The 275,676-nt window shown below is 47.1% G+C and overlaps 1 protein-coding gene across 1 annotated transcript; it reads left to right on the top strand.

Moving 5' to 3' along the window:
• The first annotated feature begins 32,362 nt into the window (after window positions 1-32,362).
• MTMR4 (myotubularin related protein 4) lies at window positions 32,363-225,208 on the top strand. The gene is made up of 9 exons (XM_086954029.1): window positions 32,363-32,624; window positions 35,995-36,114; window positions 39,062-39,270; window positions 39,447-39,617; window positions 95,642-95,796; window positions 96,173-97,922; window positions 168,441-168,551; window positions 215,082-215,170; window positions 222,877-225,208. Exons 1-9 carry the CDS (start codon window positions 32,363-32,365, stop codon window positions 223,052-223,054), a joined length of 3,045 nt encoding a protein of 1,014 aa, XP_086810155.1. The 3' UTR covers window positions 223,055-225,208.
• Window positions 225,209-275,676: the final 50,468 nt, after the last annotated feature.

Raw genomic sequence — 275,676 nt, 5'->3', positions numbered from 1 at the left:
AATCCAGGATGACGCCTAGGTTCCGTGCGTGGTCTGTCGGGATGGGAGCTTTTCCGAGGGCTTCCGGCCACCAGGAGTCGTCCCATGCAGAGGGGGATGTACCTAAGATGAGGACTTCTGTTTTGTCTGAGTTCAGTTTCAGACGGCTTTGTTTCATCCATTCGGCAACTTCTTTCATACCTTCGTGTAGGTTAGTTTTGGCGGTGTTGGGGTCTTTGGTGAGTGATAGGATCAGTTGGGTGTCATCCGCGTAGGAGATGATGTTGAGGTTGTGTTGGCGGCCTAGGATTTAGGCCCAGGATCTGGGCCTAAATCCATCGTTTATTTGCACTCCACACCACCCTGGGTTAGACACTGGCTATATGCAAATCAGCTCTGACCCTGTGCCTCATGGGAACAGTCCAGTCCGAATTACCAAGCCATGTCTTTCCCAGACCGGAATCAAGCATCCAAGGACCGGTTTCTGGCTATCAGCCTTCATCAGCCTGGATAGCTTGACTCCAGTGGTGTGGAGAGCCTGGGACTCACGTCTGAGCATCCCCAGCACACTCAGGGTGAAAATTGCAAAAAACACAGTTGATGGACAGAATGTAGACCAATGTCATACATTCACCCCAGTACAAGGATCTGGGCCTAAATCCATCGTTTTTTTGCACTCCACACCACCCTGGGTTAGACACCGGCTATATGCAAATCAGCTCTGACCCTGTGCCTCATGGGAACAGTCCAGTCCGAACTACCAAGCCATGTCTTTCCCAGACCGGAATCAAGCATCCAGGGACAGGTTTCTGACTATCAGCCTTCATCAGCCTGGATAGCTTGACTCCAGTGGTGTGGAGAGCCTGGGACTCACGTCTGAGCATCCCCAGCACACTCAGGGTGAAAATTGCAAAAAAGACATGGCTTGGTAGTTCGGACTGGACTGTTCCCATGAGGCACAGGGTCAGAGCGGATTTGCATATAGCCAGTGTCTAACCCAGGGTGGTGTGGAGTGCAGAAAAACGATGGATTTAGGCCCAGATTCTTGTACTGGGGTGAATGTATGACATTGTTCTACATTCTGTCCATCAACTGTGTTTTTTGCAGTTGATTATGGTGTGGCGCAGGTGGAGCCAGATTGTAGCCGGGAGATCGCCTTATCCAATGTGGACGTAACAGAGGCCAAAGGTGTCAACCCAGAGAGCACCGGCCGTGCAAAATGGCACGGAGCAGCAGGTGCCGATAGCACAGTCCGCTGCTGGATGCTGCGCCCCAATGCAGGGCCAGGATACACAATGCACTGGTGCAAAAGAGGGGGGCAATATCTCAATGCTTACATGGGTTGTGAAGGCCCCAATGGCGGTGCAGAAATCTCCACAATGTACCTCAGAGCAGGGAGGCACAACACGTTCCAGGCTCCCCGCAGCAGCAGCAGCTCCAGGCCGACGTGTTGGTAAGCAGCAAGGGACCCGCACCGCTGAATAAGGGAAATAAAGCCCAGCGCGGATCTGGACCAGCCCGCTATGTAGCGTCTCCCAAACGGCTGCCCAGGCTTGTACTTTGCCGCATCAGCACGAGGTGCGCAGGCTGCTGGGAAATCAACAGGCTGTCGGGGTTGAGTGTTGGACTCAGCCAGGGGTATAGCTCTTCTCCCCTCACTCGCGCATGATGCAGGTCGCAGGCTGCAGCGGAGTCCCAGGCTCTCGATGATCCTCAACCCCGCTCATCAGAGTGAAGTCTGGGCTGAAAGCTCGCGCTGGGCCGGGATGTGTGTCTGGAGGTTCCTGTTGCCGCTGATCACGATCATGGGCACCAGGCGGAGCAGCTGACGGTTTGGCGGAGTCTATGTATCTTCCGCCACATCGCACGCCAAGAATCTGGGCTCATGGACTGCGTTTCGTGCAGGAAAGTGCTAGTGGGATGGTTAGCTCAACGGAGCTTCAGAGCCAGGCGGCCATATTCGTCGCTGGCTTGGCCACGCCCCCTCAACCAGATGGGAACCTTAGCTTCAGTTTTCAGCGATCACTCTGCTCTGATTTTCCAAATCCATTGGAAGGGATGTTTTAATAGTCTGGTTATGAAAATCCAAGCCCTAGTAATAGCAAGAAGGAATGGAATAGTGCTAAAATGGGCTAAAGTAAATAAGGGTTCGAGGCATGCGGGCTGCTGAATTCATATCTGTGCATAGATTGCCCCCTAGTGTTGGGTCCGGATGATTGCACATTGTTGTCCTGGAAGAGTCTTCGAAGTATCACGAGATAGGTGGCTCCTCCCATTGACTACAGTGCGCATGGGCATCCTCTTCATCCTCAGATTGTTTTTTTCCGCCATTGGGTTCGGATGTACTTTCCTTTACTCGAAGTTCGGAATACAAAAAACTTTTCTAAAAGGTCAAAAGGCCTTCGGACTCGTCGGTATTGTTTTCGATCGGTGCCGACAGCTTTATTTACAGTTTATTCAACTCAGGACGTCGAATCGGGACGCGGGCCTTCTCGACGCCCAAGGGACCAGTCGTCAATGGAACGAAGTCCATTCGAAAGATGCCCTCTTTGTAATTCCAAATACACACATATAGATAAACACCCTGTATGTAACAAGTGTTTATCCCCGGAACATAATGAAGCCGACTGCCTATCCTGTGCCCAATTTCGATCCAAGAAGACACTTCGGATTCGACGTGCCGCTAGGCTAATCATGCAGAAACCAGCGCAGGAGCCAGAAAATATCTTTGACGATGAAGAGGATCTCGTCGAAGCCGAAGAATCAGATCAACAGTGATCAAGATTCAGAGCATGACTCCAACTACTATGTCGACGAAGAAGAAATCGCTGAGGTAGGAGACTACGAACAAGGGAACGGAGCCGTCGAAGACGACTCCAGTGATGAAACGGGGCCAACCGTGAGTACGACGTCCCAAACGTACACTTTTATGGTTCCACAGGCTCGGGTCGAGGCATTGCCGGAAGGCCTTAGCCAAGATCTCGAAACCCATTCTATAGCCCCGCAATACAGCTCGGCTAAGAATATTAGAAAAGAGCCATCGGATCAACATAACCCAAGATTGTTGATATCGAAACAGAAAGTTATGACACCAAATCCGAAACTGATAGACTACACAGTCTTCGGACCACACTACGTCGATCCATCGGAGTCGATCCCAAAGAAGATCATAGACCATACGGTCTTCGGACCAAACTATGTCGATCCATCAGAGTCGAACACAAGGGTCGTCGAGCCGAAGGCCAGCGCACCTATATCCACTCCAAAACAAAAGGCCGTCGAACCAATAAGATCGGTGCCGACAGCCGACAACACAAAAAAGGGACTCGATCCGCAGAAGGCTGACGAACGGAAACAGAGAGTCGACAAACCAATGGCTGTGCAATCCTAGACAATCGAGCCGAAGAAAATCAACCCGACGAAGGCCATCGAGCCGAGACCGCAAGGCATCGGCCCAAAACGACAGGTTCTGAAGACGCCACAAGGTCAGAAGGGTACTATCGACCCGACAATAAACGTCGAACCGATAACATCGGCTCCAAAGAAACAGGTACAACCTAAAAAGACTGTTGTTACACAGAGGGCTCTCGGACCGATCAAATTTGGCCTACCAACTTCCTCTAAGACAAAGGCGGTCGACAGACCGGGGTCGAACCGAAACAAAACCAAAGACATTGGGAAAAAAGCCAAGGACTACTGAGCAGGAGATCTTATATCCAGACCCCTCATCAGAAGAACAGTCAAAACTTTACATTGACCCTAATTCAGGCAAAGTCACTCTCTACAAGAGGAAAATCAGACCAGAAACTGATAAAGAGACGTATATCATCCCACTCAAAAAGAAAAGGGACTGTTCTACTTCACATATTCTATTTGAGCCTATAAAACGGATTATGCCTAACACGTACACATATACACCGACACACTCAGATGAAGAGGTGGATTATGAAGATAATGAGGAATACAATTACCAAGTAGACCCTGACCAAGACAGTCAAGCTCAACCATGGGCAGACCCAGTACATCCTGGTGACTCTCAGCCCATTCCAGATACACCTGCATACCCTGCTAAGCCTTCTCCATCAGAGGATACAGCTGCTTTTAATGCACTAATAGATAGGGCCGCCCTCCATCACAATGTAGAGATGCATGCAGACCCCATTGAGGAAAAATTCCTCTTTGACACTTTTGCCACATCAGAAAGATCTGTCAAAACACTACCTATGTTAAAAGGGGTACTTAAACATGCAGGTGACATATTTAAGGAAACAACTAGGGCACGGGTCATTAACCCCAGAATAGAGAGGGACCACTGCCTTTGGATTCTTTAGTGGTATCCACTGCACATAAACGTGCAAACTCACAAACAACTGGAGAAGCTCCACCTCCTGACAAAGAATCAAAGATCTTAGAGGCCTCAGGAAAGAGGGTAGCTGCTGAAGCAGCTAATATATGGCGAATATCTAATACACAAGCCCTGTTGGCTAGGTACGACAGGGCACACTATGACACCTTAGAGACACTTCTCCAGTATTTACCTGAACCTTACAAGGAACAGGCTTAAGACCTAGTACAGGAGGGAAAGTTAATAACTAACGCATCCATTAAATGTGCCCTAGACGTGGCAGATACAGCGGCCGGATCAGTTAACATCAGTGGTATGCTCAGGAGACATGCATGGCTTCGCATTTCAGGTTTCAAAAATGAGGTCCAGTCCACTTTATTAAACCAGCCAGTAAATCCTGACTATTTATTTGGTCCAGCTGTAGATACAATCCTGGACAAGATGAAAAAAGACACTGAGACGGCTAAGTCTATGGGAGCCTTGCAGTCCCAACAACATAGAGGCTCCTTTCGTCGCTCCAATTACAGAGGAGCTGCAAGAGGTAACTTATCACAGCAGACCTCAAACTACAAAGGGAATACGCAAACCACCTACAATAAAAACAATAAAGGTGGATACTGCGGCTATAACAACAAAGGCAGAGGTTGAGGGAATAATGCCACCAGATCCTCTACCAACACAAAACAGTAACTTCTTGGCGCTACCCCCAGACCATACAACACCAGTCGGGGGACGTTTACAGCAGTTCCTACCGGTCTGGCAAAACATCACTACAGACAAGTGGGTAAGGCAAATTATCCAGGATGGCTATTGCCTAGAGCTAACCTCCACACCACCCAACATACCACCAAGACACCGTCCTATGTCTGTAGAACACCTAAACTTCTTGCAGCAAGAAGTCATCAGCATGCTGCAAAAAGGGGCCATAGAACTAGTACCATTAGAACATCAAGGTACAGGGGTATGCTCACTATACTTCCTCATCCCCAAAAAGGACGGGTCTCTCAGACCAATATTGGACCTCAGGCCCCTAAATCAATACATTTTATCAGAGCATTTTCATATGCTCACTCTACAACAAGTCTTACCACTGCTGCAACAAGGAGACTTCCTTTGAACTTTGGACCTCAGAGACGCATACTTTCATATAGCGATACATCCTGCTCACAGGAAATATCTCAGGTTCACAATACAGAATCAACATTACCAATTCAAAGTCCTTCCATTTGGTGTAACAAAAGCCCCAATGGTGTTCACAAAATGCCTAGCGACAGTAGCTGCACATTTGAGAAGACCACATATTCACGTCTATCCGTACCTGGACGACTGGCTAATACAAGCAAAGTCGGCCCAGCAATGTGCCAGCCACATGTCCCAAACTATTCACCTCCTGCACAGTCTAGGCTTCACGTTGAACTACCCAAAATCTCCTCTTCAGCCGTCCCATGTGTAGCAGTAACTGGGAGCAACGATAGATACTCTAGCAGCAAAAGCATACCCAAACACTGCAAGAATCAACAGTATGCAACTGCTGATCCAAACGTTCAAGCCCCAACACTCTCTCTCTGCCCGAGTGTTTATGCAACTCATAGGCATGATGGCTTCATGCATCTTCATACTCCCTCACGCAAGACTGCACATGCATCCACTACAAGAGTGCTTAGCACTGCAATGGAACCAGGCTCAAGGACAATTGAAAGACCTAGTGTTGGTAACCAGTCGTGCATACAACTCTCTGCATTGGTGGAATCCACAAAACCTTTGCAAGGGACGACTGTTCCAAGAGCCTGTTCCACAAATAGTGTTGACGACGGACGCATCCCTGATAGGATGGGGAGCCCATGTCCTTCAGTACACAGTGCAGGGCCTATGGATAACACAACAAAAGAAAATGCACATCAACTTGCTAAAGCTTATGGCAATTTTTCAGGCAGTAAAAGCGTTCAAAGTACATTTATGCAACAAAACTGTGTTGATCCGGACGGACAACATGACAGCAATGTACTACATACAGAAACAGGGAGGAACACACTCTCCACAGCTATCACATCTAGCCCAAAGCATGTGGAAGTGGGCCATTCAAAGAAACATTTTTCTCATGGCGGAGCACCTCCCAGGCAAGGACAACCAAATAGCGGATCTGCTCAGCAGACACAGCCAACAAATGCACGAGTGGGAGATTCATCCCACAGTGCTACAACCATACTTCCAACAGTGGGGGCAACCAGAGATAGACCTGTTCGCCACAAAGGAAAACGCAAAATGCCAGTACTTTGCCGCCAGGTTTCCACATCCGCAGTCGCAGGGCAATGCGATATGGATGAACTGGTCAGGCAAATTTGCGTACGCTTTTCCCCCAGCACCGTTAATACCACTAGTGGCATGCAAACTATGCCAGCATTCACTGATACTAATCCTGGTTGCTCCAACATGGGCGAGGTAACCATGGTACACAACTTTTCTAGAACTTTCCGTGGTGCCTCATCAAAGACTGCGCCTAACACCCACTCTTCTCACTCAGAGCTATGGAGACATACAGCACCCAGATCCGCAACAACTGAACCTTGCAATCTTGCTCCTGAAGTCTTAGAGTTTGGGTACCTAAACTTACCTCCTGACTGTATGAACATTATCAAGGAGGCAAGAAGACCTACTACCAGAGCATGTTACGCTGCAAAGTGGAAGCGTTTTGTCATTTACTGTAATAACAATGACATAAACCCACTAGATGCTTCAACGCAAAATATCATTTGCTATCTTTTGCACCTACATCGTTGCAATCTAGCTTATTCATCTATAAGAATACACTTAGATGCCATTGCAGCTTATCTTCAGAACAGGCAGCATCTTTCGCTGTTTAGAGTACCTGCAATTAAAGCATTCATGGAGGGACTCAAACGAATAATCCCCCCCAAACACCCACCTTCAGCTGTCTGGAACCTAAACATCGTTTCAACCAGACTAATGGGACCATAATTTGAACCTTTGCATTCATGTTAATTACAATTTCTAACATGGAAGGTGGCTTTTCTTGTAGCGATTACTTCACTTAGAAGAGTTGGCGAGCTGCAAGCCCTAACTATTCAAGAACCATTCATCCAAATACATGCAAATAGAGTAGTTCTTAGAACGAACCCTACATTTATGCCAACAGTGGCATCCCATTTTCATATCAATCAGACAATAGAACTGCCAGTGTTCTTTCAAAATCCACAGTCAGTACCTGAAAGGGCCCTACACACACTAGATATCAAGAGAGCTCTTCTATACTACATTGATAGAACTAAGGATTTTAGGAAGACTAAACAGTTGTTTTGTTGCCTTTTTACCACAGCACAAAGGCAACCCCATTTCTAAATCTGGGTAAGCCAGATGGATAGTTAAGGGCATTCAAATATGTTATCTAAAAGCAAAACACACTTTAATAGTTCCTCCAAGAGCGCATTCTACACGCAAACTAGGGGCATCCATGGCTTTCCTAGGAAACATTCCTCTAGAGGAAATATGTAGAGCAGCCACAAGGTCTACCATACATACTTTCACAAAACACTATTGTGTAGATGTACATTCCAAACAGCAAGCTGCTGTAGGACAGGCTGTTCTAAAAACTCTGTTTCAGACTGCTGCAGCTGGCACAGGTAGCCACCGCTAAGGGAGAGACTGCTGTACATTCTATGCACAGATATAAATTCAGCAGCCCACATGCCTCGAACGGAATATGCTACATACCAGTATGCATCTGTTCTTTTCATGTGGGGCTGCTGACATTCATTTTCATTGATAGAAGTGAAAACTGGCCTTATGCAATGCAATAGCGCTTAGGCTCCTGGTCCAGACGGGCCCCGGATTGACTCCTGTTTGACTACCCAGATCTCTGGACCCCGTTCCTGATGAATGTTTTCAACGCAAATGCTATCGTAGGCCCCCCCTCCTTCATGGAAAACAGTTATTGTGCCTCTACATATGAAAGTGGATAAAGCTTTGCCCAAAAATGATAGACCAATTTCACTTCTAGATGGAACATTTAAATTAATGGGCCATTTGTTGTTAAAAATATTTTAATTCCGGTGCAATATGGTTTCAAAAAAGGGATGCGGACACTGGATCAGTACTTAAACCTAAATCTAATTGCAACAAAGTATTCCAATATCAAAGGCGGGAGTGTTTTATGGCATTTATGGATCTCTGCCGCTTTTGATTCTGTTTCACATAAAAAATTATGGAATACTTTGAAAGACATAGGTGTGGATGAAAATATCCTCTTCATTCGCCAACTATACTCTGAGTCTTTTGCATGTGTTGGGTATGGCAGCATAGGTGAGTGTATTATATATTTTCCCATTCTCTGTGGTATCAGACTGGGATGAGTTTTAGCTCCCTTTTTGTTTTCACTCTACACCAATGGTATGGATTCAGCTGTGAGGCATGAGGTTACTGACGTACCCGTGGTAAACAAAACGCGGATCCACATCCTGTTCTATGCAGACAACGCTGTTTTGTTAGCTAGAACTGGCTTAGCTTTTCAAAAACTAATATATAATGTGTCCTGTACGGCGGCATTAGATCTTAAGGTTAACAAATCAAAAACTTACGTCCTAATAATGGGGAAGCAGCCTAAAAGACTACGGTCGTTCACTATTGATACCCGGAGAATTGAAGTAACCAAGACTTTTTTATACTTGGGCGTACTTATTAATAATTCAGGGTCCTGGACAAACATGCTGGAAAACAGATGTAATGTATTAGAGAAGAGCATCATGGCTATCTGCCCGTTAACAAAAAAGCTGGGGACAAAGCCTTTGGAAACAATTTAAACAAGCATTTGCAATACAATAGGTCTCACATTATTTAAATTTGAGCTATTGGCATTGCTAAATAATGCAACACCAATAGCTCAAACTTTAATTATGTGAGATCTATTGCATTGCTTGTTAAACAGGCAACTAGAACATATAGGTCAGAGCCTTTGCGGGACCAAACAGAGCACATTAACACTCATATATGTCTGTGTTCAAGCCCTTACTCTGTATATTGTCACACTCGTCTTGAACCAATCTCTTTTTAACACTTGGCCATTCACTAATAAAACTCCAGGTGAACAAGGTGAAGGTATGTATAAAGGCCATATTTCCAGACCTGGGACTATCTTTTACCAGTTTTTGTGTCTAGTTTTGGAGTTTTTGTGTGAATCACTGGAAAAGAACACAACACACACACTGCTGCATCATTAACTGGGCAAGTACAGCTAAATTAATTAGCAATGCAAACTTTAGAAGTTTGGAGGATTTTAGCCCAATTGTCTCTGAGCACATATAGAACAGGCATGCGCCATGTTCATCACACTGCACTTCTTGAAAAGAGAAATTCTTTTGTCCTTCTAGTCTATGAAAAGGTTGTTTTGTGGGAAATTGTTCACGCTATATAAAACAAAAGAAATTAAAAGAAATTCTTTAAACATCTCTACTTCTTGCTGAAAAGAGAACTGACCAACCAACTTCACTGTGGGAGGTTTCCTTACTAAATATGCAGGGCCTTGCGTAGAGCAAAAGGTATGCAACGCAGCCCCGGTAAATAAAATTCTGGTTCCCTATAAAAATAAGACCGAGAAGTCTGAATTGATAGCGGGTGCGCCTCAAGTGCCGTGTACAGAAGAACGATAATAGCACTTCCCTGCGCAATGGCACAGACTTAGTTTTATTTAGATGTACTCTACACATAAACAACCTAAATTTACAAGGAGCAACTGTTTAAACACAGATGGTGATGGATTCAGAAGCCTGAGGGGTGACGGTAGGACACAAAGGTATCCTCACGTTGTCCATTGTGGACCTGCACTCTCCGGTTTTCAGACTCTTGGACCAGGGCATCGTTTCCCCCTGACTCCCTAGTAATTGGGCAGACTATATCCCTAGAAAGTCACCAGGATCAATACTCCCTCCAAAGCGATCCTCAGCTTATCCGGAATGGGGTTCAAGCTTAATTATTAATTCTTTAGGCAATCATTTTTTGTCCTGAGGATGAACCAATAATATGTGTGGTTCGAAACGTTGTCGACAATAAGTACACTAAATGCAGAGTTAACATATTATTTGAACATGCATATGTGTATAATGTGGATTATCATTTTGCAATTTTAATTGTTTGATAACCTATTGTTGCCTGAATATTCCCTCCCTTCTGTTTGTTCCCCAAGTGTGTTGGTTGGACATCGGCTGGTGTCCCACTTCCATCGCACTTTGTGCTTCATTCCCTTGTTTTACATTACTTTCATCAAGAAATTAAAGTGTCCGGCTGGGCATTCTTAACAATATAGTTCTATCGAGTCTATATTTATTGTCTCAATTCCCTTCCTTTTCTAAGGACCGTTGTCTTTTGAAAATAGGTAGGACACACAGGCTCCATCCCAAGCAAGGAGAACTAGGGCAGCCCCCTCTTAGAGTCTCAATCACCGCACTTGTACAAACCTAGGGCAGACTGGGAACCGTTGGAGCAGAGCAAGCCAGGAACAGTCCACTAGGAACTGCGAGGAACCGTCCAGGAGGAGCTGCACGGACTGCAGCCTGAACTGACCAGAGCAGTCAGCAGTGACTCGTAGAGCTCTAGAAGAGCTGCAGGAGGTAGGCAGGGTCAGTATGACGCACACTTGACGAAAACAGAGGCTGGGTGGCTCAAGGATACAGATTGCGTCACTGGACCTGCGCGTCTGAGGTCGGTCAGAACTACACTTACAATGGTGACGAATCTCCTTACCTGCAGTAACCGAATTCAATTCATCCACACCACTGGTGTTTCTTTCGGATGCTCTCGGGCCTGGCCCCGGTTCACTTGGATGGACAGGCCACAGCAAATGCACCAGCCAGCATGAGTAAAGTTTAAAAAAAAAAAAGCCCACGAGTTATGCACACGCACCACTGCGAGGCATATGTTTTAAATAATCGCGCCCGTGTCTTCGCACGATAATTGAAAACATATGGGCTTTGATGCGTGTAATAGACACCAATATGCCATGGCCGGAGCAATGCACCCACCTCTGGCTTATTGCGTGCTCTGTTAAAAAAACACACTTACACAAAGCCCAATAGCGGAACCCGAAAGGAACAGCACACGCACCAGCGTGTGCGATTCCAGGGTCCGTTTTCAAACCCTGGACAAAAGGGCGCTCGCCTGTCCGTGCACTGCTACGCAGTGCAACGCAGGGTTCGAGCCCTAAAAATGTATTCAGCTAAATCTATTGCATCAGCTGTATATGGAGCAGGGATCTGGGGTATAACAAAAGCTGATTTATTACAACAGAAAGAAGGTTTTTTAAAAAAATTGTTCTCTACCCCGAAAGGTTGCTCTAATTACATCATGCACCAAGAGGTGAAGGTCCCTTATATTTCCGAAGTAATATTCATAGCCCCGGTCCTACTTTGGCATTCAATCTGGACCAGGTAAACCGTGCGACTGATTCAAAACCTCATTAGAGACTGTCTATCCCTTGAGCATGCATACCAGGTTCTTTGGCTGCGATATGTAAAAGACATCCTGTTAACATTGGGCCTAGAGCTTCTTTTTCATGACCCACTTTATTGTTTGAACACCAGAAATTAAATCTGGCTCGAAAGATTAGAGGGATAATGAAAGGCATGCATTAAATTGAAACAAAACTACAGTGGCAGTGTTTCTGGACCTTCCTCCTGCTCCAGGGGAAGTGAACTCATATTTGATCTCTGTAACAAATATTCGCCACTGATATGTCTTGCTGAGATTCAGACTAAATATTATCCCTTGCATGCTAGCTTTCCCATCAGGAATGTATTCATTCATGGAACTCCTAGTTTGCCTATGTGATGGTGTCTCGCTTCAATCAAATCTTCATTTTATATTTTTCTGTAAGTTTTATCCCTGTGCACGGAAAAAGTATATACACCCACTGTTCTTGAAATATAATTTTGCACAATGTCGTCCTGCTCTGTGCTTTCTCTTAATGCTCCCCTATCCTTATGTACATTTCTCTCTTGCATCTTATTTATGCCTGGTTTTATCAAAAAGGGGACTGATTAGCTCATGATTTGAACTTCAACTAATTGCGGCACTACTTTGCACTTTATATTATTATAGTACGATTCGCCCTTAGCTTTTCAGTGCATAGCACTGCTCGTGCAGGCGAGCCCTTTTGTCTGGGGTTCCGAAACGGACCCTGGAATTGTACACGCTTGTGCGTGTGTTTTTTGTTTTGTGTCGTGCTATTGGCTTTTGCCTGTGTGTTTGTTTTTAAGATAGCACGCATAGGCCACAGGCGAGCGCATTGCTCCGCCCATGGCCTATTAGTGTCTATTACGCGCATTGCTGACATATGGTTTCAATTATCGTGCCCAGACACGGGCGCAATAATTGAAACCATATGGCTCGCGGCACGCGCACCACTCGCAGCTTTCTTTGTTTCCAAAAGCGAATGCTTTCAGTTTCGTGATCGCTTTACTCAATGCTCTTTTTGCCTCCCTTCAAATATATGCACAGGCCTTGTTCTTTGTTATTTTGAGTGGGTCGCCTCGGCCCGCTTGTTTTAATGTGCCTTGAGTTTTTATTATTTTTAGAGGGCTTGTTCATTTTTTTTCGGAGCGCGGCGCCCGCTTCAGGGACACCGCACTCCGTTTATTTACTTATTTTGATTCGGAGAGCGGTGTCCCTGAAGCAGGCACCGCGCTCCAAATCAAAGTAAAAATAAGAAAATAAAGGGAGCGCGGCGCCCGCTTCAGGGACACTGCGCTCTTTCTTTGTAACTTTCAGATCTCTGCCTTGTTTTCATGTCCCCTGGGGGAGAGTTAGGCGCAGCTCCTCCCCCCACCCCACCTCCCGCTCCTCTGGTGTCAGGCATTCTCCCCCCTCCCCCCCCCCCCCCCCTCCATGCCCCCATCCCTATGGCGTGGTGGAGGAGGGTTGCGGGCGCCGCAAGGCTCCTTCTCCCCTGCTCTTTGCCTCTGGCATAGTGCTGTGCTCAGGATTTGCTCTCGGAGGAGACGGACTTTGCAAGCACAGGACTCTCGCTGGGGTACTCGTGTTGTGCGCCCAGGAGGGGAAGGCGGGCTGGGGCTACCTGGATGTGTTCAGGACAAGGGAATACAACCGTCGGAGGCTAAAGGATGCCGAGGGAGAGAGCTTCGTAAGAGTACCGGTTCTCGCCTCTTATGCTAAAAGGTAGGGGCTGCTCTTCACTACTGGGGTATCTTTTTCTTGGGTTTCAAAGACGACCCGTGTACTAAACTCACCAACTCTCTACAACGAGGTCTAGTCCCGCAGTGCTTTCGAGTTATGGACGTCAGAGTAAAGTTCACCTTTGAACTCTACACAAAATGTGGCTCTGATCGGGGTTTGGTAACACAATCAAAAAAAATGTAACAGTAAAAATAACCCTTGGACACCACTCACTAAATAAAACTACCTTTCCCTCTAGCGCTGCTTGCCGTATGCTCCTACACCCCTCCCTCTTTAGGCTGACATTGCTCCATGAAAAACCATGTGAGCGCTTTTTTGTCCTCGTTCACGCAGTGCCTGTGTCTTCCTGCACTCGTGTCTGTGTCTTCCTGCACTCGTGTCTGTGTCTTCCTGCACTCGTGTCTGTGTCTTCCTGCACTCGTGTCCGTGTCTTCCTGCCCTAGTGTCACTATCTCCCCGTCCCAGCGTCCATGGCTTCCAATCGCGTCATCCATGTCCTGTTTCCATGGAGTTTAATATATTTCACATCTAACAGGTATGCAAGCGCCACAACGCCTTCTGCCTCTGAGCGAAAATCTTATGTTGCAAGAAGGACCAACAGATGAAAAGGGGGGAAATTAAGAAAAAAGCATAATTATTTGCACTTTTATGAACCCCAGCATCCCTTAATATTCATTATTTAAAACAGCAGCAATTACAAGTGATGAGCGTTTTAAAGCCACCAGCCCACTTCATTGCTGCCAAATTAAGCGGGGATCATTTGCCACAGAAGAGTGCCCTCCGAACTGTGAATCAAGCGTGTGGGGACTCCGGTCCGGATTAAAGTCTAAAGTAAATCTGCATGCCCCCTCCTTCGCCGCCCCCTCCACCCACCCCACTCCTCTGGCCAATGTTTTGGCACCTTCTATGCAGGTGATTTCAGACTGATTCCATAAGGTTCCCAGGTGGGCTGGTGTTAGGAGATGTCAAGTGGGCTGGGGAACAGTTAGAAACACTTTATAAATTCTATTGTAAGTCTACTGTGCTTGTGATAAATCGGTTGTGATCAAGATGTTGGCGTTTCGCAGTTTCTTAGCTTTTCACCTCAGTATTGTCTGCGTGTTCTTTTCTGTATGTGTGTCCGTGTGTATATATATATATATATATATATATGTGTGTGTGCTTGTCTGTGAGTGCCTATGTGTGTGGTGTGCGCGCATGTAAGCCTATCACGGTACTGCCATTTCTGAGTTTCGCTATACAAATGTCTGTATGTGCATGTGTGTACTATGTTTGTTTGTCTGTGTTTTCTGTGCATATGTTTTTGTGTGTGTTTGTATGTGTGCGCGCGCGCAGGTGATTCTGTAACTGCGCTAGTCGGTTTCTGTAAGTTTCTCTATTCAAATGTCTGTGTGTGCTGTGTTACTGTGCATGTGTATTTTCTGTGCGTGTCTTTTCTTTTATTTTAGGTTTTGCTTAGCTCTGGGCAGCCGCCATCCCCTCTTTACAACCTGTTGGAAGGTCAGAAACGGCCCGCAGGATTAATGGGATAGTAGAAGTTTGTCAGGTCCCCCCTCTCATGGAATGGCTATGAGAAGGGTGGAGGTTTCCAGCTTTACTGCAGAGCCGAGGGCAGCAGCGCATGTTTTGTGCACTAAAGCTTAGAATATGCAGTTTGACAGTAGGGGGCATCTTGTTATTTCTGAGCCCTCCTCGTGTTTTTAGGGCTCATGTTGTCTCCGTTGATGTAACACACGTGTGTGTGGGTGTGTGTATGTATGTGTGTGTGTGTGTGTGTGTGCCCTCTTTTATTTTGGATCCTTCGTCGTGGGAGCAGCCCTATACTGTGCTTCCGCCGCTTGCGAGTTCGCTGGTGACATTCTCCTCCCATCGTGTAGGCAATGGGAGTTGAGGGGTGTTCTTGTAGTGGGAGCGGGCGACAGGGGTGGGCATAACACCTATGTGGGAGAGGATCAGGGGCTCAGTCTTGTCGTGACTGGTTGCTGGTGGCCTGGGTGCAGCTTGTTTATTTTGAGAGGGAGAGTACCGGCACTTCTCAAGAGAGAAGTACTACTTTTCATTAGAGAGTATCGGCACTTCTCAGAAACCAACAGGTTCTCTGCTACAGAGTACCTGCACTTCTATTTTTTCATTTCAAGCACTGCCTATATACATGCAATTTAAACGTGGCACTTTGTAGCCTCCATATAGCTCCGTAGTGACTTCGAAGCACAGCTGATATCTTATAATAACATAGTGCTTTGTGAGAAATATGCAGAAAGGCAGCACTACAAATTGTGTGGCTGTAAATGACAGTGCTTTGTCAGAACAAGCATTTGCAATGCAACAGGTCTCGCATTATAAAAGTTTGAGCTATTGGTGTTGCATTATTTAGCAATGCCAAGAGCTCAAACTTTAGTAATGCAAGACCTATTGCATTGCATAAGCTTGTTTTATCTGGTTTTATTCCTATTTAGCTGGCTCACTAGTTTGTAGATGTATTTCTTTCTGCATATATCCTCAACTTGTTTTAAAACTGTCTTGCACATTTTGCTACGTTTTGAATACATTTTTTATGTTTTAATACAGTGCTCTTTTCTTTTACCTAACGTTTTTTAATATGGTTCCGATCTGTCTTTTCTGAATCCTACTCAAATATGATGGTAATGAATTACTGTACTTTTATGATCTTTCTTTTTTAAGATTAAATACATTTGAAAGATTGATTGGGACTACGGCACCATGCGGTAGAGCGGTGGTCCAGTGAGAGAAGAGTACTATTGCTGTGTCTCCTAATGACTCCAATGTTTAAAGTTCATCTGCCCCCATCGAAGGGCTCTAGGGATCAACCTTCGGTCCATGTTAAGGAATGGCCCAAGAGCGCATTGCCTTACCAGACTAGCCACCTCGGGGGAGGGGGGGGGGGGGAGACGGGGGGGGGGGGCCTCAACAGTCTACACCAACCATTGTTGTAGTGACTGTTCCGTACTGGGAGGCACTCCCAACTCCCAACATTCTGGAAGAAAATTCTGGATGCTTCTTGAACCCATGTGAAACAGGATGCTCTCAGAGACACATCAGAGGCTCATTGTGTGTAAGACACTCTAACTTGCAGCATTGACGTGCATCTCTTATCAGTTCATCCATTCAAATAGATTCACATAGACTGTCTCACTGCACACACAGCCTTTTCCTCCTAAAAGTTATACCACTTTCTTATTAATCAATCAATCTAGAGAATCACCTTTTTTCCCTCAGCAGCGAGCGAATAAAGCAATGCACATGTTAGAAGTCTAGAAAGCCTTTATAGACTACATTGACCATAATTGTTCCATTATGATTTTTTTAAATACTTTTTCACCTTCCACAAAGTGAATGTCATCTTAGTCAGGCTTGGCAAGGCGGATAGTCCTATTTACGCAAATATGTCATGTTAAAGTAATGCATACTTTATATTTACCTGACCAACTGCACATTTTCACTTGCAAATAGGTTGCCGCTATGCATTCCTAGGCAATATTCCATTAGTTGATACTTCTAAGGCTACAGATACACTCCTGCACATATTCACTAAACACTACTGTGCATATATTCAAGCCCAACAAAGCAAAGAGTACTAAAAACATAATTTCAAAGTCTTAATACACTTGCCTGCAAGCCACTACATTTAGGAGGAAGGGCATGGTTTTAAAATCAATACATAGCATGTGATCTACAGCTGCACGTGCTAAAAACAGAAAACGTTTTCTTACCTGTAACAATTTGTTTGACATGTGTGGCTGTAGATACACATGCTCTGCATACTTCTGTCATATAGTGTTGTGTTCGGACTTGTTTTTCTTCGAAGAATTGTTTCAAGTAACAAGGTAGAGTAACTCCTCCTGTTGGTGATACTGGCATCAAGTCCATTGTTAGATTGTTTTCTCTCCCATGTGTGCCTCTCCTCCGTTTTAGACTATTGTTCAGTATGACTTTTCAGTCCTATCTTGTCTTCGACAGTATAGTTATTTAGATCACGCTTTTCTGTTTCTGTGCCACTTTAAATTCATCGGTCGATTACTCTCCGATCTCCCCTCGGGGTGCCACCCTTCCCGGATCTACTGTCCACGTGCACTGTCAGCACTATTCCTGATGGAATGGACACCTTTTTAATTTTGCCTCCAGTGTCATGCCAAGTACCTGCACATGGACCTACATCTTGTGTGCAATCTCTGCCTTTCGCTCAATCATCGTGAACCAGATTGTGACGTCTGCAAGTCTGTCCACCCAAAAGACTATCCGGGATCGGAGGGCGCCTTCGGCTGGAAATGTCTCATCACTGCGAAGAGGACACACCCAATATTTTAAGAGAAGAGCATGCCCAGGAAGAGCATGCTGCAGAGGAATAAGACAAGCTTTTGTATATCGAGGGGGCATCCGGCTCCGATATGGAGGGCAAATTGGAGTTCAACCTGCCACTCGGGCATCATGTGAGTACCATTGACCCAGTCACTTCACCTAAAAAGACTTCCAAATCTTCACCCTTTCCATTACTAGAGTTCGCCGGACCGCCACTGCCATCTCGCCATGGTCTAATCTGAAGACAGTTCGGCTGCCCCACCCTCAGGTCTGGCACCAAAACTAACTACCAAGGCTAAATACTTTGTATCAACTTCGGATCGGGCACATAGGTCGATGTCCTTCCAATCTTCGGAACCGACCTGGCCTCTGACTGCTTCTACCACAGTGCTGGCCAAAAAAACACTTTATGCTTCAAAATCTTCGGTTCCGAAACCAGGCGAACCTAAATCATCAAAGCACTCTTCTGTTCCGAAATCATCAGACTAACATTTGGGCACATTCCACAGTTTCTATGTCTCCTGTTGAACCCATCCTAGATACTATGGATATTTGACAAAGAAAAATCAAGATCCAACAAAGAACTGGAAGACTAGTGCCCTGTCCTCCACCAAAGAGTCAATTGACTTTTGATGAGGATTTAGACAATCCTGTGCCACAGAAGAAGAGGTCACTGGACACTGCTTCTAGCCCTATTAGTCATCCTCAACTTCCTCTCCCCCTCCTCCTCCACCTCCTCCTTTTCTTCCACCAGCATCTCCACCCCTTACACCATATCCAAATCATGATCCAATAGATTCTATACCTCCATGTTCACCTAGATCGCACAATGGTGTTATGGGGATCCCTGTTGGAGAACCAGACCCATGGGACACTTATGATATTGAACCTATGGTACCTGATGATGCGGATTTATATCTAGCTACGCCCTCCCCTCCTGAGGATGCGAGTGCATGTTGAGGATATTTTCAAAGAACCCATCCGTGCTAGGGTGTTTACCACACGCGTGGAAAAAGAATATAAACCAGCCCCATCAAACCCTCTATTCATAAGTGGTCAGGTTTGACCAGACTCTATAGTTGCCACCACTGCTTGTAAACGAGAGAATAGTCAAGCATCTGGAGATATTCCATCCTCCTCAATGCAGCAGGCAAACTGGTAGTGGCTAATTCAACTAACCACTGCTCTATTGCCAACTCCCATGACCTCCTAGCAAGCTATAATATGGCCCACCGGGATGAAATGGAAGAGTTGTTACAATATTTACCTGAGAAGTATCGTAACAAGCATTGGAAATGCAATAGGTCTCGCACCATTAGAGTTAGTGCTTTTAGAATTGTTTATGGGTTTTTTTTGTAAATGTTTAGCATTTTTGTTTCCTGTAGCCAATGCTAAAGAATTACAAATAAAAAAAGCCATAAACATTTCTTAAAGCTCTAACTGAAATGGTCTGAGACCTATTGCACTGTGTGAGGGTGAGGGGTTGAGGGTGAGTGAGGGTGGGTGAGGGTGAGTGAGGGTGAGGGGTTGAGGGTGAGTGAGGGTGAGTGAGGTTGAGGGTGAGTGAGAGTGAGTGAGAGTGAGGGTGAGTGAGGGTGAGGGTGAGTGAGGGTGAGGGTGAGTGAGGGTGAGGGTGAGGGTGAGTGAGGGTGAGGGTGAGTGAGGGTGAGGGGTTGAGGTTGAGGGTGAGGTGTTGAGGGGGAGGGTGTGTGAGGGTGAGGGTGTGTGAGGGTGAGGGGTGTGAGGGTGAGGGTGTGTGTGAGGGTGAGGGGCTGTGGGGGGTGAGGGTGAGGGGGTGTTGGAGGGTGTGAAGGTGAGAGGGTGTGTGAGGTTGAGAGGGTGTGTGAGGGGGTTAGGTAGGGTGAGGGGATGTGAGGGTGAGGGGGTGGGAGGGTGAGGGTGTTTCAGAACTCAAACTCATTAACTTGGAGCCAGCGACATTTTGCAACACATGTACGTGTAATACCAATTACTTCCAATGGCGTACAGGCACACACGCTAATTCGATACAAGGAGTAAGGCCAAGATGATGTGCTCTCACTTGTAGTGTATGTGATGGACAACACACTTTTAAATTAGTTATTAAATTAAACACCAAGCAAGCCTTTACTTTAAGTGTCAGCCCTGTGTTACGGAAACCGCTGGTGAATCAAGATTGGGCTGTGCAACTAATCACAGGATAGTCAGGCACTACACATTTTGCAGGAACTGTAAATATTGTTTCCAGAATTGAAACCAATTACAAGCCATAAATAAACAGATGGAACATGGGGGAGAGTGGCAAAGGAGTTTGCATATAACAAAGTGCCCTCCTGTGTCTCCCATCAAAACTTCAGATACTAACTGCTACCAACTACAGTAGAGAATGTAGCACACACCCTTCAGCAGCAAATCTGTGCAGATCGATCCAGCTTGACTGCAAAAAACAACTGTGTGAAAAGACTGTGTAGCAGACTGATCTGGACTTAACGATACAATATTGACCGAAGTTTCATAACTAACACTCTCAAGTGCAAAGCAACCCAAACATAAAAGTAATTCACATTTACCCAGAGTACAACATATGAAATATATTGCTTGCTCGGCCTGTGTGGTGTGTTCATGTGAGCCCACTGTAATCTATTGTGATGCACTGCCATGCAAAGTATGGGCAGACTCACCGGGAAGACGGAAGCTCCGGACTGCTTGCCGATGACTGGCTGTTGTGTGATTTTACAGCCCCAGCTGGTGAATTTGGTTTAATTTTTGCTTTTTTTCAGCTGCTCACAGGGTGTGTGGCTCTTCCTGTGACTGTGATCATGAAAAACAAGCCCCCTCGTTGACGGGGTAACCTAAGAGCTGGTGCCAATCCCGGAGCGGCTTGGTGGTGATGTCGATGGACTCTGGTCCCGGTGAATTCAATTTAAGTGCTCTTGCGTCTCCCGGGGCAGCGGCGGTTGTGTAATCCGCATGTAAAGTGCAAGTCAAACAGGGGCATCAAAGGAAGCAGAGGAGATGGTGGGGGTCAGCTGGGCATAGCGACGCGACCCGAGCCCTTCACGATAAAGTCTACTCCATAGAACACATGGGAGAGGGCTCGGAAAGGTGAAAAGGTACGGCTGTGAGACACGCTCTGTGTTGGGGGAGGGGGAGGAGCGTTAAAGCGCGCGCTCAAGAACAGCATTGTGAGGAATGCACGTGAATGCCTGCGAATTACTGATAATTAGGGAAATATTACCTACTTTCAATTAGACAGTTTAGCGGCAACAACAATTGTGGGTTGAAGTGCAGTATGAAACAAGGGAGAGCACAAACTAGAAGCCATGTTGACGTAAAAGTAACGCTTAGGGAAATATTACCTACTTTCAATTAGACAGTTTAGCGGCAACAACAATTGTGGGTTGAAGTGCAGTATGAAACAAGGGAGAGCACAAACTAGAAGCCATGTTGACGTAAAAGTAACGCAGCGCGGCCGAATGAAATTTCAAGTCGGGTGGGGGGCGGGAGAGAAGGGAAGTGAGCGAGTGGGAGGGAAGCGCTGGTGAAGCGTCGCCCTACAAGAGCCTGGTTGGGGCGGGAAGGGGAGGGGGCGGAGCGGGTAAACAAAGACGGACGTGCACGCGCTTTTAAGATCAATGCGCATGCGCATTGAGCTTAAAAGTCACGGGCACTGCAAGGAATCGCCACGATTCCTTGCAGTGTGGATAAAGAGTGGATAAGTCCCAATACTCTCGCCTTGCTCGATGCGCATGCGCATCGACAGGCGAGACCTAAAAAAGGGGCAGCAGATTACCTTCGATGCAGCAGACACAGCCACAAGAGGAATAAACACCGGTGTCCTCCTCGGGCGTCACTCTTGGCTCAGTTGCTCCGGCTTTAAGCTGGAAGTTCAATATGCAGTCCTTTTATTTTTTATTTTTTTTTATTTTATTGGTATTTTTACATTGTACAAAAATACACTTTGACATATAACAGGTATCAAGTTTCGCTGACATTCACAATAGGGCATGTTTTTGCTATGGCGACTTTGTTCGATTGTTCAAGTGTGCACGAGCATTTTGTTATTACCGGGCTGCGCTTGATCGCCCTATAAGCTAGCGTACATAAAACATAGAGCTTATGGGTCAAAATGCTTTTTGTCCACGTTACCCGTTGTACCATACAACTTTACACAAAACACGAAAGCGTTTGGCTGTTGTTTTTGTAATTGAGTGCCGGCCTCTTGGGGTTATTCCTGCTGGTTTCATTTTGTTAAACTGTTTAAGGGGGTTTGTGTGGGTTTAGGAATTTGTCTAAAGTTGACCACATCCCTCTGTTGGGATTTCTTCAGGGTGTATATCTTAGTGCAGTGTTGTCCGCCCCTCTGAGATCCGTCACCCAATTTAACCATTCTTTGAAAGTGGCCTTGGCGGTGTCTTTCCATTGGCTAGCGCCGATTTTGTTGCAGTCGTCAGGAGGAAGTTTAGAAGGTTTCTGTCTTGTTGTGTGGCTATGTTTGTTGTGATGTGTGCTGTGGTTATAGTGACAAGTTCCCATTTTACAGTGCAGCCTAGGGCTTTGTTAATGAAGTCAAACACCTTTCCCCAGAATTTGCTGACCTTACTGCAGTAGAAGATGTGTGCAAGGTCTCCCTTATCTGTGCCTCAATTCCAGCAGCAGTCATTATCTCGCAGGTCTATCGATGCTAGACGAGCTGGTGTCCAGAATGCTTGGTGTAACAGCCAGAACTTCGTCTGTGCTAGCACCGGTGATATCATATTTTTTGATGCGGCCGCCCACATGGTTTGTTATTCTTGTTCAGTGAGTTTGGAGCCTATCTGTGTTTCCCAGTAGCTAGTGTTCTTGGTGTTGAGTTTGGAGGAGACCGGGAGGAGGAGTTTGTACAGGTGTGAGACCTGGTGTCCTGTCTTATTTATATTTTCCATGTACTGGAAGATTGAGGGTATTTGCTTGGTTAATTTCGATTTTGTGATGGCAGTTTTGATAGCTAGGAAGTTGTATAACGCCATGTCTGGGAGATTGTGGCGATTTTTCAGGCTGTTGAAGGTGTGGGGCAATCCTCTCTCTTCCAGCTGCGCTGGGTTCGAGAATCCTAGCAGTTTCCATGATTTTATGTCGAGGGGTTTCCCCTTGTATTTGATCTTTGGGTTTGCCCAGAGTTCTTCCCACATCATGTTTTTAATGCTCACCTCGAGCTTCTGGTCTACTTTGAGTAGGGCTTGTTTGGTGAACTTGAAAATCGGGTTCCCTATTTGTGTGTGCTTGTTGACGGCGAGGAGGGCTAAGGGATCTGTGTTGTTCAGGATGGCGCTCTCCAACAATAGCCAGGTGGGTGTGTATTGCTGTTTCTGAAGTACCTAGTGCAACCCTTGCCTGGCTATAAAGGCAGTCTGGAAGGTTCTCAGGTCCGCCACGTTGAGCCCACCCAGCTTTTTTTCTAGTCTTAATTTCGTTAGGCCTCTTCGTTTTTTTGTCTTGCTAGATGAATTTGTTTAGCATTCGATCTATTTTCCTGTGGAAGTCGTCTGTGAGGGCTAGGGGTAGCGTACCTGTGAGGTAGTTTACTATGGGGGTGATAATCATCTTTACTGTGTCTATTCTATCCCACCAGGTGATGAACTTGGGCGACCAGTTTATCAGTAGCCCTTTGATCTTTTCTAGGGTAATTTTCTCATTTTGTTCTAGGGTGATTCTGAGGTTTTTTCCGAATTGGATCCCTAGATATTTGACTGGCCCTGGTTGCCATGCTAGCCCTGAATCTCCGATTTACCTCTTTGGTTGTGTATATGTTCAGTGGCATGCATTCTGATTTGTCTCTGTTGAGTTTGTATCCTGAGTGTATAGCGTACTTGTCTATTTTGCGCATGAGAGCTGGTATGGAGTTAGAGGGATCTTCCATTGGTATGAGTAAGTCGTCCACGTAGGCTGCTAGTTTGGCTGTGGTGTTAATGGTTATGCCTGCTATGCTTCTATTTGCTAGGATGTCTTTCATCAGGGGTTCAAGTGCTAATAGGAACAGCAGCGGGGATAGTGGGCAGCCTTGTCTCGTCCCTCTCTGGAGGTTAAAGGGGGCCACGGTTGTTCCGTTGATAGCGATCTGTGCTTTAGGGCATTTGTACAGTGCCATGACCATCCTCGTGAAGCTATCTCCCAGGTTCTATGCTTGCATGCATTTTTCTAGGAAATGCCAGGAAACCCTGTCCAAGGCCTTTTCTGCGTCTAGCGTAATTGTTACAGCCGAGTTGCATAATTTTGAACAGTGCTCAATGACCTGGCAGAGAAGCCTTGTGTTGTCATGTGACATGCGGGTTTTCAGATAGCCTACCTGTGTGTTTCCAATTTACTGTGGGAGAACTTTGATTAGTCTTGTGGCTAGGATTTTGGCGTATAGTTTACAGTGTAAGTTTATAAGTGAGATGGGGCGGTAGTTTTTCGCTCATTGTGGGTCCTTACCTTCTTTGGGTATGATAATTATGTTGGCCTGTGACATGTATTCTGTTACTACCCCCTCCCCACCGCAGTGGTTAAATACTCTAGTCAGGACCGGTAGTAGCTGGTCTATGAAGGACTTTTAGAATGGTGCTGTGTATCCGTCCGGACCTGGGGCTTTTGTTGTCTTTTAGGGCCTTAATGGCAGCAGTGACCTCGGGTGTTTTGATGTCTTGGCCTAGCGCTTTTGTTTCCTCTATTGTTATCTTAGGTAGGTGTAGGCTATCTAGATAGGCTGCGCAGCCTTCTTGATCCAGGTTGTCGTCTTTCTTATAGAGTTCTTTATAGAATTCCATGAAGGTATGTAGGATATCTTTGTGTCGGGTGTGCGTTTTGTTGTTTGTGCCCATGATTGTGGGGATATAGTGTTGTCTTTGTTTGTGCTTGAGGTATGATGCTGGAATTTTCCCTGCTTTATTAGCCTCAAAAAGGTTGATTTGTTTGTACTTTCGTATCCATAGCCCAGCGCGTTCGCTAAGGATCCTGTTGTATTCGTATTTTTTCCTGTTAGTTCAATCAGTGCGGCTGAGTTTGTTGTGTCCCCAATATGCCTCGTTTCTAGTTGTTTGATGTGCTTTTGCTTTCCTGTCTCTTCTGGCCTTTGATTTCTATTGGCGTACCTCTGATAGTCGCCTTAAGGGCATCCCACAGGATTTTTGGATCTACGGGCCTGGGGGTCCCCCAGCTCCATTCTCCTGTATGATTAAGTTGGTCCTGGTGAGCCTACTGACTACTACTGGACCTTTGTCTGCCTCATCCCCTGACAACTCCTGATCCTCTTCCTCCTCTTCACTGTCTGCTCCATGGAGGTTGAGGTCAGGGTCCCCAAGGGTTCCCTCTAAGGGGGGCATGCTCCCATCTGGATTAGAGGGGCCTGAGTTAGAAGCCCTTCTGTCATCATATGTCTCTAAGAGACCTATCAGAAAAGGAGTGGTAGGGTTAGAACCCTGTTTTAGTTTCCTGGAGGTACACAATTGTCTCATCTCCTGGAAGCTAAGGGCTGCATATCTGGAAGTGACCTGTGGAGGGTCAACAACCACAAGGGGGGTCTATGAAGACTCTCCATGGGTAGATATTTGGGGGTTTGCCATCTATCTGCGCGCGCAATCCTTAATATTCCCTTTGACAAGGAACATCTTTTGTTCTCAGGTGGACGCCGCCCTAGATAAAATGAAGGAAGATGCAGAGACCGCTAAAGCCAGGGGTGCCTTGCAGACTAATACATCTAGAGGCTCCTTTTGTTTCTCAGGGTATGAGGGCGTATATAAATCCTCAAAAACAGGCGCTTTCACTTCCCGACAGAAGCAGGGCTGAAACACCTTCTTCAAATGTTTTTTCAGGTGCTCCTTTAAAGGTGTTAACAATAGGAGCAGAGATGCTTCCACCCATGGAGCATCCTCCACTACCAAATAGTGACTGCCTCACCCACCACCCCACAACACTTGTCGGATGAAGATTTCAGTTTTTTATCCAGACCGGGAATCCATGGGTACAAGCCATTAGCCAACATGGTTATTGTCTAGAGCTTGTTACCACGCCACCCAACCTCACACTCTCACCCAACCACCCAACCTCACACTTGCACGTTATCACAGGATCATCTAGCACTTCTCAGTTGATGGAACCAGTCTCTATTCATGAAATGGGCACAGAAGTATACTCCCTAAATTTCCTTATCCAAGAAAAGGATCAGTAAACCCCTCAATTATTACATCCTCTCAGAACATTTTCACATTGTCACGCTGCAGGATGTCATTCCCTTTCTTAGACAGGGTGACTTTATTGCCACACTGGACCTAAAGGATGCTTTCTTTCACATACTCATACACCCCGCTCATCGCAAGTATCTCAGGATTGTTATAGCAGGAAAACATTACCAATTAAATGTTCTTCCATTTGGAGTCAATACCACTCCTTGCATCTTCACAAAGTGCTTGTCAGTTGGGGCAGCACATTTGAAATGACAAAACATGTATTCCCTACCTAGACAACTGCCTCATTAAATCCAGCAGTCATTAACAATGTCAACAGCACATTCAGTTGACAGTGGATATACTCCACAGATTAGGGTTCACCATCAGTATCCCCAAATCTCTCTTTCAACCTCTTCAGATTCAACCATTCTTTGAGGCAACACTCCACACACAGTTGGGGTTAGCGTAACCCAATCCAGGTTGGATGCAACATTTTCAAATTACTCTCTCACTTCCAGTCAAACGGATTGCACAGTGCAGTGTTGTGAATCATTTTAGGACACTATTGTAAATTTCCCGATTCATGCCCTTATATAGGTATAAATCACTATGTCCTTATATAGGCATAAGAATCATAACCATATTTAGTCATAGCTCATGCAGTCCAAATACGGCAGGGCTACTTCCACTAGTTCCGAAAATCTAGAACGATTTCCTTTAAAACTCTGCTTCAGCAGCTAGGCGTTTTCCCTTGCTCGAGAACTGACTTGTCCAAGAACTCATGGAGTTTTCAAAGAACTAAGAGTCTTTAATGACGCTATGTCCACCTTTACCTCAAACTCTGCAACTTCAAGGTATAAATATGCCTACACTTGCCTTAGCAAACACACGGCGGTTTGGAGCAGTTCAACTATCTACTTGCCCAAAGCGCCCTGCTACTGCAAGTGCCAAAGGAGGCCGACCCTCCAGCAGACACACTGAGAGCGACGCTGTCTTTTCTCCTGCCGAGAAATCCATCTCCAGTGTTTCCAAGCTACCCTTCCGGGTTGTTGAAAAATAGAGTCCTGGGCCTGGCCTTCTTCATTCCAAACTAAGGTACGGAGCTGATTAGACCCTAAGAGAAATCTTGGACAGATTCTTGGCAAAAAGAATACTACATTTTTGCTACACCTCACTTACTTCTTCCCTCATACCGAGCTTAGGTTGGGTACATCGGGGTAGGCGTATTTTAGAAGCACCAGTTGAGCATTTTTAGCCTTTGTTATTTATGTATGTATTTTTCTATGGTTTAGGCACCACACAATGCTCTTACAGTATTATTTTATTCTACTCTGTACTATATGCATTATATTTTGCAAACAGTTTTACGATTGTAGCAGTTCATTTCTTATGCTTGAGAAAGAAGACTGTTCAATAAAACCTTTTTATTGAAAACGCCTGTCTATCTATTTCTCTGCACCTCTGGTGAAACGAAGCATGCACGATTGACTGAGTGAAATATCTATCTATTGTTTGCAACGACTCTGATGATCAGTTTTATCTTGGGGAAACAAAGTTGTCATGTTTATGCAGTTGTCAGAAACTAATCCCTTCTTGTGAATTCGAGAAAGTTTCTAGTGACCTCTGAGCTAGCTGGCACTCACAATTAAGTCTAATATATTTGATAGAGACCTAATAGACCTCAGTCCTACGTCACATCTATAGGATATGTTATTCCAATGCGCAGAGCCGATTGGGAATATAGGAACTACACTACAGCAGGCTGTCATGCGTCTACTGAGAGCAATGGCATTGTGCATTGCCAAGGTTTCAAACGCAAGACTACACTTGCGCCCACTGCAACAGTGTCTCTAACGCCCATGGTCTCAAGCACAGGGTCATCTACAGAATCTATTGGTGACAGACTGCCACACTTGGCATTCTCTGAAATGTAGAATACCAACAATCTATTGAAGGGGTGTCTTTTCTTGGACCTAGTGCCTTAAATCTTTCTAACCGGAGATGCATCAGAAACAAAGCTGGGGTGCACATCTTCAACACCTAGCAATACAAGGTCGGTGGGATGCCAGACAGCAATTCCTACACGTCAACCTCTTGGAACTTCAGGCAGTACTCCTAGCACTGAAAGCTTTCCTTCCTCATCTCTCACACAAGGTTGTCCTAGTCCGCATAGACTCTGACAGCCATGTACTATCTAAAAGAACCGGGGAAACACTGTCATCTCAACTGTCATACCTCGCTCAGACCATATGAAATTGAGCTCTTCACCCTCATCTCTTGGAGGAATATCTGCCGGGAACGGAGAACATTCTTGCTCAGCAGAATCCACCAGCAAACCTAGGAATGGAAACTCCATCCACAAGTTCTCCTACCATTCTTTCAAAAGTGGAGATTTCCTCAAATAGACTTTTATGACAGAGCCGTAAATGCAAAAAAACTTCGCTTCCAGGTTCCTACACCCCCTATCCAAAGGCGCAATGCACTGTAGATGTGTTGGTCAGAGCTATTTGCCTATGCTTTTCCACCTATCATTCCATTTCTAGTACAAAAACACAGGCAAACATCATTACAAATGATCCTTGTAGCTCCCACTTGGGCATGTCCTTATTAGATCTCTCACTAGTCCCACACGAGAAGCTCCTCAACAAAACAGACCTTCTCACAGAGGACAAGAGAACATTTAGACATCCAGACACCAAGATGTTCAACCTAGAAGATCTGGCACCTGAGGTCTTAGGATTTGGTTACCTAAACTTTCCAACAGAATGTATGGACATTCTTAAACAAGCATGCAGACCCATAACTAGAGCTTGTTATGCTGCAAAATGGAAATGTTTTGTTTAATATTGTCATCTTAAACCAATACATCCTCTCATCGCCACAGTACAGGATATTATTTGTTATTTGCTTCATTTGCAAAAGTTTAATTTGGCATATTATAGGTGGGTTTCTGTTGCAGGAACCCCTCCACCCCCTCGTCCCCCCCAAACACATACTTTTTGCTTGACACTTAATGCACTTTGACTCCAAGTGCCCTTGGTCCCTGGCAATCAGGGACCCAGGGCCCGTGTTCTTTCCCAAAACTTTACCTTTGTGCCCACAATTGGCACAACTTTGGCCACATGTAAGCCCCTTGTAAAAGGTACCATGTGTACCAAGGGTATTGTGACGAGGGAAGGCCTCTAAGGTCTGCTGCGCCTGATGTGCAACCCTTATGGGCCCTACATCTTAACCCCCACACACTGTCATTGCAGGCTGCTTGCTTTGGTGCAGAGAAAAGTGAAGTCGACATGGCACACATCCCTTGCCATGGCTGCAATCCACTGCCTATGGCTGAGGTAAGTCAGCCCTTTAAGAGGGTGCACTAGATCACAGGTTAGGGTACAGTTGCATGCGCACTGTAGGTAAAGCCATAAAGAGTTTATGGTCTGTGAGTTGGTCTCTACGAACTCCACAGCTCCATAATGGCTTTACTGAAACCTAGGAAGTTTGGTAGCAAACTTCTCATGCACATTAAACCCACATTGATGCTAGTGTGGGTTTTAATGTAAAAATCACTGAGCGCCCCCTGAAAAGTGACCACCCTGGTGTGGTTCCTGAATGGGTACCCTTCCAAGTGTGAATATATCCTGCACACGTACGTGTTCTGTGTGAACAAAAATAATCTTGTATTCAACTAAACTTATCTGTTTTGTGTTACCTTGAAGCCTGACCCACTCCTGTCAGGTAAACATATCACAAAAAGAATGTGTACAGAATCTGTCACATATATCCAGGTGCACTACTCATGCCCTTATGATGCTATAATTATTTTCCAAAATTTCTATTCAGTTTTTTATACATTTGTTCTTAAACTCATTGCCAAATACATTGTGCAAAAAATCATTTTCAATGGGAATAAAAATAAAAACAGAGAAGCATTTCAAGTTCACATGTCTCGCATATCTTGTATTATGAACAATAGACGTATAACAATGTGTTTTCATTTCCACCGAAGTATACCTTTTTTATACTTAAATGGTATGGATTTAGTCGTGAGTGTGTGTCTTCAGTATTGAGTGAGCGAATACAATAAATGCTTAACACACCCTCTGGATAAGCCTAAGGGCTCACCCACACTACCACCAAGAGAGCTGTTAGTACACACCTAATTAAGCCTCTGCTATACCTCTGGGGCTCCACTCTGCTCTGTGCACACTTTACCTTACTTTGGTGTAGTATATACAGAGCCAACTTTCCACACATATACTTACATTAGATTGCATCTTGCTGCCATAACTGCCTATCTAGAAAATAGACAGCATCTATCCATGTGAGAAAGTGCCTCTTTTGCATGGTTAGCCCCCACCCTTTTGCCTGATTTTGATATTTCAAATGTAGTGCACAGGGTCCCTACTAATCAGGTCCACTGTGCCATTGCGCTTTCCCTAAACAAATACCTCATTGGCACTTCTGCCCTCTGTAAGTCCCTAGTAAATGGTACTCTGAGTACCTAGGACAGCAGATCTGCTCCTACAATATTGGGCAAAATTTCCTGATATTGTAAGGGCCAGTTAAGCCATAGAGAGTACATGGGCTGGGAACTCAACAACTCGAGTTCCACAGTATCATCATGGCTTCACAGAATACAGGAGTGTTTGGTACCAATACACCCATACTGATGCCTGTATAGGATTTATTGTACCATGTACCCAGTGGGCACCTCAGAGGTGCTCCCTGAATCCCTACCGACCCGGGTGTCGTCTCTGATCGGCTGTAGGGAGCCAGCCACCACCAGACATGTTTCTGGACCCCTAGGTAGAGAACCCCTGCACGATTGGACCAGAAACAACACATCCTGGGCTGAGGTGTCATGCCTCCTCCCCCAGGATGGGCCCGTGCTTGAAACCAGTGAGCTTCAAAGGCTTGCCGCCTTTGAAATGCGACCCCTAGCAGCAGATTGCAGCCCCTGATTTACGCCCCTACCTTGGGCAGGAAAAAAGTCGGGAAAATTAAAAAAGATAGGTGGTGTGCCCACTTCTGCCGACCCCACCCCTAAGGTGCTGGGTGGGGGGGGGGTGTGGGGGGCAGCAAGGTGAAGCACACGTTTTAGTCCCAGCCATCTTGAAGATGGGGGACCCCCTCTAATCAGGTCTTGGCCGAAGCCCCCACCCACAGGAGGGTTGCATAATAGAGGGTGTAGTCACCCCAGGAAAGGTGCCCATAGGCCCTATCTTCTACTCCTCTAAAACACCTCCTAAATTGAGTATTTAGGTGGCTCCCCCAGACCTGTCCCTCAGATCTACGATGAGCTAAGAAGAAAGGCACCATGCAGCAGAAGCCAGAAAACAACTGCCTTGGCCCTGGCCCTACAAGCCTGTCTTCTGCTTCTACCAACCTGTGACCTGTCTTGCAACAGTGACCTCCGAAACCCCTGGGAGGACTGTTGCCTTTGCCTTTTTCTGATCAGTTGGAATGTGTGGGCCTTGTTCAATTAGTAAAAGAACCGACGCATGTTGGTGATTCATTAGATGGCATTTTCACTGACCATTCCCATCTTAGTCACTTCCACTCTCCCCCTTGCCTGGTCTGATCATTATGCTGTCATGTTCATCTCCTCATGGAGACAGCAGGTTCCACTGCCTATTCCCGACCACCTAAAACGCTAGGCAGCCCCTAGCATAAAATTACTACTGAGGTGTGCAATGCGCATCTAGTTCAGTCTAAACCCGAGTTTCTTCTAGATTTGGACGAGGCCACCATACATGGATTGCCTCTAATGTTAAGACTATTAAGAATAAAAAGACTCTTCACTCTGAGCCCTGGTTTGACGACAATCTCAGGAGCCATAAACAAGCCTGTTGTAGGCTTGAAAGGAAATGGTGGACTCCCAATGATAACATTTGCTATATAAAGGCTATTCAGGCCTATAAAGTCATGGTCCCTAATTCCAAATCCTGTTAATTTGTAGCAAAGATAAAATCTTCTCTTAACGTTCCAAAAGAGCTCTTTGCAACAGTGAACAAGCTGAGCAAATTACTTGAATTCAGAAATACCCTGTTGGTCAAGAATTCTGTAATTCTTTGGCGCATTTATTTCAGAATAAAGTTAAAATTGTATATATACTTTCATCTCAATCTGTCCTGTTGTAGGAAATGTATTGGAGGAGATAACTACTCTTTTATTTGTGGGGATCACTTCCTCTGACACCGATTCGGAATCTAATGCCCACTTGGTAGATGTTAATTCTCTCTCAGAAGCTACAAATCAGACCCTTCTTTGTTAAACAAATTCACGATCTCCATTGGATCCTTGCCCCACGAAGGTCCTTTATCTAGCACCGAACAGCACTGTCAACTATTTTGGGGACATCTTTAATAGGATGTTCATCGAGGGATACTTCCCCAAGGAATGGAAGAAAGCCTCCATTCTCGCCTTGCTTAAAAAGAACTACTTGGATGCCAAGGACCTGAATAATTACAGACCAATTTCATGGCTCCTCTCCCCGCTAAAATTGTTGAGAAAGCCATTAACATTAAACAACAATCTCCTGGATGCTTCACAATACGGATTCAGAAGCCAGTGCAGTACTAAGTCAGCTCTGATAGTTTCTGAGGAAATTTGGCAAATTGTAGACCTGGGAGGTGAGGTTCCCTGATTTTACTTGACCTCTCTGTGGCACTCGATATGGTCACTCATAGACTTCTTACTGACTCTTTCTGCCCTGATTATCAGGGGCAAGGCACTTAAACTCCTCACGTCTTTTTTTTTTCTTTCAGATAGCGAACAGTTTGTGGAGCTTAACGGCTTCAGGTCTAAGCCCTTCTTTCTTCTTTGTGGGGTTCTTCAGGGATCCCCTCTGAGCCCCACTCTTTTTAACCTCTGTTACCCCCTTAGCTGACCTGATAGAGGCATTTGGCTTTACAGTGGTATCCTATGCGGACGAAACTCAAATCGCGGCATCACTTTCCAGCAATCCTGAAGACCCTGCCTCCAGATTCCATGACTTCAGGATGTGTAACAATTGTCTTAAGTTAAACTCTGGAAAGACAGAGGTCCTGCTGTTCGGAAGGGATACATCCTTTTGGTCGCCTGAGTGGTGGCCATAGGAGAGCTTCCCACCCTAGTCAAGAAAGGCAAAAAACCTAGGAGTTTATTTGGACCAGAAACTCTCCTTTTAGGGCCAAGTAAAGTCTATAACCTCTTCTTGCTTTTTTATGTTAAAGACTCTCAGAAAAGTCCTACCTTTTATCCCCCTTGATCTACGGAAAGCAGTTATTTTTGCATTAATATTGTCTATAGTCGACTGCTGCAGTGCACTGTGTTTTATTTCCCAGACCGGATTTTTTAATAAACTGCAGATTAAGCAAAACGCCACGCCCGCCTGCTGCTCGCCATACCAAAACATTAATGGGTATCTCGTCTTCTGCCAGTGCTGCATTGGCTTCCTATAAAAAGACGGATCAAATTCTAGTCCCTCTGCATTGCCTTTAAGACACTGCATGGGCTTGGTACCGAAACACACATTTCTCCGGGATGTCCCCATAAGACATCTGCATTCTTCATCAGCTTTCAATCTTGTGATTCCTAAAGTCAAAACAGCTTCCTTGGGGGAGAAGTTTTGTGGTTGGCACAGCCAGGCTATGGAACTCTCTGCCACCTGCCCTTAAGAAAAAAATCTAATCTTCTTTCATTCCGTAAGTCGTTAAAAACCTGGCGGTTCAACAAGTAAACCTTTACTTTTCCTCCGAATCACAGCTTTGCTTCTAGACACCTTTTGGTAGTAGTGCATGGTACAAATACAATTTTCATTAGAGACTCCAATCTCCTGAGTACAGCAGATCTGTACTTTGGAGTCAGAAGAAACTGACTCCAAAGACTCCGGATCCAGGCAGATCCGCACCCTCGATCCAATCAAACCCGATGCCCACGGTCCAAGTATGAGTGGTTCACTTGTGAAGTGAAGTTTCTCCGGCGATCCTGACCTCGTGTCCAGGGTTGGCTGACCTCTTCTGCCCTCCACAACAGCGTCTGCAGTGTGAGTCCGGAAGCTCCCCCCAATCGCAACCTGCTCTGGTAAGAAGATTCCAACGTTCCAAAGGAACACCTGCACCTGAAGCACCTGGGCCTTGGTGAGCTGAACCGATGGTGCCACTGCAACACCCTACATCCCAACTTACCTATATTGTCGTTGGTCTTCCTCCTACAACATATGGTGCCATGCGTACAGCCTCTTTCATTGGGCACCATCGTTGAATTTGCATCCTGCACCCAGCCAACCCTGTGCTGCTGCTGGTGTATGTTTGGTGCTGCTTTGTGGCCCCACTGTGCTTAACCTAATAGCCCCCATAGCTTGGTCCTTCCAACCGATCTACTAACGTGCAAGCAGTGTGGCTCCAGGCACCCCCTGTCTCAATTGGAAAACATTGGGCCGAAAGTCAGAATTTGATGTCTGCACCTGGTCGTCCCTGTGCCGCGGGTGGTGCAGTTTTGGTACCTGACCCCTTGTCCTTGCTGACTTTTTCCTCCGAAGACAGAATTTGTAAGTTTGATACCCACCTGTATAACCGCAATATTGTTTTCCCTATAGGATAACATTGGACAGTGTGAAAGTTTCTAAGTGTCGATGCTTGAAAGTGATCAGTATTTTTTATTAAAAACGTACTTGCCTTATTATGAAGACCTGGCTCTTAAAATAAAGCACAAAGTATAATTTTATCCAAATTGGTCTCGATCTCCTTCTCGAGTCGTGGGTCCATTATTGATCATGTCTGTGCAGTAAATGTCTTCCCCAGTATTGGATCTTTCATAGATTCACATGCTTGATTCATCCCCATCATCGGAGTGGGAGTCCCACGGTGCCATTATAAAAGTAGTAAATACTATAATCATAGGCTACAATGCAATGCACAGTACCTGTAATAGCCTATCTAAATTATTTTGTAAAAAAAAAAAAAAAAAACCAAACATAAGCAATAACCAATCAGGCGACAACACCCAGTAGAATACTTCCAAGAGAGACTCAGCTTTTCTACCGCACGTCGTGTGACAGGGAGTCTCCCTGAGCTCTGCTCAGTTTTTTCCTTCACTCTTCTGATATATATTCTCCAGTTTCCATCAAACCATATTGGATTCTTCTAAGCAGTGACTTCGGATTGTGTGGGTCTTGCGGTAAGAAGAGACTTCATGCAGAAGATCCCCATAACGACTGTATATACTGTTTGTTTCCTGAGCATGAAGTTAAGGACTGTAAAATTTGTAGAACCTTTTCAAACAAAACCCTAAAAGACAGAAAGGGTAGGTTGCTGATTTGGTTACAGAGACTGACAAATCTGACGTTGTCTGTCAGGATGAGGATAGTAATACCTCTCACTCTTCTCTAGAAAAACATAAAAGGAGAGAGTGGTCATAGGAATCTCCTGAAGGCCATGAAAAAGCTTCCAAAAAGTCTCATCATGACTCTGCAGGCTCCTTACAAAAAGGAAAGCGTTTATTTCCTACTGAAGAAAAATCCCATCCTTCAACTCCATTTGCCTCAAAACATGCACAAACATTTTCAGAACACTCTATAGTGAAGATCACTAAAAAACCTTCATCGTTGGCAGCACCGTCTTTGAGATCACGGATGCAAAAATCACCATTGGGGCGTATTTCCCCTTCATCGTGGTCAACACTCATCGTTGTCAAAAACCACCGTCGGTGAAGGTTAAAAATTCGGCGGCAGCTCCACAGACGATGCCTTTACCGTCGATGAAGGTACCTTCACAACCGACAAGCTCCTCGTGTACGATGGCCACAATGGATACGATCTCATCGTCAGTTCCCGTCATGTCATAGTAGACTGCACAATCCCCACTGTCCGCGAAACTGACGACGACACTAACTCTACCTGGCCTAAACACCGCAATTTACTCCTCTTTCCATCGTCTTCCTTCTCGTCGACAAGGGCGTTGACTAGGTTTTTTCTTCAGAATCCTTCATTGATTTACCTTTTGCCTTCTTCTACTTTCTTAGAAGAGTCAAATGACGATTGTCAGTTTGGCCCTGCACATAGTCCTACACAACTTCACGTAAAGTATCAAGAAGATGAGGAGTATGAGGACTATTATCAACAGGAGTTTAATCATCAGCATGGTTCTGCCAAAACCTTTCTGTATTTGGAACCTCCTCATCAGCCCATGGTTCACCTTCTAGTAGCATTGGTTCAAGATTAGTTCAAGATTTAGAAGCCATGTTGCAGGATTATCACACTCTTTTTCCCTTCACCTGCGGGTGCACCTTCACCTCCACCGGCATCTCCACTGCTCATGTAATGTAATGTAATGGTGTCTTGTAAAGCGCATGTATCACCCCGCCATGGGGTATCTCAGAGCTGTAGACCGCTGGGGAACCCGTCCTGGCTTTCCCTGTGAGATAGTCCCTGCTGGGTATCTCCAAGGGGAAACCAGGTATCCCCGGCGTATGTGGGGGGCCGTTGTGGAGATAAGGCAAGCTAATGCCCAGAGTTGCCGAGTGTGATCCCTGGTTAGAGTAGGCACCGAGGCGAGAATTATCGAGTCCGCTGACCCTGGTCCATGACCCTGCCGCGTCGGGAATTGAACCCTGGTCTCGGGCCGTCCTCTGCTTTCGGGTCTGCCACCTCTAACCAGTGAGCCACACCACTCCTCCCACACCTAGATTTAAGCAGAGCTGACGTTTTGCCTCCACACAGGATGTATTCTTTAATGATGACGTGGAGGAAGAAGAAATTCAGAGCACTAGACCAACTGGCAATGAGTGAGAAGAATATATAATTTCCACAACCACTTCTCCAACACCTCAGTCAGCAGACTCTCCGCCAGACGATATAGGCGCTTTGCACGCTTTAAATAAAAGGGCTGCCCTGATTCAACTGCTGATGACAGTCAGGCAGTCTGAATGCTTTCTTTATGATCTTAAAGATCAATCACGAAAGACTGTAAGTGCAACCCCTATAATTGATCATGTTTAGTTTAGAGTCCAGAGAGATCCCCAGAGATTTAGCTGAGTCAGCTAGAGTAAGCTTTTTCATGGTTATGAAATGCATTTTAGGCTCATGCCTGTTTATTGCATTTATATACAGCATATTTTCATGCTTCAGAACGTGTGTAAGGTTTGGTTTGATTAGCCTATGTATTAATGTTAGGCTGCATATTATGGTTATTATACATGTATATGTGTATAATTAATTAGTACTATGTACTTTTGGTTATATTTACACATATATATGTATATTGTTTGTGTTCCGTGTTCCCGCTCATGGGCGGAGATAATTCAGTGCTTATGACTATTAATGAGTATCCCCTGGAAGAGAACTGTATACTTTCTACCCAGTTAGGACCAAATGGCATTTCTGCTGAAGGTAATCTCACCCTTTCACATAGGGAAATCTATCACCTTGCCAATATTCTGCGCCCTACCTCCTGTCTCCAAGGACGAAGAATGGCTTCACCGTCTGAGCATAGAGTACTATGAAAATATATATATATCTAGATGGATAGATAATCTCTTATCGCAATAGATTAGTGGAAGACCACTTTTTTGTCAGTTTATCTGGAGCCAAAAAGGGCAGAGCAGTGCAGAGGAGAAACATCTTGGGGTGGAGCCGTTGCGTGCTGTTTTGGACAGTTGCCTGGCAGCTACGTGGGCGTCCCTACATATTTACACAAAGCCCTATTTTCTGGACAATGGCACTTAAGACTACTGTTCAGTTTGTAAGATTACGGTTCAGCTTGTATGTACCTGGTTGTGCTCATGTTTGACAAAATGTGAACGAATGGATAGTCATTGGCGCAGCTGAGGTGGGGGACATTCAGATGACATGATTTCACACACAGGGCACATAACTGACTGTACTTTAATCAAGACTTGCAACAACAATGCCAAGTGATATCTCTCACACCAGCAGAGGGGCCCAGGACAAGTATGATTAAGAGAAGCAAAAAAAAAACGTTTGGACACAGAGCCTCATGAGGCTGACACTTAATTACTCAAGGTGAAATGAAATGAAATGAATGAAACTTATATAGCGCACGACTTACCCTGGGGCATCTCAGCGCTTGCTTAGGGAACCCGTCCTGGTATTCCCCTGTGAGATAACCCTGGCAGGGTATCCACAAGGTGAAAGCCAGGCATCCCACCGCGAGGGGCCGTTGTGGAGATTAAGCAAGCTATTGCCCAGAGTCGCAGAGTGTGAACCCGTGAGTCGAGAAGGCACCGGAGTGAGAATTAACGAGTCCGTGGAATTTTTGAGCCCAAGACCCGCCGAGGGGGGGAATTGAACCATGGTCCCGGGCCGAACTCAAGCTCCAGGTCTGCCGCCTCTAACCCCTGAGCCAGGTGTGGTGGACAATCTTGAGCTGAAACCATTGGACTAGAGTAGAATCAGCTGAACAACCTGACACAGAAGAGACACACCACCTTGAGGCTACCAAGTCTTGATAAATACACCAAAACAGTCCAATGTCCAAGAAGTTTGGTGATAACGTACCCTACCCTCCGCCAGTCTGGAGGTTACCACATTGGAGAAGCTAAAGTACAAACTCTGCACTGCGACTACTTTAAGAATCCCCTACTCAGATCATACTTAAGGGATTTAGCACAGTTGCTCAGGTGAAGTCTGATTACCAGCATCAACAGACAGCTGACATGAGTTAAACACGTAAATGCACACTGAAGTACCTGTCGAACAATCATATGCACACTGTAGTATCTGGCAAAGACATCTTATACCCAGATCAGACAATTCTGTGTCCCATAAGCCATAATCTGACATCACTGTGAGGGAGAAGGACCACCTTTAAACCCAAACTCCAACCTAGCAAGGGTACTGACTACTCTCCCTCACATGGCCCTTTCAACACACCACCCCAAAGGAAAAACTCAATAGCTGTCGATAAGTCAAAGAATTTGCTAAGAGGCCATGTATTATAGAAAATGCTGAGCTAGATGAAACATAACTGATGGATAAGCCTCTCAAAAGTTTCTGTGTTTTCCTTTTTGTGAATGTCAAATACTATTATCGAGCCTGTTGTGTATAATTTTTAATTATGTGTTATAAAAGCTCACTTAATAATTTCTCTGCAGGGTTTTCAAGTTCTGGTAGAGACGGATTGGTTGGACTATGGGCATAAATTTGGAGACCGCTGTGGCCACCAAGACAACGTTGAGGATCATAATGAGCAATGCCCAGTCTTTCTGCAGTGGCTGGATTGTGTGCATCAACTTCTTCTGCAGTTTCCTTGCCTGTTTGAATTTAACCAGGCCTTTTTGGTAAGAGTGTAGTCTACTTCTGGCTGGTTTTGTTCTAAACGAAGACGGATCTAACTGCATAGTGTTCAGGATACTGTTGGAGCGGGGTGGCCTTTTGCAGAGTGATCTGCTAAATTTGGTACCTTTGGGGTCTTGAGTACTAAAAGTGAAACCGGTGTTTGCTTTTATGGTTTCAGGTGAAATTGGTTCAGCACACTTACTCCTGTTTATATGGGACGTTCCTCGCAAACAACTCTTATGAACGTGAAATACGTAACATCTATAAACGGACCTGCTCAGTCTGGTCTCTACTTCGAACCGGCAACAAAAAGTTTCATAACCTACTTTACCTGCCTGGAAATGAGATGGTAAGTGACTTTTATTATACACATTATATAGATGGTGAAACAAATGTAATTTCATATTAAGCAACAATACGTTCAATGCAAATAAAAAAACACACTGATTCAGTGTGCATAGACGGACATCCTCCAGCTGCTGTATAAGACCTGCTACAAAATTTAGCAAATGCCATTGCATTCATAGCCATGGATTGTGAGGACTTCATAACAAGAATTATTATAATTCAGTGTAGCATGCACCCATTCATTGCAACACTTTTTTTTCTGGATGGTTTTCTTTTTAACTGTCACTATAGCTAACAGAGGCTGACGGTCAAAACAGACTCCACGGTCTCACATGTAAAGCTTTCTTCTAATTGTGTTTTTTCCATCTGACTTGCAAGAGGCTCCTCCATTTCTTTCACGCACAATATGATTATTGGGTATGCATTTGTATCCTAATCAGTGTATTACTGTAATGCCGTCTTTCTGTAAGAGACTTCTAAACACGGATGCCTTACCTTAAAATACTCTCCAGGGATCAGACAGGATCTGGAAATTCTTGAGCAGTACCTCTACGTGCTAGGCAGTAGTGCAGACAGGTCCTCATTGACCGTCCTTGCCAGATGTGATGTGCTCTTTGCCTATATAGATGCCACCCCAATGCGTTGACATCCGTTCCTTTCTTTCCGTGCAAACAGTTGTGCATCCAGAGAGCTACCTCAGTCACTTTTTGCTCAACTTTTTGTCTAGTCATTTTCCCACAATTGTTTCCGGTTTGCTAGGGATGTTGCACTCAGAAACCTATGGGTATTAATCAATGCAGGGAATGTCATTTGCCAATTTCTGGACTGATTCTGACTTTGTTTGCTTTATGGTGCATTGGATCAGGCAACAACTCTTATGTCCGGACTGTATTTCGATGCACGTAAAGGCAATTCAGGAGAGATCTCTGAAGATCCTTGATGTGCGACAGACTAAGACCCGTACTCCCGCTCTCTGGGACAGTCTCAATCCTGCTGATGATCTGTGTGGCCCACTCCTGTAGCCATTCCCTCAACCGTTCATCACCCAGTAAGTCGAAAAAGAATTTGTTTTGTTTCTTGACTAAACCCCGTCCTTCCAAGTTTTTGGAATGAGCAGGGGACCATCCACATGCATCGAGGACCCACACACCATTCACATAGCCCGCACAACTCCATCTCAGCACCTCCAAAAGTTCGTCAGAGCAACTCCTGCCCAGCTTTAGTAACTTTATGAAGCTGTCGTTCATATCTGGGCAACTGAATCCCTCTGGAGAGCCTTCTGGCCCCAAGGATCCGAGTAGTGACTCACCTTGATTAGTGTCAGCAGACCCTCCTATGATGCAGACTGGGCTCTCTGGATCCGTCCCCAGATCTGGACAGACCCTAGTCCCAAGCCTTATTCCGGCATCACTACCTTCACCTGGTCTCAGTTGTTCAAAGCCGTTACGAACGTCTCCGATGCCTTACAATTAGGGTGAACATATTATCCTTTCCAATTCTGAGACGGCGCAGAGTAAACCTTGTCTGAGATAGAGACTGGCTCCATGTAAGCCAAGACTGCCTTCGGACTCCGAGATGGTGTCGCTGTCCTTTTGTGTATTTGTGGAGGGCGCTGTATACGGGGCCTTTGACCCCACTGACCTCCTCCAATTCTTCCCATAGGAGGACTGATATGAGGAGCTGGGTGATGCAATCATGCTTGATAACTCACCAGACTCTGGTGTAATCTCCCTAGCTAGCCAAGCCACTGTAGAAAGTGACCATGGGCAGGACAGCTAAGGTCCTTTATCTCCAGCTCTGATCAGTGTAGGTTAAGACTAAGGTCTTACCTGGGGTGCTTCAGCCATTGCACCCTAATGTGGAGCCATGCATGTTTTTAATGATGCACTCACAAGTGTCCTGCGGAAATCCTGGTCCAAGTCCTATTCTAGGATCCCAATCAACCTTCAGGTTGCACGTCATCACCATCTTGCACCAGGGGATCCTACATTCTTTATGCCGCACCCTACCCCTGAGAGTTTGGTGGTACAAGCTTCGACAGCTAGAGTCAACCCAAGCACCTTCCCTTCTACTCCTCCATATAGGTAATCCAAAAGGCTGGAGACCTTTGGGAAGACTATGTTCTACTCCACCAGCTTGTCTGCATAGTTTGTCAATGCCAATTGATTTTAGGGCAGATATCCCCACTCTCTGTGGGACTGGGTTGAACTTGTGCAGCCCATGGTCCTGGAGGAGATGCTGGGGATTCTTGCACAAGTCATGTTTGATATCCGAGCCACTGCAAAATTCACCATCAGGTGTGGATTGGACACCACTGACTCCCTTGACAGAGCGGTGGACTCCACGGTGGCCTTTAGGCTCCACGTGTGGTTGCGGTCAATAGGCTTTTTCGGGCATGTCTGCCCTTCAATGGCTCTCCTCTGTTTGGCGACAGGGCGGACGCAGCACTGTTGCGCTTTAAGGATCGCATGGTCACGGCTCACTCACTCATATTGTCTTCTGCTCCAGGTCAACATTTCTCCTGTCGCCCATTCCGTGGATACGGTAGAGGACTTCATACCTGCCAATATCACCCAAACCCATAGGGCCAATAGGCTACCCATCCTTTTTGTGGCTTTGTTCCCACAGACCTCGTCCGCAATTGAACCTTCTTATCCCAATCCCCTCACCCCAGTTTCATCCCAAACCTCTATATGCACCCTCTTCCGTTAGGAGGCATGATCCAGCGCTTCTTACTGGAGTGCCAGAAAGTCACCTCGGACAGGTAGGTGTTGCAGTTCATTCCGCATCCTACGCCCACCTATTTCTCACAACATTGTCTACCCATCCTCCCTTCGTACAACTGCTGCTGTTGAAGGACCCTCTGTTCTTGTTATGCCAGGAAGTGCAGGCTCTTTTGGGCACAGGAGCCATTGAGAAGGTGGCAACACCAGGAGTAGATCGTGGTTCCTACTGCTGCTATTTTATGGTGCCGAAAAAGGATGGAGGCCTCCGCCTTCTGCCCTATTCTCGATCTTTGACCTCTCGACGCCTGGAGATTCGATGTAGAGTTGAACATGTAAGACTCTTACATTTAGATCCCCCGTCTTGCGAGCCCATATATGTTACCTGAGGTTCACAATGAGCTCTGGGCATTTACAATTTGCTGTGCACCCCTTTGGCCTCACCAGTGCATCCCAGGTATTCATAAAAATGATGGTAAGTAGTTGCTGCCATCCTCGGAGGTCCCAGTCTTCCCCCCTAACTCAACGACTGGCTATGAAGGTGAGCTCACCCCAGTCAGACATCACCCACCTCCAACATTTGTTGGGGTTCACTATCAACATGCCAATTTTCACTTTCATCGGAGCCTTTCTGCGCGCTGTGAATTTTGCGCCTACACTCTGGCACAGAGGGTCCAGGAAATTTAGTTTATTAACCCGATGTTTTCTTCTCCGTCTTAGATCTCGGTGAGACTGACTCTGAGGCCAGGTGGCACATGCAGGCTCTGCAGTGAGATCTGAAGCCCTAGTCGTGTCTTATCTTCGGTGAAGATTACACAAAATCTGCTATGGTGGTTATGGCAATCGTGTCAGTGACAGACCACTTTCCCTTCGATTCCTGGAGCTGATAGTGGTTACTGATGCCTCACCTCGAGAATGGGCAGACCACCTGGGAGAGGTGGAGATTAGAGGACCCTGACATCCTGCGGAGAGCCGGCACACTTAAACGTTTTTTAATTGCGGGCCATCCACTTGGTGTTGAAAGCCTTCTTGCAGTCCATCAAGGAGAGGCAGGTCGAGTTGTTAAAGGATAACACCACCGCCATATGGTAATGCAACAAGCAGGGTATTGGGACATCTTCCTGGTTGTACAACGCCTTCCAGGATCTCTGCAAGTGAGGGAAGACAAACTCGGCCATCAACATTTTGTGTACGACAAATGGCGTCTCCACCCGGAGGTGGTGCAAGGTCGCTTCTGCAAACAGGAAGAACCTTTGTTCAATCTATTCGCCACTACAGAAAACGTGCATTGTCAATATTTTTATGCATTAGTGTCCAAAGCGTCTCTCGCTCGGAGAGTGTTCTCCTTGGAGTGGAATTCGCGACCCCTGTACTCTTTTCCACGGATACCTACGACAATTTCAACGACCGTAGCCCGACCCCACAGCCATCCCGACTGCCAGCAACACCAGCCAACCCACCATATCCTCCTGGACACCGATCACGGCAGAAGAAACAACCTCTACCATGAAAGGCATCCACTTGGGGGGACCCCACAGACCCCTGCCCACCACACATCTACCACAGAGCCGCCACGACCTTCGCACTCTAACTACAACACCCCCTTCTTGACCAGCACCTTCCATGATGACTGTAAACGCGCAGAAGTCTGGCCTCTGCTCATGATGTGTTTTATCTAGGACCCCGATCAATATTGTGACCTCATGCCCCTGTACGGCTATAATCAATACATATCCCTATAACGGCATAATAATCAGCCATATTTCAGTAACTAGCCTCTGCAGTCCATGACAGTCCATGACACAGCAGAAGCCACTTCCTTAGATTCCTAGATAGCACACCAAGTTCTTTCGACATACCAAACCCCCAGCAACCTGGGAAAGCCCCGCTTGCTTTGTTTTGATTAGTAATAGAACTCCTGCGCGCACTGTAAGAACGACCAGTTCTTAGTGACATCTTTATTGACGTCTTATGTCCAAAAACTTACGTCAAACTCGGCACCTTTCAGGTATAAATATACCAACGTTGCCTTAAGCAAGCACACGGTGGTGGTGAATACAGGAGCGGAACAGCTGTCCCCTTGCAGAGAGCCCAGCAGATGCGAGAAGCCCACAGACGCTGCCCCTCCTCCTTGACGCACTGAGAAAGACGCTGTCTTTTCTCCTGCCGAGAAAATCCAGCTCCGGCGTTTCCAGCCTACCCTTGCGGGTGACTGGGATATCTGGTCCTGAGAGGAGATACCAGACCTCCTACATTCTATTCCAGAGTTACGGTGCTGACTAAACCCTTAGAGAGAATTCTTGAAACAAACTCTTGGCAAAACCAACTTAACTTAAATTGCTACTTACTCCCTCCCATGTGTTAGGCTTAGGTCAGGTACACTGGGGTAGGCGTAGTTAGAAGCACCAGTTGGGGTCGTTAGCCAATGTATATATGAATGTATATATTTTATTCATTTTAACTATCTTATGGCTAAGAAACCATATCAATGCTTTTACAGTATTATTTTGTAATGCTCCTTTTACTGTACGCACTTTTCATAATAACAAGTCTTGCAATTGTGGCAATTCATTTCTCTTGCATGAGAAGGAAGACTGCTCAATAAATTATATATTTTATTGAAAAACGCCCGTCTCTCAATTCTCTGCATTCTGGTGAAAAGTAAATCTGCACAACTGACTGAGTGAAATAGCTGTCTATTGTTTCACACGACTCTAGAGATTGACTCTTATTCTGAGGAGCAAAGTTGTCATGTTTATGCGGTTGTCGGAAGCTGAATCCCTTCTTGTCTGAGCCAGGGAAGCTGATCACTTCCTATTCAGTCAAAGTTTCCAGTGACCTCTGAGCTAGCTGGCGCAAACCTAAATTAAGTCTAACATAGTCAGTAGAGACCTAGAAGACCGCAGTCCTAAGTCTACACTGCTGTTTGTTATTCCAATGCGCAGGGCCTATAGGGAAAATAGGAACTACACTACACTCAAAAAACCCTCAGCAGACCCGACGGACCTGAAAAACTACCGGCCCGTCTTGCTCCTCCCCTCTGCGGTGAAAGTCGCGGAGAAGACAGTCAATGCAGAACTAACTGGGTTCATCGAAGATGACGCCATCCTCGACCCTTGCCAGTCTGGATTCCATAGCAACTACAGCACCGAGACTGCTCTACTTGCCGCCACAGACAACATCCGCACCCTCCAGGCCACAACGCAGCCCTGATTCTACTCGATCTGTCAGCTGCATTTGACACCGTCTCCCACCGCACTCAGTCAGACTACACAACACAGGAATACAAGAAGCCGCACTCGACTGGATCAGTTTGTTCCTCACCAGCAGAAGCCAAAGAATCAGACTGCCACCCTTCCTCTCCAAATCCACTGAAATCAACTGGGGAGTCCCACAAGGATCATCCCTCAGCCCAGTCCTCTTCAATATCTACATGGCCCCACTCGCCGTCACTGTCTGTCAGCATGGCCTCAACATTGTATCCTACGCGGACGACCCCCAGCTCATACTCTCCCTCTCCAAGGACCCTGCCACCACCAGACTCCACTTCCAGGAAGGAATGCAGGACGTTGCAACCTGGATGAGTAACAGATGCCTAAAGCTCAACTCGGAGAAGACCGAAGTCCTCATCCTTGGAACCACCCCACCAGCATGGAATAACACCTGATGGCCCACCGCCCTCTGCACCTCCCCTACCCCTGCAGACCACGCTAGAAACCTCTGCATCATAATAGACCCCTCCCACTCCATGAACTGTCTGGTCAACGCTGTCGCCTCCAGCTGCTTCAGCATCCTCCGCAAGACCTTTAAGTGAATTCCCCTCGAGTTCTGAAAGGCAGTTCCCCACACACTCATCAACAGCAGGCTGGGCTACGGAAACACCCTCTACGTCAGCATAAACAAGTCTCTACTCTGCAAGCTCCAGATGATTCAAAACACCGCTGCCAGACTGGTCCTCGGTATCTATCAACACCAGCACAGCAGCCAACAACTACGAAATCTCCATTGGCTTCCCGTCGAGATACTCATCCATGCCTACAAATGCCTACACAACACCGGACCCCCATACCTCAACGACAGTCACCCTCCATGCACCCAATAGGAACCTTCGATCCACCCACCTCTTCATCGCCAAACCCCCATGCGTCCACAGAGCCACAGCAGGGGGAATATCCTTCTCCCATATCGCGGCCAAGACCTGGAACGAACTCCCAATCTACATCAGACGCTCACTGGTTTAACGGAACTGTGGAACTCCAAACGCCCCTCCCGAGCCTTGATACCCTCACAGGTGAGTAGCATGCTTAAAATTCCCAGATTGATGGATATCACTCCTACCCTGAGGTCTCAAAAAGATGAGGACCAAACGGGCTCAAGTCACCCTAGTGCCCCTGAATTGAGCACAGAGAGTATGGTACTCCAAACTCTTGGGCATGAGCATCTGTTCTACGATCAGGCTGCTTTTTTAGGTGGATCTGCTTTACTGTAGCAATGGCAGGTCTTGCATCCCAACCTGCGCACAGTCCATCTCCATGTTTGGAGATTGAGTGGCAACAGTTGAGTGTTTTTAATTTTCCTGTTCTGTTATTCTGGCAGCCAGGCATCCCTCAATAAAATCCAACCAAAGCCGTTGGGACAAGTTTTTGGCTTGGTGTACAGAACTGACCCACTTAATGCCAAAGTGTTTGAGGTGTTATTGTTTGCGTTATCATTGACCCAGAAAGGCATTGTTTTGCGCACTGTTAGGCAGTATTTGTCGGCTATATAACCGTTTATGCAGTTGCCAGTTCAGCCTTGCATGTCCGCCTATTGTGGCTCATTTCTTAAAAAGTTTCCAGCACTTTTCTTCCTTCTGCTTTCCTTCTGCTCTAATGGGATTTAAATTTGGTTTTGACCTGTCTGTGCTCTCCCTTTAAACTGATGCATAATTCTCTTCTTAGGCTTTTGAATCTTGAAATATACTTTACATCAGCCCGGAATGTGCGTGAGCTTCAGGCCCTCTCAGTTCATCTACGTATACTACCTTCTTTTCGGGACAAACTGGTTCTCTGAATGCATGCCTCCATTCTACCAAAGGTGGTGATTCCATTTCATGTCAGTCAGACAATCACCTTTCAGACGTGCATTGCTCCCCCTCACCCTTCTAAAGAGGAAGAGAGGCTCCATTGTTTAGATCCAAAGAGAGTTTTTATATCCATCTTACCAGGGAAATGGAATGGGGGACCATCTTTCGATTGGATTCACTGGAGCAAAGAGGATAAGGCTGTGCAGAAGAGGACTATCTTACAATAGATTGTACAATGAATTCTATGCATTGGTGAAGAAGCAGCCTCCAGAAATCTTGAGGACTGTATAAACCTCTACTTTCTGGACAGTCAGGTCTGTCAAGATGGAAAAGTTTCCCGCTCAGTCCTGCAGGACTTTCTGGCTTGAGTCAGTTCACAGCGCCTCCTCCTAGGACGTCTTTGCTGAGGTATCTAAGGTGTGCCTGCAGTTAGGAGTCTCTTGCAGGAGAACAAGTTCTCTTCCAGGGAATACTCCTCAATAGTCATAAGCACTGAATAATCCTCGCCGATGTGAGAGTCCCCGGAGCATATACAATAATACATATATATGTGTATGTTTAGAACCCACAAGTACATAGTACTATCCAAGCATACATATATACATGTATAAACACATAAATATGCAGCCTATTTATATATCCATAGGCTAAGAAGCCAAAATTACATGTATTTCAATTGTGTGAAAATAATATCGCATACAAATACTGCAATAGAGAACATGCGCTGCAATAGTGTTCCACAACAACCTTTTATTTTCAGAAAAGAAAACCAGTATTAGCAGGCAATTAGCCCAGAGGCTGCATAGATAAATAACATCACTGTACAGAAGAAAATTTGCACCTTGCCTTTAAGGCTTCCAAGAACCTGGACACCGTGCCTTTAAGACTTCCAGGAGCCTCCTGCTCCCATCATGCACCACAGCTTACAGTTAGGTCAGTTCTTTTTTCTGGCTCCTTCTGGGAGGATCCTGGAGCTTGAGCTCGTCAGTTTTTGGCTTTTCTAGTCAGAAATTGTTTTCTAACAACTGTATTCAACGTTTTCTGCTGCTGGGATTGTTTTCCAATATTTTTCTGTTATTTTCTGGTGAGAAATGCCAGCTTTATTCTACTAGGGTCCTTCCTGTGGTAAGATGGCTAAGTCTGACCCTCACTATGTATGAATTGTGTGCTTGCCATCCTCACACAACCCAGAAGTTTGTTATCATGGTCAACAATTTTCAAATGGAACTCTGCGAGACAGAGAGAAGATCAGACTTCTTACCTCATTGGAGAAAGGAAAACCCCATAAAAATGGCCTAGAGAGTAACCCTACCTCTAAGAAGCCCTCCTCTCAGGAAAAACAGAAGAAGTGGCGAAGATCTGCCTCTACAGCTTCCAAAAGTAAGAAGATTCTGTCGAGATCGGCGTTGGAACAGGTGAGACACTCCTCGAGGTCGAGGGATAGATTACTGTCGACACGAAGAGAACATCCATCAACGAAAAGTAAAGCGACGTCGAGGCATACTCGGGCTCGAAGTATGGCTACGACCGACCTAATTCGTCGTATAACAGTCGAGGTTTCCGCCTCCTTCCCGAAGGTCGGTGTAGAGAGGATGGACGACAAGATCACCCTCACGGACCCACAGGCGGTCGGTGTCGAGGGCTTGTTCACCACCAAAGAAGGAAACATCGAAGACGCCGCAGGTACACAGGGGGTCGAGAACACCTTCGCAGTCGATATCGAAGAGACCGACGTTGAGAGAAGAGCTTCAAAGGCGTGAATCCTTAAGTGGATCTCCGCACAGCGGTCGACGACGATGGTGGCTCATTCCGACGTAGAGGAAGAGAAATCCTGCCATCTCTGCTGGGGATGTACCATAGAAGTCTAGGTCGCCGTCTAGAGCAATTCGCTCGATGTCGAGAGGAGCATCTTCGTCACCTGGCATCACCATTATCCAGGTTACGCAGGAGGGTTCTCCGACTCCCAGAGAAAAGACTCCTTCGATTCCTTTGTCACCAAGATGGCTGGAAAGCTAAGGCACTGGAAAGTTCCTCTCAGGTCTTCTGAGGGACCTCCTCCTACAGAATCTTCGAGACGCTCTCCTCGTAGGTCTCTGAGACTATCTAGATATCCATCACAAAGGCGTTCACATTCAAGAGGGTGCTCAAGATCTCGCCATTCTCCTACGCCAAAGAGGAGACCTCATCTTCCAAGTCTTCCTTTACGGACTATTCACCAACCTTATCTTCTACACTGCCATCCAGGGTTTACCCGATAGACGATATCAGGACTTTTAATGAAGTGCTATGAAGGGTGCCAGCAAGTTGAACAATAATATGACTGCACCACTAGTTTCAACTTCTGTCATATTTGAAACCCGCATTATAGGTCTTCGACCAGACCACTTCTTCCTTTGGTCACAGATCTGCTAGAGCCAGCAATGCAGACTTTCCCGACTCCTGCCATGGTGGGTTCGGCTCCTACTCGCATCTTGAAGAAGTATAAGGCCCCAGACCAAGAACCGTTGTTTCTTCGTGCCGACTCCCCTCCAGACTCCGTCATAGTGGCGGCGGCCAGAAAGCACATTCCGCTTGTGAGAAAGTGGCTCTATATATACTGTACAATAATGAAGTACAGTGTGTGTAGAGTCCACAAACCCCAAAGGTACAACAGACGTTAAAGTCAGGACTGACCTTACTCTCAAAAGTGGTAGCTTGGTCGAGCAGTAAGGCAGTACCAGAGGGCAGTGCAAAGCATTGGTTGTACACACTCAGTCAGCAAAGGATTTCACACACTTGGACTGAACTCCAGGCCTATGGTTTTCATATACAAAGATATGGTTGTCTTATTTTTAGAACCAACAGGCATAAAAATATACTTTGCTAGATATAAGTACTCTCGTGTATTTACTTTGCAAGGAAACAATAACGTTGGTGAACACAATAGGTACAGGAGTTGCTGAAGGCAACTCCAGTTTAGACACACTTTAGCATTGAGCTCAATGGATTGTTACCTTAAAAGTACAGTTGATTACAGTATAGATTACTTTAGTAGTTCCAGGACTAGATCCTAGATTCAGTCCTGGGGTTTAAGCTGAAATCAGATTAGTAAAAACGTTTTAGTTACTGTGGTGAATTTTCATGAATATAAAGCTGTTTTAAAAGTCCACACTTTTCAATGACAATCTGGCAAGGTTATTCAATGGGAGAAAATTCAGGTTGCAGGTAAAATATGATTGCGTTACTTTTGTAATCCAGTACTGGGCTTCTAGGGCCAGCACTGGGGTCTGAACTTAAAACAGGTAGGTAATTGTGTTTCAGCGTTTCGTATGATTTTCAAAGAATATTTCAAGTTTTCAAAAGGAGACACTTAAAAGAAATTTCATAGAAAAGCAGACAATGGGTTCCTATGGAGAAAATACAGATTACTAGTAAACCCGGTAAGGATTACTTTTGCGGTTCAGTAATGGGCTGCAAGGTACAGTACTGGTTTCTCGCCTACTTGCAGGTGAGTACTTCGGAATTCGGACTTCGGCTGTTTTTATGTGAAAATTTGCAGTTTTCAAAACTTCACACATTGAAAATTTTTGAGTCAAAATGAGTCAATGTTATCCAATGGCAGGTAAGTGAGTTACCGGTTTCCAGGTGAGTACTTGGCTGGTGAGGTTAAGTTTCCGGGTATAGACTCAGGGGTCCACCAGGGGGAGATAAGTACAGTCGGTCCCGCCCCAGCAGCGCAGGGCCGGCCGAGTGCAGAGGTAGGTAGGCCCAATGATATCCAATGGGGGAAAGAGGGCCTTCGGTTGGTGGCAGCTGGCTAGCAGGCCGCGCGGCTGTGGGAGCTAGGCTCCTGGTCACTTGCTCAGGGTAAGGGGGGAAGTAGGGTAGGACTCGGCGGCTGGTTGCAGGGTGCTCTTGAGCCGTTGGGCGCCCAATGTTATCCAATGGGAAAGGTCAAAAAGGAACAAAGGCTGCAGGCTCGTGGACAGAGACTCTCCAGGGGTGACCAGCACTTCGAGAGGTAAGTTGGGATCTTGGAGCACAGGTAGGCACCCCAAAGGGAGGCACAGGGGGCTGTAGGGCGCCGGGTGCAGGGGTGTCTTTGGGTGTCGGGGTGTCTTTGGGTGTCGGAAAAGCTTACCCTCGGCTGGGCGTGGTTGGGGAGGCCCCTGTTTCTGAGTCTGCAGGCGTCGGCTGGTTCGTCGAGGAGGGTCTTTGGGCACTGGACTTCGGGTTCCAGTCGCCGGGGGGGACGTCCTCGTGGTCTTGGTTCGGTTGGGCCCGGCCCGGGCTCGGCGGGTGCAGAGTCGGCTGGTCCGGAGCTTCCTGGTTGGCACCAGGTGGGTTGTTGCAGCAGAGCCTCTGCTGATGGGAGTCCCAGTCTTAAAGAGGGTCAAGGCAGGCAGGTACTCTGGGTGTCCCAAGGTTGCTGTCCGCAGAAGTCGCCGGGATTAGGCAGGAGCAGGTTCCAGGATCGACAGGGTGGTAGGGCTGGGGCCAAGCCGGTTGTTGTCGTCCTGTTAGCAGCTGCTCGGAGGTCTTCTTCTTCGTGATCTCCTTAATTCTTTTCGTATGGGGATCTGAGGAAGGGTCAGGGAGTCACTAAATACTGAATTTAGGGACGTAACAGGTAGGGCAAGGACCGGGACCAATGGGTCCCTGTCCTGGGGTGAGTACACCCCCTGGCCTGCTCCTCTTCTGCGGGAGGGGGACAGGAGCCTAGCTGGGATTGGGCAGGGCTCCCCATCTACAAGATGGCCGGAGCCCGGGGTCGTGCTTCACCTAGTCTCCCCCACATGAGGGGTGGGGTCAGCCTAGGCTGGCAGCCCCCCACCCCTTCCTGACGTAGATTTTCCCGCCAGCGTGGGGGTTAGAACTGGTGGGGGCCAGTTGTTTGGTACAGCAAATGGTCTGGAGAAGCTCACAGAGGCATGCCTTTGAAGCTTCCCCCTGCCCATCCTGGAGGAGGAGACCTAGCACCTCGCCCAGGATGTGCATTGTTGCAAGCCCAGGAGAGCGGGGGCTCTCCCCCCAGGGGTCCAGCAACATGTCTGCTGTGTGGCAGCCTCTGCAGCCACTCAGCCCAGATGTGGATTGTAGGTAAGGTTTTCAGAGGGTATCTTTAAGATGCCCTCTGGTGCATTGTACATTAAATCCCACACTGCCATCAGTGGGGGTTTAATGTGCTGAGAAGTTTGGTACCAAACTTGTCAGTCTTCAGTGTAGCCATTATGGTGCTGGAGTTCGTAATGACAACCTCCCAGCACCATATACTCTTAATGGCATCACTGCACTTGCAGCGCCCAGGAATGGCCCTGGCACTGTAGGGGCACAGGGCTCATGCACCTGTGCCCACACCTCCGGCATAGGGCACCCAGATAGAGGGGTGACTGAAGTATGCTAGGGCAGTGGGTTCTGTGGGCATGGCACACAGGGATGTGTGCCATGTCGACTCTTGGTTTAGTTCTGTACTTAGCCACTCAGCCTGCAAAGGCAGTGTGTGGGTGCCAGTGTATAGAGGGTGGCACAATAAGTGCTGCAGCCCTCAGGGGTCTTCTCTGGTCACCATGCCCTGGGTACCCAGTGTACCATTTACTATGGGCTGACAGGTGGCCTGAGATGCCAATTGGGTTTTTAGTTTCAGCACAGTTTTAGGGAAGGAACACAGGCCCTGGGTACCTGGTTGGCAGGAGCCCAGGGCACACTCAGTCAAACCACATCAGCAGTTCAGAAAAAAGTGGGGGCATACCAAGGCAAGAAAGATCGCACTTTCTCACACCGCTGCTTCAGCCTTCTCTGTTCTTCCAGAAAAGGATAGTGAAAATATGGACTCCATGGGGAAAAGAATGTGCAATACCTCTGTCAGTCATGAAAGTGGCTAGTGCTTCCGCCCTGCTGGGTCTGTACGACAGATCACTGTGGGACTCTTTGGCAATGTTTACGGACAAGTTACCAAAAGAGGATTAATGAGATTTCCAAGAAATCCTGCAAGAGGGTGGATTGGTGGCAAATCAAGTAATCAGTGCCGCTGATGACACAGCAGATTTAGCGGCCCACGGATATTCCCATGGCATTTGCTCGAGACCTTCAGCATGGCTTTGTCCCACGGGTCTTAAGCCTGATGCACAGAGGAAGATGGTCAACCTTCCCTTCAATGGCTCTTCTCTGTTCGGGTCCCATGTGGACAACGCGATGTCCAAGATGAAAATTAAACTGGGTACTCTGAAGGCTGTTGGTTTGGAAAAGCGGAAAGAATTCTGAAAACTAAAGTCGGACGCAATCAAGGTCTCCCTATCAACAGAGGAGACCTGGAAGAGGGAGAGGAATGCAGAAACAGCTGTCCGCTGTGCCTAAACCACCAACAAAACAATGATGTGTGGCTTCCTCCAAGCCCGTTGACCACTCCGATGGGAGGGGAATTGTTTCTTTACATCTGGAGGAGTGGAAAAAGATAACAAAGGACAAGTGGGTCATCAATATTGTGCCGAATGGGTATCTGCTCAGGTTCAAATCTCCACCTCCATCACTCCCTCTGTGATAGAAATCTCTCCACGACCTCCATTTGTTACAAGCGGAGGTGAACATTCTTCTACAAAAAGGTGCTATAGAAAAAGTTCCCATTCCACAAAGGAATTTATTCTCGCTATTTCCTCGTGCAAAAAAGAGGCCCCGCCACAGAATACAGACCAATACTGGATTTGAGACTGTTGAACAAATTAATTTGCAAAGAAAAGTTTCAAATGTTGGCACTGCATCAACTCCGCCCACAACTTCATCAAGGGGACTGGATGTGCTCCATCGATTTGCTTGACGCATACTTCCACGTTCCAGTGTCCTAGAAACATCGCAAATTTCTAAGGTCTCATTCCAGCATTGTCAATTCACAGTGCTCCCGTTCGGGCTCAAATCGGCCCCTCGTATATTCTCAAAATGCATGCCTCAAAATATATTCATATATCCCTACCTGGATGATCGGTGCCTGAAGAGCTCGTCCCCTGCCCCGCTGCAGATTCATTTCTCGTACTGTCTTTAGCTACTGAACCAGATAGGCCTTCATGTCAACTTCAAGAAATCGATCTTCAATCCAACACAGAGGATCCACTACCTGGGTGCCTCCCTGGATACCGAAAAAGCGAGCGTGTGTCTTTCGGAGGGGAGGTTATCCGCAATCCACGAGAAATGTCTGAAACTCCTTCACATGCAACGTCCCACAGTCCGACCAGCGTCCTCACTGCTGGGAATGGCGTCATGCCTTTTCATCGTACCAAACGCAAGATTAAATATGCATCCTTTACAACAATCTCTGGAAGGCCAGTGGATGCAGGTATCATGTCGCTGGGAATATCATGTGATTCTCCATCAATCAGCCAGGGATTCCATCAAATGGTGGATAAAGCGATCCCACCTGATGAAGGGAGTTCCTTTTCACCTGGACCAGCCTACTCCGAAGATAGTCACGGATGCCTCACTCCAAGGATGGGGTGCTCATATGGGTCCTCTGCAAGTTCAAAGACGGTGGTCAGAAACAGAACAAGGTTACCTCATTAACCTCTTAGTGCTGAGAACAGTGCATCTAGATCTCAAATCACTAACTTTCACTCCAGTCTCGATCCATTCGGATTCAAACAGACAATACAACGATGATGTATTACTTGAACAAACCGGGTGGTACCCGATCGAGGCCTCTTTCCATAGAGTCTCAGACCATCTGGAACTGGCTTCTCACACGAGACCCATCAATTGTGGCTATTCATCTCCTGGGGACTCAACTCCCAGGCGGACGCCCTAAGCCGAGACTTCATCGAAGCTCACGACTGGATGCTCAACAACAAAGTCACTTAAACCATCTTTCAAAACTGGGGTGTGCCAGGGGACGCTAGAGGTCGCACTGCCGGATGGCTGCCTGTTAAGATAGCTCCGCCGGTCAGGAACACTAATCGGCTGAAATAGCGATCTTGCGGATGCCAAATTGACAGATATTGGCAGTAATGGACATCGGAAGAGGGGGCGATTAAACTGTGTGGAATTCCACATTGAGGCGATGCGAAGGAGGTGGTGAAATCGTCCCCGGGACCGGTTGGTCTGAAAAGCGCAGGGCTGTGTAAATGACGGAAACCCGAGCATCGATGAGCGGTTGATCACGGGGAGCAGTACTACTGCGTCAGAAATGGCAGTCTATTAACAGGGATGCTGCAGCCATCCACGGGACGCCGTACTATGACGAGCGGGACTGATATGCAGCAAGTCTGCAGTGACATTAGTAGATGTGAGCACCGAGGATGCCGCGCGGCAGGCCTCTGTAATATAGCGGCGCCCTGACCCGTGACAGCACTGGACTTAATATAATGCGGCGAGCAAGGGAGCGTGAAGTTGGAGATTGCGGAGCACATTTGGCAATGAATATAGACTGTTAAAATTAAACCCCATACTGTGAAGGTGCATGATGCGCTCGTATGTGATTTGGTTGGCAACATTGCGAGCTCTGGCGAGAGGACGTACCAGCCCAGCATAAAACGGTGGCGCCCTGCACTGGGATTCTTTTTCATAATTTGCGGAGTCACCATATATAAGGAGCGTGGGTTGAGGTGGGACTGCGCGCCTCCACTCTGACCGCAGGAAAGCGGTGGTTGCTCTGGTTGTGGAGCAGCACGCTGGTAATGTTCAGAACCACAATGCAATAGACTGTCAGGCACAAATTGGCGGCCGTCCGGAGCGCACAGTGACGGCTGTTGTCTACAACTACGATTTAAACCCTGCCAGTGCGACATTGCAATTAGCGACCATAGCACTCCCCCTGCACAGCTGTTCGACCTGCCTACCTGCTGGATAGGTGTGGGGGCCAGCCTCACATCTCGTGTGCCAACGCAGGAGCAGGTAATATAGTAGACCACGTGTCGCCTGCAGGACCCAGGGTTCGGAATTCTGCCGTGCTGGAGCCACAATGCACTGATGCTCCTGGTAATATTTGTCTCTGTGTAATCCCACTGGTGCGGATCACGAGGTGAGTGCCTAGACTTTGAGACATAAGCTGCCAGTTCCAAGGCACAGGCTGTGGGTCCTGCTGTAGTTATGCGGTGATCTGCTGTGGAGTGACGCTGGCGGGCTGACACTTAGACGCTGGGAACACCTTACGGAATACACTTATGGGCCCCCCCGGATACCATATGTCTGTGTATGTCTGAGTTGCTAACAAGCCATCAATCGAGCTGGACTGTTATAATGCCCAAAGGCGTAATAAATTAAAGCTCGAAAAAGCGCTCCTAAGAGAGGGGAAGTCAACAGATAGTGTTACTCTTGGATCGTGATGGGCTGCGGCGTCTCTTATTGCATGCTCGTAATACCAAACACCAACATCATGGGCAAACCTGATAAACAGCAACCCAAACTCTCATTTGAATCGCGGAGATACACAAAGGGGGCAACTCTGCACTCTGATACTGAACTGGAAAATGAACCCACAACTGGTAACTCAATGGAAGCTGTTCTTAAGGCGATTCAAACCAGTCTGCAAGATACCAACGGGAAACTGGACAACCTTACGCAGCAAATGGACAACATGGCGGCGAAGCTAGACAAACAAGGGGAACGCCTGGACGATGCTGAAACCCGATTTGCAGCAGTGGAGGATGAAGTGCATGCCACGACTAGTAAATGTACAGGAATGGAGAAACTGCTTGAGTTCTAAAAAATAAAGCCGAGGACTTGGAAGCAATGTCTCGCCGTAATAATATAGGAACCGCAGGTGTTCCAGAGTCCACCAATACTGGGCGGATGGAAACATATATTGAAGAGATGCTTCTTTCAGTCTTTGGTGCCGAGCATTTTTCATCAGTCCTCATAGTGGAACATGCGCATAGATCCCTAGCACCATGTCCACCAGGCGCTTCTCCGAGACCCACAATTGCCAGCATCCTTAATTACAGGGATAGGGCTAGCGTACTGAAGATGGCTTGAGAAAAACAACAGGTGATCTATCAGGGTTATAAGTTGGAATACTACCCGGACTTCACTATGGTTGTACAACTAGCTCATAAGGACTTCGCTCCGGCCAAGAAGAAATTGCGTGAGTTAAATATAGAATACGCAATGCTTTATCCAGCCCATTTGAAGGTGACGTGCGATGGTCGATCAACGATCCTCCAAACACCAAGAGCTGCTTAGGACTTTGTCAAGAAAGTAAGTATTATATGCCATTTGAACTGTTAGTCTCTGATGGATTGACCATTACACATTACGTTGTGTGACGGTAAGACATTTTATGGCTTGTAAAGCGCATGGATAGTGGATCTATCATAAAACACGTTAACATGAACTGTGCAGACACTGGGGGGGAAATGCCCAGTAATGACCTCTCATTTGGAATGTGGGATGTATGTATACTTCTACCTGACTCTTGTGACCATTGTGTTCCACCTAAAACTGCCTTGGCATACATCAAGAAAATCGGTAACTAGAGCAATCGCCATCAGGACTCTGTGTGGACTTGGATGGTGTAGTAGATACTGTATACCTTACAAACTCCTTTTTGTTTGCTACTCTTCCCGCCTTGCTGGTGCACCTCACTTGCATTTGCTTGTTTGTACCAGGCCGCATGTGACTTCCCAACATTACTGTATAGTTGAGACTGGGGAGGATGGACATAGTGATAATGTATGCTATGTCCTTAGCTCATTGGATACGGGTGGATCAAACACTATGTGCCTGGATTGTGCCAGGGCGATATTTTGGTCCTTATTTAGAGCCAGTGAAGTGGGCACACTATACACTATAGCACGTAAACCAGGGTGATGTAAACTGCCGCCTAGCTGGTCACAGAAAGCCCTTTGGAATTGTGGTTTGTACACGCACTCATAACTTGAAGTTGGGAACTCTATGGGATTGGAGATTTGCGCTACACCATTTCTACTGTGGATGGGGGCTGTTTTCTTCTTGGTTGACTACTTTGTCCTGTGTATAATAAGGTAATGATGCTTGACGAAGTACAACAGGATGTCTCACACAATGTCAGATTTGATGCCAAGAGTACTTCATTGAGATTGGTTATGGTTACTCTGCATTCATATTGTAATCCTGACCACATCCACTAAATTGGATGGAGTTGTGTGCCCTTGGTGGACCCTCACACGGGAATTCATGAAGTTTATGGTTTGGTTGTATTTTTGTTTTGGGATTTGTCTTTGGCATAATTGGGATGCTAAAGTGTGTTTTGGGTGTTGGAAACTGTTATGCAGACTATGGTACCTGAGACTCATCGCTGAGGTCCAGATTGACTGTGTGATCCATAATAATGCTCATAATTTTCCACATAAACTGTTCAACCTTGGGGTAATACAATCTATGCAACTTATAGTGAACTGGAGAATGTATTACCAAATGCGTGTTGGCCACTACTGAATTGAGGCCAACACAATTGAACTTCCTCACCTGGAACATCAGGGGACTTAAAAAGCCCAACAAAATTAGTCAAATGTTTGCATATTTTGATAGATTACATATTGGCATTGCCCTTTTACAAGAAACACATACTGCTCCACACTCAGTCAGTCACTTTGGTCGTAAATGGGCAGAAACGATCTGTAATTCTACATATTCATCGTATTCTAGAGGAGTCACCATCTTAGTAAAAAAGGGGACGCAATTCGCTGTTGAAGCTACCATAGTTGATACTCAAGGGAGGTATGTTATTGTTACAGGCACCCTTAGAAACACCCTTATAAACACATATGGCCCGAACACGGACGACCCTGACTTTTACCATGAGATCAGGCGGAAATTGCACGGCGTGGCAGGCAGGGCCTCATTGTGGGAGGGGGATTTTAATCTTGTACTAGATGAGCACCTTGACAGATCGGGCTCAACTACAGAGCCACATCGTAGGGCACTGGTTAAACTTCAAGATATTATGTCTGACATGCACCTAAATGATATCTGGAGAATTCAGAATCCGGGGCGTGTGGAGGCCACACACGCGTCAGGAGCACACAATAGCTGGTTGCGTATTTATTATTGGATAGGGTCTGATGACATAATGCTTTGGACCAAATCCATACAACACCTACCCAGGACTTTGTCTGATCATAACCAGATACTATTATCTGTTAATGTACCGGATTACACACCTCCCCGTTACAGCTGACGCTTCAGTGCCAAAGCATTGTTAGATTCTGTGTACATGGATACTATTACCACAGCCATTTCAGACTATTTTATGTTCAACAAGCCCACCACTGACAACCCTAGTTTGCTATGGGAGGCTTTTAAAGTTACATTGCGAGGAGTTTGTAGAAGTACGAATGTGGGAATTTTGAAAGATATCCGCAGACAGCTTGAGAACAAGTTGTAACTCTTAGAACGGGAATACGAACTTACACAGAGTTCTTTGGTACTGGGGGACATTAGGACTGTCATGTCGGAATAACAGTCGTTTGCGGAGGACGAACTTAAATACATAGCAAGGCGCACTAATGCAAGATACTTTGGAGAGGGGGGAAGACCCGGCAGAGTGCTAGCATCAAACCTTTGTGAGGGTCGTGCTCCGCAAACAGTCCTCCAGGTCAGAGAGGACAATGGGTGTGTGCGTACTGATGCACAGGGAATATTGCAAGAATTTGTGAAAACATATGGCGCATTGTACAAATCTCAGCCTGCTGCCTCTCCTGCAGAAGTCATGGAATACCTAGCAGACGTCGCTATAGCGTGGTTATCCGATGCACAGAGAGCATATTTGTCACAGGTAACGGAGATCGTTAAGTCGCTGCCTAATGGTAAGGCCCCGGGCCCAGATGGGTTTACGTGTGAATTTTACAAAGCCTATGTGGACCTAATAGCCCTGCACTTGGTAGCCATGTATGGAGATACATTTGATAAGATGATACTACCTCCTACATTAAGGGAAGCTGTGCTCATTGCCCTTCTTAAGACGGCTAAAAACCCTGAATGTTGCGATTCCTACCGGCCATTATCGTTACTTAACGTAGACTCAAATCTTAGCTACATTGTTAGCAGCGCGACTACAGCCCCTCATGACCAACCTGATCCTACCGGATCAGTCGGGATTCATCCCAATAAGGTCAACAGCACATAATACAAGAACACTCTGCATTATCCCATTATTTAATCCCTAGCACCAGAGCAGCGGCAGTTATGTTAGATGCTGCCAAAGCATTTGACTCTATAGAATGGCCGTATCTAATAACTGTGCTGCAGAGGATGGGGTTCCCTCCTATGTTTTTACAATGGGTGCAACTTTTATATACGAAACCAACAGCACGAGTCTAAGGCAGGTTTTAAAGTACCTGACTTCTTGCTTTATTATTTATGTGCACAGGCGCAATATGCGCACTGTTGGTACAAACCAGATCCCCTACTTAACACACGTGGTTAAAGAGGAAGGGGACGCCTTTGCCTGTCCCGCTGACGGTTGTGATTACACATCACAAACCGCTATTACATACTAAAAATATTAACACTATCGATGCATGGCGCAAGATGGGTAGCCTAGCACGTAAGTTACCATTGTATGCTCTTGCCCTTCCGCTGAAATATCATATGGAGTTATCTGTTACGCGAGAAGTGGGCATGGGACTGTTACAACAGGTGGGCATAGACACTATGGGAGACCTCTATCACAGTGGGACTTTTCAAATGCCACATGATCTTACTGATGTCAGCAATCCAGTTCACATACCATAGGCTTCAGAGGCAATTAAGAAGTTATACCCCAACTACCCAGCGGAACCCCCACAATTACAGGCGTTGCAAATAACTCCCCCCAGTAACAAACATTTGGTGTCTCGGCTATACAATACATGCAAGAGGACATTGCAGACACGACACTTAGAGCGCTTGCAAGATGGAATGAAGTGCTGGAGGATGTGCTCACAGAGGAAGAATGGTTGATAGCATGCTCCCTTACGGAAATGCTGACGCCCAATGGAAATTTGAGAACACTGCATTTTAAATACTTGCACCAAACCGAATATTCTCCAGCTAGACTCCATAGGTATGGTTTACGTCCTGATGCGAAATGTAAACGCTGTGGGACTGAACCAGCAGACTTCCTGCATCTCGCAAGGCTTTGTCCTGCAGTACGGGAATTTTGGGAAAAGGTCACGCTGTTACTGGGCCGAAATGGGGGGTATTGACATTGCCTGCTCCAGCCGTACATGTTTATTAGGAGTGCTCCGAAACATCCGGGCTGTTCCACGTATATTTTGTATGATTGCCTTACTTATTGCTAATCGTAGAATTTAATTGTGCTGGGATAGTAGAGACATCCCTAAAGTTAAACAATGGCTTCAAGACATGGGCATATTGTCAGGACACGTTGAAGACCTATGAAGAAGAATTGCCTACTTGATCAAGACCGAGGGACTATTGGAAATATTTGAGTGTATATCTATGCACAAACCAGGTTTATTAACTATATATGATAAATTGTCCTCCTTTATATTTATGTGGTAAAGTATATATGAGATGTTATTGCACGATTATTGTATCTGGGTGAAGTACAGTAGTCTGTATGTTCATGTTTGGACATGCTATGTCTTTGAAAATGTTAATAAAAAGAAATTAAAAAAAACTGGGGGTGTCAGACATTGACCTGTTTGCAGATGCAGTAAACACAAAAAGCCCCGTATTCGCATCCAGGTTTCCCCAACCATGCTCTCAAGGGAATGCCCTTTGATAGAATGGTCTCGGACATTAATGTACGCCTGTCCACCGATTCCGTAGATTCCCACAGTAATCAACAAGTTTCACAGGACCAACACCAGAATGATCCTGATAGCCCCGGAATAGCCTCGTCAGTGGTAGTATCCGGACCTTCTTCAGCTATCGGAAGTACCTCACAGGAGGTTGCAATGCCATCCGGATCTGCTATCCAAGCACGTAGGGAAGGTTTTTCACCACAATCTCTCATCCCTACGGTTGACGGCATGGCTCCTGATGTCCTACAGTATGGACACCTACAGTTGGGTTCAGAATGCATGGACATTCTCAAAGAAGCAAAGAGACCTTCCACTAGGATATCGTATGCCTTCAAGTGGAAGAGTTTTTTCTCTATGGTGTGTGAATGATGGACAGGATCCCGTCCGGGGTCAAGAACAGGTGATTTTACCATATTTGCTGCATTTGGCTAAATCTGGGCTCCAGTTCTCCTTAAAGTCCATCTTGCAGCTTATAGAAAGTCCCTACTCAGATTTCCTTTTTCAAAATTCCTGTGGTCAAAGATTTTCTTGAGGGTTTTAGAAAGGTTTACCCTCCAATCAGGGCTCCTTCTCCTCCATGGGAGGATAACATTGTTTTAAAAAAGCTGATGGGGGCTCCTTTTGAACCTATTAATAGAGCTTCTTTACAACATTTGACATGGAAAGCTGCTTTCTTAGTTGCTATTACATCTGCTCGCAGAGTGAGTGAGATCCAGGTGCTGTGTTGTAGAGAGCCCTACACTTTGTTTCATGCTAACAGAGTGGTTCTAAGACCACATCAGAGTTTTTTATTTTTTACCTAAAGTAGCCTCGGATTTCCATATTAATCAGGCAATCACACTCCCTATATTCTTACCTAATCCTTCAAATCCTCCAGAAAGTTCCCTCCATTCTCTGGACCTCAAGAGGGTTTTAAAATTTTATTTAAACAAAACAAAGGAACTAAGAAAATCGGACTGTCTGTTTATTAACTATGGTTCTATAAACACCGGCTCTGCAGCTTCCAAAAGATCTATCTGTAGGTGGATAGGGTCTTGCATTTCATTGTCATACCAACTGGCTAACAAAACCCTCCTGGGCAAACCTAAGGCCCATTCTACTAGGGAAAAAGCCTCTACCACGGCTCAACTTAGGAATGTGCCCATTGCAGAGATTTGTAAAGCTGCTACTTGGCGAGCAGTTCACACTTTTACTCGTCATTACTGTTTGTACTCTGACACACAGGCGGATGCTCAATTTGAGCAAGCCTCTCTGAGAAATATATTTGGTTAATGCCATGTAACATGTTATCTTTAACTGTACCTGCTGCTGTCTGCTCGTCCGCCCATAGCTTATGGCTATTGATGAGAATCCCCTGGAAGAGAAGGATAAGTTACTTACCTGTAATCCTAGTTGTCTTCCAGGGATATACTCATCAAAGTCATAAGCAACCCTCCCACCTCCCCGACGAGCATCAACAGTGCTATACTGAGTTGCTTGCATCAAATATGCTGGTTCCTACAGATTTATACACCGTAAAAAAGAACTGACTTAACTGTCACCCGTGGTGCATGATGGGAGTAGGGGGTTATTTATCTATGCAGCCTCTGGGCCTGCTATTACCTGTTTTTTTCTCTAAAATAAAAGGTTGTTGTGGAACACTATTGCATTGCATGTTCTCTATTGCAGTATAGAAATACATGCAATTTTGGCTTCTTAGCCTATTGGATATATAGTAGGATGCATATTTATGTGTTTATAAATGTGTAGAAATGTATGTTTGGATAGTACTATGTACTTGTGGGTTCTAAACATACATATATATATGTATTGTTGTATATGCTCCGGGGTTCCCCTACATGGGCAGGGATTATTCAGTGCTTATGACTTTGATGAGTATATCCCTGGAAGAGAACTAGGATTACAGGTAAGTAAGAAAATAGGTTACTTACCTGTAACTTTAGTTCCCCAGTATTGGTAACTTTCATAGATTCCCATGCTTTTGTATCATTCCCCGTCGTCAGAATGGGAGCCTCGGTAACAAAAATAACATAGCAGTAGGTACAAAAGAGAAAGAAACAGGCCTAGGCCTCATTCCCTTTTGTAGCATATCCGCCTCTTTTTGTAAAAGAGACCAAACTTAGGCATCAGCCAATCAAAAGAGCCTCACCCCATAGAACCCTCCTGAAGGAACCTCAGAGCCTCAGATTTTCGTAGCCGTTGTGTATCAGTCACCATATCTGCTGAAGGCTGAGCTTTTCCCGGGGAGGTGGGTGGGCGCATGGGAATCTATGAAAGTTACCAATACTGGGGAACTAAAGTTACAGGTAAGTAACCTGTTGTCTTGCCCCAGTATTGGAACTTTCATAGATTCCCATGCTTTTGTATCAGAGTAGCAAGAAGTTAGCAATAAAAAACACATTTTGTGTCATAACATACCTTGCAATAGCCAACATGACATAAAGATACAAAATGTGCAAAATAACGGAAGGTGGGATAGATAGGAAAGCTCACCAATTAGTGCAAGAGGTTCCTCAGGACTGCCTGGCCCACTGCCGTATCTTCTTGTTGTAAGGATTCCAAGCAGTAATGCTTAGTAAAGGTGTGGACGCTGCTCCAGGTAGCAGCTCTGCAAATAACAGAGCTGTTGAAGAAGCCACTGATCTTGTGGAATGTGCTTGAACCCTGCCAGTCAGTGGTTTACCTGCTGCAGTATGGCAATGTAGAATGGCACCTGTAATCCATCTTGCAATCCCTGCTTTGACATAGGGAGACCCTTGCTCGGACCACCAAAAGCAACAAACAATTGGGAGGATTTCCGAAATCCTTTGGTGCGATCCAAATAGAATTTTAAACATTGTTGTACATCCAGAGAATGTAGCGACCTCTCCGCTGGTGTAGCTGGGTGAGGAAAGAAAGCCTTAAGAATAACCGGCTCGTTCAAGTGGAAGTCCAAAGGGTACTTTGGGTATGATCTTTGGGTTAGTTCTCAAGATAACTGTGTTCCTTTTGAATTGCAGGAAAGGCTCTTGGATTGTGAGAGCCTGCAATTCCCCAATACGCCTTGCCGGTGTGAGGGCAAGAAGGAGAGCCAATTTCCATGAAAGGAACTTCATGTCTGATCGATGAATTGGTTCAAATGGGCTTTTCATGAGTTGAGTGAGGACTAGATTCAGGTGCCAAGTAGGAGGCGGAGGCCTCACTGGTGGATAGACCCGTAACCAGCCTTTAAGAAATTGCTTAACAATCCTGGAAGACCACAACGAAGGTCCAGACTCCTAACGTCTGTACCTTGAAATTGCCGCCAAATGAACTTTTGTAGATGAATGGGCCAGTCCCGACTTAGCCAAGGACAAGAGATAAGGCAGAAGCTGATGAGGTTTTGAAGAAAAGGGGTCAATCTTCTCTCTTGTGCACCAAATGCAAAATCTCTTCCATTTGAGGCGGTAAGTCTTGTTCGTGGAAGGAGCTCTCGCCTGGGAGATGACTTCTTTAATCTCGTTCGAGATGGGGAGATTCATAAATTCTCGCTGCTCAGGAGCCCTGCTGTCAGGTGTAATGACTGCGGATCTGGATGCCAAATCTGTCCTTCTGACATTGTGAGAAGGTCTGGAATAGTCCTCAAGGGGAGCGGAGGAGCCAGCGACAACAGATGGAGCTCTGTTACCAGAACTGTCTCGGCCAAGCAGGGGCTACCAAGATCATCCTGCATGGTTCCACTTTGATCTTCCTGATCAGTCTCTGGATCAGTGGGATGGGGGGAAAGGCGTAGATAAATGTCCTTGACCAGGCTATCGAAAGCCCATTCTCCAATGATCCTCGGTGGTGAAGCCTGCTTGCATAAGACAGGCATTTCTTGTTGGTCGGCGTGGCAAAGAGATCTATTGCAGGTCTGCCCCACTGGTGGAAGACCTCTCCTAGAACTCGCTGGTTTAGCTCCCACTCGTGACTGACTGAGGATAACCTGCTCAGTCTGTCGGCATTCTCGTTTAGAAGTCCTGGCAAGTGTTCTGCCTGCAACGAAATTCCGTGAAGGATCAACCATTCCCAGATCTCCTGAGCTTCCTGCGACAACTGGAGAGACCTGGTTCCTCCCTTCTTGTTCACGTAATGCATGGCCGTGGTGTTGTCCATTCTGATGAGCACTTGTGAACCTCTTCGGCGAGGGAGAAAGGCTTGTAGAGCCAGTTTTATTGCTCTTAGCTCCAAGAGATTGATGTGGAACCGACGATCGTGAGGAGACCAACGGCTGCTGACATGCAGGTCCTGAATCACCGCTCCCCAGCCATCCAACGACGTATCCGTTGTCACTACTTGAGGAGACGGATCGCTTACGAAGGATAGACCTTGGGACAGGTTTCTTTGGTCTGACCACCACAGGGCCGCTCTTTTGATTGCCGGAGTGACTGTCACCTTGTCGTTGAATGATCCGTGAATCTGTGTCCATTGGATGTCCAGTTGCTCCTGAAGAGGACACATTCGCAGCCTGCAGTGAGGAATCAGGTATGCATGACGAAATTACCCCCAGCAGAGATTTGTAGCGGCGCACTGAAAGACACCTTTTTTTTCGTAAGTCCAGAGCATTGGACTGCAGTTTTCTCTGCCTTTCTAGGGTTGGAAAAGCTTTCGAGAGTTCTGAGTTCAGGATGACTCCCAGGAAACGTGTCTCCCTGGATGGGACCAGAGATGATTTGTCTTTGTTTAAAGTGAGTCCTAGATTTTGAAACCGGTTTGTACATACCTGAACCGAGACTCGCGCAGCTCTGCTGGACGGGGACTTCAGCAACCAGTCGTCCAGGTAAGGGAAGACTTGAAAATGATTACGTCGCAGGAAAGCCGCTACTGGCGCCAGCACCTTCGTGAAGATCCTCGGCCCCGAGCGAAGACCAAAGGCTAAAACCTTGAATTGAAAATGGCTCATGTTGAGCACCCAACGCTCCGATGTCATCTTGAACCAATTCTGAAGGTATTGGGATACCCTGCCTCCAACTGATGACTTCTTGGAGGAGGGTCCAGTAGGAAGAGCTAGGAGGCCACTATTGTCGTTTGGGCGTATCACGTCCCTGGCGAGCCTGCTTCCCTCTGTTGTTAGGGCTGGAGTAATTGGAGGGTTGGCTCTGCCTTTGCTGATAAGGCTGGCGGTATTGTTGCGAACCTGAGCCGTAGGATGAGTACCTCTGTTGTTGGTAAGATCCTCTGTAGGTTGTACTTTTGCCTCTGGACCCTCTAAAAGGAGTCTTGCAGTACTGAAGCGTGCCCAAAGATCTGGCGGTCTCAGTGTTCTTTTTGATTTCTTGAAGAGTGTCGTCAATCAATTTCCTGAATAGTGCTTCTCCATCAAAAGGAAGATCCAGGACCTTATTTTGGATCTCGGGTCGAAACCAGGTCACCTTCAACCACCCCTGGCGACGAAGGACCGCAGCCCCCGCCAGAGAACGAAACGTTGTTGTGGCAATGTCCATGGCACAGTCAATGATCTCCATTGATGTAGCCTCCCCTTCCTGTAAGACCTTCTTTGCTTCTACTTTTAATTCGGGAGGAAGCTGATCCAGGAACGGTGCAACATCACAACATAGTTGGCGATCATATCTGCCCAATATCGCTAGGGAATTAGCTGCCCGCACCAGAAGACTCGCCATTGACGAGAATCTCTTCCCGGCATTGTCCAATCTCCTTCCTTCCTTGTCCGGAGGAGTTGTTAAAGGAGCAGAGGGGTTGCGGGATTTTCTCTGTGCCGCTTGAGAAATTACCGAGTCCGGTTTTGGGTGGCCCGTCAAGGCAGCTGGACCATCGTCAGGCGCTTTGTACTTTTTATCTAGACGCAGTAGTACAGGGACCACCGTCGCTGGTTTTTTCATTGCCTTAAGGCCTTCATCCCACAGATGCTGCACTATTGGTATGGACCTTGTCGACTTCCTATAAGGTTCCTTGAAATCATACAAGAAACATTCAGAGGCCACCGCAGGCATTGCCAACTTGAATCTGCCCGTTGCTCTTTCCATCAGCTGATGGAATCCTCCTATTTCTGCTGGAGGGGAATCCACCGGATCCGGACACGGAGACGGAGGGTCTGGAATGATGTACTCATCCAATTCAGAATTTTGTTCAGCTTCATCGTCCAAATTATGATCCTCATCCGAGGGATAATCATGGGTGTCTGCTGACCTGGAAGCCCCTTGTGGACTTGGTGCCTGTGGCTGAGGGGACACCTGAGCTGGTATCTCAGGAACAGCCGTTGAGGTAGGCGCCGGGACAGGAACGGATTGCGCAACTGGAGACTGAACAGGCTTTGCAGCTTTAGATTTGTAATCCTGCAGCATCCTGTGCAGGTCCTGCAGGAAAGAAGATGGGACCGAAACCATGTCTTGGCCTGAATATTGTTGTGGTTGGTCAGAATGATGATGGTGATAATCACCTTCTTGGTCATACCCTCCTTCTGAATCAGTCTCCTGGCACTTGACCAGAAGTTGAGAAGGACTGTCAGCGTAGTCATATGGGTCCTGATCCTCCTCTTCTGACTCATCCTCATCAAACAGCAGTGCTGGTGGCAAGGGGGTTACCCTCCTCGGAGATGTCCTGTCATGTGTAATTCTGGTCATGGAAATAGCGATTCTCTTCTCCGATGCCAAAATGGAACTGAAAATGCAGCCGTCGGCTTCGGCGACTGAATATGCATCGTCGACACAGAAATACTCAACGGCATGATAGGCGTCGTCGCTGCTGTCGACAACGAGACTGTCGACATCCCCGCCGTGGTCGTCAATGTTGCCGTCGTCGAGGCCCTCGTCAACGACACTGTCGTCGTCGCCACAGTCGACGAACTCTTCGCCGTCACCATCGTCGTCGACGCTGCCGTCGTCGTCGGCATCTTCGTCAACGCTGTTGTAGCTGTCGTCGACTATTACATCCTAGTCAACGATCCTGTCGTCGCCGATTGTCCGGTCGATGAGCCCTTCGACAGAACCAGTTTCAGCGTAGGCTTCTTTTGCTTAGTCGACGGAGCCTCCGTCGACGACGCCTTCATCGACGCCTTGGAACTTCTGTCAGATTTTCCAGAAGATGGGGAAGAGGATTTTTTGAAGGCTGGATCAGTCTTCAAACCCACGAAGGCGTAGATGGTCCTACCCTCTCCTTTTCACCATGGTGAGGAGATTCGCCTGGACCCTGGCTCTCAGACCCTCTGGGAGTCTTTTTTGAGGCCTTAGAAGGATGCACCACAGAAGGAGAAGGGGAACCCCTACCCCTTTTCACTGACCTTCTTGTTGAAGACGCAGATGTAGTGTCCTCACTGTCACTGGAGACAGTATCCTTCCTGGACTTCAGCCATGTCAGAAGCCTACCCTCACGGTCCCGGAGGGTCTTGGTTGAAAAGGTGCGGCAGATCTTACAGTCCGCAGCCTTGTGATCAGGATAGAGGCAATAGATGCAGTCTTTATGATTATCCTCAATGAATAGCCTTTTCTTGCCACAGGTGGAACATGGCTTGAAAAGGGCCTTCTTTTTCTCCTTGTTAGACATCCTGGAAGGTTCAGCTAACAATCTGAAGAAAACCTGAAGAAGAAACCTGAAGAAAAACTTCTGAAGAGTAGAAAGTTGAGCAGAGCTCAAAGGAGACTCCCTAGCACAACGTGCGGTAGAAAATCAGAGGCTCTGAGGTTCCTGCAGTAAGCTCTTCTGATTGGCTGATGTCTAAGTTTGGTCTCTTTTACAAAAAGAGGCAGATATGCTACAAAAGGGAATGAGGCCTAGGCCTGTTTCTTTCTCTTTTGTACCTACTGCTATGTTATTTTTGTTACCGAGACTCCTATTTCGACAACGGGGAATGATACAAAAGCATGGGAATCTATGAAAGTTCCAATACTGGGGCAACTTATCCTTATTGACCTTTTGGGTAATGCCTTTTCTGGTAAGAGACTCTATCAAACCGCAGATTCCTTACTGACTCCCTTCCTCCCCTCTCTGCAACTACACGCTTTCCTCTGAAAGACCCTCCTTGGCTTCATCAACCATTCTGGAGTGGCTCTGCGTCTGTGGGAGCAGAATGTGTCCCAAAAGAAACTGATGTCAGTATGTGCCATCTATATGGGCACTGCGCACGTCACATGGCACGGTCAACTTTGAGCTGTTGCCACTACCTACTGATGCTCGGAGGGACTACTCAATTTCTCCAATATTGGATCTTTCATAGATTTATAGATTCACATGCTTGAATCATTCCCAGTCATCAAAGTGGGAATTCCTCTGTGCCATAGTACAGCAATATGTATTGGTATCAAAGTTTATAGTGGCAATGTGAAGTTATTAAAATAGTCTATGTACTTTAATTAAAAAAAATAACTATAACCACAGGTGACGGCATCCTCTAGAATACTCCCAGCAGAAGCTGTTTCCCTCAAATTTTCTACTGCATGTCTGGGGGAGTCTCCCTGAGCTCTGCTCAGTTTTCTTCTTCTCATTTATTTGGAAAACATCAAAATATCTGATTTTTCAAAAAAAAATACTTTTGATCCTGCAGATCTTGCAGGAAGAAGAGATTACATGTGGACGACCCAAATAAAGAATGCCTCCATCCTCAACATTAAGTAAAGGATTGCAAGGTATGTCACACTTTTTATTCTAAAACACTGCAAAACATAGAGGCGAGGCTTTTATTACATCTCCAGAAAGAAAGAAATACTCTTCAGGTGAGGAGAGTGGCACTTCTGCTAAGCCTCATGAAAGAGAAAGGTGGGGGGGGGCGTGGCTTAGGAGCCGATGGGACAGGCTGCGTGAGGACGGAGCTCCGCGCCCTATCCTCTATATTCTCCTGATGTAGGAGTCTCCCGGGCCCCCAAGTAGAGCCGCTTGAGTGGGGGCGTGCCCAAGTAGCGGCGGATGTCGGAATTTGCCCAGAATCGGGCCTGGAACTACGGCTGTAGCGGGCGTTAGCTGGAGGGGCCGGCTGCCGGAAAAATCAAGATGGGGCCCAGCTCCTTTGTCTGATCCGGGAACTGGGACTAGCGCCGACTGAGGAGCGGAGGAGTGGTGGCGGCAGTGTGGGAAGCGCTCCAATCGTAGCGCGACACACCGGGACTGCTGCAGCACTGATTCTGGGCGGAGGAGAACCCTGAGCCACGGCGAGAGAGTGAGGGGAACGCTGCGGCCGGCGGAGGACCGGGATCAATAGCTCGGCCCTCAGAGTTCGTGGAGGGCCTGGAACGGAATTGGAGCTGGTGGACAGGGCGCCCGGCTTTGGGGCCGGCCCGGAGCCCTCCTGGTCTCATTGGGGGCGATTGAGAGCTGACTGCGCCCCGCTGGGAGGCCTGAACTGAGGGCCCCAGCCCTACAACACAGACCGGTGGGGGCTGGTGTTTGCTCCCCCTGGGGGGCCCTCCTCCTGGACATCGCTGGGCGCGGAGGACTGGGTGCAGGGCCGCTTTGGGTCCCTAGAGACCAGTAACGGGGCCCCTGGGGGAGACTGCGAGTGGCCCTGGAGCTGGGAGATTTGGCAGATACTGGCGGTGGGACGTTCCCCCCCCTCCCCCCGTCCCACCTCCCCACCCCTCGCAGACCCAGTGAGCGTGAGTGCGGACGGTGGCCTAACATTGTGTTGCTGGGGGCTTGATGACCTGGATTGGGGCTGAACTGCAGATGCTGTGCAGTAGCTGGCCGGATCTGGAGCTGCGGATTTAGCACGGCGGCGCGGTGCTGGGGGAGCAGTGCTGGGCTTGCCATCTGGCATGGGACTGCGAGGAGCCATTTTAGACTGGAACGCTAAGGGGGCCTTGCGGGACTGACGGCGAGCTGTGGGGCCCGGAACCTGGAGTGGAGCGGCCAGCAGACCCACGGGTAGCCCACACTGGATGCCACACTATAGCTGGGGCTTGCCCGGAGGGTTGCCGCTGCGACGCGTGATGATCCTTGAGCCCTGGTGGAAGTAAGGGTGGTATTACCCACTGGTCTAGGTCGCTAGGCCAGAAGGCCTGTAGAGGCCCTCAATGTGGGATTGTGGTGCGCTGCCGCCCGCAGCCATGAGCAAGCCCCGTGCATGGAAGGAAGACGACCCGCCGCCACCTGGAGCTGACTCTCCATCTCAGGAACATGGGGAGGAACAAGAATTGCCACGGGACCCGGGGATTCAGCTTCAGCTGGACAAGATTCTGGCAGCCATAGCGGACTCTCGAGTCGCCCTTCAACAGGACTTTGCGCAGGTGGTGACAGGGCTAGGTTTACTACGGGCGGATCACTCGAAGCTTGCTGACCGTGTGAACCAGGCTGAAACTGCGCTTCAGGAGGTGAGCCCTGCACAGACTGCGCTGTCTGCGACTATGGCGGGAGTACTGGATCGCCTAACTGTGCTGGAGCGGCGTGCCCAAGATGCGGAAGGCCGGAACAGACGCAATAACATCCGCGTGGTGGGACTACCGGAAAAAATCGAGGTGCCGGATATGGTGAGCTACCTTGAAAATTGGCTTAAAACAGTAGTGGCTCCTGAGGAGCTATCGTGCTTCTACACATTGGAGCGGGCACACCGGGTCCTGGCCAAGGCGCCGCAGCAGGGACGCCCCTCGCAGCCGGTGGTGGCGCGGCTCCTACACTTTCATGACCGTGATTTGCTCCTTCAGGGGGCCCGTAGTGATAGCCCCTTGCAAGTGAACGACAGTAAGGTTACTCTTTTCCCGGACTACTCGTTTGATACGCAACGGCGCCGCTTGTCCTTCCAGACTATCAAGAAGGAGTTGCGCGCAGAAGGGATTCAGTATTCTTTGTTCTTCCCAGCCAAGCTGCGCATAGTGCTCGACAGACAGACACACTTCCACGATACGCCGGAAGATGCATGGGAGTGGCTGGAGTCCTACAGAGCAGGAAAGGATGGCCAAGAAGTGGAAGCACGGGAACTGGCTAGAGAGTCTCTGCCTCGCAGATCACGACGGTTGCGGCACCGTGGACGGGGCCTGCAGAAACCATCGAACTCTCAGACGGCTGTGGAACGGAGGGGTGCCCTCGAAGCAGTGACGGCGGTCTCCGGAGAACTGTTAAAGACTACACCGGAGGCGTCGGACCATGGTAGTGACAAGGGACTATCTGAGGCGGATTCCTCAGCGTCTGACGATCCATGCTTGCAAACGGTCACTCCCGGAACTGCAGATGGACTGCAAGATGAGTAAATGTAACGATAGCTGAGGACTGGGAGTTTTGTCCTGGAATGCTGCATTATGATCACTGCTTTCTCGTTTGTTTGGGGCTTATAGTGATGCAATGGGTATGCGGGGGTCTAGAGAATTGTATCGGGAAGAGCTAGGGGGCGCAAGAGCTGAGGGGGGGGCTTTGAGAGGACCTGGGAGACACAGTACTCGTGGGGATTCGAGGGCGGACAATAGTTGCGTTGGTGGTTCATTGTGAATTGCTTTCTAGGCCCTATCCACCCCCCACCGGATGGTAGTAGTTTGTTTACTTTAGCTTTGCTTTGGACAAATAGTTGGGGTAGTTTGGATGGGATTCACTATGTTGGTGCCTGTTCTGGGTGGGTGAGGAAGATGTACTGGGTGGGTTGGGATTGTTTGGGGATGGACTTTGTTTGGTTAAGGGATACTGTCGGCTGCTGAATTTGATCGGGAAAATTGACCTTTCGAGTGTTGTGCATTTGGTTACTGATACAGCCTCCTTGCAATCGGAGAGTGGGGGTTGCTTTGAGTGGTTCTCGCATTGTTGGCATGGGTTCGTCACCTGATGTGAAATGTATAACCTGGAATGTTCGGGGATTGCACTCAATGCAGCGTAGATATATGGTCCACTCCTACTTGGTCCGTAGGGGTGTGCAGGTGGCTTTTTCACAAGAAACATTTAACTAGGGCTGAGGGGCTAGCTTTGCAGCGCAGGTGGCGAGGGCAGCTTTACTATCTCAGCTTTTGCTCGGGGAGTCCTAATCTGGTTAGGGCTGGGTCCCCTTTCAAGTGTTGGATCAACTGATTGACCCTGATGGCCGTTATATCGCAGTTAGCGGACGTCTGTATGGGCGTGCAGTGACCCTTTGCTCTGTTTATGCTTCCAATGTAGATCAGGCGTCCTTCCTGGAGACTTTGTCTTCTGTTCTAGCAGACTATTTCACGACACCAGTGTTGATGGGGGGAGATTTTAACTCTGTTGTGGATGTTACCTCGGATAGATCCCATCCTCCACTGCCCACGGCCCCGTTCAATAAATTAGCTAGGACTCGGACCCACTGGCAAGACAATTGGGGATTCATTGATATTTGGAGAGAGCAACACCCGACCGATAGGGATTATTCATATTATTCGGCTTTACATGATCTGCATGTTAGATTGAATGCCATTTTGTGTAGCGCTGGATTAGCGGTTAGTAGTGAGTACCTTACGCGTACCATATCGGATCATAATCCGCTGCTTGTAAACTTCTGCTGGGAGTTGGAACGCCCTAGAATCCCGATTTGGAGGTTGCGTCCAGAGATGCTGGAAGATCAGGTCTTTCGCGCTGAGTTGGGGGAAGGAGTAGAACACTACTGTGCCCAAAATACTTGATCAGCTACGACGGGGTTCCTGGAATGGGATGCTTTTAAAGTGGTGGTCCGCGGGATCTGTATTGCCAAGTGGGTGGGGGTTCGAAAGTTGCTGTTGCGGGACATTGAAGCGGGCGAGCTAGCTCTTCGCGAAGCTGAAAGGGCGCATTCGGGTGGCACGCGCGACAAGGTCTTGACTCGGAGAGAGATGGTGGCGGCGGGGGTGGAGCGCCTCAGATGCTTTGATCATAGAGCTTTCTTGGCTCGAGCGCATGCGGAGAGAGACAAGGTGGGCACATTGCTGGCCTGGTTGGCTGACCCTGTTCCTAGATGCGTACCCATTTTAGCGCTGACCTCCCCTTTAGGACGGTTTGACTATGAGCAGCATCTCATAAACAACCATTTTCGATCCTTCTATGCGACTCTCTATACCAGCCAGTTGCAGACTGGTGAGGAAGAGGCTTGGGTGTTTCGAGAGGGGTTGGAGTTACCATTACTTGAGGAGGAGGAGGCGAAGGAGCTTGGGCAGGATATTACTTTGGCTGAGATTTGCTGTGTCATTAAGCAATTGGCACACAACAAAACACCGGGCAGCGACGGTTTGCCTATTGAATTCTATGTGACATATATTGATCTCCTGGCCCCCAGATTATTGGGGATATATCAGGAAGCCAGACCGACGGGAATATTGCCGGCTTCTACTAGAGAGGCTATCATTGTCCCGCTCCTCAAGCCAGGAAAGCCGCAGACTGACCCAGCTGCGTACAGGCCTCTCTGTATGCTCAATACAGATTATAAAATATTTAGCAGGGTGCTGGCTATGATACTCCTTCCTTTTATGACTCGGTTGGTGCATTCGAAGCAGGCAGGCTTTATCCCTGCGCGTAATACCGCCGGTAGCATACGTAGGTTGATAGGAATATTAGAGGGAGGCTGTGAAATGGAGGGGCAGGCGCTTGCCCTTTCTGTTGACATAGCCAAGGCGTTCGACAGCCTGGAATGGCCCTATCTGTTTTCAGTCATGACAGCGTTTGGGCTTGGTGCCGGTTACGTTCAGTGGGAATCAATTCTGTATTCGTCGGCGACAGCTAGAGTCCGGGTGGGGAGGGTTATTACCTCTTCCTAACCAGTGGGACGGGGCACCAGACAGGGCTGCCCGCTATCCCCATTGTTGCTTGCCCTTGCAATAGAGCTGTTAGCGGCGCGAGCTAGAATGGGGAGGGAATATTGTGGGCTCCAGCTCCGAGGTCATGCACACATATATATTTCGCTATATGCGGATGACCTCCTGATGTTTTTGGGTGACGCGGGAGAGGCCCTGGAGGGGGCACGTTACCTTTTGGCCCGCTTTGGAGATATATCAGGACTACAGGTTAACTGGTCTAAGACCTGTGTTTTCCCGGTGACTACTGTATGTGACCCGCCTACACTGCCGCCCGATTTGGTGTGGGAGCCGAGGAGCCTGCCCTATTTGGGAACGCAGGTGTATCATGATCAGGGGGACCTCTTCGAAGGCAACATTGGGACAGCGATGAGGGGTCTGAGAGGTAGCATGACGTTTTGGGGGTCTTTACCATTGTCTGGGGCAGGTTGAGTGGCGCTTTTGAAGATGGTGGCGCTTACCTGCTTGTTATACTTCTTCTGGACTCTGCCGATCAAGGTGCCGATGTGCTTTCTTTTGACGGCTCCGCTCCGAGGTGGGCAGTTTCATTTGGGGTGCAGGTCGACATAGTCGCGCTGGATACTCTGGTGCGCCCGAGAGCTTAGGGAGGACTTGCTGCCCCTGATTTTGAATTCGACTATTTGGCAGCGCAGTATCAATTTCTCACTCAGGCGGTGGCGTCATTATTTCGGGGACCGGCGCCGGAGGTGCCAAGACATGTCTTATCTTTCGTGATCCTACAGCAGCGACTGAGGACTGCTGATTTATCTATGATAGAGGGCACCTTGGGGTACTGCTGGAAACGGTTTCACAATAGAATCGGGGTGCAGCGTCCTTACGCGCCTGAAATACCGCTGGGCATGTGCACGGCGTTGCCACACGGCGTTGATTGGTCTGCCTTGGCCTGGGAGCACCTAGGCTTGCAGATGGTGGGATACCTTTATGCGAATGGCAGGTTGTTGCCCTTTGGGGCGTTGCAGGAAACATTTGGTCTTCCGTGGGGTCATTATCTGATACATACGGCACTGACCGCTGCCATACTGAAGCATTGGGGTGCTGGCCTCTCTGAACCACCAACGAGCGGAGGGTGTCAGTATGTAGTGATGGCGGCGGGCACACGTAAGGCGGTTACCTGTTTATATAAACGGATGCTAAGGGAAGGGCTTAACCCGCTGCAGGAACTGCGGGAGTGCTGGGAGTCGGACCTGGATAAGGCAATCCCGGATGCAGCCTGGTTGCAGATACTCAGAAGAGCGTGGAAGTGTACTAGGAACGCTATTTCAGCTAATTCAATTCTTTGTTTTACACAGGGCGTACATCACGCAAGCTAAGATCAATCAGTATTTTCGGACTGACACTGCGAACTGTCCCCGGTGCCGCCTACAGGGTGCGGATCTGAGCCACATGCTGTGGGACTATCCTCAGTTGGGGACATATTGGGAGGAGGTGGCTGAGTTGCTCTGTAAGGTGACTGGACGGCAGGTGGTACTGGATAAAGGAGCTTGCCTGCTACACTGGTTTTCACACACTAGTAAAAATAAGTTAACTAGCAAGTTTATAGACCTGGGGCTAGTTTTAACCAAAAGAGAAATTACATCACACTGGAAGGCAGCAGTTGGCCCTAGCTTTGGTAGATGGAAAGCGGCAATGCTTTTGTGGGCGGGCAGCGAGGGGACCGTGCGACTGCAGCAAGCCCACAGATCCCATAGCGATAGGGCCCTGGAGGCGGCGCGGGCATGGGAGGCTTTAGTGCTGGAGCTCAGGTTACAGGAAGGAGACACTGGCTCGGACTCCGGCACATCGACGGAGGGGGAGCGGTCGTAGGCGGCGTCCCCGGGTCCTGGGGAGTTTGGCACGGGAGTTGATCTCCGAAATTCCGGGTGATGGCGGAGATGTTAATACCATGGAGGAGGCACTCAGCACACTCTTCACACATTAGTAATACTTGTTGAATGGGTCACAGCATTGGCAGCAGGGGGGGGGAGGGGAGGAGAGGGGTTGTTGGGTGTCGAGGATAGCCATACATAGAATATTGTATAACAATTTAGTCCTGGATGACCGGAAATTATTATGGTATTGAAGGGGATCGGAGTCGAGGTGCAAACTCAGATTTGAAATACAAAGTGCCTTGTTGAATTGTTGGATTATAGAGATGCCTTTCCGAATGTGTGAAATGGGACTATCTGTAAACGTAATGGTCCTTCCTCATGTTTTGTTTGTGTTTTGTAATAATAAGATTTTTAAAAAAGAAAATGAAAGAGAAATGTCCTACGACCAGGGGACCTCTGAGGAGAGCAGAAAAGCACAAAAAACTTCTGTCATCGATCTTTCAAAATCATTCAGCAAAAGGAGAAAACACCCAAATTCTCCTCAAAAGGTGCTTCCTCAGAGCCTACTACTCCAGCCACCAGGTCTTCCATTCGCCCACATACCTCCACACAACTGTTGGCAACGAGATGAAAGATCCAGGTCAAGTCACCGTCAATTAAATCTCCCCCATCAACAAAAGCAAGTATTATCTGTCTCGTCTGCACAGTCAACGACGCTGACAACGGCAACCCAGGCCATCAATGTGCCCATCCCGTCAACTAACACCTCGTCAACGACAATTCCTATGCTGACTTCGCCCTAGACGATCCTGCCGTTAACGCAGACACCACTGTTGACTATGTCAATGTCTACGTCACCACTGTCCACCTGACTATAGTCTTCGATTCCCTCGTCAATGGATCTGTCGACAACGATACAAGTGACACAAACTTTTTCAAAGCCTCAAGACACTTCCCCAGTAAACTTTCACCATATCCTCCTAGACAATTGCTTGAGGATTTAGATAATTCAGAAGAGGAGGGGCCATATGGAGACGTACATCTGAATTACAAGTCAAATATCCGGATAAGGATGACTAGGACCCATTTTATGGGAGTTCTTATAATCCACACGCCAAACACCAATATGCGTATTACCATGTTCATCCAGATCCTCCGAATGTTCCAAGTGGAGCGCAAGTGCCTCTCTCATTCAAGATCTGCAGGTTATGATGCATGACTACCACAAAAGGCTCCTGAACCCTGCACATGAGCCACAAACAGTTCCTTTGCCACCTGTACCATCTACACTAATGCCTATATCAGCGTCTGTAACGCAAGGATTGAAACCTGCCTCTAATATCGCTGCACCTCCGAGAGATAACACATCATCCACTTCTGACGATGACAAGGAAGATGGTGAGATTCATGACACCCATCCACCTCATGAGGAGTGAGATGACTTGTAATCTCTGCTCCGTTGCCACCAGCACCACATTCTTCAGATTCCCCACCTGAAGATATTGAGGGTTTCCACAATTTTATGGAAAGGGCTGCAGCACAGTTTAACTTGCCTATATCTGTGAAGCAATCCGATTGCTTCACGTATAACTTCAAAGAGCAAGTTTTAAGTCTGTTCGAGATATCCCAGTGATTGATCACATTTGGGTGGAGGGCATCGAACTGATGAACTCCGGCATCCGTGGCAGCTGTGGTGCCAAGTATCGATGAAAAATTCAAGGCTCCTGAGTACTCTACTGTTTGCCTCATAGAGCATCCCAAAGCGGACTCGTGGTATCGGAGGCTCGCAATATATTACAAGAGGGGCAAAGCATATCTTCCGAGATAATCTATTGTGCAGTGGATATTGCTTCCGCTGGTTTCGGACAGCTGGTGTGTGCTGCTATATTGCGGAGAAAAGGCTGGCTAAAATCCACATCATTTAGGCCAGAAATCCAATCAAAAATACTCAATATGTCATATGATGGTGACTCATTATTTGGAAAACTCATTGAGGCTTTGCTTGCCATCAAAACTGACAGGGATATGGCAACATAGGTGGGCACATTGATGTTCCATAAAGTGACCTATCGAGAAGCTCACAGCAGATGTTTTTCTTCCTACAGAGGAACTTAACCAATGTTACCACCAATATCAACCCTATTTGTCTGTTTAGACCTCCTTCTCAATAACAGTACAGCCCACCACCTATGACAGCCCAAACAAGACAAATACCAGGCCTAAGCAGCCCACCCAGTTCAGAGACCTTGCACACAAACAGTGACCTCAACCAGGTGCCAACTACCATTCCCTTCTTACCTCACCCCATTGGTGCGTACATCTCAAACCATCTTCACCAATGGAAGAAAATTACAACAGACAAGTAAGTATTAGATCTGGTGACCTATGGTCATACCCTCAAATTCATACAAGGAAAAAAAGTCTGCTTCAGTGCATCTGTACAAACCATTTCTAGGGATGATGGGACCTTTGCAAGAGGAGCTATAAATCCGATGGATACAGACAGATGGGTCTTTCGACAAGCTTATCAAAATAACTCCAGCAATGGTCCTAACTCTGACCTGGGGGACCCAGATATCACACCTTTCGAAGGGCCTCACATTTCTCCCATTAATACCAGAGTTCCTCATAACAGTGGGTGCCTCCCTGGAAGGTTGGGTCAGACATCTTCAGGATCTCCAAATCCACGGCAAATGGTCTGCCTCATAATGACCCATGCATATAAATCGCCTTGAGCTCAAGGCCATTTTCCTCACTCTCAAGCTTTCTTACCCCGCATACAGGGCTCATCAGTTCTGGTACAAACAGACAACACGAACAGCTGCACTAGTAAACAAGCAAGGAGGAACAAGGTTGCTCAGGACCTATGGCACTGGTTCACAACATCACCTCAAGGTAGAGCATGTTGCAGAAACAATACTCTAGTGGACATTCTCAGCAGATCTCTAGAAAGTTGCCACGAATGGGATTTGAACCAACATTAGTTACTTACCTGTAATCTGTGGTTCTCCAGTATTGGTGTCTTTCATAGATTCACATGCCTGAATCATTCCCAGTCGACGGAGTGGGAGTCCCACAGTACATAAAAAAGCAATAATATGCCATATTAACATAGGGAAAACCTGGTAATGACCAACCAGGAAGTAAAGTAGCCCAAGCTACAGGAGAAAAAAACTTCCACACTTGTGACTATCCTAGTCATTTTGTATAGCTCAAACTGCAGCCAATCAAGCGACAGTACCCACCAGAATGTTCTCCCCAGAGGCTCAGGCTCTCAGATTTTCTCGCACAGGAGTGATGGTAAACCAATGTAGCCTATGAGCCTCTGAGGGGAGGTGGGAGGGTTGCATGTGAATCTATGAAAGACACCAATACTGGAGAACCACAGATTACAGGTAAGTAACTATTGTATTGTTCTTCTCCAGTATTGGGGTGTCTTTCATAGATTCACATGCCTGAATCAGAGTACATAGCAGTAAATACCCATGCTATTTGTAGCATAAGTCTGTACATATGAAAAAACAAATAATCATATAATAAATGTCTAATTTCTAAAAGCATGAAATTTGCAGTTACATGAGAATGTACATAATAAGCATGAATAAACGTCCGAAAAGCAGTAAGAGCAGGAGGGAAACAGAGGCTCACCTTATCTGAAAAGATTTCGCAGAACTGCTTGACCCACTGAAGCATCAGTCTCGCTGGCTGCATCCAAACAATAGTGCTTGGTGAAAGTATGCCTGCTGGACCAGGTTGCTGCTCTGCAGATCTGTTGCAGAGGAACTCCAGCGAAAAGAGCAGTCGAGGAAGACACAGCTCTTGTAGAATGAGCCCTTGGAGTTGCCTGTAAAGGCTTTCCTGCTTGTATATGGCAAAAGTCAATAGCGCAGAGATCCATCTAGCTATTATTTGTTTAGACATTGCATGGCCTTGTCGAATCTTCCCATAAGCGACAAACGATCAGATTTGCGTATTGCAGAGGTCCTTTGCAAATAGAACTTTAAACAACCCTTGATGTCAAGTGTATGCAATGCCCTCTCCGCAGGGGATTAAGGGTTAGGAAAAAATGTTCTTAAGATGACTGGCTCGTTCAGGTGAAAGTCTGAAGGCACCTTGGGCATAAATTTTGGGTTTGTGCGGAGCACTACTGAATTAGATGTGAACTGTAAGAAAGGTGGATAGACAGTGAAAGCCTGGACATCACTGACTCTTCTAGATGAAGTCAAAGCTAACAAAAGAGACACTTTCCATGTAAGAAATGTTAAATCCACTCTGTGAATTGGTTCAAAAGGGTTACGCATGAGCTGCGCTAACACTATATTGAGATGCCATGATGGAGGTGGATGACGTACCGGAGGAAACATTCTGAAAAGTCCTTTAAAGAACTGCTGTATTATTCTTGAAGAGTAAAGCGAAGTGGACCCATCCTGACGATACCTTGAAATGGCTGCTAGGAAAACCTTTAGCGTTGCGTGAGATAAACTTGATCTTGGCAGGTGTAAGAAAAAATGCAATATCTGATCTGGCCCTTCATGCAAAGGATGAATCCCAGCCGAGTGACACCAGATACAGAATCTTTTCCATTTAAGTCTGTACGTCTTTATCGTAGCAGGTGCTCTTGCTTTGGCTAGTACCTCCTTACAATCTGCAGGGATATTCAGATGGGTGAATTCAAGGCACTCCGGCGCCAAGCCGCTAATTTCAGAGAAGCCGGGTCCGGATGGTAAATCTGACCATCCTGAATGGAGAAGAGATTCGGTATTGGTCGAAACTGAATTGGTTCACACTTCGATAGGAGAAAGAGCTCAGTGAACCAGTATTGGCGAGGCCACCTGGGGGCGATGAGAATCAGGCAACACAGTCCTTCATCTTCCGGAGAACCTTGGGAACCAACGTTAACGGAGGAAAGGCGTAAGCATATATTTGAGACCAGTTGATCGAAATCTAATTCCCCTGAGAGTCCTTGTGGGGATGCCAGCTTGCAAAGAACAGGCATTTGCTGTTCTCCTTGGTCACAAAGAGGTCTAGATCTGGATGACCCCACTGTTGAAAAATCTGATCCACCGTTGGTTGATGAAGTTCCTGCTGAGGGTGTCCACAAGAACGTTTGCAGTTCCCGGTAATTGGACTGCCAAAAGATTGATTCTGTGTCGTATTGCCCATGCACATATTTCCTGGGCTTCTTGACACAGATGAACCGACCGGGTTCCTCCCTGCTTGTTCAAATAATGCATGCTTGTTGTATTGTCTGTGCGAACCAATACCGTGGCCCCTTGAATGATTGCGCGAAATGACTTGAGGGCTAGGAAGATGGCTCTTAACTCCAACAGATTGATGTGCCAGACCTTCTGTTGAGGGCTCCATCTCCCGCTGACCGTCAGCCCTTGAAGATGTGCTCCCCAGCCCTCGAGGGATGCGTCTGTGGTGATTGTGAAGTTTGGTACGTCGTGAAGGAACGGGCAACCCTGTTGTAAATTTCTCTCCTGAATCCACCAGAGAAGAGCTCCTCGAATGCAAGAGGTGATTTGGATGAGATCTTAGAATGAACCGGAGACCTGCAGCTATTGCAGGTTGAGTTCTTCCTGAAGAGGCCTCATCCTGAGGCGGCAATTCGGTATCAAAGGAATGCAAGAAGAAATCATCCCCAGAAAAGACTTGAACTGTCAGACTGAAACTGACCTTCTTACTAGCAAAGTCCGAGCCATGTCTTGTATCCTTTCTTGTCTCTCGTCTGATACGAAAGCTCGGACCAGTTGTGTGTCCAAGGTTGCTCCTAAGAAAGCTTGTCTTTAAGACGGTTCTAGTTGTGACTTGCTGAGATTGACGGAGAGACCCAGTGACTGGATGCGAGACAGACACTGTTGGATGTGGTTGTCTGTGTTTGCGTAAGAACTCGCCTTGATAAGGCAATCGTCCAAATAGGGAAATATTTGTATACCCTCCAGCCGGAGGTGTGCCGCTACTCGAGCCAGGAGCTTCGTAAACACCCTGGGCGCTGAACGCAGCCCAAAAGGGAGGACCTTGAATTGGAAATCCCTGCCAGCCACTCTGAAACGCAGCCACTTCCTGTGACAGGGTAAAATGGGATTGTGGAAATATGCATCTTGAAGGTCCAAGGTGGCCATGTACTCTCCCGCCGAAAGAAGATGCAGTATTTCTTAGAGCGATAGCATCCGAAATGTTAGCTTTTTCAAGTACTATCTGGAATAGAATCCTGTTCCTCTCTGAAGCTGAGGGACTTTTTCGATTGCTCCTTTTTTTAACATCAGATTGATCTGGGAAAATAACTCTTTGGGATGAGCTGGAGGTGGGCCCTTTGGGGGAACATTTGGAGGGAACTTTTTGAATTCTAGGGCATGGCCCTTGGCCACAATGTACAAGACCCATCTGCAGTCGTTATTGAGGACCATTTTGAGTAGAATTTTGAGATCTTTCCTCCAATTTGTATGTGGGAATGCAGCAGTAGCGGTGGCAGGTGACAAAACTCATTGTCTTTTATTTTAATCCTTTCCGCGGTAGGCAGGATTTCTTTTATTTTGGGAATCATTTTTGTTGCACTGGCCAAAAGACTGGAAACGTTGGGATTGGTAACGTTGATTCCCTTGTCTGTAGGAAGATTGCTGTTTGTAACCTCTTGTAGTAGCGGACGATCCACGTCCTCTCACACCCTGAAAGGGCGGCCTCCAAAATTGTAAGGTGCCCAGGGACCTGGCTGTTTCTGTGTCTTTTTTGATTGTTTGCAAGGCTTCCTCTACCTGCGTGCCAAACAAAATTTTTCCATTGAAAGGCATGTCCAACACCTTAGCTTGCACCTCCTGGCGGAACAAAGTCTCTTTTAGCCAGCCCTACCTGCGCAGGACAGCAGCCCCAGCTGAATCCAGTCAAAGCCACATCCACTACAGAATCAATAATCTCAGCGGAGATTCTCTCACCCTCCTGCAGTATTTTCAGAGCTTCTGCTTTGGATGGTTCTGGAAGAATGTTGATATATGGCTAGATGTCAGACCACATTTGCCGGTCATATCTGCCCAGAATGGCCAAAGAGTTGGCAGCCCGGATTGTAGTTGCTGCCATTGTAGACACACACTTCCCAATAGCATCCAGTCGCCTGCCGTCTCTATCCGGTGGGGCTGCGATTGGGGAGTAAGGATTCCTGGATTGCTTCTGTCCAGCTTGTATGATCACCGAATCTTCAAACTTCGGGTGTCCTACAAGGCAAGCTGGGGACTTTTCGGGAGCCTTATATTTTGTATCTATTCTCGGCAGTTCTGGAGGGATAGATGCAGGAGTAGACATCACCTTAATCCCCTCTTTCCAGATGAAATCAATAATTGGTATTGGCTTAGTCTGCTTTCTTGCCTGATCCTTGAAATCATAGAGGAAGCATTCCTGTTGTGTAGTCTCCATCTGAATGTGGATACGTTGCGTAGCTCTTTCCATAAGAAGATGGAATCCTCCAACATCCACTGGTGGTGAACCTGCGGCAACCGGAGGTGAAGGAGAAGGTGTTTAAACCTGATAATCATCCCACTCCGACAACAAGGATCTGTCGTCAACTTCATCTTCCTCTCTTTCTTCTTCGTCAGAAGATTGGTGTTCTTCAGGGTGATAAGAAGCTACAGGCGGAGGAGGCCCTGGAGACCTGAAATCAGACATTGACGTTTGCACCACAGGCATAGGAGGCACAAAATCAGCGGACTCAGAAGGTGGAAAACGCCTGTAATAGTCATTCAGCATGTGCTGTAGATTCGTTAGCAATGCTACCAGCATCTGAGCTGTGGGGACACTAGTAATGGGTGATGTTACATGCTCAGGTAAGGATTGGCCATCTTGATCGCCTCCTCTTGATACTTGATGTGCAATTCCGAATGACTTGTTGCTGTTCCAAACCTCTCATCTAGGTCAGAATCGTCCTCACTACCAGAGTCCAGCAAATTGTCAGGGACTTGTAAGGGAACTGTTTGAGGTGGCCGGTGTAATGGAGATAAAGGCTCTAGTCCAGAACCGCGTCTCTGAAGCAAGGGAGGCTTCGGCGTTGATGTAAAAGCTGTAGATGGTGACCAAACCTGCATGGTGGTACATGTAGACAGCTGCAGCGTCGACGGAGGCACCATCAACGGGCTCGTCGGCGGGGGCTTGGAACCTGACGATGATAAGGTCGTCGTCGACGATAAAGTTGTCTTCTTCGACGAAGAAGGTTTCGTCGACGATGGAGCCTTCATCAACTATCGAGTTGTCGAAGGTGTATGTGTCTCGTCGACGACAATGGAACAACCGTCGACGATAGCTTCATCGTCGACGGAATCTTCTTAAGCTTGGCCGTCGACGGGGCGCTGACGATGGCAGATGAAGATTCTCTCGTCGACGAGATAGGCGTGACAGAGACATGGACCAACGTCGACGGAGAAGACGCTGTCGACATTATCATCTCTGGTTTAGGCGAAGAGAAAGTTACCGTAGACGTAGATATTGCGTTGACGGAAATCTTCGTCGAATGAGGCTTTGACTGCATCGTCGACGACAGGGTCTTCTTCGGAGGTAAAGTCTTCTCAGAAGCTGATTTTTTAGGAAAATTTTGGGTCGCTCTTCTCGGGGGTGTGGATGGCAAAGGTTTGACCTTAGCAGGTGGAGTAGCCTTAGAAGTAGAAGGCCTCTCAGACCCCTTAGAAGATTGTTGCTTCTTCACAATCTTGGCCCCAGGAGAAGATTGCACCTCTTCAGCAGCTCTCTTCCTAGAAGCTGTAGTAGACCCAGAGGCAATACTGCCTACCTCAGAACAAGGAGCATCTTGATCCTTGAGCTTTTGTAGCCACAAAAGCAAGCGGCCCTCCCTGTCCCCGAGGGTCTTCTGAGGGAAGGTCCTACAAACCTTGCAGTCCTTCACCTGATGGTCCGGGTACAGGCAGTAAATGCACTTCTTGTGCGGATCTTCCTTGACAAGCCGGAGCTTACCACAAGAGTCACAAGGCCTGAATAAACCTTTCTTAGAGGAAGACATCCTAAAATCCAGGGTTTTGAAGGAAAAAAGAGAAGTACTAAGCAGAGCTCAGGGAGACTCCCTTCACACGACGTGCGGTAAATCTGAGACCCTGATCCTCTGGGGAGAACTTTCTGGTGGGTGCTGTCACCTAATTGGCTGCAGTTTGGGCTTTACAAAATGACTAGGCTAGTCATGAGTGTGGAAGTTTTTTCTCCTGTAGCTTGGGCTACTTTACTTCCTGGTTGGTCATTACCAGGTTTTTCCAATGCTATTATGGCATGTTATTGCTTTTTTATGTAGCGTGAGACTCCCACTCCGACGACGGGGAATGATTCAGGCATGTGAATCTATGAAAGACACCCCAATACTGGAGAATTTTTTTTCTCCCTCTTCGGGGCAAACCACTGTTAGAGCTCTTCACTACGAGCAACAACTGTAGATATCGCTTTTACGCCAGTCGGCACCCACCTCAGGATCATGGGGAATGCCTTTTTGATAAGATGGTGTAGGATAAATGCATACGCATTTCCCCCATCCCCATGATCCTGAGGGTTCTCAGCCAGATGAAGGTTGAGAGATGCCACATGATCCTCATCACTTCCCGGTGGCTCTGACCGTACTGGTTAACCGAGCTCCACCTACTTTTAGAGACCAAGCAGTTTCCTGTGTGCATCAAACCAACATTACTGACTATGAACCAGGGCCAGATTCTGCACCTGGATCCATGTTTTCTCCAATTGTATGCATGGCTCCTGAATTCCATGAATTCCATAATGTGAACATTCCCCAGGTATGCAGGGCTATTCCAGCAAGGGTAGAATCAACCAGTAGATCATACAAACTGATGTGAAAAAGATTCTGCTTATGGTTTAACAGAACAATTTACATCCGCTGGAAGCACCACCGTAGCTAATATTACCTTATCTTCCCTCTTTGGCTTATTCAGGTCTAGTGCATGCATCTGTTAAAGTACATCTTGCAGCAATATCTAGATATAGGCATTCATATCAAGCTCATTTATTGCGCTCCACAAGAATAACTAAGCAATTTATGAAAGGAGTTTTTGGAGTTTTCCCTCTGGTACTACCTCCACTGGAGTGGCGTCTTAACATTGTTCTTTCCCACCTCATCAAATCACTGTTTGAACAGATTCAAAAGTCTGATCTTAAATTCCTTTCATGAAAGTTAGCCATTCTTCTTGTACTAACATCCGCAAGAAGTGTAAGTGATATTTAACAGTTCACAACTCAAGAGCTTTTTCTCCGGTACACTAATAAGACTGTTATTCTTCGGACTAAACCCAAATTTATTCCTAAAATGCCCTCACAGTTTAACCTTAATGAACAATTCATTTAACAAACCTTTTTCCCTATCTGACTACCCCAGCAGAGCAGTCTCTGCGTTCTCTGGACATAAAAAGATGTCTGAAGTTCTACATGCATCGACCCAAACAGTTGCGTAAAACTTCACAACTCAACCTTTTAATTTTGCCATTTCAAAGCGGGCAAACCACTCTCCTCCAAGATGAAGGCCCACTCTACAAGAACAGTTTACACATCAACCACCTTGTTCGCAGGCGTTTCTTTGGCGAAGATCTGCTGTGCTGCAATGTGGAAAAGTCCATACTTTTTAACTTATCACTTTAGCTTACAGGCAGTGCTTACGGCTTCTATTTCAATGAGATGAGCCTCTGTCATTTTGAATACACTACTACTTGATATATTGTCTCTATTTACACATTATGTGTCTATTTTAATGCATTATAAAATGTGTTTTTTAAGTATTATTATTATTGTTATTCGGTTTCTGCTCATAATGTTAATCCCACCATCGGCAAGAGTAATGAGCCCGCATGTCCTAAAGTTTACACACTGCACGGTATTCTGATTCAAGCATGTGAATCTATGAAAGATCCAATTCTGGAGAAGAAAATAAGTTAAGTTGGAAAGCATGTGCTTTGTAGATTAAATACTTTGCATAAGTCTGCCATCTAGTGTTGGGTCCGGATGTTTACATTTTGTTTTTCTTCGAAGAAGTATTTCTGGTCATGAGGTAAGTGACTCCTCCTTTTGGTGATAATGCGCGTGGGCATCGACTCCATTGTTAGATCTTTCCCGCCATCGGGTTCGGAGGTGAATTGCTGCGCTCTGGTTTGACACTGTTTCTCGAGTTCCCCTTTGGTGCGCAATCCACTACCCTCGGCGGTTTCTTCTCGATCACGTTCCCATTGTCCGTGTATCGTATCGGCTCAGTCTTCGATCGGAAAATTTGTGGATGGCCGATGGGCCCAACCGTATTGAGTACGCTCGCAGTAGATGGAATGGATTCCATTCATATTCTGGCCCTGGTACCACATGAAGTCTCCGCACACTGACTTGCACGAAGTTTGCAACTTGTGTTTATACCCTGAACACAACGAGCATTACTGCGACGCGTGCCGATTTTTTTAATCCAAGAAGACACTCCGTGATCATCGGGCTCAACATCACAAGATGCTCCAACAAAGCGGCTCCGCACCAGATATCTTCGGATAAGATTCTGACCATGAAGTCTTCGACGCACCAGAGGAAGAGGAGGAATACATTTCCATGTCCGAAGATGACTCCGGCATAGAAGATGTTCCGCAGGGTCAGGGTACAGTGAGTAATGATACTCCACTGCCCCAAAATATGCAGAAGAAAAAGGCTCCGGGCCCTCCTGTGCCTTCGGGCCAAGATCAGCACAGGGATCAAGTTCCAAACACCCGCCTAAAGGCTCGAAACCGAAACACGCATCGAAGCCCTGCGACTCCGGATCGAGTCAGCCTCATTCGGGCACCGAACCAAAACCTTTGGCACAGAAATCCAAATCAACGTGACCATCCCTTCGACACCAAAACCTAAATCTTCGGATCCGAAAGCCTCAGAGCCGAAACCTTCAGCACCGACAATTCTGGCACTCAAATACAAAACAGCTCCTCTCCCATCCAAGGAGCCTCGTTTCGACATCCTGCCTTCCAGTACGGACCCGAAACTGAAAGAAATAGTGATTATTCCAAAAACTGGACATTTTCACGTAAAAATGCCAATTAAACGGTAGCCAGAGATGGAGGAAGTTTACCACATTTCACTTAATAAGAAAATTGTTGGTACTAATCCTTCTCCTCTTAAACCTCCTTCCCCACTTGACCCGAATTTGTTAATTACTCCTATAGAGTCACCAGATACACAGTCACCTGACCACCAAGATAACCAAGATGGGGAGGTACCAAGGGACATTAGTCCTGATCCATGGAATGACTACAATACAGATCCTAATACAGACAATGTTCCTGCTCTATACCCTTCAAAACCCTCTCCACCAGACTACAATGTAGGCTCCAACTTCACAAAGAGGCCTTTGAGGAGGATTTTCTCTTTGAGACCTGAAGTTCTTCTCAGAGAGCAACACACACACTGGCCTTGCTCAAGAGAATGCTCAAACATGTTTAAGGACCCTGTGCGTGTACAGATTGTCACACCCAGAGTAGACAGGAAATATAAGCCGGCACCTACGGACCCAATCTACATCAAGGGTCAAATTTCCTTAACCTCCCTAGTGGTCTCTAACGCTTGCAGAAGAGCAAATTGTCAAACCACAGGAGATGCCACCTCCTCCTGATAAAGAATCCAAACTCACAGATGCCTCACATACAGGCAGCCAATCACTGGCATATTACCAACACCCAGGCTCTTTTAGCACGTTAAGATAGGGCTAATTACGATGAGCTGGAAACAATCAAATTCCTGCCAGACGAACATAAAAATAAAGCAAATTATTTGATTCAGGAAGGAAAGCTAATTTCTAATACATCCATTAGGTGTGTTTTAGATGTGGCTGATACTACAGGTCGCACAGTTAATACTAGCTTTCTTTTAAGAAAACGCCTGGCTCCGAATTTTGGGGTTTAAACACAAAGTCCAAGCTTCCATTTTAAATTTACCCTTCGATAAGGAACACCTCTTAGAACCTGTAGTAGATAATTCTTTAGAAAAAATGAAGAATTATACAAAGGTTTCAAAATCCATGGGGTCTCTGCAGTTACCTTCCAACCGGGGCCCCTTTTGCTGCTCCTTTTACAGGGGGGGGGGGGGGGCTCAAAGAACATATTCTCGGGCAATACCTCAGCCTCCTACAGGGGTAACAATCAGTCATCCTCTTCTAGAGGCTACTTTAGAGGAGGATTTCGAGGCAATAAGTACAAGGGCAGAGCTAAAGGTAACTCAACATGTACTTCCTCTGCGGCCAACAAACAGTGACTTGTCTCCACCACCCCGATCATTCCACATCTGCCGGGGGACGTCTTTCTCAATTTCTACTCGTCTGGATCGCAATAACTTTGGACAAATGGGTTCTACAAATTATCCAATCTGGTTATTGCCTGGAGCTTACCGCCAATCCCCCAAACATTCCTCCAAGATCACACAAATTGTCACAAGAGCGAGTGAACCCTCTTAAACAGGTAGTTCTCTCTCTATTGCAGAAAAAAGTTATAGAGCCAGTCCCATTACAGTATCAAGGGGCTGGCGTATACTCATATACTGTCTCATACCCAAAAAGGACGTATATATATATATATATATATATATATATATATATATATATATATATATATATATATAGACTTCCTGTCTACTTTACACTTAAAGGACGCGCACTTCCATATACCAATACATCCCGCTCATCTCAGGTTTATGGTAGTAGGACAACGTTACCAGTTCAAAGCGCTTCCATTCGGAGTCATCACTGCTACCAAATGTGTGGCAGTAGTCACAGCTCCTCTATGAAGACAACATATTCACGTCTTCCCATATTAGACAACTAGCTCATCAAAGCCAGTGCACAAGCAAAATGTCTACAACACACTCACAAAACAGTACAGCTGCTCCACGATCTTGGATTCACAGTAAATCTGTCCAAGTCCCATCTGCAACACACAAACGTACTTGAGAGCCACTCTTGATACACAAAAAGCTTTAACCTATCCCAATCCAGCCAGAATCTGCAACATTCAGGCTCTACTTTCCCAGTTCCAGCCCCACCACTCATTACCAGCTTGGGTATTCATGCAGTTAGTAGGAATGATGGCGTCTTGCATCTTAATGGTTTCCTATGCAAGACATCAAATGCATACCCTTCAGGAATGTTTCAAGAAAGGAATGGGGTGACCCTATGTCCCTCAGAACCTGGGTATATATTCAAGAAGAACAATGGTTCTGTTGGGTATGCGTAGCTCATTTCTTGTACACGTAAATCAATTATCTTATTTCTTATATAAATCCTCACATGTAAGATCAAGACCAATTAAATCATAAGGAACACACAAAAAGATAGTTGAAAGGGTAAACAATTGTTTTATATAAATTGCATCATTTATCTGTTACCCATATATAGCTAATTAAACAAAGCGCTGCCAACAACAGTGAAGATTCAAGGTGAACAGTGATCAAGTGACTTATTGTGCTCAGTGATGTAAAAGTGCGTAATATGTACAAAGTGATTAGGATATGTACAGGGAAAGGGGGGGCCAGACTGAAGCCAACGACTTTGCTGCTGACTCAAGTTTTAATTTCTCGCGCAGAGCCTTGAACTGGACCAGATGGTAGCGTTGATATTTCAACCTAATGCATGCTCTATTGAATGGTCATTGCGGGTCTTCATCAGGACAAAAGGGGAGGGGAGGGGTGGCAGCCTAGTTAAACCAGATTGAATCCAGAGTGGTAGAACAGGGGGGCTCAGTTGTGTATAATCATGGCCTCATTGCGTTGAGAGGGATGCTGGAAGCTTGGGGTTAAGGTAGCTACCCCAAGCGAAAAAGTCAGGCTGGGAAGAAGTGGATGCAGGACTCCCTTCTAGTCACGTGTAATCTGCAGCAAAATCATGGAATAATTTGAGGACGGCGGCAAGCTGACTTCCTGCCGTGTCACTGCGCAGTCAGGCTGGATAAGGAGTGGATGCAGGACTCACTTCTAATCACTTGTCATCTGCGGCGAAATCGGAAATCCATTCAAGGCCTACAGCAGGCTATCGATCGTCCTGTCGTGCCGCTGCGAGTTGTCAGCTGACAAGTGATTAGAAGTGAGTCTTGCATTGTATTGTATTGGTCGTATTTTAAATTTGGTCCTTTTTCAAAAAGGACATAGATAGTCTATTAATCTAACTTTACGTTGCCATTATGGCCTTTGATACGGTACAGTGGGACTTCCACTTAGACGACTGGGACTGATTCAAGCATGTGAATCTATGAACGATCCAATACTGGAGAATTGTAGCTACAGGTAAGTAACTTATTTTCATTTTCCTTATCCAGTCTGACTCCTGGGGCATGTTCTATTGTAAGGAATCTGCGATTAGTCTACCAGAAAAGGCGTTACAGAAGGGAAGTAACTTATTCCTCTTGGTTTGCGCATAGTGTGCTCACTGCAGATCATCTAAAACTATCTGCTGCTAGTGAAATATTATCATATTTGCCCAGCTCTGAAATCCCACACGTTCTTGTTCCTGGTACACAAAGCGGTTTGTGTTTGTGGGTCAGTTGGGCTAGCCAATCCACATTCCTCCTCACAAGTAACCAAACTTGGCTATTCCAGATATGCACTGGATTTCAAATTATCTTGGTACTGTGGGTATTTATCTCCAGCTACTAGTAGAAAATATTCAAATCTAGTGGTCAAGTTAATTCCAGTGCATTCTTGTTTAACTGTTGTCTCGGATTTTGATTGCCACACTACCTTACTTATGCTCAAGAGTAATATTAGCCTATGCCAATTTTTGCTAGGAGGCAGAATAACAAATACTGATGTCCAGGGACCTCATTGACACTGCTACATGGCTAAAGGTTCCAGGCTTAAAGCGGAAGAAGATAGCAATACAGTGATTGGTGCTGTTTACTTGGTGTGCCTATTGACTATCATATATTACATACGTGATACAGAAACCATCAATAAAGAATTTTAGTACATGTAAGTCATTGGATTGTTTTGTATGATCTTGCGATATGACTTAAGAAATCACTTACTTTCTTTGCGCTGCTTATAAGATTTTGAATTAAAACAGACGACCAGAATAGTCATTGGTTTCCCTTTGGTGGGAAAAATAAGGTTAACTCCCTATTGAAAAAGTTTTCTCGTGCTTCAAATTGGGAATAGTCCATTTGTATCCGAATGCACAAACTCCTCGGTCCTTTTGGTTGTTCTCAATAGCTAATCTCTACAAATTAGTCATCTCCAACCATCGGTGCTAGCCCCAAATGCATTCTGGAGAAAATGTTCTCCATGTGCAGTATTATTCCTTTACAAGGCACCAAATATAATCCGAAATTCCAGTACACATCTGCATCCATCTGTGCCTACTTGGGAAAAATCTTTCATCTTATAGCAAGATTATCAAAAGCCATGTGACGGCCTATTACAACTTCTCCCAAGCCGTCACTGCTAACCCTGGTAAAATAAGTTCCATGACACGGGTCAATAATGTTCTATCCCACCTTATCATAAGCCTCGTAAACTAGTGTGACATGAACTTTCTTTCACAGGCAGCAGTCTTCCTGATTGCCACTCCGCCTTAACGATTTATTCGCAAATTTGAATGGCTATGCATGCTTAACCCATGAATTTGTTTCCACTATAAGCTATTACTCAGAATACATCCACAACTTTATCTCTTTCTCTTGTCATACTGACTGATATAATCTGCTTTACTCTCTTAATACCATGGAGTGGTCTTTACTGCTGTTTGGTGAGTACTAAATTAATAGCATGTGTTGCAGTGCGCTACGTTACTGGATGTCAAGCTAGACAACATGTGTAGGTAAGAAGAACGTATTTCACTACGTAATTGCGCCATCTACATGAATCTAGTTGGTCAGCGCAGTAAAGTGTGAGTTGCAACCACTGCCAATCAGAGGAGGTATTCTAATTTACATTACGGAAGAGCCGTTTTTGTTTACCGCTGACACATTCAATAAGCCTAGTATGACACTGACCCATAATCTGACACAGTTGTGGAAGTTAAGTAATTGAAAATGTATTCTCATAATAGCAAATAAGGGAAACCACTAATTAATTGAGATATACAACTTTCTTCTTGTGATCTAATGTGCAGCTTCTTTACACACATCCAGCTGTTCTCTTAAAACATTGTCTGAAAAATAAGATGAACTGATGAGCTAGGTTATGTTGAGGTGTGAGAGCTACTGTGATGGCGCATTGGCAATGAGCTGCTGTGATGGCGCCTTAGCCACTATGCACACTTCAATGGCATACATTTTCAGTGTTTTCTTCATTCTCTCAAATCTCACCACCACAGAAAGTCCCTCAGTTAAAAAAGCTGCAAAACAAATCTCAGCAGAAGAATTGCAAGAAAAACATTTTTAGCTTAGTTAACTGTGAAAACCTTCATATCTATGAAGGCAAATGTAAATAAATTGGCTACAACATGCTAGAGTTTAGATATTTGTGTGTGCTTCTAGTCACTATGTTCAGCGGTTCAAATGGCATCATATCCATTTTAATTGGTCTTTCAAGGCGTGCGACCCATTGAGAATATTCTAATGGTTTTAGTACTTTCCTCTGTCACCTTATATTTATAGCACTGCCCTTAATAAAGATGCACATATGACAATAATTCTGCAAACTAATGGTTTTGGCTTGGAATGGTATGGTGAAAATGTTTACAATGGCCGCCTACTTGTAGCCAACTCAAAATAATGAGAGTTGTTATCCAGAACCCTTTTCATTAGACTGACCTCATGTTAGAAAAAAACAAAACATAGGTGACCATTTGTGTTTTCTGGGCAACCATGATGAATATGCATGTGCAGAACATGCTGCTATACTACTGATCTCGTTTTTCTACTGAGTGCGATTTTCTAGTAGCTTCTATTAGAGGGTTAAACATTCAATCATTACAATTTTAAGTGCAACATTTAGTAGAAAATGTGAATATTTCTATACTCAATCTAAATTCTTGCTTAACTAGGATCATTGCCAAAAATATATGTAACATGTTACAGCCTACATTTGAGTCTCAAATCTGGCATTTGTTTTAGGCATTGTTTGATTAACATTTGTTTTTTGGCCCAATAGGTTCTACACCCTGTGTGTCACGTACGGGCTTTGCAGCTATGGACAGCTGTGTACATGCCAACATCCTCTCCTTGTTCCCTTTCAAAAGACAGTATGGAACTTTTCCTACCTCCTGTTTCCCAAAGTCAGGACTTCGGTGCTCGATCTCTAGACAGGTAAAAGAAACAGATGGCTCTACACAAAAACTGCGTGTACCCTGAACACTGTGGGCATTAGGTTCCATTTGAGTAATTCCATTGTCTTACAGGCATGCTTATTGAGGGCGCTGTTAGAGATGGGCACTGACATCCACGGTAGAGCAGAATGAATGCTGGATAAGTGATGTCCATGTATTGAAGGGTTGTTATTTGTTGTGTAAGTGCCCAGCCTAATAGTGCGTCTAACTGCTTCACAGGGCATCCAACATTCCGTTACCCTTGATAGACACCCATAGAATACTGTTATGAAATGCAGGTGCATTGCCATTCTGGGGATGAATGATCAGCATAGGAACCTGCTAGCCATGATGTATGTTTTTTTTTATTTCTTTAGACTAACAAAAACCCGCTCAATGGACGACTTGATCTCTGCTTGCGATGGTGGTGCCCCCCTGACACGTACCTCCAGTGATCCAAACCTCAACAACCACTGTCAGGAGGTCAGGATTGACCTTGAGTCTAGGAACTGCATTGTCAATGGAAATGAATCTGAAGCCTCCTCGCAACTGCAGCCGCTGTATCCAGAGCCCCCAGAAGTTGTCGGAATAAAATGTCAATTTATAAAATCAGTTGGCATCAAAGCTGGAAGTCTCTGTGCAAATATGGAATATGATTTTGATAACACAAGTAGTATGAATTCAACATCTCCACCTGGTTCTGCTACTGATAATTTTCTGGAAGTTGATCATACTCGAGAGCTAAAAGGACCTAGTGATGACACGCGAGAAGGAGTTGGTAATGTTGATACCATTCAAATAAATGATGTGGTCAAGAATCCTCAAAGGTGTAGTGATGCTGCAAGTCTGCAAGGACTTGGTGATGCTGACAGTCTACAAAAAGTTGGAAATGCAGAGAATCTGCCAAAACCCTTTGACTCTGGGACTATTCCAGTGCGTAGTGGTGATGAAAATCTATCTGACTGTGGCAACTCTAAGAATTTGGCTGTATGTGGGAATACTGAAGATGACAGAAATATTCAGAGTTTGGATGGTGCTGAACATCTGCAAGACTGTAGCAGCAGTGAGCCTCACCAATGCCCAGACGCTACTATTGAACACAAATTTGAAGATGATGATGCAAAAGAGACCAGAGGAATGAAGGGAGGAGGGAGGATTGATGATGCAGAAGAGACCATGGTCTCAAAGAAACTTGTCATAAAGGGACATGTTGGAGTCAGTACTGGGGAAACTGGGCTTCTCAAAGAAGTTGTAATGAATGAAGTAGAAGAGGCTAATGGTGTTTGCCAAAATAATTTTGAAACTGATGAGGCTAAGGATTTGAATGCAAGTGGGAGTCTTGGATTGAAATGGCACAATGGCACTTTTATTGCTAAAATGCAATCAAGCAGCTGCATACTAAAAGAGAGTAGGACAGCAGTGGCAGGGGAAAGCCCTAAATGCAGTTCATCAAGTGACATAGATCCTACGTCTGGGCCATGCGGTAAACCAATATTTGGCAATGGAGGAGCCAGTAAGGATGTCATATGTGTGGAAAGCAGCCAGACTACAAAATTACCATTTGACTTCCCCCGTGTTTATCATCGCCAGAGTTCGCAGAGTCAGATGAGCGAGTTTTCACTTTTGGGATCCAACTGGGAGAGCTTGCAAGGCATGATGAAGTCCATTCCAAATGGAGAGGCAGGACACAGGAGACTCCTCATGCATGGCTGCTGCAACAAGAGGCTGAATAGCAAACCTCTTCGCCTGGCTGGCTCCTGTGTTGGGGGACATTGGTTCCACAGAGATGGTGCGAAGACCTCATACTATGTTCCATCTAGTCCTCCTTGTTCAGGAACTCATTTGAAGAGCTGTAAGTATTGGACATCTGGGCACTCTAAGCAGCTGCAGACGAGCAAGCTTATTGCACTGGCCTGTCCATCTCCAGTGCCTCCTCCACATCTGGATGATGATGGCCTTCCTTTCCCAGCAGATGTGGTGCAGCAGAGACTGAGACAGATTGAGGCTGGTTACAAACAGGAAGTAGAGCTGCTGCGCAGACAGGTGAGGGAGCTACAGCTGAGGCTAGAAGTTCGACACTGCTGTGCACCTCCATCAGAGCCCGAGGTGGACTATGAGGATGACTTTGTAAGTAATTTTCATCTTGAGTATGTTGCAGTTCTTCTAAAAGTGACTTATTGAAATGGAATGCAGACATGTTGAACAATTCCAATACTTAATGCAGTTCATCGTATTAAGTAGTTCTCTTTCAAATGTTGCCTGATCAAAGCCTGTATTATAACAAGCATACAATGCTATAGGTCTCACATTTATGCTGAAGGTGTTATTAAAGATATGTAAGCTAAATTCTCGAAGTTAGTTTTCAGTACCAACAGGTGTGAGGAGTCAATCCCCTGGGTTAACAGATCGCTTTATTCTCCTTTTATATTTCTATGTTATTTCAGGACATTTAAAACACACTCCTGTAGGTCACTACCCATTTCTCTGCAACAGTAGTTCTTGGGTAACCTATCTTCGGTAGGCATTCACTTCTATGCAAGGACAAAGGGAGCTCTCCTGTCAGTGGCACGCCCAGATACCGGAAAGTCCTGCTGCAACTAAATATATTTGCAATTGTTTTGGATTGGTAGACTGGAATGCCACAGTTCAGGGACATAAAAAAGAATCTCTAGATATGACGCTTTGAAATGGAATTCCGTACCTCGCTTATCCCGTCACCTGACTGTTGTGACCTAGTTAGTGACTGCGCCAAAGTGCATGAAAGTGACTCACTGCCTTTCTTTTCCCGCCATCTCCAACACAGACAGTAAATCCAAAGCTAAAATAGGCGTTTAAAAACTCTCGGTGATGACGTTTCCACTCCACGAGTGCTGGAAGAGAAGTTTACTAATGCAGTGGCTTCAGAATGCCTCAAATGGAGAGGACTGTTGAAAAAGAGCAGCTTTCAAAAATGCTTTATTTCCGATGTTGTGTACTATCCGATTGCAACATCAAAAAGAAAGCATTTTTGAAAGCTAGTCTTTTTCATCAGCCCTCACCATTTGCAGTATTCTGAAAGCCACTGCATTTGTAAACTTCTCTTCCAGCACTTTGTACTGTGCCGTTCGCGCAATAACTACACTCCATACTGGTTTGAAGTGTAGTAGGACATGGTAATCACAAACTCCCAACTTGTATTAAACACAAACGACCAAATCTTATAACCTTAATCCACAATAACCCCTCCCTCTCAAACAGCATTCTCCATCCGTTCCTCCACTCCTCCCATTCCTGCTTTAAAGGTCCCTTACATCCCTTTTCACCTTCACAACCCTCTTATGCATCCTTTCTTGCCTTTCATAGTCTGCACCTTGCATCCTGCGCTCCCCCCTCCTTCACATGAGTGCGCCCCCACTTCCCCCTCAACCCCCCCACCCCTCCCCTTGAGGGGTGGCTCTGCCAGTCTGTGACTCACCACCCCGCCAAAGATCTGCTAACCTAGAGTCGAATAACCTGTCCTAAACTGGCACACATAACTCTCACCCCCCTTTTGCCCTTATAACAGTAGGGTGGGCGGGTGGATGACAAAAACTCACCCTATTTCCCCCCTATTTCGGTGGTGCAAGGTGCTAAGAAAGAAGCCGGAACCTCCCTCCCAGCACCTTTTAAGTGCACCACATGCCCGCCCCTAACCCTACCCCTTGACCTCCCACCACCCACCATGTCCTTCCGTTGCGCGAATACCCCAGGGGAAGACTGGTCTGCGACCCTGCTTCGACAGGGGCCCGCATTGAGAGATTAAAGCAGGAGCCTGTGTTACTTCCCTGACAACGTGAAGAGGATACGATAATATATTAATGAAAGAAAGGGGCTTCAGATGTCGAGGAGACACATAAGGAAACACAGGCAGGTGGAGAGGGAGAGGGCATATAAATGGAGAGAGCGTGGAGGCAATGAACTAGAGACGGACAAGAGAATAAAGTGAAGAATAAGGAGGAAAAACAGAAAAAATCGCAGGAATGACAGGGAGGAGAGAGGCAGAGTGAAATATGAGCTGCACAGACAGCCAGCACCTGACTTTATAAAGACGTGCTAACAAAGCACTCTAAAAAGGAGGGGGTCGGGAAATTGGCTTTGGTGGGAGGGAGAGAGGGCTGTGAGAGGAGAAGCAAAACATATTGGTGGTCATATTTAGATTAAAAAAAATATTTACAGGGCAGTTGAAGCAGCAGCGTCATGCATTGTTTTAGCAACACAGCGTCCGCTGAGCTTCATGAAACATGAAGCGTGGAGGCTGGGACGCAGTCGCCGTGCTGATAAAAGGCGCGCCGCCACACACGCACCCACCAAAGTGCCTCTCGTAAATAACCAGCACATTAATAAATTGACTTTGCTGCCCCCCACACTCCCCCCCCCCCAAAAACAGTATTGCTCAATGTTTTTTTTTTATTTGGTTTTCTATTACGTCACTCGAACGTAGCAGTGCTTTAAATGAACACCAGTTGCATTCCCGACAGTCAGTTGTAGTTACGGAAAGATTACGTGAATGAGTGTCAGATGGTCGTTTAGTGGCACCCAGGATGCCGGAGCCGGCGCTGGGAGTATGGTGGGCTGAGTTAGCACAGCACGCCATGGCCAGCAGCTGCAACATTGGTGAGTGAAGGAAGCTGGCAGATCTGGAAATGTGAGCAGCAAAGAAAACAAGTAGTCCCTAAATAAAAAGCTAAAAGCCAGCAGCGTAACTAAACTGTAGTTGGTCGGTGCTGCTTCCTGCTAAAACAGAATAGACGTATCGGATCTTAAGCCAACAATATACCACATAAGAAGAGCAATGCTACACTTAACCGATGGCAAGCAGCAAGGCAAATTACCCTCCATATTCGGTTTACTATAGGTCTTGCGACCGCACATGCGCTGTCTAGGCTCGACCTAAAAAGGGCGTACTTTGCGACACAGCACACTTTTTCTGGGCGCAAACCAGGAAAGTGCTCCTTATTATGAAGAATGTGCTGGCAGCAAAGAACTCTCGCTGCTCGGGGGTCAAGGGACAGTGCGTTCAGTGAAATATGGAGCAGCTGCATCAAAGCTTCTGTGTTTCTCTGTGCAACCCGCCTGCATTTTGACTGCATCTGCCTGCAGGGGGATATCTGGGGTTTGCGGGGGTTTGTTATAATATATGGTGCACACTTATGTAAGTGGGCACCCTGCAGCAATCCAGGTGACCCTTAGGGTGATTTTAGTGGTCTTAGACAGCCTTAGAAAGCGCTCTGTGGTAGCTTTGGAGAACAGCCTTCAAGCTTAGCCCAGAAAGAGTGTAAAGCAGCTTGTTTTACCAGAGCATAATCTTGATGGTATAGATTAAGTGAAAAAGAAACACAGTTTATTCATAAAAAATATGTATTTATTATAAAACACTAACAGACAATGATATCCCCTAGACTGAGATATACACAATGCACACAGTAAGGTAAGTAGCACAAATACACAGTGGTCACCAGGGGAAGACTAAACCATAAACTAAAATAGTGGTATTGACTCAAGTCAAGACTATACCCGGAAGACGTAGAAGTGCCGGGGTGCCAAGGAACCACCCAAGATAAGTAACCAGGAACCCCGCGGAGGTCGTGTGCAGAGTGGCAACACGCCTGCAGACTCAATACAAGTCAATGGGTAAGTCACGGTAGCAGTTTTAAAGAAGGACCCTACCCAGTGGACCCTGAAGAAACCCTGTGAAAGACATAAGGTTGGAGAGCCACCCCACCCGTGAATACCCTAGGAACAAGGATACCCACACCAGGGAAGCCTGGTGCATAGGTGTTAAGTGGTGTCGGAAACTGCTGTCTAACTCAATGGAGGATTTAAGGAAGATGCTGCTATTGGAGAAGGTTAAAGTGTCCTGTGGAACCCAAAGGTGGATTCAGGATGAGAAGTACCTGCAAGCAGAGGGGACAGAGTCTGTCACTTGGAAGTGACAGGAGGCCCGGAAGATGAATGCCCACCGAAGGAGAGTGTTGCAGGAGAGTTGACGGTGACCATGAAATTGCAGCTGTGCGGACCAGACGACTCTGTGGAAGATCATAAGTTGGGCAACAAGCTGTCCCATGTCGGATGTAGAGAGTTGAGGGGTCGTGGTCCGGAAGCGACAACAAAACTTTGCAACTGCAACCAACGGGGAAAGTGAAAAAGGTACAGTGTCTGGACCAGCAAGATCCAGGTGACTCACAAGCATGAGAGTCCGGGCCGGTCTCGAGCAATAAGGGAAACCTGCAGAAATCAAAGGAGACCCTTAAGAGGACCCATTTGCCGAAGGCACAGAAATCAAAGGAGACCCTCAGGAGGACCCACAGGCCAGAGGCACTGGAGTCGCAAGTGGACCTCTAGCAGCTCACCAAAGATGCAGGCCCACTATGCAAGTGATGTGGTGAGGACACAGATATTGGTAATAGGAGATGCTTGAGGTTGGGGCTACTTGTAGCCTGAAGATTTTGGATGAAGGACACCAACAAGCCTTTCCAACAGCAAGTGGACATGGTACACAGTGGTTTGCATCCTTCAGCTCCGATAAAGGATACTGTCCTCAAACTTGGTGAGAGGACAGGGCAGACCTTGAGGGATGTGAAAAACCACCACCGGTGTTGCTGAGCCTTTCGGAGTCCGCGGGAACCCAGGATCAGGCAACCAGTTAGCTTAGTTGCGGTGCCTGCAGACGCAGGGAAGAGATTCCTTCAGGTGTCTTGGATTCCCCCAGGCCTTGGAAGGTTCCTGTATGAAACTCAGGCACTGATGATGCAGCAGACTAGCAGGGCAATGAGATCAGGAGCAGCAGGAGTCTTCACAGTTGCAGCTTTGATACCCAGAGTGAAGTGCATAGTACTCAGACGGTCGAAGAAGTGGTGTCTTGAATCTTGTCCCACGATGAATCTAGGGACCCAACCTCAGGTAAGCCCTTAAGTACCCTAGGGAAAGGGATCAGACGATTCAGGGTTCCCTCCCAGGGGAGGGATCGGACAATGGGGTGGATACTCCCATGTCCTTTGTCCAGTTTTGCGCCAGAGCAGAGGCCAATGGCTTCCTGAACTGGTTTGAACTGGACTATGCAATGAGGTAACCAAATGTGCCCTTCAAGCAGACTGAGTGGCGCTGGCAAGCGCTCCCACTTTACCCAATACACTAAACCCTGTCTTGGAGGTGGTCACACCTCCCTGTGACAGGATACCTATTGTTCTTCCTTCCCCTGCTCGAGCTTGGCTCAGCAGCAGGAGGACAAAATCTTGTCTCTGGTCGGCAACAGCCATGTTGTGCTGTCCGGGTCTAGAAGACTGGTACTGGGAGCTCTGAGGGATTCCCAGAGGAGCTTTACAGTGAGGAGCATACTCCCACACCGTTTGCGGTGTGGGAGTATGATTCCAACATGTTTGATACCAAACATAACAGGGTTAATTACTGCCAGTTTAGAGATGGTCATTGCGTAATGACACATGGCCACTCTGTGTCGGAATAGCTGATGCACTTACAGCCCGGGATAATGGACTCCGAAGGTTGTAGGGGTGTCCTGCTCATGCAGGGGCAACCTCACACTTCGAACCGAGCACCAGGCCTTCAGGATTGAAAGGCCTGCTTTAGGGATGACTAATAGGTTGTAAGTGCAGTGCCCTTATAAATAGGGAAACCTATGTCTTTCGTAAGTGGTGCTGGCACCAGTTTACACAGGCTGCAATGGCAGGCCTGTAGTTAGAGTGGTCACCTATGGGTGGCATAATGCATGCTTCAGCCCATCAGGAACCCCTGGTGTACCTATGCCCTGGGTACCTCAGTACCATATACAAGGGACTGATAAAGGTACACCAGTGTCCACTCTGAGATGTGCCTAAGTACTAACCGTACCAATTTAGGGGAGAAAGCACATAGACTGTGGTCCTGGTTAGCAGGATCTGAGTCGGACTGCTCAGAAACAGCATAGCAGCAGGCAAAGTTGGGGGGGGGTGGGGGGGGGGGGGGAGGGGTAGTAATCATAAAAGCAGATCCAACACCCGTCTTGCCTGCTCACCGACGCTACCTGCGGTTTAGAGTGGGCCACAAGCACTTTCAATTTGCAGTACTCCCCTTCGGCCTCACCAGCGCCCCTCAGGTGTTCACAAAGTTGATGGTGGAGGTCGCAGCCCATCTGCGGAGATCTGGGGTTCCAGGCTTCCCATATCTGGACGACTGGTTGTTGAAGGCGGGCTTTCCCAAATGGTTGTTTCCCACCTCCAGACTACGGCGTGTCTCTTGCACTTGCTGGGGTTCACTATCAACGTGCTGAAGTCACACCTGACCCCCTCTCAGACGCCCTCTTTAATTGGAGTGGTTCTTGACACGGTGCAGTTTCGGGCCTATCCTTCTAAACGGTGAGTCCAGGATATTCAGGCTATGTTACCGGTGTTTCGGCCTCTATTCTGGATTTCGGCGAGAATGAGTCTGAGGCTGGTGGGCCTCATGGCCTCCTGCATCCTGCTTGTGACCCATGCATGGTGGCACATGCTGGCTCTGCAGAGGGACCTGAAGTTCCAGTAGGCAGAGCATCGAGGAATTCTCACCAACCTGGTTCAGATTTCAGAGGACACTGCGAGAAACCAGCAGTGGTGGCTTACAGACCACAATTGGTTCAAGGGTAGAACCCTCTCCCTTCCCCATCCAGATTTCACAGTAGTGACGCATGCGTCCCTTCTGGGATAGGGTGGCCATCTGAGGGAGATGGAGATCAGAAGACTCTGGTCTCCGGCAGAGGCCCAGCTCCATATCAATCTGTTGGAACTTCGGGCGATCTGACTGGCACTGAAAGCCTTTTTGCCATAGATAAAGGGACGGACCATACAGGTGTTCATGGACAACATTACTGCCATGTGGTACTGCAACAAACAGGGCGGAGTGGAGTCATGGACTCTTTGTCCACGACCCCAGGCGTTTCCATTCGGCGGTGGCTCAAGGTCTCTTTCAGGGGTGGAGAGCCTTAGTTAGATCTGTTCGCCTCTGAAGAGAACGTGCAATATCATCAGTTTTGCATGTTTGAGATTCCTCCTATACGCCTTTCAAGAAGATCAACAGCGACCGAACACGTTATTCTTGTAGCTCCGTACTGGGCACGGAGATTTTGGTATCCCGAACTTCTAGACAGGGGCATTGGTCCTCCGGTCAGGTTGTCCCTTAGGGAGGCTCTTCTGTCGCAGCAGCAGGAAAGGGTCCTCCACTTGACTGGTCTACTCTCCACCTTCTAACGTGGGGATTGAGCGGGGACAGTTGACAGATTTCAACCTTCCTCCCGAAGTCTATGAGGTTATTGTGGAAGCCAGGCGTCCCTCCACAAAATTCGCTAGCCGTCTGCCGATGGAATATATTTTGTAAATATTGTACAGACCGGTCTTCTGTCTGCCTCTTTATATGATGTCCTCCTGTTTATACTTTCCTTGGCCTGGCAGGGATCTGCTCTGAGCCCCTTAAAGGGCTATCTTTTGGCCCTTTCGTCTTTTCTTCGTCTGCCTGATCAGCCTTCTCTTTTCAAATCACCTCTGGTGTAGAGATTCTTAAAGGGGTTAATGCACTTGTTTCCCTCTTCACCCTTTATTGTGCCACAGTGGGATCTTGATTTGGTTCTCACTTTTCTGATGTGCGCACTATTCGAGCAGCTGCACAACTGCCCTCTACGGCTGCTCACCATCAAAACGGCCTTCTTAGTGGCAATAAAATATATCAGGAGGGTGAGCGAACTGCAGGGACTGTCATCACAGCCTCCTTACCGGACGGTCTTTCCGGAAAAAGTGGTGCTCCGCGCAGTGGCATCCTTTCTCCCTATGGTGGTAACACCCTTTCACATGGGACAGTTACTCTTCCCACCTTCTATGCACCGCTGCACCCTTCCACTGTCTGGATCCAAGAAGAGCGTTCTCGCTCTATCTCGATCGAACCTAAGAGTTTCGGTAGGATGACCAACTCTTTATAGGGTATGTGAGTGCAAAGAAATGGCATGCTGTCAAAAGAGGGCTATACCCTGCCGGGTTATCCTCTTTATCACAATTTGCTATGCCTTAGTGAAGAAAGATCCCCCTGAAGGGCTTAGGGCCCATTCCACAAGGGCAAAAACAGCCACCACGGCTCTCCAGCATGGTGTCCCGTTTGATATTTGCCAATCAGCCACCTGTGCATCGCTGCACACGTTTGCCAGACACTACTGCCTGATATTGCTTGGTTATCTGTTTAAAGGTAAGGAATCTTCAGCTAGATGTCTGTAGTAGATGGACAAGTTACTAACCTTTTGTAACATCTTATCTGATAGAGACATGATCTAGACGAAGATAACAAACTCTTTATTTATCCTTACCTAGACAATTGACTGATAAAGAGTTCCTCACTATCTGAGACAAAGGATCACTATCCGATTTGTGTCAAGACACTAACCAATATAGGCCTCCATGTCAACTTCAAAAAGTCTACAATATGCTCAGTACAAAGAATGCACTGCCTGAGAGCTACGCTGGTAACTCAATCTGCAAAAGTGTATCTTTCGAGGTAGAGACTTCTCATCAATCACTCTGAACTTTAGCAGTCTCCTACAGACTCACCATTCATCTGCGAGGAAGATTGCTTCTCTACTGGGAGGATGGCATCTTACATCTTTACAGTTCCTCAAACAGGATTACCCTAGAGCTCTGCAGCAATGCTTTGATGACCAGTGGAATCAACTTTCCAACTGCTAGGAAGTCAGGCTGACCCTATTGCAGGCTGAAAGTTACTCTCTCCCATGGTGATCTCAGCGGAAGAATCTGTTGGTGGTAGTACCTATTCATAAGGACCAACCAACTCAGGCACTGATCCCAGATGTTTCTCTTCAGGGATGGTGTGCTCACATGGGTTCTCTTCACACTTCGGGAATTTGGTTGGACAAGGAAAAGACTTATCAAATCAATATGCTGGAGCTGAGAGCAGTACTCCTTGCTCTAAAATCTTTCTTTCCAGTGATAGCAACGAGCTCTCTCCTTGTTCAAACAGACGACATGACAACTATGCATTACCTGAACGTACAGGGAGGGACACACTCTTTGCCCTCTATCTCTCGAGGCTCAAGCAATTTTGACATGGTTAATAACCAGGAATTTAACGATAACAGGCATTCATCTTTTAAAGACTCAAAATATCCAAGCAGATTCTCTTTGTCGGCACTCCCATGAAAATCACAATTGGATTCTAAACAATCCGACCCTGCAATACATTTTTCACAAATGGGGGTACCCTCAAATAGAGCTGTTCACAGATGCAAACAGCAAAAAATGCCTTGTCTACGATTCCAGGTACACACAACCAGTCTCTACTGGGCATGACCTTTTGATAAGTTGGTCAGGGAAAGTTCTCCACGCATTTCAACTAACTTCTCTCATTCCATCAGTGATTGTCAAACTATACAGATCCAAGACCAGAATTATACTAATAGCACCAGAATGGCTTCGCCAGTTGTGGTTTACTGGCCTTCTACATCTGTCAGAGAGACCACACAAGAGGTTGCTGTGCAGGATCTCCTGTACAGGTTTGGAGGACAGATTCTACATCCCAACCTTCAGTCTCTGAACTTGACAGCATGACTCCTGAATTCCTCCAATATGGACATTTAGGCCTTTCTAAAGAATGCATGGGCATTTTAAGAGAGGCTAAAAGACCTTCCGCTAGAAATCTTATGCTTTCAAATGGAAAAGATTCAATTTATGGTGTATCCAAAACTGTCTCAATCTAAATATGGGCCCAGAATATTTAGTTTGACCTTTTCTTCTCCACTTAGCAAAATATAGTCTGCAGTTTATTTCCATTAAGGCACATTTTGCGGTCATTACAGCTTATAGTCAATCCTCTTCACGGACCTGTTTCTTTATAATGCCACTGGTCAACGATTTTTTAGAGGGGGCTTAAAAAGGTGTTGCCCTCCAATTAAGTCGCCCTCTCCTCCGTGGGAACTTGATATTGTCCTTTCAAAACTGATGGGTCACCCATTTGAACCAGTACATAAAGCCGCTTTGCAACTCCTCACATGGAAAGCGTTTTTTCTAGTGACCATACACAGTTTTTCATTCCAAAAGAGTGGTGATGAGAACTTATTGCAGTTTTCTTCCAAAGGTAGTTTCAGACTACCAGAACCTTTCCCTACCTGCTTTCTTCCTTAACCCCTCCAATTCAGCCGAAAGGTTGGTTCGAGGCATGTGGGCTGCTGAATTCATATCTGTGCATAGATCGCCGCCTAGTGTTGTGTCCGGATGATTGCACATTGTTGTCCTGGAAGAGTCTTTGAAGTATCACAAGATAGGTGGCTCCACCTCTGGACTACAGTGCGCATGGGCATCCTCTCCATCCTCAGATTGTTTTTTTCCGCCATTGGGCTCGGATGTACTTTCGTTACTCTGAGTTCGGAAATATATTTCTAACTTTCAAAAGGCCTTAGGGGCGTCGGTATTGAATCTTCGATCGGTACCTACAACTTATTCCTGTTCTTTCTACTCAGGACGTCGAATCGGGCCGCGTGGCCTTCTCGACACCAGGGCCAATGGTCGATGGAACGAAGTCCTTTCAAGCGGTGCCCCAACTGTAACTCTAAATATCCACACATTGATAAACACCCAGTCTGTAATAAGTGTTTATCTCCTGAACACAACAAAGCCGACTGCTTAGCTTGTGCTCAATTTAGGTCAAAAAAAGACACTTCGGGTTCGACGTGCGGCGAGACAGACGATGTAGAGGTCAGCGCCCGAGCCAGAGAACATCTTTGAAGACGACGAAGAGGTCATCGACCCTGAGTACTCGGATCAGCAGTCGGAGCAGGGGTCTGAACACGACTCCTGCGTTGATGACGAGGAAGACCTCATCGAGGTAGGGGACGACGATCCAGGCATAGGAGCCGTCGAGGACGACTCCGGCGAGGACACTGGGCTGACGACACTAGCCCGACCGGGAGTACGGAGCCCAATATATTCGCAGGTTCAGATCCAGAGGCTCAGGTCGAGGCATCGACGGAAGGCCTTAGCCAAGATCAGAACGACGATTCGATAGCCCCGCAGTTAAGCCCGGCTACGAATATATTACAAGAGCCATCGGTACGATATTTCCAAAATCTGGAGAAATCGAAACCGAAAATCATAGCTACCAAACAGAAACCGAAACTGATCGACATCCCATTCTTCGGACCGAAAATGGCGGATCTGTCGAAGCCGACCAAGCAAAAACAGGTAGTCGACCCATCGAGGTCGCTTGCAAAGGTTGTCGAGGCCAGAGCTACCACTCCCACGTCCGCAAATAAGCGGAAGGCAGTCGACCCGACGACATCGATGTCGACGCCTGGCAACACTAAAAAGGGGCTCGAACAGACAACGGTTGTTGATCCGAAGTTACACGTCAAACAACCGAAGCAAGTGCACACAAAGACACTTATACCAAAATCGAGACTCGAGCCAAAGAGCTCCGTCGAACCGAGGGAAAAAAGCATCGCTCCGAAGCAACATGCTCCAAAGTCGACACCGGGCCATAGAATGGTTATCGAACAACCAAAAACAGTCGGATCAAAAACCACGGCTCCAAAAAAGATCATACAGGTTACTAAAACGGTCCAACAACCTCTCGGACCGATAAAATTCGGACTTCCTCCGCATGTCAAGCCAAGGGTGGTCGAAAAAGATAGCGGATTCAAACCGACCCAGCCAAAGAGTCCGAGAATGGGGGGAAAAGCTACAGTAGCAGAGGAACAGGATCCCTCAGCTGAAGAAGAGTCTAAACTGTATGTCGACCCCGACACTGGGAGGGTTACCCTGTTAAAGAGGAAAATCAGGCCTGAAACTACCTTTGAGTCCTACAAGATACCTCTAAAGAGGAAAAGAGACACTTCAACATCTCCAGTTCTCTTTGAAACTATCACACCATATGTACAGGAAACATATATGTACTCGCCCACACGCACAAATGACTATGGGGAGTATGAGGACAATGACCAATACAATTATCCAACGGATACTGACTAGGACACACACACTCAGCCATGGACTGACCCTGTGGATCCTGGAGATTCTCAAACAATTCCTGACAACTCTGCATACCCTGTAAAAACATCGCCTACAGAGGACACAGCTGCCTTTAATGCACTGATAGAAAGGGCAGCATATAATCACCATGTGGAGATGCACGCAGATCCCATTGATGAAGACTTCCTCTTTGATACTTTTAGTACCTCAGAGAAAAATGTCAAAACATTGCCAATGCTGAAAGGGGTGCTTAAACATGCAGGGGACAAATTTAAAGATACAACCAGGGCACGGGATAGAGAGAAAATATAGACCAGCCCCGGTTGACCCTACATATATTAAGGGACAACTGCCTTTGGACTCTCTAGTTGTCTCCAATGCACGTAAATGTGCTAATTCTCAAACATCTGGCGAAGCTCCACCTCCAGACAAAGAATCCAAAATTCTGGAGGCAGGAAAAAAGGGTGGCTGCTCAAGCAGCTAACATCTGGAGAAATGCAAACACGCAAGCCCTGTTAGCTAGGTATGACAGGGCGCACAACGACACACTGGAACAAATCTTTCAACACCTACCTGACCTTTATAAGGAACAGGCAGAATTCCTGATACAAGAGGGCAAGCTCATATCTAATGCATCCATAAAATGTGCCTTAGATGCAGCAGACACAGCAGCCAGGGCTATCAACACCAGCGTCATGCTCAGACGACATGCGTGGCTACGCATCTCCGGGTTTAAAAATGAAGTTCAAAACACTTTACTTAATCAACCCGTTAACCCTGACTATTTATTTGGTCCTGATGTGGACACCATACTGGACAAAATGAAAAAGGACACAGAGACAGCCAAGTCTATGGGTGCCCTGCAGTCACAGCAATATAGAGGCGGTTCCTTTCGTCGCTCCGGCAACAGAGGAGCTCTTAGAGGAGCCTCAACACAGCAAACCTCTTATACTAAAAGCAACACGCAAAACACCTACAACAAGAACAGAAGAGGTGGATACCGTGGCAATGGCACCAAGGGTAAAGGACGAGGAAATAACAGCTCCAGATCCTCCACCAACACAAAACAGTGATTTCTTGTCACTGCCCCCAGACCATGTAACACCGGTCGGGGGAAGATTACAGCAGTTCCTGCCAGTCTGGGAAACCATAACTACAGACAGGTGGGTGAGGCAAATTATACAACATGGATATTGCCTAGAGTTAATGTCCACACCACCCAACATACCCCCAAGACAACGTCCTATGTCCGCAGAACACCTACACTTATTGCAGCAGGAAGTCATCAGCATGCTACAAAAAGGGGCCATAGAACTAGTACCCTTAGAACACCAAGGTACAGGGGTGTACTCTCTGTACTTTCTAATCCCCAGAAAGGACGGGTCTCTCAGACCGATTTTAGACCTCAGGCCCCTAAACCAATACATCTTATCAGAGCATTTCCACATGATCACTCTACAGCAGGTGTTGCCACTGTTGCGTCAAGGAGTCTTCCTCACAACATTGGACCTCAGTCGCATATTTCCATATACCTATACACCCAGCACACAGGAAATATCTCAGGTTCACAATTCTAAACCAGCACTACCAATTCAAGGTCCTCCCTTTTGGGGTAACAACACCCCCAAGGGTGTTCACCAAGTGCCTGGCAACAGTAGCTGCACACCTCAGAAGACAGCATATACATGTCTATCCATATCTGGACGACTGGCTAATACATGCACAGTCAGCCCAGCAGTGTGCCAGCCACATGTCGCGCACTATTCACCTCCTGCACAATCTAGGTTTCTCGCTGAACTAGAACAAATCACATCTCCAGCCTGCCCACGTCCAGCAGTATCTGGGAGCAACAATAGACACTCTGGCAGCAAAAGCACAACCGAATCCTGCCAGAAAAAGCAGCATCCAAACGCTCATCCAGAAGTTCAGGCCGCAACACTCACTCCCAGCCCGGGTGTTTATGCAACTGATTGGCATGATGGCCTCGTGCATCTTCATAGTCCCTCATGCAAGACTTCACATGCGTCCTCTGCAAGAGTGCCTAGCACGGCAGTGGAACCAGGCTCAGGTTGACAATTAAACGACCTTGTGTTTGTGACCAGTCATGCATACAACTCTCTGCATTGGTGGAAACTACAAAACCTTTGCAAGGGACGACTGTTCCAGGAGCCTTTACCACAAATTGTGCTGACAACGGACGCATCCCTGATAGGGTGGGGAGCCCATGTTCTCCACCACACAGTACAGGGCCTATGGACCATGCAGCAGAGAAAACTGCACATCAACCTGCTAGCAATTTTCATGGCAATGAAAGCTTTCAAAGTACATTTCTGCAACAAGACCGTGTTAATCCGGACGGACAACATGACTTCGATGTACTACCTACAGAAACCGGGATGAACACACTCTCCACAGCTGTCGCATCTGGCACAAGTGTGGAAGTGGGCCATCCAGAGAAACATTTTTCTCCTGGAGGAACACCTCCCAGGCAAGGACAATCAGATGCTTCAACCATGCTTCCAACAGTGGGGACAGCCAGAAATAGACCTGTTCGCCACAAAAGAAAACGCAAAATGCTGGTCCTTCGCCACAAGGTTCCCACACCCGCAGTCTCAGGGGAGTGCGATATGGATGAACTGGTCAGGCAGATTTGCATAAGGCTTTTCCACCAGCTCCGTTGATACCGCTAGTGGCACGCAAGCTGCGCCAGCATTCCATGACGCTAATCTTAGTTGTTCCAACATGGGCGAGGCAACCGTGGTACACCACGTTCCTAGAACTTTCCGTGGTGCCCCATCAAAGGCTACGTCTAACACCCAGCCTCTTAAAGCAGAGCCATGGATACATTCAGCACCCACATCCACTGCAACTGAACCTTGCAATCTGGCTCCTGAGGTCTTAGAGTTCGGCTACCTCAACTTACCTCCTGACTGCATGAACATCATCAAGGAGGCAAGAAAGCCTACAACAAGAGCTTGCTATGCATCAAAGTGGAAACGTTTTGTCATTTATTGTAACAATAACAACATAAACCCACTGGACGCGTCCATTCAAAATATCATATGCTATCTTTTGCACTTACACCGCTGCAATCTAGCCTATACGTCCATACGGATACACCTAGCAGCCATAGCTGCTTACCTTCAGAACAGACAGCACCTTTCGCTGTTCAGAGTGCCTGCAATCAAGGCGTTCATGGAGGGCCTCAAACGAGTGATTCCACCAAGACACCATCCTTCCCCTATCTGGAACCTAATCGTCGTGTTAACCAGACTAATGGGACCACCTTTTGAGCCATTGCACTCCTGTGAGATACAATTCTTAACATGGAAGGTGGCTTTTCTCGTAGCCATCACTTCGCTTAGAAGAGTTAGTGAGCTGCAAGCCCTAACTATTCAAGAGCCATTCATTCAAATTCACGCAAATAGGGTCGTGCTTCGGACAAACCCTAAATTCATGCCTAAAGTGGTATCACAATTCCACATAAATCAAACAATAGAACTGCTAGTGTTCTTCCCAAACCCACAATCAGTACCTGAAAGAGCCCTGCACACACTGGATGTGAAAAGAGCTCTGCTATATTACATAGACAGCACAAAAGATTTTAGGGAGACAAAGCAGTTGTTTGTTGCCTTTTCACCACAGCACAAAGGTAACCCTATTTTAAAAAGTGGCTTAGCTAGATGGATAGTTAAATGCATCCAAATATGTTACATTAAAGCTAAACTTACTTTAACAGTGCCCCCAAGAGCGCATTCCACACGCAAAATGGGAGCATCTATGGCTTTCCCAGGGAACATTCCTCTAGAGGAAATATGTAGGGCAGCCACATGGAACACCATACATACATTTACCAAACACTACTGCGTAGATGTACACTCCAAGCAGCAGGCAGCTGTGGGACAGGCTGTTCTCAAAACTGTTTTTCAGACTGCTGCAGCTGGCACAGGTATCCACCGCTAAGGGAAGAGACTGCTATACATTCTATGCACAGAATATATGAATTCAGCAGCCCACATGCCTCGAACGGAATATGCTACTTACCAGTATGCATCTGTTCTTGGCATGTAGGGCTGCTGACATTCATATCGCCCACCCTCCTCCCCAGTGCCTGTCGCAGCTGTAGCATTCACTCTTACTCTTACTTTCTTGCATGGACATCTCTTACTGTATCACACTCCATCTCTGCCACAATGGCGAAAAACAATCTGAGGATGGAGAAGATGCCCATGCGCACTGTAGTCCAGAGGAGGAGCCACCTTTCTCGTGATACTTCGAAGACTCTTCCAGGACAACAATGTGCAATCATCCGGACCCAACACTAGGCGGCGATCTATGCACAGATATGAATGTCAGCAGCCCTACATGCCAAGAACAAATGCATTCTGGTAAGTAGCATATTCCTTATACTCTCTTGATATTGAGTGCTAAAATTCTACTTGGATAAAACCAAAGCTATAAGGAAATTGGACCACCTTTGAGTTCGCTATAGCCCGGTGAGAACAGGTGTTGCATCCTCTAAACAAACTATTTCTAGATGGATAGTTTCAGGTATACCCGTTTGTTATCAGCCAGCTAAAAAATCCTTACCTACTAGGCCTAGCGGACACTCCACAAGGGAAAAGGCTGCAACTGCAGCTCTATTAATTATAGAATGTACCTGTTTTCAAAATTTGAAAGCCACTACATTGAAATATGCTCATAACTTTGCTAGGCATTACTGTCTGGATTCAGATGCTACAGCAGATACTCAAGTAGGATATGCTGCCATGAGGCATCTTTTTGGTTAATTGTTGGAGTTGCTCTGGTTTGCAAGTCTGTGCTTTGTGGGATGGGCTTGCTATTCTAGTCCATGCTTAAGACTATTGCTGAGGAACCCTTGGAAGACTAGGAAAAATTGCTTACCAGTAATCCTAGTTATCTTCCAGGTGAATCCTCATCAAAATCATAACCATCCATCTACCTTCCTGGACGGAAACTGTTGCACCAATGACCTGACCTAACTGTCACCTGTGAGACCTGATGGGATACAGGGGGTACTGTGAAGTTCTTAAAGGCACTATGCCAGTTTTTGGTGTTCTTTGAATGACAGCCTATTGGTTAACAATGCCCCATTTTTCTTTTCAGTGAAGGTTTGTGGAAGGTCTTCTGTAGACACTTGTCTGTGTAACTTTTAAAATGAAAGCTAAATGTAATCTGGCCAATTTTACTTTTAGTGTATGCTGCAGATATATATATGTATGTGTGAAGTACTAAGTACATGGTTGTTTTGGTACTACGGCGCCAGGTTTTTTACTACAACTCTGTTCTCCGATGAAATTAGACAGCACTCCAAGGTCGTGTTCAAAAAAGATTTATTGGCAAAAAATATATATATATATATAGATATGTATATATAGATATGCGTGTGTATATATATATATACATATATATATATATATATATATATATTAGCATTTACACAGTTCTTGAAATTAAGTATGTTTGGGTTTCTATGTCTATGATAGGAAAAGGGGAAGTACTTACATGCACTGGCACTTTAAATCGTGGCAATCCTATCGACATGTAATGTGATCAAGGCCCCATATGGGCTGAAATGCGTTGTGGCGGTGGTGTTGATGGGCCTAACAGAATAAAAAAACTTGCACCTTTTATCTGGGTTTGCCTCATCCTTTTACAGAACTAGGGTTTGTGGAGGACGATTTCTGTGATAGATATATATATATATATATATATCTCTCAGGGGTCCCCGCACATGGGCAAGACTATTCAGTACTTATGACTTTGATGCGGATTCCCCTGGAAGTGAACTAGGATTACAGGTACGCAAATTTCCTTCCTGCTTAATACATACAGTGTATATTGCACCCTGCTATTCCCATATATAGCAAATAGGATGAATATAGGTAATGGGTACCCACAGAGTGCAAGAAGCAAGATATAGATCAGCAAGTCATCTCTCCGGTCCTAGTAGTCTGAGTAGCTGGAGGCACAGTCTCTTGGTTGGCATTCTCTTGTGATAGGGCAGATCAGGCCTCAGTCTCTATGTGGAGAAGGTAAGTGCGATATGCTACCCACATATCGCGAGGACAAGACGTGGGAGGCGGCAGCAGCGCATGCGGTTCTGTCCTGTTGTTGAAGACCGCCATGTCTCTTAGCCATTGAGCCACAGTAGGTGTTTCAATACGAGCCCTAGTCATTGCCTCCCTGCTCTTAGCTAACAATATGGCTATTGCTGTGAGGCGTCCAACCCAAGCAGGGCTCTCTCCCTAAATCCCCCCGCGCTGGGCCATCAGTGGGTCTATCTGTAGTGTATGCTATGTTATGTCTGATAGCGCCCAGAGGACTTCAGACTAGTAACTTAGGATGGGAGGGGGCACTCCCATGCATAAAGTAGAAAGTTGGCATTATTCTGTCTGCAGGGCCGGCAATTGTTTGGTAATGTAGGGTTAATCCAAAAAAGTCCAAATACTTTAAGTTAGTACAACATCTCAACGTCTCAACCCAGTGCAGAACCAGAGAGTTCACAATCTTTCTTTGATCAGTTCACAACTTTTCTTCATTCTAAAATCATGGATATCTATGCAGGTTTTGATCCTAACTCCAGGTTGTCCAGTTACTCATCTGTATCCAGCGGGCATACCCACAGGGTGCCATCTGGTCCCAGCATCGAAACCAGAGTTTTCTCAAAATGTTCTAATCTCTCCCCCCTACTGGTTGCACAATATCTTTTGAGAACCCATGCAGAATCACCCCTGGTTGCTTGCCTACCAGCAGTTCTCCATATGGCAGCTATAACATTATAGCAGAGCCTCTCTGTAAACACATGAATTGTGTGATCCTATCCGGATCTTATCCTTGTAGCTGGAAGCAGCCATTATTAGGCCTCTACTAAAAAAAAGAAAAAAAGCACATTTGACCCAGGGGACTGTAAGAACTATCGTCCCATATCACTGCTCCAGTCCCCGCAAAGATCTTGGAGTTGCATCTCAACAACTAGCTGATGGAAAGTGCGGAACAGCAATTGTGGCTTTGAGGCCCAGTTCAGATTCAGAAAACACCATGGGACGGAAACTGCCCTAATACCTGCCACTGATTAAATCGGGCGTACTGTGGATGAAGGACAGGGTGTGGTGCTGATGCTCCTGGATCTGTCAGCAGCATTTGACACCATCTCACCTATACTGCTGCTGGACAGACTCCAGAGTCTTGGAATCTCTCATCAAGCACTTGTCGTCCTGTCCTCATTTTTGACAGGAAGATCTCAAAGGTAAAATTACTGTACTTTCTCCCAGATTCCTTTATTCTACCCTGTGGAGTGCCGCAAGGCTCATCACTGAGCCCCCCCACTTTTCAATCTTTATGTGGCACCTCCAGCGCCCGTGATTCACTCCTTTGGATTGGAGGTAGTGTTGTACGCAGCCGACACGCAGATCATGGTGTCAACCCCCAAGGGTTCATATTCAACATCAGAAAATTATCTTAGTGCATGACTAAAGTGGCAGAGTGGATATCTGGTAACTTCTTGAAACTTGATGGAGATAAGAAAGAAGTTATGAGATTTGGATCAGGCACATCAAAGTGGAACAGCTAGTGCTGGCCCCAGTCCTTAGGATGCTTTCTTGTCCCGGGCAAGAAGGCTAAGAATCTTAGAATTCTGATGGACACTGAACTTCATTTTAATGTCCAAACGAATCGCACTGTCTCCACATGTACCGGGATTATAAGGATGCTCAATAAAATCTTCTCCTTCATCCAACGGCCAGCACATATACTGATAGCTCTTGCCTTAGTACTGTTGATACACAGCACTGCAACTTGCTGTACTTGGGCACCAAGAAGAACATGCAGTATAAACTACAGGTGGTGCAGAATGCATTGCCGAGACTTGTTCTGGACATTCCCAAAAGACAATCTGCCTGGAAGGGATTAAAATCCCTGCACTGGCTCCCCATCAAGAAACACATTAGCTTTAATTCACTCTGCATGGTACACAAGTCACTTTATCTCGGTTATCCTTCAAGATTAAAAACTATGTTCAGTTGGCACTTCCCAGCAGACCCCTCTGATCATCATTCCAACTGCAGCTAGTGGTACAGAGAACCAAAAAGAGGAAATGGGGCGACTGAGCATTCTCTGAGGCTGCAAGCAAAATCTGGTATTCCCGTCCCCTTGCCTTAAGGGCCATCCCCCTTGTTCTACCATTCAGAAAGGCTCTTAAGACATAACTTTTTTGTGTTTAGCTTTCTATCTTGGGTGGGTTTATTTTCAATTTTCTTCCGGACGGCTGGTCTTCAGCGCCTTGATATCTTAGGGTGATTGCTGCGCATTACAATTTTCAAATCAAAATCAATCTGGGTTGTTTTTGGTGGGTTGTGTAAGTCCTATGTAGCAACTTGTGTCTATAATTCATAGGCACTGTGCTTATCTGTTTAAAGCAACACTTACATCGTTCGGTGGATAGGGGCCTACCAAACTCCCATTCCCAGGCCTTCCTATCAACATCTGTTTTACCAGGCTTGAGTTTTTTAAATCAACCATACAGCTGTGTCCATGTATGTGAGGAACTCTTACGGGTGGGAATTTAGTGGGCTCCCACGGAAACCCCAGCCACGTAGTTTATACTGGTTCTCCTAATCGGGCATTTTATGAATTGAATAAGTCTAAGGTAGTTGCATCACCTGGGGAGCAGAATTGTTCTAGGGAGAGGAAGTTGCCAGCGATGCACAATTAACCCCAGTCCTCCAGACCTATTTTTAATGTATTTTGCTCTGTACGCTCAAGCATAAGTGGGAGAGTAGGAATCGAATGTAGTTTAATGGCCGGGGAGTAAAGATAAGTCAAGCCAACCTTACAACACAACATTTTCGAAACCCAGCAAGTAGTGGCTACTCGTGCGTATCTCCCTATGCGTTCTAGGTAGGCCTCTGGGTAGTGGCGAGGCAAGTGGAATTCCGACAGTCTGCTCCGCTCAGGGATCAAGTAGGGAATGCGGACATCTTAATTGTGCCAGAAGGTAGCGGATTGGCATTGCACCACTAAATAGTAGATCCCAGGATCTGGGATCTTGAACGCCCCACAATCTAACGCCAAGACCAGCATGTCCCAGGCAATCTTCGCTGGTTTATTCGCCCAGAGTAGTCGTATCAAAAGTGCACAAAGCGTGGCAAAGAACAGTTTATTGGGAGGTTTTGAATATTTGTGTAGTAGAGCCATTTAGAGAGGGCTACCATCTTAATCAAGGCCAAACTACCAGCCAACGAGAGGGGAAGGCGAAGCCACAGATCCACCGACCAGCCAAGCCATCCAGGACTAGCCTGCAGTTGAGCAGGACCACATGCATTCTATACCCAGATATTTGACTGTCCATCACCCAGCGGAAGGGGCAGCCCAGTGGGACCAAGACTGTGTTATCAGATTGTGGGCAAATATCCGAGACAGTTAAAGAAAGTCCAGAGTGGGTGTCAAATCAGATAATCTCAGATTAGTGAGACCAGGTTGGCCTTGGGGTCCCTCACGAATATCAGCATGTCATCTGCATTCTTTGATAGTAACAAGAACCTGCCCCAAAAGGTGAGGCCTCTCTGGATATGCATATCCTGCAGCTGTCGGGCCAAGGTATCCATATCAAGTATAAATAACAGCGGAGCCTGCTGGCATTCCTGTCGGTCCCTCGCTCAACTGAGAAAGCAGTTAACCATGATGCAGGCAGTCAGCGATGCAAATAACGAGCGGATCAGGCCAATGATATTATTAAGTATGCCATATTGTCACAGCACTCTCTGGAGATAAGGCCACTCGAGCGAATCAAAACGCCTTTTCAGCAACAAGGCGCTCGGCTGCTGCTTTGATCTCTGGATCGAGCTGGTTAAGCACAGCGAAAACCTTGCGTAGGTTCAATGCGATGTAAGAGCCAGGCCAGAGTTCTGCCAGGCCTTTCTCGCTCCTCATACTGTTTGGCCAATGCATGTTTCCCGAGGTGATACTCTTGCCTATCGGCCAGATCCCGAAATTGCTGAAGGAACTGGCTCAGCTCTCATAGCTGGGCACTGGGTGAGCTGCAGACCAAGCGGGTCTCAAGGGGCTCGCAGGTCTCCCTCCAGCCAAGCAAGGTGGCGAATGACCTTTAGTACCCCCGCATGTTTAGATGGGACCTGCCCTCCGATATAAACCTTGAATGCCTCACATGGTGGCATATTTAGTGACATCCCGGTATTGAATTAAAAATGTTCTAGTATTGGCATTTGAATGTCATCTTTAAAGCCGGGATGTAACTAGAAAGAAGGGCAGAACCACTAGTGTTATTTGTAATATTGCGATGTCTGAATAGCGAGTCTAAACACCACAGGAGAGTGGTCAGAGAGCATACGTGGCAGATTCTGCACCTCACTCACAGAGGGGGTTGAGTGTTTTGGTCACTAATCAGTAGTCCAACCTATAGGAGGAAGTATGTGGTGCGTACTAGAAAGTGAACTCTAGAGCATGCGGCAAGACATTTTGTCACAGGTCAGTTAATCCGTGGAGTTAAACGAGCTAATGGAGGGCACTCGTCGCAGGGTTGCTGAGTCCTTTGTGCCTCCGAGGTGTCTAGGGTATCATCTAAAGTGAGTTTCATATCGTCCCCCCAAGTAACAGCGGGTGAGTGTGGATCCCTCAGTTTGGCAGTAGTATGAAAATACTGGGGGTTGTCTATACTCAGGGTGTAAGTGTTAATCTATACTCAGGGTGTAAGTGTTAATCAGAACTATTGGGCATTATTGAATGTGCATTCTAGGATGAGATATTGTCTTACAAGGTTGGTATGTTTTGGGCGCAATTGAAAGGGGATCTGAGGACACATAATTTTACACACGCCCCTCATATAGGTGCTGTAAGGAGGAGAAATAACACTGTAGTAACCATCTGAAGCAATTGAGATCGAGCGTGGAGTAGTACGGTGTCTCCTGCAAAAAATCAATGTCCACCCCATGGTGATCCAGGTAGACCAGCACCCTGCTAATGTTATGGCGATTTTTGAGCACTCACACATTCCAGCTAATCCATATCGGGGTTTGTGCACATTCACCCGTATGGCTGAAGGATGACTGTGGGTGACAGGGAACAAATGCACACACCAACTAGCCGAGCTTGTAAGCAGCTAACTTTCTCTGTGATGTAACCAAACAAACATATAATCCCCGATCCACTCCAGTGTACTCCAAAATCTGGTCCAAATTCCAAAATCCACAGAACAGAGTCAACATGGTATAGGTGTTACACACCATGGGGCGTGACAACGTTCATGGTCAAGGTGATGTAGGAGCCAGCCACTGATCCAATCTGTGTACTTGCTCTGGAGGGAGCAGCCAGCAACGTCTGGAAAAGAGGGAGGTTGCTGCAGGCCCATCTTTCTTGGCAGGGAGGGAGTGCAGCCTCAGGCTCACCCGCTGCTCGGTTGCTGCCTGGCCTCTGAGACCCACTCCTCACATTGGGCTGTGGCTGCCAGTAGCGCAGCTGCATCAGCTCGGGCACTTTGCACTCCCATTTGTCTCACAGGGCCCAGCATTGTGTCTCCCGGCTCCTGATAGAGTTGGAGGACTGCCGCGCAGTTGCCCATCACTGGCCAGGCCCATCGGCCATTCCAGAGGAAGCAGCCAGCAGCTTCTGAAGGGAGGGTGCTGCTAATGAGGGTGACCTAAGGCCTACCTAACTTGGTATGCAGGCAGAGAGGGCTGCCTCATGCTCACCCACAGCCACTGTCGCTGTGAGGTGCTCGAGGTCTGCTCCTCTGCTGAGGGCAGTGTGGTGCAGGGGCCTCCTTTGGCATTTTGCAAGGGCGACAGGCCAGGACTGGGTCCCTTCATGTACTTGGCGGGGGGGGGGGGGGCTCCTCACCTTTTGTTATGGCACTGGATGGGGGCTGCGACCGGCAGCACCACAACCCTATGAGGGTGGTTGCAAGCAGCCCCCACATGGTTCTCACGGCCCAGCGGCATTTCTACCCGTCATCCCGCATAGTTGAAGGGGGGGGGGGGAGGGGGGGGCAACCAGTTCTCCCGCGCTAAGTTTTCACCTTTTGCCCGGAGCTTCAGCGCTACACAGCAATGGCTCAATGGTTAGAGCGGCAGACCCTGATGCAGAGGTCTGGCCCGGGACCAGGGTTCAAATTCCCGCCTCGGCGGGTCTTGGGCTCAAAATTCCACGGACCTGATAATTCTCGCCTCGGTGCCTATTCCAATCATGGAGTCCCACTCTGCAACTCTGGGCAATAGCTTGCTTAATCTCCACAACGGCCCCCACAACGCTAAGGATGCCTGGCCTCCACCTTGGGGGTGCCCAGGAGTGGACACCTCACAGGGAAAGCCAGGATGGGTTCCACAGCGGTATTTGTACAAGCGCCTTGAGACCCTTGCGGTGAGTAGTGCGCTATACAAGTATCAATTTACAATTTACACTATTGGTCACTTGCATGCCCTCGCATGCAGTTTTAAGTGACGTACATAGCATGACAAGAATCAAGACACTTACAGGTGCGCCATAGGAATAATGAGAAGAACTGCCGAGCCCTCGAGAAAGTCTGGAGAAAGGAACCTACACCAGACAACAAGACCACCCTCAAACTCGCCACCCGGAAGCACCACCAACTGATCCGCGCCGCCAAGAAAACTGCATTCAAGGACCGGCTGGACAACAACGCACACAACTGCAAGGAACTCTTCAACATCGTGAAAGAGCTCTCCAACGCCGGAAACGACGACATCACCCCTTCGCAAGACCTCTGCAACTCCCTCGCCTCCTACTTCCACAACAAGGTCGCGGACATACACAACAGCTTCAGCACCCAACCGACGCACGCCACGACCACAGCAACGCCGCCCACCACCGCCCTCCGAGCCTGGACTCCGATCAGCACCGAAGACACCATCCGCATGATGAACTCCGTCCACTCCGGATCTCCGACCGACCCCTGCCCTCACCACGTCTTCAACAAGGCTGACGCTGTCATCGCACCCCACCTGCGGGACATTATCAACACCTCCTTCGACACCGCCACCTTCCCCGAGAGCTGGAAGCACGCCGAACTCAGCGCTCTTCTCAAGAAACCTACAGCAGACCCCACCGAACTCAAGAATTACCGCCCAATCTCGCTACTCCCGTTTCCAGCCAAAGTCATCGAGAAGACCGTCAACAAACAGCTGGCCGCCTTCCTCGAGACGAACGGATCCCTCGACCCCCTCGCAGTCCGGCTTCCGAGCCAACCACAGCACCGAGACCGCCCTCATCGCCGCCACCGATGACATCCGAGTCCTGATGGACAACGGAGAAACAGCGGCCCTCATCCTCCTAGACCTCTCCGCGGCCTTCGACACTGTCTGCCACCGCACCCTAGTGCAACGCCTCCGCAACGTCGGAATCCAGGAGAAGGCACTGGAATGGACCGTCTCCTTCCTCGACGGAAGAACACAGAGAGTCCGCCTACCACCGTACAAGTCAGAAGCCATCGAAGTCATCTGCGGCGTCCCTCAAGGATCCTCGCTGAGCCCTACCCTCTTCAACGTCTACATGAGCCCCCTCGCGGCCATCGCACGCCTACACAACCTCAACATAATCTCCTACGCCGACGACACCCAGCTGATCCTCTCCCTGACCAACGACCCCGCCGCCGCCAGAACCAACCTGCACGAAGGGATGAAGGAGGTAGCCGAGTGGATGACGACCAGCCGCCTGAAACTGAACTCAGACAAGACGGAGGTCCTCCTCCTGGGCTCCACGCCCACCGCCTGGGATGACTCCTGGTGGCCCCCCGCCCTGGGCACCGCGCCCAAACCAACTAACCACGCACGCAACCTGGGCTTCATCCTGGACTCCTCCCTCTCCATGACTAGGCAAGTCAACGCCGTCTCCTCGGCATGCTACAACATCCTGCGCATGCTACGGAAGATCTTCTGGTGGATCCCCACGGAGACCAGGAAGACAGTCACCCAGGCCCTCGTCACCAGCCGACTGGACTACGGCATCGCCCTCTACGCCGGAACAACCGCCAAACTCCAGAAGAGACTTCAGCGGATCCAGAACGCCTCAGCCAGACTCATCCTCGACATCCCACGCAACAGCCACATCTCCGGACACCTGAGAGACCTGCATTGGCTCCCCGTCAACAAAAGAATCACCTTCCGTCTCCTCACCCACGCACACAAAGCCCTACACGATCAAGGCCCGAGCTACCTCAACAACCGAATCAACTTCTACGCTCCCAAACGCCACCTGCGATCAGCCAGCCACGCCCTCGCCGCCGTCCCACGCATTCGTAGAGCGACAACAGGAGGAAGGTCCTTCTCCTACCTGGCCGCCAAGACCTGGAACTCCCTCCCTACCGACCTGCGCCAGGAAGAAGCTCAAGACCTGGCTGTTCGAGCAGTGACGGCATCCCCCGCCCCCCCCCCCCCCCCCCCCTATACGCCTTGAGACCCTACGGGTAAGTAAGTTCGAGCAGTGACGGCACAATCCCCCCCCCCCGTCCCCCCCCCCCCCCCCCCCCCCCGCCCTAAGCGCCCTGAGACCCTACGGGTAAGTAGTGCGCTCTATAAATGTCTTTGATTGATTGATTGAATGAGAATAGGTTAAAATCCCATGCAAGTGCCACAAACGCAGGACCTGGCCTTGCAGTTCGGTCTGGACTGATTTGCCTATGGCTGGGTTCAAACTGGGTTGACTGGGGGAGAATGTTTGCATTGTCAGCATTCCGTTCCATCATTTTCTTTGCTGTAACACTTTTCGCCCTAAGTGGGATGGGTATGCCCAGACGTGGCTTCCTTGCTCACTGTGTCACTGGATTCAAGCTAGCCTGGCTGAAGAAGGGTGACATACCCTGAAACCAGCCCCAGGATGCTTGTTTACGGTTCAAGGATGACCTGGCCTGGCAGTTCGCTCTGGACTGTTCCCATGGGGCACAGGGTCAAGACTGATTTGCATATGGCTGGGTCCAAAGTGGGGTGGCATAGTCGGCAAAAGAACGATGGATTTAACCCAGATATTTTGACTGGTGGAGAATATTTGCAGTGTCAGCATTCCGTCCATCATTTGTTTGCTGTAACACAAATGAAACACTAGCAAACCTGTTTTTGCAAGCCTTATAAAAACTAAAAACAAGCATAGATTCTCCACTGTATTCATAAGCACTGAATAATCCCACCCACATCTGGGATCCTGGAGCACTTCTTCAAAATATATCTTAAGTGTTCATCTTCGTCTTACTTCAGGAATGCCAAGTGTTTAAATTTGTTTTAAATTTTTTTAGCAACCTATAGCATAGGCTATATTGGGCAATCATTTTCTTTAAATAAAACTAAAAAGCCTAATTGATTTTACAAAATAGGAAAAATCACAATAAACGAGATAATCTTTCCTTGTGAATCTCTTTTACAAACCTTTTCCAAAGTAGAAATAGAGTAAAGTAGATACAGGCTGCAACTATACTAGTATAAAAGAAAACCTGACACTGCAGCTTTGGGCTCAATGCCCTCCCCATCATGCCCAGCAGATGGCAGTTGTCTCAGTTCTTTTTTCCCTGTTTGTGGTGACGTGGTTTTGGAGCACGGAGCTCATCCTTTTTTAGGGTTTACCACCCTAACGCTTTACAGATGGGCATCTAAACAGATTCACTCCAAGTGTTTCTCTGGCCATTTTCTGACATAAAACTTTGGTTTTAAGCTAATACAATGCCTTCGTTATTTGTCAAGTGTCCTACTTGTGGCAGAATCAGATCACCAGGATCTGTGTATACTTTGTCTTTCTAGTTACATCCCAAACAAGTGTCAATACTAAGACCGTTTCCAGGCATATCCTGAAGTAGAGGGAGAAGATTTGCCTTCATGGAAGAGAAACTACGCAGATAGATTGGTGGTGTATGGAGGGGGGAAGTTACATGAGCAAGGAGGGGGTCAGTCCTCTCCCAGGGTTCTGCTTCCACCCTCCAAAAATAATAGCAAGACTAGAAAAAAGACTATTCCTGTTCGACATCGAGGCAAGGTACAGTGGCAACCTGCTCACTTTCGAGGACTGGGTTGAGGTCGAAGAGAAACTGTGATTCGATGTCGAAACACACGGTCAACATCGAAAGAAACCATGTCGTCAAGAGATCATTCAACATAGAGACACACAGAATCAGCATTTTCCATTCCTAAATCTGCTGATTGGATCAAACAAATGATGGCAAAAAAAATCTTAAGACTAGAGATTCAAATTATTTGAGAATAATCACAATCCTCACCATTAGTCATTCTAGATTCTCAAGAGGGCTATAATTCACAACAACCTTCGTCATAACCTCCAGTTCCTCCAGCAATAACTCAACTTCCCTCACCACTGCTTTCTCCTCCTCGGACTGTGGTGCTTTTAGGAGGCTCACTCTCCAGCAAGCCGACCTGTAACAACAAAGAGATCTAATTCTCAACCACCAAGATCCAGAGCTAATTGCAGATCAAGAACAGGTTCAAGACATCACTAATAAACTCCTTTGACTGTCTCCCCTCCGACAAGAGTCTCTTCAATCAATGACAAAAACATTTCAAGAAGTACTCTTACAAGAAGCTACTAATTTGAACATTCCTTTATCAGCTTCCACTTCAACGATGTCTGATTTTTGATGTCTGATTTTTGAAACTCATCACTAACCTTTTAATCAAGACCTCTCCTACCGTTTGTTTCAGGCCTATTAGAACTGGTTACAGAACTATTTCTTATTCTGGATTCAGTAAAAGCTGCGCCATCCAGGCTCCAGAAAAAATACAGTTCTCCTGAACAAGATCAGTTAGTCCTACATTCATATCCTCTTCCTGATTCTGTGGTGGTCTTGGCTGGAAAAAGTGTACACTACTAATCCTTCTTCTAAAGTCCCACCAGGCAAGGAGAGTGGTAAACATGACTCTATGGGGCTTAAAGTATGTGTTAGAGTAGCTACAAATATGAAATCTGTAAGCGCGACTACCCTCCTTGGCAGGTATGAACAGTCCTTGAGAATATTATCGCCCAGCCCCAAGCAGTATGTGAATGATCTGCTAAGAGTATGCAGACAGGATTTTATTGAAATGACGATGTCTAACCAAGTGATCAGGGCTGCTACCGAATCACCTTTATATGCAGCAGATGGTTATTGCCATGGATTAGCCTTAAGTAGTAATTCTTGAATTTGATTAACAGCTCTTAAATAGGAGTTACAGCAGAAGAATATCATTCTACCTTTACTCTGGCACAATTTTATCATACAATGAGATGGCTTTGATGAAGACAGAAAAGGAGACCCTAACTGTGGTCTGGAGAAGCAGAAAGTAAATTTGTAATGACCTTGTAAATCGGTTAACCTTATCCCCACTTTTGCATCAAGGTCACCAACAGGAGCAGCAAAGTCTTTACCTACTACCAAAAACGACAACAACCTAGAGGGAGAGATGGTCACCAATTAGCTCAGGGAGAAAAACCTCCTGCAGAAACAAAACAATGAGCCTCTACTTCCCCTTCTACCGTTACCCACACAACCATCAAAAAGATCCAATCAGCATCTAGAAATATGTATGCAAGAGGTAAATGTTGTTCTGCAAAAGCAAGCAGTGGAGCCTGTACCTGTTTTCCAAAAAGGAGTGGGAATTTATTTATAAGATCATTTTCGGACACAACCTAGATCTGAAAGTCACAAACTGATACGGAGAGAGAAATACACTACGCTAGTGTAACATAAAACTTTCCCTCCGATCTATCAAGGGTACTTACTATGCTCCATAAATCTTCAGGATGCTTGCTTTCAAAAGTCAGAAAGCACATAGTCTGAAACACCCACTACAGGTAGAATTGCTTCCTTTCAGGCTCAATTCCGTGCTGAGAATCTTTTTAAAGTGCATAGCTATGGTCAGGAAACTCAATATCTTAGTCTGTCCGCATCTAGATGACTGGCTCATCAGAGCTTCAACACACCAACAAGTTTGTCAACATTATAAAATAACTGCCTCTACTCTCAATTGCTTAGGATGGCATGTCAACCACAAAATATCAACATCTCCTGTGCAGTTTCTTCCTTATCTAGAATTGAGTCTCGATACCATAAAAGCAAAAGTGTATTTGTCAAGAAGAGACCATTATCCATAGCGTTTGAAATGTCGATTTCTAATGAAAGCCTCCCACTTAACACCAAGACAAGTGCCATCTCTACTGGGCTCAATGGCATCCTGCATCTTTCTGATTCTGAACACCCGCATGCACGTGAGGCTGCTACAAGAGTAGCTGGAAGAGCAGTGGAGCCAATATTCGGGCAGTTGGGAAGACAAAATACCCTTTCCCACAAACTGAAGCAATCGCTTAATCAGCCATCTCTTTTTAAATCACCGGTTGTGATGCGTTTCTTAAATGGACTGACTCATGTTCCCGCCAATACCATATGTGATGCCACAGTGGAACCTTTACTTGTTTTTCACCTTTTGTCATGTGTGCCCCATTTGAACTCATACACAGTTGTTTCGTATGTCTCCTGACACAGAAAAAACATTCCCCTTTGTGATTATTTCGGCTCATCACATGAGCTAACTACAAGCCCTGTCTGTTCATCAACCATTTTCTCCCAGGCACATGGGTTTTAAGAAAAAAGCTGTCTTTCGTCCAACAGTTGTCACACCCTTCCACATAGGGCAGTCTATCACCTTGCCAGACTTCTTCATCCCTCCTCAACCATCTAAGGAGGAAGGAGGGCTCCATCGTTTTGACCCCAAGAGGGCTTTAAGATTCTACATTAATCACACCAGGGAACATTGGGTGGACAGTCAGCTCTTTGCTGGTTTCTCTGGGGTGAAACACGGGAAAGCGGTACAGATAAAGGATCAACTCCAGACAATTGTTTTGTGTATCAGGAGCTGTTGTAGGCTGGCCATGAAACTACTCCAGAAAGGTCTGCCTGCTCATTCCATCAAACGATACCACTCTGGACCAGTTTTGGACATGTGCCAGGCTGCTTTGTTGTTGTTAGTCTATACATTCACGAAGTGTTGCTGGTTGGAAAGCCAAGTCTGGCGGGAGGGGCCCTCTACCTAGTCTGTCCTGCAGGATTTTCTTGTCTGAACCCTTCCACAGACTTGCCGCCTACTGCTGTTATGTTAAGAATTTTTAATGCAGAAATGGTTGCTTCTAACAGAGCGTCCTCGATCTAGGACTGCCCTATCTGGGTGCAAAAGCGATAGGGGAACTTAATTAGGGAGAATCCTGAACAGAAAGGAAAGGCAGATACGGAATACACAGAAAAGCCAGAAGTTAGGCTAGCATTAACAGCCATGTTTTGAGTTTCTTCCTAAAGATTTTCTCAATTGGTTCTTGTATCCAGTAGAGAGGCAGAGTGTTCCACAGATTTGAAGCCAGAAAGCCAAAGGAAGAACCACTCAAGCAAGCTCTTAATTACGAGCACTGTTGCTAGTGCAGAGTCTGATGATCCAAGTCTTCTACTGGGTTGGTAGGATTTAATTAATGTAAAAAGAAAAGGTGGGCCTCTGCCATTAAAAATCCTGTGGCAAAATCACATAGCTTTAAAAAAAAAAATCCTCAAAGGTAGCCAATGAAGGTCTTCAAAGGCAGGACCGCATGTGCCCGCCTCTGAAATTTCAGCAAAAGACGTGGCGCTGCATTCTGCTCTCTCTGAAGTTCCTTTATTGTGCCCTCTGTAGTTCCATTGTAAATAAAGTATGTTACAGTAGTCCAATTTTGAAAAATCAAGTGCCTGAACAACTGTTTCAGGGCAGATAAAGGATGAAGATCCATGATATTGGCCAATGTCTTAGGAGTGCCAACGCATTTCCCAGCCACACAAGCTACTTGGCTGTCAAAAGTAAATTTGTAATCAAACAGAAAACCCAAGTTTTTCACTTTGGGCTTAGGATCTAAAGTAAGGCAAAGTTCCTTAAGCCACCAAGCCGAACACCAAACTGAGGGTTGTTTCCCAACAGTAAGTACCTCCGTTTTATTAGCATTCAGCTTAAGGCAACTCTTGTTCATCCATTCTGCAAGATCCCTCAAACATGACCTAACTTCAGGTGCAGCCCCCTCCTTCTCCTGAGATAGAGTGACAATTAGCTGTGTGTTATCAGCATAGGACACTATAGTAATATTGTGTAGCTTGATTACTTCGGCCAGGGGCCAGATATAAATATTGAACAATGTAGTGCTCATTAACGAGCCCTGAGGCACTCCTAGAGATAGAGGAAACACTTCAGAGGTGAAATGGGTCTGTACCACTTGAAACATACGGTCTTGGAAGAAGTAGGGCACCCATGTTGAGGCTAGTCCCCTGCTACCCTAAATTCTGGCGCTCTAACAAGAGGCCATGGGATACGCTTTCAAATGCTGCACTAAGGTCCAGCCTAATCAGAGCAGCTGTTTGACCTTAACCAGCACAGAGTTTGAGAGATTGAGGCCAGCAAATAAGCTGATTCTGTACTGTACAGGGCACGAAATCCAGAGTGGGATTTGTCGAGTATGCTATTTGATTCCATAAAACTTATCAATTTAGTATTAATATATTTCTCTGCGATCTTTAAAAAAAAGAAATAATAAAGGGGCGAAACTAAATTGGCCTGCCATTTTCTGGAAAGATCAATCTGAGGGTTTTTTCAGAAGGTTTCAAAGTAGCATGTTTCCACTTAGTAGGGACTATGCCAGTTGAACAAGGCGTTGATCAAATTACTCAGCCTAGGTAAAAGACTTCATTCCCTGGACCAAACTTCTCAGAGGAGCGGGATCAGAGGGAGTTCCAGATTTTATCTTAATAAGAAGTATATGAAGTTTATCCAGGGAGTGAGTAGTGAAAGTGGCAAGGCCATTGTTAAGAGCTGGAGCATCAAACCAGGTCTTTTGGCACTGAAAATCTCTGAATGTCTCGGGGAACAAATCATACATTTTTGCGAAGCGGGTAATCAGTTGTTAACTCTGTAAGGATGGGACTATATGGGCGGATGCTCAATCCAGAGATGATGAGTTAACAATTTGGAAGAGTTCTTTAGAGGAACTGAACGAGGACTCAATCTTATGTGCACAAAAATATCTTCTCGTAAGATGAATAAGCTTGTGATATTCCTTCAGTGCCGAGGAGTGGATGGCATTACTATTAGTGCTAAAGTCTGCTTTGGTATCAATTCAAAAGCTGAGAAATCTGCGGTTAGAAGTATCCATCAGAAGAAAGCGTTATTTACCTTCAGTGACTCTCATTCTCTAGCCAGAGATTCCTCAGTGACCCACCCTCCTCCCCATGTCTAGGAAACACTCAACTAGTCCATACTAATAAGATACAACCTAGAGTGCTGCACACTGGCCGAAGTTGATTTCTAAGGGCTCAATGTGCAATGGTGCAATAAGAGATTAGATCAAAATTAACGTTGGTGCTTGAAGGTGGCTGTTTTGTAGGATCCCGGGCGTCCCATGATAAAAAGGATGTTGGTGCTCGGAGGTGGCTGTTATGTAGGATCCCTGGCATCACATCCAGGGCGTGAACAGCTGGACACGGAGCTGCAATACAGCACCTATCAATGCGCAACTGAATTACTTGAGCCTTTGGGGGATATTTATAAGGTGAGGAATCTATAGTTAGAGTATTTGTAGGAAAGTGCCCCTTTCTTACATGGGCACCCCCACTTTTTGCCTGGTAAATAATGTGATTTCGACTGAAATTGCACTGGGTTCCTGCTAACCAGGCCCCCAGTGTCTTTTTCCCAGAACTAAATAATTGTTCCTCCAATTGTCAAAACATTTAGCACCATTTGGAAGTCCTTCGTGAATGGCACCCTGGTGCCTGAGGTACTAAAGAGGGCCCCTAAGGGCTGCAGCACAAATTGTGCCACCCTAAGGGACCCCTCACTAAACACATGTAAGTGTATGTATGTATGTAAATGTATAGGCATTTATATAGCGCACTACTTACCCGGAGGGTCCCAAGGCGCTTCGACCGCTGCGAAACCCTTCCTGGCTTCCCTGAGAGATGGTCCCTTAATGGGTATCTCCAGGGTGAGACCAGGCATCCCCGGCAGGGTGCTTAAAATTACATGTGAGGGCACACCTGCATGAGCAGATATGCCCCTCTGCTGGTCTGTCCAATTTCTGCCAATGCAGGTGGACAGGGTAGCTTTTTTTAAATGTGGTGGACACTGGTGAAAACGAGTTCCCCCAGCTATCTGCTGGCTTCACTGAAAATAGGAATGCTTGGTATCAAACATCTTGTATTGGTAAACCCACACAGATGCCACTGTTGGATTTATCAACACATGTACCCAGAAGGCACCTTAAAGGTGCCCACTGAAAAACCTACCAGTCTCTGGTGTGCTTGCTGAATTATTTCTGCCAGCCTGCCACCTGAAATGTAATAAAATGAAATAAGACCTAAAGCGCATGGCTGCCCGTGAGCGTCCCAGCGCTGGTGAATGAACTAACGAAAGAAAAAGAAGGAATTTTTAAGGAAATAACCAAGTTTTCAACTGTTTCCGGAAAGAAAGAAGGTTGGGCTGGGCACTAATGGCAAGTGGTAGGGAGTTCCACATTTTGGAAGCATTATAAGAGAAAAGGCGACCCCCCGATCAGGCTTTCTTGATCCTGGGCATAAAGCCAGGTGGAGATGCGTAGACCAAAGGGGTCTGTTAGTTTTATGAGGTACAATGAGATCCTTCAGGACGAGGGGGGGCTTTGCCATGGAAAATTTTATGAGTAGTGCATAGAGACTTAAAATGCACTCTTTCCTGAATAGATAGCCAATGGAGTAGGTTGAGAGCAGGTTTCGCTGAGCAGCGGTTCTTGGTGCTCGTGAGGAGCCTGGCAGTTGCATTTTGGACAACTTGTAGCTTGGCAGTTACTTTCTTGGGGGCACCGAGATACAAGGCATTGCCATAATCCAACCTGGACAGTATGAGGCCCTGGATCAGAAGCTTTCTGGACTGAGTGGGAAGCAGAGGTAGAATTTTCCGGGAAGTGCGAAGGAGGCCGTAACAGGTCCCCGCGGTTTTCCTGGATTGCGTGTTGATAGTGAGATCTTGGTCCAACCAGATACCCAGACTTTTAATGTCAGATTTAGGGGTCTGTGGTGGACCCATGCAGGGCGGCCACATGGTCTCAGGTTGGAAGTGTGATTGGTTACCCATGACCAGAATCTCAGTTTTGTCACTGTTTAACTTGAGATGGGAATTATCCATCCAACTAGTTATATCCTTAAGAAAGGCGTAGAGGTCCGAAGGGGGACGATCCAGCTGGCTTAATGATACAATGAGCTGGGTGTCGTCAGCGTACGTCAAAAGTCTGACACCATGTGGAGTAACGATTTTTTCAAGAGGAGACATGTACACATTAAAAAGCGTAGGGCTCAAAGATGAGCCCTGTGGGACGCCACAGTGTACAGGAGTCACATTGGAAATGGAGCTGCCGTAGAGGAAGGATTTCAGCCAGGAAAGGGCAAGCCCCGTAACTCCCAAACCCTTGAACCGGTGGATCAGGGTAGAGTGGTTCACGGTGTCAAAGGCTGCGCTCCGATCCAGGATGATCACTGCCACTGATCCCCCTGAATCCAAGATCTTTCTAGCCTCTTCTACCACCGCAATAATTACAGTTTCCGTGCCCTGACCCGGGCGGAATCCTGTCTGCGAAGGCTGGAGTAAGTCCCCTGACTCAAGGAAGGCAGATAGCTGTGTAAATCCGTTCAGTAGTTTTTGAGAAAATCAAAAAATAGAGTCCGAAAATCAATTTCCCATAGGAAACTTTGTGCAAGGCTATAGCCGAAACTACTGAACGGAATTACACCACATTAGGCAGAAAGGTAGTGCTTGGGTCAGAAAGCAATCCTTTTTAGATCTCGCCTACGCAGCGCGCATGCGCTGCATAGGAGGAGACCTTTAGCCATCGGTCCCCTTTTTAAGCCACAACAGTGCACCCATTCCATTGCCTTCAATGGCAACGTGTGCACGAGTGGCTATTCCCTTGCGGGCTCGAGCGATGACACCATATGTTTGTAATTAAATTGCAAACATATGGTGTCCGCACTCGTTCCTGTAAGCGAAGCAGGCGCATGCCCCCTGCTCTCTCCCTCCCCCCCTGCTCCCCCTTTATGTCAGTCCCCCCGGAGCACAAGCAGGCATCAACTTCTGTCTTTTTGCTGCGATCAGCTGTAATGACAGAAGTGGATCCCTGCTTGTGCCCCGGGGGAACTGCAGGGCTTCAGACACAGCTGCACATGCACAAACAGCATAAGTGCGTGCATGCTTGTCATCTGTATTCCTGTGGGTCATTTTTTTTTATTTGATGTGTATGCCGATATTGTTTGGTACAAAACAGTTTGTAGCAAGTTTGCAGTCCCGTTAAACGAAACAGCGTGTTTTTCTGAAGGGGTTTGTTCTTTTTATCCCTCTGCTGCTCTGAAGTGGAATAGGAGTATTGCTGCTCTCTGGCGCTTATGGATTAGGCTCGCCATTGAAAATGTTGGCACGGCTGGGTCCGAGTTTTTCAGATATATATTTACAAATATTGTCCTATGTTAAAACAAGTATATTTCATATATTTAAAGAATGAGTTACAGCCAGGAGGTGTCGCTCGTCCTCCATCAAACACAAGCGCAAACACGGGCGAAACACCTGAAGTAAAGAGGTGGCAACTCTCACCTCTTATTTGCGCCACAAGGCCTACTATAACAAGGAGTACAACAGCTGCCAGCAGCGGGTATTTGATCCTTCCTTCCTAAGCACTTTTCAGACAGGCAGTGCACCCGCGGTCTACAAAAGTAAGACGGATGTTCATTCAAGTAAAACAACGCAAAAGCTTGACTAGTTTCTAGCCAATGAGACAGTGTTTTAGCTGGGTATTGTAAAGACCTATATTTCCTTGCCCAGAGTAGATATTCGACCACAGAAACAAAAAAGACATAAAACGTTGTTTAGGTGTGTTTGAAGCAGGCAGGCAAGGGACATCATAATACATATTACTCCATATATTTTACACAGAGACACATTTTTCATTACAGTCGTTTACATACTTGACCGCTGTGCACATACACTGACTGCCCTGTGTCACTGCACCCGCGCCCGTCCTCTGAGGTGCTCACCACAGCCCCTCTCGGAGTCACACTATGGGGGGGAGGGAGGGGGCACTTACTAAAGCATACAGAGAGTAAGGAGCTCTTTATTCCAAGACTTACCCCTCGGTGGAAGAGGCTGGACAGACGCGACGTCTCCTCTTTTGGGGTCAGGGGGCTCCGGCCCCGCTTGGGCAAGCTCGACAACCGCGTGGTCCCTTCTATCTGGGCCATGGAGCTCAGGCTCCTCTAGGAAAGGGTCGAAAGCTGCGTGGTCGCTTCTGTCGGGGCCAGAGGGCTCGGGCTCCTCTAGGAGAGGATAAACAGACGTGTTGTTTCTCTCGTGGCCAGGGTCACAGATGTGCTGTCCAAGCCACTGGGGCCGCCTCTCTGCCTTTTCTTTACACGGCAAGATCTCCCTGCTTCTTTCAAGAGTTTTGCAAAGTCTCTGAAGAGGCAGCGGACGCCCCAGGGGTTGACTCTGAGCCTCATTCAGATTGTGGCGTGTCTTCTTCTCACAAGCTGTGAAAGTTGTATCAAGAAGAGCCGGAAGTCCACAGACGTGTCATCATGAGCCGCGGTGTGGCGTCTCTTCCCCTTGGATGAAATCAAACCCCTCTGGAGATACACTGCCAAGGTGCGATCCGCTGCCACAAACCTGTAACTTTGAACCGCACTGTCTCCTCTCTGCCCCGCGGTGTCTGCTCTCTGCCCCGCGGTGTCTCCTCTCTGCCCGGCCTCTCTGCCCCACACTGTCTCCTCTCTGCCCCAAGGTGTCTCCTTTCTGTCCCGCACTGTCCTACCCTCGGCTGTCTCCTCACTGCCTGTTTGCCCTGGTGTATCTGCTTCCTGCTCCCCGTTGTCTCCTTCCTGCTCCCCGTTGTCTCCTTCCTGCTCCCCGTTGTCTCCTTCCTGCTCCCCGTTGTCTCCTTCCTGCTCCCCGTTGTCTCCTCCCTGCCCCCCGCTGTCTCCTCCCTGCCCCCCGCTGTCTCCTCCCTGCCCCCCGCTGTCTCCTCCCTGCCCCCCGCTGTCTCCTCAATGCCCCTCGCTGCCCCAGTTGTCTCCTCTCTGTCTGGCCTCTCTGTCCTGTGGCGTTTCCTCTCAGATCCATGGTTGAACGTTAAGGGAGAAGGACCGAGCCTTCCACACTGTGCCGCTTCTCTCTGCGCAGTGCCTTGAGGTGGACACGGCTCCCACTACAACCAACAAGGTGATTGTAGTCGATTTGTTTGCACAAAATTGATCCCTGCAGGCAGCCCAGGCTCCGGTTGGCTGACAGACCGCGGCATCCTATTGGTTGCAGGTAAAAATCTGAGCAGCCACAAGCACACCCATCACTTCTCCCTTTAGCCCCCCTCTCAGCAGTAAAGTCCATCCAAGAACAACTGACGACAGATAGAGTAGATAAAGGCTGCTTTAGTGAATCAGGTACGCAAGCCTTTAATACATAAAAACTTGGTGCTACGCCTTACATACTAACTATCAAAACTTAATATACATCTTAATAACTATCCATCCTCTCCCCCTCTCCTAAATAACCCTTTAGAAATTAAAAACCCAATCACAACTCTCCTCACTCAAACTCCCTGCAGCCAATCATCATGCTTACACCACAGTCGCCTTCTTTTTTTTTTTTTTTTTTTATTTGTTTATTATGCACAAATAGCAGCACATTACAATGTACGAGGAGTCCTTCGCCTACAACCCATCACGGGCCGGCAGCGGACTGCCACGCCACAATCATGACATTTACATGTGACAAGCAGAAGGACCTATAGAGCAAAGTTAAGGTCTCGGTAGCAATACGGATCAAGCAGGGCAACCCCCGTCCACTATTCCTGTCTGCATTGCGGTGTGCTTGCGTGTATATAAACAACATTGTGCATTTTTATCATTTTCTCCCAACCAAAGCCCCATCCCCTGCACCCCCCCCCCCCCCCCCCAACAGGTCCCGTGTGTGTGCTTCTCGTGTGTGGTAGTGTGCGACCCGGTGGGGCCTTATGGCCCGTGCCGCTCTCCAGTCCCCAGTATCCCTGCAGGAGGCTCCTGGTGATTTACATATGCAGCAGTGTGATGGCCTCTCCCACCTAGTAATATGCCATAGTGCAGTGTGCCGTCCTATCCGGGCTCCATGTGTAGGACATTATCTTGGTCGTCCCCCTCCCCCTCCGTGGAGACATCCCCGTCTGTTCTGGAGTTCAGGTAGGTTTGGTACAGCCCCCAGAAGTTCTTGGGGCGGCTTCTGGGCGGGAGGAGCTCACTGTATGCGTCTGCTTGGGTGTTGCAGTATTTCATGTCACTAGACCATCTTTTCAGTGTAGGGAGGGGACCCCTCATCCAGCACAGAGCCACCACCCTTTTCGCAAGGAGCAAGCCCATGCTCACCAGTTTTCTCACCGCGACAGGAATCTGCTTTGTATAACCCATCAGTGCAAGGGCTGGGCTGAGGGCCAAGTCCTGTTCCACTATACTACCGAGTTCTGCGAATACGCCAGCCCAGTACCTCTGTACTCCTGGGCACCACCAGGCTAAATGTAGGAAGTCCGCCACTGGCGCATGACATCTCTCACAGTGTGGCGTGTCCCGTAGGCCGTATCTGTGTAACCGTTCAGGCGTGTGATACACCCGCTGTAAGAATTTAAAGTGAATCAAGCGGTGCCGCCCGTTCAGGGAAATGCGCCTGGAGGCCGCGCAGCAGTACCCCCACATGTCGTCATCGATTGGGGTCCCTAGGTCAGTCTGCCATGCTAACCTCGCCCTGGTGTATTGCAGTGCCGTGTGCTCGTGGCCTATCCTATACAGCCTAGAGATCAGTTTCTTCGGGTTCTCGGTGTCTATGGTGTAAACCAGTTCCGGGATTTCTGGGGGTTCCTCCAGGTCGGGGCCCAAGAGATCCAGCAGCGCGCTCCTCACTCTGTGATACTGAAAGCGTTGAAGCGCTGTGGCACGCTCCACTCCATGCGCGAGTTGATCCCACGTCTTCACCTTCCCTTGCAGAAAGAGGTCACCCACGGTGCGTGCGCCTAAGCCGTTGAGGGCCTTGTACACACCGGGCTCCGCCAATGTAGGGAGCCAAAGGGCCCATTGAATCGGCATGTTGGGTGCATACATCAGGACTTTGTCTTGGCGCTGCAAAATAGAATGCCAGGCATGGTTAGTGGACAGGAGGGAGTCCAGCACCCCCACTCTGCGGTCCCTGGGTCCGCATATGGTTGCTGGAAGTGGGGTGGGATCCGCGAACAGTCGCTCCAGGATCACATGCGGGATGGCCGGGTCACCATGTATCCAGGTGTGGAGATGGGAGGCCTGTGCAATCCTGTAGTATCGCTCCAGGTCTGGGGCAGCCAGACCTCCCTGCTCGTACGGTAATTGTAGCACCTTCCATTGTACTCTAGGCTGTTTACCGGCCCACGCTAGCCTCACCAGAAGCTTGTTAATGGTCGCAAAGAAAGCCTTCGAGAGGACCAACGGGAGGTTATTGAAGAGAAATAGAAATCTCGGGAGAATTACCATTTTCATCATGGCTATTCTGCCGATCAGCGACAGGGGGAGCTTAATCCAAACCTCCACGTAGTCTACAAGTTTACTGTAGGCTACCCCGTAGTTCTCCCTGAGCAACACTTCTGAATCCGTGTGGAGCATGATGCCTAAATACCTCACCGGTTCCGTGGACCATTGGAGCGGGTAATCCATCTCGAAAGGCTCAGTGATAGGGGTCAGCGGGAAGGCCACTGATTTAGGCCAGTTGACCTTCAGTCCCGAGAGCGCACCAAACCTCACCACTTCCCTCAAGACCGATGACAGGTTATTGGCCGGGTCTCTGATGTACAGCAGAGTGTCATCCGCGTACGTGGAAATGCCCAGCTTGTAAGTAGGGTAGTTGATGGCTTCATAGGAGTGATATTCCCGCATCGCGCACGCTAGTGGCTCCGCCACCAGTGCATAAAGGAGCGGGGAGAGGGGGCACCCCTGTCTCGTGCCTCTGCTGATGGCAATCGGCTCCGAGACAGCGTCCCCTAGCCTGATCCTCGCCGTGGGCATGTGGTAAAGCGCGCCTAGAAGTTGGAGGAATAACTCCCCCAGTCCCAGCTTTTTCAGTACCCTGCGCATGAAGGGCCATTCCACAGAGTCAAAGGCCTTCTCCATATCGAGGAACACCGCTACAGCCTTAGTGTCATGCCTAGTGTGCTGCATGGCCCCCATGACAGTCCGTATATTATACGTGAGGTTCCTTGCTGGGATAAACCCTGCCTGCTCCGGGGCCACCAACTCCGGGGCTACCAGTGCTAGTCTGGTCGCCAGGACCTTAGCATAAAGCTTAGCGTCCACGTTCAGTAGGGACAGGGGGCGGTATGAACCTGGGAGATCAGGCGGCTTGCCCGGCTTCAAGATTGTGACGATGAGTGCCTCTCTCATCGAGGGAGGCATCGCGCCATACTCGCATATCTCATCAAAGAGGGTGGAGAGGTACGGAACAACTTGTCCTTGTATGCCTTATAGAATGCCACCGTCAGCCCGTCTATCCCGGGGGCGCTGTCGGGCTTCATGGCGTCCAGCGCGTCCGCTATCTCCTCCCGGAGTATAGGGGACATCAGGAATTCCCTCTGCCAGTTATCGAGGAACGGCATCTGAATATAGTCCAAATAGTTGTCAATTTGGGCGTCCACCCCAGCGATCTTGGTAGTGTACAGGTCCTCATAGAATCTCCGAAATTCCGCTAGAATGTCATCCTCCGCAGTGACTCTCTCCCCCCCGGGGTTCGCAGCTCAGGGATTGTCTGCCTGCGCCTAGTGCCCTTCATTATCCTAGCCAGCAGTGCTCCGGGTCGATCTCCTTCACCATAAGAGCGAGCTGTCGCGTATTTACCCAGGTGCCTAACCTCTCTATCCGCCTCCTCCTGGAACTCTTTTAGCAGGTCCTGCAAGGACTCATCCCCGAGAGGGGCCGGGTCTAATAGCTGGCGGCGTTCGGAGGCCGCAATCTGCCCTTCGAGAGACTTAAGCCTGTTCCTAATAGCCTTGAGGACACTGGAGTGTTTTGCCATGACCACCCCCCTGACGTAAACCTTGAATGCCTCCCAGACTGTCCCGAACCTGTCCACTGAGCCTACGTTAGTGGCGAAGTAGGTATCTATGTCCTCCCCCAGGTCAGCCCTGAACGCCTCATCTAGTAGGGAGTATGGCGGGAAGCGCCACGTGAACGGAGGGATCCTATGCTTGGGCGTGGTCAGTACTATCAGCACTGGTGAGTGGTCCGACAGGGTGCGTGGGAGCGTCCTGCAGTCCTGAACCATGGGAAGCAGTGTGTGCGAGGACAGCCAGTAATCTATCCTGGTATGGATGTTATGATACGCGGAGTAGTGTGTGTATCCCCCCTTGTCGGTGTGCCTATCTCTCCAGACGTCTACTAGCCCCAGTCGCAACATTTCGGCCTGCATCTGTAGAGCGGCCGCCGCCGGGCGTCGGGGGGGGCCCGCCGATCTATCCAGCTCTGCATTAAATGTGAAGTTGAAGTCCCCCCCCCAAAGCATTCGGTCAGCGGGGCAGTCGGCACAATGGGCCGCCATTGCTGCGTAGAAGTCGGGGGCGTCGTAGTTCGGACCGTAGACGTTCATGACTAGTATGTCGTGGCCCTTGCCCACGCACCTGCTCAGCACAAACCTCCCTTCCGGGTCCGCTTTCAGTAGTGTGAGAGACAACTTGGATTTCGGGTTGACCCATGTAAGGACCCCCCGTGCGTGTGTAGTGAAGCCCGCATAAGTGGCGTGTCCCTGTAGCCCCCTGTGGTTGAGCATGTTACTGGTGTCAGGCAAGTGAGTTTCCTGCAAGAGTGCCAGGTCTATGTGGTGTCGAAGTAGGTACTGCAGCACCTTGCGAAGTTTCCTGTAATCATTTAGCCCCCTAACGTTCCAAGTGACAGCCTTGAGGGTCTCTGTGGCACTCGGGAAGTCATCCTGTGATGCATCAACCATGGTCCCTAAAGAAGCACATAAATGTCAAGGCCCTGCCATGCACCTCTCCCCCCCGCCCGTGGCAGCCGTCCATGCCCTCCGAGGAGCACAACATTTCAAAGCACAATCTGGACCTCCCCCCCGAACAGTACTGAACCCATAACCCCAACCTCTCCCCCCCCCCCCCCACAGTCCACCACCCCCAACCCGGTGCGACCGAGCCCTCTAACTCTCGCGTCCCCCCGCCTCCCACAGTCACCCAACCCCCAACCTGGTGTGACCGAAATTCCAGTGCCCCACCCCCCCCCCACATTCAAACCGATGCAACAATTCCCCATTTCAGCTCTAACCGAGCCGTACTCGCTGTTAGCGCTGGGGCGGAGGTAGCCTGTGTAGTCCTTATGTCGTCCACTTCCCCACCGGGACTATCAAACAGTGTCCTTCAGCTCGCCCCTTCGCCAGCGCCTCATTAACAAAATTTAGCAGTGTCTAATATGTTCCACAGTACACCATAGTGCGCAAGTGCTCACCCCCCGGCCCCCCACCCCCCAGATTCTGCAGTACCCCCCTGTGTCTCGCATACGGGAGCCAAGTACCGCCTAGGGCAGCGCCAGCAGCTCAAGCACAGCCCCCCAGTGGTCCCAGTACATGACACACAAATCTCACCCACAGTCCAACGAGTACTAGTCCAGGGCCTGTGGCTGTGCGCCCCTGAGCGGCTATCTCCATTAGACCAACAAGGGGAATCAGGGGTGCTGAAGCGAACAGTTACTCGGATTGCACTGCTGACCGCCCTCCGTACTTCAGTCCTGTTCCTCGAGGTCCCCATCGCAGTTCCGTTCCGCCGATTGTGGGCTCGGACTCCCCCGGGCCTCTTTCATCCAGACCTTCAAGGATTTTTGCAGTTCTTTAGGGTCCGTGAAGAAATGCGAGTGTCCCTGCCTATTAATGCGTAGTCTCGCTGGGTATAACATGGCGTAGTCCAGGCCCAGGGCTCTGAGTTGCTGTTTGTACGGAACAAACCTCCGTCTCTCCTCCTGGACCTTCGAAGTGAAGTCGGGGTATAGCGATATGTCCATTCCCTCGTACTGTAGTTTGCCCTTTTCACGGGCCGCTCTGAGGGCAGCGTCTCTATCCCTGTAATTTAGTAATTTAGCTATGATCGGCCTAGGGTTGGCGCCCGGGGGGGGCCTCGGGCCGAGGGTGCGATGGGCGCGTTCCACTATGAACATCGGCGAGAAGGTGTCTTCCCCCAGCATCGTCTTTAGGAGTTTTTCAATAAACAGTTCCATTTTGCCCGTTTGGGTCGATTCCGCCACGCCCGTGACGCGGATGTTGGAGCGCCGGGAACGCGCCTCCAAGTCCTCCGACTTCTCCTGGATGACCTGTAGTAGTCTACCAAATTGCTTACGGTCAGAGTCCCACTCGGTCTGCGCCTCCTCCGCCTCAGTGAGTCTGCGTTCTGCCATGTCCAGTCTCTCTGCGTGCTTGTCCACTCTTTCTGTCATCCGGTCCATCCGGTAGGCCAGTGCATCAATCTTGCTTCCAATGGCCGACATACCCTCCTGCAGACCTTTCTCCATAGTGGTAAGCATCTCTTTGATTTCGGCACATAGTGAGGGACTCTGGTCACCAGTCGCGTTCGGGGACTGGGCCGCCGGTCGTTCCGGTTCCTTCTGCCTTCGCTGCTCAAACGCCAGCTTTGTTTGCGTTCGGTCTCCCTTGACCATCGTGTAGATTCAGGGAGGCAGTGGCGCCTCCCGACTGGGAACCCACTGAATGCCCGATCAATGTGGTCGCACCCTCGCTGGCGGTGAAAGGCTGCAGTGGTGCCGTAATCCGGGCTGCGTGAGGAGCGCGGCCTGCTGGGGCCTGGCGGCGCTACTTCTGTTCGTGATTGCCCTCCGGGATGGCGAGGGGGTCGCCCTTCAGTCTCCCCAATATGGCCCAGGGCAGCAAAGAAGTCCGTTCTCGCGGGGGGAGACCACTACCCCCCACAGGCTGCTCGCTTCCTGATCAAGGTCCGGCACCCCTCAACTGTGGGGATGTAAGCCAGGCAGAGGCCCGGGCCGAGCCTACCTCCTGGGTGTTCCTCGGTCGCCACGTGGTCCGCAACCTGCCCCGCAGACGCACCGACGCCGTCCTCGCTGCCCCCTCCGGCTCTGAGGTGTGTGCCAGCTGCTCCGCTGCTGCTCCGGTGCGTGTTTCCGCCGCGTGGGGCAGTCAGGGGGCCAGCCACTGCCAAGTGTCGACCGACCCCCAGCCGACCGCCCGCTCCTGCCGCACGTCGGGTGACGTTGCTCGGCCACGCCGGGCAGGAAAGGCCGGGGATTCGGGCCTGGTCCGGCGCCGGGAGGGCAGACAGTCAAAGTATGGTTTCCCCGGGCCGATTTCGGCCAGGATCACAGCCGGAGGTCCGTTAGGGAGAGGGGGGACGCGGTCCGCTGGCCAGTTGTGTGTGGCACTGCTGGTGAAGGATAAAAGCCGGATAGTTAGTGGCGCTGGCACGGAGCTCCGCTCTTACGCGTCCGCCATTGACGCCGGCTAGCTCCGCCCCCCCACAGTCGCCTTCTTATTGCATTCAGAAACTCCTCCCACTCCCCCACTTCATCCTTGACTGGGTCTCACATGACCAACTTGTCTTGATATAACTTTTAACTTGTGCAACCAACTACCAATGAACCTGCTCATTAACAACCTCTATCAATAATTAAAACCTATCCTGGCGAACCTGGTTCACCAAACCACCTGCTGGCCACAAAAATCCTCCAGAGGAAGAGAACCCCCCTCCCTGAAAACACCAACCCCCCCACTTAAAATTAGGGAGGGAAGATGGGGAAAGACTAAATTGCCCCTTACCAGCCCATGTGCCCAAAATGACTAAAATAGCACTTGAGCACATGAAACATCACTATATTGAGTAAAGCCTCTCGCATGTGACCACCATCCGGTCACTCTGCCCCAGTACCCTACCACCTTCCCGAAGATTCGGGGGCAGGGGGATGGGGGGGGGGGGGGGGGGGGGGAATAGGTCATTCTCTTCACCCTCCCAAAACTCCCATTAGGCAGGATCGCATATCCAAGAACAAATGACATGATGATAGTTTCAGGATGTGTTAGAATGCGACAGCCCGCAGGGCGTCATCAGGTTCAGGACAAGAAGATCGCCCACAAACGTCCTACGAGGGCAGCAGGGACATTATGATTGAGGGGAGGAACATATATTTCATGTCTTTGGTAGTGTCTTTACTGGCAAGTGTTTGTGTTAAAACCAAATCAAATAAATCTTTATTCGGATTATTTGAATCCACAAAAGAAAATTAAAAACAAAATACAATTTATATTGCTTGGAATATAGGATTTTGCTATTTCTACCAGGGGCTAAAAACTGTGTCTCACTATATAAAATAATAGGGATATATCAAGCACTGCAATTATGAAAGAAAAAATTAAGAGAAAACGTAAGTGAGCAGGGTGGGAATCACTACAGTAATACACAATCCATCATTTCACTCCATAAATTCAGAGTAAAGAAAATTAAGATATTTGCCTGAAAAAATAATTTCGAACAAATAAAAAAGATGTCTTAAAATGCAGTTGAGTTAGAGATAGTAGTTCAACATTTGCATACAGACAATATTTAAAGGCAAAAGTCTGTTACTATATCATTAGTCTCTTTCGTAGAACAAGTGACTTCCTTTTAATTATTGTACATGTAATAAATGTAGAATGCCTGGTGTAGTAAAAATCTATTTGGTAAAAACAGGGGGAGTAAAAAGCACCTTCTAATATCACCATAAAAGTTACAAAAAATAATAAAATGGATTGTGGATTTGCGTACCTTTCCCATTATATGTGCTCTTTGGTAAATTTATGGTCCATGTGTTTCTTTTCTGGATTACGACAGGGTGATGCAAGAAACCCTCCCGCAATCTAGTAAGACAGAGTCTCCTCTGTAGACCAGTTGCTTGTAGTAGCAATCCTTGCAGGCCTTGATGTATAGGCCTTTTGAGATACCTAAATACAGTTGGTTTTTCCATCTCTATTTTTTTTCTCTTCATCTCGTTAGTTGGCAAAGATCAATGCAAGTTCTTTTTTGCTAAACTGCAAGATGCTAGCAGGGGTTTCAAAAGAAACATTTATGTCAATCTCCTTAAGTAACCTGCTCACATGTGCCAACCAGGGTATCTTGTCAGAATAACAAAGGGTGAGGCAATCATTGATTATATCCCTAGTGAATTTTGTTCCAGCTTTATTCCAAATGTTAGGCCACCATTTTATGGCACACTGATCTACAGTATGATCTAGGAAAATTGTGTTCAGTTCTCCGTGTGTGATATAGGCTGGTATTGGACAGGGAACTGCAAGGAGTCTCCATGGAAATTAATGTTCGAGGCATATGAGCTGCAGATTGCACACCATGCATAGATTGCCACCTAGTGTTGGGCCCGGATGTTTGCAGTTTGTTTTTATAGAAAAGTCTTTGGAAGTCACGGGATAGGTGACTCCTCCTTTGGATGATACTGCGCATGGTCATCGGCTCCATCCCCAGATTGTTTTTTTCCGCCACCGGGCTCGGATGTGTTTCCAGCGCTCAGTGTTGAAACCGAATTCCTTTGGTGCGCAATCACCAACTTTCAGAAAATAAGTTTTGAACGCTTCTCCACTCGACGCTATTCTTCAACGTCGAATACTTCGATTCCGGTCGTCGTCGACGGCCTTCGGGCCTAACTAGGCCTCAACTCCAGCTCATGGAAAGGATGCCATTCAAAAAGTGTCCTCAATGTGGGTCGAAGTTACCCACACCGACCTTCACGAGGTGTGTAACCTCTGCCTTTCTCTGTAGCACGAGGCAAGGAACTGTTCAGCTTGTGCCTCTTTCCGCTCCAAAAAGCCTATCCGGGATCGAAGAGCGAGAAGAACAATGGCTCGATCTTCATCCTCCTTCAGGTGGCTACCGGACTATGGTTACCCCAGATTTTTTGCCTGTGTTTAGCTGGTTTTCGACTTAGTTGGCCTGGTTCCCTGCTAATCAGGGCCCCAGGCTATCTGCTCTCTCTGTAAATGTACCCTAGGCGCATAACTAAATTGGCTTGGGTCACCCTATCAGCCCCTGTATAGTGCACTATAGGTGCCCAGGGCATAGGTGCCACCCAAGGCATACCAGGGGCTGCAGCATAACTTTTGCCACCCCTGGCTGGCTATCCAAAATTGACACAACTGGCTGATCACTCAGCTGGGGCAAGTGGGTGTAATCACCCCTTGCTTAGATATAGTATACCTATATCTAAACCTATATCTGGACACATATAAACCTGTGAGTCACTCCTATGGAAGGCCTTTTCAATCCTGGAAGCAGAGTGTGTGGTTCAATGTGAGATGGAGCTCTGGCATGAGCTGAGCCTGTCTGCAGCTGTCGGGAACAACTCCCTAAGCTGATCCGGGATAATGCCATACCATATACTATTAAGTGCCTTATAATCCTCGCGGTTATATAGCAACTTTGGTTTGGCTTTATCAAAACATGTTGTGTAAGGTGTCATACGAATTGGAATACTACCCCCTCGCCAATTCTGGCGACGGGGGTAGCATTCCACCCTTCTAGAGGGAGAAGACATGTTACTTTACTGAAACGCGGTTGATTTTAAAAGAGCCTCAGATCCACAAAATGGATGCCTCTGCCACAGACACGGGTCTGGCCTCCTGCTACTGACCGAAACTCAGCAAATGGTGGCCTGGACAAAGGGTTTCCTGTCGCAGGGCGGTGTTACACCACCCCAGACAGGAGATAGTGGATTGTAGCAGGGAGGTTTCAAAGAAACCAGACACTGCCTGGGGAGCACAAGGCTGCCCCTTGCATAATCCGGCCAAACCGGTTCTGGGGCACACCAGCCCCAGTCCCAGCGCGGCCTGGATCAAAGGAAAGGGGTGTATCCACCCCCTTCCTGGGTCCCACCCATAGGAGGGGACCTAGCAGGTAATCCAGCACTCCAGATTCGAATAAGAGTGGGAGCAGTGCCAATGCAACTCAGATTATCCTGAAGAAACATAAGAAACGAAACTCTGGACCCTTCGACATCCTACTCAACGTAGAAGACTGAAGAATCTCCCTTGTGGTCAAGGAGTGACCACCCTGTGCAAACAGGTACCATCCAGCACCTCGACCCTTGCTTTGTTGCAGTTCCCGCCGGAACTCGAGCGACAGAGATCGACGAGATCAAGCTTGCCTGCCTTCCTCCAGCCCGATCCACAGTCCCTGCAGAGCTGAGACCCGTGGAGGCGACCGGAAGCGTGGGGCACGCCATCTTGAAAAGGCCACTAGACGCTGACCGTGCAGCCCACGAGTGACACTCGAAGCTGTACACCGGGGTTTGAGAAGCCCCAACCCTGAGCTACACTTGCACCAAAGCTACCCTCTCCACACTCGACGAGTGCTGCGTGGGGCCCTTCTGCTTGTGTTGGCTCGACGCGTTGGCCCGGTCACTTGCCAGCTGGCTTGTGGCCCCTGTGCCGACGAAAACCTTAAACCGACTTGCTTTTCTGATTGCTCCAGATTTGCACCAGTTCCTGTGAAAAGGAGCCCCCACTCTGACCCTCCTGGTCTGAGTAAGAAGCAACCTCCCGGTTCCGCGTGGATTGCTTTTGCCAAGTGCTGTTTGCTCCAATCTCGAAACCGACGGCGCTGACGGCGAGAGCCTGAGTGGGACAGATCGTGACCTGCTCCTGGACGTCGCAGATGCCCCAGAGCCCACGTGACAGCGGAGAGAAGCTCCTCGACAACCATCTGATTGCGCCCGACATTGCCTGGTTCCGTCCTGGTTCCACCCTGGTCACTGCTGAGTGACCCAGACTCTGTCCCCTCTGCTTTCAGATTCTTCTCGACTTCGATCCACCCTTGGATCACACCGGACACTTCTGCTTCCCATCGCCTCCAGCATCTTCAGCTCCAAGCACCAAGAGCCTGCGTGTCAAAACCGGACGCCACTTCGACCCTGTGCACCCACTTCTTGTGTGTGAGGTAGCATTGCAACGACGGTGTGCCCACATTGGTACACACCTCTAGGGTCTGTGTCTTAAGTTTTGTTCCTCTAGGTTCAGCGGAAGTATCTTTAAACTCACTTTGTGTAACTTTTACGCACCATTGACATTGCATTGGTGCAAGCCGCACTTTACGTGCTGCACCCGAATCCCGCGGGCTTCTCCCGACTTCAGCATTGCTAGTCCAGACTGCTGCCAGCGATTCTCTAGGCCCTAGGCCTAACCACTTTTCGATTGGTATCTCTTATACCACTTTTTTAATATATGGTTTGAGTGGCCACCCGCCCTCATCCATAATTGTGCAACTTTGTATGTTATACTGTGCTTTTGATTTAACGCTTGTGCCCCTTTGCTCATAAAGAGTACTGGGGATTAATTTAGAAATAAACGCATATATTTCTATAATATATACTTGTGTGGTGTCCTTTCATTTGATATTACAGGATTGTATGTGGTAAAACAGGTGTTACAAATTATTCAATCAGGTTACTGCCTGGAACTACAATCTACCCCCCCAAACATACCACCCAGACAGTGTCCAATGTCACAGGAACATTTAAAATTGCTCAGACAAGAGGTAATATCCCTCCTGCAGAAAAATGCAATAGAGATAGTTACAAAGCACCAGGAAAACAAAGGAGTATACTCGCTGTATTTCCTAATACCAAAAAAGGACGGATCTCTAAGACCCATCCTAGACCTCTAAGCATTTACTTTCAGTTGGACCATTTCCATATGGTCACACTTCAACAGGTCCTTCCACTACTGGGACTAAACGACTTCCTTGCCACTCTAGATCTCAAGGACGCCTACTTCCATATTCCCATCCACGCAGCGCACAGAAAATATATCGGATTTGTGCTAGACTGGCAGCACTACCAGTTCAAAGTGCTCCCATTCGGAGTCACAACAGCGCCAAGGGTGTTTACCAAATGCCTAGCAGTGGTAGCAGCACACTTAAGAAGACAAAACATTCATGTGTTCCCATATCTGGACAACTGGCTCATAAAAGCAAGCTCATACAGCCAGTTTGTACAACACGGTCACGCTACTATTCAACTGCTTCACGACTTGGGATTTACAGTAAATCACACCAAGTCGCATCTACAACCCTCACATATACAACAGTATCTTGGCGCAACAATAAACACCCAGTTAACACTAGCGTATCCCTCTTCAGCAAGGATAACAAGTGTACAAACTCTTCTAACAAAATTCAAGCTGCAACACTCACTACCAGCTCGAGTGTTCATGCAGCTCATAGGAATTATGGCATCATGCATATTCATAGCTCCTCACGCAAGATTGCAAATGCGTCCACTTCAAGAGTGCCTGGCACGCCAATGGAACCAGGCTCAAGGTCAACTAACCGACCTAGTGTTGGTGGACGGTCGGACTCCTCGTTCTCTGCAATGGTGGAACACCAAAAATCTTTCTAAAGGGCGACCGTTTCTAGAGCCAGTTCCTCAAGTAGTCTTAACAGCGGACGCATCGCTCCCCGGCTGGGGAGCTCACCTCCTGCATCACACCACGCAAGGCAGTTGGACACTGCAACGAAAGCTACTCCACATCAACCACCTAGAGTTACTAGCTGTGTTTCTAGCCCTAAAAGCTTTTCAAACTCCAGTTTCAGGCAAAGCTGTCCTAGTCCGCACAGACAATGACAGCTATGTACTGCATAAACAAACGGGTAGGGACACACTCTCTGCAGCTCTCTCAGTTAGCACAGCAGATATGGACATGGGCTATGCCACTAAAGATCTTCCTATTAGCCCAACCCGTCCCGGGAGTACAAAACACCATGGAAGATCTGCTAAGTTGACAAACTCAGCAAATCCACGAATGGGAACTTCATCCACAAGTTCTTCATCCGTTCTTTCAAATGTGGGGACACCCTCAAATAGACCTCTTTGCCACCCACGAAAACGCAAAATGCCCAAACTTTGCTGCCAGATGCCCACACCCATTGTCCAAAGGCAATGCGATATGGATGAACTGGTCAAAACTATTTGCGAACGCTTTTCCTCCTCTCCCACTAATTCCATTAGTGGTGCGTAAACTACAGCAACATTCCCTAGCGCTCATCCTGATCGCTCCAACTTGGGTCAGACAACCGTGGTACACCACGCTGTTGCAAATGTCCCATATAAAACTAAACCTATCTGCATGCTTATTAACGCAGAACCGTGGAGAGATCAGGCACCCGGACCCAGCTCAGCTCAACCTAGCGATCTGGCTCCTGAGGACATAGTTTGGTTAACTCAACCTTCCCCCAGACTGTATGAACGTTATCAAAGAAGCTAGACGCCCCACCACTAGAGCATGTCACGCTGATAAGTGGAAAAGGTTTGTCATATATTCGGCCAAGACAACCAAATTGATCCTTCAGATGTGTCTATTCAACACACCATTGGATATTTACTGCACCTTCAAAAGTGTAACTTAGCCTACACGTCTATCAGGTTACACCTTCCAGCTATTGCAGCATACTTGCAAAATAGACAACATCTATCTCTTTTTTGAGTGCCAGCTATTAAAGCTTTCATGGAACGACTCAAAAGAATAATTCCTCCCAGAACACCACCCGCACCAGTGTGGAATCTAAATGTAGTTCTCACAAGGTTAATGGGACCTCCCTTCGAACCATTACATAAATGCGAATTGCAATTTCTAACCTGGAAAGTAGCTTTCCTAGTAGCCATTATGTCTCTTGGAAGGGTTAGTGAACTACAAGCATTTACCATTCAGGAACCCTTTCTGCAAATGCATCATAACAAAGTGGTTCTTCGTACTAATCCAAAATTCCTTCCAAAAGTAATTTCCCCTTTTCATCTAAATCAATCTGTTGAGCTGCCAGTGTTTTTCTCGCAGCCTCAAACAGTCGCAGAAAGAGCTCTACACACTTTAGATGTCAAGAGAACATTACTGTACTACATTGAAAGAACACAAACCTTTCGTAAGACAAAAAAACGTTTTGTGTCTTTCTCACCGCCACATAAAGGCAATCCCATTTCAAAGTCGGGGGTCGCTAGGTGGATTGTTAAATGCATACAAATATGTTATCAAAAAGCTAAACACACATTAACAATCCCACCAAAAGCCCATTCTACCAGGAAAATAGGGCTTCAATGGCATTCTTGGGGAACATTCCCCTAGATGACATATGCAAAGCAGCCACATGGGCTACACCGCACACATTCACAAAGCATTACTGTGTAGATGTGCAAACTCAACAACAAGCCACTGTAGGCCAGGCTGTACTAAAAACTCTGTTTCAATCCACTGCAACAGATACATGTGGTCGCCGCTAGGTGTGGGAACTGCTATGTAATCTATGCATAGTGGGCAATCTGCAGCTCATATGCCTCGAACGGAAAATGCTACTTACCAGTATGCATCTGTTCTTGGCATGTAGAGCTGCAGAGTTGCACACGCCCACCCTCCTCCCCGGCCTCCTTTACCTGTTCCAGTATTATCTTAGTGATGTCCATGTGATATGTATCTAATTATCTCTTATACAGCTCCATCACTTCCCTAATGGCGAAAAACAATCTGGGGATGGAGCCGATGACCATGTGCAGTATGATCCAAAGGAGGAGTCACCTATCCCGTGACTTCCAAATACTTTTCTACAAAACAAACTGCAAACATCTGGGCCCAACACTAGGTGGCAATCTATGCATAGTGTGCAACTCTGCAGCTCTACATGCCAAGAACAGATGCATACTGGTAAGTAGCATTTTCCTTTTGTCTTTTTGCAAGGTCGAGTGCCCGTCCATACCCTAATGGGTTGCCCCATATATATCAGTGGGGGGTATTTGCACTTCTACATCTGCAGCATTTTGCGTATTGGTTTGCTTCCAATTTTGGTGGCAAATCTAAACAAAGACTCTATTATACTTTTGAATTTAAGCTTTGCTACATCTATATGGGTTTCCCAGGATCTAGATTTTGAGAAGAGTACACCAAGGTAGGAAAACTTGTGAACTACTTCCAATTTATTGTCCTCATATCAATACTTTCTCCTTTACCTTACCCCTTACACACACCATGATAAAGGTTTTTGCCAGATCTAGTTTACAATCTTTCTGGCCCATTAATGTAAAAAAGTAGGCAATTAACTGTTGTAGACGGTTTGTGGTTCTGGGTATCAGACCCGCTCCTTCAGCATAAAGGAGCACAGGAGTGAAGCGGAGACCAACTCTGGGCTCATCGGCAGCTATTTCTTGCAGCTTCCTGTCCACTCCATTTATATAGAGGGAAAAAGGAGGGGAGGTGCAGTAGCCCTGCCTTATACCTCTAGTGACTAAACTTATGACACATTCTCCCTCTAACCCATATCTCACTCAGGGGGTCAGTGAGAAATATATCTGGGCCAGTTATGATACATTATCTTCTGGGGCGCCAGTTTAGATCACAACCCTGCACAGTTTGGTATGATTAACCAAATCAAATGTGCTGTTTAGATCAGCAAAGCAGGGATGAATTTGTCCCTGTTTAGCTACAGTGTATTTTGAAACTAGGAGATGAAAGTTGGTGCATTGCTCTAGTGTACCGATATCTTTCCTAAAACCGTACTGGGAGTCTGTTAGAAAATGGTTATGGACTACCCAGGTACCTAATCTCTCCAAAATAATTCTCCCTGCTATTTTTGCAGATGAGTCCATAAGCGACATCAGGCGTTAACACTTGGGATTCCCCGTCCCTTTTTTAGGTCTCGCGTGGCATTAGCAGCGCATATGCACTGCCCTCGCCATGCAAGGGCATTTCGGAATCAATAAGATTTCAGAAGGGGGCTTTAAGCCGCGCACGTCTTTTCAATTGGCTCACGTCCTCGTGATTGGCAGCCAGAGTTTTTAGTTTTCATCTTGTCCACTTTCAGGACGGCCCATTTCGACTGGCTAACGCCATTGTGGTTTGCTGTGGGAGGGTTAGGTTTCTGGCAAATGCTGGCTCTGATTGGGAATTGAGCGCACATGCCCACATTCACAGGCTTGTCGAACGTGGACACGAGCAGTGTGTGGAGAAGATGCACATCATGTAGCAAAGTGAACAATGCCTTTTGAAGAGTGTCGGGGATTGTGGGCACAAGGCTGAGTATTCAGCAGTCAGTTCTCCGCTCTAGTGAGACCTTTGTGATCTCTTTTTTTCAACAAGTGTTTTTATTACAGGTGAGGGCCTTTTGGAGCCACAGACAAGACTTTGTGACACGCTGGTCGGAGCACAGCACGCGCCTAATGCTCTGACGCGGATCCCTCTCATATGCACCGCACAAAGATGCATTTGTAAGTTGTTAGTTTTGTGTAGGCGGGCGTTTCTTACACGATACGTATGCGCACCAAAGAGCATACTCATGAGCACGGAGGACAGAAGAACTATCTGACGAAAAGCAGCATCTGTTTGAGCACTGATCAGCTGTCTGTTCCAAGGGATGTACTGAACGCCCTTTTCTGCATGGTGTAACTGTGTGTACAAGGTGCCCCGGTGCCGCCACTGTCCTGGGCCTGACACCCCCAGCTGGAGCTGTGCAGAGCTGAGCCACGGGAAGTCTTGCACTGCTGGTAAGTTCAGAGGGTAGTATGTGTAGCTTGGGGAGTGAGGGAGGCAGCTCCGGTGACAGAGGTTTGTGCAGTGGCGCTGAGTGGGGGTGAGCATGTCTGTGTGTACATAGCTAGCCCGAGGCATGTGTGGGTTCAAGGCTCCAAGGCACAGGGGAGCGCAAGGAACTGCCGACGCTGCAAGCTGAGCCTAGCTTCCAGAGAGAGTCTATTTTCCTCATTGATTTCACCTCCAGCCAGGCTCTATTACTTCTGTCCCCTCTCCTCCACCTCTTCACATTGTCCATTTTCTCTATGTGGCATCACTGCTCCTGTGTAACCTCAAAGGGCGGGTTTTCACTTCGCGGTGGCCACTGCATATTTTACCAAGCATTTGCAATGTAAAATAAAAGACATTGTCATTTACAATGTCAATAGCGCAAACTCATGTAAATACGATACCTAGTGCATTGCAGATGCTTGTTTGAATTGGTGTAAATCCGTTCAGTCGTTGCTGAGAAATTTGAAAAATAAAAGATTCGATATCTGGGCGGAGCCCAAGTCCCGAGCACAAGCTTCACTCTGACTGGATGCCAACACTCCAAACCAGGAAGTGTTGGCAGCCATCTTGTGACTCGGTAGAAGAGAGTCACCAGAAAACAGAGAAACAAAGGTATAAAACAAGAAAAGGGGATAGGGTAGAAACACCCTGACCCCCTAGGACTGCTCGGGAGGTCCCAGAAGGCCATCAGGGCCAAAAAGAGCATTAAAAAAAACATTCAGTGCAAATGACGCTGGGGTTGCGGGTTGTTGCGTTTTATTTTAATGAGGCCTCTGGGTGGGCTATATTCTGCAAGCATTTCTTAAAAAATAGTGGGGGCTTGCTGGTGTTGGGGGTGGCCTGCTGGCGCTCCCATAGCCCCGGGGCTTCACTCATGTTGGGAGGGTAGTTGCGTGGCCACCTTCCTGGAGCTCTCCATCTGCTTATAACTTTGGCGTCGTTTTATGAATCTTTACAAAATTTTGAAAAAAGTTTCTCTTTTTTGATCAGCTCTTATTTTGAAAGTTTGGGGGTGATTGGTCAAGGGGGACTGAGAAAAAAGGGGGGTCCCAAAACATGTTTTCTCAATGCATTTTCCATACAAACCTTTAGACAAGGCTACAGGTCCTACTGCTGAACGTAATTACGCCAAATTTGGTAGGGAGAAAGGTCTTTTGACAAATTGATAGTTGGGAATTCTGACATCTGATTGGCTGAGGGGTTACAAGCTTGCAGTGTATTGGCTGTGAACGATTAAAACTAGGAAGTGTTGCTAGCCATTTTGTGATTCAGTCTGTCATCACGCATCTCTCCCTCTACAAGTCATCGAGTCCGTAGTTCTACCTCTGCGAGGCAACATTGAAAATAGACCGTAGCTCTGTCTGTGCGAGATACCCTTTTCACGATCTCTCTCCCCACATCACCGGCTCGCTCCCCACGTCACAGGAAGCCAGGATCTCGGTATGTTGTGGTGTACCAAAAACATGCCTCAGTACAGAGGAACCCCTATTCGGCTAGCTAAAGTAGTACACGTGCTAAGGTGAGGAAAGAAATGCATGTAAACAACACAATCAGCATAGTTGCAATTACATACAGTACGAATAGGGAAAGCATATTATAATGTCAGTTGATTAAGCCAAATAGCGCTTAACACCCTCCCCAAGCTACAAGCTATGTTTATTATATCCGAGGAAGACCTCTGGCTAATTCGTTCTCCATACTACAGCGGATATCCTAGAACAATGCGACACAGGTCCTCTAAGAATTCGTGGAAACAAGACACTCTTTCGCTTAGACACTCATACCTGTTCAAAATGTGAGTAACCAGAGACTTTGTATAGCTTAAAAAGTTTAATTCAACTAACAAGCGCTATAATGTAGTATACGTGCTAGGGTGAGGAAAGAGATGCATGTAAACAATACAATTAGCATAGTTACATTTGCAGAAAGTACGAATGGGGAAAGTACATTATACTGTCAGTGGATTAAGCCATATAGAGGTTACCGCCCTCCCCATGCTTCGACGTATGTTTATTGTCTCAGTGGAAGACCTCTGGGTTTGGACAGCGGAACCCCTACCTCAAGTATTATATGATAGGATTTACATCTCCGGACAAGCACAGCTCTTCCTCGGGAAAGATTGTTCTGCAAGTGTGTGTAATATTAAAAGCACTCAATTTCAAAAGCGGAGGTCTATTCCATGTTATGTTTATGTGTGTGAGACGGGCCAAAGCTGAATAACCAGCAATATTGTTTTGTGCTCTTGAACACAGAATATAGACAAGTACTCGGTGCACTGCAGAAATAGTGAAAGGCAGACAGTTCCTATACGAAGCGGCGAAAACAGAAGTGTTTACGAGAACGTTCGTTGGCATCTCGTAACCCCCACAACACCTTCCCCTTTGAGTGCTCCAACGCACAGTGAGGAAAGTAGAACACAAAGTCCCAAAAATCTGAGCCAAGAAGTGAAGATATCCAATATAGAAAAATAAAGTAGGTGAAGAATGTCAACAGTATTGAAAACAAACATTTATTAATACCATGGTGAGAGAGAAAAAAAACTCATATGGCACAGCCAAATGAATCCATCAGTGTGTAAGAGCAGTAAGTTGCAACAGCTTTCAATAGGACATCATTATTTTCTTCTGAAAAAGTAGACGCCATCCAATTGAGTAATTCGAAGGAGCAAACGTGCTCATTGATTATCAGTGCTTCCAGCACCACAGCAGGGCAACTTGCGAGGTACTCGATGTAACACTGTTCCAGGAAATCCTGTGCAGCCATACTACATCCCACTGTGCTAGTACACCAAGTGCAGCAGCATATGCCATGAAACCAAAGGGTTCATCAGTAAAGGAAAATCCGGTTCAGGCGACGCTGTGTTTGTGAGGCATAGATCCAACGCCCATTGGTAGGGACAGGACATGCATGAGAACACTGGATGGATGCAAGTATACCAGGGATAGCGGAAAGACAAATTGTAAGCCACGCTGAGAGTGGCCAGCGGCAAGATACCATAATAGTCAAGCATGCAGTTGCAGCTGTAGGTGGGCTGGGTTGTGAACGAGCATAAGTGGAGCAGCCATTTCTGAGCATGCAGATCAAGAGGAAAAGTCCGGCAGCCAAAGCTAGTCGAAGGGCAAACACTATAGAAAAAAGAATGAATGAAAGCAGGGATCACACCAAAAATAGTTTTGAATGCTGATTTCTAACTAAAACGTGCCTGAAACCTACGTTTTTTTCAGTGAAAAAATAATTATTATATATATATATATATATATATATATATATATATATATATAATTACATCAGCTTCTTCTCCTACGAATTCCGTAGACAAAGACACGGCACAGCAACAGTTAGCTTTCTCCACTGCTTTATTTACACACCATGTGCAAAGAAAGTGCATCAAATGGACGGTCTACGCGTTTCGGCTTCCTGCCTTCAACTGGACCATAGAGTCCCTTGGTCTAGACCTTATTTAAATACAGTGCTGTGTATAAGTACCCTCTACCATTTCCATGGTCATCTAGACCTTCAACCCTGCATAGTCTGTTCTCGGCTAGTACATACTCGTAGTCATTTTTGTGAGTATTTACAATTCTCGTGAAGTACGTTTATAAACCATTTACCACAAATGAAGTATTTACAATCTCACAATCATTGACTTATTCAAGTTGTTTTCTATGTATAGTGAACTAATAACAATTTCATTTCAGTAAAGTAATCGTTTTGTATTGTATAGAGGGGAGGTAAATTCCAAATTCATAGTTATTAATGAGTTTCTTCATTTTTCAACCAAAATGCAAATAAGAATAAAAGTGTGAGTAAAAGTCAAAGTAAAGGGGTTTCCTAAATATATGTATAGCATTCCAAATTATGATCGGTTTTTAAACCTACTATTTACAATTATATACATTTTTTAGGTCATTTTCAACCCTTAACTCATCTTATTTGCTTCTTAGGATGTATGAGAACATAGTATCTGGGAAGTACTTTACCAAACGGTTCTCTGTCCCCTCTTGGTATAAATTAGTTATTGATTCTCACCTTCCCCAATCATTTCTTATATTTAGAATGAGATTTTTCAAGATTAAATAACCTCATAGTGGTTTCAAGTATGTACTCTGTCCAACATCTCACATTTCACTATATACATTATATACAAAACTCCACATAGTTCTACAGTGACAGATTCCAGTCTTGTATTCTCATCTATATTGTCTATGTCAATTTACAGATGTACATGTAATTCGGCATCCAAATTATGGCCAAACGGCACCTCTGTTCCCATACTCAATATCATCCTGGATTCCAGTCGTCACACATACACATAAATACATATACATACAAACACAAATTGCTTCCGTGAAAGAGATAAGGGCACACAGCGGGGCTTAAAAACACTATTTATTAAAATTGCCATTACGCGTTTCGGCGGTTTGCCTCTTCAGATGCTTCGGGTGCAGGAAGTCAGTTTAGTTTCTCCTTTTGAAGGTTGGGCCATCCCCCTAAAGTAGTGTTGGTCACACCTGAACCACATCACACACACACTCACGCTGTTCAGTGTTCATTGTTCAAGGACTGCAAGATCAAGCATGCAATTTGTTCTTGTGCGCAAGTGAGTGTCTGTCAGCCCTGACTTTTGATTGCTTCCAGTAAGGGGCTGATTTGGAATGCGATTGAGGTTGAACCCCTGCACTGTGCTGGACCATAAGCAGTGTCCAAGTCCTCACTTCCTGCCGCTTGGTCGACTTTTGCAGCGCGCCTGGAAACGCCGATTTTTGTGACCACGTCTGTCCATATATAGTGGATTGTCGGTTGACAACAGATACGCCGCTTCTTGGGGTTTAACGGCGGTCCAGGTAAACTGCCACTGTACCTTGGAGCACTTCAAGAAGGGTCCCCTTTTCGCAGCGATGGCTCCATGCTAAATATGCAAATATATCTGCTTCTGTGAAAGAGATAAGGGGACACGGCGGGCTTGAAAATTGGCATTACTCCTTTCGATGGTTTGCCTCTTCAGATGCCTCGGGTGCAGGAAGTCCGTTTAGTTTCTACTTTTGAAGGTTGGCCCATCCCCCTACAGTAGTGTTGGCCACACCTGAACCCCATCACACTCTGAGACACTCACGCTGTTCATTGTTCAAGGACTGCAACATCCAGCATGCAGTTTGTTCGTGTGCACAAGTGAGTGTCTGTCAGCCTTGCGGTTCAATTAACACACGAAGACCAGCAAAGACATTTCCAGGCTTCTTTATTACTGCCAACGCGTTTTTGAGGCTCCAGCCTCTTCTTCCAGGGCAGCTGGTGAAATGTGGCATAGATTCTCCAAGCCTGCATGCTTCCTTTATGTAGATTTGCCCCCAGTAGGCCATGCTTCCTTGCGCTAATTTTTGAAGTGCATGCTGGGATTTAAAGTCCCTCCTGGAATTTCGTTTTAACCTTAGTAGGTCCCATGCCAAATTTCATCATTGAACAGCTTTCTTTGTACATTAAAATACCTTTAGTAGGCCCCTTCCATGTCAGCCAGGTCCATATTTTCGTCATCAGCTGTGCTGATCGCCGTGTTGGTAGGATTCCATTTCCGCACAGCTTTTCATATTTAAATTCGAAACGGTGCACCCTTCCACGGCAGGGCAGCCGTGTATTTCTGATAGATACATCTGCCAGTGGATTCATCACCTTGTGAATATCCTCCTTCGTCAGCAGCATTCGTAAATTCTTTATTGTAGCTTCGCGCCGACGTGGTCCGATGCCACAGAGGCGCAGCATCGCGCGCGACTCCACTGACGTCACCGACACCATAATAGGCCCACGCCGGCGTGATGACATCAGTTCCCTTTTTTCCGCGTCTTCAACGCTAACGGTTTCTGGGATTTGTTACTTTGTGATTATTTTCACTGTATCTTAGTCTTCTGTTGGGATTTCTTCGAAGAAGACTGGTTTTAAGGCTTGCCGGGAATGTGGCAAGACTATGTCCATAACTGACCTGCATGAATGCTGCGTCGGGTGTCTAAGCTCAGACCATGACGTCGAAGATTGCCAATCGTGCAAGGAAATTACTCCGAAGGCCCTTCGGGAGAGAGAGACGAAGCTCCTCGTCGCGAAGCTTAAGAACAAAAAAGAAAAGAAGTCTTCGAAATCCCGGTCTCGACGTTCGAGGTAGAGGTCTCGATCGAGGTCGAGATCGGAGTCGTCATCTGCCCATGCTTCAAAGTCATCTAGGAAGAAGCATCAGAAGAGGGGTCATGAGTCACGTCATCACTCAGGAAAGGACTCCAGTTCGCGACCGAATGGCGCAGGGATGCTTTGGTGGAGGCGGAGGTGGAGAGACTGGAGCGTCAAAGTAGGGAGGACAGTGGGGGTGTGGGTGCGACGCCTGCTTCAGGCTCAGCAGTCGTACGCCTCTCTTCTGCTAGATGAGGCGAGACTGGCGTGGTTGGCAATGCGTAGCAGAGTCTGTCAATGGGGAGATAAATCTAGCAAAATGTTGCATAGGCTCTGTCAGGGGACCCTTCGCCCCCAGGACCTTCCGGGTATACTGGACGGGAACGGTTCACCACTGGTGAGCCCCAACCGATAGCGGATAGCTTCGCTGAATACTATGCTGACCTCTATGCCCCGCAGGAGTGCCTGATGGAAGAGTGGGTAGAGAGATTTATTGGGGACCTCCCGCCGAAGGCTGTGTCTGATGAGACGCAGCGGCAATTGGACCTACCACTGTTGGATGAGGAACTAGCTGGAGGTTTCGGCGTCTGAAGCTCGGGACACAGATGGTGAGGCTTTGCGTCCGAATTCGCCAGGGTCACCGAAGCAGCAAGCAAACCCTTCTCCGAATCCGTCTAATCCTTCTGGTCGGGAGGATGAAGGGGAGGTGGAGGAGGTTGGTGGTGATGAGGTGCAAGTGCCAGCGGGTTCATCGACCCCGGTGCCGCAGGTCGAGGAGGAGGTCAACGTTGTGACGACTCCGCCTCCTCACGAGCAACCAGGTGGACCTTATCCAGCCTTCCCGGCTACTGGTCAGGATCCATCCCAGTTCCTGAATGCAATGTTTAGAGTTTACTCCAGGGCGATGTACCACTCTGGTGCACCTGTTGGTCCCACAGGTCCTATGGCATTTCACTTGGACGTTCCCCAGGCTTATGCTCCTGCGCCCTTCATGCCCTTTATGCCGGCTCTTACACCGCAAAGGTATTTTCCGACACCGGCGAAGCCGTCGACGCCGCACCAGTCAATGCCGATTCCATCGACGCCGGTGCGCACGACTCCGAGGCAGGATTCTGTTCGACCTTGACTTCGCCCGACTTCGGGTTCGACGCAGTCTCCGGCCCCGGCGGAGTCGGTTCCGGATCCGTCGACTTCCTTTACTAAGGAGAGGTCAAGGCGTGAAGCCCAGAGACTTCTGGAGGAAGAAAGGTATCAGTTTGCTGATGCTGAAGAAGGGGAGTTACAGGATTCTGATGATCCTTTTGATGACCTGAGAGAGGCCAGCGGGCTTGAACTGTCCCCTGAGTGGGATTTGGCTTCTATGTCAGATGTACCTTCCAAAGATGTGATGCCATATCATGTTGTTATTAAAAAGGCACCAAGCTTATTGAATATCACTCTGCCCACTACGGAGTATGTCTAATCTTCTGACAGAAGTCCTACACTCACCTTCTTCAGTTATTGAGCCAATGCTGCCGTTTAATGATGCTTTGGCTGAACCCATCTATGAGGTCTGGAAGAAGCCTTTGACAGCTCCAGCTGTTTCAAGGTCTGTGGCCAGGAGGTATAGGGTTGCGACCCTCTGCCTGTCTGGTTGTGCAGGCTGCCTGCTCGAAGAAGTCTGTAGTGGCCTTTCCGCAGGTTCCTGGGGAAAAAGAATCCAGAAAGCAAGACCAGGCGGCCAAGAAGGTCTTCTCTTTAGCCAGTATGGCGTTAAAATCTACCAATGCAACTTGCCTTATTGGACGGAACATCCATACCTTGATGGATTCCATAAAGCAGCTAGTGCCAAAAATTCCTGAGGTGGACAGAAAGGATTTTCAGGAAGTAATTGCGGACACTCAGGCTGCTGCGAGACAAGTTATACAGAGTGGGCTGGACACTGAGGATTCGGTGGCGAGAGTCATGGGCTCTTCGGTGGCCGCTAGAAGAGCGGGGTGGCCAAAAACATCGGTGTTTTCTGCAGATGTACAGTCTGCTTTGATGGACTAGCCATTTGATGGCTCAGGATTGTTTGGCCACAAAGCTGACGCTGCCTTGGAACGTTTCAAAGATAGTAGTGCCACAGCAAAATCTTTGGGACTTCAAACCTGGGGTACTACTGGAAGGCGCTTCAGAGGATTTGGAAGATCTTGCTTTCGTTGCTATAAAACATCGCAGAAGCAGCCTCAACAACAGCAGAATATGCTGTATAAGTCCTATAGAGGAAGACAACAAGCTCGTCCTAGAGGTCGTCAAGCCTCCTCCTCCTCCTCTTCCCCTTCCCAGCCCCCTGCCACCGCAGCAAAGCAGCCCTAGATCCGCCATTCCGGATCATGTGGGCCCAGTTGGGGGCCGGCTTACCCATTTTCTACGAGATTGGGAATTGATTACCTCAGATCTTTGGGTTCTCAATCTCGTGGAGAAATGGGTATGCTCTTCCCTTTCGGGAATTTCCCCCAAATTACCCTCCTTGCCAGGGTTTTTGTTCGGATGACCATCTGCTGCTCCTGCAGGAACAAGTCCTGGCTCTGTTCAGAAAGGGTGCGATAGAGGTGGTACCAGAGCAGGAGAGTGGTCAGGAGTGCTACTCCCGGTATTTTCTGATCACGAAGAAGGATGGCAGACTCCGTCCAATCCTAGATCTCAGGATCTTGAACCTTTACCTGAAGCAGGAGAAGTTCAAGATGCTCACCCTTGCACAGGTTCTTCAAGCGCTGCTGGAAGAAGACTGGATGGTGTCGATCGACTTGCAGGATGCGTATTTTCACATCCCAATCCTGAAGTCGCACAGAAAGTATCTCCGTTTCACGGTTGGTTCGCAACACTATCAATTTGCGGTCCTTCCGTTTGGTCTTACTACTGCGCCTCGAGTCTTCACCAAGGTGATGGCAGTGGTGGCTGCGCATCTCAGAAGGTCGGGGATACCTGTATTCCCGTATCTGGACGATTGGCTGATCAAAGCAGAATCTCCAGAGATAGTGCTGCATCATCTGCAGGAGACAACTCAGTTATTGCACAGGTTGAGTTTTTCGATAAATGTACCCAAATCTCCCCTGGTGCCCTCCCAGCGCAACCTGTTCATAGGTGCGGTACTGGATACAACTGTGTCGTGCATTCCCGCCTCCTCAAAAGATTCGCGACATACAGGAAATGATTCCTTTGTTTTTCAATGGAGCGGTCGTTCCAGTCCTGATGGTCCTTCGTTTGCTCGGTCTGATGGCTTCTTGCATTCTGTTGGTCAATCATGCACGCTGGCACATGAGGGCACTGCAGTGGTGCCTCCGCAGGCAGTGGTATCAACACAACGGGGATCTCAGGGAGTCGGTGAGGATCTCCAGAGAAACTGCAGCGGATCTGACTCGGTGGGGCGTGGAAGGCAACCTGTCACAAGGAAAGCCTTTTCATCTACCTCCATCAGTGGCCACAGTGATAACGGATGCATCCACTCTAGGGTGGGGTGCTCATCTGGGGATCTGGAGCTCAAGGGTCTTTGGTCTCCAGAGGAAAGGTTGCTTCACATCAACCTTCTAGAGTTGCAGGCGATACGTCTGGTGCTCAAGGCCTTCCTCCCTTCCCTTCGCGGCCAGTCAGTTCAAGTCCTGACGGACAACATGCCCGCGATGTGGTATGTCAACAAGCCGGGAGGAGTAGAGTCGCAGTGTCACTGCAGGGAGGCTCTGCGTCTCTGGTCCTGGGTTCAGGACAATCAGATTTGTCTGATGGCAAATCATCTGGCCGGAGTTCTGAACGTGCGAGCAGACCGTCTCAGTCGGCAGTTCTCCGCCGACCACGAGTGGAGGCTTCACCCGGAGGTAGTTCGTCACGTCTTCCGGAGGTGGGGAACTCCTCGGGTGGACCTGTTCGCCACTCGCGAGAATGCTCACTGCCTGTCATTCTGCAGCCTCCAGTATCCAATGCAGGGAGCCTTGGGCGACGCGTTTCAGTTGAGTTGGGACCTGCAACTCCTTTATGTGTTTCCTCCCATACCCTTGATTCCTCGGGTTCTGAGGAAGGTTCGCCAAGACCGGGCCCAAGTTATATTGATCGCCCCGGATTGGCCAAGAAAGGTGTGGTATACAGATCTTCTCCACTCCTCCTCGTGCCCTCCGCCCCGTCTCCCTCACAGGGCAGATCTCATCTCCCATATGGAGGGGCAGGTTCTACACCCCCACCTCCAGACCTTACACCTTCATGCCTGGAGATTGAACGGGGCAATCTGATTTCCTTTTCTCTTCCGCACGATGTGGTAGATGTCATCTTGTCGGCCAGGCGTTACCCTACCAAGTCCATTTATTTTTATAGATGGTCTAAGTTTGTTGCTTGGTGCGGGGAGAAGTCCGTTGACCCTTTAAGGGCTCGTTTGTCCAATATACTCCAATTCACACTTTCTTTGGCCCAGCAGGGTTTTGCAGTGGCAACTATCAAAGGTTATTTGTCGGCCATGTCGGCTTTCCTTTGCTTGCCAGACCAGCCCTCTTTGTTTAAGTCTCCTATTGTTTTGAGTTTCATTAAGGGCCTAACAAATACATTTCCTCCTACACCATTTATCGTACCTCAATGGGACTTGAACCTTGTTCTTACTTTTTTAAAGGGTTCACCTTTTGAGCCTTTACACACACATGTCCCTTGAGACTTTTGTCTTCCAAGACTGTTTTTCTGGTGGCAATTACCTCGGCAAGGAGGGTAAGTGAGCTTCAAGCTCTTAGTTTTAAGCCCCTGTTTTTATCCATCCATGCTGAAAGAATGGTTCCAAGGACCAGGGCTGCTTTTCTGCCTAAAGTGGTTACTCCTTTCCATCTGGGGCAGGCTGTTACCCTCTCTACCTTTTATCCTCCCCCTCACCCTTCCAAGGAGGAGGAGAGACTTCACCGTTTGGACCCTAAGAGGGCGGTGAGCTTTTACCTGGACAGGACACGGGAGTTCAGGTTGGATGGTTTTGCTGGTTGCAAGAAGGGGAAGGCGGTGCACAATCGCACGCTCTCAAGGTGAATCATCCTCTGCATTAAGATTTGCTACGCCCTTGCGGGTAAGGACCCTCCAGAGGGTATAAGAGCTCACTCTACTAGAGCAAAGTCATCAACATCTGCTATGTCTAGGGGTGTTCCTGCTGAGGACATTTGTAGAGCCGCGACTTGGGCCTCCCTCCATACTTTTGCGAAGCATTACTGCTTAGATGCCGAAGTGAGGAGGGAGGGCCACTTTGTGCGTACTGTCCTCCAGGATTTTCTGGTATAGGAGAGTGGACATCATCCTCCGGGAGTGGGGACTGCTGTGGGACTCTATTCACAAGGTGAGGAATCCACTGGCAGATGTATCTATCAGAAGAACAAGTTACTTACCTTCGGTAACGCTTTTTCTTGTAGATACAGTATCTGCCTGTGGATTCCTCCCTGACCCACCCGCCTCCCAGTTGTCCACTCTTTTCTACCTGAGTAACTATAATGTATTTTCTTTGTTTTCATGGAATTGTTTATTTCAAATGTTTATTTGCATTTGTTTCACACTGTGTGTGTTACCTTGATATTTGTCTATTGTGTATGCTATGTATATCTTTACGGTCATTGGTCCGTCCGTGTGCCTCGAAGGCACGGAAAAAAGGGCGGAACTGATGTCATCACGCCGGCGTGGGGCTATTATGGTGTCGGTGACGTCAGCGGAGTCGCGCGCGATGCGTGCCATTGTGACGTCGGACCACGTCGGCGCAAAGCTACAAAAAAGAATTTCCGAATGCTGCTGACGCGGGGGGATATTCACAAGGTGAGGAATCCACAGGCAGATACTGTATCTACCAGAAAAAGCGTTACCGAAGGTAAGTAACTTGTTCATTCATTACAAAGGCCCGAAAGCTTGAAGTATGCACACACAGCTGACGTGAGCCTTGCGGTTCAATTAACACACGAAGACCAGCATTTCCAGGCTTCTTTATAACTGCCAACGCGTTCCGTGGAAGGGTGCACCGTTTCGAATTTAAATATGAAAAGCTGTGCGGAAATGGAATCCTACCACTAATCTTCTATACTTTGTAGCTAAACAGAGCAGCTATACGAGTGGTGGAACACAAGGAGCTTTAAGTGTACTTGCTTAGACCTTACTCCATTCTCTCTGGGCTCATGCTGCTAAACAGAGCAGCTATACGAGTGGTAGGACACAAGGACCTTTAAGTGTACTTGCTTAGACCTTACTCCATTCTCTCTGGGCTCATTCACATGTGTCATTATTTGGGAGGGAAATAGTATTGTGACTGCTTGCATACTAGTGAGAGGTTGAAAGAGTGAACTTGTAGCTTGTCAGGAGAACATTTAAGACCCCTGCACCACAGCATTGCGATACAGAATAGAGCACACAATTATATTTCCTGCACTTCCAACACCAAATCGCTAATCCAATTGAAATATCCTTCGAAAGTTGTTGCATGTTATATGTTTGGTGACACAACTTGTTTTTGTAGCTGCTTCTGTCGTGTCCTGACTCCCTTGTTGAAGTGGGGCAGGGTTTGAAAAATCCCCAAAATTGTACTAGTCCTGCAGGACTAGTACCTTAAAAAATGTCCTCGACCTAACTGCAACCTACTTGACCTCCGTCTCTGAAAGCGGAGCAAATGTGACAAGATAACTAGATTTAAAGGCATCTTTATTGCTCATTAACTTTGTGAGCAATAAAAATGCCTTTAAATCTTGTTATCTTGTCACATTTGTTCCATTTTCACAGACAGAGGACAAAAGTTGGTTTATTTTCCTACTCGCCAGAAAGGGCGAGTAGGGCCTAAAAACAGCTCGACCTTGTTAAATTTAGGTCGACTATGCGAGTGGTCGAGTGGAATTTCCGAGCCCTGGACTCCTTCCTATCTTTCTGGTTTGTTTGAGTTGTTACTGTGCTGTGTTTCACCCTATACCGCTCTCAATATATCCTCTACCTCCACTCTGACTCATCTCAAACCTCTTTCTTCTACTATGATCTCCAAAATAACCCTTTCTAGACTCTTCCGTCCTTGGATCGCCCCAAACCTCATTTCAGTACTGTGATCTCCCAAACAACCCTTCTAAATTCTTCCCTCACCTATCCCTCCTTTGACTCTTATCAAAACGTATTTTACTACTATGATCTCCCTAATCCATTTCTAGAGATTCTTCCCTCCATCTCTCCTAATACTCATCCCAAAGATCATCTTACTACTAAGGTCATCCAATAACTTTTCTAGACTCTTCCCTCTTCTATTCCCCCTTCCATCCATTATCATTTTCAATCCTACTAATAGTCGCATGTCCACCACTCAAAATAACTCACATTTTTTATACTAATCAACCATTAATCCTTTTTGGGTTCCGAAGTAGCTTGCTACTCGCCCAAAAGCGCTTTGATGCCTGGTCAGGGGTAGTAAGCGATATATAAATGTAATTACAATACAATTACAGTCCAATGTTAATCAAACTATAGATTTACCGGTCTTCTCTCCACGACCTGTTTCAGTGGCAAACAGGCTCTACATACTTTAGATGTCAAAAGAGCCTTAATGTATTATACCAACAGAACTAAAACCTTCAGAAAAACGAAGCGGTTTGTTGCTTTTTCACCTCCACATATTGGAAAGCCAATTTCAAAGGATGACATTTCCAGGTGGATTGTTAAGTGTACTCAAACTTTGTATGCTAAAGCAAAAAGACTTTTACCTGTTTCCCCTAGGGCTCACTCAACTCCAAACATAGCAGCTTCTATGGCTTTTAGGAAACATACCTATTGCTAACATCTGCAAAGCAGCAACCTGGTTCACACCACACACTTTCACAAAACATTGTGTGGATGTTTCAGCATGTCAACAAGCTAATGTTGGACAAGCTCTACTACATACCCTATTTCAAACAACTGCGAGCTCCACCGGCTAGCCACTGTTTGGCTAAACAGACTGCTTTAGAGTTTATGCTCAGCATTTGTATCTACAGCCACACATGCCCTGAACGGTTTGTTACTTAAACTGTGATCATCTGTTCTTGGCATGTAGTGTTGTATTTTCACATGCGCCCTCCCACCTGCTTTACATGCATGGACATCACATTACCATTACATACCTCCACTCTCATCCTACTTCCGGGAAAACAATCTATCAATGTAGTCGATGTCCATGCACAGTATATCCTAGAGGAGGAGCTAGACATCCTTATGGTGGAAAAACATTCTTCGAACAAAAACAACTTGTAATCACCCAAGCCCAACACGGTATGGCAAACTTATAGACTTATGCACAGCATGTGATTCTACAGCATTACATGCTAAGAACAGATGCTTACAGGGTAAGTAACATAATCCTCCTCTAATGCCAAATCCTATATAGAGGTAATTGGTATTTTTACAAATTGGTGTGGATCTCCTTGAGTCGTGTGGTCTTTTATTAATCATTGTGTGTATTTTGCAAATGTCTTGTACTCCTCTGTGTTAAGCCTAAGGCTGCTCGACCACACTGCCCCCTAGTAGTGCACTTTGGGATTGCATACCAAGCCACTGTTAACTCGTAAGGGAAGCCCTGAACTCTTTACATGGTATATCTATTTATTGATGTAGCAAACAGTCAGTTTCCTACAGTATTCACCAGAGAGAGCATTACTGAAGGTAAGTAACTTTTTCGCTCTGATGCTGTATCACTGACACTAGTTGGTTTATCTCTGAATTATATAAAGGTTTCAGTGAACTAAAAACAACTTTCAGAGCCAATATTACGGATCATGCATAGGAAAGTTGTAAGTCTAAGGGCATTTAAATAATCCTATGGCACATACATTCTACGTCTAGATTGTTTTATGCTTTGGATTGTGTTGAAATTCATAACTACCTTTTTCCCCACTCTGTAGACTTGTCTAAAAGAGTCTGATGGCAGTGACACTGAGGACTTCTTCTCTGACCATAGTGAAGACAGACTTTCTGAGGCAAGCTGGGAACCAGTGGACAAAAAAGATACAGAGGTAATTTCTAATTGCATGGTATGTAGTGTAGGCCGTATTCTAGTGCAGTTTTACTGTTTGCTCTGTCCACCGCGTAAAAGAAATACTTTGCATTTATAACCTTTATTTGCCAGGGGCACAGAATGAGAGAATTTGCTCTCCTGTATTGCGTTTTGGTGCAAAACGAATGTTAAACTCGAAGGTGGATTCATTATGCTCAAATTGGATTACAAATTAAACACAAGAAGATGATGGACTGAGCATTGAAATTTTTCATACACTCACTCCCAGCCACAGATCTGGGTTGAATCCATCATCGTTCTTTAGCTCACTTTGCCACCCCAGTTCAGACCCAGTGTCTGAAATGTTTCAGCGCACCGTCCATCATCTCCTTGTGTTTGCCCTAAGTTGTCAGGTTATGTCCAGACATGCGTCCCTTGCTCACTTTGCCACTGGATACAAGTTAGCATGGCTGATGACGGGTGTTACCCCAAAACCGGTCCCAGGATGCTTGTTTCCGGTCCAGGGAAGACCTGGCTTGGGAGTTCGTGCTGGACTGTTACCATGAACAAGATGGTCCTTGACACAACTCAAAAAACCAATTGATGTATACCTTATTTTTTAGAATAAACAGATTTAATTTGCAGCTCAAGAAAGGAGATGTATTATTTGTATTTATAAAGATGGTATTAATTCAACATACCCAACACAAACTACATCAAAAAACAGTCATGTTTGATCATTCTTTTGTATAACAAATTTATTTACATATTCCTAAAATAATTAACTGAAAGGAAAACTGCAAGACGCAGTAAGGGCGAGAAAAGAAGGGGGTGCTCAAGTGAATTGAAAGGGAAAAATAGTGTTAAGATTATTATGTACAACTAAAAATGCGAATTTTCCAGTTGAACAACCAAAAAAGGCCTACCCATACACTTCTATATACATAATTTCGCCATGCAAGATGGAGACAAGGGCAGGGAAAATTAAAGGTATAGGCCTCAAAACGAGGGGGGCATAATCGTCGACGTTTCGACCCTAACGCAATAAGGGAAATTCAAGGCCTCTGCTGCGGGTCTTCTTCAGGACTGGGTTCAGGAGGGGATAATTCAAGGCCTCTGCTGCGGGTCTTCTTCAGGACTGGGTTCAGGAGGGGATGGGGAGTAATCCGAAACAGGGGAAGGAGGACCACAGGTAATGTGAAGGGGTCACGTCAATAAGACTGGACGGGCCACCTATTATTGATGTGTCAATAGAAATCCAATAGTTGACTATTAATTAGATGCACAATTTCACAGGGGAATCCGGGGGTCCTCACGCATTATTCCAAGCCTTTATCCAAGTAAGACTAAGCAAATGGAACCAAATGCTTGTATATAGTCGGACGAGGCCTGGTGACGGCAAAGGTCCTGGGTCGTATTAATCAGCTTGTTATTTATTCCATATGACTGACAACAAAGTTCCCTGACGGCAAACTGAAGCAGCGTCTGGCCGACGCTTACACATCAATAATAGGTGGCCCGTCCAGTCTCATTGACGTTACCCCTTCACATTACCTGTGGTCCTCCTTCCCCTGTTTCGGATTACTCCCCATCCCCTCCTGAACCCAGTCCTGAAGAAGACCCGCAGCAGAGGCCTTGAATTTCCCTTATTGCGTTAGGGTCGAAACGTCGACAGTTATGCCCCCCTCGTTTTGAGGCCTATACCTTTAATTTTCCCTGCCCATGTCCCCATCTTGCATGGCCAAATTATGTAATTATGTAGGCCTTTTTGGTTGTTCAACTGGAAAATTTGCATTTTTAGTTGTACATAATAATCTTAACACTATTTTTCCCTTTCAATTCACTTGAGCACCCCCTTCTTCTCTCCTCCTTACTGCGTCTTGCAGTTTTCCTTTCATTCAATTATTGTAGGAATATGTAAATAAATTTGTTATACAAAAGAATAATCAAACATGACTGTTTTTTGATTTAGTTTGTGTTGGGTATGTTAAATTAATACCATCTTTATAAATACAAATAATACATCTCCTTTCTTCAGCTGCAGATTAAATCTGTTTATTCTAAAAAATAAGGTATACATCAATTGTTTTTTTGAGTTGTCTAGGACCATCTTGTTTCTATATATTAATTGATACCCAGGTCCTTTGACTCACTGGGTTAACCCCATTGTTTTAATGATGGACTGTTCCCATGAGGCACAGTGTCAGACTGATTTGCATATGCCTGGGTATGAACTGGGGTGGCGAAGTGAGCTACAGAACGATGTCGGATTAAACCCAGATCTGTGACTGGGGTGAGTGTCTGAAAAGTTTCAGCACTCCGTCCATCATCTCCTTGTGTTTGCAAATTTGAATACAAGCCTCACCTGATATTCCTTTGGGTCCTTTCCATTCCCAAACCTTGAAACTTACTAAGGAGGTGGCTCAGGGCTCTTGTCTAAGCCTGACTTTGTTTAATTTCTACGCGGCCCACCTTGCCAAGGTTAGCAGGGAGCACGTTTTTACTCTTTTCTCCTAATTTGACAATACCCAGCTGCTTCCGACCTTTAAGGACTCCGAGGATATTGAGCAGTGTTTTGCTAAAGGTATATTGGCTATATCAGAATGGATGACGGACCACTGTCTTCAGTTAAATGCGTCTAAGACGGAAATCCTGTTGTTTGGCACAGCTCAGGCCATCTGGTTTCCTAGGGTGTGGTGGCCTGCTACATTAGGATCAGCCCCTTCTCCAACCTCAGTGGCAAAAAACATGGGGGTTCGCGTAGATGTTATGCTATCCATGAAGGACCAAGTTATGGCTACGACGGGGACCTGTTATCCCTTAAGCCTCCTGCGAAGAGTGTTTCACTGGTAGCCACTCTCTGTGCGAAGAACCTTGATTCAGGCATTGATTATTGGCCGCTTGGACTACTGCAATGCTCTGCTGGCATCTGCTAATGAGTCTCATCTCAGCAGACTGCAGATTGTTCAAAATGTGGCTGCTCTCCTGGCCCTAAAAAACCTCCTTGTACCTCGGTAGGACCTTTATTAAAACAGCTTCACTGGCTCCCTATCCGCCAGAGAATTAATTTTAAGCTTGGTTGTCTCACCCATAAAGCTCTCTATGGCACAAGCCCCAGCTACCTGGCGGATAAATTGGAAGTCTATTGTCCTAATCATCATCTTAGATCGGAAGGGAAATGACTGATAGTGGTTCCTCGATTTAAGAAGCTTAGGACAGGCGGCAAAACTGTTGTCCATCTGGCCTCGAAATTTTGGAACACCCTACCTGTGGACCTGCGTAAATGCTCCAATCTTTTACGCTTTAGAAAACTCCTGAAAACGGTATTATTCAGAGTGTAATTTCTATCTGCACATGTTCGTCTGACTTTCCCATCAAGATAGCGCGGAGATACCCCTCCGGGGGTGATTCAAGCGCTTTATAAATCCTTTACATACATACATACATCTGACTTCACTGACACTTCCTTTGATTGGAGCCATTCTGGATACGGTACAATTAAGGGCCTTTCTCCTTGAGTTGACAATCCAGGCATTCAGGCTATGAGCCCGATGTTTTAGCCTTTGTCATGGATCGCAGTGCAGATGAGACTGAGGCTGCTGGGATTGAGATGGCAAAACGCCTGCAATGGTGGCTGCTGGACTGCAAATTGGTGGCAGGTCCTCTTCTTACTCCACCTACATTTGACTCTTATGATGTATGCATCGCTTCCGAGTTGGGCACGCCATCTGGGAGAGATGAAAATCAGAGGCATCATCTCCGGCAGAGGCTCTACTTCACATCAGTTTTAGAGTTTAGGTTGATTCGTTTGACGTTGAAATCCTTCCTGTCTACCTTTAGAGGAAGGCTGGTGCAAGTGGTCACTGCAACAAACAGAATGGGGTCTGGAATGCTGTCACAGTAGGCACTAGGCCTCTAAAAGTGGCCAGATCACCAAGGAATTTCTTTGGTGGTAAACCACCTGGCAGGATCTTTTAATGCCAGGATAGACCAACTCTGCCAACAACACTTAGCGAATCAAAAATGGCAGTTACACTCATAGGTGATGCAGGGTATCTCATCACTGGAAAGAATAATGGCCTAGTATTTTGCCACCGCTGAGAATGGGCTATATCTGCCCTTTTGCTCGTTGGAGTGCCCAAGAAGGTTCTCTCTCCGACGCATTCTGCCTAGAGTGAAGCTTGGGATTCCTGTATATCTTCCCACTGCTGCTTCTCCTGCCCTTAGTTCTGAAGATGATCAGGGACGACGGGCCCAAGTTATCATGGTATCACCAGATTGGTCCAGAGGAGTGCGGTACCTGGGACTCCTGGACATATGCATTGGTCCTCTGATAAAGCTGCCGCTACGGGAGGATCTTCTGTCGCAGAAGCATGGCAGGGTGCTGCATCCCGCCTGCACACTTTGCATTTCCATGCTTGGAGTTTGAGCGGCGACAGTTGACGTCATTTGATCTTCCTCCTGAGGTGGTTGAGAGCCCCTTGATAGCCCGCGTCCATCAACAAAATCTGTGTACAACAGGTGTTGGTACAAACGTGTGGCTTGCGGCAGCACCCACCCATTTGATCCACTACAAGCCAAGTTGTCTGAAGTTTTGTTATTTGTTTTGTTACTTGGCCAGCAAGGACTTGCTTTGGGGACTATTTGTTGGCTCGTTTTAGTTGCTGGATCAGCCTTCTTTATTTCAATCCCCTGTTGTGATGAAATTTTTGAAAGGTTTGCTACATTTATTTCCACCCAATGCCCTTTGTGATGCCACAGTGGGACTTTAACTTAACTACTCACTTTTTTGATATGTGCCCCATTTGAGACGGTGCACAGTTGTCCCTTGAGGCTTTTGCTGTTAAGCTGTGTGTGTCATTTCGATAATACCGGCTAGGCTCGTGAGCATGCTGCAGGCTCTTTCTGTCAACTCACCTCCTATTAAAATCTTCCCAAATAAGTTAGTGTTGAGGACCTGAGCTTTCTTTCTGGGGCAAAAGTGGTCACTCCATTTCATGTTTGGCAGGCTATCACCCCTCCAGCCTTCATTTCGTCAATTCATCCCTGTAAAGAAAGGCTCCATCGTTTGGAGCCTAAGAGAGAATTAATCTTTTACAAAGATTGCGCTAAAAACATTGGATGGACAATCTGGTTCTCCGGGGCAAAGAGGGCCAAGCAGTGCAATAAGACGATCTGACATTAAGATCTGATAGGCACTGGCTAAGAAACAGCCCAAGAAGGCTTACGGGCTCATTCCATCAAAGCTGCTGCCACTGCACTGGAATGCAGAGTGCCTGTCCTGGATATATAGTTAAACCCAGTAGGGGCAGGCCTACTACTCAGAACCTGGGGCATTTAAACAATATTACAGCAACAATGGGTCAGGGAACAAGTTAATTCACAACAGCATAAACAATTTAACAAATAGAAATTGAACAAAAAAGAATTTAACAAAAATATGAAATGAAAAGTCCCCACAACAGATTGCTTTAAAGTAAGAATTTGTTTCTGTAGTTATTGAAAGATATTTGCGAAACATACAACCATATACACATTAACAATTTGAGCTCACATTGTTACTCATACAAAACACATATAGCCAAACAGGCACACCCCTCTCAATCTCGCTCGCTCTGCCAACTTTGGAACTGAATTCGCAGCTGGTTCCGAAACAACCTGAGTTAGCGGGGCACTCAGCCACACCTCACCTGATCAAAGAGTTCCACCCTGCCATTTCCAGCTCTTTGGATCCATGCCACTTTCCTTTGTGTGCCTTTGTACTCCAAGGAACTGACAGATCTTCCACCTGAGATACCGCCAATGCAGTCCTCTCTTGAAGAGCGGAACAATGCTGCAATAGAACACCTTTGCACATAAACATTCCAATAAAAAGCAGGTAGAAAGAAAACCTTTGTAAACAGCTTTATAATACAGTAGAAAAGGTAATCCTGCAAGGAAAATGAAAGCACTGTCAGCACATAGGCTGCATTGTAGAAAAAAACCATAGAGTAGAAAGCTGAAAAGCTAACTCATATAGACAGTAACAGAAGACTGGCACTGTGCCTTTAAGGCAGCCATGACCCCTAGCTCCCATCATGCCTCAGGGGTGACCGTTAGGTCAGTTGTTCTTTCCGACTTTTTCTGACAGGACCCTGGTTTCTACAAAAAAAAACAACAGGTGATGGACAGAATGCAGAACAATGTCATACATTCACCCCAGTACAGAGATCTGGGCCCAAATCCCTTGTTTTTTTGCTCACCATGCCATTCCAGTTTGAACCCAGCCATATGCAAATCAGTCTTGACCCTGTGCCCCATGGGAACAGTCCAGCCCGAATTGCCAAGCCAGGTCCTCCCTGGAGTAGAAACAAGCATCCAAGGACCGGTTTCGGGCTTTCAGTCCTCATCAGGCTGGATAGCTTGATTCCAGTGGCATAGAGAGCACGGGATTCACGTCTGAGCTTACCCGTCTCACTCGGGGTGACAAATGCAAAAAACAACAGGTGATGGACAGAATGCAGAACAATGGCTTACATTCACCACAGTACAGAAATCTTGGCCTAAATCCATCGTTTTTTTGCTCACCATGCCATGCCCGAGTGGGAATGGGTATGCTCAGACGTGAGTCCCATGCTCTCCACACCACTGGATTCAAGCAAGCCGGGCTGAAGACGGCAGGAATGCCAGAAACCCTGGTTTCTACAGCTATCTTCTTTCTGATTTTTGTCAGAAATTACTGCACATTTTGAAGTGAAACCTCTTTACTTCGACCTTGTTTCTGTGTTAAATGTTTTTTCAGCTGTTTTTGAAGGGATTTCCACTCAGAAATGCCTTCCCTATTTGATGCTTGCCCTTCCGGTGGAAAAAAGAAGGCAAAAACAGACTCACTCAGTCTGTATTTTATGTTTGCCTTCAGTTCATGATCTTCACACCTGCCAACATTTCCAGCTCCTGTCCAAGAGAACTTTGAAGGACAGGGAGAGGATTCGCCTCTATGGCCTTGCAGAGAGAAGAAGATCCACCTCCAGAAGCAGATCACCGCTGAGGAAGGAGGGAGATTCCACAAGTAAGATTCCTGTGTGCTCTCCATCGGAATTGGGCTTGGCGCCTCGAATCTCTTCTTCAGCGTCGAAAACGGCGTCGAAAAGACCATCGGCGGCGGGCTCGCAGTCCAGAGAAGACCAGTCGTCGTCGAGTATCGCAGGTACGTCGAGACCTCCACTGTCGTCAACCGGGCGACGATGGGCATCGAGGCAGCACTCTCCATTGGTGGGGGCTCGCACAACGTCGAGAGATAGGGCTCCATCAGCGGCGTACGACGTCAAGACATGCTCCGTCGTTGCACAGTCACCGGCGATAGACGTCGAAGCATCGAACTCCGTCGACGTCAACCAGGCGATTGTAGACGTCGAGTCCAGTTCCGCCGTCGCAGGTTCATCAGCGACCGGTGCCGAAACATACCTCTCCGTCAACGTCGTCCAAACGGCGTTCATCTTAGAGACAGGTACCATCTCCATCGGCATCGGGGCGGCGTTCGACGTCGAGGTCCAGATCTCCTTTACTGTCAGTCGGCGTCGAGACCAAGGAAGTCGACATCGAAGGATCGTTCGACATCGAGAAAGGTGTCCCCGTCTAACAGGTCATCGGGGAGATCTAAGGCACACTCCTCTTCAAGAACAAGATCTAGAGGCTCCGGGCACTCGACGTCGCGTCATGAGGCGTCGAGGCATGCAAGATCAACGTCGAGGAGACCTTCAGGATCCAGAGTCTCTCCCATTATGCTGACAGAGTAGATCAACGTCGAGGCAGACGTCTCATCACTCTGCGCGACGGAGGTCGCGCTCAAGAACCCATGGGGCATCTCCACATTAGGCGCCAAGTTCCCCACAGACCATTGCTTCATCTCGCAGTGTTTCTGTGCATTCCAGGGGACCGGCAGCTTCTCCTTCAAGAAGTCCTCCGAGGAGACAGAAATCCCCTTCGGTTCACCACTCCCCCAGGTGGCGGCAACCCATATGGAAGTCAGTATCAGCGGGTGGAGAACAAATGGCGGTTGAGTACTCAAGCCCTTTGCATAGATCTGCGTTGCAGCGTTTGGTGCAGGAAGCAGATAAATCGCCTCACACGCACCAGAGAACACCTGGGCAGGTCACCTGATCGGAGGCCTGCACATGGGCATCGTAAAAGGCGACGTACACCATCTTGGTCGTCTTCGTCAACGCACTCATCTAAGAGGGATTATTCTCCCACCCTCATGGATAGTCCGCCCAGCAGAGTGTCACCCATTGATGATGTGAACACTTTCCACGATGTGTTATCCAGAGAGGCACAGAAGTTGGGCATTACCATGGCCACAACTCAAACGACCACGTCCATTATCGAACTCTGCACCAAAGATCAGTTTCAAGACCATTGCTCCCTTTGGTACTGGGAGTCATCGAACCGGTGATGGATGTTTTTCTGGCTCCGGCATCGGCAAAAGCTGCGCCTGCGCGGATCGTAAAGAAATGCAATCCAGCGGCGTCGGATCCTCTGTTTCTGAGATCCGATCCTCCACCTGACTCAGTAATAATTGCTGCAGCAAAGAAGACACATTCAGTGGCATCTTCGTCCTCCGTTCCACCTGATAAAGACAGCAAAGCCCATGACTTTTGGGGAAGGAAAGCCTGTGGTTCAGCTGCTTCCACCCTACAGGTTTCCAACGCTGCAGCCCTCTTGGGGAGATACAATAGATCGCTGTGGGACTCATTAGATCGGTTTAAGGAGAAGCTCCCAAAGGAAGACCAGCAGGACTTTTCAGAAATTATCCATGAAGGGGCTTTGTTTTCTAACCAAGTAATAAGCACGGCAGCGGATGGAGTATCTCTGGCAGCGAATTAGTATGCCCATGGCGTGAAGTAGTGTGGCTCACTGGTTAGAGGCGGCAGACCCGAGAGTAGAGGACGGCCCGGGACCAGGGTTCGATTCCCGGCGCGGCAGGTTTCTGGACCAGGGTCAGCGGACTCGATAATTCTCTCGCCTCGGTGCCCACTCTGATCAGCGATCACACTCGGCAACTCTGGGCATTAGCTTGCCTCATCTTCACTAACGGCCCCACCAGACCGCCGGGGATGCCTGGTCTCACCCTGGAGATACCCATTAAGGGACCATCTCTCAGGGAAGCCAGGAAGGGTTTCGCAGCGGTCGAAGCGCCTTGGGACCCTCCGGGTAAGTAGTGCGCTATATAAATGCCTATACATACATACATACATGGCGTTTGTGCGCGCTGCTCCTCTTGGTTGCGTCCACTGCATTGAAGCCTGATGCCCAACAACCCATACTGAATCTGCCCTTCTCCGGTACCTCTCTGTTTGGCGCCCATTCAGACGAGGAGATGGGAAGGATGAAGGCGGAATTGGACACTTTAAAAGCAATGCGCCTTGAAAAAAAGAGAGTTCAAGAAGCGTTACAGGCCGTACAATCGCAAAGGTAATCAGCAGAGGGTTCAAACCCCTCAATGGTCACAAAATAAACAGGGGAAATCCCAATACCAAGGCCAGCGCTCAACCACAGGAAGAGAAGGACGCCAGCAGCTATCATCCTCCACACCCTAAGCAGGAGGGAAGCAATGAGTCAATGCTTCTTCCAGTACCGTTGCGCACTCCAGTCGGAGGAAGAATAACACACTATGCTCAAGAGTGGCGCACAATAACAAAAGACCAGTGGGTGCACAATATACTAGCCAATGGATACGCACTATGTTTTTGCACGGCCCCAAAAGACTATCCTCCGATAAAATCCAGACAACATCATTTGGTCCTCATGCGTCAAGAAGTGGCGACCCTTCTACAAAAACGAGCAATAGAAATATTCCCATCAATGTAGAGAGGAAAAGGAATCTATTCCAGATACTTCCTTGTCCGGAAAAAAGACCAGCCGAACAAGTTCAGACCCATCTTAGATCTGCGGTTTCTAAACAAATGCATCAAAAAAGAAACATTTCGGATGCTATCTCTCCATCAAATTTTCCTGCACCTAAAGAAAGGCGATTGGATGTGCTCAGTGGATCTTCAGGATGCATATTTCCAGATACCGATCACAGCACGGCATCGCAAGTTCCTACGTTTTACTGTAGGGAAGGAACATTACCAATTCAAGGTCTTGCCCTTCGACCTAAAGTCAACTCCAAGGGTATTCGCGAAGTGCATGACGGTAGTAGCGGCATTCTTACATCGTCAGGGCCTGCACGTCAACCCATACCTAGATGATTGGCTGCTAAAAGAATCATCTCCTCTATTGGTACGGGAGCATCTTCACATGTGTCTGAACCTTCTTCATCGTTTGGGCCTTCATGTCAATCTGGCCAAGTCAGTCCTTCAACCGACCCAGTCGATCCATTACCTGGGGGCCACTATCAACTCCCTCCAAGGAAAAGTGTTTCCTTCAGCAGAAAGACTGTCATCAATGAAGATCAAAGGAAACCTGATTCTTCTAACTCAGCAGCCATCAGTGAGACAGGTGGCTTCTCTAATGGGTTTCATGGCCTCCTGCATTTTTCTTTCATCCAACGCCAGGTTGAGGATGAGATCACTTCAGCAGGACCTGGAAGACAAATGGAGTCAGTCATCAGATCAGTGGACCAACTGGATTCTACTTTTCCCCCATTGCAAAGAAATCTATCCTCTGGTGGATGCATCCACAGAATCTCATGGTGGGAGTTCCATTTCATCAGCCTACGCCTCTCTCTTAAGGGCTGGGGTGCGCATCTAAGTCTCCTTCAAACACAGGGGAGATGGACCCCCAACAAGCAGGCTCACCATATCAACATGCTGGAACTGCGGTCAGTCCAGTTGGCCCGTAAGGCTTTTCAACCAGCCATTCAGTCAGATTCAATATTGATTCAAATGTACCACACAACCACCATGTACTATTTAAACAAACAAGGTGGAACACGCTCTCGTCCTCGGTCTCTCAAGGCCCAAGCAATTTGGCACTGGCTACTAGCCAGAAACCGGTCGATCAAGGCAGGAGAACAGAATGTTCAAGCAGACTCCCTAAGTCGTCACTTCCAAGAGCAAGAAGACTGGGTGCTCAACTACGACGTTGTAGAAGACATTTTCTGGCAGTGGGGTCAGCTCTGCATCGACCTCTTCGTAGACAACAAGAAATGCCACGCCTTCGCATCCAGGGTCTACCGACCAGGGACGAGGGGGAATGCACTTTTGATAAGCTGGTCAGGGACTTTTGCATACGCCTTTCCACCCCTCCCTCTCATTCCGAAGGTAGTGGCGAAGCTCCTGAGATCCAGGATGAAAATGATACTAATAGCACCAGATTGGCCTCACCAGTGGTGGTATCCAGATCTCTTGCAATTGTCAATTTGTCCGCATCAGAAGCTTCCATGCAGGCCGGACCTTCTTTCCAAGATGGGGGCGGGGGGGGAGATCTTCCATCCCAGCCTCCCCTCACTCAGCCTGACAGCATGGCTCCTGAAGTTCTGGAGTATGGACACCTAATCCTTCTGGCAGACTGCATGGACATTCTACGGGAGTCGAAGTGACCTTCCACAAGAACCTCCTACTCTATGAAATGGTAAAGGTTTTATTTGTGGTGTGTTCAGAAGGGTTGGAGTCCAGTTACTGGTCAAGAGGGGGTCATCCTACCATACTTACTCTATTTGGCCAAGTCTGGTTTAAAATACTCTTCTATAAAAAGGTGCATTTGGCAGCCATTACGGCTTACCGGCCTTCATTTTTTCAGCTTCAGGTGGTTAAGGATTTCCTACAGGGGCTAAAGAAGGTTTACCCTCCTGTGAGACCTCCCTCTCCACCTTGGAAGTTGAATTTGGTATTGTCCAAGCTGATGGGCCCTCCCTTTGAGCCCATTCATAAAGCATCTCTGCAACACCTGTCATGGAAAGTGGTGTTCCTGGTGGCAATCACTTCTGCGCGCAGAGTTAGCGAAATTCAGGCTTTGTCATCTAAAGCGCCCTATACAGTTTTCCACCATAATAGAGTGGTTATGTAAACCTACCCTTCCTTTCTACCTAATGTTGTGTTGGAGTTCCATGTAAATCAGACAATCTCTTTGCCCTCTTTCTTTCCAAACCCTACGACTCCAGCGGAGAGAACTCTGCATTCGCTGGACCTTAAGAGGGTTCTCAAGTTTTACTAGGAAGCTACGAAATCTGTGAGAAAGTCTGACCATTTGTTTGTAAAATATGGTTCGGTCAGAACAGGTTTTGGTGCTTCTAAACGGACCATCGCAAGAGGGATAGTCTCTTGTATAAAGTTATCTTACCAGTTGGCAAACAAACCTTTGCTCGCTACCCCGAAGGCTCACTCAACTAGGGGCTAAGCGGCAACAGTAGCTTTTTTTGCATAATGTACCAATGGCCGAGATTTGCAGAGCGGCAACTTGGAAATCGGTTCACACATTTACCAGGCATTTCTGTCTGGATTCAGACTCCAGAGCAGATACCCAAGTGGGCCAGGCTTCCTTGCGGAATCTGTTCAAGTGTTGAGAGTTTCGGAGTCTGTGTTCGCCTAATGGCGGTGTTTTCTGATTTCTGAATAGTTTCTCTATCTACCTGCCCGCAGGATGAGGGGATGGCTTGCTATTCCATTCATGTGCTTATGACTATTGATGAGGATCCCCTGGAAGAGAAGGATTAGTTACTTACCTGTAATCCTAGTTCTCTTCCAGGGGTATCCTCGTCAAAGTCATAAGCAACCCACCCACCTCCCCGGGCACGTAGTCATGTGAAATATAGATATGTTTGTTAAAAAATGGTCTGCGGTTATCCGCCACGAACTGACCTAACTGTCACCCCTGAGGCATGATGGGAGCTAGGGGTCATAGCTGCCTTAAAGGCACGGTGCCAGTTTTCTGTTACTGTCTAGGAGTTAGCTTTTCAGCTTTCTACTCAATGGTTTTTTCTACAATGCAGCTGACAATGCTTTCATTTTCCTTGCAGGATTACCTTTTCTACTGTATAATAAAGCAGTTTACAAAAGTTTTCTTTCTACCGTCTTTTTATTGGAATGTTTGTGCAAAGGTTTTCTATTGCAGCATTGTTCAGCTCTTCCAGAGAGGACTGCATTGTGGGTGTTTATATATGTATATGTATACATATATGTAGAGCTACATATATATATGATATATGTTTTCCGGGGTCCCGCATGTAGGAAGGTGGATATCGGACTATGGTTGCCCCCAACTTTTTGCCTGGTGTTTTGCTGGTTTTTCGACTTAGTTGACCTGGGGCCCTGCTATTCAGGACCCCAGGCCCACTGCTCTCTCTGTAAAATGGATTCCATGTACTCTAGGTACATATCTAATTGGATACTGAGTCACCTTATCAGCCCCTGTACAGTGTACCTTAGGTACCCAGGGCATAGGTGCACCCAGGGCCTACCAGGGGCTGCATCATGTATTATGCCACCCCTGGCTGGCCATCCAAATCTGACACAACTGGCTGATCGATCAGCTGGGGCAAGGTGGTGTAATCACCCTTTGCTTTAGATATAGTATCCTATATCTAACCCTAAAATGGACACATATACTCCTAGAAGTCACTCCTATGGCGGCCTTATCAATCCTGAAGGCAGAGTGCTTGGAATTATGTGAGATGGTGCTCTAGCATGAGCTGAGCCTGTCTGCAGCTTTCGGAACCAAGTCCTTTAGCTGTTTCCATGATAACGCTATACCATATACTCTTAAGTGCATTATAATCCTCGCGTTATTGCTAACTTTGGTATAACATTATCAAAACATGTCGAGTAAGGTGTCATACGAATTGGAATATTACCCCCTCGCCAATTCTGGCGACGGGCGTAGCATTCCACCCTTCTAGAGGGACACGACATGTATGTAACTGTGAACCCCGGTTAAAGTTAACTCGAGCCTCAGCATCACAAAATGGCTGCTGCCACCACAGACACAAGTCTGACCTCCTGCTGCTGGGAGTCCTTCCAGCGAGGGAGGCCTGGACAAAGGGTTTCCTGCCTTGGGAGGTGCTAACACCACCCCAGACAGGATTTTGTGTATTAGGTAGGACAGGGCTGAAAGGAATGAGACATGCCTGGGGCACACAAGGTGTCCCTGTGCATTCTCCGGTCTAAACCAGTTCCTGGGGCACTCCAGCCCCAGAGCTGGCGCAAGACTGGACAAAGGATAGGGGGTGTAACCACCCCCCTTCCTGGTCCCACCCAGAGGAGGGACCTAGTCGTAGTACAGCCCCCTTTAGCCGGATAAAGGTAGGAGCTGGTCCCATTCCAAATTAGATTATCCTGAATAACTTTACAAGAAGAAACTCTGGACTTCGACGTTCTGCTCCATAGAAGACTGAAGAAATCTCCCTTGTGGGCAAGAAGTGTCCACCCTGCACAAGCAGGCACCATCAGCGTCCAGCGGCTTCCCTTTGTCGTCTTCCTTCCCGGATCCAGACTTCAGAGCCCGACGAGACCCGGATTCCCAGACCTCTCCGACCTCTACCTACATCTGCAGCACAGCTGAGATCCGTGGGTGCGACAAGACACGTGGAACCGGCCATCTTGAAAGAAGCAGCACTTCGCTCCAGCACGACTTCAGAGGTATCCTCATCCAAGTGCTTTGGGGACTGAGAAGCCCTGACCCCGAGCAGCTCCTGCACCGAAGACCAGCCCTCCAGCATCCACAAGATCTGCGTGGGGCCCTTCTGCCTGTTTGCTGCTCGATGCGTTGTCTGGTTACTTGCCGGCTGGCTGGTGACCTCCTAGACGACGACAACCCGAAATCTTCACTGCTGGTCTGGTTGCTCCAGACTGGCCCTTGCTCTCTTCCAAAAGAGGAGCACCCCGGACCCTCCTGGTCCACTCCAGACGCCGTTTCCACTCACGGCGTGGGTTGCCTTTGCCAAGGCCTGTTGACTCCGAATCTGAAGCCGAGACCGCCGACAGAGAGAGCCTGCGTGGGACAGCTCGTGCCTCCATCCTGGTCGTCGAAGACACCACCTGGTCCACGTGGCTGCAGAGACAAGCGTCCACCTTCACCTGATCGCGACAACGACATCTGGTTCCACTCCTGGTTCCACTCCAGTCACTGGCTAGTGACTTTGAACATTGTCCCCTCTGCTTTCAGGTTTTTCTCTTCACTGATCCACCCTTGGATCACACCGGACATCTTCCTCCTGACCGCCTGCGGCATCTTTTCCTCCAGGCTCCATAGACTTCAACGCCGGAACCCGACACGACTTGGCACCTATGCACCCGCAGCCTGTGGGGGAGGTAACACGAGCATTTCGGTGCTCACGGGTAGCTTGTCTATCCTAGTGTCCAGTTCCACAGTCGTTTTGGTCCTATCTAGTCAGGGACGTCCGTACTCACCTTTTTCTTAAACTTTACTGTCCATAGACGTTTGTACGCATCTCGCGTGTGAGTTCACACTCTGCACACGCGCTCCGTGGGCCTCCTATTACTTACCTCAAGTTAGTATAGAGTGGTCCCAGCGATCCTACAGCCTCTGGACAGCTCCATTCCTATTATCAACTTTCACATTCCACTTACTTAGTATATGGTTTGTTGTGCCCCTAGGGCACCATTGTAAATCGTGCAACTTGAACGTATTTTTCCTAAGAGATTGTCATGTGCTTAGCCCTCTGACCTCATAAAGAGTTCAGAGGTGTATGTTAGTTAATAAATACTTGTTTATTTTCATAACAACCTGTGTGGTGTCCTTTCACTTGGTATTCAAGGGGTTATATGTGGTTAAACAGCTGGCTTTACATGCCAAAAGAGTTTAGCCTAAGACTGCTTTGTCCATGCTACCACTAGGATAGCTGGTCTATAAGGTTGACTTACAACCAATCACCAAAAGGGTTGTTTGGACTGATACAAGGTGATCACTAGAACTAGTGAGCATCATATATTAGGCCAACTTCTCACACCGCACATGGGCGGGAATATTTATGTGCTCATGACTTTGATGTGGATACCACTGGAAGAGAACTAGGATTACAGGTAAGTAACTAATCCTTCTGCACCTAAGTCTTTAACACCAACACCTTTATACATGGAGATTGTGTGGCCATTGAACCGATTGAACGCCATTGACTTTCCTCTAAAAGTGGTTGTCATCTTGGCAGCCAGGCGTTCATCGACAAAAACTATATTTTTGTGGTTGGGACAAATTTGCGACTTGGTGCTGCACCCACCAGATTGAACCCCTCAAATACAAGTTATTTGACATTTTGTTATTTCCTCTTACTTGCCCAGCAAGGTTTGGCATTGGGCATAGTTATGAGTTCTCTTTCGGCCTTCTTACAATTGCTAAATCAGCCTTCGTTGTTTAAGTCACTGGTTGTGAAATTATTTTTTAAAGGGCTGCAGCACGCCTCTTTACCCCCCCCCTGCCCTTTGTTTCCTTCCTTGTAATGCCGCAAAGGGACTTTAATCTGCTGTGCACTCCATTTGATCTGTTTCACAGCTGTCCTTCATGGCTCCTTACCATCAAAACTGTTCCTAAACCCCATCATCTTGGCAAAGCGTGTGAGTGAGCTTCAGGCTCTTTGTATTACTCCATCCACATGGTTCTGCAGAAAGTTGTGATGCAGTACGTCAGTCATACCAGGTTAGGTTATATATTTTTGTAAAGTGCTTGTATACCCTCAGGGGCGTCTTGGCACTAGCTGAAATCAAAAAGAATAAAACAGCAGATGTTCGAGGCATGTGGGCTGCTGATATATCTGACATATCTGTGCATAGATCGCCGCCTAGTGTTGGGTCCGGATGATTGCACATTGTTGTCCTGGAAGAGTCTTCGAAGTATCACGAGATAGGTGGCTCCTCCCCTGGCCTACAGTGCGCATGGGCATCGACTCGATCCTCAGATTGTTTTTTTCCGCCATTGGGTTCGGATGTCTATTTGTTAACTCAAGTTCGGAATCGATAATAAACTTTCTCTTTGGCCAAAAGGCCTTTAGTTATCGTCGGTATTGTCTTGTGATCGGTTCCAGTACTGTTACTGCTCTGTCCCGAGCCGGACATCAAGAGGAGCCGCGTGGCTTTTCGACACTGAAGGCGCGGTCGACGCCATAGACCTTATTGACGATCCATCATGGAACGGAGCCCGTTCAAGAGATGCCCCGTCTGCAACTCCAAGTATCCGCACATCGACGTCCACCCGGTGTGCAACAAGTGCCTGTCTCCGGATCACGATGAAGCCAGCTGTATGGCTTGTTCTCGGTTCCGTTCCAAGAAGACGATTTGCCGAGGAAGATGAGGGAGTCGAGCAGGAAGATCAGGAGAGCCTGTCTGATCCAGCTTCGGAGATCGACTCCAGCTACGACGCAGATGTAGAAATGGTCGATACTGAAGACGTTGTCGACGAGGTAGGAGACGATGATGAGGCCTTCGCGGCAATGGAAGATAGCTCCAACGAGGAGCTAGGCCCAACCGTGGGTACGGGGGCCCTAACTAAAACCCTCGATAAGGCTCAGGTCGAGGGATCGCCACATGGCCTTACCCAAGATCGTACACTTGGTTCTACAGCCCCGCCTCAAGGCCCGGCTACGGACATTTCTACAGCCCCGCCTCAAGGCCCGGCTACGGACATTTCTAACGAGCCATCGGTTGACCAATCGAAACCGAAAGCATCGGTGTCTACACAACCGAAAGCGCTGGACGCTAAATCGAAACCAAAAGTGTGTATCGCTTTGGTGGGTTCGAAGACCTCTGAACCATTGGCACCGACAAAGCAGAAGAGTGTTATCGACCCGGTGAGGTTGCTAAAGGGTGTCGAGCCGAAGACCGGGGCACCGAAGAAACTGGTCAAGGACGTCGACCCGAACAAGTCGACGCCGAAGGCCATCGACACGGCAAGGGACTCGGAACTCATAAGGTTCTCGATCCTAAGCTTCGACCTGACAAAGCTCGAGGCAGTACAGGCCTCGAGTCCACACCCAGTGGTGGCTCGAAGGAACCCGTTGAGTCAACACAGCCTTCCGCCTCCTTTTCGAAGCAGGTGTCGGACTCGCTGAAACGCATTAAAGAGAAGGCTACTACTGTTGGACCAAAGGCTGCTCCACCCCCGAAGTCGGTCAGTAAACCTCCGAAACCGTCTGCACCCATCCAGTTCACGCTGCCGTCGAAAGTGGTGCCTAAGGCCTTTGTCCCGAGGACGGCCGTCGAAGCGACAAAGAAGGTGTCCGTGGGGCCGAAGCCTACAACTGAGGAGGTGGCCACCAAGCATCGACAGCCTCCGCCTGAAGATCAGTCGAGGCAATTCATCGACGCCGAGACAGGTAGACTTTCTATTTTCAAACGGAAGATCTCCCCTGAACAGCCTATGGAATCATATAGAATTCCATTGAAGAAAAAGAGGGATTCTGCTACGTCACCTCTTCTCTATGAACCTATAACACCACATGGACAAGACACTGCCCCTATCTCACCCACATACTCAGATGTGGAGGCAGGGGAAGGTGACGGCGATGAGTACAGCTATCCTGTGGACACTGATCCTGAAGATCACGCTGAACCCTGGACAGACTCTGCTGACCCAGGAGATCCACAAACTGCCCCAGACAGCCATGTCTATGCTGTTAAAACCTCGCCTACTGAAGACACGGCGGCGTTTAATGCACTTATTGAAAGGGCAGCAAAAAATCATGATGTCCAGCTCCATGCTGACCCTGTGGAAGAGGATTTTTTGTTTGACACCTTCTCAACCTCAGAGAGAACAGTCAAGACTCTGCCAATGCTAAAGGGTGTCCTGAAACATGCTGGAGAAATTTTTAAGGAGACCACAAGGGCAAGGGTGATAAACCCCAGAATTGAGAAGAAATACAAACCGGCACCTGGAGACCCTACGTATATCAAGGGGCAGTTGCCGTTGGACTCTCTGGTTGTTTCCACTGCCCGGAAGAGGGCGAACTCGCAAACAACGGGTGATGCTCCTCCCCCTGACAAAGAATTTAAAGTGCTAGAAGCATCAGGGAAAAGGGTGGCAGCTCAAGCGGCCAATATCTGGCGCATCTCCAACACACAGGCACTCTTAGTCAGATATGACAGGGCTCATTACGATACACTTGAAACCCTGTTACAACACTTGCCAGATGAGTATAAGGAGGCGGCAGAGATGCTAATACAAGAAGGCAAACTTATATCAAATGCATCTATCAAGTATGCGCTGGACGCGGCAGACACCGCGGCCAGGGCAATTAATACAAGTGTGATGTTACGGCGACATGCCTGGCTAAGAATAGCCAGAGATACAAACCACCATACTGAATCAGCCTGTTGACCCTGATCACTTATTTGGCCCGGAGGTGGACACCACCTTAGAAAAAATCAAGAAGAACACTGAGACTGCAAAGTCTATGGGGGCTCTACAGTCGCAGCAGTTCAGGGATGTTTCCTTTCGTCGCTCCAACAATAGGGGAACTTCCAGAGGGCAGCTGTCCCAGCAGACACAATACAGTAAAGGAGGCACGCAGACCACCTACACCAAACAGAGTAGGGGTGGCTATCGTGGAAACCGCACCAAGGGCAGAGGTCGTGGTAACAGCTCCCGATCCTCCGCCACTAACAAACAGTGACGTCTTGTCACTGCCCCCGACCATTCCACACCGGTCGGGGGGAGACTACAACAGTTCCTGCCGGTCTGGAAATCCATCACCACAGACAGGTGGGTGAGACAACTTATCCAGTACGGTTATTGTCTGGAGTTAACATCCACTCCACCCAACATACCCCCAAGACACCGTCCTATGTCCACAGAGCCTTTGCACTTATTGCAGCAGGAGGTACTCGTCATGCTGCAAAAAGGGGCCATAGAGCTCGTGCCTGTGGAAGAAAAAGGTACAGGGGTGTATTCGCTGTACTTCTTGATACCAAAAAAGGGCTGGCCCCTCAGACCCATACTGGACCTCAGGCCCCTAAACCAGTACATTCTATCAGAACACTTTCACATGCTCACATTACAGCAGGTTCTACCGTTACTCAGTCAGGGAGATTTCTAGCAACATTAGATCTGAAGGATGCATATTTCCATATTCCACTACACCCGTCACACAGAAAATACCTCCGGTTCACCATTCAGGATCAGCATTATCAGTTCAGGGTCCTCCCTTTCGGAGTGACGACAGCACCCAGGGTGTTTACCAAGTGCCTGGCGACAGTGGCTGCACACCTACGGAGACAGAACGTTCACGTCTACCCTTATCTGGACGACTGGCTTATCCAGTCAAAGTCGGCCCAACAGTGTGCCGCCCACATGTCCCACACCATTCACCTTCTTCACGATCTGGGGTTTTCACTAAATTATCCAAAGTCCCACCTTCAGCCCGCCCACGTACGGCAGTATCTGGGCGCGTGTGGACTTGGGGAACGTGCGGACCGGAATAACAGGCGGGGAGGCCGAATATAGTGAGCTATGTCTGTGGTATTTATTCAACAGAGGAATGGAAATACAAAGTCACAATGCAGATAGGGATGGTGGACTTGGCTGATGACCCGGCTCGGTGAGGTGGATTCTGGATCAAGTGCTGCTTCCCGCTTTCACCAGTAGTCTCCTCGGTATGGTACTGGGGCTCCACGGAGGCTTGAAGAAAGGGAGAGAAGCGTAAGGGCTTTAGTCCGAGCAACACAGTGGAATGATTCCACCTACACCCGGGCGTGAGAGGGTATGAAAGAGGACGGTGAGGGAGGGACGGTAAGGGGGTTGGAAGAGGCAAGGAAGAGATGGGAAGGAAGAGAGGTGCCAGGTGCTGGGCAGTGATCGGGCTCTATACAGTGTGCGTGAAAAAAGGGGAATTAATATACAGTGTCTCGGTGCTCGTGAATCCTATGATATTTACACTCTATATATACAACTCTATGTACAGGGGCACTGAGAAAGGGTGACGTGTCCTCACGTGCCCCGCCGCAACTCTCGTCCGAGTTGCGGCCGCTCTCCAGCCTCCTCCTGAGGACGCCACCAGTCCTCCGTCCAGACGTCCTCTTCCTCGCTCCGGTCTAGCCGTGCTGTGCCGCTCTCTGTCGGGGGTCCGTCGCTCTCCGCTGCCTCCTGCCAAGAGTCGGTTGCTCCAAACGCCTTTCCTTTCTCCTCTGGGCTTTTTCTATCTTCCGGCTGGTTGACAGCCCGACCACTTCCGGGGTCAGGGGCGGGTACTTCCGGGTTGATAGAGGTCGTCCTGTTTCCGGGATCGCTGGCGAGTGTTTCCAGTTCTCCGCGTTCAGGGGTCGGCACCTGCAGGGGACGAGAAAGAGAGGGTGTCCTGGGTGACCGGGACGTTAACCGACCGAGCGTGGGGGACAGGATTCCCACGCTCGGACACCGCTGTAAAGAGGTAGGTGCAGCCTCCGTTCCACAGCGCAACAATAGATACTCTGGCAACCAAAGCACAGCCAAATTCAGTGAGAATCAACAGCATGCAATTGCTGATACGACAATTCAAGCCACAACACTCGCTTCCGGCACGGGTGTTCATGCAGTTGATAGGCATGATGGCCTCCTGCATCTTCATAGTCCCGCACGCGAGACTACACATGCGTCCGCTTCAGGAGTGCTTAGCACGTCAGTGGAATCAGGCTCACGGACATTTAAAAGACCTAGTGTTGGTAACCAGTCATGCATGCAACTCTGCATTGGTGGAATCCACAAAACCTTTGCAGGGGCCGACCGTTCCAGGAGCCTGTGCCACAGATTATTCTGACGATGGACGCATCTCTCCAGGGATGGGGAGCTCATGTACTCCACTACACAGTGCAGGGACTATGGACAGCGCAGCAAAGGAAGATGCACATCAACCTTCTAGAACTGATGGCTATCTTCATGGCGATGAAAGCATTCAAAGTACATCTGTGCAACAAGGTTGTGTTGATCCGGACGGACAACATGTCGGCCATGTACTACATACAGAAGCAGGGAGGTACACACTCTCCACAGCTGTCTCATCTGGCTCAGAGCATGTGGAAGTGGGCCATTCAGAGGAACATCTTACTCATGGCGGAACACCTCCCGGGCAAGGACAATCAGATGGCGGACCTGCTCAGCAGGTACAGCCACCAAATGCACGAGTGGGAGATACATCCATCAGTACTCCAGCTGTACTTCCAGCAGTGGGGTCATCCAGAGATAGACCTGTTTGCCACAAAGGAAAACGCTAAATGCCAAAGCTTTGCCGCCAGGTTCCCACACCCACAGTCGCAGGGCAATGCGATATGGATGAACTGGTCAGGCATATTTGCGTACTCTTTTCCCCCGGCACCTCTAATACCGCTGGTGGCACGCAAGCTGAAGCAACACTCGATGACACACATCCTGGTTGCTCCTACGTGGGCACGCCAACCATGGTACACCACATTTCTACAACTATCCGTGGTACTGCATCAAAGGCTGCACCTCACACCCAGGCTTTTGACGCAGAGCCATGGCGACATTCAGCATCCAGATCCGCAACAGCTCAACCTGGCGATCTGGCTCCTGAGGTCTTAGAATTTGGCTACCTCAACTTGCCTCCTGACTGTATGGATATCATATGGGAGTCAAGAAAGCCCACCACCAGAGCATGTTATGCGGCAAAATGGAAGCGGTTTGTCATTTATTGTGCCGACCACAACATCAACCCGCTAGACGCATCTACTCACAACATCATTTTGTTATCTGTTACATCTATACAAATGCAATTTGGCCTATGCTTCCATTCGTATATATTTGTCCGCAATAGCAGCTTATCTCCAAAACAGGCAGCATCTCTCGCTTTTCAGAGTGCCTGCCATATAAGCCTTTCTATAGGGACTCAAACGAGTTATTCCTCCCCGACACCCACCAGCTCCTGAATGGAACCTAAATGTGGTCCTCACCAGACTGATGGGTCCACCTTGTGAGCCTCTACACTCATGCGAGATTCAATTCTTGACGTGGAAAGTGGCTTTCCTAATAGCAATCACATCGCTACAACGAGTTAGTGAACTTCAGGCACTAACTATCCAGGAGCCATTCATACAGATTCACTCCAACAGGGACTATAGAACTGCCAGTGTTCTTCCAGAATCCTGAGTCAGTGGCGGAGAGAATGCTCCTCACCACGTCAAAAGAGCTCTAATGTACTACATAGATAGGACCAAAGATTTTCGGAAAACAAAACAACTGTTTGTTGCCTTTTCGCCACAACACAAAGGCAACCCCATTTCCAAGGCAAGTATAGCCAGGTGGATCGTTAAGTGCATTCAGATTTGCTATCAAAAGGCCAAGCGTACATTAACGGTTCCCCCAAGGGCCCACTCCACGTGAAAGTTGGGGGCCTCTATGGCTTTCCTTGGAAATATTCCTTTAGAAGACCTATGTAGAGCAGCCACATGGTTTACCACACACACATTTACAAAACACTACTGCGTAGATGTGCACTCCAAACAGCAAGCAGCTGTAGGGCAGGCTGTTCTAAAAACACTTTTTCAAACTGCTGCAGCTGGCACAGGCGGCCGCCACTAATGGAGGGACTGCTATGTATTCTATGCACAGATATGAATTCAGCAGCCCACATGCCTCGAACCGAATATGCTACTAACCAGTATGCATCTGTTCTTGGCATGTAGGGCTGCTGACATTCATATCGCCCGCCCTCCTCCCCGGCGCCTGTAGCGGCTGAAGCACTTAGAATTACTCTTAGCATGGTCATCACTTACGGTGTTACACTCCATCTTTGCCACAATGGCGAAAAACAATCTGAGGATGGAGTCGATGCCCATGCGCACTGTAGTCCAGGGGAGGAGCCACCTATCTCGTGATACTTCGAAGACTCTTCCAGGACAACAATGTGCAATCATCCGGACCCAACACTAGGCGGCGATCTATGCACGGATATGAATGTCAGCAGCCCTACATGCCAAGAACAGATGCATACTGGTAAGTAGCATTTTCAATATATTGGGAGATGAAAAGCCATGTCTGGAGAGCCTTACTAAAGGCCAAAAGACTGGGTTGAGCTTTAATGAGCCTAGGAAGATCATTCCAAGCCTTAGAGGCTCTTAGCATGAAACTTCTACCTCCCCAGTTAATAAGTTTAAATCTGGGTCCTGAGACCAGTCTGGCAGATGCGAATCTAAGGGTGTGAGAAGGGGAATAATCTTGAAAAAAATGTTTGCTGGAAGACATGACCAGTGCCCTGCAGGGCCTCGTATACTGTGCATACAACTTTAAATTGTATCCTCTATCTGATGGAGACTATTAGCCCCCAGGCGTGAGACTGGATCGGGAAACTTTTCTGCCACAGCATCACTGCGCACCGCGGGGACGGCACCACGTGACTCCACCCTGACGTCGGCGAGGATACATAAGTCCCACCCCAGGTTTTTCTCTTTTTGCATACAACGCGAACCCGGATTACTTACATGGCCTGTTTTCAGGCCTTCCATTCCCTTTTTACGCTTTGGCGTGTAGTGGAACAGTGTGCGAATGCCTTAGGGCTTCAAGACGTGTACCTCCTGTGCATGTCCCATGTCGGCGATGGACCCTCACCCGATTTGAATGTGGTGCATGGGTGAGCACCACGACTTGGAGAGTTGCGACGCCTGCCAACACCATAAGCCTAAATCACGGCGGGAGCGCCGGGTGAAGTTGCTGTTGGCGCGCTTGTCCAGGTCGGTGTCATCCTAGCGTCCGTTCCCTACCTCGGAGGCAAGGAACCGCTGGTTTAGTCTGCGGAATCGCCTTTCGCCGCAGCCCTTTGGCCGTGGCTCACCAGCTGGTAGGTCTTTCAGTATGTCTCCGAGGCCTTGTCCTCCTTCCGCGGTGGGTGCCGGTGCCCCCACCTGTCGCCTCCCTTCCCGCCGTTTCCCGGCACAGAGGCGACTAGGGCCCAAATGACAGCCTACACTGCTGCGCTGCAGGCTTCTTTGGCCCTTCCTCCACCTCCTGTGATGTCTGTGGATCTCTTGCCTTGCGCAGGGAATTCCGCAGCGGCTCTGGCCCCAGCGCTGAAGGTTTCGGCTTCAGGTCGTAGGAGGGTGGCGCCATCTAGGTGTAGTCCTTCGGGGTTTCCCTTATCGGTGCCTAGCATCCATGCCTCGCCGCAAATCCCTATGGTGCTCCATGTGGTGTCGCAGGCGATCGGCAGGACTCCGGGCTTGTCCCCGAGTCCCCCTCGATCCTCTGAGCAGGCGGCTGCCTCACCAGAGGTCGAGCCGGCGCCGGGAGCCTTCCTCCCCGGCTCCGGTGGAGTCGCGGGTGGAGGCCGGGGCCTGCGGCGCCTTCCAGAGTCCCTCTCGGTCCTCGGCACGGGCGGCTGCCCCGTCTGAGATAGAGCCACCGCCGCTTTGGTGCCGTGTCTTCGCTGATTCGGGGTCTGCCTCGCCCAATTCTCTTGTAGAGCATGTGGTGGCAGGAGTGAGCCCTGCACCACTTGGGCCCACTCCGGCGTTGGTAGACGCTGATCAGGTGCCGATGGTGGGGGGGTGGGGGTAGATATCGACCCACCCCCCCTCACCCCCACCCCGCTGGTGTTGTTGGGGTATGACTTGTCATTGATCTTCCATTCTGGCCTCAAACCCTTCTGTCTCTGGGCGGTGGTTGCAGCCTTCTTCGTCTGCTGTGCCCTTTCTTTTTCACATGCTTTCTACCTCCAGGGAGGCTGTTATGTTGGTTGCGAGCTTGCTTGCAGTAGCTGCACTATTCTTTAATTTCATGACATGCCTTGGTACCTGGCACTATTCTGGAGGGTGCTGTTCCTCACTATTAGTTTCTTTCCGTTCTGTATAGCTGGGTCTTCGCACACTGTTCCAGTATTCTCACAGTTTTATTTGTGATGGCTCTGCGTTGTGGTGCGGAAAAATTCTCCGAAGAAAACTGAAGTAGGTGGGCTGGGGTGGGACTTATGTATCCTCGCTGACTTCACGAACGCGGACGACGTCAGGGCGAAGTCACGTGGTGCCGTCCCCCCAGCGCGCAGGGATGCTGTGGCAGAAAAGTTTTCCGGATCCAGTCTCACGCCTGGGGTTAATTGTACGTTAAGGAATCTGCGGCTAGAATCGTCTCTACCAGATACATCGTTACCGAAGGTAAGTAACTCGTACGTTTAACCTGCAATCAATGGAGCTTAGCAAATTAATGGGACACCGATTGAGGTTTGGGGCTCTTGCCAAGCAGCCGTGCTGCCACATTTTGTAATGTTTGCAATTTGTTAAACACATGCATTAGGAAATAGCCCATTGCAGTATCTATTTTAGAAATAACTAGAGAAGTGACCTCTGTTTTTAGGAGGTCCGCAGGTAAGAAGTGGAGATGTTTCTTAAAAGTGAAGAATGCAGAATAAGTGACGGAATTTGCTTGATCAACATAGGAGAGCTTGTTATTAAGCAAAACTGCTAGGTTCCTGATGCACCTACCAGGAGATGATCCAAGCTCATAAGGCTACCAATCGGGCAACCAGAATGATGGCTGGGCTCCAAATACCAAGACATCCGTTTTGGAGGCATTCAGTTTAAGGCAGTTTTCAGCAATCCAGCTGCCTACTGCTTTCATGAAGCTACAGAATTTTGTAGCCACTGCCCTGCTACCAGAAGCAAGTGAGATGACAATTTGAGTATCATCTGCAGAAGATGTAATATCAAAGCCAAATGATCTAATAAGTTTAGCTAGCAGGATCACGTAAATGTGAAACATGTTAAAGATCTCACCCTACTTTGGACCGATGACTTCAGCAGCAAGGATGGCTGGTCCCGGGGAACAAGGGTCATCCGGAGAACCTGAATTGGCAGCTTTAAGAAGCTTAATTACCACAGTGTGAGAAGGGGGTACAAAGCGGCTAAAATCAGTATTAGTTGGAAGATTGAAGGAGATGTTCTTTAGTCCTATCTTCCCGAAATAGATGAAAAAGTATTACAAACCATCCTTCACTCTTAGGCGGAAAACCTTGGCTACTGAATTATAGAAGTTTTGGTTACAAACACTTGGCCGGGGTGAAGAGACCGTTTTTCTGTTGTAGAGACTAGTGTCTTAGTAGAGTTTGGAGTGGATTTGATTCGATTTTATTAGTGGAGAAAAGAGTTTTAGTTTTGCGAATAGTGGATTTGTAATTGGACAGATGTTCTATTTGGCCTTTTCACTGCTGCAATAATTAGTGCGCCAAAATCTTTCTTGCCTTCTACAGGCCTGTTTCAAGATCCTTGATTCCTCCGAAAACCATGGAGCAGTAGTACAGAGTTTCTTAGTTGTATCCTTTTTTTCAGGTGCTAATGTTAGGGAAGCGACTTATTATCCAGTGGGTGTAATTTTCAACTGCTAGTTCCGCATTTTCAGTGACTATAGGTGCAGTGTACATAAGAAGTTAGGAGAATTCATTCACTTGGACTCTGTGCCAAGCCCGTGATAGAATCCAAGACTGAGATGCTGGGGCTGAGCTGACAGAGTACGAAGGAGTTTAAAAAAGACGGGCCTATGATCGCACCAACATAGTATGAGTGTCCACGTCCACTAGACATGAATTGTTTTTAAAAATACCATCAAGAGTATGACCTGCCAAATACGTAGGAGTGGCACCAGCTGAGGATGGCCAAAGTAGGTCATAATTTGTAGCAGATTATACTACTAACAACGGTTCAGGTTTGTAATTATCCAAAGCAACACAGTACAATGGAAAATGTTATTACATTTTACAGAAAAAATCACGTCCCAAAAAACAGAGAGGAAAAAAATTCTACCCATACAGTGAGTTTGCACCAGCTGCTCATTGGGGGATCTAGACTTTCTTTGCTGTCCCTGCTGGGTTTTGCATTCAGTACTTTACAGACTGGTTAGTTAGATATTGGGTAAAATGTCCCCGTTTTCAGTTTCGTTACTGTTTCCCTTTTTACTTTTTAAACATCTAGGACTCGTGAGTCATCCTGAGCCTTTGTTTTCTCGTGTCAACTGACTGTACATTGAGTAGCTGTAGTAATAATCCAGTCAGATTCAACAGTTAAAAGCCCTAGCTAACCAGCTTTAGAATACAGAACATTCTCAAAGATTAACATGTCTCATGCACTGGCATGCGACCACAGCATTAAACTTAAAGGAAAAGTAATGAACAAGAATATAACATATCTCCCTCATTACAAAAACAAAAAGGAAAAAGAAACAAGCAAAAAGCTAAATAACATATCTTAAGACATGAAGATAAAGTCTTAACACATAAAGTCAATTAACATATCTTTTAGAAATATTGACTACACGTTTGTTATCTTTCACTCTATGAGCAATAGAACATCTCCAAACTATTCACTTTGCTTATTAGATGGGTATCTCTTATCACTCAGGACAGTACATTTTGATAATTTCTTAACGTTCCAAAATTTGCCATCCTGTGTCATGACACTATTAGAGAATCCTTTTTTGACCAGAATGGGATCACTAAACTTATTGTAACCTTTGGATAACAAACCCGGTCTAAGGATTCTCACCCACTCTCCACCTGAAATTCTTGAGATTTTGTGTTCCATTTTCTGTCATACCACTCCTTAGTCTTAAATTGCTTATTCTCCACACGTCTGGCAACATCCTCCATATTAACCTTGTCCACTAAAAACTGATTGCATTTCTCCTTCAACCACCACGGTAGCATTCTTGATGCTGGATTACGACCCTTGAACAACTTAAAAGGACTTACCTCCGTGATAGTGTGAGGTGTAATACGGTAAGTCCATAGACTCTCCCTCAAAGCACTTACCCAATATACTCCAGATTTGACTGATTCCACCACAACATTTTTCAAAACTCGATTAAACCTTTCAACTTGGACATTCTCATGCGGTTCGTATAATGAAGTTAACCTGTGAACAATGTTACAATTCTTAAGGAAATTGGCCATTTCACTAGATGTCAATTGAACACCATTGTCAGAAACCAAAACAGAAGGACATCCTTCTCTAGTAAATACTTCTTTGAAGAAATTAATGACCGCTTCAGTGGTAGCCTTAGGGACAAACTTCACCTCAGGCCACTTGGAATGATAATCCACTATCACTAAGGCGTAACGTGAAGACTCAGGTAAAATATTGAAAGGACCCGATATATCAAAGGCAATATTTTGCTACGGCTCCGAAGGCCATTTAACTATTTTGAGTGGTGGAGTATACACTTTTACCATTCTTTCTCTACACACACCCTCTTGACACTCCCTAACCGTCCTAGCAACAAATCTGTCAATACCTGGCCACCAAAACACAGATCGAACCAACCGTTTCATGGACAAAATACCAGGATGTGTGTCATGCGGAATTTTTAAAGTGATGTCCTGCATGCCCTCTGGGGGTATACACTTGCCAGACTTGAAAATGAAACCACAATCCAATTCCAACTCATCCAAAACATTGTAAAATGGCATCAATTCCGACTTGATAATGTTTTTATTTGGCCAACCATTCTGAATATAATTCACTAAATCTTCCCACCTTGAATCTTTTTTAACACATTCTTGCCAATCAGATTCAGTAACGTTCTTAAATTTCCCTTGTAACACATCCTGAATAGCTAAAACAAAATCACACTCCTTAACTACACTGACATCCTCCACCTTGCATGGCAAACGTGACAAACAATCTGCCGTAACATTCTTTTTTCCAGGTACATATACCGTGACAAAATTATATTCAGGCAACCTAGAAGTTAGTCTCGCGATTCTGGCTGTGGAATTCCATCCCCCTCCCACAGATAAAATATTGACTAAAGGCTTGTGATCCGTTCTTAGAGTAAATTTGGATCCCCAAACATAAAGTCTAAAATGCTCAATGGCCCAAACGCACGCTAACAATTCCTTTTCTATCACGGAATACTTACGCTCGCATTCATTCAATGTTCTCGACGCAAATGCTACATTCCATTCCTCGCAGCCTTCCCTTTGAGACAACACTCCACCCAAACCATACAGGCTGGCATCAACTGTGATGATACATTCTTTGTTAATTCTAAAAGGTTTTAAATTGGGAGCTTTGACAAGGTCTCTTAACTTCATCAAATGCTTATTGGATATCAGACCAAAGATATTCTACACCCTGTCTCAATAATCTTCTCAAAGGTTCCATCTTATTAGCAAAATTTTCTACAAACTTGCTGTAGTATTCACACATACCAGCAAAAGATAACAATTGATCCTTGTTTTCTGGAACGGGAGCTTTGGTGATAGCTTCCACATTGGATTTTTTTGGAAACACCCCTTTACCTGATAGGGTATGTCCCAAATATTCCACTGACTCTTGAAAGAGTTTGCACTTATGTGCTTTCACTGTTAGACCATTATTCTGTAGTCTCTTACATACCTCTTGCAAATGATGTTCATTAGTATTTTTTGAGAACACCAATATATCGTCCTGAAAACATTTTACATATGTATCTATATCTCTGAATATATGAAACATGACCCTTTGAAAAACAAGTGCAGCGGACGCAAGTCCGAAAGGCATGCGTACATATTGAAAAAGACCCTGAGGTGTTATAAATGCCGTAAGTTTTCTAGACTCTTCTGTTAATTCGATCTGATGGTAGGCAGATCTTAAGTCTAATGTAGAGAAAATGTTTGCACCATCAAAAAGTGACACTAACTCATTTATATTTGGCAAAGGATGTCAATCAATAGCAGTGTTGGAATTCAACGCTCTCGGGTCCACACATAATCTTAACTTTTGGTCCGGTTTTCTTACTAAAACTATGAGAGAAACCCACTCTGATTCTATAGGTTCAATAATCCCCTCCTTCAATAAATTATCTATCATGGCCTTGAGTTCTTCTCTAATATTAATGGGAACACCTCTAGGTTTTGAATAACCGGTGCATGATCCTTTTTTAACACAATATTATGTGAAAAATTCTTGAGTTTCACTAGTTTTTCACAGAACACTGTATCAAAGTGCTTGATAAGATCACATCCTTTACTGCTTAGAATGGGGTTATTGGATAGCTCAACTACAGAAATAGTATTTATCAGGCTATCATCACACAAAGACACCAGTTCTTTTGCCCTGGGATTTAATATAATACCTAACTTCCATTGGTCAAACCATCCCAACACATTGATGCCTTTAACAGAAATGTATAACTTAATAGGAGCTTTCCTGTTTTTAAACTGAATTTCAACATTGAGAAATCCAATCATTTCAATCTTTGTACCAGAAAAATGTACAGCAGAAATATCGGACTCATTAATATTGCCTAACTTTGTAGAATGAGAAAACATGCTTTCATAATACTCTTGAGTAATTATGGTCCATGGAGATCCTGAATCTACCATAAGGAATAAATCAATTCCGCAAATTGTAAAAACACATTTTGGTGAATTACGTTGTAAATCTGATTGATTATCTCAAATTGAAACTACAAAACCAGATACATAGCTAGATTCATTAATAGATTCACTATTCCTAGAGTTGCTTACAGTTTCTTCAGAAACAATAGATACAGGTCGTTTATTTTGTACTAGAGCACGTCTGTCCCTGCACATGTTACTAAAATGTCCAATTCTTTTGCAAAACTTGCATTCCCTTTTTAAAGCTGCACAACCTGAAAAAGAAGCAATGTGAAATTTATTACCACATCTGAAACACATTCCTTGAAAATTCTGATTGTAAGACCTCTGAGAAGAAAATTGCTTTGTCTTATTGAAGGAAGAATCTTGTTTAATCCCTTGTATATGTTTTACAACACAAACTTCTTCATCAATTTGTTTCTTCTCAGTGTTGCTTTTTACGGTATTCATCCATAAATCAGATTGTTCTTGTGCTTTAGCTACAGCAATGGTTTCAGCTAAATTCGGATCACCCATAACCCATAGTTTATCCTGAGTTTTTTCACACTCGGTATGAACAATGATCTGATCTCGTATCATTTCATCTGTGATGGTACCAAAGTTACAATGAAGACTTAACAATCTCAAGGAAGTCAAAAAATCTTCATAAGATTCATCTTCTTTTTGTTTTCTAGTATAGAACTTGAAACGTTTAAGTGCAATGCTTAAATTGGGTTTAAATCTTTTCTCAAGTCTAGCAAGAGCTTCAGTATAAGGATTTAAATTATCTCCACCACCATCATTTGTAGAAGTAATTTGAGGCAAAGATCTGAAAATGTCTTGTCCTTCTGAGCCCAGACAATGAAGAAGGATACTTTTTTTTCTTTCCGTACCCATCCTCTCACCATCAATAGCTTTCATGTAATTTACAAACTCTTCTTTCCACCTTGAACATGGCATGGGTGGATCACCTTTTGTTTGCAAAAATTTAGTGGGAGGGTCAAATTACATCTTGTTTGTAAATACGATAAAATGCAGTAAACAATTTCAAAAGAAATAAGTTTTCATTTTTGTTGGAATAGTATTGTAAACAACAGCAGGGATATGAATGTGCAAAAAGAAAAATTTTCGCTAACAAGCACAAGTCACTAAAAAGTTTGTAGTGGAAAATAAAGCTTAAAATGCATAAAACGTTGGAAAATAAATAAAATGCTTACTTCTGTTGAAAAATAGAGAAATATGTAGAAACGAAATGAAAAAGTTCACAACGATGTTTCCGTGTTTCCGTGAAGTTTTGCTGAGTAACTATGGTAACAGCAAAATGGCCACCAGACGTATTGTGTGGTGCGTGATAGAAGTCTTCACGCATGCGCATTACCAACTAGCTCTGCTGACATCACTGAGAGCCGCGACAAGCAAGTTCATCTGCCCTGAGGGTACCTAACCCCCTGTGCAAATGCTGGGCTGGAACCCAGTGGATAATAGCGGAGCATGCCTCTGAAAGATTGATTGGGAGATTGATGAGCTGTAAAGATAACTGCCTCACAGAGCGGGTAACTTATAGCACTGTAGGAGATGGCAAATTCAGAATTATAAAGATGAAGTGTTGAGGAGTGTACAGGATACAGGAAGACTGTTAATGCCTAATGCTAGTCTATTAGTAGTGCTCCTAAGGGTGACTACTAGGCCTAACCCCGCAGCCAGGGCACCCAAAGTTTAATGAGGGCCAAGAGATGAAGAACTGTGATATTTATTCATTTATTTATTTTAATGTTTTATAGAGCGCCACCTTAACCTGTGAGGGTATCGGAGCGCTTTACATATTCATGGGGTAATGCAGAGGCGGGTCCTCGTAGGAGAAACTGTACATCAGGGAGTGTCGCGGGGTCATGAGGAAAGCAGGATATCACACAAGTACAGTACATTAGGGATAGGGGAAAACTGTACATCAGGGCATTATGAGGAGACCTAGACATATAATAGGCATACAATGGGCAGGATATCACATGAGTCCTGTACAGGGTCGCAGAAATAGTCTCTCCGATAGCTGTGGAGCGGGATTATCCAAGGAATTTACCCATGAGGAAGGATTTAGCCTCTTTTTTTGAAGCGTGCCAGGGAAGGGATTCTTCTGATATCAGGAAGGAGGGAGTTCCATATTCTTGGTGCAGTCCCGGTGAAAGCCCGATTGTAGGTTTTTATTTTCCTGAAGCGTGCAGGCCGGAGGAGGAGAGCATTGGTCGATCGTAGGTTTCTGCTTCCTCCGGATATCACAAGCTTCTGTTTAAGATACGCAGGGGAGTTAGAGTGTAAGGCCTTGTGCGTGATGCATGCCAGCTTGAGGTGGATTCTAGCCTCGAAGGGAAGCCATTTCAAAGCTTTCAGTAGTCTAGCGGCTGCTTTGAGGCAGGCTTTTAAGGGAGCCAGCGAGGTCTTGGGTAAGCCGGAGAGGGTCGAGCAACCATATTCTAGTCTAGAGATAACTAGTGATTGGACTGCTAGTTTTAGGTCAGGAGCGTCAAGGAAGGGTTTCAGTTTCCATAGATAGCTCAGGTGAAATCTGGCAGTTTTGGCCATTGCGTTGATGTGGTCTCGCATGTTTAGGTTGTAATCCAGGGTAATTCCCAGAGATTTGGCCGAGTCCACAATGGTTGGGGTACAGTTTAAGGCTGTGATGGCTTTAATCCATGACTGGATCTCAGGGTTGCTCTTGGGTGGGGAGATTAAAAGGAACTCGGTTTTCTTAGCATTGAGTTTGAGTTGGTTGGAGGAGAGCCATCTGACGGTCACTTTCAGGGCTTCATTCAAGGTGAGGATCACCGCCAGAGAGGAGACCCTGCACCCTTCGCATTTTAAAATGGATTGTAGAATTTTAAAATCCCTGCACTTACCCGGAGTGATCGTTTTAAAATTGATGTACTCATTTTGAATCACTCTTTGTAAATTATTGAAGCACCAGCGCCTGACAGGGCTCAGAGGGGCTCCCACGGCATCATCGGCTGTCTTTGCCCATTACTCAAGCCTGCCCGCCCCGGTCCGACTCGATAGCCTATACCGTTGAGCGGAGGGCGGGGCAGGCAAGAGCAAGACACGCCCAGGAAGGCGAGCGGTTAGCGCTCCAGCTCTCCACTTCACAGGGCTATACAGCCCTCGTCTGCCCGAGCGCGCAGCGGTTGCGCGCAGTGGGGCAGCGGGCCAGCGCCGAAGACAAGCCAAAGACCTGGCCGTCTGCGCCCGTCCGCGGCAGGACGAGGCCGGGGGCTGGAGGCTATGGCGATACTCTGACGCACGACTAATCTATTCATCACAGGTACTACTAAATATCCTACACCACCTACCTATGGAATGTCCTAACAGGGTGGAGGACAGTTTAGAGGGTCCATTCACATGCTGCCGTTGTAAAACTCAATATGAGGCTCTCGCTGGGCCTAGATACACCTCTAGCTCCCTCCCTAAACGTTGCGCACTCGGAAACGGAATATTGCCTCACAATTCAACCCCTATAAATAAAAAGGCTACCAATACTTCTCTGAAAAATAAAAATCTGTTATGTAACATCAGATCACTGCCTAAACACGCCATAGAAGTATGGGATCTGATTTCCTCTGAGGAACCAGACCTATGCTTCCTGACGGAAACATGGCTTAAACCTCATTTAGTCCCTGCCATAACGTTGGGAATCCCAATGGGCTACAAAATCGTTAGGCTGGATCGTCCCACGAAAATTGGAGGTGGGATAGCGATTGTCCATAAGCAGGAAATTAATGTCACTGTGCTGGATGAGATGTGCACCCCCGAATTAGAACTTATGATTTTTAAAATTCAATTCTCATCTAAAATGAGCAGAAAGGGAGCATTAATATACCGCCCCCCCAGTCCATGCTCCAATATATTTGTAGCACTGATGGAAGCACTGGCACCCCATATACATGATAATTCTGATTTCCTCCTACTAGGTGACTTTAACGTCCAGAGTGAGTTAGACAACAGTACCGAGGTACAGACATTCATGGCAGACCTCAACTCACTGGGTCTAAGGCAGGTCAACACCGGGCCCACTCATCAGGCAGGACACACGCTAGACTTAGTTCTAACCAGCTCCTTACAGGTCGAGTGTACACCCCCCTATCAAGTTGAATGGACAGACCATTTTATTATTGAATTTTATACCCCTACTCCTACTTCGCATGATATGGGACATATCGCCCTATCAAGTAAAAGAAGACCTTGGCATAAACTGACCCTGCAAGATTTTAATAAAAAGTTTGTAGCGCCGACACCTAGCGCCAGTGAGAGCATTGAAAACGCCTTAAACAATTACGAAGAGACGCTACTTAAAACCATAGATGGGATCATTCCACTAAAAACTTTTAAACCCAGACCTGCACATAAACAGGAAATCTGGTTTTCAGAAGACCTCAGATTGCTCATACAAGCTACAAGAAAACTAGAAAAGGAATGGATGGCTTCCCGCCAAAACAGAGACAAACAACTGTATAAATGTTCCTTGACAGCATACCATAAAGCTATTCGTCTGGCGCGGAAAAACCATATAGCATCGCACCTACTGGCAGCTGGTAACAACCCCAAGGCATTATATCAGATCTTACAGACTTTTACAAAACCAATAGCTTGCGAAAGCCCGGAAGTGGACTCACAGCAATTATGCAACAATATTTCTCAGTTCTTCACTCAAAAAATTGATGCTATTTACGACAAAATCATACATTCAAATCAAACCAGTAGGAATGATAATGACCCTATTTCAAACACTGAAATACAACCTCCAGCCATGCATTCCCTCTCTGCATTTCCCCCTATCTCGATTGAGGAAGTATTAGCACTCATCTCCCAGATAAAGAGTGGTTGCCCGATGGACATTATCCCTGCACGTGTTATGCCCACACTGGCAACGGATCTGGGACCTGCTATCCAGAGGCTGATAAACCTCTCGCTAAGTACAGGGCAGGTTCCACAAGGATGGAAAAAGGCACTGGTTAAGCCGCTCAGGAAAAACACCACAATTCCCTGGAATGAGCTAGCCAACCTCAGACCGATATCTCTGCTTCCTTTTCTAGGCAAAGTCATTGAAAAACATGTAAACAGAAACTTGTCTAGATATATTGAATCCGCAGGAGTGTTGGACCACTCACAATCGGGCTTCAGGCCTAAACACAGCACCGAGACCGCCCTGATGTCGGTCGTAGACGATCTACACATGTACCAGGATGGGGGCTTCTCCGTTATCCTGGTACTACTGGATCTGTCTGCGGCATTTGACACCGTATCTCATTCCATCCTGACTGCCAGGCTAGCTAACACAGGCCTGAAGCGCGAAGCCCTGGCATGGTTGAGGAGCTGCCTAACAAACCGCACCCAGCAAGTAACTATGGGTGCGTATCGGTCTGAGGAAGTTGACATCTCCAAGGGGGTGCCACAGGGCTCATGCTTGAGCCCCACGCTTTTTCACATATATGTGGCACCCCTGGCTAACATCATGAGAACGTATGGATTTGTCCCCATATCCTACGCGGATGATACGCAACTCCTCTTTCCTTTTAAGATCTTTACTCCCGAGGTTAGGAACTCCTTCTCTCAGGGCATGAAAGCAGTGGCACACTGGATGTCCTCCAACTACTTGCAGTGCAACGTTGGAAAGACAGAAGTCATGTTGTTTGGTGAGGTAAAACTACTCTGGACTCCTGACTGGTGGCCACAAGACCTTGGCCCAGTACCTAAGCCTAAACAAATAGTCAAGAATCTTGGAGTCCGACTAGATCAGGAACTTACTCTCAAACAACATGGCAACCAGGTGGTGGGAGCCTGCTTTCATGTAATTGGCATGCTGCGTAAAATGTTCCCCCTTTTACCAGATGCAACTAGGACGACGCTGGTACAAGCTCTAGTCCTGAGTTGATTAGACTATTGCAATGGCCTGCTACTATCTGCTAACGAGGGAGTCATGACAAGACTTCAGGTGGTCCAGAACACGGCTGCCCGCTTAGTTCTGAACGCCCCTCCTCGTACGCCTTCCAAACCTCTATTGACAAAACTACATTAGTTATCTGTCAAACAGAGGGCCAAGTTCAAGGTATGCTGCACCATACATAATAGCCTCAACGGAATGGGTCCTTCATACCTGTCCACCAAATTTGTCCCCTATATACCCTCTCGGTCACTCAGGTAGAGCGAACAAGGCCTTCTTTGTGTACCTAGAGCAAAGAAGGCCAGACACGGAAGTAAAGCACGTTCAGTAGCAGGACCTTCCCTTTGGAATAGTCTCCCAAAATCTCTCAGGCTATGTGCAGAACACTTTCCTTTTAGAAAAATGCTGAAGACCTTCTTGTTCCATCACTAGAATGGCTGCTAAATTAGCTCTTCCCCTAAACCTATGTGGTAGAAGCCAAAGGCGCGGAGATACTCCCCGGGAGTCGAAGCCAGCGCGGTACAAACCTGCAATAAATAAAAATAAATAAATAGCGGGGGTCAGGACCGACAGGGGTACGGGTGCAAGGTTGCTACTGATCATCCTTCTATTGCAGCGGGGGGCTGATCTGTATGGGTTAATAGCGACCGTGCAGATGGGGTGTGCGGCACTCGCGTCTGGTAGACGGGGTAGAGGGGTAGTGGCTGCGTTATGGTCTTTGAGAAAAACCAGAATTTCATTTTCAGTGAAGTCTTGTGAATTTGTTGCGAAGAGGGAAAGGTTGTAGGAGAGGGCGAGTTCAAGGGTTTCCTCCTCTGATAGGTAGCTGGAGTGCTTGCGGGAGCGAAGATGTCTCAAGGATGTTGGTAGGGGCGTTTGGGAAATTCTGGGATTGGAGAGGATGACAGTTGAGGTACGAGGTTTGTGCAAGAGAGTTCGGCGAGGTGGAGGAGGTTAGTTAGATCGAGGATGGAGGAGTGGAGGCTCTGAATTATTTTGGAAGCTCTGGAGTGCAGAGAGTAAGTAGCTGAGAGGCGGGGGGTTGGCAGAAAAGGGTGGGCTGTGCTAGAAGTCGTGGAAGGGGTGGCTTGCGTGTTAGCGGGGCTGGCATGGCCTGCAACAGCAGGAGTCGCTGGGGAGGAGGCGGTAGGAGGGCAAGGGGGGCTATGTTAGGAGTCTTGGGAGGGGAGGCTTGAGTGTTTACGGGGCTGGCGTGACCTGCTAGTCAAGTCAAGTCAAATCATAAAATTTATATAGCGCACTACATACCCAGAGGGTCTCAAGGCGCTTAGGGAGGGGGGGAGGATTACTTGTCAAATATCCACGTTTTAAGTTGCTTTCTGAATGCTAGGTGGTTCTGGGTAAGGCGAAGGTAGGTGGGAAGTGAGTTCCATGTTTTAGCCGCCAGGTATGAGAAGGATCGACCTCCCATGGTGGTCTTGTTGATGCGAGGTACAGTGGCGAGGGCTTGGCTGGAGGATCGTAGTTGGCGGGGGGGGGTGTAGAAGGACAGTCGTGAGTTGAGGCATTCTGGTCCGATTTCGTAGAGTGCCTTGTGTGCGTGGGTCAGAAGTCGGAAGGTGATCCTCTTATTGACGGGTAGCCAGTGGAGGTTTTTCAGGTGACCAGAGATGTGTTCGTTACGCGGGATGTCCAATATGATCCTGGCTGAGGCGTTTTGGATTCGTTGTAGTTTTTTCTGGAGTTTAGCGGTCGTACCTGCGTAGAGGGTGTTTCCGTAGTCCAGTCGGCTCGTGACCAGAGCATGGGTGACTGTTTTTCTGGTTTCGGTGGGGATCCAACAAAATGTTTTTTTGAGCATGCGAAGAATGTTGAAGCAGGATGAGGAGACTGTCTGTTCATTGAAAGTGAAGAATCCAGGATAACGCCTAGGTTCCGTGCGTGGTCTGTCGGGATGGGTGCTTTTCCAAGGGCTTCCGGCCACCAAGAGTCGTCCCATGCAGAGGGGGATGTACCTAAGATGAGGACTTCTGTTTTATCTGAGTTCAGTTTCAGACGGCTGTGTTTCATCCATTCGGCAACTTCTTTCATTCCTTCGTGTAGGTTAGTTTTGGCGGTGCTGGGGTCGTTGGTGAGAGAAAGGATCAGTTGAGTGTCATCCGCGTAAGAGATGATGTTGAGGTTGTGTTGGCGGGCGATGGCCGCGAGGGGGCTCATGTATACGTTGAAGAGGGTGGGACTGAGTGAGGATCCTTGTGGTACGCCACAGATGACTTCAGTGGCCCCGGACTTGAATGGTGGGAGGCGGACTCTCTGGGTTCTTCCGGTGAGGAACGAGGTGATCCATTCAAGTGCTTTTCCTTGTATTCCGATGTTTCTGAGGCGTTGTAAAAGGGTGCTGTGGCAAACTGTGTCGAAGGCTGCAGAGAGGTCGAGGAGGATGAGGGCGACTGTGTCTCCATTGTCCAGTAGAGTTCGAATGTCGTCTGTTGCTGCGATGAGGGCGGTCTCAGTGCTGTGTTTTGCTCGGAAGCCAGACTGTGAGGAGTCAAGGGATTTGTTGGCTTCGAGGAAGGCGGCGAGCTGGTTGTTGACAGCTTTCTCGATGACTTTGGCCGGGAAAGGAAGGAGCGAGATGGGGCGGTAATTTTTTAGTTCGGTGGGGTCCGCTGTGGGTTTTTTCAGAAGGGCGGTGAGTTCAGCGTGTTTCCAGCTTTCCGGGAAGGTGGCGTAGTTGAAGGAGCAGTTGATGACGTCTCGGAGGTGCGGTGCTATGACGGAGTTTGCTTTGTTGAAGATGTGGTGAGGACATGGGTCTGTGGGGGATCCTGAGTGGATGGAGTTCATCAGGTGGATGGTGTCCTCAGTGGAGATTGGGTTCCAGTCGTTAAGGGTGTTCAAGGGGGGAGGATGTTCAGCATATGGTTGGGTGGGTTGGACTTCGGGTTGGTTGTCGAAGCTGTTGTGGATGTCTGCAATTTTGTTGTGGAAGAATGAGGCTAGGGAGTCGCAGAGGGCTTGAGAGGGGGTGATGTCGTTGGAGTTGGCCGAGGGATTGGTAAATTCCTTGACGATGTTGAAAAGTTCCTTGCTGTTGTGGGCGTTGTTGTCTAGTCGATCCTTGAATGCTGTTTTTTTGGCCTTTCGGATTAGTTGGTGGTGTCTAGTAGATTCCATAGGTCTATGGCGTGCCAGTGGACCTATCGGGTGTTGAGCAGGATGCATTGTAGGTGGTTGGGGTCGGGAATCTGTGGTGTGGTCGCAGCGGAGATGTTGTCGGTGCCGATGAATTTGCAGGAGTAGCAAGAGAAAGGACCATGGGTGTGTCCAGGAGCGGCTTGGACGCAATTGGGGGCGCGACCGGGGTTGAGGGCTAGGAGGGTGGCGGCATCGTAGGTAATGCGGGAGGGCTGGGCAGCGCGGGGGGCAGGGGGTCTGGCGCTGGGCGCGGTCCAGGTGCGGACGGGCGTAGATGGGCTTACCTTTGGCGCACCTTCGGCGCGGGTTGGGCGCGGTCGCTGCGCGTGAACACTGCGCGCGGGAACTCCTGTCATATATGGATGGTGGAGGGGGAGGGGCGAGGGCGTCTCAGCTGGGAGGCGGGGCGGGCTACAGATGACCACAACAACAACACACACAAAATGGAGGCGGAGGGGGGAGCACAGCGGAAACGCGCTAAATACAGAAAAGCGGCGCTTTTTAAATCAAAAATGCAAACTTATTAGAGCGGCAACCAGGCACACAGCGGCAGCAATAATTAGGCAGAATAGCAATAAGCAGTGCAGTAACGATACCAAATGACACAGGAGCGGAAACGCGCTAAATACAGAAAAGCGGCGCTTTTTAAATCAAAAATGCAAACTTATCAGAGCGGCAACCAGGCACACAGCGGCAGCAATAATTAGGCAGAATAGCAACAAGCAGTGCAGTAACGATACCAAGTGACATAGGAGGACACTGGGGAGCGACCACTCAGCCCAAGGGAGAGGAGCGAGTCACGGCGCTTTCCGGTGGTGGAGCGCTGTTCTGGTCAGTGGGAGGGCGTCTCAGCTGGGAGGCGGGGCGGGCTACAGATGACCACAACAACAACACACACAAAATGGAGGCAGAGGGGGGAGCACAGCGGAAACGCGCTAAATACAGAAAAGCGGCGCTTTTTAAATCAAAAATGCAAACTTATTAGAGCGGCAACCAGGCACACAGCGGCAGCAATAATTAGGCAGAATAGCAATAAGCAGTGCAGTAACGATACCAAATGACACAGGAGCGGAAACGCGTTAAATACAGAAAAGCGGCGCTTTTTAAATCAAAAATGCAAACTTATCAGAGCGGCAACCAGGCACACAGCGGCAGCAATAATTAGGCAGAATAGCAACAAGCAGTGCAGTAACGATACCAAGTGACACAGGAGGACACTGGGGAGCGACCACTCAGCCCAAGGGAGAGGAGCGAGTCACGGCGCTTTCCGGTGGTGGAGCGCTGTTCTGGTCAGTGGGAGGGCGTCTCAGCTGGGAGGCGGGGCGGGCTACAGATGACCACAACAACAACACACACAAAATGGAGGGGAGGGGGGAGCACAGCGGAAACGCGCTAAATACAGAAAAGCGGCGCTTTTTAAATCAAAAATACAAACTTATTAGAGCGGCAACCAGGCACACAGCGGCAGCAATAATTAGGCAGAATAGCAATAAGCAGTGCAGTAACGATACCAAATGACACAGGAGCGGAAACGCGCTAAATACAGAAAAGCGGCGCTTTTTAAATCAAAAATGCAAACTTATCAGAGCGGCAACCAGGCACACAGCGGCAGCAATAATTAGTCAGAATAGCAACAAGCAGTGCAGTAACGATACCAAGTGACACAGGAGGACACTGGGGAGCGACCACTCAGCCCAAGGGAGAGGAGCGAGTCACTGAGAAGGAGGGGGTTGGTGGGCAAGGGTGGACTTGATCTGCCACAGCGAAAGATACTGATGATGTAATGGTCTTAGAGACCTGGTGGGGATCATGGAGGGAGGAGACCAAGGGTTCAGGGTTTATTTCGCTTGGGTGGTTGTAGGAGGCCTGGTGGGGTTAAGGTGACCTGTGAAGGAATCCGAGGATTCTGAGAGGGGAGCATGGATGGGTGGAATCACAGGTCTCTGGTCCTAGGCGTAAAGGAGGTTAGTGGGAGTAGTGAGGGGTTTAAGGTGTTCTAGATTGGGCAGGGGGATTGGAGTAGGGTCAGGCCAGGTGTTGGTCGGCGTCCCAGTGCCATGCACGTGGTTACGGAGAGTGGTAAAAAGGTCTGATAATTTGTCCAGGTTTTTAGTTGAGGTTTGGATCAGTAAAGTGCCGCTTTTGTAGAGGGTGATAGTGAGGACAGCGTGAAGGGTTGATGATGGCGCTCTAGTGAGCTTGGTGCCATATGGAATGTTCCTGGATGAGAGTACATTAAGGAATGTTGAAAAGGTATTGCGCCAGGCGGGGATTCTTCTGGAGTAGAAAACCAGGTCATTAGTGATGGTGCCTATGTCCGCACAGTAACGTTGGTCCGAGATCAGTGTCTCGGGATGGTTTTTCAGGGTGCAGTGTTTGAAGGCTTTTGTGGCGGTTTTAGAGAGGTTCGCGGGGTAGACCAGGGTGTAAGCGGTTGTTCCAGAGGCAGTTAGACCAGGGCTCACCATGTTGGCTTGGGGTGGGTACACTTGTGGAGACCTGGAACAGTGAGCGGCAGTCAATGTGGACTTAATTGTTAGGATATTGCTGCTTGAGGAGGGGATAGCGGCTTGTCTTGGTTTTTGTAGGTTGATGCCGTCAGTGTCACTTCAAGAGGGCCACCAGGGTTAGAGAGGTGAGCAGTCCTCTTTCTGTTCCAGTAGATGGGGGTTTTTGCAGGCCTCTTGCTATTACTGCAGACTGGGTTAGTGCCGTCCTCTCTCTATTATGACTGATTGAGGGCAGGCCCATGGGGACATAATTTTAGGATAGTGGTGCTTGAGGGGGGATAGCGGCTTGCATTGGTTTTTGTAGGTTCATGTCGTCAGTTAGTGTCACTTCAAGATAGCCGCCAAGGTTGGAGAAGTGAGCAGTCCTCTTTCTGTTTCAGTGGATAGGGGTTTTGCTGGCCTCTTTCTATTACTGCAGACTGGATTAGTGCAGTCCTCTCTCTATTATAACGATTGAGGGCAGGCCCGGTTGGGGTCCGGTTACGGAACCTTGAATGTTTCAAGGAGCAGTCCTTTTTCTATAGGCGCTGTCCAAGGGCTGCCATTTTGAGTCCGGTTTGGTGAATTAAAATCAGCAGCCAGTGAGGTTAGGTTTATCGTATTTTAAATCAATATACACTTAATCTTTATATTTTCGGTGAGTCCAAGCGCACAATGCTAGTGAGGCTGTCGTATGCGCTAGGCAACAGCTGATGATTAATTGAGGTAGTGCTGGAGGGTCGAAGTCGGCAGCCGATCTTCTCATTGCATGCCTCGCCGCGAGCTGCACAGAGCATGAATAACAGCTGGAGGTGCCGCAAGAGATTGCTCCCCGGGACCTCAGTGGAAGCTGTGCGGTTGGCAGCTGCAGCGGGGAAGAGATTCTTTGGGGCGGCGGGGAGAGCACCCGGCAGTAGGCTGTGGTGCCACAGGAGCACGGGTGAAAAACGAGAAGATGCAGGCCTGCACTCCTGGCCTTACAGTTTTTAGAAACACAATTTGCTGCTAAGTGTATAGCTTGTTTTTTAAAAGCATGTTTGAAAATCCGATTACAACCACCTGAGTTATCCTTGTAATCTTTATTTAATTGATATCAACTGTCTTTTTTTTAATTCGTAACTGTTTCTTATCTTTCTGTAAACATTGTATATGTGACAATCTTTTTAAAAAGAAAAAATTATAGTCTTGATGTAACCCTTTTTACTATGCACTTTTTATGATTGTAAAACTCAATCGAAATAAAGACTTTTGAATTGAATTGAAAAACGAATCAGGGGTCTGGTAGGGACCGGAAAACCAGGAGAGGTGGTTGTCGGGTGGGTCGCTGGAGTTCTGTCCAGACGGGAGGCGCAGTCTTTGCAATAGCGGTACGGGGAGAGGGGGGGCAGGGGGCCAGCCTTACCTTGTTTCTCGAGGCTGTCGGCGCGAAGCTCCCTTCTCCCGCAGGTGCAAGATGTTAACTTCAGGGCCACACTCGGAGGGGTAGACGTAGGCTCCGGCGAGACTCGCAGTGATGAGCCGCGACGAGCTTAGTCTATGCAGGGTCCTCGCCACGTCGGGGGAGCGGCAGCTCTCTGTCGGAGTTTTTGCGGCCCGGCTGATGGGCAGCTGGTCCCGCAGGAGGAGCAAGATCGAGTCCCATGTGACTGCGGAGTCCCCCGGTTGGGGCAACAGGCGACCCTCGAGGAGTCTGGAGCTCGGGTGTGCCAGAAACTACGCTGTGGGGGTCTGTGGGTTACGGAGCAGAGGTAAGGGATAATCCTTAGGTTGCACAGATTGTTCGGATTGATCGATGGGTGAGGTGTGCCAGGGATTTACACAGATTGTGATGCCTTTCCTCAGCAGCACTCCGAAAGAGCTCCTTCTCCGTCGGCCATATACTTGATGGCTTCATTCTTACCTTTGAGGTCAAGAAAGGTCTCCTGTGAGGTCAGGCGAGAGGGCCCCTCTGCCCCAGAAAGGGCAGTGTGGGTGGCGCTGTGTGCAGACCAGCTTGCTTTTCGTACACCTTTGGCACAGCTGCGCTAAGAGTCAGACATTATAGCCCTGCATCTGAGCAAAGGGAGCATGGTCTGAGGCGCTCCTCGGCGCAATTAAATCTAATTAAAGCTAAAAACATGGGGGCAAAACAAAATAAGAACTGGGGTCCAGAAAATCCCATTATGCTCCACAGACTTCCCTGTGGAACATGAGCACTGGTAAAGCAAAACAAATCATCACTCTGCAGCCACTGTACGCTCCACCTCACCCCTCTTTGGAGGAGGAGAGGCTCAATCGCTCTGATAAGAGTGCTCATTTTTTACATTCATTGTACCAAAGAACACCGGGTGGGCTATCAGCTCTGTGTGGGGTTCGCTGGAGCAAAAATAGTCAAGGCAGTGCAGAAGAGAACATCCTTCCGCTGGATCTTGCTCTGCATTAGGATCTGTAAAGCGTTAGCCAAAAAGCAGCTTCCATAAGGAGTTGCGTTGGCTTGTAGAGTCCTCGTGTATGTGTGCCAGGCAGCGGCATGCATGTCTCTCCATACGTTCACAAAGCACTATTGTCTGTGCTGTCAGGGTCGCCAGGAAGGGCATTTTACTTACTCTCTGCAGGACTTTCTGGTTTGAGTCCACTCACATACCCACTTCCAAATAGGTGCTGCTTTGATATTTATTCAGAAGGTGAGGAATCCTCACTGGCCCTCCCAAACTCCCAATTCTGTCATTGGACTACACATGTTAATAAGATCCCAGGTCTAGGAATCTGCAAACTGCTTTTAATCCGTATCGCTCTTGGGGCTCTGAGAGTGCGGCCAGGCTCGAAAGCAGCTGACTGGTGTGGCACCTACATAGCTTCTGCATGTCATTTCCGGAATGGAACGAACGGTGTCTGTGTAGAGCCACACAGCGACACCTATTTTTTCCATAGAGGTACTGCTGAAAAATCTTCCAGATCTAGTCTGACGCCTGAGGAATATTCAGTTGAGTAATCTGCGGCTAGATAGTCTGTACCAGAAAGAGCGTTACCAAAAGTAATTAGTTTGTTCATTTTAGCCTCGACTGGACCAGAGTATACAAAGCTTCATTTTAGTCAATCACGTACACTAATTGCATAATTTATATTGGGGTTGGTTCCAGTTATATTTTTTCTTGTTCTTGTGCTTATATTCTTAATTAGTATTGGCATACTCATACAGTGACCCACAGCGTGTTTCGCCCATGGAACTTTATAAAGGCTGCCAAACTATTTACATAGTAGGAGTCTTGTTTATTAATGCCCACCTAGCCGGTATTTTCAGGTACTGGCCAGGGCACATTTTAGAAGTATTGATTAACCGTCCACTGGAATTTATAACTGAACTATTACAATAACTGTATACTTTCTGAAAAGGAATCTCTCCATTGATCCATGAGGGAATTCACACCTTTGGACCTCAAGAATGTGAGAGGCAGGTTAAGGACCCAATCCTGCCACATGGTCCATCATCCTAAGATACTGGACAAGGTCAAAGCACACAAACCTTTGAAATCTGAAATGTAATTTCATTAACCTGATCTTATCAGTCTTAACTCGAGGATGTTTATTTTAATCATAACTTGTTTGGAAAAAGATAACCTAACTTGCAGACCGTTAGTTTATTCTGTTCTTCAGTGGGAATTCCAAAGGTATTGAGTAGGTTAACTGTTACTTAGACTTGTGTATAATAACTAGGCAGTTGCCTTGTATTAATGCCCTCTGCTTTAACCGAACACCCTTTTGTGGATATTGATGTTCGTTTTTTTTTTCCTTTTCTTTCGACAGGTTACAAGATGGGTTCCCGACCACATGGCCTCACATTGCTTTAACTGCGATTGTGAATTCTGGTTGGCTAAACGTAGACACCATTGCAGGTAATATTAAATGCATGCATAATGTATGTATGGTGCAATACTATGGTCCACTGGTGCTTTACCTTTACTCATCTTCAATTATATTATGTTGTAAATTTGCTTTTTAACATTTCAAAACTGGTTTTAAGTATTTCCAAATGCAGTCACTGTGTGGCAGAACTTGAGTGCTGCTGGCGCCCAACCTACAGTGATTTATCATTTGCAGGTCTCAGAATATGACAGTTTAAATATTAGGTTTGAGGCATATGGGCTGCAGACCACACACTATTGCATTAGATCACCATCTGGTGGTGGACCCGGATGATTACACTGTGTTGTTGTCTTGGAAGAGTCTTTGTCTGTTGGATGACTCCTCCCTTAGACCCTAGTGCGCATGGGCAACGACTCCATCATCAGATTGTTTTTTTCCGCCATCGGACTCGGATGTGTTCATCGTTCGGTCCCGTTACCGATCTCTTTTCAAATCCATAAATTAATCAAAATACCATCTGCATCGTCGTCGACATTGATTCCGGTTACCAGCGTCTAATAGAGACTTCACTTATCGATTCCAGCGTTCGTCGGGGCTGGCGGGCCCAACTGCGCCATTGGGCCTTTGGCTCATGGAAAGAACACCCTTCAAGAAGTGCCCTCGGTGTGGACACAAATTCCCTCACACCGATCTTCATGAGGATTGCAATCTCTGGTTATCTCCAGAGCACGAAAGTAGAGACTGTGAGGCCTGAACTTCGTTCCGGTCCAAGAAAACAATCAGGGACCGTCGGGCTCGAAGAGTAATGGCGCAGTCATCTTCATCGACACCAGACCTCATCATAGACGAGGCTCCAATTGAAGTAGACGCTGAAGAACAGCACGAAGACATCGCTTCCGAAGCAGAGGATTCAGCTTCCGGAGTAGAGGGTCAATCCGAAGATGAAGATCTTCCAGCTGGTCAACATGTCGTGAGTACAGACGTCGACCCTGTTCACCCCACCATACCGGGACAGGCTTCGGTTCCACCTCCGGGTCCAGGTGCACACCGACCAAAACCTTCCGCCTTCGGGCTCGGCAGCGAATATTATAAAAAAGCCTCCAGTCGACTCAGGCTCGAGTCAGTCTGTCGGTCCCGAACAGCAGAAGGTCCTTAAACCCAAATTAACACCGGCACCAAAGCATCCTTCGGTACAGAAAGTGGTCGAACGGAAAGCAAGTTCGGCACCGAAAGAGGTTCCCAAACCTACCGAACCAAAAACTATCCCTGTTCCGAAAAAAGTGAACCTGAAGAAGGTTCTGGTACCGAAACATACTTTGGCTCCGAAGGTAGATGAGTCGAAACGTACTCCAGGAACAAAAACTCTGGATCCAAAGAGCACGGATCCTAAGAATAAGTCTTCGGAACCGGAACCAAAACCCGCTCCAAAGACAATGGACACTGTTAACCCCTTCACTGCTGGCCCGTTTCCGCCCCAGTGCGGTAAACAAACGAACAGGGGCGGGCCATGACGAACCCCAGCCGTCATCAGCACACGAGCACCGTAGTGCATGACGGCTGGGGTTCGTCATCAGCATGCAAGGGGTTAAACCTAAGCATTTCGGCTCCATACCTTGTAAATCGGCGCCGAAAAAAGATTTGCCAGTAGAAGAGCTTTTTAAACCTGATCCAAAGCAAAAGACCCTTCATATTAATCCAAAACTGGACATATCACTTCAGTGCCTGAAATGAGGAAAATGGACTAGCCTAAAACACCGCCAGTTCCTCTAAAAAAGCATGCTCAAACTTCACCAATGAGGAGCCCTTCACCAGAAAGAGAAGTACCAGTAGATATTTCTCCTGTACATTCACCATCTAGTACACATAGTCTTATACCACAAGATGAGGATGATGGGGATAGTTACTCACAGGACATAGAGAGTGAACATCACATAGAAGACATTAATGACCTAGATGATATTCCTGTGCCATCAGGGGACCCATGGGAAGATTATAATGCACCAGATGCTCCAGACCTACCTCAAGATAATGTATACCCATCTAGACCATCTCCCCCAGATGACCCTTGGGTTTACGCAGCTCATTCATAGAGCAGCCACTTTCCATGGGTGGACCTACACACAGATACAATGGAAGAAGATTTCCTAATGGACACTTTAATGTCATCACATAAGACCACAACCACACTTCCAATACTTAGTGGAGTGGTAAGACATGCACCCAAAATATTTATGACCCAGTCAGAGCAAGGGTAATTAACTCGAGACTAGAAAAAAAGTACAAGGCAGCTCCAACTGATCCAGCATACATTAAAGGACATTTGCCATTGGACTCACTAGTAGTGTCAAATGCGAGAAAAAGAGCTAATTCGCAGACAACCGGAGATGCTCCACCTCCTGACAAAGAGTCTAAGCTTTTAGATGCTTTGTAAAAATGCACCATTTCACAAGCTGCTAATGTCTGGAGGATTGCTAACACTCAAGCTGTGTTAGCAAGATATAATAGAGCTCATTATGATGAGTTGGAGTCACTCATGCAACACTTGCCAGAGCAATACAAGACCAGGGCTTCTGACCTAATACAGGAAGGCAAAGTTATTACAAATACCTCTAAAAGATGTGCACTAGACACAGTAGACACAGCTTCTAGAGCAATAAACACAGGGGTATTGTTGCATAGACATGCATGGTTACGCATCTCAGGGTTTAAACCAGAAGTACAAGCCAGTGTCTTAAACCAGACATTTGACCAAGAACATCTTTTCGGTCCATCAGTTGATTCTGCACTAAAAAAGATTAAAAAGATACAGACACATCAAAATCCATGGGAGCTTTACAAACACAAATACAAGCCCATAGACCTTCCTTTCGTCGCTCCTCATACAGTGGCGCCTCTAAGTGTTTCCAAACTGACAATACCTCCTCTTCTTTTTTTTTTTGATCAAATATATTTTTATTGAGTTCCACAAAGCGATATTTTACATACAATATTCGAAGAAACAAAAGGCTACGCTGTGGCACCCGTCCCCAACACTGCTGAGTACCCCACTGTGCGTCCAGGAAGTGAGGCGAGGCCGGGCGCCCGAGTATGTTCGCTTGGTGGGGGGCACGCCCCCCGGTGACCACTTTTAAAGACCCCAACCAAACCTCGCCTAATAAAGGGATATTATAGAGGAGGTTATAGAGGAAACAACAACAAGGGTAGAGGTAGTGGAAACAATTGCAACACCTCTACTCCCAAACAGTGACTTCCCTCCCTCCCCCCCAGACCATTCCACTCTTATCGGGGGGGAGATTACAACAGTTCCTAACTGTCTGGAACTCCATCACCACAGACAGGTGGGTAAGACAAATAATTGTCAGGTTATTGTCTGGAGCTCACTTCCACTCCTCCAACAATGCCACCCAGACAGCGTCCTATGTCACAGGAACACCTGCTAAGACAAGAGGTGGAATCTCTACTGAAAAAGAACGCAATAGAACCAGTCCCAAAAGAACATCAAAACACAGGAGTTTATTCGCTATACTTTCTCATGCCCATAAAGGACGGGTCACTCAGACCTATTTTAGATCTAAGGCCCCTAAACCTGTACATACAATCAGACCACTTTCATATGGTCACACTACAACAGGTTCTACCGTTGCTAAAGAAGGGAGACTTCCATGCCACATTAGATCTCAAGGACGCCTACTTCCACAATCCCATACACCAATCGCATAGAAAGTACCTAAGGTTCATTCTAGAAGGTCAACACTACCAATTCAAGGTACTCCCATTCGGAGTAACTACAGCACCTCGAGTGTTCACAAAGTGTCTAGCAGTAGAGTAGTAGCAGCACACTTAGAAAGGGACAATATTCATGTCTGGACGATTGGTTAATAAAATCTAAGTCATACAACCATTGTGTACAGCACACGCATCAAACAATATGTCTGCTACACAAACTGGGATTCACAGTAAATCAAAAGAAATCCCATCTCCAACCATCCCTGTCTCAGCAGTATCTGGGTGCTACAATAGATACCTCCAAAGCAATAGCGTACCCCAACCCAGCAAGAATGCAAACTATGCAGGATCGTATCAAAAGATTCTAGCCACAACACTCACTACCAGCTCGAGTGTTTATGCAACTAATAGGAATGATGGCATCTTGCATTTTCACAGTGCTGTATGCAAGACTACAAATGCACCCCATTCAAGAGTGCTTGGCAAGTCAGTGGAATCAGGCTCAGCAACAAATAACAGATCTGGTGGTTGTAGACGACCGGACATATCGCTCTCTGCAATGGTGGAACACCACAAACCTTTCCAAGGGCCGGCCGTTTATAGAACCTGTTCCACAGATAATACTAACCACAGACGCATCTCTCACAGGATGGGGAGCGCATTTACAAAATCTAACAGTACAGGGTACATGGACAATGCAACAAAAACGACTCCACATAAATCATCTGGAGTTACTAGCAATTTTTCTAGCTCTAAAATAGTTTCAACATTACCTGTCAAACAAAACTGTACTAGTCCGGACGGACAATATGACAGCAATGTATTACATTAAAAAAAAGGAGGAACACACTCCCTACAGCTCTCCCGGCTGCCACAGAGCATATGGAGATGGGCCATTCCTCAAAACATTTTTCTATGGCAGAACATCTACCAGGAGTTCACAATCAAGTTGCAGATCTGTTAAGTCATCAGAGACAACAGATACACGAATGGGAACTTCATCAAGTTCTACAGCCATTTTTTCAAGAGTGGGGTCAACCAGAGATAGATATGTTGGCTACAAACCACAACTCCAAATGCCCAAGCTTCGCCGCCCAGATACTCACACCCATTATCCAAAGGCAATGCGGCATGGATGAACTGGTAAACAAATTTGCGTACGCTTTTCCACCTCTCCCACCGATTCCATTAGTGGTTCGCAAGCTACATCAACATTCTCTCACACTGATTCTCATAGCACCAACGTGGGCAAGACAACCTTGGTATACCACACTACTAGAGATGTCAGTAGTACCACATCGCAAACTAAAACTCTCTCCACATCTATTAACACAGAACCATGGAGAGATTGTGCATCCAAACCCAATGCAGCTCAATCTAGCTCCTGAGGCCTTAGAATTTGGATATCTAAATTTACCACCTGATTGTATAAAGGTCATAAAAGAAGCAAGACGCCCAACCACTAGAGCATGTTATGCAGCAAAGTGGAAAAGGTTTGTTGTATATTGTACAAATAACATCAATTCCTTAGATGTTTCCATACAAAACATTATATGCTATTTGTTGCATCTCCAAAGATCTAACTTAGCGTATTCCTCAATCAGGTTACATCTTGCTGCTATAGCAGCATATCTTCAAAACAGACAACATTTGTCATTGTTTAGAGTACCGGCAATCAAAGCGTTTATCGAGGGACTTAAAAGAATAATTCCTCCTAGAATACCACCCTCTCCAGTGTGGAACTTAAATGTTGTTCTCCCAAGATTTATGGGTCCTCCTTTCGAACCTTTACAGAAGTGTGAATTACAATTCCTTACATGGAAAGTTGTTTTTTTAGTAGCCGTGACTTCACTTAGAAGAGTGAGTTACAAGCATTAACAATTCAAGAACCATTTTTATAACTTCATCATAATAAAGTGGTTCTTAAAACATATCCAAAGTTTCTGCCAAAGGTCATTTCACCTTTCCACTTCAAACAATCTATTGAGTTGCCAGTATTTTTTCCCCAACCACAAACAGTGGCAGAAAGAGCTCGACATACATTAGATGTGAAGAGAGCGCTTCTCTACTACATTGATAGGACAAAACCTTTTCGTAAAACTAAACAATTGTTTGTCTTTTTCTCCTCCACATAAGGGAAATCTAATTTCAAAATCGGGCATTCCAAGGTGGATTGTTAAGTGCATTCAGATTTGTTATCAAAAAGCAAAACGCATTCTATCCATTCCCCCTAGGGCTCATTCTACCTGTAAATTAGGGGCATTTATGGCATTCCTAGGGAACATACCATTAGATGATATATGTAAAGTAGCTACATGGTCTACTCCGCACACATTTACAAAACACTACGGTGTAAATGTGCAGGCAAAACAACAAGCAAGTGTGGGCCAGGCTGTACTTAAAACATTGTTTCAAACTACGGCAACAGACACGGGTGTTTGCCGTAAAGGGAGAAACTGCTGTGCAATCTATGCAATAGTGTGTGGTCTGCAGCCCATATGCCTCGAACGGAAAATGCTACTTACCAGTATGTATCTGTTCTTGGCATGTAGGGCTGCAGAACCACACAAGCCCACCGGCCTCCCCGGCTACCGGTGTCTGTTCCAGTATTATCTTATTTAGATACACAATGCATGGCCATCTCTATATGTACTCATACAACTCCATCATTTGCCCAATGGCGAAAACAATCTGAAGATGGAGTCGATGCCCATGCGCACTACTGTCTAAGGGAGGAGTCATCCAACAGACAAAGACTCTTCCAAGACAACAACAAAGTGTAATCATCCGGGCCCACCACCAGATGGTGATCTAATGTAATAGTGTGTGGTTCTGCAGCCCTACATGCCAAGAATAGATGCATACTGGTAAGTAGCATTTTCCTTTTCACTGCCTCAACTAGCTGGAAACTCAGCTAGCTGAAAACATCAATGTTTTAAAGATATTTTCGGATAACAGGAGTTGCTGGTCATGCTTGAACTTTATAGGACCGGTAAAGTATAGAGTCTAGTCAGAGGTGCATTGGCATGGATGCTTTTCAAGCATGCTGTTGGCACCATGCTTTTTGAAGGTGTCTGTGCAGAGAGTATGTTTTTTTTTGTTCAAAATAATTTTTATTAGATTTTCAAAAACAAAGCAAGACCAAACAAAGAAAGGGAAAACAATTGCCATACAGAATTGTAGCAAGAAAATCAGACAACATGTGCAGAGTCCGATGACCCTGTATAGATTCTTTCATGAGAAGGAAACAAACAGAAGGTCATTTCATGGAGATATATTGGGTTTAATATCCTTTCCAGAGACCACTCGGAGGGGGGTGGACGGTTGCCATGACTGCATTTCTTTGGTGCGGTGGCAGACATTGGCCCGAATAACTGAAAAAATATATAGCTTGATTTAGAAGGTTTGTACTAGACCAGAACACGAATTTTATGTTTTTAAACTTTGAAAGCTATGTGCCACTGTAAAAAAGCATTACGTGACTGAGCACTGAAGAAATCCAGTGAAGGGACAAAACGCGTTGGCTACACTGTGAAGAAGGAAAAAAATAATGAATTATCAAAACAATTTGGAATATATCTCCATGAAATTTCTTGTACTTTGCTTCATTAGAATAATAATCTCAGTAAATGTATTAGATAAATAAGTGTGTGCTGATCATCCTTTTGTAATTGTTTGTGAATGTATTCACTATTGAGAAATTAGGTTTTTTTTTTCTCGTGATAGATGCACCACACATAATCTGTTCCCATTTACATAACTAATGTGGTATTAGGTGTAAGGCCTCCTTGTAAATTGTTTAGAGGAGAAAATCAGCACTGCACTAAACCGAAATACAAATTCTGCAAATGATTCAGTTATATAATGTAAAAAAAAAAAATTGCGTTTCTTACCCATGAAATACCTTGTTTTGCTTTTGGGCTAGAAAACTGTATGTCTTGATTATTTTTGGTGCACGTTACTTATCTTGCTTTTAATTTCCCTTCCCTTTCCTTTTCTTTGGCGACAGGAACTGTGGAAATGTATTCTGTGCCAGTTGTTGCCATCTGAAGCTTTCAATCCCTGATCAGCAGCTGTACGATCCTGTTCTCGTCTGCAATTCTTGCTATGATCAGATTCAGGTTTCGCGAGCTAGAGAACTTATGAGTCAACAGCTGAAGAAGCCCATTGCTACAGCATCGAGCTGAAATTCAAGAAGTAGTGACCTGAGCTTGATGTTCATGGCCTAACCTCTCAAAGCCCATCCTTGTCCCTTGCAGTGAGACGAAAAGGTTGCTTGAAGCAGATGTTCCACCTCTGATATAGTTGAAAGATCTTGGGCTCTCATCACTTCCACAGTGATATGAAATGCACTGTTGGTTGGTGGCAAGTTGTGGTACCCTAACCTGGAGTTATCGAGAGGAGGTGACCTCATACGTCCGCATCTTCCTGCTCTAGAGAGTTCTTCAGCTGTGGCATGACTGCACTAGGAAAATCTATTCTGAAGATTTGGGGCGAAATTAAAAGGCTATACTGTTCGTTTTATAATGTGCAAAACTGCCTATTTTGCTGCAGAAGGGAAAATGGATGAAGGGCCTTACCGTGCCCTCCTTAACAGAAAGTTGCACATGAAAGGAGGATATGTTGGTTTTGTCATTCTTGGCCCTGGACATAGTAACACTGTTTTTGCGCAGTCCATCTTGTGACCTTATATTTCCAAATTCTGACAGTTCTCAATGCCTGTAGCTGATGGCGAGGCTATGTGGAGTGCCGCTATGTGTTTGCTCTGTCCCAACCAGGGATTACATTTTTTTTTCATTGCAGATGTGCCATTCCATAAACCGACGGTTCCTTATCTTCTCATTTACTTTGCAATGCACGCTCACTTTACACATTAGACTGGTGTGACCAGAGCTGACGAAAGGCAACTAGGTTTTTAAGCTTAAGGCTAAACTTGTGGAGGTGTCAGTTGAGTGCAGCTAATAAAGGGCGAAGCTAAGTCACTGTGAAAGGTACAACATTAATTTCTGTATATCACTTGCTTTTTCGGTTCTCTTCTCAACTGCCTGACACTCCATGCTGGCTCACAATGGGATCCTTGGTGGTCTACAGATCAGACGAGGTACGTCATTGCTCGACTATCCACCTCTCAGCATGTATATACAACAACTATCCCCGATTCTACTCCTTGGTTTTCATATAGCTCTCTACCATTAAGATGTGATACTTCCAAGGTGGAAGAGCTTTTGTTGTGTTGTCCTGGGGTGTAATGTCTTGGCTGTAGGTGTTTCAAGGGGTTTAGAAAACAATGCTGCTATATATTTTCGTGCACTTACCAGTGTAATCCAAGAAAAGGGATGACGCATTGATACCAAAATGCCAACATAATTGAAGAGTCCTCTGTAATAAAAAAAATTTCACTAGCACCAATGATCGCAACATGTTTTGGTTCATTGCTACTGGGCTGCTTTCCCACTCTGCTTTATATACTCTTTACTAACCCTTTTTGCAGTTTTCCTTGGTTACTATTCTTTGATTTTTTTTGTTTTTCTGTTTACTTTTTGTGCTCTCTCCTTTACTAGAAGCTCAGTATTCTTTCCAGTTATTTCCTGTACTTGTTCCCCTTCATACATTTACATACCTTCAATTTATAAATATTCTACTCCCCCTTGCTCCCTCATCACTGTTCCCTCTTTATGGTAATACATTTTTTCTTTTCCTCAGATTCAGTCTGTGTAGGGCCTCATTCCTGTCACTTTATTCCCTCCTGCTCCCTATTTCTGGATTGTATGTGCACAAGACATTCCACTAATTCTGACTGAACTCCTGTATTCTCAAGTTCCCTCGTATGTTTACCACAGTCATTACAATACTTTTGCCCAAGCATAATTTCTGCGTTTCACCATTTCAAGAGTTTGGTCTTTTACTTCTCTCAGTTCAGCCGGCTAGTCTCTGCTCATTTTCCCTCACTTTTCTGTTCCATGTTTCCTCACTTAACCGCAAATTCTTTCTTCTATCCATATTGTTAATTAACCCCTCACTCGCTACATTCCTCAGATCTCAATATTAGAACAGTATATACAGCAAGCAAACCTATATCCTCAATCTGTAGGCACGTATTTGCAAGGGTGTTGCCAGATTCTGGAAGTTGTGAGGTGCATTGTGCTTGGTTGAAAAAATCTAGAAGGACCCTATTGCTGATCTTTTGTGGTAACTAGAACAGCTGCAAGCACATCCAAATAGTGGTGACCGCAATGGAACCGACAAGATGTGCTGACCAGTAACACAAATGGAAATCAGTTCAATATTGTTGTGAGATAAAACTAAAACAGTACAAAAATAAAAGCTATGACTAAAAACAAGGTTTGATGTTTTATGTGGGATTTATTTAGGGAGTGTGTGAAATATGTACTTGGATAACGCTGTATGCTTTGAAAGCCCTTTGAAATGCTTTGAGGTTTGCTTGAAAATATGGATAATACTCCATTAATGCATTACGTTGGTCCCATTAATTAAAAAACCAGGCGCCGATTCATCTAATCTGTCGAACTACCGGCCCATATCCCTCCTCCCTTTTGGTGCAAAGATTCTAGAAGCCCATGTGGCTAGCTGTATCTCTAACCTCATAGAAACATCTGACTACCTGGAGCCCAACCAAGCTGGCTTCCGCCAGGCGCACTCTACTGAGGCAGTGATCCTCGCTGTCCTGGACACAATGAGGATTTAATGCCGATAGGGGCATACATCAGGCCTTGGTGCTCCTGGACATGTCGGCAGCATTCGACACGGTGACCACACCATCTTATTACACCGTGTCGAACAAGCCGGCCTACGAGGCGCGTCCCTCGGCTGGGTGAAGTCCTTCCTGAGCGACCGATCCCAGGCAGTCAAGCTCAAGAACTTCACAGCGCCCAAATTGTCCACTACCTGCGGCGTCCCGCAAGGCTCATCATTGTCCCCCCTCCTGTTTAATTTGTACCTTAAACCCCTATTACACTCTTTACAAAACAGGAAGGTTACAATCTACAACTATGCGGACGACCTGCAGCTAATTTTCCCACTAGACTCAACAGACTCCATCGAGGAATTTCAGGATACCATGCTGCACATTCAAGGGTGGATTGAGCTGAACCACCTAAAACTCAACCCCGGAAAGACCGAGCTGGTACTCCCGGGTAAAAGTTCAATCAGCTGGGGCCCTCATTTCTGGCCGTCATCAACGGGATCTCCTCCGTCTCCCTCTCTCGCTCGGTGAAAAGCCTCTGGATCACCATCAACTCCGATCTCTCTCTGAAAAGTCAGGTGGGAGCGGTGATCTCGTCTAGCTTTTTCCAGCTACGTGAGATTAAGAAAATTACTCATCTACTCGCGCACCCTGCCTTCATTCAAGTGGTTATCGCCTTGGTCCTCTCCCGATTAGATTTCTCTAATTCCATCTATTTAGACCTCCCCTGGTTCTGTCTAAACGTCTGCAAATCGTGCAAAATCAAGCGGCCAGACTAATCTTCAAAAGCAACGGCAGGAGTTTGGCGAAACCACTGCTGGCCACTCTTCACTGGCTACCCATAGCCCAACGGGTAACATTCAAGGCAGGCTGCGTGGCCTTCAAGGGTCTCCACGGGAAAAAGCCCTAAGTTTATTAACAACCTTATAACCAAACATGAGCCGACCCGCAATCTCCGCTCTGTCCCTCCTCGCTCTACCCTCCTTCAAAAGGAAACGTCTTGGCGGATGTCGATTTGCTCATTTGGCTCCAAAGGTCTGGAACTCTTTCCCCTGTCACTCCAGAGATGCACTAATCATATGGAATTCAAGAGCGCACTGAAGACCTGGTTATTCAAGCAAGCGTCCGGTTAGGTAACTGTTTGTCATCTCTCCTCACCACTAGCGCCATGAAACCTCTGGGTGCCCGTGCGCTTAACAAATTCTGAATAACATAACATAACATTATACAGATCTACATGCTTTTACATTCTTTTTTTAATTCAAGGAATCAACATGTCAGTGTAGGAAGGATACAGGTAACGTCCTAATTGCACACCAGAGTTAGCAGAAGCCAGTATGTTAAGACTAGATTCTCGACAAGGAATTGAACCTGGAATTCAGTCTTCTGAAAGACCCCATTAGAAAGACACCTAGTAGTGCTGCAAGGTTCAGGTCACAGTGTGACTTTAGATAACATACATTCTTTTCCAGGGGATCCCCATCAAAAGTCGTAAGCACTGAATTGTCTTGCCAATGCTCTGGTTTCCAAAGCACTTTGCAAAAACAAATATATATATATATATATATAATGTGTGTGTGTGTGTGTGTATATATATATATATATATATATATATATATATATATATATATATATATATATATATATATATATATAATGTGTGTGTGTGTGTATATATATATATATATATTTATAGAGGTGTGTGTGTGTGTGTGTGTGTGTGTGTGTGTATATATATGTATATATGTGTGTGTGTGTGTGTAATACATAACAGTATCCTCTCAGGCTTCAAGTGCCACTTAAAATATGCAAAAAAGGAAACTTGGAACTTATGGCAGTTCCCAAGTTTAGCTGGAGAGCAGTTTCTTTATATGGAGTACCTTACAACACCACCAACACTTAACCTACCCACCTCAAATGTCTGTTTTTCTCCGGCATATTTTGTAAGCCTAGGATTAGCACTGTGCTATCCACACCAAGCTAGAGACTGACTAAGCCAGAGGGTCTGTAATGTTGTAGGGTTCTCCATATAAAGGAGCTGCTCTCCACCTATGGTGGTTTCATTTAAAACATACTGATAGGATAAAGTGTTTAGAAAAATGTCACTTCTTTTTTAAATAGAAAAAGCTGCTGGTCAATTTGCATCTGCCTGCCATGTGTAACTTTCTGAAATAAAGTGGCCTCCTTGATGTTCCCCTGTCGTGGCTTCCACTCTTTTCTTGTAAAGGAGGTGTTTGTGGATATTTCAGCGTGTTGGCCAGTGACACGCCTTTGGAAGCCCCTGCATCGCAAGTCTGGCTCTGGTGTTCATTGGTGCGGGGCGGCTGCTCGTGTGATTTATTTCCAAGGTATCGGATCGACCAGAGCCCACCTCTACACTCCGGGGAGAATGAAGCGATGTTGAGGCTATCCTGCCTCACACCGGGCTAGTTGCATTGTCACAAAGCCCTCGCCTAATTTGACTCTCGGACTAAAGGTTGGTGCAGTTTGGGGACTATAGGAGGGACTTCGGCTCAGCAGAACACAACAGGACAGTGGTCATGCCCATCTCTGTGACTCGCCTGCCCCAGCATCGCCTAGCACCGGAACAGTGCATTCTGGGACCTGCAGTCCGTCACCACATAATGGACAGCAGTTAGAGCGGTGTTTCCACTTGGAGGGGGTGTGATATGGCCATGCCTCCTGCTACACTTACCGGGCACTGAAGAAGGCGCAACAAGCCGAAATGCATCTGCCTGCCATGTGTAACTTTCTGAAATAAAGTGGCCTCCTTGATGTTCCCCTGCCATGGCTTCCACTCTTTTCTTGTAAAGGAGGTGTTTGTGGATATGGATAAGTTACTTACCTGTAATCCTAGTTCTCTTCCAGGGGTATCCTCATCAAAGTCATAAGCACTGAATATTCCCGCCCATGTGCGGGACCCCGGAAACAATATAAAAATATATATGTCAAAGACACATATATCTCGCTCCACATATATGTATGTACATATATTATTTTTCTCACACCAATGCAGCTCCATAACTGAGGCTAAAACAATGTAAACACATATACATGCACTGCAATTAGTTAGGAAGCAAAAGGAAACAAAACACATTATGTCAATTAACCTTTGAACTTTGTGTTTTAATGAGTAGACTACTCATAAATCCTGAAAATTGCTTGTAAATAGACATTGTTAGCCCTCAGGCTGCATTGCAAAACCAATAACATAGAAAATGAAACCATTTTCAACAAAAACTGGCACCGTGCCTTTAAGGCAGCCATGACCCCAGGCTTCCCATCATGCCTCAGGGGTGACAGTTAGGTCAGTTGTTCTTTGCATAACCCTGAAGACAGGGCTCAACCACAAGATTGAAATAGTACCAAATCTCATTTACCTGGGGAGGCGGGTGGGTTGCTTATGACTTTGATGAGGATACCCCTGGAAGAGAACTAGGATTACAGGTAAGTAACTTATCCTTCTCTTCCAGGGGATCCTCATAAATAGTCATAAGCACTGAATAGAATAGCAAGCCCATCAACCACCTACAGGTAAATGAGAAGTACATGACCCAACCAAATCATAACAGCCAATTACTCAGCTGTTAAACAGATTCCTCAGGGAGGCCTGGCCCACCTGGGTATCTGCTCTCGTGTCTGAATCTAGACAGTAATGTCTGGTAAATGTATGGACAGACCTCCAGGTCGCCGCTTTACAAATCTCAGACATGGGCACATCATGCAGGTAAGCCGCCGGGGCCGCTCTACCTCTAGTGGAATGCGCTTTAGGAGTACCCCCCAGAGGTTTCTGCGCCAATTGGTAAGCAAGTTTGATACACGAAACGATCCACCTGGAAATGGAACGTTTTCGACGCTGCATGACCAGTTCTGATCGATCCGTAGTTAATAAACAATTGATCAGAATGTCGAATAGACTTGGACCTGTCCAGATAGAACTTTAAAACCCGTTTCAGGTCCAAAGAGTGTAACGCCCTCTCAGCTGGAGTAGAGGGATTAGGAAAGAAAATGGGTAAAGAGATAGACTGATTTACATGAAAATCTGACACCACTTTCGGCAGGAAAGAAGGGTGCGTTCTGAGCACCACTCTGTTTAAATGAAACACTGTATACGGTTCTTTAGTACAGAGGGCCTGAATTTCGCTCACCCTACGGGCTGACGTAATCGCTACCAAAAAAGCCGCTTTCCAGGAAATATGCTGTAAAGTAGCTTTATGAATGGGCTCAAAAGGTGGGCCCATCAATTTTGATAATACTAGGTTCAGCTCCCAGGGAGGAGAAGGAGGCCGTACAGGAGGGTACACCTTCTTCAGACCCTGCAGGAAGTCTTTTACTGCTGGAAGCTGGAAAAAAAGAAGTCTGTGAAGGTGATCGCCTATAAGCTGTTATGGCGGCTAAATGCACCTTAATGGAGTTAAACTTCAAACCTGCTTTAGTCAGGTACAACAAGTATGGAAGAACTGCTTCTTCCTGACTCTTCACCAGATTGTGACCATTCTGCATGCACCACATATAGAACCTCTTCCACTTGCATGCATAAGAATGTCTTGTGGAAGGACGTCGTGCTTCTCTCAGAATGGACATGCAGTCCTCTGGCAGCCCTAGATGGCCGTACTGAATGACCTCAGGAGCCATGCTGCCAAGTTCAGTGACGGAAGGTTGGGATGGTGAATCCTCCCGTTCATCTTCGATAACAGGTCCGGCCTGCATGGAAGCCTCTTGTGAGGAGACACTGACAGGTGAAGTAGGTCCGTGTACCACCATTGCCTCGGCCAGTCGGGGGCAATCGGGATCATTGTTGTGCATGAGTGGTTCAGCTTGCTCACCACCTTCGGGATCAGCGGAAGGGGTGGAAAGGCGTACACAAATTGCCCTGACCAGTCGATTAAAAGAGCATTCCCTCTTGTTCCTGGTCGATAGAACCTGGAGGCGAAGCTTGGGCATTTGCTGTTTACGTCGTCCGCGAAGAGATCTATGGAAGGACGACCCCATGACTGGAAAATGTCTTCTAGCACTTCTTCGTTGAGAACCCAGTCTTCTTTGTCTTCGAAGTGCCGACTTAGTGCGTCCGCCCTCACATTCTGCTCTCCTGGGAGGTGGACTGCCTGAACAGACAAGCCAGAAGCCAATGCCAGATGCGCTGAGCTTCCAGAGACAGAGTCCTTGAACGGGTTCCTCCCTGCTTGTTCAAATAGTACATCGTGGTGGTGTTGTCCGTCTGTACTAGAACCATTTCCTCCTGAAGCGAGGGAAGGAACGCTTTGAAAGCCAGGTGGACCGCTCTCAATTCCAGCAAGTTGATGTGATAAGTGCTTTCCTTGGAAGACCAGAGACCCTGCACTTGTAGAGGACCCATGTGCGCCCCCCAGCCTTGCAGCGATGCGTCTGTGATGATCGTTTGAGTAGGAGGAGGTTGATGGAAGAGAACTCCAACCTGCATGTTCTGTCTCTTTGTCCACCACTGGAGGGAAGATTGAGCTACCTCCGACAAAGTGATCTGATCGTCCCAGCGATCTGAATGCTGGTCCCATTTGTCCTCCAGATCCTGCTGAAGAGGACGCATCCGAAGTCTGGCGTTCGGTACCAGGAAGATGCAGGAAGCCATCGACCCTAAGAGTGATGCTATCTTCCGCACTTTCTGAGACCTGTGGCGAAGAATTTGCTGGCACTTGAGAGCTATCGAAAACTGTCTCTCCTCCGAAGGAAACACTTTTCCTACTTCGGAGTCTAGCAGAGCTCCTAGGAAGTGGATCTTCTGAGTGGGTTGAGAGACAGACTTGCTGTAGTTGACATGCAGGCCTAGACGCTGACAAAGTTCTATGCATGTCTGGAATTGATTCCTTACATTGGCTGTTGAAAGGTCCAACTCCAGGCAATCGTCTAAGTATGGGTATACAAAGACTCCCCTGCGGCGTAGAGCTGCCGCCACCACTGCGACACACTTCGTGAACACCCTGGGGGCCGATTTCAACCCAAACGGAAGGACTTTGAACTGGTAGTGGGAGGTACCCACCCGGAATCGAAGGAATCTCCTGTGATCGGGCCGTATTGGAATATGAAAGTACGCATATTGAAGGTCCATCGAACACATCCAATCCCCCTTCCTGAGATGTGGATATATTTGGTGAAGCGCCAACATGCGAAACTTTTCTTTTTGTGCATGCAGATTGAGTGTTCTCAAGTCCAGAATGGGCCTGTATTCCGCCTTTTGGCCCTTTTTTCTGACCAGAAAATACCTCGAGTACACTCCTTTCCCCCTTTGGGCCACCGGCACTCTCTCGATGGCTTCTTTTTCGAGGAGTGTCGCTACTTCTTTCTTTAACCTTTGTAGCTGGTGGCTTGGCGTTGACATCGGAGGAACGGGTGGAGGTAGACGATGTAAACGAAGACAGTACCCATTCTGCAGCGTAGACAACACCCATTGATCTTTTGTAATGGCCTGCCACTCTGTCCTGTGATGCGCAATGCTTCCCCCCACTGGAGTGGACAACGGCGCTGGGGGAAGTGAAGACTCATTGCTTCTGCTGAGATTTATTGAAGTTGTTGCCTTGGCACTGATTTCCATTTCCTTTGGAATTGCGCTTGCCTTTGTATTGCGACTTTTGTTGGCCTTGCTGGTTTTGGCCTTTCTGCCAGTGAGGGGTTTGAACCCTCTGTTTCGAAGACCCCTTGTTGTCCGAATGGAACTTCTTCCGGAATTCCTTTTTCTTTTCAAACCCCACTGCTTTGAGGGTGTCTAACTCGGTCTTCATCCGCTGCATCTCCTCATCAGCACTCGCTCCAAAGAGAGACGTGCCTGAAAAAGGAAGATTTAGGATTCTGGCTTGAGCTTCGGGTTTCAATGCTGTCAGGCATAACCATGAGGATCTCCTCGCCGTGATTCCATGCACATAACCATGCGCAGCCAGCGTTGCTCCATCTGCCGCCGCTCCTATAATCTGATTGGAGACTTGACCGCCCTCCATCAGAACCTCCTCAAAGTCCTCTCTATCTTCCTGAGGAAGTTTTGCAGAAAACCTCTGAAGTGAGTCCCACAGAGCTCTATCATATCTGCCGAGCAGCGCTTCCGCATTGGAGACCTTGAGGAAAGAAGCTGAGGTGTTACAAACTCTTCTCCCCCATGAGTCTTGCACCTTGCTGTCCTTATCCGGTGGTACCGTGGATGAGGAAGCTACCGCATTGGATTTTCTAGCCGCCGCAATGATCACTGAATCTGGCGGGGGATCAGACTTGAGGAACAGAGGATCCTCATCAGGTGGATGATACTTCTTGAGAATCCTCGCTGGACTTCACCGTTGCCGGAGTGAGGAAGACTTCATTCACTGGTTCCATTATACCCGGGACCAACGGCAACAAAGGTTTGGGTGCCGTTCTGTGCTGTAGGGTTTCAAATATGATCGTTGTCTTGATCTGCGGAGCAGTCATAGGCACTCCCAGCTTCAGGGCTCCCCTGCCTAAGATGTCTTGGAACGAGAAAATATCCTCAGTTGGAGATATCCTCGAGCGTGGACTGTTTGTCAGGGTCGGAGAGTACTCCCTGTGAGATCGGGTCCTCGAAGAACTTGAAGTGCTACGGGTCCTCCTGGACTTAGATCTTCTACTTGAGCGAGTTCTAGAACGAGATCGCTCTCTGTGATGAGATCTTCTCTTACTTGAGTGCCTAGAACGAGACCGTTTGCGGCAGGGAGCCTGGTCTCGATACGCTCTCAGCGGATCTGCTGTCTCCTTGTCCTTGGCCCAGTGGTGAAGAGGTCTATACCACCTTGGGGAAAGACGAATAGTAGGAGATTTGTGGGTGGGATCCTTCACTGGTGAACGTGACCGTGGAGGCTGATCCGCTTGATCCTGTTGCGACCTTGCAGGAGACTTGGACCTCTCCCTAGAATCGCTGCTATGTCCATCCGAGGATCTGTCACTCCGAGATGCTGAGGAAGATGAGGATAGGCTCACTAGAGATCTAGAGGAAGACCTCGACCGAGATCTCCCTTCTGCAACCCTCATTCTCTTGGCAGGAGGATCCTGTACTGGAGATTGTCCCACCTCCGCAGCCGACACTGATCCTGGAGAGCCCAATTGATGTCTTTGGACTTGAGACTGGTCCAATGATTCACTCTCTTTCTCCTGCATCACCTGCTTCAAAGGCGACCTCTCTTGTGACCTTGCAGGAGAGATGTTCACTGGCTTGCGAAACGCTCCGTTCCTTGGATCTTCGCTGATCCATCGACGGTGGCTGTATCGGTGCTGAGCGCCGAGCAGGTAGACGCTCTTTCGACGTCGACCGTGATTTCTCCAACGCCGACCTCGGGTGGCGATGACTGTCCTTCGGCATGGAGCTTCTCGCCGTCGAAGGTTGTCTGCTCGACGACGACGGAGGCTGCTTCGACGCCGATCGCAGTTGTTTTGTCGGCGACTGGGTGTGCCTCGAGTCTGAATGCCGCCTCGACGTCGAACGCCGTTGATCGGGCGTCGACGTTGGCTGCTTCGACGTCGACCGACGATGTGTCGACAGAGGCTCCCTCGACGCCGAACGACCATGACTAGTCGTCGACGGAGGATGTCTCGACGCCAAACGCCGATGGCCAGGCGTCGACTGAGAATGCCTCGACGTCACAGCATGACGATGCTGCTTCGACGTCAGTTGGTTTGCCGTCGAACTCTTCTGCTTCGACGGTGACCTATCCCTCGACGCTGTCTGTAGCGGAGGTACCTTGGATGTAGACGCTGAAGACATCTTCTTCGTCGCCGTCGACTGCTTCTCCAACGCCGATCCCGACGGCGAATGTGAACCAGTCGGGGCTTCTTGCGACGTCGACCGCGCCTTCCGACTTTTCTGCTTCTTGGGAGATCTTCCTCTCTCAGAAAGCCCATAAACCCGAATCCTCTCCCGTTCTTTCAGAGTCCTGGATGTTAAAACCTGGCAGTGTTCACAGGTTTTAGAGGAATGAGATTCTGGTAGGCACAGGATAAACACTGAATGAATGTCAATCTTGGCCATCTTCCTTCCACATGAAGGGCATTTGTCAAAGAGGGAAGGCATCTCTGACAGAAAAATCACCTTTTTTAAGCCTAAAAAAGGTTTAAGTAACACTCTGTCTAAAAGACGTCGAGTGAAAGCAAAAAATTGTAGGGAACAAGAATATTTTTGACAAAAAGCCAAAAATAAAGGGAGCTGTTTCACCAGGGTCCTGACTGAAGGAGCCGGAAAGAACAACTGACCTAACTGTCACCCCTGAGGCATGATGGGAAGCCTGGGGTCATGGCTGCCTTAAAGGCACGGTGCCAGTTTTTGTTGAAAATGGTTTAATTTTCTATGTTATTGGTTTTGCAATGCAGCCTGAGGGCTAACAATGTCTATTTACAAGCAATTTTCAGGATTTATGAGTAGTCTACTCATTAAAACACAAAGTTCAAAGGTTATTTGACCTAATGTGTTTTGTTTCCTTTTGCTTCCTAACTAATTGCAGTGCATGAATATGTGTTTACATTGTTTTAGCCTCCGTTATGGAGCTGCATTGGTGTGAGAAAAATAATATATGTACATACATATATGTGGAGCGAGATATGTGTCTTTTACATATATATTTTTATATTGTTTCCGGGGTCCCGCACATGGGCGGGAATATTCAGTGCTTATGACTATTGATGAGGATCCCCTGGAAGAGAATTCAGCGTGTTGGTCAGTGACACGCCTTTGGAAGCCCCTGCATCGCAAGTCTGGCTCTGGTGTTCATTGGTGCGGGGCGGCTGCGGCTGCTCGTGTGATTTATTTCCGAGGTATCGGATCGACCAGAGCCCACCTCTACACTCCGGGGAGAAGAGAAGCGATGTTGAGGCTATCCTGCCTCACACCGGGCTAGTTGCATTGTCACAAAGCCCTCGCCTAATTTGACTCTCGGACTAAAGGTTGGTTCAGTTTGGGGACTAGAGGAGGGACTTTGGCTCAGCAGAACACAACATGCCCATCTCCGTGACTCGCCTGCCCCAGCATTGCCTAGCACCAGAACAGTGCATTCTGGGACCTGCAGTCCGTCACCACATAATGGACAGCAGTTAGGGCGGTGTTTCCACTTGGAGGGGGTGTGATATGGTGTTAACCAATCAGCGCAGTGCGGGACATATTTCCACGGTGACTGGCATTCCTCCTGCTACACTTACCGGGCACTGAAGAAGGTGCAACAAGCCGAAATGCATCTGCCTGCCATGTGTAACTTTCTGAAATAAAGTGGCCTCTTTGACGTTCCCCTGCCGTGGCTTCCACTCTTTTCTTGTAAAGGAGGTGTTTGTGGATATATATATATATATATATATATATATGTTGCAGGTTTTACCGTAGTAAGTATCACACGCACTCAAAGTGGTACAGCTGGTGAAGGTTTATTTTCCAAAGTCACGCTACGCGTTTCAGCACCGAGGTGCCTTGTTCATACGTTTAACCTAACCAGAGTGAGAAGCAGTTTTAAAGTGCAAACAAACCGATCACATTGTGCCATAAACATAAAGAAAGTACATGATACTCATGGAAATCATGGAGGCCATTGTTAAGTGTACTCAAAATCAATGGTTCATTATAGACACGATGGCTCATAAACATGGGATGGATACCCCATTTGTACTCGAGTTATCCGAGCTGTTACACATAATAAAACCATATTTACATTCATAAGGTTTTTAAAGAAACAGGGTTTTGAGTGACTTTTACAACTGTCAAAATTGTCCAATAACGGCGCCATATTGCCCCGGGAAGGCAACCACTGATTCGAGGTCCCCCGACAGTTAATTGTACTTGAAAAATAAATCCACTAGTACATTGATATCCCATGCTCAATTACTCGCATGAGAATTTCAAGGAATAAAGTTGCCCTCGGTCTAGTGCCCGATTGAAACAATGTAGGACGAATATTAACGATGCACGCGGTCTAGTGCCCATACGCATCGTGAACATTTTTAAAAAAAAAGGGATATTTAACAAAATATTTATAAGAATAACATACTCATGATCCATTCACTGATATACTGTGGAGTCCATTCAATTTTTTAAGATCACAGAGGTGATCTAGCCAGTCTATTCCAAGGAACCCAGTCTATGCACTTGGTGAAAAGTCAATATAAAACTGCTTTTGTTCCCACACACTGGAACGAAGTGCAAAAAGAATTAGGACAACAAAGAAAAGTGAGGGTGAATGTTTTAGCTTTAACGTTTGTGAAGTGAGAGTCTTCCATTCGCGGATGCCATGTGGGATTCAGTGCAGTGCTCAAAAATGATAGAGTTCCCCACATGCTCCTAGAAGAGAAAATTACAAACACATGGTAAAAATTGGTTAAAATTCAAAGATTCAAAGACTTCATCAAATATAGTTACAGAAATAACAACATTGCTAATTTTCCTATACCATCTCTCATATTTTACAATTGAAGACAGATACAATGTACATTTGTGAGGTGCTGGAAACATTAGTCCATAAGGAGATGGGTTGCAAGCTCCTCATCCTGGTTGTGCCCCCCAGGATATTTGGTTTCCAACTCCAATATCCATTTTGATTCTTTCTTTCTTAGGGCCAGTTCACGATTGCCACCCCTTTTCGAACTGTTGACCTGTTCAATGACAAAGTACCTTAGCAGATCATTGTTGGATTGATGCATTTCTTGGAAATGTCTGGCAATTGGGTATTTGGGGTCTTTGTTGGTGATTGCCCTCAGGTGTTCTTGTACCCTTTTCTTTGCCATACAAGAAGTGCTGCCCACATATCTTTTTTGACATGGACACTCCAAGATATAGATCACATAGGTGGAGCTGCAGGTCAAGAATTGTTTGATTTGTCTTTTATTTTGAGTACCTGGCACTTCAAAGTCCTTAACCATGACACTTTTACGGCAGGCTCTACAGTGACCACAAGGATAAAAGCCTTTTAATCCTTGTATATGTTGGCCAGCGGTGTTCGTTATGTCACTTTTGACCAACATGTCTCTAAGATTGCGGCCTCGTCTATAAGTTATAAGTGGTCTTTTAGTTAGTTTGGGGCCTATGATGGAATCCGCTTTGAGGATTTTCCAATTGTCAGCCATGATTTTTTGGACCTGATAGGACTTTAGGTTGTACGTGGTTATAATTCTAGGAGATTCTGTAGGCTCAAGGGATCTAGGTTTAGGGATTAGAGTATCTGATCTGGGCACTATAGAGGTTTTGGTTACAGCTTTGGTAAGTACCCATTCCGGATATCCTCTTTCTCTAAACCTTTTGAGAACGGTGTTCATTTCCTGTATGTAATCCTCCTCTCTGGTACAATTTCTTTTTGCCCTTAGTAGTTCTCCGTAAGGGATACTCCATTTAAGGGGGTCAGGATGGGCACTTCAGGCATGAAGTAGACTATTGCCAGCGGTATCTTTCCTGTGCAGTTTGGATAAAAGTTTACCTTCATGGACCTCAATGCTGGTATCCAGAAATTCAATCCGACTCCTACTGATATTGTAAGTGAGTTGGATGTTATAGCTGTTCTGATTGAGTTTGGCAATAAAGTTAGCTGCTTCTGTTTCAGTGCCCTGCCATATGACAAACAGGTCATCTATATACCTGATCCAAGTGTGTACCATTTTGAAGTCTTCTCTCAAGTTTTCATCTGCTCTGATTTCTTTTACCCACTTGCCCAAAAAGAGATTAGCGAAGTTAGGAGAAAAAGCCGAGCCCATGGCCGCGCCGCGAATTTGTTTGAATAGAGCCCCATCAAACAAAAAAATATTATTTCGCAGGCATAATTTCATCATTTCGATGAGCATGACTGTATGGTTGCTGAATCCTATTGCTCGATTTTTTAGAAAGTAGTAACAAGCCTCCATGCCCTGGACGTGGTCAATGATGGTGAACAATGCACTAACGTCCATAGTTATGAGTATAGAGCCTTCTACCCATACTGCCGTGTCAATTTTGGTGGGAAAATCGGTGGTATCTTTTATGTAAGATGGAAGTTTGATGACGTATTCCCGGAGGAAGTGATCAATGTAAACGGAAAGGTTTTCATTGACACTTCCTATGGAGGAAATGATGGGTCTCCCTGGTGGTTCTGCTAGGTTTTTATGAACTTTGGGGAGTAAGTAGAATATAGGTAATTTGGGGTAATCTCGCTTGAGGAAACAAAATTCATGCCAGGATAGAAGTCCTTCTATTTGCCAGTCATGTAATCTGTTCCAAGTTTCCTGAATGCTATTCTGGTACTCAACAGAGTTGGACCTAGTGTAGAAAATGTTGCCCTCTAGTTGTCTAAGAGCTTCTTTGACATACATATCTGCCCCATAAAACAATGTTACCTCCCTTATCTGAGGGTCTCAAAACTATGGTTTTGTCATTAGATAAGGAAAAGATAATGTCTTGTTCTTGTTTGGATAGATTTCTATTCCAGTAGTCTTTGTTATTTTGTTTATGTTTAAGTTTGACAAGTTCTTTACTGACTACTTCCTGGAAAGTGTCTATAGGGTCATGTGGCATGATGGGATAGAACACGGATTTAGGCTTAAAGTTTGTGCATGCTGCCTTATTCATGTTAGTCTCCCTCACACTCACAATGTTATCATCTTGTTGGCTCTCAGTGTTGACTTCACCCAAAACATAAACGTCCCGTAACAGATCATAGTCATTAATCGTGAGTTCAGGTGGGCCTGTGTTATCTGCAGGCGCTTCGCTACATTGTTTGGGTTTCAGTGCGTGCCATTTCTGCAGCTTAAGTTTTCTTACAAAGTTATAGATATCTATTCTAGTATCAGAGTAACTGAACAGTTCGTTAGGGTAAAAAGTCAATCCTAAGCAGAGAATGCGTTTCTCTTTAAGGGTAAGTGTTCTAGAAGATAAATTAATAATAGTTTTATTTACCGTTTCGTCATCCATGGTTAACGTCTTCTTCTGTAGCCTCCCCTTTTGGATCCCATTGGCTTTGTATTCCTTCCGTCATCTCTTCTGGAACTTGAGTCGTCTCTTTTGTGATCGGCTCTTCCTCTTGCTTGTCCTCTCGGTCTGCCCCGTGTTGGTGTCTTCTGAGTTGATTGTTTTTGTTGTGCTTCCGCCTCCTTCTTTCTTCTTGTTCTTAGGACCCTGAACTCCTCTAAAAAAGTCGCCGGTTTCTTGACGACCTCTATATCCGAAACTGTACTTGTCGATTGGTGTGATGCGTCTGATTCAGGTTCGCTTGCAATAGCTGTGGGTGTGCTTTCACCTCTCGCTTCCTGGGGTTCGGATATATCTGTAGCTGTGTTGCCTTGTTTGTATAAGTAGTCATACTTAGGGCTGTATGTTAGTATACGACCACTGTCGTAATCACCACAATCTCTATGCAGCTTGCGTTGTTTGCGGTATTTGATATCTTCTTTGTTTTTCTTTAGGCGTCCCTTCAAATCATCTTTAAATTTGTTGATCATATCTTGGTTTGGGTGGGTGCTAAATTCCTCCTCAAGTTCTTTTATTTGTTTCAGTATTATCTCACGGTCTTCCCAAGCGTATTTTATTAGAATGCAAAGCATATTTTTGCTGCTAGAGGCTGAATTTTCTGACCATTCTTCGAGCATTCTAGCATTGGGGATCCATGTGATGGGGTTATATAGATTCTTAAACCCCGAGGTACCATCTTTTTGTCCACATAGTCCTGGAGGGAAGTGGCCTCCCACCATTTTGAAGTTTCTTGTTTTCTCAGCTTTTCATACTTTCTTAGTTGAGATGCTAGGGAACTGCCTTCAGTTTTTTCTAAAACCACGGGACCTATTCCACCTTTACCTGGTCCCCTCGCAAACAATGTGGCTGCCTCCCTTCTACGTTCATCTTCTTCCTCCATATTTGATCTTAGCAATACAATGTTATTTCTGTAAATGTAACATATGTTCACAAGTGATAGTTGCACTCGTATGTTACTCTTTGGAAAAATAACGGTATAGTTCTCCGTATATGCGTGTGTTCGCAGGGCTGTACGCACTCACTGCTTGGATAAGCAGTTCCTGATGCCGTGCAGTTGGCTCGTTCTCCCGAGGGGTATGGAAAGAGTATTACGGGTAAAGGCTTATGTGCAGTCTGTCAGGTATTATATTGGTCAAATACCGCCCTTCTCTTGTCCTGCTGATCCTTGGCAACAACCCACCCAAGAACTACTACCTTGCTGGATCTGATGCCTCTTCGCCAACGCGCCGGTGCCTCGACCCGCAATGGCAGTAGTCAAGAGCAAGTCTCACCGTCAGGATCAACAGCGGTCACCTCTCCTCTTCGGATTTTTGATGTTGATCGTCCTTTCTTACGGCCGGTGTGGATCCCTCCGTATTGTATCCAAATACTGCAAGAGGGTTAGATTCTGGGATCCCGGTCCCGTTGTCAGGTGGCGTGTCAAAGCCCGGCGGCCCCCAACCGCCGAGTAAAGTTCAATAAGTTGCAGGTTTTACCGTAATAAGTATCACACGCACTCAAAGTGGTACAGCTGGTAAAGGTTTATTTTCCAAAGTCGTGCTACGCGTTTCAGCACAGAGGTGCCTTGTTCACACGTTTAACCTAACCAGAGTGAGAAGCAGTTTTAAAGTGCAAACAAACCGATCACATTGTGCCATAAACATAAAGAAAGTACATGATACACATGGAAATCATGGCGGCCATTGTTAAGTGTACTAAAAATCAATGGTTCATTATAGACACGATGGCTCATAAACATGGAATGGATACCCCATTTGTACTCGAGTTATCCGAGCTGTTACACATAATAAAACCATATTTACATTCAAAAGGTTTTTAAAGAAACGGGGTTTTGAGTGACTTTTACAACTGTCAAAATTGTCCAATAACGGCGCCATATTGCCCCGGGAAGGCAACCACTGATTCGAGGTCCCCCGACAGTTAATTGTACAATGTAGGACGAATATCAACGATACACGATAATCGTTGATATTCGTCCTACATTGTTTCAATCGGGCACTAGACCGATGGCAACTTTATTCCTTGAAATTCTCATGCGAGTAATTGAGCATGGGATATCAATGTACTAGTTGATTTATTTTTCAAGTACAATTAACTGTCGGGGCCTATATACATGTATTGCACAGGAGGATGGATTGAGATTGAGAGCGATAGAGAGTTTCTTGGAATTGAGATCTATGCGATATTATGAGCACAATAAGATGCTATGTGAATTCCTGAGATTTTGCCTAAACAACAACATATTTCTGTTTGGGAAACAACTGAACAGACAATTATTAGTTGTGGCGATGGGCACCTGCTCCGCCCCCAGTTTCGCGAACCTCTTCGTGGGTTGGTGGGAGGAACAGGTGGCCTGGTCACCGAATAATCAAGAATGGAATTGCAGGATTAAGGGGTGGTATCGTTATATGGACGATTTGTTTATTACAATGGACAGCCCTGTTGAAATAGCAGCTATGTATATTGATGTTCTAAACAACAATGAGGTTAACCTAAAATTTTCTGGAGAAATAAGCAGCAAAGAGGTTAACTATTTAGATCTCATGGTGTATATATTGAAGAGGGTAAGATTCAGACCAAACTCTTCAGAAAATCGACCGCTGGGAACTCCACATTGTATGCCACCAGTAGCCATCCGACGAAGTTGGTCAACAGCATCCCGTATGGAGAACTGTTAAGACTTAATAGAAACAACTCATGTGAACATGAATTTCGAAAGGCCACTAAACAAAGTTTGTCTAGATTTAAGGTCAGAGGTTACAAAGATGGGTTGCTAACACAGGCACTTAATAAAGTGAATAAGGTACAGAGGGACGAATTGCTAAAGACAAAGTAGAAGGAATCTGAAGGTGGCGGTTTTAGATTTATCACCCCTTTCTCCAACAATGCAGGGGATCTTAGGAGTATCTTGAAAAAGAATTGGAATATCCTCTTAACTGAGAACATCATTAAAGCAGATTTACCATTGAATACCCTAATTACCTTTAGTAAGGCTAAAGCCCTTAAAGACCATCTAGTACATAGTCACTACGAAGGACATGTAACTAAACCTCCATTGGAACCATTAAATGGCTTCTTCCCATGCGGGCGCTGTAAAGCGTGCAAATTCAGCAAACGTTCCTTGACTTACACGGTCCCAGGTCTAGCTACACCAAAGAAAATGAAGACATTTCTGACTTGTACTACTCCATATGCTATATATTGTTTGATTTGTCCGTGTGGTAAGAGATATATTGGAAGTACTACCCACCAAGTCAAAATCCGTATATTGGAGCATATGCGTGCTATTAAAAATGTAGACGAGTCTTATCCCGTAGCTGGGCATTTTGACAAGGCCCATGGACGGAACAGGGATCTGTTGACCAACATGTGCCTTGATAGCGTCCCCATGAGTGTGAGGGGGGGTGACCGATTACAGTGACTAAGACGTCTCGAGTCAAGGTACATAATAGACCTACAAAGTAAAATGCCTAATGGTCTGAATATGCACGAAGAACTGGCAGTCCACTTGGGATAGTGATTTCAGTAAAGAATTGGATATCTGCAATGTTGCAATATTTATTCTCCTATGAAATTTTACGGTCTTCTTTTCTTAGAGAGTGTCGTATAAACTTATGTATTAAGCCCAGACGTGGCCAAGATCGGGTTGCCTGGTGCTGGACCTGGAGAAGGCGTTCGACTCTGTCGAATGGCCCTATTTATCGGCAGTGCTACGTAAGTTTGACCTGGGTGATGACTTTCTAGAGCTGGTGGGCCTGCTATATGGGAAACCCGAGGTGAGAGTACGCACTGGGAAACTGGTCTCAGAGTCCATAAAGGTCAGAAGAGGCACCAGACAAGGTTGCCCACTTTCCCCATTACTATTCTCCCTGGCGATCGAACCACTGGCTGAACGGCTGCGCGCCAGCGGAGCACGATGGGGCATCCCGCTAGCAGACGGCACGCATGTAGTGTCACTATACGCAGACGACTTACTCTTGTATATCAAAGACCTTGATAATGTGCCGCCGGAACTGTCGGACATATTCCGCACGTTCGAATCGATGTCAGGCCTCAAAGTTAACTGGGCCAAGTCGGGGGGATATTCGTTCACCCCCGACGCTCCGGACCCGGCACTCCACATTAATAATGAACGACTGCCATGGTACCAAACCACGTTCAAGTACCTGGGCATTCATATATACAGGACGCCCCCCGACATTCTGGACGGCAACCTGACACGGGCCATAACGTCTGTTCGAACACAGGTCGCCTTCTGGAAAACTCTCCCCATCAATGTGCCAAGCAGGGTAACCTTAACGAAGATGAGAATACTCCCCAGGCTCCTGTATTACTTTGCCAACCTCCCGCTATATATCCCTGTCCGCATATTCAGGGAGCTGGAGTCCATGCTCAGAGATCTGATCTGGAACACAGGCAGGCCAAGAGTAGCACTGACGAAACTCTACAACCCGGTCACTGAAGGCGGCGCAGCGGTCCCGAACCTAGAGCTCTATTACCTAGCAGTACAGGTGCAATGGGCGGTAGCCTGGATTTCAGGCAGGAATCTCGAGGACACGGCTACGGCCACAGACATCCTTTCCCCACTGCAGATACATACCCTATTCCACCCGCTGACGAGCCCTAGGAAACACTCGCAACTACATGTGGCTGTGGCCACGAAATGTTATGACAGATGCTTATGCCTCACTAGAACCACCATACCGTACGCGCCAGCGTTACCACTCCTGGGCACCCCCAAGGCCACGTCAGTCGTGACAGAGGCGGCACTGGCACAGTGGACCCACGCAGGCATAGAAACTATGGCAGATTTGTACGCAGATGGCGCTTTACTTTCTTTCGAGGCACTGACTGCTGACACGGGACTGCCCGCGGGACAATTCCTGCAACATGCCTCAATACTGCGGACACTCACGCAGAAATGGGGGAACATCGCTGACGAACCGCCCACACACCAGCTAGTACAGTGCATACACGTGATGGGCAACGGGACACATGTGGTACACTGGCTGACACAGGCGCTACTCTCGCACACTCAACACACATTGCAACCTCTCCGGGACAAATGGGCGGTGGACAGAGGGAAGGCATGGACGGACAAGGAGTGGGCGGCGATACTCTCAGGCCCCCGCAACATTCCCCGTAATGCACGCTTCAAACAGATCCAATTTTATGTCCTACACCGCGCATATCTATCCCCGGACAAGATAAACTTGTACTTCCCGGGCACGGGAGCCAAATGCCCGAGGTGTGGCACGGAGGGAGCAGATCTCCTCCACATGCTGTGGCAATGTCCCCAGCTTCGGGCATACTGGCACTCGATACTCACGCTACTGAAACGATGCACGGCAATGCCGATCCCGTTCTCGTGGGAGGCGTGCCTCCTGGGCCTCTTCCATAGGACCAAACTAAACAGGGTGCCTTCCCGCTTCTGGGACCTTGGCCTCATCACGGCCAAAAGACTCATCACAAAGCATTGGAAGCGGGCGGCACCACCAGCGGCGGAACACTGGCGCGCTTCGCTAGATAACTGGGCGAAAGCGGAAAGCATATCATTACATAATGAGGAGACGGCGGGATTGCGTAAATACCCCATAGCGGCGCTCTGGGACGATATGATCCGCGAAGACAGCGAAGATAGCAAGATCGAAAGATGATGCATCGCGAACACTCTACTACAATGACCAGAGTCCTCAGGGGCAACTTCCGCCGGTGTGTGAGTAGTGTGCGACCCCACCCCTCTTTGTAACTTAAAGCTCCCTTGAGCAGCGGGCTGACGAGCCTGGGATCCCGCACCTACGCGCCGGAGTGGTACTATACCTGGCAGATATTGGCAGCCATCGGCGACCCCAGAACACTGCCTATCCCTACTGACGAGGGTTGATAACCCGAAACACGTGTCCAGGGATGGCGAAGACAGCGAAGATGATGCATCGCGAACACTCTACTACAATGACCAGAGTCCTCAGGGGCAACTTCCGCCGGTGTGTGAGTAGTGTGCGACCCCACCCCTCTCTGATTCTATTCAGCCCTATCGTACCCAATACACAAAACCCTGTCTGGGGTGGTGCTCGGACCTCCCAAGGCAGGAAACCCTTTGTCCAGACCACCATCTGCCGAGTTTCGGTCAGCAGCAGCAGGCCAGACTTGTGTCTGTGGTGGCAGCATCCATTTTGTGATGCTGAGGCTCTGGTTAACTTTAACCGGGGTTAAGGCTACACACATGTCGTGTCCCACTAGAAGGGTGGAATGCTATCCCCGTCGACAGAACTGTCGAGGGGATAGTATTCCAATTCGTATGACACCTTACTCGACATGTTTTGATAAAGCCAAACCAAAGATAGCATTTAAATGCGAGGATTATAATGCACTTAAGAGTATATGGTATGGCAATATCCCGGAACAGCTTAGGGAGTGGTTCCCGACAGCTGCAGACGGGCTCAGCTCATGCTAGAGCACCATCTCACATATTTCCAAGCACTCTGCCTCCAGGATTGATGAGGCCTTCCCTAGGAGTGGCGGATAGGAACATATGTGTCCAGTTTAGGGTTAGATATAGGGATACTATATCTAAGTAAGAGGTGATTACACCAACTTACCCCAGCTGAGTGATCAGCCAGTTGTGTCAAATATGGAGGCCAGGCCAGGGGTGGCACAATACATGCTGCAGCCCCTGGTAGGCCTTGGAAACACCTATGCCCTGGGTACCTATGGTACACTGTTACAGGGGCCAATAAGGTGAACCAGTTCCAATTGTGTATGCACCTAAGGTACATGGAGTCCATTTTAAGGAGAGAGCAATTAGCCTGGGGCCCTGAATAGCAGGATCACAGGCCAACTATGTCAAAAACCAGCTAAACACCAGGCAAAAAGTTTGGGGGTAACCATAGTCAGATATCCACCTTCCTACAACCGTAATGTCTGGATACTAGCCCGCTGGCTTGTGCCCTTCCCGACGACGAATGACGACATCAACACCGCTGGTCTGGTTGCTCCAGACTGGCCCTTGCTCCCCTCCAACAGAGGAGCACCCCGGACCCTCCTGGTCCACTCCAGACGCCATTTTGAGTCCACTGCGTGGGCTTGCATTTGCCAAGACTTGTTGCCCCAATCCTGGGTCCAGCGACGTCGACAGCAGATACCATCGTGGGACAGCTCACACCTCTATCCTGGTCACCGACAACGCCTCCTGGTCCGTGAGACTGCAGAGCCCAGCGTCGCCCACTCACCTGGTCGAGGTGACTCCATCCGGTGCCATCCTGGTGCCCATCTAATCACTGGCTAGTGATTCAAAACTTGGTCCCCTCTGCTTACAGGTGTCTTCCATCTTCGATCCAGGCTTGGATCCATCCGAATCTCTTCACTGGTCGCCTGCCAGCAACTTCTTCTTTCAGGCTCCATAGACTGCAACGAGGATTCCCGACGTCTTTCCAGACCTATGCAGCCGCAGCCCCTGGGCTAGGTAACTTCGGCATTTCGGTGCCCCAGCATAGCCTCACTATCCAAGGGTCCAGATCCTTTTTCGTTTCAGCTCTACCTAGTCGGATTCATCCGATAACACTAACTTTGTAATTTCTAGCAACCATAGACTTTGTTCCGCATCCCGCATGAGAGTGCACACTCTGCACCCGATCTCCCTAGGCCTCCTGCTAGTAATCTGAAGGTTCAGTAGTCAAGTCCTAGCGATCCCAAAGCCTATTAGCGTAGTACTTACCTGCTAGTAATTTTGCATTCCACTTTTAGAGTATATGGTTTTCCGTGCCCCTCGGGCATTTGTGTAAATTGTGCAACTTTGCGTATTTTCTTAAGAGCTTTGTATTGTGCTTAGCACCCTGTCCTCATAAAGAGTCCAGGGTTGTTGTGTTCTAAATAAATATACTTTATTTTCATAACAACTTGTGTGGTGTCCTTTCACTTGGTGTTCAAGGGGTGTATGTGATGGTATAACAGCTGGCTTAACACGCCCTCTAGAGTCTAGCCTAAAGACTGCTCTTGTCCATGCTACTAGGATAGCTGGTCTATCGGTTGACTTGCAACCAATCATCAATAAGGGTTGTTTGGACTGATACATAGTGATCACTAGAATAGTGAGCACTGCATATCAGGCCAACTTCTCACACACACCCTAAAGGTGTTTGCTGATATATCGCGGCGACGTATTAACGCTGCGTAATCCTGCCCATATCCCTTTTTTTTTCCTGCCAGGATCCTATGTGTATCCTCAATGGAGACCGCATTCTGTGGAATGCTGACACCTTCCGCTATCTAGGCATTCGCATTTAGCAACAGGCGGTAGGCCTGTTCAACGGCAACATAGGTAAGATATTGACTGCTATCTGCGTACAAATTTCATTCTGGGGCAACATCCCTTTGTGTCAGGTAGGATGCCCCCACCAAAATGGTAATCCTTCCACAGTTCCTATACTACTTCTCAAATCTGCCCCTCTATTACCTACCTCCCTTTTTTAATACACTGGAGAAAACAATTTGGGTTTGTATTTGGGGCAACTCCTGTCACTGCGTAGCCCAAAAAAACTTTACTGTTCGAGGCATTTGAGCTGCAGATTACACACTGTGCATAGATCGCCATCTGGTGGTGGGTCCGGATGATTACACTTTGTTGTTGTCTTGTAAGTGTCTTTGTTTGGTAGGTGACTCCTCCTATAGAGCGTAGTGCGCATGGGCATAGACTCCATCTTCAGATTGTTTTTTTTCGCCATCTGGCTCGGATGTGTTTATCGTTCGGTCCCGTTACCTATCTCCTTTCGACTTCCAGTCATCCATCATACCATCGGCAACGTCTTCGATCATAATTCATGTTACCTGCGTCGAAGAAAAGCTTGCGCTTCTCGATTCCAGCATTAGTCAGGGCCGTTGGGCCCAACTGCGCCATTGGCATGGAAGGTGTGGACACAAATTTCCCCACACTGACCTACATGAGGTGTGCAATCTGTGCTTGTCACCAGAGCACGAGAGCCGAGATTGCCAGTTCCGGTCGTAGAAAACTATCAAGTACCGTCGAGCTCGAAGGGTCATGGCACAGTCCTCATCATCGACACCAGATCTCATCATAGACGAGGCTCCAGTCAATCTAGAGTCCGAAGAACAACAGCAGGACGAGGTAATTTCCAAAGCAGAGGATTCAGCTTCCGGAGCCGAAGGACATTCAGATGATGATGATCTTCCAGCGGGTCAACAGGTCGTAAGTACAAGCGTCGACTCTGTTCACACCCCCATTCCGGGCCAGGCTTTGGTTCCACCTCCACCTTCGGGTCCAGGTGCAAACCGACCAAAAACATCCGACGTCCCGCCTTCCAGCTCGGCAACGAAGAATACAATAAAAGCCTCTAGGTGACTTGGGCTCGAGTCAGCCTGTAGGTCCCGACAAGCAAAAGGTCATTAAACCAAAACTAACTCTGGCACTGAAGCAACCAACGACGCCAAAACCGGTCGAGCCAAAAACAAGCTAGGCAGCGAATATAGTTCTCAAGACTATTGAACCAAAGCCGACTCTGGCACAGAAATACGTTGACCCAAAGTCCACTTCGGCACGAAACACACTTCAGCACCTAAAGCTGTCTACCCGAAACTGCCTTCGGAACCAAAAAATCCAGAGAGATTCGGACGACAAGTCTTCTGAATCGAAACCAAAACCTACTCCAAAGACTGTAATAGACACTGTAAAACCTTCTACACATCTCGGCCCAAAACAAGACAAGTAGGCGCCAAAAAAGGATACTTCTACCAAGGAGCTTTTTCACCCAGATCCAAAACAGAAGACTCTTCGTATAAATCCAAAAACTGGACATGTAATTACAGTGCCTGAAAAAAGAAAACTGTACCCTCCCAAGACACCTCCAGTTGACCTAAAAAAACATGCACAAACTTCTCCCATAAAAATTCCTTCACCACTAACAGAACTACCAGATTTGGACATTTGCCCTGCACACTTACCATCTACCACGCACAACCCTGCACCAGTAGATGATAATGAGGATGATGATAATTACTCAGAGGGAGTAGAAGATGAGCAACCCATAGATAACACAGATGACCCAGACCATATTCCAGGTCCATCAGACGATCCATGGGAGGAGTATAATGTGCCAGATGCACCAGATCTGCCGCAAGATGATGCATACCCTTCTAGGCCATCTCCTCCAGATGATTCTATAGGATTTTCGTAACTCATCCATAGGGCAGCCACCTTTCATGGGGTGGATCTACACACAGATCCAGTAGAGGAAGATTTTCTTATGGATACATTACTGCCATCACACAAATCCACAACCACATTACCAGTGCTTAAGGGAGTGGTAAAACAGGGGGTGCTCCTCCCCTGATAAGGAGTTCAAACTTTTAGATGCTTCAGGTAAACGCACCATCTCACAAGCAATTAATGTCTGGAGAATTGCGAACACTCAAGCCTTGTTAGCAAGATATGATCGAGCTCATTACAATGAGTTAGAAACCCTTATGCAACATTTGCCAGACAAATACAAGGAAAGGGCTTCTGACTTTATACAAGAAGGCAAAGTCATTATCAGTACCTCAATCCGTTGTGCTTTAGATACTGCGGACATTGCCTCAAGAGCAATAAATACAGGCGTACTCCTACGTGGGCATGCATGGTTAAGCATCTCTGGGTTCAAACCAGAAGTACAGACAAGTATCCTTAATCAACCATTTGACAAACAACATTTTTTCAGTCCTACAGTTGATAGTGCATTAGAGAAAATGAAAAAGGATACCGATACAGCAAAGTCCATGGGAGCTTTACAAATTCAAACTCCCAGAACTTCCTTTCGTCGCTCCTCTTACAGGGGCGCCTCTAAGAGTTTTCAGTCAGACAACACCTCCTCTTCTTATAAAGCACCCACCCAATCCTCGCCCAATAGAGGTTATTAAAGAGGAGGATATAGAGGTAACAACACTAAAGGCAGAGGCAGAGGTAACAACAACCGCAATGCCTCCACTCCTAAGCAGTGACTTCCCTCCACTCCCCCCAGACCATTCCACTCCTGTCGGGGGAGATAGCAACAGTTCCTACCTGTCTGGTACTTCATCACCACGGACAGGTGGGTCAGACAAATAATTCAGTCAGGTTATTGCCTAGAGCTCCCTTCCACTCCTCCAACAATACCACCCAGACGGGGGCGTGGCCAACGACATGCCCGGAGCTCCCGGCGAGCTGCTCCAAATCCGACACTCGAAATACCCAGAAAGTCACCAGACTAGCCGTGCAGGACCCGGAATGCAGCGGGACCCGGCAGAGACAAGCGCCGAATGGGGTAGTGGCGAGAATCACCCGTTCCGCTCACCTCTTTGAAGATGGATCGGCGCGGCCGGCCGGAGGCAACATGGCGGCCGAGACACCCATACATCGCCGGCAACGTTGAGCACCCGGCCTCCAGATCCGGCGGTGGGCTCCAGAGACTGTCAACTGACAGGGCTACCTTGGTGGCGGCAGACGGTGAGACAGGGAACCCCCTCGAGCTGCAGCGTCACAGGCTCCGGTCCCGATCGCTCCCTACCTAAGATGGCGGAAGAGGCGCCGGCGAGGAGGGGAGCTGCGGCCACATCGTACCACTGCCCTGGACACACAAGCGGTGAGCAGAAGAGGGACGGAGGGAGACGGTGGTGACGGCCCAACCAGGCGGGGAGCCGGTGAAGGGTCTCGGGGAGAGGCGAAGTGGAGCAGTGACTGAAGCGGCACCTTTACTAAGATGGCGGCCAGAGCCGCGAATTGAGAGAGGGGACGCTGCGGCCCCGTTCGCGGTTCCTACGGAGCTCACGACGCCCTGTGGCCGGGGGTCTGGCCACAATTGAAAAAAAAAGCCCTGCCCCCCTGGGGTCACTGAAACCGGCTGAAGGAACCGGGAACAGAGAGAGTCCCACACCGGTCACCGATTGCCCGGCTGAGGTCCACATCTGCACCCTAACACTAAACAGACCCGGCGGACCCCTCCCGCGCATCCGGCTCCCCGGGGCATCGGGGGGGGGGTCGTTACAGGTGGTGCCGAGACTGGGAACACAGGCCACAGCCCTGAGAGGAGTAAGCCAAAGGACGGTGGCTGAAGGATACTATCAGGCACTACACTCCACTGATCAGCACACTGAGGAGGGAGAATAGGAGCCAGCAGTGACTCGTGAAGACAGAGTTGGGAGGCTCCTCGACCCCAGACACACTGGGTGAGCTGCAGGGACGTCGAAAGGCACAGCGGGCGGCGGCTGGACCCCAGGGGACAGGGTGAACCATCATTGTTGTTGGTCCCACGCGCTTGCACCACCTTCCTAATACATTATGGAGAAGAAAGATCCCCTAACAAAAACGCCGAAACAAGGGCCCATGGACAATTTTGCCACCCCGAGGCAGGTGGTGGACTCCCTCCCGGCCACATCGGCTATGCGCTCGGACACCGAACTTCTGATGGGAGCTATCCAGGCGTCCCGAACAGATATCCAGGAATCCAGAGCGGCCCTGAAGGTCAAGATAGGCGAAGTGGGCTCCGAAGTGACGCTGCTGAGGCAAGACTTCCGAAATCTATCCTACAGGGTGGCATTGGGGAGACACGTATGGGTGAAGCCGAAGACTCGATTACTACCCTGAGAAAGTACATGGCGGAGCTTCGAGCATTGCATCGTCAGCTCCTATGGAAGGTTGATGACGCGGACAACCTCCGCTTGTCGGATTTAGGGAAGGAATTGAAAAGGCGGATATGGTGTCCTTCCTTCGCTCCTGGCTGCTGGAAACCTTCCCGGCGGTACAGTTTTCGGCATGCTTCATTATCGAGAGAGCACACAGGGCCCTCCTAGCCAAGCCGCCGGAAGGAGCAAGGCCGAGACCAGTCATTGCGCGCTTCCTTAATTTCGCAGACAGGGACCTGATCCTGCGGGAAGCGAGGAAACTGGGGGAGATCCGCCTAGAGAATGCACACATCATGGTTTTTCCGGACTACAGTCAGGAGGTGCAAAAGCACCGCCGTTCTTTCGACGCTGTGAAGGCGAAACTTAGAGACCTGAAGATATTCTACATGCTACTCTTCCCAGCAAAACTTAAGGTGCTCTACAAGGAACAGTCACTTTTCTTTGCCCATCCAGAGGACGCCTGGCAGTGGTTGGAGGAACGCCCGATACTCAAAAGCAGAGAGGTCGCCGGACGAGACATGTTGGATAGATCTGTGCGAAATGGACCACAATGGGAACTGCCGAGGACACCCGGAGGATGAACTCTAAGAGAACGAAGAGGCAGAATCCGGCGACACCTTATCGAAGTCGTGACTCAGAGGAAACATGGAAGGGACGATCGGCTTCCCCGAAAACGGGGACAGAGACGGGCATGTTTGCGGACCAATGCTCACTCAGAAGGAGACGAGGACGAAGATCTTGAGAGCCGCACCTCTGGCGGGGAAGAGAGGGAGGAAGAGGGTCAATCTGTCCACCTGCTAGTGGATGCGATCAGAGTGTTGGAGCAGGATGGGTCAGAGCAGCATAGTATGCCCGAATCAGAGACTCAGGACTCAGGACTCAAGATCATGAACAGTGACGGCTTGGGAAGTTGAAGACGCAGCTTGATGATGGGAAACACGCAAGTTGACACGCACCTTTTATTTGTTATCTTCTTTCACTATCATTGTTTGTATAAGTTGTTGCTGTGGGTCACTCTCCTGCCCAGGTAGTAGGCAGAGGGCTTTAGGAGTGATTTGAGGGAAGGGATGTGTGGGTGGGCAACAGGCCTTCTCCTACGGACAGTTCTGTCTTATGTTGGGATGGGAATGGATGGGGAGGGAGGTGGGGTGGGGAGGGAGGTGGGGTGGGGGGGATAGGGGACTTTTACATCTGTTTGGGTTGGGGGGGACTGGGAGGGGGGAGTTTGGGGGGTAGAGGCAACAGTCCAGAAGCAGCAGCCGCACACCGGGAAGCCTTACACCGCATTTCCACGACGGAATTCAACCTCAACGATCTATCGCTTACATGAATGGCTAGTACACTAACTACACCGCAAATGGACAGGAGGGGAGTTAGTATCCTGACATGGAACGTGAACGGGCTGGGCTCCTAAGTCAAAAGAGGGATAGTCAACTCCTACCTTAAAAGAATAGACCCAGATATTGCCCTGCTTCAGGAAACGCACCTTAAAGGCACACACTGCACCTTTATAGCCAGAGGTAGATTTAGAGTATTGGCACATGCAGGTTACACGTCCGACTCCAGGGGGGTGGCGGCCATTATCAAAAAGCCCTTTCCATTCGCCATTGCACGCACCTGGATAGACCCATTGGGGACATACGTGGGAGTTCAGGGAACTTGGAAAAGAGACACATACACAATAATCTCGGTCTATGCACCACCTAAGATAGAGACACGTACACTTAAGGCTCTTGCCACCATTCTCCTGGACACAGCCGACACAATCCAGGTAGTGGTAGGCGATTTCAATGATGTGATGGATACTGGACATGACCGTTCAGGGATGATGGATAGAGGGGGGCTACGAACCGCGCTGGCTAATCAGATGGACACTCTGGGTCTCGTAGACGTCTGGAGATGGCAACATCCTACGCAATCTGCCTACTCCTACTACTCAGGGGCACATAAGGTGTCCTCGAGATTAGATTACATATTCATGTCCAGGCAGTATGTGAGGGGGGATGACATGGCGGAATACAAGGCCAGAGGTGTGAGAAGTTGGCCCGATATGCAACGTTCGCTATTCTAGCGACCGCTATGTATCGTTCCAACGACCCTTATGGTGTTTGGTTGTAAGTCAACCTATAGACCAGCTATCCTAGTAGCGTGGATACGAGCAGTCTAAGGCTAAAGACTCGAGAGGGCGCGTTAAGCCAGCTGTTTACCACACATGTACCCCTTGAACACCCAGTGAAAGGACACCACACAAGTGTTATGAAAATAAACAGTATATTTATTAAGAATCACAACAGCCCTGTACTCTTTATGAGGACAGGGTACTAAGCACAAACCAAATCTCTTTAGCAAATACTTCAAGTGCACAGTTTAAAGACAAGTGTCCGAGGACACGGAAAGGTTAAGGCAAGTCGGAAGCGAGGGACTCGGGACCCTAGAGTAAGGAGGCTATGCAGGCACCGAAATGCCGAGTTACCTAGCCACGAGGGCTGCGGCTGCACAAGTCTTACAGGCGTCGGGGTCTTCGCTGACGAGCCAGGAGCCGGAAGAAAAGGAGTTGCTGGCCGGCGACCAGTGGTGTATAGTTCGTAGAGATTGATGAAACCTGAAAGCAGAGGGGACCAAGTTCGTACTACTAGCCAGTAGTCAGAGGGTACCAGGAAGGCACCAGTTGGCCGTCACCTCGACCAGGTGAGTGGGCGACGCTAGGCTCTGCAGTCTCACGGACCAGGAGGCGTTGTCGGCGACCACGGTGGAGGTGCGAGCTGTCCCACGACGGATGTCGCTGTCGGCGTCTTGGGTGGACCAGGAGGGTCCGGGGTGCTTCTCAAAAGATGGAAGCAGGGGCCAGTCCGGAGCAACCAGACCGGCAGTGTTGATTCTTGGTCGTCGTCACAGAAGGGCACAAGCCAACGGCCAGTGACCAGACAACGTGCTGAGCAGCGAGCAGAAGGGCCCCACGCAGATCGTGGAGATGCTGGGAGACTGCACTTCGGTGCTAGAGCGGCTCAGGGTCGGGGCTTCTCGGACCCCAGAGCACTCACCAGAGAGTTACCTCGATGGTCGTGCTGGTTTTTAAGAGCGTGCAGGTTCTGATGATGGCCGGTCCCTCGAGGTCTCGTCGCACCCACAGATCACAGCTGAGCTGATGACGTGGGTAGAGGTCAGAGGTGCCAGGGAAGCCGGTTTCTCGTCGAGCTGGGCCGTCGGATTCCTTGAGGAAGGACTTACAGCAAACCGCAGAGTTCTTAGGTGGTGCCCGCTGATGCAGGGTGACTACTCCTTAGTCACAAGGGAGAAATCTTGAGAAGAGTCTTGAAGTCCTTTCGTAGAAAGTATTCTTGATTCAAAGATGATCTAATTTGGAAGGGTCCCCGCTCCGGCCTTTATCCTAAAGAAAGGGGTGGGTACATGACTAGGTCCTGCCCTAAGGGTGGGACCAGGAAGGGGGGTAGTTACACCCCTCTCCCCTGCCGGACTTTCCCCAGGCCAGGGCTGTCGCCCCTGGAACTGGTTCTAACCGGCAGATGCGTAGTGAGCACCGGGGTGCCACTCCGCAGTCACCTTCTCGCAAAAGCCCTACCTACCCAGAATACACAAACCCTGTCTGGGACGGTGCGAACACCGCCCTCGACAGGAAACCCTTTGTCCAAGTGCTCCTCGCTGGAAGGACTCCCAGCAGCAGGAGGTCAGACTTGTGTCTGTGGTGGCAGCATCCATTTTGTGGAGCTGAGGCTTTCGTTAACTTTAACCGGGGTTCACAGTTACGTACATGTCGTGTCCCTCTAGAAGGGCGGAATGCTAACCTCGTCGCCAGAGTTGGTGAGAGGGCAGCATCCCGATTCGTATGACACCTTACTCGACATGTCTTAATAACGCGACACCGAAGTTACCGATATGGTACGCGTTATCATGGAACAGCCATTGGGTCTTGATTCCGCAAGCTGCAACCGGGCTCGGCTCGGGCCAGAGCTTAGTTCACACGAGCCCATGCACTCTGCCTTCAGGATTGTCAAGGCCTGCCATAGGAGTGACTGATAGGAACTCGGGTGTCCATTGGAGGGTTAGATATAGGGCTACTATATCTAAAGCAAAGGGTGATTCCACGACTTTGCCCCAGCTGTCATGCAGCCAGTTGTGTCAAATTTAGGAGGCCAGCCAGGGGTGGCATAATACATGCTGCAGCCCCTGGCGGCCCTGGGTACACCTACGCCCTGGGTTACAGGGTCTGATAAGGTGGCCCAGTACCAATTGGAAATGTACCTAGGGTACATGGAATCCATTTTAAAGAGAGAGCAGTAGGCCTGGGTCCTGATTGGCAGGATCCCAGGTCGACTATGTCCAAAACCAGCTAAAACACAGGGCAAAAAGTTGGGGGCAACCATAGTCAGGATGTACCTTCCTACAAGAGGGATATCAGACCACTCACCTTTATGGGTGCAGACAGCCCGTACCCGAGATGTGGTGGGAGCCTCCTGGCGCCTTGCGGCCTGGGACCTTCAAAACGCGGCGATTTGACGCGGTCTGAGGGCGGACATCAAGGTTTATGTGACAACAAAGGAACAGTGGACTCGAAGGTCACCTTTTGGGAGGCCATGAAGCCTGTTCTAAGGGATAGACTGCGGAGTAGAAAAGGTGAGGAACGCCGTAGGCTCCTGGCCGAAGTCACAGGTGTGGAACAGAATATCTTAGCGTGGGAAAAGGACTACCAATGTCAAAAAGACACTGACTCTTAGGAGATTACTAGACGCCCAACGGCATTATAGAGAACTGGTCACCAATGAGGCAAAGACCCAATCCCTGGACACCCTTCACCGTCTGTACGACGTGGGCGACAAGTCAGGCAAGCTCTTAGCGTGGCTCAGCGTAAGGAGCAGGCAGCTAGATGGATTGAGGCCGTTCGGAACTCGGAAGGAGAGCTTGTCACCTCTGAGGTGGCGATTGCTGACACTTACGCCTCACATTATGAACTCTTTTACGCAGCTAGAGATCTAGGAACAAGCGAGGAGGCTGGAATGTATATAGCACAGGCGGAACTGCCTACATTGTCCCCTGAGGAGCTTCTGGCCTTGGAAGCTGACATCAAATTAAAGCCGGGGAAAACTCCGGGCCCGAACGGTTTTCCGGACGAATTTTTTAAATGTACAGCGGACCTTTTGGGCTGGCATCTTAAGGGGCTCTTTACCGAGGCCTATCAAACTGGAGAGCTACCGCCAGACCTCTCCATGGCCACGATTGTCCCGATCTACAAAGATGGCAAGCCCAAGGAGGACTGTGCATCCTACCGTCCCATCTCCCTCCTCAATATGGAGGTGAAGATACTGGCGACTATACTGGCACGAAGCCTGAGGCCAGTCATTTCGAACCTTGTTCATCTGGACCAATCGGGCATCCTACCGGACAGGGCAACCAAATTGAACCTTCGGCGTACCCACAATTGGCTCCAGGAAGTGAAGGGCAGGGCCGAACCACATTGGTTCCTCTCCCTAGACGCCGAAAGGGCCTTCGATGCAGTACATTGGCCGTTCCTTACTGCGGTGCTCCACAGATTTGGGTTTGGTCCTAAATTCCAGAAATGTATCCAGCTCCTTCTACACCGCTCCGAGCCCCAGGGTGCGAGTTAATGGAGGGCTATCCCGTGAATTCCCGGTCCGGCGAGGGACACGCCAAGGTTGCCCCCTCTCCCCCCTCCTCTTCACACTAACAATCGAGGTCCTGGCAGCCAGGATACGCCAGAATGAGGGTATCTTGGGTTTTAAAAGACGGACACAGATCCTGCACAAGATAAGATATCACGCTATGCAGATGATGTCCTTCTGTATATCTCGAAACCTGAGACTACAATACCAGAACTATTCCGGGAGCTGGGACAATACGGTAGATGGGCGGGACACACTATTAACTGGCACAAATCGATGCTCTATGACCCGGGAGGTAGGGACGAGTGGACAGGGCTGCCAGATCAACTTCTGACGACTACTGAAGGCTTTCAGTACTTAGGGATATACATTACACTGGATAAAACTTTATCGTTCAGAAAGAACTTGGAACGGATAATCTTGAGCGCGGCGGCGGATATGGACCGCTGGAGACAGCTCCCACTCACACTCCTGGGCCGAGCGGCAAAGTATAAGATGATCATACTACCAAAATTTCTTTACGCACTACAAAATGAATACTATCCTTTTCCAGCCTCGGTACTTACCAGGATTCATTCTGATCTGAGAACCTTTCTGTGGCTGGGTAAACAACCTAGAGTGGCGCTAACCACACTCCAAAGACACCAGTATAGTGGGGGGATTTCACTCCCGAATCTGGAAGCTTACCATTGGACAGAACACATGACACCAATAAATGATTGGCTACACGCCCCGGCGGATCACCCGACTTATGCTTTGGAGAGGTTGAAGCGGTCAACCAGAAATATCTTATATTATGTATACGGAGGCTCCAGACGAGCGCCGTTACTGCCTGACACTATCCTTAAACTCAACGCCTGGACCAGGGCTACGAAACGCATGGGCTGGGACAAGAAACCGACTCGACAGACGCCTCTGTGGCATTGCCATTGGCTAACAGAACAACACAAGCTGCGGGGTTTCCGGGGATGGGATGGCATCGGCATTTCCACAATAGGTGATGTGATCGCCAAAGGAGAGTTGAAATCTTTCAATACCCTCAAGACAGAATTCAGGCTACATAATTCCCAACTCTTCAAATATACCCAACTCCGACATGCATGGGGGGCACAGAAAATCACGCTCACTGACATCCCTGAATACGAGCCTTTAGAGGGACGGCTCCTTCAGGAGCAGATACCGGGGAAGGCAGTCTCCCTAACTTACAAGACCCTGACCAACAATATGTTAGGTGACCTGATGAAACTACGACAAACATGGGAGGGGGAGCTGGGAGTCATGGAAGATCTAGACTGGGAAATTGCGTTAATGCATCCCCGGGAAGTAGCAATAAAATCCAGACTATGCCTCATACAATTTAACGTGCTCCATAGAACTTATTATGACAGACTGAAACTTCATAGAATCGGGAAGGTGGAGAACACATACTGCCTACGGGGCTGCCGACAGTATGGGGATTTCTTCCACACTATATGGTCATGTGTTAGGATTCAGAGGTACTGGAAACATGTCTTTGCAGAACTAGGGGAGGTCTTGGGGACTCCACTTCAGTGTGAACCTAAGCTGGCATTGTTGAGAATGACCAATGAGGTGGATTTGCAGCGCCCGCTTCTTATTTTCTTAGTACTGGCGCTGGTGGTGGCCAAGAGAGATATTGCTAAATACTGGGGGTCACCGGAACCTCCTTGCCTAGAGGAGTGGAGAAGGGGGCTGGACCTGTATATGGCAGTCGAAAGAGTGACGTATAAAGCAAGGGGTTGCCCGAATAAATTTAGAAAGGTGTGGTCCAAGTGGCGGCAATACCATGGGCTGGATGGGGGTTGTGAGAGGGAGAGGGTTCCCTCGGACAAGAGTGACATTATGACGAACTTTGTTTTGGATATGCATTGGGTGGGGAGGGAAAGAGGAGTGACTCTGCTGCTGATAATTACCTGCTTTGCTGAGTTCTTATTGCATTGGTTAGTTGGGGGGGGGGGGGGGGAGAGAAGTCAAACTATTTACATAAAATGTAAAAAAGCAGAATGCCCTACAGGCAATGTATATACATTCAATTGCAACAATATTGTTCGCCGCCCGGCCTTCGGGATGTGGGCTAAATGGCCGTGTGAGACCTTTTTTTCTTTGTTTTCTTTCATATCGACAGAATGATTAACGGGATTACTGATTGAATGCTGCCATTCTTTTTATGATTCTGCAATAAAAATAATTTTAAAAAAAACAATACCACCCAGACAGCGTCCAATGTCACAAGAGCACCTCACACTACTAAAACAAGAGGTTGCCTCTCTACTACAAAAGAATGCAATATAACTAATCCCATTACAACATCAAAACACAGGAGTTAACTCCCTATATTTTCTTATTCCCAAAAGGGACGGCTCCCTCAGTGCTATACTAGACCTGAGACCCCTAAATCTTTACATACAATCCGACCACTTCCATATGGTCACATTACAGCAAGTCCTTCCTCTGTTAAAACAAGGAGACTTCCTTGCCACCCTAGATCTCAAGGACGCCTACTTCCACATTCCCATCCACCAAGCTCACAGAAAGTACCTTCGGTTTGTACTAGAAGGTCAACATTACCAGTTCAAGGTACTCCCTTTCGGATTAACTACAGCCCCTCCAGTTTTCACAAAGTGCCTAGCAGTAGTAGCGGCACACTTAAGAAGGGACAACATTCATGTTTTCCCACGCCACGACTGGCTAATAAAATCCAAGTCATATCACCAGTGCGTGCAACACACGTATCCAACCATCTACCTGCTACACAAACTCTGTTTCACAGTAAATCAAAAGAAGTCACATCTCCAACCGTCCCGGTCTCAACAGTATCTAGGTGCCACAATAGATACCTCCAAAGCAATTGCATCCCCCAATCCAGTAAGGATACAAAGTATGCAAACGCTTATACAAAAATTCCAGCCGCAAAACTCGCTACCAGCTGGAGTGTTCATGCAATTAATTGTAATGATGGCATTTTGCATTTTCATAGTTTTGCATGCAAGACTCCAAATGCGCCCCTACAAGAGTGCTTAACAAGCCATTGGAATCAGGCTCAGCAACTACTAGCAGAGGTGGTAGACGACTGGACATATCGCTCTCTTCTGTGGTGGAACACCAAAAAACCTTTCACAGGGCTGGCTGTTCATAGAGCCAGTTCCACAAGTGGTGCTAACCACAGACGCATCTTTCACAGGATGGGGAGCCCACTTAGACCAGCACACAGTACAGGGCACAAAGACACCACAGCAATAGCTACTCCACATAAGAGTTGCTAGCCATTTTCCTAGCTCTAAAGTCTTTTCAACACTATCTATCAAGCAAGGCTATTAGTCTGCACCGACAATATGACAGCCATGTACTACATCCAAAAACAAGGAGGAACACACTACTTACAGCTCTCCCGGCTGACGCAGAGCATATGGAGGTGGACCATTCCTAAAAACATTTTCCTGTTAGCAGAGCATCTACCAGAAGTTCACAACCAAGTTGCAGATCTGTTAAGTCGTCAAAGACAACAGATACACTAATGGGAACTTTGTCCTCAAGTTCTTCAACCTTTCTTTCACAAGTGGGGTAAACCAGACATAGATCTGTTCGCCACACACCTAAACTCCAAATGCCCAAGCTTCGCCGCCAGGTATCCTCACCCATTGTCCAAAGGCAATGCGATATAGATGAATTGGTCAAATAAATTTGCTTATGCTTTTCCGCCTCTCCCACTCATTCCGTTAGTGGTGCGCAAGCTACAACAACACTCCCTCACATTGATTCTCATTGCACCTATGTGGGCAGGACAACCATGGTACACGACACTACGCCACACTACTAGAGCTATCAGTAGTACCACATCAGAAACTAAAACTCTCTCCACACCTACTCACAGAACCATGGAGGGCTCATGCATCCAGATCCCATGCAGCTCAACCTAACGATTTGGCTCCTGAGGTCTTAGAATTTAGATACCTTAATCTTCCACCTGATTGCATGAACGTTATAAAAGAAGCTAGACATCCCACCACTAGAGCATGCTACGCAGCCAAGTGGAAAAGGTTTGTTGTGTATTGCACAAACAACATTAACCCACTATTCAAAACATCATATCTTACCTGCTCCATCTACAAAGATGTAGTTTGGCGTACTCCTCAATCAGGTTACATCTTACTGCTATAGCAGCTTACCTTCAGAACAGACAACATCTGTCATTATTTAGAGTACCTGACATCAAAGCATTTATGGAAGGACTCAAAAGAATAATTCCTCCCAGAGTACCACCTTCACATGTATGGAATCTAAATATTGTGCTCACTAGACTTACGGGTCCTCCATTTGAACCATTACATAAGTGTGAATTTCAGTTCCTTTCATGGAAAGTTGCTTTTTAATTGCTATTACCTCACTCAGAACAGTAAGTGAGATCCAAGCATTAACAATTCAAGAACCATTCTTAGAACTCCATCACAACAAAGTGGTTCCACCTCAATCAATCAATTGAGCTGCCAGTATTGTCCAGTATTGAATCTTTCATAGTTTCACATGCTTGTATCTTCCCTGTCGTCCTGGTGGGAGTCTCACGCTAACAGAATGACTATAGCAGTATCATAGAGTAAAACACTGCATAGACAAATCCCATAGGGGACCATAATATTTGGTTGCCAAACCTCTTCATTGTTTGGACCAAAACTCAGCCAATCAGCTGCCAGCCCTGACATCACACTCCCCAGCAGAGCCATCATGCCTCAGATTTCCAACCGCCTTCGTGTGAAGAGAAGTTTCCCTGGGCTCTGCTCAGTTTAGTTCCTGTGAACTTTTCACCTCTCAACTGAAAGTTTCTTTCTACTGGATTAAGGTACTGTGCAACTTCCTTTACCTACAATAGCTGAAGGCTCTATAAAGAGGCTTTTCAGGCCCTGCAGATCCTGTGGGAAACCTAGACTATACTCTGTCTTGGCTAAAACCTTGAGGGACAGGGAGGCACATTTATTATTGTGGTTTCAAAAGAAGAATCCACTTCGGATTCAGACTCTGAAGAAGAGGTTGATCCTCAGTCTTCCAAGAAAAGAAAGTCTTCTGCTCCTGAGGAGAAAATAGATACTAATAAGCTTCTTCATCTTCTTTACCTCAAACACCGTTAAAAAGGTCTTCTGTTTCGAGGGAGGTGTCATCTGCTCCTTCTTCCAAGGTAGGAGTAGGTCCAGATTTGATTCCTGTCAAAATGACACCGTGACGATGTCTTCGTCGACGGCGATTTCGACGATGACAGCTAAGTCAACGTCGACGACAAAGACAACATCGTCGAAGAAGGGTTCGTCGACGATCCTGTCGACGGGAAGATCAACGTCGATGACCATGCCGACGGCGACCTCGTCGACGCCATCTGCGTCGACGGCAGCATTGACGTCGACGACATCGTCGACGATAATCCGAATTGGGTCGACGACGCGAACGTCGTCGCCCGGAGACTCACCGACGACACATTTTAAGTCTCCGAAGACTAAGTCATCTATTACTTTGAAGTCCTTCCATCCATCGACGGGCTGCCGATTTTACCACTTGGACCAAAGTTTCTCGGTTGCCATTTTCGACTCTGCTGGGAATGCAGTCAGAAGATGAGGAATCTGGAGTAGCTTATAGCCCATCCCAGCTTCAGATAAAAAGCCAGGACACTGATGATGAGGAGTACCCTTAAGTTCAGCAAGTCTTTTCTTCAAGACCGTCGGTTCAAGACCGTCCAGTGACAGAAAAGAGATACGAGTCTTTTCTACAGTCTTACGACTATGAGGAGGAAGAAGTAGTTCAGCAGGAGGTGAGGGAGGAAGCTGTTTCTATGCCAAATTCCCTAGTACCAGATTCCCAGAGGCTAACGCTCCCGTTTGAAAGCCCACACAAGTCCTGTTAAGGTTCAAAAGGCTCAGCGTCTGCCTCCACCTACGCCTTCGATTCAAAAGGTTTGTTCCCCTCCTATTGTTACAATCAGAGATGATCTAATGGAAAGTGACGGATATCAACCAGAAGAAGGCGAACTCCTTCAAGAAAGTCCTTCTTTGTGTGCTTTATACCCATCTAGTGCATTGCAAAGTTGCAAATAAGGAAGAACTATGACCTGTGCATGTATAGTTCCACGGTCAGTTGCTCATGCGACGTGAGTTTTCTGCTAGACGTCTCCTAGTTTAGAGTTCCCCAGCCTATCCCAGTTCTCGAAAACTTGGAGCATTGCTGCTTCATACAGCAATGTGCCCATCCACGGTGGAGTGTCTCTAATAAGCACTTACAACCACCATATCCACTTCATTCTCTCTTTTCAACTGATAATATGAATAGCCATGAGTGACGGGGCTTGGGCTTCCTTGGATAGTCAAGACCATGGTACATTCCTGGTGTAAGCGGTCCACTCAAGTCTCGTGGCTGGATCATTCCAGTCCCCAAAGGTCCAGTCATTGATTGGAAGCTGCTGGGCTGCCCAATATTACTGCCTTAGGTCTACCGCCCTCAGCCTGCCTTTTTATGCATTTATTTTTAGAGACTGCAGGGGCCAATCATCCCAGATGTAACTACTGATGCTTGCCTGCAAGGTTGTCAACATGGGTATCTTACAGGGTTACAGTTGAAGAACACGCATTTGTGGTAGTTCCACCATTTTAAGGAGAGCTCTGTGCCCCATCAGGTTCAGGGGAAAGGGACTCTAACTTGTCATGTGTCCCTCACAGCAGAGGAATTATATTAATTTCCCAGCATTCTACAGGGCCCCTGGATAGTTGGGATAGAATTTGATGAATACGTTATCCCTACTACACCATCTCCATCGCCGTCTCCAGCAACTTCTCCTCCTCAAGATATTGGGGGATTCCATGATATCATGGAAAAGACCTCAAAAAGATTTGAACTCCTGCTTCCTGTCAAAGAAGCAGAATGTTTTCTTTACGACTTTAAAGAAGAATCAAGAAAATCTGTCTGGTCAATCCCAATTATAGATTTCATTTGGGAAGTAGGATTAAAATTGACGAAGAACCCAACCTCCGTCGCAGCCTTCGGTGCCTAGGATAGAGAGGAAGTATCGGGCACCGGAATCTTCTCCTGCATATTTAATTGGACACCCACGGCCGGAGTCGGTGGTGATGCAGGCAGCGCAGCGCAATTAAAAAAATCCAGTCTCAAAAACTGCAGCTCCTCCAGGTAAGGAAGGAAGACGCATGGATGGAGCAGGAAAGCGTTTCGCTGTGTTAGTGGCAGCAGCAATTAGAGCTGCAAATGCGTTAGCTCTCCTCAGTAGATACAATCGCCAAATGTGGTTGGATACAGCTCCTTTATTGTCACATTTAGCAGAGGATAAAAAAGAAGAGGCAGCCGCCATCATCCAGGAAGGTTCCAGAGCGGCTTCTGAGTCCATAGATATAGCAATGGATATGTCTTCGCTTTCTTTTCAACAGATGGCAGCGGCGGTGGAGCTGCGAAGGCAGGGATGGCCTAAAGCCACTTCGTTTAGACCAGAAGTCCAAGCGAAAATAAAAGACATGCCTTCAACTGAAAAAATCTGTTCGGAAAGCACATAGATGAATCCCTTCAAGGCTGACACTGATACGGCACAGGCACTGGGCTCTCTGCAACAGGGTAGGTTTTAGTACTTTCGAAGGAGAGGGTCCAGAGGACAGTATACTCAAAGACCAACATATCAATCTGGCAGGTATCAGCCTTACAATCAGCAGTGATATCACCAGTTCTCAAGTGGTCAGCAGTTTCGATCCACAGGTTCCTCTTATCAGCAGCAGACAAAAGGAAAACCATCGGCAAGAGGCAAGTTTCAACAGCCTAATAGAAGACAAAGACTTCAGCACAGCGCCTGCCACTTGTTCAAGCTCCAACAACCATTATCTGACTCTGTTTAACCAAGCATGGAGGTCAATTACAACGGACAAATGGGTTTTGGACATTATTCATCAGGGCCATACCCTGGAATTTATAAAGAAGCCTCCAAATCAGCCTCCTATTCTCAGAAAACAATGGACCCTGTCCGCTCTCAAAATGGAAATTTATCGCTCTTACAAAAGGAGGCAATAGAGGAAGTGCCACGTCTTCAACGAGGGAAAGACTTTTATTCGCATTACTTTCTAATAAAGAAAAAGCTTACAGGGAAATGGAGACCGGTAATGGACCTGAGCAGTTTGAACAAATTCAGAAAAAATATTTATTTACGCATGTTATCCCTTCAAGAAATATTACTACTTCTTTGCAGAGCGGACTACTTGGCATCCCTGGACCTCTTAGATACTTATTTTCACTTCTCGATCCACATAAAACACAGAAAATGTCTTCGCTTCATGGTGGTGGGGCGCCACTACCAATTCAGAGTCTTGCCATTTGGTCTGAAATCGGCCCCAAGGGTTTTTACGAAGTGTATGGCGCCAGTGGCAGCTCACTTAAGGCTTCAAGGTCTCCAGGTCTTCCCGTATCTAGACGACTGGCTCATAAAAGGTGCTTCGCTTCAGGAAACACAGCTCTCTCTGCAGTTTTGCATGGATCTCTTCAGTCGTCTGGGTCTGAAAGTCAATATAGAAAAGTCATGTCTTCTCCCATCTCAATCTCTTCAGTTTCTAGGAGCCATGCTTCGTTCAAAAGAAGCAAAAGCTTACCCTTCAGAAGAATGTGTTCAGAAGATAATAAACCTGGCTTCTCTTCTTCAAACAAGAAAGTTCACTTCGGTGAGAATCTACAAGTCATTATTGGGGATGATGTCTTCTTGTATTCCATTGCTTCCCAATTGCAGGCTGCATATGAGGCCTCTTCAAGAACTTCTGGACAAACAGTGGATTCATTCTCAAGGATCTTTCGAAGACCGGGTGTCCATGTCTCCTCAGATAAAAAAGGCCCTGTCATGGTGGGCAATCAGAAAACACTTATCGAAAGGTCTGCTACTCGAACCTCAGCATCACAGTTGTGTAATGATGACAGAAGCATCTCTGCAAAGTTGGGGGACACATCTCCAAGAAATAGAAATACAAGGCCATTGATCAGAAAGAGAAACTCATCTTCACATCAGCCTGCTAGAGTTAAAGGCAGTGTTCTTAGGATTACAGGCGTTTCTACCCAGGATCAGAGGTTCCATGGTTCTGGTACCGACAGTACAACTATCATGTTTTACCTACTAAAACAAGGGGGTACAAGGTAGGAACTTCTCTCAAGACAAGCGCAAGAGATTTGGAGATGGTTACTTCTCCATAACATCTCGCTACAAGTTCAGCACATTCCAGGAGTGGACAACTCGAGGGCAGATGCTCTCAGCAGATCTCCAAATGTTTCTCACAAATGGGAATTACATCGAGATCAACTTCTCCAAGTCTTTTGCCTATGGGGAACCCCATCACTGGATCTTTCCAAGACTGTTCACAACTCAAAATGCAAGCACTTCGCAAGCAGATTTCATCAGAAAGGATCGTGGGGCAACGCACTTCAAATGTGCTGAAATGAAAATGAAATGAAAAACAATTTTTATCGCGCAACTAAGCCCGGTGGGCGTCAAGGCGCATAACCAAATAATACCAGCTATCAGACAGTAATCCTACTTACGGGTATGCCCTGACAAAACACCAGGTCTTGAGGGCTTTTTTAAAAGAGGACAGAGAGGGTTGCATCTTAATCTCAAGAGGTAACAAGTTCCATAATTTGGGGGCAGCAATGGAAAAAGCTCTGTTTCCCCAGCGTACCCTTTTGGCACGTGGGACAACCAACAAATTCATCTCTGAAGATCTCAAAGATCTGCAAGGCTGGTAACGGGTCGCAAGGCACCAAGGGGATCAGAAAAACCCTCTGCCAAAGCTCGATAGACAAGGCATAGGATCTTAAACGAGATCCTGAGATGAATAGGGAGCCAATGAAGGCTCTTTCTAGCCATCGTAGCAGATGAGGCGTTGGGAAGTGCTAAGACAAAACGAGCAGCCGCATTTTGAACGACCTGTAATCGCTGAATGAGCCCCTTGTTGGAGTCTACATAAAGCGCATTACAGTAGTCCAACCTTGAACTTGCCAATGCCACTGCCACCTGCTTACGTGCTGAGGGAGAGAGGTAGTGAAGGATCCTCCTGAGAATCTTTAACACCCCCCAGCAGGTGACCACCGTACGGTTGACCTGCAGAGTCATGGATAAGGAGGTGTCAAAAATTACCCCAAGATTTCTTGCAGACTGGGAGGGAGATGGACAGGTTCCCAGTGAGGCCGGCCACCACTCATCTGACCAGATATCCTGGTCTTTGCCAAAGACCAGGATCTCAGTTTTGTCGCCATTCAATTTCAGGGAATTCTGAAGCATCCAGTCAGAGACTGTCTGCATACAGATCCCGAAGTTGGTGGCAGATGTTGAAACTGAGTGGGCCAGTGATACCATAATTTGAGTGTCATTGGCGTATGACACCAATTCCATCCCCTGAGATTTTACTTGCCTTGCAAGGGGGGCGACATAAATGTTAAATAGGGTCGGGCTAAGAGCCGACCCTTGTGGCACCCCACATTGCAAGGACATAGCAGGGGAAAGGAATTCACCAAGCTTGACTCTTTGCTCCCTGTGCTGTAAAAAGGAGTGCAGAAGATTCAGAGCCATGCCGGAGATCCCTGCCTCCCTCAACCGAGATGTAAGCGTTGAGGGAGACAGGGTGTCAAACGCCGCTGTGAGGTCCAGTAGCACCAACACAGTAGTTTGGCCAGCGTCCACCTTCCTACGGATGTTATTTGCCACCATAGTCAGAGCTGTCTCAGTACTATGTGCCTTTCGGAACCCATGCTGGGAGCTTGACAGGGATGTTCGCATATGCGTTCCCTCCTTTCTGGCTAATCACAAAAGTGATACGGAAAATGAAATCAGAGCCATGCCGCTTGATCCTCATAGCTCCAGCATGGCCGAGACAGGCTTGGTTCTCCGATCTCCTCAAGCTGTCAGCGACACCCAGGATTCAGTTCCCATTCTGGCGGAACCTGATCTCCATGAACGAAGGTCAAATTCTTCACCCAAATTAGAAATCGCTCAATTTGTCGGCATGGAACCTCACAAGCATGAGTTCCAATCTTTGAATATTTCTCAAGAATGCAGAGATATTCTCTCTAAAGCACGGGCAATCTCTACAAACAAGACCTATACGGCTAAATGGAAGAGGTTTTGTCAATGGTGCGCTTCTCAAAATCTTCATCCCTTTAATATTTCTTCAGATCAAATCCTGTCTTATCTTTTACACTTGGCTAAAGCGAATCTCTCACATGCTTCTATAAAAGTACATTTGGCAGCTATCTCAAGATACATAAGGGATCCTAGCCGTTTATCTCTCTGGTCCCAAAGAGTGATAAAATAATTTCTCAAAGGTCTTTAAGGACGTTTCCCCCAATTCACCATCCAACGGTCTTTTGGCAGCTTAATACAGTTCTGGCACAACTCATGAAGTCTCCGTTCGAACCGATACATAAAACGGATCTACAATTTCTTTCATGGAAAACGGCCTTGCTTTTAGCTCTCACTTCAGCAAGAAGAGTACCCGAAAATCAGGCTTTCTCGATTTCAGAACCCTTTCTCCAATTTCGACCAGACAAGGTTATCTTGAAGACAAATCCGAAGTTCATTCCTAAGGTTTCCTCCATATTTCATCTCAAAGAGCCTGTGGTGTTTCCTACATTTTTTAGGGATCCTTCGACGTCTGCGGAAAGATCTCTACATTCTCTGGATTTCAAAAGTTCTATATTGACAGAACAAAATCATTCAGAAAATCAAGCCAACTTTTTGTAGCATTTTCTGGTCCACGAAAGGGCTTGGCACTATCCAGATCTAGTATTTCTAGATGGATTTCTTCGGCTATCTCTTTGTGCCCTGACAAAGCCGGTAAACCTCTTCAATCCGGAGTACATGCGCATTCCACCAGAAAGATGGCAACATCTATGGCCCTATTCGAAGGAGTATCGTTGCAAGACATTTGCAGAGCCGCAACATGGAAAACTGTGCACACTTTTACTAGACACTATTGTCTAGATACAGCTTGGCGATGTGACACAGCAGTGGGACAAGCACTTCTAGGCCATCTATTCCATTAAGATATTGTTCAGGAGTTATATATCTCATTATATATATATATATATATATATATATATATATATATATATATATATATGTAGTAGTAGTAGAAAAGCTTTATTCGAGTTATATACTCATAAAAGCACAACATGCATATAAAAATATAACACTTAATAAAAACATTTCTTCCAATACATATTAAAACAGTTGCGCAGCTTAATCGTTGTAAAAGGAAAAGTACATACAGGCTAAAAACATTGATCAAGAAGCATTAAGAGATAGGGCTCTCCGCCTAATGGACCAAGCCCAGCCCAAATACTTAGCTGTTCCCATGACAATAGGCTCTCAGAAGTAGTACAAATGATTCTCTGAGCCTCAACTGCACTAGATGTCCCAAGATTCTTGCAGACAGGGGTTAACCATACCCTTCTTAGGGGAGGCATAGGCATTACAAGCAAATAGGAAGTGTCCTACGCTTTCGTTGATAGTGCCGCACGCTGGGCAGCACATAGAATTCAAACCCTTCCATCTGCCTGTTAGATATCTCAACGGGAGGGAGCCAGATCTTAATTGAAAGAATAACTTCCTGTCCATAGGTACAGTTATACTGTCCCAATATTGTTCTATTACAGGACACATTTTACTTTCCAGAAAACGACCACCCATTGAGTCCGATTTAACCCCCCTCCAAAGCCTGTCGTCTATCCACTCCCATATATATATATATATATATATATATATATATATATATATATATATATATACACACTGAGCAATGCCCCTTTGAGTACTGCTCGCTATTCTGACGCAAGCATGTGAATCTAGGAAAGATTCAATACTGGAGAAAAAACTAGTTACTTACCTGTACACTATGGTTCTCCAGTATTATCTTTCATAGATTCACATGCGGCCCTCCCACCTCCCCGTTACTCAGGTAGACCTCTCTTATCTCTAGATATATTCTTGGCTCTCACTCGGGCTGGAAATCTGAGGTATGATGGCTCTGCTGTTGAGTGTGATGTCAGGGCTGGCAGCTGATTGGCTGAGTTTTGGTCCAAACAATGAGGAGGTTTGGCAACCAAACATTACGGTACCCTATGGGATTTTCTATGCAGTGTTTTACTCTATGATACTGCTATAGTCATTCTGTTACTGTGAGACTCACACCATGACGACGGGGAAGATACAAGCATGTGAATCTATGAAAGTTAATACTGGAGAACCATAGTGTACAGGTAAGTAACTAGTTTTTTCTTCTCTCAACCCCAAACGGTTGCTGAAAGAACTCTACATACATTAGATGTCAAAAGAGCTCTCCTCTACTATATTGATAGGACAAAACCGTTTTATAAAACAAAACAATTGTTTGTGTCCTTTTCTCTTCCACATAAAGGTAATCCCATTTCGAAAGCTGGGATTGCAAGGTGGATTGTCAAATGCATTCAAATTTGCTACGAAAAAGCAAAACAAACTCTATCCATTCCCCCTAGAGCTCATTCTACCCGTAAACTAGGGGCATCTATGGCATTCTTAGGAAATATTCCCTTAGATGATATATGCAACCACCCCTGCCCAAACTATAAAACCATTAACCTACTCTCAAAGAGAACTGTTTAATCTAAGACCCAAAAGTCGCCAACACTGCGATACTCCGAACCCAGAGGATCTCGGGCCCCAATGCCATGAATGCGCTTTCGCCCCATTCCATGCAATAAGAGGAATAACCGGTGAGAACGGTTGTATCGAAAAGGAAAATACTACTAACTCTAACAACGATGTACCCAGATACTTTACATTCATTAGTACAAATTGCAGATCTCTTCCAAAACACAAGAATATTTTTAATTTACTAATTGATCTTCAGCCAGACGCTATGTTATTGACTGAAACTTGGCTTAATGCCAGTTCGGGCCTGGACATCGCAACCGCTTTACCACCTAACTACGCCCTGGTTAGAAAGGATAGGGTGAGCCACACAGGGGGAGGTATTGGAATTATTTACAATAAAAAAATTCTTGCAAATGGGAAGATCTAAAGATGATTAACTGTGAAGCAGGCCTTTTCAAAATCTCTCTTACACCTCAAATTACTTTCACAGGAATGCTCATCTATCGCCCTCCTGGGGCAGCAGGAGAATGGGCAGCAACTCTTCCGGAGTTTATCACCCCTTTTCTGTTAGAAGCGTCCATTTTCTCAATGTTAGGAGATTTTAATTTGCACTTTGATGACCACAAATGTGCTACGGCGGTCAACCTTCTAGCTGATCTCGAGTCCCTTAATGTACATCTTTGTAATACAGGCCCCACCCATACAGCAGGACACCAACTAGACCCAATCTTTGCCAATTTTGAAAATCTCATATGTAAACCGGCACTCTCCTTATCATGGTCTTACCATTATCTCACTGAATTTGAAATTAGATTACCCAAAAACACAGTTTTAAATAAACCTGAAAACGCTTATTTTAGGGATTTGAAAACTCTTAATATAGAGAAACGGAACATCCAGCTAATTAACTCGAGACCAGATATTAATTTAGATGATCTCAATACTGGTGATCAAGTTAATATCACTAACTGGCTAACAAAGGCGGGTGAGTCAGTTCATCCGCTGAAAAAGAAAAAAAGTAAATCTTACAGACCCCCAGTACCCAGGTTCTCCGAAAAACTAAAAACAGAAAAGAGCAAATGCAAAAAGTTGGAAAGAAAATGGAGGAAGGACTATGATACGGACATGAAAAATTCTAAAAAGCAAGCTTTGAATGCCTACCATCTGCTATGCAAAATAACAAAAGGAGAGTTTATCAAAAACACCATTCTAGAGTCACAAAATGACTCTAGAACATTATTTAAAGTGTTAAAAGACTTAGCGGGAGCTACAACGCACCCAGAACCCCCAAAGCTGTCCTTAACTCAATGTGACGGCCTTGCGATGTATTTTAATGAGAAAGTAGCCAATATCTACTCTGCTCTTGGTGTTGAAGATACTAACAACATACCCATATTGGTAGACCCAACAACAAGTGAGCTCGATGAGCCGACAGATATCCCGGGGAAAACTCTGACAGCCTGGCAGCCTTTAGATCAAACCACTTTTTTTTAGAAACTCTTAACAGTATTAAGTCAGGATCCCCCAAAGACCCTATGCCAGCGGAAATCTTAGAACAGCTCGACCCTGACATCCTTAATGTTATTAGAACATTGCTGAACGCGTCAATAAGAGAAGCATGCTATGGTAGTACCACTACTGAAAAAAACCAATAGTGACCCAGAAATCTTCTCCAATTACAGACCGGTTTCACTACTCCCGATATTTTCTAAAATTTTAGAAAAACATATTAACCGACAGTTAGCAGAGTTTATTAACTCCAACAATCTTCTTCACTCCTCACAATCGGGCTTTAGAGTCGGGCATTCAACTGAATCCACCCTATTAGGAGTGACGGAAACGATCCGTCAAAAGCTTGATATTGGTGGTACGGTGGCACTCATTCTTTTAGACCTGAGTGCCACCTTTGACACCATATCCCACAAAATGCTACTTGAAACCCTGTAGGGAATAGGGGTTAGAGGACTAGCTTTGGATTGGCTTAGTAATATTTTAACCGAGCGATCCTATCAGGTTTTCTCCAAAAATAACATCTCCAAGACTATGTCCTCCCCTTATGGAGTTCCACAAGGGTCAATTCTCAGCCCACTATTATTCAATATTTACATCACCCCTCTAGCCAGTATTGCAGAAAAATTTTGCCTTACTATTTTTCATATGCAGAAAATACTCAATTAGTATTCTCCCTATCAACTACTGATTACAGCAACACCTCCTCCCTACGTTCTGGACTTCAGAACATAGCGAAGTGGATGCACTCCAAAAAGTTAAAATTAAATGGTGACAAAACAGAACTATTAATCTTTGGAGAACAAAAAGAGCTTTGGGGGCAAACACACTGGCCCACAGAAATGGGTCCTCCGCCAATAGCAGTTCCCTCAGCTAGAAATTTAGGAATACTGATTGATGATAAATTGACTATGCGTGATCACGTAGTTAAAACAGCGTCAGTCTGCTTCGCCATTTTAAAATTGCTAAGAAAAATCCTATGGCAACTTCCTGTAGGCGCACAAAGAACGGTAGTGCAGGCCTTGATTGGTTCAAGGCTGGATTATGGGAACATTCTTCTCCTTGGTACCAATAAAGAGATCATACGACGACTACAGGTCGTCCAAAATGCGACAGCAAGGATACTTCTGAATCTACCAAGGATGGCGCATGTCTCTGAACATCTACGCTATCTACTTTGGCTCAAAGTAGCCACCAGAACCAAGTTCAAAGCGCTATGTTATATGTTTAAGATAAACACTGGAGAAGCACCAGCGTACCTATGCAAGTTGGTCCAAAAATACATCCCTACCCGTAATCTCAGATCAACCCATTTGGCGAAATTTGTTGTTCCGAGATTTAAACGAGTACAAATGGGTGGACGCTCCTTCGGATATTTGGCACCAGCTCTATGGAACTTGATTCCACAAAAATTACGACTGGAACCGAACTATAGAACATTTCGAAAAAGTATCAAGACATGGCTCTTCGACCAAAACTAAGATTCATAGTCTACTCCCCCTGGTATTGACTGACTTGATCCAAGGCGCCGGGACACCCTCTGGGTAGCTGTTGCGCCATACAAATGGAATAAATAAATAAATGAAAAGCAGCTACATGGTCTACACCGCACACATTCACAAATCACTACTGTGTAGATGTGCAAGCAAAACAACAAGCTAGTGTGGGCCAGGCTGTACTCAAGAAATTATTTCAAATGACTGCAACAGATACTGTTGGTCGCCGCTAAGGTGGAGTACTGCTATGCAATCTATGCACAGTGTGTAATCTGCAGCTCATAAGCCTCAGACTGAAAATGCTACTTACCAGTATGCATCTGTTCTTGGCATGTAGGGTTGCAGAGTTACACACGCCCACTCGCCTCCCCGGCTATCTATATGTGTTCCAGTAATATCTTAATTAGATACACTAAACATGGACATCTTTTTCATACTTCATCATTTCCCTAATGGCGAAAAAGATGGAGTCGATGCCCATGCGCACTACGCTCTATAGGAGGAGTCACCTACAAAACAAACTAGAAACTATAGAGCCACCCAATTATCCCCCAGGGACTGGGTATTTTCAATAACAAAATTCTGATGCCCCTAAAGGAATTATTCAGTTGAATTCTTTTTCTGATAATGTCACAATCGTGATCAATACTTTATAAGCAGGAGAAACAGTTAACGGAATCAGACGATCAACTGTATCAAAACACAAGTTTTTATTCTCGTGGTTTCATTTAAATTATTATACTTTTCTTTTTCTTTATGGCAACGACAAAACTGAGAGAGTTACATTTGGTTACAGTTTTGCAACATCACCATTTGCCAATAACAATGGATTTCTCAAATACCATAGTATGCGACACAGTCACAAATGATATGCCAATTCTTGTGTATTCAAATTACAACAAAATAAGCAAAAATGGTGATATTATGTCGACGTTTCGGTCCTCCCTTTGGTCAAGAAGATCCTTAGGACCATCATCAGGACGATGTAGTTGCACATATATGTCTGTTTATGAACGAATTTTCATCTATCAGGAGAGGGTTTCTTGTCTCTATACTGATTTTCTAATGTCGTGTTGGCAGTTTAAAACAAGGACATACTAAATGAAGAGTGTCGACTGTCGATCACTTAATTCGATATTCGGAAGCGTCCAAAGATCACCCCGGCGGCTCGGCTATTCAAAAACCAAGTTATCTGAGGCCCAGTCTTCCAATCGAGTTAACAAGACCCTACTCAAG

The sequence above is a fragment of the Lissotriton vulgaris genome, chromosome 2_1 (genome assembly GCF_964263255.1).
Source record: "Lissotriton vulgaris chromosome 2_1, aLisVul1.2, whole genome shotgun sequence".
NCBI lineage: Eukaryota > Metazoa > Chordata > Amphibia > Caudata > Salamandridae > Lissotriton > Lissotriton vulgaris.
The sequence above is the reverse complement of the archived record's forward strand: the minus strand, read 5'-3'. Positions and strand labels throughout refer to the sequence as shown.

Bases quoted from the DNA above. Each gene is read 5' to 3' on its own strand.
- MTMR4 (XM_086954029.1), top strand. From the start codon at position 32,363: ATGTTCATCGAGGGATACTTCCCCAAGGAATGGAAGAAAGCCTCCATT. The intron at 32,625-35,994 runs GTGAGGTTCCCT...CTACTTTCTTAG, and splicing joins GCAAATTGTAGACCTGGGAG to AAGAGTCAAATGACGATTGT. The intron at 36,115-39,061 runs GTTCTGCCAAAA...GTGTTATAAAAG, and splicing joins GGAGTTTAATCATCAGCATG to CTCACTTAATAATTTCTCTG.